Below are 253,101 nucleotides of genomic sequence, written 5' to 3' on the forward strand. Positions count from 1 at the left end.
TACAATCTAAACAGAGGTAGTTGGAAAAGGACTGACAACTGTATTGCAGTCTTTTTTTATGAAAACATGAAGCATGCACAGAGCTAGTATCCCATGCTTTCACCTACTGTAATTATGGTAACACACAAAAAAAGAAAACAAAAAGCTTACTCAGCCCTGATTCTGCAAACATCTGACCCAAAGCAGAACGTGTCAGCAGTCTTCCCCAAATCAAAACACACTACTTTTCTAAGTACTGACACAAATGCAAGGATCCTTGCGTGCTTTGCAAACTTGTAAAATACCAATAGAAAAACTTGCTCAAGTCAACTACTCTCAAAAATAAGGTATAGAAAATATTTCAGTACCATCACGCAGTATGTGATGTCTGCATGTGGGTATTTCAGACTTGCAACACGCTATTTGGCCAAAGGCCCAAGAGGAGGAGTTAGTTATCCCTCTGCCTAAAAAGCCGTACTTCCTCTATCATGGGAAAAGCAAAGGAGATCATTTTCAGAGGACAGTAAACTTTCATGATGACTTTCCAAGGTTATATTTATTATTATGATACTGCTCAATTTAATTATTTTGAGTAAACATATTGATTTTTATCTTTTTCGTATCAGAAATTTTCAATCCATGTTATGTTATAAAGTAATGTGTCAACCTGAAGCTTAACCTCCAACACCAAGGACAGATGAATTAACACTGGCACTGTTCATTTTAAGTGTCTTAAGTGGACTGTTCATTTTAAGTGTCTTAAGTGGTTTACAAGGTTTAATATAGAGAAGATTGTGAAAATACTAGGGCTAAACACCCAAGGGACACTGGGGAAGAAGCAAGAGCTGTGACCTTTTGGATGTCTGACTTTGCAGACACAATTGTTTCAGTGGTTTTCTTTCTCTTTCACACCTTTGGTTTTTAGTTGTGGTTTTTTTTTTTGTCTGCTTCCATCTGAAATTCTAATTAAGACAAGCTTCCCAAATGCTACTGCTTGGAGCTCACAAGAGAGCCTCCCGAGAACTCCTCAGATATCTCACAGCAATAGTTTTATGCGTAGCGTGAAAGCAGGCTTGTACAACATCCTGCAGCTAACTGCAGCTATTCAACAGTCCTTTGTAGATATGATGACCATCAGTAACCTTGTATTCTATCGCTTGGTATCAATGCTCTTCTCAGAGCTGACAGGAAGTATTGCTGAACAATGCTGGGCAAGTCAGTTTTACTTCTCTATTTTAATGTTTTATTATGAGTTTTGCCTATGTGTCTCAGCTCAGCCCCTGAGTCTTGCTGCCCATCTCCTCCATGGGCAGATTTTTACTGCCTCCTTCCACAGTTCACTTGTTAAAAAGGTTAAAAAGTTCTCATGAGTTTATCTCCTTAACTAGAAAACACATCTGAAAGCAGCATAGTTAGCCTAGAAGAGCTAAACAAAACAAAGCAGTGAAGTTGTGGATTAAATATTCAAATCAATTGCCTTCTTGCCCTGTTTCCCTGGCTGCCTTTAACTTCCTTTTACTAAATGGAGAATGTTCTTTCTCAGCAGTGCCTGCACTGAAAATGCCCCAGCCACCTGGGAAGTGCAGCCACCTACTACAACAGTCACCGAGCAAGTAAAGCTCCTTGGGTTGTCCTCTCCGCCCCATGGTCACCGCGCTAGCCGGGAACCCTGTCCTTCATGTTCTCCTACTTAGACCAAATACTTGGAAGTCAGGTTTGCAGATATGACCCAGCTACCTCCAGAGATGACACCACCAATGGACCGAGCCTGAAATTTTCTTATAAAAACAAGAATGAAACTCCTAGCAAGTTTGGGGGATATGAATACACACACACAGAGCATTTGGAGCAAATCTCATAGGTATCACCTCAGAAACTTGAGCTTTTGCTAGCTGGCACAGGAAATTAAAATGCCAATGAGAGTATGAGATGACACAGAATAGAAGCCACTGCAGCAACTCTCAATAAATTTATTTCTCTTTGATAATTTGGTGGGGATGATCTAATTGCCATTTTGGTGCATTTTATTGAAAAGTAGATTCCACAGGGTGCTAAGCAACCTTGGCTTTTACATATTATGCCTAGCACTTTTCTCTAGCTAAGCTTCACTGAAATCCACTGATCCCAAGTGCAATTTTAAGTGCATTACTGCCCAGGACAAGAATGTTCAGCACTCGTTTTTTTTAAAGATGCAAATTTATACTTGTCTGCTATTTATGGGTCATCTCTCTCAGCTTGGCAATGACCAACAAGAAAGTGATGAAGTGAGGAAATGTAACTTGACATTCATTCAGTGTAAATACTTTGCAAAGCTACAGCTTCACAATTTCCTTTCTTCAGGTAAATAATTTGAAATAGTGTAAGCAATGATAGTGGATGACTGGAAACAGCATCCCTCAAAGTCCAGGACAACTGAAAGATACTACAAGTGATGATGTATTTTCATTTAAATCCCCTTCATCTGTTTTCAGACATTTCTGTTTGTGCTGGCTTAACAGCGGCTTACTAAAAAGCACTGACATATATACAACATCTGTGCAAGTAATACAACTACCACATAGGCTAAAATACTGGTACTGTTGTATACCTGTACATAAACCGAAAATAATAATGTGCACATTACCCTAAGCCAAGTTTTTATGCAGATGTGCCTCTGATCTATGGATGTTTGTGAGGTTTTAATTTAAATCACACATGCTCACACTTAAAACCTGAAGAACAAGAGAGAGGAAATTTCTAGCACACTGGGTTACAATGCAACAACAGATGCCTTTCTCAAAGTATGGCTCCCCATAGAAATGTTTGGATTCATGAGGCAAGAATTGTCTCTTTAACAGTTCCTGATACAGCTAAAGATTTACCCCAAAATGCTGGATATTGAGGAAGGTCGGACCATACTGGGAGAGCCTTGATTTCTGTTCTGTTTTGCATTTTGTGAAGTGCTGTATCCCTTTTGCTGAACTCCTGTAGGTGGTAGTATTGGTATAATACGTTACACGAAATTACTGAGGCCTTCTGGGACACTGCCCAACCTTCCAGAAGACTTCATTCTTTAAGGCAGGTTGGCTTACTGCCAGGTTATACTTCCTCTAAGGACAGTACTCCTTATTCTTAGGGTCTATAAACAAATCATTATATTGCATTAATATCCATATTTGCTCAAGAAACAGTAACACCTGTGGTGTCAGAACAGGTAAGGATGGGAATACAAGCAGAGTCTATAACCAAGACAGGCCCCATTGTTCCTGTTATTCTTGAAGTTTAGCTTATCTTTCTAAAAATGGTGAACAAATAATGTTGCTTCTTTTTCTACCTCTGTCCTCTACCTTTGGCTAAACAAACAAAACCCCACAAGAAATTGTGTCATCTAGATTTGCTACAGCTTTTTTGTCAAAAAGTGAAAAAAAAATCAGATTTTTAACTTAAGAAAAATGGTTTTTGTTGAAAAACAAAAGTTAGGGCTTTACTCAAAAGCAGATACAATTGGTTTTGATGGAAAAGGTAATTGTCAAACTGACAAGTTTTATTCTTTGCTCAGGTAACTCCAATTACTGGATGTGGAATCAAATACACAGAAAATGCCTTTCTGTAGAAATGCCATAGAAGTGCTTTGTAATAATAGTAAGTATGCCAAATAGAACTAAGCTCCAAGCCCAGGTCATGGAAATAATAAGAAATGTTCTTCTAGAGGGTAGGCAACAACTGCCATACAGGTGGAAAAGGGCTTTAAGAATTCCTTATCTCCTTGGCAAGAGAAGCCCCAACAAGAAAACCTCTCTGATCATAAAACAACCTCCAAAAGCCCTCACAAAACTTTAATAGCCATAATGAAACCCATGCACCCTGTTTTAATGAGGATGATAAAGGCCCAAAAGACAACAAATATTACATGATTGAAAATGTGTTTGAAACATGTGAAGCTGCTGTAAAACAGTACTACGGTTGCCAGTGTTTATTTTAACTCCAGAAGAATACTGTGCAAGACTACTGTGCCATTTGGCTGTACTTCAGGGACAGCGTAATTAATGCACCTCTCATTATTGTGCTTAGGCAGTATGAAAGATGTAAAGTCAGATATAGCACCACTTGGAAAGATTTTGTGTAACTGATAAGAAAGCCAGTTTTAAAAAGAAGAAAAAAAAAATTAAAGATGATAATGCTTAGAGGTAAGGGCCATGCTTTTTCGCCTTTCTTTTGGGCCTGTGGCAGAGAAGGTGCCTGTTCTGTAACAGGGTCGGTCAGAGACACTTGCAATGTGAACAAATGAAAATATGGCTGAGGAAGTGTTTGGAAAGCAGCAATCCAGGAGAGCATGCACCAGCACCTTCAGTTGAATGGCAGCTTCTTTCCTCCTAATAATCAAATGAGCTGTTTGACAGCATAATGTCTGTACCAGAATAGTCCAAGAAGAACGAACTGCCCTCAGATGCATTTGCTTGAGAGCTGGAGATTCACAGGACAAAAATGAAGACACAGCTGAATAACTACAGGAAGTAGTAAATCATTGTTTTAGGCGGTATTAAGCAACTGCTAGATTTCCAAAACTCTGCTTCACACAGAAAAGGACTGCAGAGTCTATTCCTTGTAGCTCACCTATGGTTTTGAAAAATCTAGTCCATGTGCCTTACCTGACAGAGTAAAGCACAAAGAATGCAAACCTGGAAGGGAAGTGAGCTTAAATGTTAGAATTAGGCACATATCACTGCCTGCCCACCCCTCCAGATAGAGTTCAGTATTGAGGGGTTTTTGCAACTTTTGCATGCATATCAGGAGAAGCCTGGCACTCCCCACGTTTAGAAGTACCACATTCCTCATTTTAAATATAATGTTATGGCATACAAAACCTTATCTTCTTTAATTAATAGTTCAGCCCTGATTGGTGGTAATTCAAAATAATCGCTGTCTGACAGAGGGTTTTCATAGTGACTATAAAATAATTCAGTCTAGTGCTCAGAAACCTGACACAGACATCACAAATGGTACTCATTAGCTGAGCCATCTGAGCCACGCGGTCTTAACTACCCTTCTGCATTACTGGCAGAGCTCCCCTACCAGAAGCAGAAAAGAGCAGTAGGAGAAATGTTATTCTGTACTTACCCTGAAGGTTATTGATATAGCAAGTTTCACGAGCCCTAAGTTCAAATCTACAAAACGGAGTCTCCTGAGGTGAATTGCTATTAAGGAAATACTACAGAGTCTCTGCTAGAAAAGCCAGACTTAGATTGCCATTCCTTGAGATCCATTGTAATGAATTCCTTTCACCCTAGATTGACATACTGCCTAGGAAAGATTATAAAACACATGGCTGTCACTATTAGTACTGAACTGCTGGATCTCCAAGACTTTCTGGGAAGCTTTAGCCTATCCATTACAAGTAAAGCATTCAGCAATTCCTCTTTCATAGCCTTAGTCTTCTAAAGAAACAAATTAAATGATAGTTCAAATATAAGCCCAACAAACCACTTGAAATGTGAACTAAAGAAGATCATGTTTCTATCCCCAAAGCTGTTAGGCATTCACCATTGTCCTTCTGTCTCATTAAGTTTTTTCTGTCTTAAAAAGCATAAGACTATATGAAATTCTAAGAATAGCAGAACAACAGGAAAATAATATCCACAGATATACTCATGCATTCCCAGTTGTAATTTGTTCTGGCCTTTTTAATTCCCCTCTGGCTATTTTTCCAGGAACTTGAAGATGAGTGTTTACTATTCAGGGAAACACTGAGCTTCTGTTATTTGCAGAAATACTCACAGACCCTGTGCAGAAAGAAGTTGTGCCTAAGGAAGGTGACATGCTAATAATTTCACATAACATTAAACATACATCCAGGTAAGGAAGAGGCTCAGTTTAGTATTTGTTAGGCAACTAAACTACAGAGTGGATGACCACAAGATTTATTGAATAAATAATCTATCCTTATCGATTCACAGGTACAATAAACAAATTGCTTCTTACAAATTGATTGGATATCTATTAGCAGGATCACTTACTGAGAATTAAACTGGGGGGGGAGGGCTGGGTGGAGAAAGGAAAAACCAAAAAAACACAGCAGAAGCAGAGCTGCCTAGGTAGAAAATGTTTCCAGCAGGCAATTTTCATAACCAATTGCTCAGTTGCTAAACAAGTGGTACACACTTCATGCATATTCATTTAGCCACAAACATGTTGCGTGACAAATAGAATCAAGTCTAGGAAAGAGAGAATACGAGAGTTGAAAGAATTAAGGGAACTAGTAAAGGAAAACAAATCACTTCATTTCTGGTCTGCTGGTTTGAATCCAACCCATACTAGTAGACGTGAAGTTGTAACCCTCCAGTGTCCAACTGTGAACTAGCCCATGTGAAATGAGTTGGCAGACTTTCTCCTGTCCTACTAAATGCAAGAATCAGCAACTTCTTCCTCTCCTCCTCTTTTGCGCATGTGTGCACACCCTTTTCAAAAATGGGGATAGTATTGGCGATCATAACAAAGATAGACCAAAGCTTGTGAGTGCCTGGACATAACTGACTTCCGAGCTCTCAGACATCATGAATGCAAGAATTAGAAGCAGCACAGCAAAATATGAGCAGCCACAACCAGTGTGTATTTTCCTCAAGGATGTAATCTGTTTCTTACTACAGAATTTCCTTGCCTGGTCTGACCATCATTTTCCTGTCACTACAGAATTACTGTCATGCTTTGAATGCTAATGTCTGTCCAGTTTCTGATTAAGGATCCAAAATAATAATAATCTCTCAATTTCAGAAACATTAAGGCTAAAAAGCTAAACTAGAGAAAGATGTCATGCTCTCCCATGCATAAAAATTTAAAAAAGTTGTAATGTCTTACATTATGAAGATTTAAAACTTGCCCAACAAAAAGAATGTTATAAGTTTTGCACTAAAAAGTTTAAATGAGCATTTTTTTATTTTTTCCCTCAAGCAAGTAAAGTGTTAACTGGCTAAAGTTTTCATAAGCGTTGTGAACATATTTGTGGGGCTTGGATCCAGTTTTGAAATAGCTATAAATTACTATTATTTGGCACCAATATTTTGTAAAGACAGAAGACATGTACAAATTTTACTTCCTGCAATAATAATTCAAGATTATTTTATTCAAACGGCACCTATTATCTAAAATCTGCAGGTTCGATGTTAAAGACACCTGGCAAGTGTCAGAGTCTGAATTTGCCTTCATGCACTGTGAGCCAGGAAAGCTCTGCATGAGCTCCGGTTATGACCCAGTTCTGATGACCTTCGAGCACTGAAGAGCAGACCACACTTAGTCCCTACCACCTCTTTGTCATTTCAGCCTTGACTAATACTTTGTCAGAGGCAGTAAACTACAGTTTCAATATAACTCAGTATTTTGTGACACTTTGGAACAAATTTCCAACACCTGCCATCAAAGAGAAAAGACAGGGCTCTAGAATTAGCGACAACCACTTGCAAAACCAAGTTTCCCAGTTTTTCTGATACAATAAAACAACAGGAATGATAAATTGCCCTTACATTCTGCCTAGTCTCTCCTGTTCGCAAAGAGGGCCTTCTTGGCATGCCAGGAGGACAAACAGAAATGAACTTCACTCTTCCAGTACCGGCTGAACTGAATCCATTGAGCTGAACACGAAGTTATTTTTTCTTGCTTTATCTTCTGTCAGCAGCCTCCTTTCTGTGGAGGAAAAGACCCAAACAAATCAGTGCTGTATCTAAAGAACATACATGTGTGAGCAACCATACAAAGTCTCAGTAATTTGGAAAGCAATTCAGCCCCAAAAAGCTGAATTTGTTTCCACCAAATGCTCGACAGTGAGATTCACCTGGCTGAAGAGCAATGGTTCCTGTAGCAGACGCATGGGTATTTCAGTGTGTTTTGGGTTTTTGCGGTTTTATTTTGGTTTGGGTTTTTTTCAGGGAAATCATTAGAGTCCATTTTGAGGTTCAGCTTGCTCCTTCAGATGCATAACCCCCCAGCGAGGTTCGGGGCTATCAGAAAGATAACAGCTCGGAGTCCGTCTCACCTCCAAGTCCTGCTGTTGAAGCTGAGCACAGGCCCCAGCACCAACAGCTTCTTCCCCTCCCACCTTATTTCCTGGAGAGGGAACGCAGACACAGGCTGCAAACTAAAGAGCTGATTGCAAAATTATTGAGTCTACAACAGCAATATTTGACCCGCTCATAGAAACCAAATCAGTACAGGCCCCTTCTGTGGAGCCCTTGTAATCAATTTTTAAAGTGTCATGCAATTGATGGTGGCTGAAGCTAAGATGCCAACAGAACTTACATTGATTAAAGACAGCCTCGTAAGTGCTGTCACGCACCAGTAGTCTCTAAACTAATTTAGCCACGTCAGCAGCACTTTCACATTGGTAGTGGCTGGCCTTGTTTGCAGAGAGTTATCACTTCTAAGGCAACAGCTGAATTCAACAGCTTGTAGGCCTCCCTCCCACGGACATCACATCGTGTAGGTGTGGAGGGCTCGAAGGTACAGAAGGAGGAAGGAGCTGCCGATACCAGTACGTGACAGCTGTTGGGAGAATTAAAACTTTACACACAGACTACACACACCAGTCTCCCACCGCTCCCTTACTCGTATCAGCACGTTTCTGCTCATAGACGGCTGTGAGAGCAGCATATAGCATCAAGATATAAATACGTTAAAATGACTGCTCCGTCACCCAACATCACAGGAAACATTCAGCCTAATTGTGTAGATTCAAGTGCTTTGAAACGAGCCACGAGGGGGCTGCGAGGCTAAAAAGAATCCACGTGCCAAGCTGCTTGAGTTTGCATTTGGTTTTTTCCCCCCCCTCCTTTTATCTCCTTTAATGTACGTATGTTTAGCTGCTTGAGTCTGTGCCTTGCAGAAAGTGGCTGAAGCAGGGTGCAGCCTCACCAACTGAATGAGACTGAAAGCCTGTGTGTGGAAGGGGGAGACGAGCTGCGAAGGCATCAAATTTGCGCCTGGAGCTGGAACATGTTAGTCTGAAGATGGCAGGCTTGGTGGGGAACAGCAAAAAGCCTGACTGCCACATTGCCATTGCAGTGAGCGAGGAGACATTTCTCTATTAACCGAGGTGCCGGAGATCTTGAAAACAGTCTCAGCATTTGAAATACACGGAACAACATTGACATACCCTGGGTTTAGTACTGGAATAATATGATTTTAGCTCGTCTTCCCAAAAATGCAGTGGGTGAAGTTGGAGGAGCGGAAGGCCGCTGCCAGTACAGCTCTGCTGGAAGAGCTGAGGAACTTCCTGAGTACTTTTGTCTAAAACAAACAAGAGGCTTTCCAGGAAGTTCTGAGTAATCACCCGATCTTCTGCATAGCTGAACAGCTACAGAGGGAAGAAACTAACCTGAGATGGAGAGACAAAGATTTAAATAAACAAGAAAACACACCAGCCTGCTTGAGGAAATGAAGAAAGAACAGACTGAAACATGCCCCAGGAATTATAGCAAAGAGCTACTAACCCAGTGAGACTTGTGAGAGAACTCCAAAAAATGAACAATATTCAGGAGTTTGTAAAGACAGACTACTGACTCCCCACAGGGGATTTGCTCTGGTGCGTAACACCGGATCAGCCTTCCCTCCCCTCCAGAGTTTAAAGTTCTCCCTGTCTTCGTGTGGTCCTCTTACTGCTTTCTCCAACTAAACCAGCTTCTGCCTTTGGAGATGATGGGCGTATCATATTCTCTACAAGAGACCACTTTGTCTCTAAGCATCGTAACATTGACGAATTAAGAGACCCTGTAACCTACAGAGTTTGGACAGGGATCCCATCCCCACCCACAGACATCAAATCAACTCCTGATAGCAGTACTACTCTGTGAGCAGTTTTTCCACCCAAACCAAATTACCCAGAGATAACAATGCTATGACCTTTCCAGTCAGGCAATCCTGCTTTTTATGCTTTGGATTCTCCTGCACTAGGAGGCTTCAAAGGGAGTAAAATAAAGAAAGAGAAAAAAAAAAAAGAAAAAGGAGAAGAGCAGATTCCGAGAAAATGAGCTTTTTCATGCCTACAAATGGACACTGTGGGAATCTTAACACTGAATATCTCTCCAATTTAATTACAATTACAACGTGGATTTTTGTATTCATTTTATGTATATGCGTGTATATAAATACATGCAAACAAGTATCTATTCATGTGCTACAGCTGCCTCCTCAGTTCTTAATATTGCCTGTCTTTATGGCTGTGTAAATACCTCTATACACCAGAGGAAATGGAATTAAATCCCTGAAAATACAAAGGGGGCCACAGACACACACACACTCCCCATTACAGGTCTCTGCTGTTGCTCTATCATTACATAAATCATAACAGCAACGTTGTAGGTTAGCAATAGTTTTAGGGCCACAGGCACCACAGCATCTAGTCAGTCCTGAAGCCATCTTGACCATTCCCCCTTAGCTATCAACGTTTCCATGTAGACCCCATGGCACAAACCTTAACTGATGCCATATATAGACCACAACTCATTGAGTTGCCCCGCAAAAGATTTGTCTTGTGTGCAAAAAAAACTGAGAGTACACCCTGTCTCTGAAATAACCTTCTTTAACCTTTCATATCAGCACAGAAGTATTTCAGTGGTTTCTCACATCCAACTCAATTCTCTGAAGAATCAGAACAAGAGATGAAAGAAAAAGTGGATTACAAAGAGGAATTTAAATAGTAGAGTTCTGGCCTTGTTAGAAATAAGTATTTATGGTTCTGCAGATGTCTAAAAATATACTGTTTTATTTTAAAGTGGTAAAAAAATCATCACTGGTTTTTTTTCAGTCTGTACAGTATTTTAAGATAAACTGATTCTGAAGTGTACATTGTCCCTTGTTCGAGAGTGCCAGCGAACATGGTTTTCGGGTGGACCGTGGGGCTCGTTTATTTTTAGACTTTCAAAGCTAGGATTGCAAACAGATGCATGGATTACTACCCCACCCCCCTGCTTTCCTGCAGAAGAAAAAATAAACAACCAAGGTTGATGATTTCTTTAGAGCAAACACCAAAACACTCGAGACAATAGAAGTTTTATTTCAGACTCCTAACCAGGGCCAAGCTTACAATCTGCAAAACGTTCAGTCTTGATGTGCTCAGGAGGAAGAAAGGACAGCTGTGTGTCAGCATCAATCTCCTCTGTGAAAACACAAACCTACTTCTGTGCCCTTTGATCTGATGGTGATAAACAGTAGAATGACTCAAGTCACCACTTTTTTCCAGTACAGCTTCAAGAAAAAATAAAGTAGAAAATAGTTACAACCTGCATGAATACTAACACCTTAGCAGACACAAGCATTTGCTAAATGTAACACTGCTCTTTCTGTCCATTCCATTTCTGCAGCTGTATTTAGCTTTATGTTCATACAAACGCTCTCCTTTGGCACAAGACAGATTCTAGTCACAGGACTTATCCTGGGGAAAATAAACTTCAGATTGAAAGACAGGCCTGATTTTGATCTTACAAATACTGGTATAATGTAAGAGAGTAATCGAACCCAGTGATGTTGATCCAGTGCAAAACCAGAGTCTGACTGGACATCTTTCTCTTGACTCTTATGTCCTCTGGCTTATACCGCTAATTTGACAAACTGGCAGCTAGCCAGGTACTCAAGACAATGCTTAAAATACAAGTAAAGGAACAAGATAGATTTTTTTTTTTTAAAAGGAATCTAAACAGATATAATGCATTTTCATTATGAATACATTTCTGTATAATATATTCACTGCTAAGACTGCAAATTGGAGAAATTCCATTGAAACAGACTGAAAAACAATGCCAAGATAATTACTTTCCTCCTTTCCAGCTCTGGAGTTGGGATACCAACACCTGTGATGCCACAATCGGAACAGATTATGATCCACCAACAGCAAATCGCTTCCACAAAGCACGCAGGGAACAGGAGCTCATGGCATTGGCCCAGCGTTAGTGGGACTTCAAGCTACACTCAATGTCAGGGCAGAGCAAGGAAATACTGTTCAAAGGGTAACTCTGTGAATCCCTAATTTTCGGTGCATCTCCACATGAAAATGAGGATGAGCCAGGGGTACTGTCCTGGTCTAAGCACCACTAAGGTATACAACTTCCTTGAAAAAAGCAGTTGCATGATTATTCTTGGGAATGGAGACTGGGGCAGTCTCTGAAGAACCAATTCATCAAAGCTTTTGATAGCGTACACCTTGAATTTTATCTGGAAAATCCATCATTCAAGGATCACAAAGCATTCCTGTGCACTAATCATACACTGCAATACCTGTGTAAACTGTAAGGCATGACTATGTCCATTGCACAGGATGAAAACCAGATCCAGAGAAGATAAAGGCAACATTCTCAAAAACGTCTGTGAATTTTGGAAACCTTGGAGATTATGGGTATTCTAACTGCAAATCTCTCCATCAGTGAAGTACCAGCTGCTTTGGTACCTTTGCTCCAATAACAGTTTTAAAGTTCACAGCACTTCCAAGAAAAAAAGACCAAGATTTTTCAGATGTTGAGACCTTCAAAATTAATGGACATTCTCTAAAGTGTTAACCTTATGACTGCACTGAGAATGTATGCTGAGTCAGTGTCAGAGTTAGAAATGAAATTTCTGGGTCCTCACTGCTTAGGAAACTAAATAGATGTGTTTTCCCCTCTCGCCCCCTTTGATAGGCTTATGGATTTTATCCGTCATCTAAGCTGACCAACCCTATAACGCAGCAGGTTGACCTCTAGCCAGCAGGCAAACTTTGAGGCCACATTTAAAATTGGGTCCATAGTCTTATCACTTTGAATTAGTGTGTTCTTCTAGAATGTGGATAATACACACAACGTTGTTCTTCCTCTTCTCAGATGTATTTTGTGCCTCTCAAATATATTTTTTAAAAGTCCGTGCACGGGTAAGTGCATGTCTGCAACACACGCCATTTCCACTGTCTTGCTTGGCCTTTTCAATTCTACTGCTTTAGACATCCATTTCTATCAGAACTATGAACAAGGCTATGAATAGAGTAGAAATGCACAGGTTGGTAGAGAGTCCCCCATAGTCCAAGGAAAAAAATCCACCATTAAGTAAAATGCCGCTACAGACTGCACGAGACAAAGGTTAATATTAATTCTTAAAAAATGAGCTTGCAGGTCTTACATTTTATGGACACTTTTACCAGAGCATGAGTGGCAAATACAGCCTGCAGCAATAATGAATATGCCCGCAGTACATTTAGGAAGGAACGGCTGAGGTTTATTTGCTTTCGGCTTATGTTCAGATCCTTTTTAATTATGCACGCTAAGTTAGGGCCAAATTTATTAGGACAGTGTGAGAATTTTGTATAATGAGTAAGTACGGCACAGATTATTCCTTCACATAAATGAGTCCAACCCTGATGAAAATGAGCCCTGACAACTGTGCTGTATGCTCGGAAAAAAGGGTCTGGGACAAAGCTGTGTTAAGAAAAATAGGACACCTGATAACACAAGTGCAAGGAATGACTTTACCCTGACAAAATCTGAGTACATACTGGATAAGCAGGAGCATGCAAACTAATACTACCTAAGGGAGCTCTCCATCATATACTGGCCATTTACACAGGGTCAGCTCTTGAAAAATGTTTTCTGATTGATATTTACCCTGAAAATCAGAATAGCACACAGCTGCACACGAAGTATTTCAATGGTAAACAGTTAGTAAAGGGCCTCCCTGTCTACCCTAATTATTTGAAAAGCGGAAAATGCTGCTTCCGTCCATGCTCCTTTGCCTCTCCTTCATTTCCACTTGAGCCTCAGGCCTCGATGCTTCAAAGGCACAGAGGGGTTTCTCAAAGGGCAGTCAGCACCACTCTGTTAGGCTGAAGCTCTTAGCTAGTGGTAAGGGGGATTTACCTAATGGGAAATCCCACGTGCAGAACTCCTTTCATCACCTGTGGTTCTGCTGGAGGGGAAGGTTTAAGAGGGAAGCGTCTGGACTCCAGGCATGAGCAGCAGGTGGAGAATTCCTTTACAAGGGGTGGGAGGAAAGCTGACACTAAAGTTGGGTGAAAGTTGTCCCTGTAGCAGACAGCCCTCTCTCTACCGTAACGGTCCTGGGGGGAATGAAAGGCAAACATTGTGGGTAGGGATTCAGCTCTCCACAGGCTGTTGGGAATACGGGTGGCAGAGCTGAGAGAGTCCCAGCTGCTCTGCTGAGCCACGCAGGGGCCAGCCTCTGCGGTCAGAGCACTGCAAGTCACGCCCTGCTCGTCTGCCGCGCTGGATCCCACGACTTGCGTTGAACAGCGTTTGTCACTAGCGTCACCAGGCTGGGTCAGTCCTGAAAGAGAAGAACATTTCCTACCGAGGGGCTTGTTACTGTCTTTACTTTGAGTTGCCCTGGGTGACTCGTCATCCAAAACAGATGAAGTTAAATTCAGTTTAACAGCTGACAAAAATCACAGCCTGCAGCGGTAAGGCTGCAATGGCACTAAGTAACTGAATAGCAGGATAACATGGTATGATTGCATCCTCACATTTCTTGTTTCCTGTGCTGTAAACATGCTGCAAAACTAAAATCTCACCCTACACTTCAAATACGAAACGTCGCTCCCCCACTGCCCTGCATGTTCCCCTATTATTTACACAAAGCTAAGGAAAAGTCTCACTAAAAGATCAGCATTTGCTAATTAATTGTAATCTGGTGGCATTTTGTGCAAATACCAACAGCTACACAAGGCTGCAGAGAATGAAGATCCTCCTACCGTAGTTATTTAGATTGCAAGCATTTTTAGACAGAGGTAGCACAGCTTTTGTGCAAAGTGCAGGATCCAGCACAACAGGGTTCAGATCCAGCGGTAGGACTCCTGTCACAATGTAAATGAAACTTGATGCAGAATTAGACAAAAGTTGTAAAGAAGAAAAGGAGAGGAACTACAGGCAGTATTTAATCTTCAAAATACACCACAAGCAATATCCTAACATGATACAAGTGCAGCAGTATAACTGAATATATCCTGCTCCACTAAGTCAGGCACTGAAAAAGCCACTGATTTTCAAAGATTTTTTCAAAGCCATTAAACTATTCAACACAACTGGGCTTCCATAGTCCTGGGCTTCATTTTATACATCTCTCCTCCATGATCCTGCCTGTTTTGCTGCTGGCTTCCAGAATCCACTATCTGCTTCTAAAGTGGTAAATGGAATTTGAAAAGTGAAACAAACCAAGAGATGCTAGAGTTTGGACTCTGTACCTGTACTGCATCACTGAACAAGTTTTTTTCCCCTTCCTACAGCACTATCCACCTTTATGACATGTTTCACATGACAAAAGCATAAGGACAACTCTGTCAATTTAACCAAAACAAAATTGGGGGTGGTGGGTAAGGGGCGAGAAAGATTTAATCATCCTTGGTCCAGTCATTTTGAATCTCGCACTATGCTGAAGAAGCTGCTGAGGTACATCTTATATTTATTTTCCACTCTCGGTTGTGTGAATAAACTCATTGTAATTCATTATACACAAAACTGCAAAACCCAATTTTGTTGTTTAAAGTATGCAGTTAAAAATAAGTGTTCAATCAGTTCTAAGAGTAGGGGATTTAAATCTTCTATCAATTTCAAATGGAGATTCTTACTTTTCATCAGAAGAGGGGTACCATTTTACCGAGCATGCTTTGACTCCCTTTCCCTGGATTAGATGTGTAGTAAAATCTGACAGACCATCTCAGAAAGTCAGCAACATTTAGAGTTATCATCTACATTTAAAAACTGGATCATATCCAGAAACTTAAACAGCAGTTTTAGAGATGTGTGTAGCAATCTTCATTTCACATTACGGGAAACAGAGATGCAACGACATTAAGTCACTCAGTGAAGGTCACCCAGCACATTAGCCGCATCCCCTCCTACTCATCTTTTTGATCACACTGAAGCACAGCTAAACAACAGTCCGGGTCACGGTGCCTGACCTATTTGAAAATCCGCCTACTACAAAACACACTTCAACCAAGGCATTTGGGATCTGGGCCCTTGGTAACAAGCAACGTCTCCTGACAGGAAGCGCCAGGGAAGGGGAGTGAAGCGACCTAGGCTCTAGTCCAGACTTTTCAGCCTGTTGCTCATCGACTCACTTAACACCCTGTCACCACCAGTGTCCTTGAGAACCTGCCGTTACCTTCAGCGGGCCGGGCCCGTGCCCCTCATCTGCCACATACGTGCATTAGTACTTTTCTATCATCACCTAACACTTTCAAACTGGAGCACGGAGTGCAAACTACTACTGCCTTGGCACAAAGAAATGCAATTATTTTAGCCAGGTAGAGAAGAAAATCATCCATACCGATAGGGATGGCATAAGTCTATTTCCGTAATACAAGTCCCACCTAAAACCCTTAGCAATAGCTAAGTTAGTCGTTTCCCACAGCTGTGTTTTATTATTGTCACAGAAACTCACATTGAATGTGATAAATTCTCAGCCAGGTAGACTAATAGAGTGGTAACTTGCTAAAATAGTTTATTTCTACACTGTTACCTAGTCATAGTAATATCACCTTTCATTGCTTCCTCAGTGATGCTTGGATTGGTATCTTTCTGAGGGAGCAACAATCTTTTTTGTATGTACATGGTTCTGTGCCCAGACTGGGCCATACTTGACTGTTATCTAGTGAAGTATGATTGGAAATTGTCAAACAACATATCAGTTGGCCAAAGGGGCAAAGTGAAAATAGGAGAGAGTGCAAGGCAGTAATTTATATCAAGGAATACACACGTGGCTGCATTCAACTAGCTTTGATTTTCTTTTCTGACTTAAAAGAAATTATAACAAGGGGCAGATGCTCTGCCAAGGATACAATTATTTTCACCATCTGAGGATCTGACTCAGGAGAAGAAATTTAATAAAGCAGCTTTGAGGCCAATACATCACAGACACCATTTCTCCACAGAAACATGGCCATGCAGTGACCCTGCTATTGTCTGTACACTGAGAACTATTGTCATTCAAGTCTGCCAGAAGAACGTAATAGAAATAATGTACCTATCTGCTAGGTTTTGTCAATGCTAAAATTATTTTCTGGCTACTTTCTTGCCTTCCTTACGTGCAAAAACTTTGAAATATGAATGTTGTGGCTCTTGAATTTTGTGTGAGAGCTTGTTGAAACTGAAAAAATAAATTCCTAGAGCATTATGGCTCTAGATCCTTGTAAAGCCAGTATTTCTTTTACAGATCGAGTGTCAGAGCGATGCTGAGAAAATGCAGATGCTAGCATTAAACACCTATTGCTCAAAGTCTGCCATATATCCTTCTTGTCATAGCTGCCCAACTGAATGAATTTTGCTACAGATGAGGGAAACAAAACCCTTAAAATACAAGTCAAAACAGGCTACTTCACAATATTTTCTAATGGCCTTTAATATGATTAGAATCATGTACAAGCCACTTGCCTCATCATGTTCTCCTTTCCGAGGAAAGCCATCAGGAAGTCCTTGCATTCATTAGGAATCTCCTAGCAGACCACAGTATTTGTTTGTTAACCCCTCAGGATGTTCCAGGAAGAGATTATCAATATTTACGGTCTGGTTATGGTCTTTCATAATCCAGCAAAATAATGAAAAATGAGAAAGGGTAGCTGCCCGCCTGCTACCTTTGAGGAACATTTTCTTTTGGTCAAAAGGTATGAAAAAGGTGAACCAGCAAAAGAAGGAAGAGGAAGAATGTTTCTGATAAATTCAATGACTGGACCTGCAATTAGGGTAGCTCAGCCTCACATCTATCCTCATTTCTTCACACAAATTAACTTCTGATGCAAACTTATCTCTAAGTTCTCTGTTGCTCCCAACTCACCCAAACTCTTCTTGCTGCAGTACTGTCTTTGATTAACACAGTTTTCTTATTTGGTCACTGAGGTTTTCCTCATCCAATAGGGTCTTTGTCAGGAACTGCTGTGCTCGCCTCCCTACTCTTTGTTAATCGCCTTTTGCAAATTCATAATTCCCAAGATACTGTCTTCTCCTTAAACACTCACAAGACATTTTTAGGGATGTTTCCTTTTGTTCTGACAGGGGTCAGTTTTTTGGTTTTGTTGTGCTTTTGATGTTTTTAAAGCCTAAAGGTGAAATAAATGAGGGAAGCTCTCTCCAGGGCAGCACCTGCCAGCAACACTTGGTGCTCTGGGATCACTGAGTACCCCATAAGCAAGACACAAGTCACTGAATCTGGAGTCTTGTTCTGGGCGCTGGTGCATTCCGGGTTCCATCAAGGCAGAGCTCCACTCCACATGTTCAACGTCGTTGGTTTTGTCATTCGTACCCCCTGTTTAAAGATAACACCTGTGCCTACTGGCTGAGGCCCCTAGGGTTCAGGAAAATTGCCAGCACTCCTGTCAATAAGGCAAGTTTTAGTGCCTGACATTTCAGGAGATGGCTTTGAAGGGAAAACCCCTACAAACTATTTGAAGAGAATCCTCAGTTCTTCTGTGTCCCTGTAATTCATCACTCAGCACAGGAAACCCGAGAGACACACTGCCTTATGAAGGGACTGCCTTTTTCTTATCAATAATCATAACATTGCAATCTGTCTGCAGCAACGTTGTGTGTGGAAATTGCACAGGCATGACATAAATCACCTCAGATTTCCTAGCAATAATGTGACCCCGAGGTAACATATTCAGTAAATTAAAAATAAATTACGTGATGGCCTGATGTGACTTCAGCAGACCCCATGTCAGACCTAGCCTGAGGGAGGAATGTGCCTTCTAGCTTTTCCATAACAACTGTCTTTTTACAGTGAGTTAATTATCTACAGATACTGAGTGTTTAGAAGACATAAAACAAGACCAGCTGATTTCAAAACAACTTTAAAACAGACTTGAAAATGCATCTCTTGGGCCTCACTTACATCGGTGCACAGTATGTAAGTCTAGGTGACATCACTACTTACAGCAGCCACGAGGGGACACGAAGGATGGTACTGTAAAATTTCTCAGGAGTTTGGGGATGGTCATATTACCTAGGTGAAAGCTCAGAAATGAACAACGACACTCAAAACCACTCCCAATCATGCTCACAGGCTGTGTACACCCCATTTGCCTTCATTTCCAACAGCATGGTGGGGCTTTCCAAGACCCTGCGCTCCACCAGACAGAGGTCCCACCTTCCAAAGCAGTGTGCAGGCTTTTATGTTTGCATCTTTATGTTAAAGAGATGGATGGTGAACTTAATCAACCAGTCATTAAAGATGAGCTTCCGATAAGCCTGCTGCTACTCAATTATCCCATTAGAATGGAGATTATGAATCTGGCCAGAGGATTTAAAGCCATAGTCGGTGTCTGTGTTTCCACAACAGTCAAAATCAGACTCCCATAACTTCAGCTAATTTAGGTCAGAATGATCCTGAACATTACAAAATAAGTTCTGCTTTTTATAAATGCATATCCAACAACCCTTCAAGACCACAAACTTCTTGTGGAGTAAAATCAAGGATAAAGAAAGTTTGGACTTTTGAGCTTTCAGATGTGGGTGTTCAGTTCATTTCCCTATCTGGTTTCTCAAACCAGGTCAGAGCTTCCTAAAGAGTAGAGGTCAGCTGTACCACAGATGTGTGGACTGAGTTCTGGAACTGAGATTTGCATGCAAAGTCTGCTTATAGGACTGTCCCCCTTCTCATGCTTGTAGCTGGGCAGAAAAAAAATCCACAAATACACATCATACACCTACTCATCTTTTGTATGCACGTATAAACGTACAGCTGTATTTTGATTTCACAGAAACCCCAGAAAATAAAGGATCATAAATTCATATGTTTACATTCTTTTTCCCTAAGATAGCTGACAGAGCCCCAAGAGAATACGTCTGTATCTTTTAATGATTTTTGGGTGGTGTAGCAGTTTATACAAAGGTGAAAATGCTGGGGAAAAATAAGTAAGGTTCAGCTTCCTCAGAACAAAGATAGATGTCAGCTCCAATTCTTGTTCATTTACCAAACTTCTCTTAAAAATTATTATGTATGACTTTTTGAAATGTGCTGCTTCTCTCCATTTCGAAGCTTTTATAGCAGTATCTAAGTTTAAAGGGATCAGACTCAAAGTACATGTTTTACTTTCTAGAAGTGTCTAAATGATGCACCTAAGAAAGTGTTTTCATTATCCCCATGCCAAGTATTACATATCTTCATACATATGGCAAGCCAAACACTTCTATCTTAAAAATATAGCTCACCTATACTCTGAAAATGCTCTATTAATTCTTCCCATTGTCTCTATATTCAAGTTGCCAGCATAGATGTCAATTAGTAACATATATTGTTTTCCTTTTTTTTTTTTTTTAATATCAATCTTTTCTTCCTCATTAAACCTTAGAGAACAGTGGGGATGAAGTCCTTCCTGGATCATACTCTTGAAACATATCCTTTTAGCTGACCTCCTTTTAGTCCAAGCTCCATGTCATCTGAAATTTCTTTTCAGAAATGGAGACCAAAAATGTATGTACAAAATTTGATATGGTCTCTCAATACAGTGAAAAGTAGCAAAAATAACCTCTTTGCCCTGGAAGAAATTGCTTTGTATCTGTACCCAGTAATACAATCAGACACCTTTTGCAGTATCATTGAACTGGTAATTCATTCAGTTTAAATAGTAGTTGTCCACTTTTTTTTCTTTTCAGGCTAGTCACCAGAGAAGTCTCTGTTCTGCTTCTATTTGTACCCTTCATCACAGAATCCAATTTAATTCCGTCCTGTGTTTTCTATACACCTGCACCTCAAGCCTCTCTGGTGCTTCCACAGGGCTCTCCTTGCAGGCACACATCTCACACTAAACCCACTGGCCCAAGTGTATCAAATATTCTGAGTTTACCCTATATCTTGTGGTTGCATTCTCAATTCATCCCCCCTTCTGGTGAACAACAGGTATTTAACCCCTCAAAGAAACATTAAAACACAGGAGAGGAAATGACGAGAAATACCACCTTGAAATGAGAGGGCAGAAGAAGTCTATACAGTCAGCAAGGTGTATGCACAGACTAGGTAAGTCATTGGGTTTTACCAGGACTTCATGATGTAAAAACTCTTGCAATTGGTTAGGACCCAAGATTTAAATTCCCTTCAAAAACAACTGAGAAAATTGGCAAACTGTCTCAGCTCAGATTTGGAGAATGCCTCTTGCTTCTGCCCAGTGTTTTAAGCACAACAGTAGGAAGACTACCTAAAAATAGGCCTTACGCAAGCCATGAGAAGGAAGAACACAAAAGAATCCTATTGGAGGACACGGGAAATCCCTATCCATAGTATACACACACAAAACTTACACTATCAATCGAGTCTATGAGTCAATTCAAGTGCTTCTGAGTGGAGGAATCCTTCAAGCCTACAAGTATAAAGCTTTGAAGTAAAACCTACAAATAAAAGTTACAGCAACAAAATAGCTAACAGCTCTGCAGTCCCTCCAATAAGCATGAACTCATACAATTTTTTCTTTTTTTTTTAAAAAAAAAACAAACCAAACAACAGTATAGTTCTGAGTCTTTGCTATGAGCAAAAAGCAATTTTCCACCACTTGGCCAAAGCAGTAGAAAAATCAAAATGGGTAAATTTGACTTTCTACACCAGTGGGCTCAAATCAATTCTTACCTCCCCCCATCAACAGTTTTTATAGGTGTTTGAAGGAAGAGGGGGGATGGAGGCCATGAAACCAATAAGAGGGAGGAAATGGTTACCAAAACTTGCAGACTGTAAGGAGAACTTCCTTAGTAGCTTATTTTCAGGTTGATAAATTCAGGTTCCAGTTAATAAATTGTGAAAAAAAGAAAAAAAAAGCTTCCCTTTTCCAAGGAAAGAGAGGTAGGGTTTTGCTGCCTGAGCTCTTTGCAAGTGAATTAGACCAAGCAGGCATCAAAGCCATCAGAATGATACCCAGCCCTGACCTTCCTCTAGTGAATGGGCTAGAGAAGCACTAACACCCCATAGTAACTTCAGCTTTCTCCTGAACGCAACACTGCCTGACACTAGATTTTAGCAGAAGGCAGTTCTGCAGTGAATATTTTCAAGTGAATCTGATTGTAATTGACCTTTTTTTTTTTAAAAAAAAAAAAAAAAATCCCTTCCTCACAAGCCATTACACTTTCTTTTCTGCCTGGCTACACTCCTCAGCATCTAACCTGTCTCATTCCCTCTCTCCACACCTCCAAAAAAAGGAAAGAATTTTTTCCTCTGTATTACTATGGCAACACCTTGGTACTGGAATTAGAATCCTTTGCTTTAAGTGCTGGGCAAACAAGTATTTCCCCAGAGTCTCTCAGGAGAGCCAGTCCGCAGAAAGTTCTTATAGCAGGGAAGTTACGCCAGCAACTGGACTTCAGGCTGTAACTATGTCTGACTTGCTGCTTTATCAGGCCCCCCTCCAACTCAGCAAAAGGATTTAAGTGTCCTATTCGAAAAGCTCTCTCCCCCAAACACCTGGAAACATGGATTGCGGTCAGACAGAATAAAGCGTAGCAGAGCAATGGAGGAGAGGATGAAACTCCATTGCCTGATGGGGCAGCTGGCCTTGAGCCCCCCCTCAGCCGCACAGCAACAGAAATCTTCCATCTGTAAGAGGACCAATTCTCTGCCCCAAGCCTTTCTCTCCAAGTGGACAAAAGTGTCAGTGGATTGCATCTGCAAGAGAAGGAAAAGAGAAAGAAAAGGAAGCAGGGCAGGAAGGGAGGAGAAAAGGGAGTCTGAGACAGCAGCAACCACTATTATTCGTCCTGTGGTTCTGCACTGGCAGAGCAGCTGATGTGTCTGCACCCTACCACAGCTGAACCAGAGTCATGCCTGCAACTGCTTTGATGCTGAGGGATTATTGCCTGTTGGCACTGGTTAGATCAGTGCCTCTTATGTCAATTAAGATCAGTACAAAATTAATTGATGCAAAGATGAGCCCATCTTTCCTGTACTTATAGCTCTGTACTAACACCTGTTGGGTCTTGCAGTCTTTATGAACGGGGGCTCTGCAGGGCACAGATTAACTTAACAGTGTCTAGCACAGCGCAGCCCTTATCCCTCGCCATTATCACCACTAAGCATCAGAAAAGTAGATTATACTTGCTTTTCCGCACAGACTTACTATCTTTTGCCTGAGGCAAAAGAGAAGCTGGTCTCCCTGCTCAACCACAACAGGAGACCACAGTGATTTTCATTTTAACAGCCTGCAGCCTTAAAGAAAGCTGTTGCAGGTAACCTTGATCCCACTGAACTGAGAGAGGGCTTTCAGAGGACTATCATCTCATTCAAAGGACAGAGTGAAGTCAGCTGTACATCACGATATTAAGGAGGCAGTGGGTATATTCCTTCCCACCCCCTCAAGCAAACTACTGCCTATTCTCAGAGCAGTCAGCCTCTGGAAATGGCTTATTTTCTAAAAACTGACATAGTCCTGGGCTGGTCTGAGAGAAGGTGTTTTCTCTAGGAAAAATAAAAAATAATACACAGCAACAGCTTTTCTATGCAAACTGCACAAGGCTAAGAGCTTTTTCTGCTCCCTGAGATTTCTCTCAAGGATCCTCCAGTCATTTGAGATTAAAATCAGCTTGACTGTTCATAATGCAAGAAGTCAAACAGGACACACCGTCCGGCTGCATGCAAGTCCACTGTTCATTTCACCAGACTCCTTCCAAACATGGCACAGCCCATCCTTGTAGCACACAGAACGTATGGGTGCTCTTTAACACAACACTCAGGAAGAAGTCCTCTTACAGAAAGCAGAAGGGGGAATTCCCTGTATTCAGATGCAATCTGCTTCAGTCATCTTGCTGTAAAACTGTTTCAGTATTGCCAAAACCCAAACGCTCAAGTCAGGCTGCTGGAGTTTTAAGTCATTACTTTGGCATTCTTATTTTCCTTTTAGCTTCTGAATGCTGGGGAATGGCAGAAACCTTTGTCTCTGGTTCCGCTGTGGACTGGAATATCAGTTTCTGAAAGAAGATGAAAGAGATTCCCAGATTATAGCAGTTTGGAGACCTGAGGCTTCATGCAAACCACCACAAAAATCTTAAGACCTGACAATATTTCTGCTTCATATGGCTAAATGGTGCTTATGTTAGCTTTCAGCAGAGGCATCAGTAACTCCCACAAGCACGCATTCATGAAGAGTGCAAAGGCCTTACTCTTCTATGCCTAAAACAACCTACAGACTTTCTTTTTGGGTTGTTTTTTTTTTTTGTTTGTTTTGTTTTGTTTGTTTTTAAGTTATTTCAGAAGCAGAAGAGAGAAATAAATGGAAAACTGTAGATGTCTCAAGTTTTGCTACTGTAAGAACTGAGGTCAGTGCATTTTTTTTAGATACTTTCTTCTCTATTACACCATCATTACTAACTTGCCTTAGTTCTTAAAACAATTCCAAACACCTTCTTTATTTTTTCAAGGGAGGTGGAAAAACCCAACTCAAACCTGCTGAGAATGAGGCTGACCTGCATTTACCATCACCATGATGCAAGCAGGAGTTTACAGTGAATGTCTTCCATTCCAGCTCAGAGGCAAGTTATGTCTGCCCTGTTGGTTAGGCAAAACAAGACCGTACATTCAACTTAACATTTTTCTATCCATCACATGGTAGCATGTAAACCGTACGTTCAGTGAATTGTGTAATTTCATTTTATGCATCTGTGGTCTGGACCATTCTCATTTCAGTGACATAATGCAGAGAGAAAATAAAAACGGGCAGGGGATTAACTGTGGGTAAGAAGGGAAGGGAGAGTACATATCAGTTTCCTAACATGAAGAAAAGGGAAATTGGCACCACAACATGGAAGTGTGAAGATATTGACATAATTTTTGTCAGAATTGGGAAGAGAAAACAAGGAGTGTGGCTTACGGGGTTCACAGATCCACTGGTGTAAAGGAATTCCAGAGAACCATGCTATGGCAAAAGCAGGGACACACAGGCAGTCACACGATGAAAATGATGGGGAGAACAGTCTCCCAAATAAAGAGGGATAAGCAAGGAGCACTAGTGAGAGTTTGAGAGACATGTACCCTGGATTAAAATACTGCCCCTTTTCTGTGCTACCACCACAACAGCTTGAAGTATCAAGTAATTGTTAGAGTTGATTGTCCCTAGAACTGTTGAGGGTAGTACATGGAGATCTTGTAGGTAAAAATGGAGAGCCAAGACAAACCCCTAGCACATAAGGGACGTTTGGTCTGGAAAGCAGCAAAAGGGGGCATAGCTACTTTTAATGTTATTTAGGACCCATAGTTAACGCCTGTTGATGCTGTGCTGAAAAAAGCCAGCTCCTGGAAGAAAGAGGAACTCCACACACTAAGTAACTTGATTGTTGTTAGATGTCAAATTCTGTGGTATTGATTGCATCCTTAACTGCAAATTAAAGCAATGCCTACTGATCGGCTCTTTCAGAGTCTCAGGTGGCTGTAAAAAGGAAAATGTAAAGGTCTGTTTCTGTTAGCCTTGATGTAGCATGTGTGTGACATTCCACTGATGCAGGTAGTATGTGGTGATAAAACAATGTGCAATCATGGAAACAGAGTGCATGAGAGTCCTGGAAGTGGAAACAGAGTCCATTTGCAGCTCAGGAAAGCAGTGTCCCAAGATATCCCAAGATGAAGACAAGGCTCTGAGGAAGCCACACTTTGTGGTACACTCACCTGATCCAGCTGCTCTTCTCTGAAGTTCTAAATGGTCAAGAGCACTCTGGAGTAGCAGCTTAAGTTTAAAGAAAAGTTGTAGGATATGTGAGTGACAGATAATTTCACCCTCTGGTTGAAGAGAGAACAGAGCTTGCTGTTTTTCCAAATTCCCTCCCTCCTCTCTAACAGCTTCATTTCATCTATTAGATAAAGTCTGTTTTTTCATACAAATCCTTGCAACATATCAGTGACATACATGTTAGTCTTCGCTGGCCTTGGAGAGCATTGGCTAGCAAAAGTTGCTATGTACATTCGTACAACTGGAAGGGCTTCCATTCCAACCTGGTTTCTCCTAGAGCAGCCTGTTGGCTGTTCTAGCATACACACATTGCTCATGCTGCTTTTTCAGCCATGATTTGCCTACAGCCTGCTGTACATAATTGTTCAGCCTCTCTTTTCAGGAGTGATCTCTTCAGAGATTTACTAGGCTCAAGACCACATTGCACAATCAATATAGGATGGAGAAGACAGCACAAAGCTACGAATTTGGGTTTGACTACATAAACTATAGGACCTGCAGTAAAACTTGCTGCTGTTAATCACTTAACTTTTTTGATAGGATCATAAAATTCTGAATACATAAATACTTATTATAATAAAGGGTGATCAGAGATATATAAATAATTGGAACTGTTTGAAAATAGGTTGTCTGGTTCTCTAATTCCAATACTAATGTAGAGATTAAAAAGAGGAAATTTCACCTTGGAGAAACTCCGGAGACTTTCTGTAGCTGTTCTTTGTCCTGAATTTCAACTCACAGTTCCCCTTATCACTTCTGCAGAACCCTTGAAATGGCTTGCAAATCCTACCGCAAATAGAAGTGTACTACAGTTCCAATTCCTATAAAAACTCCCCAAATTTCCAAATGCTAAAACAAGTTACATCCATTACCTGGCTCTCTTCTCATAATTTTGTCCATCTTTAAATTCTTCATGGCAAGAATTCCCTCTCACCTAGGTCATTTATAGAAAGGCAACCACTAGGGAAGCAGATACATATTCTGTTGGCAAAGCCGCAGATGAGTCGAATAGTTTCACCAGAGACAGCGTGGTGCAGTATAAAGCAAGTACCAGATGGGAAATCAGGACACCTGGGCTCGGTTCTCAGCCCTGCTATTGATTCGCTAAGATCTTGGGGCATGCAATTCCTTATCTATGTGTTCCTGCTTTCCCCCATCTCTAAGGCTTCTTTCTTTATTCATATTCACCTTTGTATAGTGCTTTCAGAGCTGTAGAGGTACAAAATACTATTATTCTAGAAACCACGGGGAGGGGGCGGGGTGGGGGTGGGGGTGGGGGAAGTCAGGCCCCTCTGTCATTTTAGTAAAAGTCAAAGACAAAGCTCCTTTGAATCCCAAGAAAAAAGATTTTGACTCAAATTTACTTCTGCAGTCTTCATGACAATAAAGCTAAGTATTCAGTGTGTGCCTCAGCTTTTTGGCAGACCAGGGCCTTTGTTTATAAAGACTGGCCAGTAAAAATGTATAGATAAATGTATGTATAAAATTAGGCTACTCTTTCTGTACTAGAAGAATATCTTGACCTGGAGAGGTTTATTTTTCCCTAAACAGTAATTTCACATATTTCCCTAAATTACAGCATAGCCTATTTCTCCTTCTGCTGAACTTCTTGTTGGTTATGAAAGTGCATGCAGTATGTAAGAAAGTCTCAGCTCACAGTCTGGGCCACTGAAATAAGACTGGAAGAAAGCTGAAGGAAAGCAATAACTTGCCTTCAGTAATTATTAACTCTCCCCATTGGTCCTTTCCCTTGGCATCATCAGAGAGAAAATTCCTGCTTTATTCAAGATATTAAAATATGGGATCTGCAATTACTTGACTGAATTGAATATGGATATAAGATTACTTTGCTTCCCCCAGGAAAAGCATATTGTCCATTTTATTTAATTTAAACAGGAAAAACCTTAAAAGAGGACATAATCACTAATCACATAGGCTGTTTACAAATCCTTCAAGTTGTTGTGCTGTGTGTTCACTAAGTAAGTCTTGGGATCCAATCCAGTTATTTTGCGGCTCTCTGAATTACTTAGCAATTTATTCTCAGTCGCTGCCTTACTGCTATACTGTGGAGAGTATCAAGCGAAGTGGTAGGCACACAGTGGCATCAGCACGCTTTCTCCTCGAAGGGAGCATGTGGCATATTGCGCGGCCATGCTCATTCAGACTCGCAGCATGTAGGGAACAGCTGGCAAAGATGATCTCTGTATGTTATTGACAGTTCCGATACATGCCTACCGTCCCACTTAAAACGCATCACAGCTGATATAGGTCCAAACCCATGAAAATCAGTGAGGATGTACCACTGTCCACAAAGTTCAATTAGGCTTAGATGACAACAGTATCTTTTGGAAGACTAGAAAAAAACCCAGACACACATGGACAAAGAAAAAGGCTCTCATTTTTGGTTACTGCCTTAGTCCTAACTTTCCTAGTGATAGAGGCATTCATTTAATTTACAAACAAGATCAGCTCTAAAACTGATGGAATAGGCTGTAGCCCAGGTTCATCAACTGTTGTGGACTGAGACTCTGTCATGCTTCCAGGGTCTTTACCTGTATAAAACACTAAACTTGTGGCTGCCGTCCCACTGAGAACAGTCTGTGCATAAGGCAATGGAAACTGCTGGAAAGAGTTTTTCTCCCTCCAGCACCACTTAATAGCTTCACCATACCACCCTCAAGGCAAGAGCAGCAAGCCTTCCTTTTTGTTCCAGCTCTTCTATTTCTTGCTTGCTGTTCCCTTCTATTGCAAGAGGAGCTTTATTCTTCGTGGCATTAAAATTAGATGTTGCCTATATGGCTGAAAGCTTTAAACCATCTGTTAATACCTTTGTGAATTATAGAAAATGATGGTATTCTGCTTTTAATGTTGTTAAAAGAAGAACATGCCACAGAGGTGGAACAAGGTCAGTCAGAAACTTCATGAGCCAGGGAAAAATTCTAACCCTTTGGAGACCAAAATATGTAACATTATAAGAGGAATCAAGCAAATGGAGGATCTGCTGATAGGTTCTCTATTTCACATCAAAGTGTACAAGCCTCCAAATGCTTTGTTGCTGCAGTACAATACAGACTATATTGCCATTTCGGTTCTACAGAGAAAAGACTATGAGAGTGCTAATGATTTGACTTCCTGCAACTAACCAAAGAATTTCTGGGGAATAAGATGAAGAACATTCAATCCATCTAGAGTTCATTGAACAACAGTGAGAAAAGATCTTCCTTAAAGTAGGGAGCTGAGACTTGCTACTTTCTGAGCCAAAAGACAGAGTAGTAACCCTGATTCAATCACAGATTCATCAATGCAAAGTCTAAAGCCTGCAGAAGCCTGCAATATTTTTCAGCAACTATAAGGTGAGCTGGTCAGTTAATAGTCATCAAGATACCAGCAATATGCAGACATATTATCCTGTCTGTATTATCTGTATTATCCTTCACTCTATGCAGTCACATCACTAAGATGATCTGGTACTTATATAAATGAAAAAACAATGTGTCAGAGGAGGACTTAAGATAAAACAGGGCATGCTCTTTTTTTCTACTACCTTTGATCTGATATTTTATTCTCCTTCTGGCCATCTGGACACAATGAAGATAACTGAGCGTAATAAAGAAAAGTTGGTGATGCTGGATGAAATTTAGCAGATTTGTCCAAGTCAATTAAAAAGGTTCTCTTGCTCTTTACAAGCTCTTAAAATACTGTATTTTGCCACCAGGAGTGAGTCAAAGCAGTAAACTACTTCACCAGCACTTAGCGCATGCATCATTCATTAGAAACACAACAGCAAAAACTGCCACTAGTACGTGCCAATCATCACATCTTAGGCAATTCAGGACACATATTTTTCCAGGACCAAGTCTCATCAACACAAGCCATCCCCTTTCCTGAAAAGCACATATGCATATCAATGATGGAAATAAGTCAATGCACCAGAGAGCCTTCTCCTGTCACCTTTCAAAATGAACCACTGTGACTGTTGAAAAGAAATCTCTGTATTCATATAGAATAGTATGCTTATTTCTATTTAGCTTTGGAAGAGACAGTTCACTCCAACTTTGATTTCATTCCAAATTCAAAGCATCTCTTGAAACGGAACCTCCACCCTTCTCACATTTCTAATAGCGAGCACTACAGAACAACACTTCCACACCGCACTTTCGGTTTTCCTGTGGCTGCCATCTTTATGCTACTTAGTGCCTGTAGTCCTTTTCTTCTCCAACTACTGAAGGTTTTAAACCACATGTTTAAATGACTTGCTGAAATAAGGCCAGGAAGAATAAGTAATTACGATTCTCTTCTTCCCTCCCATTTTGCCACTGTACTATTAACATGTAATTAGGAGTCTAATTTTTAGTTAGGTGTTTAAAAAACCCTGAAGCAAAGAGTTTTAAATTATTAACGAGCCATTTCTTAAAAGGCAAACTGAAATAAGCGTACCCTCTTCTTCACATATTTAATGATCATAATAGTTTAACACATTATTCTTCAATTACTGAGGACAGGTTTGCAGAGAAAGGCAGTATTTACTCTAATTAGAGGTACTAAATTTCCCTCATAGTCATGATAGTCTATAGGTATGAAAGCTACCTTCACTGTCAGGTTTAAACTGCGCCGGGGAGGACATTTTCCAAATGCAGGAAGGTATCATTATGCCTGTACAGGTGCTTTTTCATTGTTGGTGCCAGAGGTGCTTCTTGTTAGAAAGATCTTGTTATCAAATACTTATTTGCTTAAGGCACTTATTAATCACAAATGGGATAGAGATACAGGTCTACCACAAAAGACATTCACACAACCATAAGAGGCTGTTGCTTGTTTGATATCCTGTAACCAGTTTAGCAGCTAACTCCTCTTTAGATTCTAGCGGCAACAGGATATTTCATCATCAAGAGAGGGTCCACAAAGTCAACTGATGCCTGCTCAGCAGGACCAGGGCCACTAAAGACAGTGATCCATGAAGCGCAAAATATTTCAGCTTGTCAGCACAACACAGGGTTATGGGCTGCAGTATTTCATATGCTCAGAAGGCTCGCCATTTGCTTAAAGCACGACCCTTCTTTCTCTCAATCCATCCAAACCTATGCAAGTCTTCTTCCAAAGACCCACCAGCTTGGGTGAGGTTAATGGAACCTCACTTCTTCATGAAGACGCCGCTTGCAGATACATAGCAGATACCACTGTTCATTAACAGGGGTTACAGGCCACTTAAAATGCAGAATAGCCCCCTTTAAATTTACTTTCCATATGTTTTGAGGCTGAGACTGGTACACAGCTGAACCCACACATAAAGCTTGTTCTGCACCCTGACACCATACTCAAAAGTGCCTAGAAGACAAAACAGAAAGTCTCTGGTTTTCCAGCATCTCTTCAGATTTGTATTTAGACAACATCTAGGGTACCAAACTTCTGATTGCACTAAAATATCAGCTTTCAGTTAAAAAGTGAGATGTTAGCAGCAAGAAAAGGAAAACTTTGAAGTCTGCCTTTAGCTGAACTGGTGCAACCATGTCAGCACTTGTGGGGTATAGGCAGGTGTATGCTGCTGATTACAGACACACCAGAGCAGTGTTAACCCTGGAAATGGAAGCATGAATAAAGCACAATGTACACATCCAAGCTGGTTGAACACAGCCAGCCTGGGTGCAGGTATTGGCAGTCACATGGCACCAAGCCAAGCTTAATAAGTGAAATTTGCAATGCTGCTTTCAGAGCCTAACTGGTAACTCTGTACGGCACAGTACTGGGTGGACTTAATAGATCAGATGTCCTCTATCTTGAAGAATATGCTATGCCTCCTTTTACAGCATCTGCACAACTTCTGGCAGTCCTCATACAGTATCTTGGCCCCTTGCATGAGTTCTGCAAGGTGATTATTTCCATATCCACTTCTCTGAGGCCTCTGACAATACATCCCCAAGAGAAAATGCTGTAAGAAAATGGAAATAGCATCTATTCCTATCCATAACAACTACTGGAACTTACTGAATAACAGCTATTAACATAAAAGACCCCTGCTAAGATAAGAGGAAGATCCCTCTGTAAAACAGCTATTCCAAGTTCAGAGCAGATCTATGCCATCAAAGCAAGGTCATGAACATTTTTATCATGAGCAGCCTATGGAACCAGATGAGCGTAAATCAGCCTACTCTTCTTACTATCTGGGATGCAGCATGTATAATTGCAGATATTAGGGGATTTTTCCGATTTTATTGTCACTCTTGCAGATAGCAGCATGCTTCTTCAAGTGTTCCCTTCACTTACAGTGCCTATAAACCAAAAGGGCCTTGCTAACAATCTTACAGCTGTTTGTGTTCTTCAAAGAAACAAACCAAAGTAAACTTCACTCAAGCAAACTCAAAAACTAATTGTTAAGGTAGCATGTTATGCCACAAAATTTATGAGGAAACCACACATTAGAGTTCCCAAAGCAATATAAAAAGTCATTTCAAAAGGTTTATTAGCCAATATATATACTTCATTATGGGAACTGATTTTGAAACCGTCTTTGGAATACACACGACAAGGTTCCACAGGGGCCTATTGCAAGTACAGGACTATTTGATGCTTTCTTTAATAAACTGGCTCATGAAAAAGACAGTAAGATTATTAATTTTGCAGGTACATCAAGCTGGGAGTGATCACCAGTATGCTGGAGGATACAAATAGAATTTAAAATGATCCTGAAAAAAGGCAAAAGAGAGGTCTGAAAAAAGGAGGATGCAATTCAACTAATAAAATGCAGGTTTTATTTTTTTCTTTGCTGAGGCAAAGAAAATCAACTAGACAAATGCCAAGTGGGAATAAATGGGTAAAAAGGGCACTGATGTAATTTTCTGAGCAAAAGCTCCAGATGGCTCAGAACTCCTAACGCCCTCTCCCATAATGCCATAAACTGGCAGAAACAAACTAAACCTCAAAGCAAGAAATGCAGGGCAGATCAGTAGTCATCCATACCTGCTCATTTACGCTTTAAAGCATTACATTGTCAACATGATCAGGCATGTGAAATCCCTTAAGTTACAGCCCTTGGTTGTGAAACATTCAGAGATTAAAATATGGTTGTTCTTGGTTTCTTCAGGAATACAGTGCAAAGCGTGTCTCTTTCAAAAACCTTCACCTAGTGATCAAGGCTTCAAAAAGCAGTTAATCTATAATCCCCACAGATACACTATAAGGGAAGAGAACATTTTAAGCTATGTAGCAGGAATAAGGAAAGATGGCTAGCAGAGATTAATTATCTTCTGGATCTGGACCTACTAAGATAGCTAGGCATGTGACAAAAAGATGAAGTGCTACTTAAGGACAGTGTTTTTTCATATGTGTTTTTTTTCTTCCAACTGTGTTTATTTTAAACTAAAAATACTAGCATTTTTGCTTCTTCACTTTCTGTATGAAAGAAACGTACCATAAGTAAAGCAACCTGACTTGCATACCGATTTATTCTGTGTGGTTAAACAGGAATTAAGGATGGAGTGATGATCTATTCAATTCATTGTGTGGGTGTTTGAGATCAGCACCAGATGTCATCTCTCTTCCCTGCTCCCATACCTCAGCACCACATAACATACTAAGGACTAACTTAACCCCTCCCTCTCCTGCTGCTTGCTCCCGGAAAAACAGCTCATTCCACAAGTACATCCTAAATCTTGTTCTTGGAAAGATGACCTGGTAAAATATTAAGCGTTAATCAGTAGACATTTTAATTCTCTCTCCTCTTATTTACAGCTACCATGGATTTACAATGAGACTCTCTAAGGCACATTGTGCACTGCCACAGCGGTGGAGCAATCTGGCTCATGTAATGAAGAATGGCTAAGATGTTCCCCCTCTGCTCAGGTCCAGATCCATCCTCCTCCCCCATGATTACTGTAGTGGCATCTGCTGCCTTTCGATTCACTCTACTGTAAAACATCTTCAGCAACACTATTTTTGCTTAATTTTCCCCTTAAGCAAGTGCCAGGAAATAAAGTCAGTAATTTTTCAGAAGTCTGGATTTCAAAATCACACTTGTCACCTCCTCACAAAGAATTATTTTTCCTGTAATCAGTGCCAAGCAATTCCTAGGCACATTAGTATAGAAGCTCATTGAGATTCACATGTGAAAGTAATGCGATAGTTAATAATTTAGAGAACACTGTCATCTCTGTAAATGTTTCCTGAAGTCCTTGATTATTAACATTTATGTTGTTGCAATTGACGATGAACATTATTGAGGGTTTCGCTGACATAAATATGACCTGTTTAAGCAAATTACTCCCCAAAAGCACAGATTTCAGTGGCGGTTTTTTGTCCTACAGATGTTTTATCTTGGCACTGTTCAACCACTCACCATTTTCTGCCAGCTTCAGTGATCCAGAGTGTCTGCTCTCAGTTTTTGGCACAGGCACAAATGTATAACACTGGAAAGTCACTGGGAATCACAAAACTGTGTTACCAGCTTTGAAAGGTTAGACAGAGCAGTCAAAATAATCTGTTGTACTAACAGTTGAAAGTATTCCACTATTTTGGGATGTTGCTTTGGGCTTACACCACTTCAGCTGAACAAAATTTTTATTTCAGCTGGACTTCCTCGAATGAAGAGCGCACCTATCTAAATAAATTCAGCAAAATCATATAAGTAAAGGTGAGCAAGCTTAAGTCTTTTCAGGATTGCAGCAGCTATACATGCTCATCCAAGCTCAAGTTTCTGGCTGTCTAGGGACAAGAAGTAGAACCTATATATGTAAACCTGTGGGTAAAAAAAGAGCGAGGCTTATTATGGTGGTTACTGAAGCTCATCATTCTTCTACAAACTATGACTCATGCTTTAAGCTGAATTTTATTACAGATGTTAGCCTAGTCAAATAGTCAAAGGTACGACGCAAGCCAGCTATTTGACTTTTACCAATTCTAATATGACAAAGTAGGGAGGGAAAAGCCGATTTCTCCAGAACACTGGTGCTTAATGACATCACAGACATCGCTAGAAATTCTTTAAGTAAGGGTCCCAGCCCTTCCCCCCTTTCAAGTCCCTAGCACAATTTTAACAGAGTAAGCATCAGGCGCAACATTTGGACCCATAAAAGCATCTAAAATATTATTGAGATATTGAAAAAAATTGGATGGCAATTAGATCTGTTGGAAAATGGTCATTATCCTTATTTCACTGACTGGCACATGCAAAGAAACACAAACATCAGTTAGACCTTCAGCTCTCCAAAAATGGTAAAATTTACCTCTAATCAGATAAATTCTGGCAGTTTACACTAAACAAGAAACTGGCATCTAAAGTAAATTCATAGCAATGCAACTCTTAGTCACCCAAACGTGGGACTGAAGTCATTAAAAGGCCTACACGCTTTCTAAATGTTATGCTAACAAGTCAACAGTCCTTTTTCATTTTATAACAAACAAACAAAAAAATGCAGCTTTGTCTGTAGAAACAACAAAAGTGCAGCTACAAATATAAACTAGAACACTTAAAGAAAAGAAACTGTCTTTTTCAAGCTCTCCCCCAGTGTGTAAGCTTACAGACTTAACATCCAACCCACTGTCAATTATTTAGGCCAGACTGTGTTCCGAAGAAAGCCAGGGAGTTCTTAACTAAAATGAAACTAAGGATGGATTTAACAGATGCGCTCTAGCAAATCATACTGTTGCAGTTTACAACCTTATTTTACCCAGCAGTCCATCCATGCTTAGAGGACCAATAGGAGGGAATACATGCATGCATCTCGATGGTTTCATGTTGTGCTTTGGCATCTAAGGTTGAACTCCTTGTTGGTGTTTTTAAGTTGTTAAAGTTGTGCACAAGGACATTGTGCTAAACGTACTGTGGGGGTGATAGCCTCTAGCAGAGGGGTGGTGTAAGCATCTGAAGCTAAAGCCTCACAGTGACCTCTTCCAGAGCCCTACATCAAAGCTCTAAGGCAATCTCAGCTACAGTAACAGTTCACAGTTTTGAGGTCTACTCAGTGGCCCACTCCAGTTTTTCCTGAAATCCATACAAAATCTCACTGGCTTCAAGTGAAACAGGAGCAAGCCACCAGCCTCTGATACTATCATCACAGGAGTGGTTCACAGCCACATAAAGTACATGTGATTTTGCCTCACTGCTGATCTATCCTCTCCTTGTTTTGTGCTGCTGTCACCCTGCATGCTTAGCATGAATAAGTCATTATGAGAAACTTCTGCACAAATTTAACTAATTAAACAAGAAACTTGGCACCCCAAACTTCAGCTGTGTCTCAGTTATTACTACATTCTCCAATAGAAATAAATGGGTATTATTGATCAGAGAATAACAAATTAGTACCATTACTGCACATCATACTCCTTCAAATGGTAAGCATTGCTTTAAGATTTTATCTCTCTCGGATAAAAACAGCAGTTTAATTGCTAGTCGCTGAATTTCCCAAGAAAGCTCTTAAAGATAATGCTTTTCTGAATATTTAAATATGTGCTTTCCATTGCAGCTCAACACATTGAGCTATAAGAATTCAGTATTTCAACAGTGTTTGGGACTCAGCTTTATCGGAAACCGATTTGGAATCTTATACACCACAGTAACACTGTACTCCAATAACCATGTCATTTTGACTCCATCAGTCATTACACTCGTTCAGCAACATGCACTTACTAGGTGGCCACAGCAGAGCTTGGTGCTTGAATCCAAGTAATTGTGATACAGTTTAATAATGCAATGTATCCTGCTGCTTATGTACTCAGTTCGATGTTCAAAATACAAGCAAACGTGTAGAGGAGAAATGGGCACAGCAGCTTAGGTAAAACAGAAATAACTCTGGGGTTTTTGTTGGCCTTAGATAGCAACTCAGTCTTGGAGGTTCAAGTACATTTTGTTGATCATTTCTGTCCCAGCATTCATGGCTTACTTTCATGCATCTCTATACCTGCTGGTTCAAGTTGGGGAAGGAAATGAAACCTCCAAATGAGAGAATCTGCACATACAGGATTTTGTCCTGGTTGCCACTCTGCCTGCTTTGTTTCTTTCCAGTAGCTCTGTACTCTTTACCCAAGCTGGTATGTTTGTTACCACAGAAGCTGCAATATCTACCTTAATATTCCAAGAGACCACAACCAAGACTTTTACTGCAGTACTTTACTTAAAAACAAGAGCCTAAACACGGGAGCCTAGCTGCACAAAGATTTAGCCATCAGAAGAAGAGTTAATAATACAGTCACTATGTTTCTATGACAGAGGAAGCACGTTCACATAAAATGAGTGTATATCTCTTGGTGACGCACTATACAAACAACATTAAGCTCACTTGTTAGTCACATTTGTAAGATTCCTTGTGTTAGTAGGAAATTTTATGGCTTGCCAATAACAGATATTTCCAAAAGGTCTCTCCTCCTGAGTCCTAGACGCATATAGACGTACACACCCAGAACTGAGCAATTCATCCAGTGATGTTTCTCATTAATTTCATCTTAAAAACGGCTCACGAGAAAAAGTACGGGAGTGGAATGCAAGAGTTACAGCTGTGAGGAACATCCTGAAACTCATGATAAATTCATAAACTATATTCATATCCTGATGATGGGAAGTAAACCAACCCTTTTAAGGAAAGGGATAGACGACAAGACAGTCACACTTACTGTGTGTATATATATTTGTAGAAATGTTTAAAAATAAAAAGTGAGAAACTAAAAAAAATGCTTAGGCAATTACATAACACCATTATAGTGTTTGTGTATGTAAAGGGTGAACGAGAAGTCAACAACAGTGAAACTAACAAAGAATTGATGCAAATGGTGGGAGGCTCCAGTCAGCAACGCTTTACATCAGCTGAAAATCCAATCTGATGTCCTTTCAATTCTGGAATCAAAGAAACCTCCTATGGGTACTGATTAAGACCGTCAAGATTTACCACATAGGCACTAGTGCTGTAATTGAATGCATGAATCCACACCCTTGTGCCTACTCAAACACTAGTGAAACAGCTAGAGGTGAAACTCATTGTAAATCATTGCTTTTGTCCTATAAGAAATTCTAAGATTTTTTTATGAAGTGGAATGTAAACTTGAAATACTGGTAAAAGAAAAAGCAAAAATTCAGAGTATTTCTGAAAATGCATAAATAAAAATAGTCTAACATTTCAAAAGTGACTAAAACAATTTTGTCAAATCAAACAGATTTGTTTCAAACTAATTTAACACAAAATTCTCTCCACCGGACCTACTGCAGTAGGTCAGGAAATTGTAGTTTGACTTTATTTGCCCATTCCTTCTGTGTGACTCAGAGTCAGCTGACACCACTACACAGGGCTTTGGTGTATACATGAAAGGACAGATGGGAACAAGGCAAAGGTAGGACACAATGCCTCATGGATATTGTAGTTCAGAGAGAAAGCCCAAACCCTGAGGCTAGCAGGACTTTCAAAATAACACAACTCTATGTGCTGCAGACAGCTCTAATGCTCTTAAACTGGAGACCAGTTTGATACCAAACTCTGCTTTTCTGTGATTTGTAAAGCCAAATGTTCAGACTTCAGTCAGACCAAAATATTTCTTTTCAGTTTTCACAGCACAAAATTAGACAAAACGATTGCTAAATATTTTCTCCCACTGCAAATTTTCGTTACACAAAAACTGTCACAAATTTTCCAGCCAGCTATAAATTGAAGTTACAGTATTTAATCCCACAATAAATTAAAAAAATGATAGTGTAAATGAAGCAGAATCCTAATGTTTTGTCATTTTAAATTGTCCTTTTATTCTAAAAGCAACAGTTGTAAGCATATTAAAGTTTAAATTGCAATTAATGTTGCAAGAAATACACTCAATTTTGTAGCTCATCTAAACCTTATCAGATCTTTTACAGTAAGTTAACGGGCTGTTAGTGAATCTCTTCAACATGAATTTGATGATAAAAATGATGCTTTTCACAAGATCTGGAGCTACTCAAGCTTATTCTAATTAACATAAGATCTGGTTGAAATTTCTGCCATGCAAAACTCTTTACAGTTTACTGTGATTCATGTTGTTTTAAATGGAGTGACTGAAGACTAGAAAAGGAAGAACATGAACAAAGTTTTTTTTATATCTGAGCACTTATCACAGGACTGGGATATTTGGGTTTCATTCTCACCATCTCTGGCCTCAGACCAATCACTTCGCTTTGGACTTCCAGAATTCCTCTCCATCCCCATCGATGCGTCTCATCCACCTTAAGCTCTACAGATCAGGGATATGACCAGTAGTCAGGATGTGATTGTATGACATTTAACAGCTCCTGCAAGGTTTTGTATTCCTGACCCTTTCCGTTTGGCTTTACTCCATGGCAATCTCACTTAATCATGCCCCACCTTCACTGTGATATAAATTCTCAGTAAGCTGATATACTAACTGGGATGTCTGCTGAAACGGACAAGAATTTAACTGTTGACTACAGGGGTCATACCTCCCATTTTCTCTCTCATGGCATGTTGCAACTCCCCATGTACCCTTTATAGTCTAATGGGATCTGTCCCTAACTTAAATGTGAAAGTGATCTGGGTTATTCATATTCATGAACTGTTCTTTCTTCTCCTTGACAGTTGCCTTGCAAAATGAGGGACACCAAACTTAAGTCAGGGCCTCAAACTACTGCTGTAATGTTACATGTAACTAGTGCTGCAAATTCACACTCACCCCCATCTTCCTGACCCATCTACAGTATTCCTCCAGAAATTAGTAAGCATCAGTTGTTGTTCCTGGATATGTTTGCAGTGGCTGTAATCATAACTCATTTAGTAGCAGTTTGTTGAGATTGTACGAAGATTAAACCATTAATCAGAAAACAAAACCAGATGACCAATAACAATCATTTCAATAATGATCTGGATCCCCACTATGAATAGCTCAATCAGAAAGTGTTTGTGTAAAGTATTCGTTGTACGCTTCCAAATTAGTAATATTTTTGAAGTTATACCAAAAAACGCACACAAATCTGCTGTATCATTTGCAGTTACAAGCTTGATTTTTTATTTTTTTTTTTTTAATAAAAAGCTCTTTATTCAAGAGTTCCACTGCAGAAAAAAATATGTTGGGGGTACAGATCTGAAAATTGGGTATAGGTCTTCAACAGAGAAACAGTATGGAGAGAAAAAAAATAAGATTAAATACTGCAATATAAGTTTTAGATATGATCCAATGCTGATTGAAAACAGCAGAAAGATCCACCTTCCGGGCACTTTCTTTTCCTTTTGATGTCAGATGGAACAAATCTATTTGATTTAATTATGTAACTGAAAGCTTGCTATCTCAGAGTATTTGGTTTATAGCCCAAATTCCCAAGCCTCGAACAGATTTGTGAAGTATTATCAACCTTGGCTACAGTTTCTATCCATTCGTTAGTTTGTTTGCTGTGGTAATTTGTATGCAGCTACTAAGAAAAAGCACTAGATGCTCCTGAAGTGGCATCAAGACAAAAACAGAGGTCAGAAGTTATTGGTAAATGTGAAGGCTGTGCATAAAGCATCACTATGAGAGAAGGTGTGAAATGATAGAAACACACCCATATACAACATTCATCAAGGCAGTACCCTAAAGAGGACAAGGAGAGTAATTCATCTGGGTAAGAACATGAAGCGAGAAGAATGTAAAATAAATATCCATAAACTAAACTGTGATTACAAAATCTGGACCTTGGAAAATAACCTGTTTGAGAAATGAAGTACATCAGAGCATGACTTCTGCTAAAATCTAGAATCAAGATTTACAAATCAGTCATATAAATCAGTCCATTTTTATGAATAAAATAGATATTTACATCCAAAGTATAAAGTATTGAGTTTCAAACCATCTGTATGACAGTAATGCTACTTATAAATCAGGTACATGAACTATCCATTATTTCCTACACTTCGAAATCAATCATATTCACAAAGCAGTTGCCTGACTGGGAAATAATTTTCTTGATTGATAAATCAGGTGCCACCAGACACATAAATTACTGATGTGAATCATAAATCTTTTGACCACTAGGCACATTCCATAAATCAGAAACTCAGTATATACCAAGTGTTCATAAATGCTCAATTATGAACAATTTAGCAAACCAGTACCAACACAGACTCCCCTAACACACACAAAACTCTAAAGGTGTAGAGACAAGATTTGCTTGTTTGTTTAGTTGGGTTTTTTAAAGCTAAAGCTTCACTGTATCCCCTGTTCTATTTGCCACTGTGTAATATGAGTTTGTTTACTCAAAACTAGAAAGCAATTTAATGCTTTGAGGGTTGGCAAACAGGGGGAGGCAGAGAAGGAAGGGAGGTAGCAAGAAAAGTTCTTGTTCCTGCTTTTTTATACTTCACACAAAAATTGAAAGTCAAAATCCCTGCTACATCATTCTAAAACCTCTCGTGGATATATTTTGCCTCCCCCCCCTTCTCTGAACTGTTGTATTAAATGTATTTACAGCTTTTTTTTTTAATCGCCATTATGAACGTGTTATGTCACTAGAAGAAGTCATTTAGCAACTGCTGCATTATAAAACATTCATTTCAGTAAGAATTAAAAATAGGATTAATAAGTTTCTCTAAGGTAAGGACAGAATGTGGTACGATAAAGTGTACTTTTATGAGGTTCTCTCAGCAGAAAGGTGAAAATCAGTTCTTAAATTGAGAAGAGCCTCTGTTACACTGCAACTATGTAGTGGAATGCAGCCTGTGCTGGGTCCAAGTGATTTCTAAATAGTTCATAAATACGGCTGCATTGGTGAGTGTATAAACACTTGCAACAAGACAGAATAATAAAACCAAGTAAATGCTATATTTCATATATTATAGAAATAAGTAAAAGCGTCATTTGAAGTTTTCAATTTGAAGTTTACCATAGCAATTCACACAATTTAGAAGATAATTCCAACAGAAAAATATTTCTATAAATCTAGATGCTGTGTTCTAGAAACTGAAATAAATTTTCTAATAAAGAAGAAACAGGAAGAAATAGGTATTATGTAACTTAAGGGAAAAAAACATTTTAGTTTGAGGTAAATAGTATGCTTTGGTTGACTTGAAATTATTTTCTTCCAACCCAATTTGGCCACTAAACTGGATAACTTATTATTCATACAGGCTCATTATCATACTGATACCCTTCAGATGAAAAGGCAGGGACGTTGTTATAGTTACCGAAATAAGTAAACCAGAGCTACTGTGTGATAGAGGTGTACCTAACAATCAGATTTTGCATCTTTAGCATTTACTTCTGCAAGAATGAATTAATGCGTTGAGACCATTAAATGCAGATGATCCTACAGGTGTCACTTCTGCAAAAGAGTATGAAGAAACTCCTGTTGCCTATGTTATGCCATCCGTAGGTAGCAGAATGCGGGCACAGAACCTAGCACTAAATGCATAGGCGGGGGAGAATGGGTAGGTAACAGAATAGACGGGAAACATACCTGAGAAATAAGGAATCACAAAAGAGCTGCCCATTAAAAACAACCAGTGTGTTTACCTCTACACAGAGTTGCTCAGATTCAAGGAAAACATCTGCATACTGTGGAACAGAAGAGCTATTTCACAGCAGGCTGCAGTAAAATAAACTGCAGACTTAACCAGGTACCAGCTGGCAGTAACAGTAGTTAGTAATTAACTGTTGCATTTCTCTGAAGTGCTCAAGAGTAACAGTTGAGGTTATGCATAGAATTTTAGCTGTTATTATAATGGCCTGGGAAGAAGTCTTTTCCATGCTAATAGTCAAGATTAGAAGTAGTGCAAGTTTTTGTCCACATTATAGACAAAATTGCATTTTACTTCTCAAAGATAAGAAAAGCCACGGCCCCACTCTGCATTTTGCTCTGCCAGCCAGGAGGGACAGAGGGAAGAGATCATAACCAGCGGATAGAAACCAGCCCCACTTTCCTTCAGATTTCTTTCCTGACCAACAACACTAAACAGTTTAAGCAGGGTCACAAAGAGAGTACAGCATGGAGGCACAGCGAGGACAGAGCCACAGAAAATGTATAGTATCTATCTATGCTGGTGTAAAAAAAAAAAAAAAGAAAAACCAAACCAATTTCAATCGGTTGCCCTGCATCTCTGAAGGGGTGAGTTTGTTTAAGCTCAGTGCCATTAGCCATACAGTGAAAGGGTGCCTGCCTTGAGGAACAATTTTGCTGTGACTGCAAAATTGAATCATCTCACTCTCAGGGACGAGGACAAACCTTGCAACACTCTTACTCTTGCAGACAAAAACCAAAAAATTTTCTTACGATACTCTTCCTTAAGGCTATGATTTTACTGGAGCCATCAGTTGGCTGTCATAAGTACCTATCTACTTTGTCTACGTGTAGAGGCCCATAGTAACTTGAATCAAGCTGTTTCTGGTTTTGAGGTTTTTTGTGGTTTTTTGGGTTTTTTTATTCCCCCCCCCCAATCAGAACAGAAACAAATGAAATTACTGTTGTCTGCTTAGAGAAAGATCTTAGGACATAGCAGTGCAAGAGGCAACTGGCACAAATTAAAATACAAAAAAAAATTACGTGTGAATGAAAGAAGAAACTTCTTTTTACTGTGAGGGTGATCAAACACTGGCACAGGTTGCCCAGAGAGGCTGCAGAGTCTCCAGCCATGGAGATATTCAAAACCCGGCTGGACAACCTGGATGGGCTGACCCTGCTCGAGCAGGGGGGTGGAAGATTTTTTTTATTTATTTTTCATTAAAAAAAACTCTGACAATTTGAGGGAAACCCTCATTAGCATGTGAATAGTTTTGAGGCTGATTCAACATTAATTTGAGTAAATTTTACTCTTTCCTACATTACCTGTTTATAGTCCAACATCAGTAATATTCTCTCAACAACTTTGCATGAGTTTGTCCAGATATCTGTATTTAAGAGTATATATTAAGTGATTCATATTTTTTTGAAGAATACATAAGTCAAAATTGTGGGCTTCTGTGGGTTCAGATTCAGCTAGAATATTTGATTACAATGAACTCGGGATTGTATAACAAACTTGTGTCTAATAGAGGCACATGCTCAGGAAAGATTAAGAGAGTCTGATGCTTGACACTGGCTCTAGACAGATGTTTAAGACTACATGACAATTTTGGAGGACAATACACTCTAGTGTAGAATGAAACATTTTAATGTTTTAGAACACCTTCAACTTCTTCTAGATAAGATGCAAGTTTTTGCCAAATACATAATTGCAGCTACATTTGCTTACATAAGTGTTGCAGTTCTAATTCATTATTGCAAAGCATTCTGCAGCACCTTGAACACAAAAGGCAATAGATAAGAAACAACTCTCTCCTAGTTAAGTACATCACAGAAATACTACCTCTTAGCAACTGACATTCTCCCCCGCCCCAGTAGGTATATTTCCATTGCCTCTTCTAAGCTAATCTAGTTCTATCCAGGCACAAATCCCGTTTCGTTCTTTCTTCAACACTTTTGAAGCTTTTGTTGATACTCGGCTGATAAGAGGGGAAAGAATTCTGAGACCTAAGGAAGAAAGATCTATAAAGATTTTCTGTACAGACATTTGAATCACAATAGGGACAAAAGTACTGCAGGTGGTCTATGACCCTCCCAACTTCCCCCTGGGAAGCAGGTTGCACTTAGTGAATCTTCAGTGCTGCAGATCTAAACACAAAGCAGCTCCCACTGTCGCTCTCCAACAGGCAAGAAACAGCATCCTATCACAGGTCACCTGAGAGGCTGCTCACAAATTCAACAATTACAACCTAGCAGCAAGAGACCTTGACCTAAAGGCCATAGCTCAAAAGATCTCAGCTGTTAAAAACGTGCCAGTCTATTGCCATGGTGTTTCTTGTATTCAAAACTGGTCCACGGTAAGTCTGTAGGCTAAACTTTACCCTGCCATGTTGAGAGTCTCAGCACCTAACACAGATTAGAGTCTCATTTAGAGCTGTAAGTATAGAAAGCTCAAGCAGAACATTCACTTAAAAAAAAATATACCTTCCCCCTAAGAGCCAGCACACAGCTACTGCGTTTCTTAAACTCTGCCCCCTCCAAAAGTTAATGAAACATAATGGTTCACCAGAAGACTGCATGGTTTGCCTGCACAGAAATGATTTTCAGCTTTGTGAAAAAGTCTACAAATGTTGACAGAGGAGAATCATTGAAAGAAGTGGTATATTACCATTATTAGTCTGAAATTTGATAATACATGCCAGTAATTGTTGCAAGAACCACCTTAAAAGTTTCTGTTAAAATAAGGCAAAACACAATAAAAAATGTGAAGGTTTTGAAAGCTTGGAAATTTACTTGGGGAACTATGGAGAAAAATTAAAGCAGAGAGAATACACTACGTGAAAATTCAGACTGGGATTTCAGCCTGGATTCTCTGTCAAAATTAAGAAGTGTGGCCCATTACTAGGAATACAATTTCAATCTGCATCTCCAGTTTCAGAGTAAGCAAGAAGTGGGTTTCAGGTTGTTCAAGTGCTGGATTTCTATTCTGGCCTGAAGAGGTTTTATATTAAAAAACCATAACTGAGTGCATTTATCAAGCTGTTCACTAGGGTGACACCATAAAACAAAACAGAAAAAATAATTAGAAACTGCATCTGATTTCCCAGACAATAAAGGTGAGACATTAGCATATATCAGGATGATCACAGAACTTTCTTTACATGTCAAAGATCACAATGGCAGCGACCACTGTCAGCTTTCTCTATCAGAGCATTAAAAGAGCCAATTATAGCCCACCTGTTCTTAGAAAGCAGCTTCTAAAGACACCATCACATCTATGATGCTCAGGACCAGATACTAATCTCCTCCTTGATAGTGAAAAGCACCTGATTCCACAAGCATTTAATCTTCTTAGTCAGAACAGGATGCTAACGGAATAAGAAACAGATTCTATCCAAATGGTTGTGCAGAAATTCAGCATTATATCATCTCATGCACAGAAAAGAAGGCAGCAATGAGAAAGTTAACTCCTCCAGAGCTCTTAGTACAGCATTTCATCATACGTAACAGAGTTTGCAGCTAGGAAGATATCATTCTACTTTCAACTACCAAAAGGTAATACTGATTAATAAGGACAACAAGATTCAATGAGAGATTTCATCCCAAGATCCAGCCATTCTGCACCATTTCTGTGGCCATGCTATCCTCTCTCTGTACAGTGACAAACCAGGCTACTACTAGTATACCTGCTATTACCTTTTCCACAAATGTAAAAGTGGACAGTTAGTGGAAAGCACAGGTTAGTCCTGGAAAATGTAAATTCCAGAGGGACTTAAAGAGCAAATGCTACAATTTTGCTAAGCAGGGATATTTTGAAGAGACTAAGACATGTCTGAAAGAAGCTACAAATTCTATGATGTACTGGTCTTCCCTCTTGTGTTTTGGGCCAGACAAAAGACTACCTACTCTCCAAAACCAGCAGCATCCTATCAAAAAACACTACAGGAGCTATCCCTAAAAAGACACAAGGAATCAACTCTAGGAACATCAACAATATTAGCCTGTCAGGCATCAGCCCATCACTGTGAAAGGTGGACTTTCTGACCAAGGAACATAGGAATGGGCACAGTTTAAGGGCAATTCAGCACTCACCTGGGAGAAGCAAGCTCTGCACAACTGTTGTGATGTGCAAATGACCCTCACCACAGCCTCGGACCAGGAAGAAGCACTGCCATGTCCTGAAATCCCAGAAGTGGTGTGCTTATACTACATGTTTCTCCCAAGTCTTCTATTATTGCAAAGCAATTACTTTCTGATCACTCTTGGATGCTTTCAGAGTGGAACAGCTATAGATACAAAATTCATTTTTATATCTTCCCCCTAGAAACTCAGTAAGCTGGAGCATACAACAGTGACTGAGGAAACCAGGAGACAATGGAAAAATACTACTGATGGGATTTAGAGATAGCTGAGCAATAGCATCATTACTCCCAAATAGGGTATCAGGTCAGAAATCTGAATCAGACAGTGAGCCACGAAGAACTGCTGCTACAATCAGCAACAGAGCTGGCTTAGAAGATTACAGGACCAAGTGACAGGATCCTCATGGCTGCTGGTCACAAAGTCTTTAATCAGCTGGATTGTGATAGACGCAGTGGATGGCAACTGGGGTCATACAAATGTATTGGCCAGACTTTTACTACAATTATGCTACCGATTCCTAGAAGAAAGATGTCCTAAGGCTTCAGCAAGCAATATGAATTATAACCTTAAAAAACACGTTATACTTCTCCAAGTTTAGTTCTGTCAATGGAAGAGGGAAGAGATGCCAACTTAGAACAGTCACCTTGATTATTGATCAAACTACATGACAACTCTTCTACTGTTATTAAACCTTTTGGTATCTGTTCATTCATGCCCAGAAATATCATGCCTTTCAACAAAAGAAAGTTAACAGCATAAGAAAAGCCTTGAAGTATTTACTAAATTTAGAAAATGACCATACTGCAGTAAGATTTGCATGTATACAACTATCCAGTTGATAACAGGACAATCTTGTACAAAAATGAGTCCATTCTGGACTCCCACTAGAATGATCAAAGCAGATAGAGATAACTAAAACCCGAAAGTTGCACTTCTGCTAAGAAAACCGATTTCACTACTTCACATCCTAGAAGCCACTATCAAGTTTATTCCAAACGCCCCTGGCAGTGACCACTGTAAAAAGGGGCAATTATCCCATCTGTTCTTCAAATACAGCCTATACTTGCTTATTAATTGTTCCTATACCCTTTGAAACAATGGCTCCTTGACCACTTTGTGGGCTACTTCAAATAGTTAAAGCTTGATTTTGCTCCAACAATGTCATCAGGAGATTTGCCATTGAATTTAAGAGGAGAAGAATCAAGGCTTTAGGAGATTTCCAAAGGCACGCAAGACATCCACGCCACCTGTGGCCTTTAGGAGCATCATATATACTTGTTTCTTTTGATCATCTTCTCTTCCAACTGGACTGTGCCCAAACCCACTTAATCTTCCTTTATCCCACATTCTTTGTTTCCTAAAGCTAATTCTACAATTCTGTTGCCTTTCACCATTTTTACTTGAGCCCTTAAATTTTCCACAGTGAACACGTATCAGTTAAAGCAAATTAAGGCCATTAAGCTAAAGAAGGTTCAAACCAACGAGATGCTGTTAAAGCTCAGGCTGATGCTTTTGAATTTTAAAATCAATGCAGAATGATCAAGCATATTGAATACTTTACACAAATCTATAGCAGTTGTATAAAATTTTTAAAAGCCTGAATTAATGGTCTGATAAAACTCATTTGTTAATTTAAGTAACGTTGGAGTTGCAGGGTGATTTACTGAACGTGCGGGTTTTTAAAGAACATAAAACATTGTGCAGAATGATTCAGCAATTTCAGTAAGAATCACTCATGGCCAGTATTGGAAATCCTGTCAAACAATTTATGCTTCCTTTTTATGATTTAGAAGTGGTAGATATTTCTTGGAACTAATAATGGGATATATATTTTTCACCTCTTCTTCACTAGTTCAAACCCCTCTTAGGTCATTAGTAAGAGGAGGGGGAACAATAATAGTCTGAACTATCTTTTGATGAGCTGGAAGGCTTTAAAATTATTAGTCAATTAATTCTCATGATAAACCTAAAGAGATTTGGTAACCATTATCATCCTTTACCTACTGAAAATGGAGAAAGCAGAAGTGGAAGGACTTATTGAAGGTCACATACTAACTGACCGAGAGAATTAGAGACTTCTCTAACCACATCTTTGACAGACCAAAGATCCAACAGCCATTTCCAGGTATTAATCCATTCTCTCCTGAATTCAGCAGGAATCTTGACATTAAACCCAAACCAAAGTATTCATTCTCAACCACAGGGCTAGAAAAAGACTCAGGTCCATCTATTCCAACTCCCCAAAACCAAGAAACACTCGAGGCCCCATACCATTAAGTCATGTGAACTGTCACAGCTATGTAGACTTCCAGTGAAGCTACAGTTTGAATCTGAGCTTTTTGAATCCATGTGTTTTACTGGAAAAAAAATAATGCTAAGGCTTTAGACAAGGCAAAAGGAATGGTATTAGACTCCATTAAAAATTGCATTGAGAACATGGTGGAAGTAGAAGAGTATGTTCATTAGACAAAGCGTACCTAATGTTAATAGAATTCCAGACTGAATAGTCTGGCAAACAAATATACTTCCACTGTTGTTGCAAAAATAGTGTGGGAACTTTAGTAAGCACAACTGGTCAGAAGGATTCTGGTTCACGCTTCATACAAAGACAATTTGTCAGCAGCAGGAATTTCTTTAGCAGTCAAAAAAAAAAAACAAAACACAACAGTGAGGCAATACAACTTTTAGAAAGGCAGGATCTTCTCATTAAGTGAGACAATGGTGACATTCCATGGAAAAATGGTACTTCCGATGTGTTCAGAATCAGTTATTTAAACGTTTGGGGAAATTTATTCTAGGCTGCAGATGAAGTTCCAGGGTGTTTTTGGTTTAAAGTATTCAGATTTCAAATACTCACAGAATTTGGTATGTCTGCTTTAGATAAGAGAAAAATCAATTCTAAATCCAAACAAAAAAATACCCACTTTTGAGGCTTTACTGTCCTCAGGAAGGAATTTTTGTAAACCTACTCAAATTCAAAATGACTGGAATCAGCAAGAACTCTCAAGAGAATCTTCCTGAACCTCTCTCACAAGCTGAACTCCTCAAAATACAACAAAATGGTTTTTAAACCCAGAGACTAGATTTTATTAGAACAATACATTCAAAACATTTTATAGAAATATATATAAAAACTCAGTATAGAAATACTGCAACCAAATATGCCTGTCTGCTGGTAGGAAGGATCCTTTTTTTCAGGTGTGCTCCTCCCTTTCCAACAATCAGTTAATCAGTTTTCTGTGCTGCAGCAAACTCTCTAGAGTCCCTCTGGGGTGTCTTTTTTCACCTCTGAGGCCTGATTTTTACTCCCCTTGCTGTTCTTCCCCCAGCCTCCCTGCTCCTGATACCGATTCTGAGCTAGGGGAGACACAAGCACACCTTTCCCCTCCTCTCTTTGGCTTTCCATCCCATACCTTAAAGGCACATTTCTTTCCCAAAGACGCTTGCTGGACCCTAGGGAAGGAGACATCTCCCTTCCTTTCAGAATATCCCACCCAACCCTAGAGGAATACCTACAGCAAAGCAAACAAGGGGCCTCACACATAACCACCTTACTGTGTTGCCCAGCAATGCCTTTTTCTTTTTCCTTTAAAGGAAACATGCCTTAACAGCATATCACCAATGGTAAACAAAACATATACCATCTGCCACAATGAGAAACAAAGGCTTCATCCTGTAAATTGTTTCTACTGGGCATATATTTACTTTGCCCTAGACACAGTTGAGACTTCACATAGCAGTCACGGTGTATATAAATCACACAGCCAGGTTAGCATAAGATAGTTAAAGATAAAACATAACTGTTTAACATAGTACTGCCTACGGCTTCTACAGAAACAGATACTTCTGCCTACAGGTTTGAGAACATTCTCTGCTTGCCGTAGAAACACGGAGGAATTCCTCCAGCAACAGGCACCCAAGGAAGTATCAGAGCTGAAGCAGTTGTGAGTAAGACTGTTTGCATATGAGGGAAGAGTGAATTCACTAGGAAGAGTGAATTCTACCTTGTTTCTACAGATTATTGAACTGGAATTAGGGTGTCATACTCCTCTTAGCAGAAGGAGACTAAGCCAGCAAAGTAAAGAGTTTGAATCACACAAGCTACATCTCCCTCAGGTATGACAGAAGCCTCAGGAAATTTTTATTATAATCTCCTGTTTTAGAGCAGGAGATACAAATGGGGGTGTGGCTGGAGTCACATTTAGGCCACCAGCTAGGAAAGAACAATTTCTGCAGTGGAAGGAAAGTGGAGGTGGTTTCACTATTTCAAAGCAGAGGTAATGGACAAAGGTGGGAGCTGAGCAGCATGCTACCCATTTCTTGAAAATTAGCTTGTAGCGATATACAAAAAAGGGTCAGATTCAAATGGCTTTATTCACACCCAATAAGAGGTTCCATATCCAAAATATTTGCAGGAGAGTGAGGGAAAGCATCACGGAAAGCACTATGGAGGCATTTACACTGTTCCTTACAGTCCTTTGTAACTGAAGTAAGTAGGAAACTTTTTTTTCTGTGCTCTTAAAAATACATTCTCTTCTCCCACCACTGTAATTTGAAGCAAAACTGTCCTAGCATTTAAGCAACCGTGTTTTATCCCTAGGTTTTTGAGTACGTTATGGAAAAATGGCTATGTATCATTACCGGACTATTGCCACATTATGAATCAAGCTTAAATATAATAGAAGCCTGGTTGCCAAACCACATTTGGTTTATCCAGTGTATTTGGATAATGTTGAGTTCAAATGATCAGCAGTCAAGAGAAGAGGGAATTATAGAGACTGTTTATAAATGGAGGTTTGGATAACTGGGAGTTTACTGTATATAATCATATATCTGCCACACAGTGTTACTAAATATACAAGTCCACTCTATTACATAGCAGTTCTGTAAAGCCAGATGTGGAGGGGATAAGTGCCCCTCTTAGACTTGAAGACATGTCTTGCCCTTGCAGCTGATCAGATTTACCAAAACAACAAATAGCAAGAATCAACCAAATCAATAGCCAGATGAGCCAATAACAAGGAAACCCAACTTTGCATTAACACTTAAACTTGCTGTTAGGTATGAAATTGCTTAGAGCCAAAGTATTGCTTAGATACTTGTATTAGAGGCAAAAAGGAAAAGTATAGAACTTTTCCCATGACACGAGGCATACACTGTTCAGTTTCCCCTTTTTGCCTTAGACCTATAGGAGGTTTCAAATTAGGAAAACGTACAGGAAGGGAATGTAAGATGAGATCATATTTGTGAGAGGTGGAAGATGCGAAGCTGAAATTCTGCAGCAGAAGAGGGAACCAAATATTAGTGTCCTAAATTTATTAGTGCATACTCTCACTTATCTAAAGCCTATTCCAAAAGATGGATATTATCATTACTATTTCCAGATGTTTTTTAAAAAAACAAACCAGTGAGCCCTGCTTGAATACAGGAAGAGTCCCACAGTTAAAGGGATCCAACAGACGAGAGGAGAGACAGATTTTGATACTTCTCTTTGCAGACAATGTTTTCATGGACTCATACAGAAGAGATTTGGCTCCAATACCGCTTCCTTCCCCCCCTCCCCAGTCCCCCCACCTTCCATAGATGCAGAAATGTCTCTGTTTACATGTGGCCAAGCACATAAACCCCAGAAGTATGGGCTAGCTGCCCAAGTAACCATTTCCTACCTCCTATAAGGAAAACTATACACACCAGAAAGAGTACCAGGGACGAGACCCAAGCCGAGCATCACCAGTTTGACCATGCTGACCAAAATGTTAGCACGGCAGTTGATATCAGTGTGTCATGTGCATGTCCCTGACAGTTCTTAGTCTATGACATACACATAATATATCTGTATTTTAAAAAATCTGATAAAGTGCTTAACATTTGAAAAATTATTTTATTGCCCACTGTGCTATACATTAACTTTTTAAGTTTTCTCTTACTATCTTCAAAGAGCCTATAATGCAAAGTTCTACCTTGTAGCTACCAGCTAGATTAAAAATATCTCTGATGTAGGTAGGATGTCTCTGATGGGGTGGAGATTTTTACCTCTTTTCTTCAAAGTGCTTGCAATGCTGCCGAATCTGCAAAGTCTATTCACAGTCCATCCACAGGCAGACATCAGGACTCAGCTATTGACAGAAAGATCAGGATGCTCATTAATTGTTATAACTATGGATAAATCCATCACTTAGTTGTATTTACAATTTTATGTTCAAATGCTATAATTTAATATTATTTTCACAAGACACTTCAGTGGGGTTCTAGTTCCTATGATGGTCATAGTTCAGTTTCATAGACTCACACAAAGAATCACTGAGATTGGAAGGGACCTTTAGAAATTTTCTAGTCCAACCCCCTTGGTCAAAACAGAGTAAACTAAAGCAAGCTTTCTCAAGATGAAGTCTAACTGAACACAGCACATCTCCAAGGATGAAGACTCCACAAACTGTCTGGGAGACAAGCCAGTGGAAAGCCACTCTCCCAGTATAGTGTCTTTCTATAAGTGTTTTTTTTAATGTGCTTGAATGGAATTACCTGTATTTCAGTTCACACCCGTTGCCTCTTGGGCTTTCACGGGATAGTACTGAGAAGAGTCTGGCTCTGTCTTTTTCACTCCCTCCCAGGAGGCATTTACGCACATTGATACGCACATGCTCTAGTCCCTTAATCATCTTAGCGGACTTTCAGTGGACTCGCTGCGGTATGTCCATGTCTCTTGTACTGGGAAACCCAGAACTGGACACAGCACTCCAGTTGTGGTCTCACCAGGGCTGGGTAGAGGGAAAAGATCACCTCCTTCAACCTGCTGCTGATGCTTTTCCATGTAACCCACAATGCAGTTGGCCTCCTTGCTGCAAGAGCATATTGCTGGCTCTCCATCAGGACCCCCAGATCTTTTTCTGCAAAGCTTCTTTCCAGTCAGTTGACCCCCAACATGTACTGGCACATGGGGTTATTCCTCCCAAGGTCTGGGACTTTGCACATCATTTTGCTGAACTTCATGAGGTTCCTCTCTGCCTGGCCTGTCAAGGTCCCTCTGAATTGGAGCACAATTATCTATCAAGTACTCCTCCCAGTTTTGAATCATCTGCAGACTTTCTGAGTGTACACTCTGCCCCATCATCCACATGACTAATGAAGATATTAAACGGTATTGGCTCCAGTATTGACCTCTGGGGTACACCACTAGTGGCTGGTCTCCGTCTGTATTTTAAGCCCCTGTTCACAACCCTTTGAGCCTCACAAGTCAACCAGTTTTCAGTCTACCTCACTATTCATTTATCTAGTCCATACTTCATCAGTCTGTCTGAGAGAATGTTTTGTAAGACAGTGTTGAAAGCCTTACTAAAGTTGTGAAAAACATCCAGTGATCATCTACGTGCATCCATCAAATCAGGTGTTTCATGCAGAAGGCTATCATGCAATTCAGGCATAATTTCCTCTTCATAAATCCATGCTGACTACTCCTATAACCCTCTTGCTCTTGAAAGGTTTGGAAATGGTTTCCAGAATTATTTACTCCATCACCTTCCCAGGGACCAAGGTAAAGTTGACTGGGCTATATTTTCCCAGATCTTTCTTCCCGCCCTTCTTGAAGACAGGAGCAACATTTGCTCTCTTCCAGTCCTCAGAAACCTCTCTCTATCAGCACAACCTTCCAAAGATTAAAAGTGGCCACACAATGATGTCAGCCATCTTCCTCAGCGTGCATGGGTGCATCCCATCCAGCCCCATAGATTTGTGCATGACCAGTTTGTTTAAAAATCCCCTAACCTGATCCTCGTCCACCAAGGTAGCTCTTCCTTCCTCTAGACTTTCCCACTGGTCTCAGGGGCCTGGGATTTGTGAGGTCAAGTTTTACCAGTAAAGTTCAAAGCAAAGAAGGCATTGAGCATTTCAGTCTTTCCCATGCCATTTGTCATCAGGTCCTCTTCTCCATTCAGCACTGGGCCCATGTTTTTCTTGGTCTTCCCCGTGCTACTGATATACCTGTAGGAAACCCTTCTTGTTGCTTTTAAGGTCCCTTGCCAGATTCAATTCTAGGTGGGCTTTGGCATTCCTAACCCTGTCCCTGCACATTTGGTCCCCATACACCTCCTGGGTCACCTGACCTTCTTAAACCTCGTGTACACTTCTGTTTTACATCTAATTTCATCAGGAGATCATTGTTCATCCACACAGGCCTCCTACCACCTTTGTTTGACTTCCTGCATGTTGGGATGGACTATTCTTGAGCTTGGAGGAGGCGATCCTTAAGAAGAAAACAACAACAAAAAACCCCAAGCAGCTCTCTTGGACTGTATCCCACAGCATTCTTCCAAGGATATTCCTAAACAGGCCAAAATCTGCTCTTCTGAAGTCCAGGGGTTGTGATCCTGCTATTTGCCTTGTTTCTTTCCTTCAGGATCTTGAACTCTGGCATCCCATGGTCAATGCAGCCAAGGATGCCTCTACTTCATGTTCCTGACAAGTTCTTTCTTGTTTCTAAGTATCAGGCCCAGCAGAGTGCCTCCCTTTGTCAGGTCCTTCACCGGTTGTGTCAGGAAGTTATCATCAACGGACCCCAGAAACCGTCTGGATTGCTTGTGCCCTTCTGTGTTAACCTTTCAGCAGATACCAGGCTGGTTAAAGTTCCCATGAAGACTAAGGCCTGAAAACATAAGCCTTGTTTCAGTTGTCTGAAGAAGGCCTCTTCTGTTACTTCTTCCAACTTCTGGACTGTTCGTCCAGATGAAAAATGCAGGCATTTTTATTGCCAGGCAAATAGGGTACTATTCAGTATTGAAAAGGTTCTTCGCTTTACATCTTCAGCAGCTGTTATCTGTGGTTCAAAGAACGCTTACCAGGCCTTACATAAAACAGGCATTTCCAGGTATTACTATTCACACTTTAGGCAGAGCACAGAGTGTAACTTGTTACCTCCAAGTACATGCGGTACAAATCGGGGGTGTGGTGGTGGTGTGAATACCTAGTGGGAAGCAGCTATTAAACTAGCCTAGCTGATGAATCACCTTTCAATGAATACAGCACTCAAAACATGTACATGACTTTCAGATGTGAAAAATTAACTACGTCAGGTATATAAAATGTCTCTCCCATCTCACCTGCCACTCTCACTTTCATTTTTAAGCAGGACAAGGTGTCCCACTGTGGGTGGGGAAAATAACTGAATAAAGAATATATCAGATGTCTCATTATGAATCTTTACCTTATGTTATGGGTACAGATATATTCATAGATTTTTGGAAAATTTATAGTAGTCAGCCTTTACGAGCATGCCAAGACACCTGCCGCTTTGGAGCAGCTGAGTATTATCTAATTGCACAGGCACTGCCATGAAAAACTTCACTTATGCACTTCATGCACCAGTGAAGATTACTCTTGCCTAGTAGTGCAAATATCTAAAGTATTACAGCAAAGAGAGTAAGTTTTTCGTTTTCCAGAGTTATAACCCTGAAAGAGCAAAGGGAGCAGAATGTTCCCCCCAACCACTCCCCCACCTTACAAATCTCTTGTAGCAAAACTGAATATTAAGCCCCTTGGCTGTTATATATTTTATATATTTTCTCCTCTTACTGCTGAGTGCAGAGAGATATACCCTAAAAGAAAAGTCTGCTTTCTTGGCAAAAGTTATGATTGCTCGTAAGATACCAGGCAAGCATCCATAGTTTTATTTTAGAACTTTTCAGAATTCATTATCTTATGCTAGCTATTCAGTTGTATACTGTGCCACATATGTACACACTGACAGCTATAAATAACAGCATGAATTTTAATACCCTGATATCTAAAGTTTGGCAATTACATGCATTTAAGGTACCTAATGACTTGGGGACTAACTACAGGACTGCATTTTTTAAAGTCTCAGCTTGTAATAGACAGGATTTTGGCAGAAGAGTCTGTGGATAATACACCAAGAGAATTGGCCAGAGGCCACACAATAGGCATCAGCTGCAAATTTGTGTAATCTTGATTTCTAGCATAATCACAAGTCCGTATCCCTTCATGGAAGAGGAAAAAAAAACAAAACCAAAGCTTTACCAAGTTGCAGAGAAATCCAGAGCTGTTTTCTGCCACAGTACTGTAGGCTTGGATTTAGACCCATAGATAGGTCTACTTAATGAACTGCTTCATTTAAACCAAGAGAAGTATTGCTGTATCTTCTGTGTGGTGCATTAGGTCTAAATTAAAATAGAATGACTTCTAGAGCAGATATGGGCTAATTTCAAAATTTATGGTTACTTGGCAGTGGTAACTAGTTGCCTTACTTTCATGCACTTTGCTTAGTTAGGAGATCATACTGGTAGAGACCCCTGAAGGAGATGGAAGTGCAGCATGGCAGATGTGTTCTATGCAAAGTCATATGACATAGGCTTGCAGTTTCAAAATAGCTCTCAGTTTTGAGCAACTGAGCAAAGCATTTGCTGAGCGCAACCTCCCTCAGACGGCAATTTGTCTGAAAAATCCCCAAATGGCATATTGGTCTTCCTTCTTCCCCCCAGGCTTTCTCTCTCTGCCTTTTCTTCTCTGCTGTTGCATGAATTTCATTTTGTTTCCTCCCTCACCCTGTCATAAGCCTTGTTAACAGCTCTGCCAGAGCTCTTAAAACAGTTTGCAAATGAGACAGCAGGGTCAGGAACAGTAGTAGCTCTTCATAAAGCTTTGGACATACCCAGTATTTCCCTCCGCAACATATACAGTGAGAAAATTACAATGGTCTGGTACTGCAACGCTTTGTCGATTATGTCAGCGATATCACGCCACCAGCCTAGTGCTGCATGAGGAGAATGACAGCACTCCTCACCTCCTAGGACCCTTCCCATTCCAGTTATTGTTGTCAAAACTGCTGATGTCCAGATTTAAGCAGCACATAAGGGATATCCATATGGCCAGTACTGCTACTGTTCTGCCCAGAGGCTACTTGGTGCCCCTCCCCTTTCTCCTGATTTCTTGAATACAGGGCTGATGGAAGAAGAAAAAATGTCACTCAATTATTCCAATAAAAATAGAAAAACACAAACAATATCTTTACATGAGATGCCCAAGGCTACTGAGTGCCTTTCTCATCTATCAAGTTTTCCTATACATAAACTCCAATGAGAGTCCAGAAAACAACAAAAAATTTACTCACATCACCTCCACTTAGGGGAGCACTCCTCTATTAATATGGAGAACAGCAGTTCCAGGCACAAGACAGTTACCATGTGACAAAGTACCACCACTATTTTTGCTTATGAACAACTTCATGGCTACCATAAACTCCTCCCAGCCCAAAACTTCCAAGTGGGGCGTGGGGCGTTTTTCAGTTAGTGGGGTTTTTTTTTGCATTTGGGAGTTTTTTTGGTTGTTTTTGTTTGGTTTTGGGTTTTTTTTAACAAGTAGCAATTCAGTAGGTACAGATCCTGAAGCTAATGAGGGAAGTGCTTTTTTCCATTCTGGCTCCTCTGCAAAACCCAGGACATAACGCATACTTCCCCAACTACTTTAAAAGAGACAGACGTAGTCTGGCAGCTCTGATACACTACTTCCCACACCACTGTGCATATACTGAGCAGCTGCATGTGGACACATGGCATCAAAAGCCACACAGAGCATCTGAAACAATTATATGTGGCTTTGAGAAAAAAAAAAATCACAAGTATATTGATGTAGACAAGGATTATCACAGTTTTTTCCTTCTGCTGCATATGTATGTCCTTACTGCCTAACCTGCTTCAGCTTGTTTCCCTGTTCTTCCTTGAGGCTTTCATGTCACCATCTCTCAAGACTTCTGTTGCTTAAAGCTGAATTACCACAGGGACCCAACAGGAACCAAAACTCAAAGCCCTGTAATGAGTTAGTTGTAGCTGTTACTAAATCCACCATCTTTGTTGCTTCTCCTTCCCCACCCTCACTTTGCCTTAGTAAAAAAAACTAAATTCAGATTCTGTATGGTATTAAGTGCTTTACTGCAGTATTTTGAGTTAGGAGAATCAAAAACAGCAATAGCCAGTGGCGCTACAAAGAAATAAAACCGTCAAGTCAAGCAAGGAAATACAGACTTATCAAAATGATTTCTGAATCTTTTAGAAGAGAGTCTTTTTCCATCTTCTACTCATGCTGCTTCAGGCATCTCACTGAAGTCTAAAGACGGAACCAAAAGTAAACACAACATCATCCTTACCACCTAAAGTTTTTCCCTTTATAAAGTACAGGCAGACAAAAAAAGGCACAAAGAACAAACATGTTTGGGGTTTTGTGGGTTTTTTTGCTTAAGTATCTGCTTTATGGCCAGTGGAAATCAGGAATAATTTACTCTTTATTCCAAATCTACAGCTCAGCATTAAAACCACTAAGAAACAGATGACCATTAGATTTTATCCAGTTTTATCCAGTTAAGAGCACTTCTTTCTTATTTGACATTAAAAGGGTCAAATTTTACTCTCTGATACACCAGTGAAAAGGCATGATACATTACTCCATTGATACATACTCTTAATTTCCAACTGCACAAAGGATGGAACTTGACCATATATCTTTAAGTATCTTTTCAACATTAGAAACCAAAAGAAAAAAATTAAAATATGTTTTTCTTCCTGAAAAAAGTTACAGAGTTGACAGTGCTGCTGCTAAAAGGAAATTAACAAAAGACATTTAGTGCTATGCTTTCATTTTTGAGCTGTTAGACACAATTATTATAGATTGTTCAGTGCCTTTGTTCCACTCCGACCTGTATAAACTATTTCTTAACCGGCCTCAGGCAAGATGCTCATAATCTGATCCAATTTGTTCTAAAAGCAGTACAGACCCTCCCCATTGGCTTTAGTAGAGACAGCTTGGGATTTTTTCCTCTTTTGGCTTCAGCTTATGGATCAATAAAACAGGTAAATGCATGTTCAAACTGCAAAATAAAGGGCTAGGTAAAATTACCACTGATTATTATAGCTACATGTAATGTTTGTACAGTGCTTTGAAAATTATAAAGAAGAGAGGCGTTTACACAGCAGAGTGTTACTAAATAACTAACTCACTGATTTCAGATGTTTATAATTTGTGATTGCACATGTGTTCATACGAGCAGAACAGATCCTTAGTGGTCCTGCAGATTTACTATAGGTAACGGAAGCCCATGGCTTCCTCTTACTTCTTCATTTCAGGTAGGCAGAAGGCAGGGTGAAAGACCTGTATTGTTGTATGTCCCATCAGTGATATAACTTAAAAGAGCATAATCTGTTTTGATACCTTATCCTTTAAAAAGGTGGGAGGTGGACAGGAGGAAAGGAAACAAAACCAAGAGCCAATGCTTCCAAGTGTTGAGTTGGATAACGCTAAGCTTCAATTACTAGTGTCTCTGTTGTGGCAGAGAATGGGCGAGGCGGGAAGGGCTGTAGGCTGTTAGAGATGAACAAATACCTGAAGAGCACATGGGCATTCATTCAAACAAAAAGCATTATTTGTGTCACCTGCAGTTGTTCAGGGGCATTTCTCAGAAGCTTATCAGCCAGTAACGCCTGTTTCAAAGTTTACATCAGCATCAGATACATCCAAGAAATGGATGGCTAAGGGTGGCAGTGTCATTGCTCTCACCCATTGCTTTGTTGCAAGATAGATGCAACAGCAGGAGGTGTCAATGCCTCCTTACTAGTAAATCTATGTCTGATTCACTGACCTTGTATGTTGCCTATACTATTCCTCACTATAAATTTGAATATGATTTTTTTTTTCTTTATTTTTTTTTTTAACTCTAGGTATGTGCAAGTCTTGAGCTCTGGCCCAAACCTTTGAGGCCTTCCACCTAAAAAAGACTTCCCTAAGAAGGAGCAAGAGCCTTCATAGCCCATACAAACCCAGCTCAGGTATTCTCTTTGGAAGTGAGCCTTGCTGATTTGAAGCCTCAGGCTGAGAAGTGAATTGACACTTGGTTGGAGAAGTGGAAGACAGGTTTCACCAAAGGTAAACAAACAACACATAAATCCTTAGCTCTTGGTGGCAGCTGGGTGAGAGAGAGAAGAAAACAATGACTACCCCCCACCCCGGATAAATCTACACTGGAATCAGCAGGCAGTTTTAGAGAGGGTGTTCTCTTACAGTACAAAGTCCTAATACAGTATGGACTTGATTTCCAATAGAAACTATAGGTGTTATCATCATGACTCATAAGAGCAACCAGGACAAAAGTTCAAAAGATTCTGAATGAATTTGTAATGGAAGGAATAAGTATCAGGTTACACTGGATTTTCTACCCTTTATTAGAAGTAACATAATATTCCACAAGTTTTCACCAAATCACACAGCTAAACTAAACATTTTACTATATTTACAAATAAAGTAGAAGGAATTCTACGCCCTCTGGAGAAAAGCTTGAAATCATGAATGTAACACAGAAAAAAAGAGACAGTCAAAAGCCATAGGTTATTGGGCTGTTTATTTCTTAACCTAGGTTTTGTGGAATTGTGAAATTATAATTACTGCAGAGTTTAAAGCACTGATCTATCCTATATACTTATTGCAGTGAGGCTTTTGTGTTATTTCCATTAAAATAAGTGAAATTGTGTGAGAATGTACTGTTTGTAAAGAACTGCTGTTTTCACAGTATATAAATCAAAAGCCTATAAATAACTAGAAGTTATAGTTTCAAGAAGATGACTTTAAAGAAATTAATTTCAGTTTTTAATACATCAGATGGTCAACTGCTTTTAGAAACAGTTTTAACTTGGACAGCATGCACTGATTAAGAAAAACAGTTCGATATCAGCCAAGAGTCTGGATGGACACGTATTTGCTTATACAAGCCATTTCAAACCTGAACGACTAAGGTTAAAAGTTGACTTAGGCATGTTCTCCTTAAAGTCCAAGAGTTTTACAATTGACTTTCCCAGTGGCAAGCTTAGAGGAATACCAAATGATTTTTGCAAATCCTCTTCTGCATTCAGAAGACTACACTATTCCTATTCAGATGTGCATCTGTCCAAAGTTCAGGGTGATTTGATTCACATGGCTATTCATCCCTGTCTTTTACTGACCACAGGAGAAGGAAACAGTGGAAGAGTTCTGTCAAGGAAACAAAGCACAGACTACACCTTGGAAACTATATTGTCATTTCATGAATACTCGTGTCATGAAGTGTTCCCTTCAGAATATATTTCCCTGCAGCACATGTGAGACTGGAGAGAAAAAATGGGCACCTCAAACATTCATTAGTAGAACCAGCTGCTATTTTGTCAAAGCCAGCAGAAACAATAGTAGTATGAATAACAAACCCCCAGCCCCTCTGCGACATGAACACATACACATGCAAAAATAACGTCCCCTTGAGTTTTATACCAAACCCACCCATTTGTATCAAGTGCTAGGTAACAGTTCAATTTTAAAGTGCATGAGGGAATTTCCTATGGGAGAATAATCTTCAGACAGACTTCACAAAATCCCTACAAATCAGTTACCAGCTCTAAAAGACAGCTCATATTCCAGGTTTAAAACTAATGTGGGAATGAGAAACCAAAAGAGAATCATTAGAAATGCCACCTAATTAGTCTAGAAATTATGGTTTCACCTGGTATTTCTGGTGAAACCACCATCAGATCTGCACACTCTGAGCCCACTGGTCCAAATACAGTTTATGACCGAGACTGGAAGTATGTCCTCAGCACCAAAGACAAAATGCAGTAAACAGTCTTACATCCCTGGGAGGGGAAAAGTCCCATGTCAGGAAGAAGTATGCAACCGTATTTCTGATATCCATTATTTTCTTATAATTGGAAAACTGTTCTGCTAAGCTCTGTATTCAGTTGTGGGTTTGGGGGGTTGTTTTGTGTTTTTTTTTTTTTTTCCCTTTTCTTTAAAGAAAATGAAAAAAGCTTGTTAGAGAGAGTCTTGTTGCCCGGTTGCCCGGTATTTAAAGCCACAAGATGTGCTTTAAGATTAACAATATAACACTACAGACTACCACCGCTACCAGTTTCGAAGGCAAAGACTGCTAAATCTGAATTTAACAGGTTGGGAACAAGATAATATGGAAAGCACTGCCTTTCCACACATTACCAGAGTAGTGACAGATGAACAGTGGTGGGAAGCAGAAGCTGCTGAAGGGTTTCTTTTTTTTTAAAGGATAGTTGATGTACCTATCGCGGTCTTAAGCAGCTGGTTCTATTCAGCTGCCTCAGGCACAGCCCTTGTAAGCGCCCAGGAACAGTTTCCAAATTCTGTTCCTACTGCTAGCTGTAATTATATGAACATATAACTCCATTATGGCTATTTAATGTTTTGAAATACGTGATATCCTCCGACTAACGCACCTGTGTGCTGGAAGTACAGAATAGCATATTACAGAGTGTACTATTGGTCTGCAATTCTGCTTGAATTTACTATTGTGCCAGTTTTCCCAGACTTAAGAAAAAGTCTTCTAAAGAATGGATGTCCTGATTTATTGCCTCTGCTTAGGACCTCAGATCTGCTTCTGCTGTAAACAGTCATACCAAAGACAACATATGAAAATAGGTTGTAGCTGATGTTCAACATAACAAGCAGCTACTTATCATAAGATGTGCATTAGCAATGGGGAGGATAATTATTCCCATATTATAGATTTGGAAACTAAACACCATGCTCAATGCATCATGTAGATGGTAACAATGGAAGCAAATCCACACACTCCCAGAATCTACACAAGACCATAGTTATCCCAGTGCATGGGCTTGTATTGCTCTAGCAGCATTAGCCGTGGGCAACCAAGACAAGTTGGTTGCCTAACCAACTTCTGACTGAACCAAGACTTCTGACTACAGTTTCATTTGTGTATAGATTGCTACTAAGCCATTTATAAAACATTTATTTGTACTGATGCTACTAGCTCATTTTATTTTTCTGCAAAGAAACAAAAGGTATCCCCTTAAATGGCACCTTTCTACCAAGGCTCCTTCCTCTCCTTCTGCCTGACATAAGACAAGACTCTTCAAACAAGGCTTAACAAGAACAGTAGATCTTAGCTAAGACCACACACATACAGACTCACAGGAACTTGTTACTGAAGTATATCCCAAAGAAAATAAAATTAAACAAAATACAAGAACAAATTCATTTCTACTTGCAAGGATTTGCATATACACAATAATTCCTAAGAACTACTTTAGAAATCAACCACAAATTCTTTATGCATGAGCGCTCCTTGAGGCTGAGTACTCTACAAAGTAAAGGAATTTTAAAAAGAAACCCTTCAATGTCTTGAATATCCATTGAGACAATAGATCAAGCTAAACATGGAAGGCTCTGATTATTACCATTAAAATTGTATTAAGCAATATTAACTCTAACCAATATGCACTGTCACAGTCTGATATAACAAAAATACTATATTTTTCCCGCCAGTCTATATTCATTCATACAGTGACAAATCCATTCTTTCTTTTGAAGCCCCCTGGAAATCAGTAATTTTTCAGATCACTGCAGTTATGATCCTTAGGTTATTTTTTTTAATGGCAACTTTTTTTCTTTTTTAACATTACACAAACAGAAAGCAACGTAAACATAGACTGGATCTTCCATAAAAATTAAAATTAAGCAGCTAGATAAAAGTTCCAGAAGCATTGCCACCCACAGCTCAAATTGCAGTTGGTGAAATTCTTGCTTGCATTTAAGCTATTTAAGTGTGTTGAATTCCCCTATCCCCAAATCTTTGAAAACAGCTTATAAAGACAATTAAACCAGTCTGACTACTAATGAAATAACTGTTGTGGTCCAAGAAGTTCACACTGATAAATATACAGCTATCTGATACATACAAACTAAAGAGGAAACACTCTAGCATGCTCTTCTACATTCTACTAAAAAATAAAAAAAAAAAAAATGCCAAGAGCATCAACAATAGTGATTTTTTTCCTTTCAGCACCAATTATTTTTTGTTAAAATTTTGAAGTAAATTTTTGAAAATAAATTCAAGATTTATCACTTAAAACTAGCATATTCCAGAATTAGCAAGGGACAAAAAAATCTGATAAAGCAGCATTTAAATGCTAGATATTTTAAGAATAAAGATGTTTTATAATAGAAATCTTAAAAATGACACATCTCTCATCACTTTTCAAGGTATTACTTCAAATGACCACTTTTTTTGGGTCATATATTCTAAACTTCCTTTATCATTTCAAAGAAGAATATTTTATAATTGCCAAAACCAAAAAGGATAGGTGATAATCCTACTTGGCATTACTAAAAAAAAAAAAAAAAAAAAAAAAATCAGTATTTCATAAGTCTGAACTACTGAATACATACAAGAGAAAGTCAGGGAAAATAAAAATATACCCAATATTTTTCCTCCAACAGAGAGACTAGTTCAGTGACATAATAAAATCACTTAACCACTGAGTTCAGAAAACAAATGACAAAAAACATGAGAAAAATTCAGCATTGTGTAAGTTGTTGAATTTGCTCTACATTTTTCCCCACTCACTTTAGCTCCTCTCCTCCAACCCAACATGTTATTTGCCTCCTCATTACCTACAGTAATTCAGATGCACAAGTTGATAAGCATGTCTCACATAAATAAGAAGGTATTACTTTAAAAATGCATTCAAGCTCAAGGACAGGTCCAAATATGTGGTTCAGCCGCAAGATAAAAATTGAATTCACATTAAGATACATTTTTCACACAAGCTGTTGTTAAATCTTAATAAACTTAACAGTGTTCTTCTGGATCAAGCCTACCCATATGCACTTGAGCTTTTTTCAGAGGTAAAAAAAGCAAGTTCAGAATCAACCTAAGCAATTTCACTGAAAATAGATAAGGTGAAAGAAGCCCGTACTCCTCAACAACTGCAGAACACAGGAATACTTACTTGTCAGCTTCCAAACCTCAGTCACTTCCAACAAGCTCTCAGTTTACACAGTGAAGGGGCACCACCAGGGTCTTTCTCCATTTGGAAGATACCAACATTTCATGCATAATGTAACTACTACATGTAGTCTCTAAAACTATTTCACAGACGCTACAGAAAGCAAGAGGAAAGAGTAAACCACTAGAGAGAACTGAGGCCATCTCACCGTAGTAAGAAAGCAACCCACAAGACAAGTAAGTTGAGCCTCAAATTCCACTGGTGTTAACAATCCCCACATTCTCACGTTTCCTACATAGCTTCCTACACTGCAAAGGTCAGATGACCCACTCCCAGCAGATTTCATTTAACAAGGGTGGAGCCAAGATACCTTGTGGAATAGGCTCATCTACTTGGCTTCAATGTATTCAAGGTTGATTGATTGCTTTTTGCCACCAATTAAAATAACCCTGAGAAGGGGCTCAGTGGTTAGAGTTGACCGAATTAATTAGCTCCAAAAAGGCACACAAGAGTCATATTTCTATCAGCCATTCTATGAGGAAAATTTGCATTGAGCCTGAATTTTGTCTATGTGAATAAGCGACCTTAGAGGCAAAATTGTCATCATGGGGTTTTCTTAGTCTGGTAATAACAGATAAAGAAGACAGCAATCAGAATTACTTTTCTTGACACTAGTGTTATTTAGATTTGCTTTTCTGAGACCTCTGCTCTGAGACTTGGAATATTCTTGGCATTTGTATACTGCAGAACTACAGATCTACTTAAAAGAAAAATGAAACAAACAGTGAGGCACAGTTATGAAGTTATTAGAAAAAGTATTTCACTTAAGTTAGTAATGAGATAAAATTCTGAAAGATCAAATAGCTATTCTGTAGAAATGGAATACCAATCTATTTACATAAATTACTAAGCTTGAACATGGGGTAGATTCAACTGAGGAAAACAGGAGTAAGTGACAGATTACTGCAAACGTGGTGCATTCTAGGCCGATTTTGCAAAAAATAATGACTCTCACCTCAATATAGTGCCCTGTTTAAGTGTTCTACAGTTCTTCTGATGTGGGGAGTATATCATCAAGCATATTAAAATCCACTTAGCTGCTGAAGCACCTGAAAAGACAGACAGTAATTTGAATATGCCTTCACCAGAATTACATCAGCAAGAGATGGAACCATGGGGTGATCTATACCTCCAAAACATAAAATTTGGTTACATGCTGTGCACCAACGAGCCTTAGTTTGGATTTTCTCCCAAGAGAATAATTAATATTTGCATGAATTTGACAAACACTCATACTGCTTCTGGACTATTTAAATTATAAGAGACAATGGGAATGTATGGCTAGGAGGAGGGACTTCAAGAAATTCTCTAGTTCAGCCCTCTCTGAAAGCCTTCCTCTCTGCCTTCTGGCCAGAACCTACAGGATAACTTTGTTGTTACTCTATTACATTACCTAAAACAGTTAGCACAGTAATTACTTTGCCTTTATACCTTGCCTAGCATGTACCTTCCAGAACAGTAACCCAGAGCAAAAGAGGGAATAAGACTGCATCTGACTATTTCTCTGTCTTCCGCAGTGGCCCCAGATGAAAGTCATTATTCAGGCCACAATGGTAGCCTCTGTTGTTGCACACCTCTAGGCAATTTTCAGTGTTAACGCAGCAAAGCTGTGGTGCTTGTAAAAAGCTGGCAGAGTTATGTGCTCTGATATGGTAGATACTATTTCTGGTTTGAAAAGGAGAGGCCAGATCCTCAGCTGACACGCGTTGATTATAGAGGCTTCATTCACTGATGTTGAACTTTGGATCTTTTTACAAATTATTAAACAAGATGTAGGTCTCAGGAAAATGCAGCATCAATATTATCCAAGAAACCAAACCAAGAGATGGTTTCTGTGATAGAAAAATGCTATAAAAAACTCAAAATTTTTTAATTTTTTTTTTCCAGAGAAAGTGGTCAAGGAAGTTAGAAACTGTATAAGGGTCTATAGCTGATTCGAATTTGTAGAGCTTTGGTATAATAATGAACAAAGGCATCTGCAGTTTCCTTCTCCTTAGTGATTTAATGACTACTTGGAGGATGAATACAATACTTTTTTGAAGTTTCTTGGCCTTTGTCTTTAATGCAGTTAGCCAACAAGTGAACAGCTCTGCAAAGAAAAAGCAGGTAGCTTTGATTTTGTCAAAAGAGAAACCAACTTTTTTTGAGTAAGCCGTACATAAATCACAGACATACTTTTTTCTTAAGAGGACCAGCGTTGCCCATGCTGTCTGCACAGACTTCTTAAAATTGTGCCACTTGCAGAAAACTTGGAATTATTCCACTTCAGAACAAAACAACTGATTTACCTGTTTCCTCCATATAGTCATTAGTAAAAGGATTTTAGCGAGTAATCATTACTGTTTGAGACAAAACTAACATTAATCTTGCCTAACAGAGAAATATTTCTCCTTGCCTCCCAGTAATCTGAATCTTAAACACATGTTAAAACAGTGAGAAAAATCCATTCTGCTGTGGTTTTGCGAATTCCTCTACCTTATGTGTATTTAGAAAGGATATATTGAATTCTTTTAGTTTTAATGACACAGATTCAAAACTAAGTTTTCCCTGTAATGCCATGATGATCTTTCTACAGAGGTGATCTACTATCTAACATAGCTTTCCATGCTGAATAATGAAGTTTGGTACATTAAAGTACAAAATGCTTTATACTGCTTTTAACATACTGTATGCTAGTTGATTTCTAGAAAATTTCATATTTTTATAGCATCCAATCAAACTGTGTTGTGAACTAAACAATTTGAGGTTTGAATACCTCTTCTTTCACTACTCTCCTTGCTGCATAAACACGCTGAGTTTATGTTCCATAATCATCACCTGTCTTGAAATTTCATTTTTTATTGGAGGCAAAATAAATTTAACCTGGAAATGAACAGAGAGGTGCATAGGAGACGATGACTCCTAAAAGCTAAACTTAGATCAATAGATACGAATATAAAATTTTGATCTCCTAGTGCTCCCCTTGGAAAGTGAACATAGCAGTTTCTACCTTCAGTAACAGAACTTGCTGGTTTGGTACATTTAATAGTTTTCATTGTGAACTGTTCTACTTTAAATTTCTAAATGTATGAATTCAAGCATTTTTGCATTCCTTTCTGAAATCTGCTTAATGTTTTTTGTTACTATTTTGTGTTAATAACTGCCAATGCTACCTTTCCTGATCCGCAACTGTTTGCCTTACATCAGCATTCCCAAACTCCCCTACTGCGTGCTGCCATAAATCTTAGCTCTTTGGTGTTTAAAGGTGAAGGTGAGCATCTACGTCCAGATTCTCAGTGGTATTTGTGCATCAGTTTCCAAGGGAGTTAGGTGAATGAACACAGCTGACAAATTGTATTAGGAACCTTTCAAAATCTGACCCTATGACCTCTGACTACAGTATTTATTTAGGGTGCATATAAACTATACACACATAAACATATAAAGTCCTGGGTCCTGATCCACTCATCATTCAGGTCAAGAACTTGGCTAAAAGTTATGGTTTTTATTTGGTTATGTGCATACATTTCTGTTTTGTCAGGTCAGGGGAAGATTGGCTTGTGTGCAGCCGGCTCTTGGACTGCAGCTGAAATGTTTATTGTTCATCTAGATCTGGAAGTTGAGGTGCTCAGAGTCTCCAAGTTCAGATACAGTTTCAAATTACTCTGGGCCACCCGATTTTTGTGTTCCTCACATTAGCTGTTCTTTCACTTTCTCTTCAGATACAAGGACATGCATCTCTTTCACCTTTCTTCATTGGTAAACAAGCCAGGATTAATTTAAGCCCCTTTCTTCAAGTCAGTAAAACTCCTGCCTTTGGTTTCAGTGAAAAATACAGACCCTAACAACCGGAGGTAAGCAGCATTCCTTCTGTAGAGTATAATTTCATTTCCCTTTTGAAGCTTTACAACAAAGCAATAAAAAAAGCAAACGCATAAAACACAGTACCTGAGGCATAGGCTACTTTTGAGTCTGCCACATACTATAGGTATGAAATTATCATTTCAAAAAAGTATAATATACATGATGTGAAATGTTCCAGTATGCTCTCCATATCCAATTGCCCAGAATACCTTGCAATCTGCCAAAGGCCAGAGAAGTGTGACCTTCATTTTAAGACTGTATGGCAAAAAAGGAGGAGGAAAAAAAAAAAAGAGAAATACTAAGAGAAGGAACCTTTCTAGCACCTAAGTTTTACAAATATGCAATTCCTTCTGGTGTCCATAAGGTATTGTAACAAAAGAAGATGCTGCAGCAGGTAGGCCTGGACTGGTCTTCCAGTCCAGGGTGGAAGACATTATTCTCTCTGAAGTACAGCACAGCCCACTAAGTACATAGGAAACAGCCCAAAAAATATATTTAGGTGTTAATTTGACATGTTAGCATTATTTACCTGTCTGGTCTCGTGTTCAGTACTTAATGTATTTTTGGGGAAACACATAGTGCAATGAAAGGTTGGTTGGATGACTGACAACACAACTTTAAAAGTTTGAGCAGTTTGTATAAAACCAAGACACAGAACAGTGTATTATTCCCAAAGACGACATAGAAACTACCTGTTGCTTCTCAGGTTTATAGCTTTTTTTTGACCTTAAAAGGTTAACATCAGCTGTTTTAGTACATTTTATATATATACATCAACATTTTTCTCCCCAGTTTCCAAGTGGGAGTGCAACATGTTCATTACAGCCTGAGATCAGAGTGCTGATTCTAACAATGGTTCTCAATGCAAATTTCCAGAGCAAACAGAAGCAAACCAGGCCTGTCTGCTTTGAATGAGATGCAGGGAGCAAACACATGTAAATGAGGAAAATAAACCAGTAGGAATGTTTTCAGATAATTCTCATTGTCCAAAAGCTTTAAATTGGTTGAACCCTTCAAAGTAAGATAGTCAATGTAAACTCAGGTTGCATCACTGAATTTGAAGTAGCGACATGGAGTTGCAACATTCAGAGCCTCAGTCATGGTTTATATTGGCACTGCCTCTAACTTTGCAAGCGTGAAAGAGAGAAGCATATCTTTCTGCTTTATTTCTGGCTTAGGGCAATGAATGTCACTGAAAGAAATTTTTCCTTTTGGCTGTTACTCCTGGATGGCACTATGCCAGCACAAAGCAAAAGCCTTTGAAATAGTTTTGTATGCCTTTGTGGGTGTGGATGAGTTATGCTAACACAAGCTACACACAGGGCAGCTGCAGATAGATGTTTCCTTGCTGTGTTCACAGTGTGGAGTAGGAAGAGAGCTTTTGTAACACAAGAATTTATCTTACGAGGTTCCTTAAAATAAATTTTTTCTTTTGGGCTTTCAAATGATCAAGTCTTTCTTAGCTGCTACACCTTCACAGATACACAAGCACAAACATCCACCTTGAATCCAGCCAGCTATATAGAGCAGCTCTGTCCATCTTAAGAGCTTTCTGAAAACCTGGCAGACATTGGAAGGGAAGGGATGTTGTATTAATGACAAATTACATCTAGCTCACTTTTGCTATTTTTCTGTCCATTTTGTTGAAAGCAGTAATGTCTTTTTTTAATCCTAATTTCAAGAACAGCTTCTGCATATGCAATTCTTTCTTTATGTGTAACACAGGGCTCAGGAAGTCATAACGTTTTGCATCCTTCACCCCAGTTACAGTAAAATATACAGCCAGATAGGGGCTTTCAGAGTCCAGTCATACTGAGGACAGCAGTGAACTCCTTCAGTAGCTCTAATTTGAAGAATTCGGTTGTGAACTACACAACAACTTCAACTGTTGAGACCCTGAAGGTAGTATGGATACATCTTAACCTCAGCAGATTCCATTTCTATAGGGAAAAAAAAAAGGAGAAAAAAGGGCTAGTTTCTGCTTCTTCCTGCACCAAAATTTGGGGATGATTGGTACCTTAGTTTATGCATCTACCTTGTTCTCTAAGAATATCTATTTCCATGGTCATTTCACCTTCTCTCTAGACATGCAAAAGTCCCTTGCCTCTAATGAAAATAGCCCTGAAATCACAGAGGGGAAAAGCCATAGCTTACGCTCTTTCCTGTAAATTCCCACTTCAGCTCCTTTTATACTTTATGAGTCATCATCGCTTATTACTTCAGTTGCCCTACAGCTCCTGGAACTCATGCAAAAAACTTCCAAAGTTACACTTAAGTCATTTGCTGATATCATAGACACTTTAACAACCACTTCAAGCAGCAATTCACTTGACCCAATATGCGTATCAAAATAAAAACAACTAATGGTGCACTTAGAAAAAAAACAGTTGTTTAAATTAAAAAGCGATGTTTTCTATTAGGACATTTCACCAAATATGTAATATTTAGTAGCAACCAGACTACAAATGAAAGGCAAGACAAAATGGCTCATCGCACTAGCATGGCCTTCATTTTATTTATATCTTTAAGGGGATAATTGACAGGAGCACCCACAGTCTGCAACAACTTAAATGCCTGGCACCCCTCACCCCTGTGACAGCAAAATGGGATCGCAGTCTCTCTCAAAACATGACAGCCTGTCATACAGTACTGAGTACTGAAATTCTTAAGACCAGATAACACTGAACTCAACTGAGAAGAGAAGAGGGCAAGTCTCACTAGATAATCGTGTAACACATCTGGCTGCAACAAGGATCCCCCAGGCTCCTATCAAGAAAGGAAACTCAGGTTTTAGCCTGAAGCAACCGTTTATAGAGACAGGCTGGGAACTAGTTCTTTTTAACCCAGAGTCCATTTTAACAACTTTAAACCTAAAGAAATGGTTGACTGCTCTGTTGAATCACACTCCAGGAGGAAAAACACGTGTTCATGTTAAAATAAACTATGTAAAAAAGTGAGTAAGTAAAAACCAACAAACTTTGTAATTTCTCCTCTTAATGGAGAGAGGGAAGGAGGGCAGGAAGCTGCAGGTACGTAAAAGGGAAAGATAACTTCCAAAAATATATTGCATTGCTACAGAACTACTTCGTTTAGGCTATTCCTGTCAATGCACACTGTTTTGCAAACCACCATAACTAGACATGCAGAGATATGAAGCATCTAAGTCATTGTTTAGTGTGTTTCTGTAGACTTCGAACTTCATGAGCCAGCCATGCTGAGATCGGAGTTTGAGACCCAAAGTATGGCTTAGGATATGCTGTGCACAACAGAATTTCTGCCCCATAAGATAACCTTGTTTAGGAAATATGGACTCGGTGGCCACCCGACTTTTGAAGTCTCTAAGTTCCCATCTCAACCTCTATGTTGGGTTTAATTTCTTGGTTTCAGAACAGATAGTCCTAGGCAGCCCCAAACACTCAACTATCAGAGTTTTGGTTCAGGCTGCCATTTTTAATAATCAGTTGCAAGAATGAATTTGTTTCTGTTGCTGGGGTGTTTAAGAGACATACTTCCAAGGTGTCTCTTTGCTGTTGTGACAGTTAGGAGCTTCTTTTAAAAGTGTATTCAGGGTTTCCTGAGGTAATAACCTGAATCAGCACAGCTGGACCTTTTGAGCACAGGTAACTACGTCAGGCATTATATAACATGTAATAAAATTAAGAGAGCTGACAATGCTGTTCCTTGTATAGCAGGCAGGAATCTACTGTTTTGCAAAATCACGCAGGATTCCCTACCCTGAGAAAGTATAGTATAGCAAGACTTCTACTAGGTAAGGAAGAACGCTTCATAGGTTGCTATTTCCTTCCTCTTTCCACACAAACTAATAGCCAGGGTTTCTGACAATTCATTAGTGTTCCTTGCAATGGACAGTATGATATGGTCCTTAGTCAGATTTTTAAATATGGAGAACCAGAACTATGGAGTCACTGTCCAGCAAAGGATGATTCAGGGGGATTTTTTTTAATTTTAATATATTTTTTAAAATCTTTTGAGTTTAGGGCAAAGACAAAATACTACAAGGGTGGAGAGAGAGAGAGAATGAAGGACTTCAGGACCTCCCTAAAATGAAATACAGTTGCTGGGCTGTTGCTAAACAACTGCTGTATTATAGGCTGGAATGGCATTTAAGTAAACAAATATAATCTTTTTATTACATTGATGGAATTAATTCAGATGGAAAGCTTTAATTATGACAGCATTTTTATTATTGATACTGGTTGAAGTAGATTTTTAAAATAAAGTAAAACTTGAAAAACTGTAAACACAGAATTAGAATTGAAGCGGCAGTTCAACATAAAATGTATCTACACAGTTTTAGTATAGTAAATAACTATTCATAAACAAGTGATGATGTCAGTCACTAGGTTCTTTCACTAATTAAAACCTACCACAGCTAAGAAACCAACCTTTGAAACTCCATCCCAGCTTGACCGTTTTGTTTTACAGAGGTAGTGATGAAGTACTCCTGCTGTTTAACTTGCTTCCTATTCTGTTACAGATGCAATTTGCTCCGTAAGTTTTCAGATTAGGAGCAGCCTAACCTCTCTCTGTACACAGAAGTGCTGTGGAAAAAGTATAAAGTTGTTAAACTTGAATGTTCCAGGAGATAGAAATAACAGTCCCTACTACCAAAAACTTGTTGCTCAACAAGAACGAATTCATGCCCTTATACGGTGCTGCAAGTAACTTCTTTTTCAAGAAGGTAAAGCTTTTCAAATTGCCAAGTGACGTACTCACTCTCATGGCTAGGAGCGCTGTCTGGAAAAAAACAAAAATCCAGGCCCAGAGTAGTAATAGCATTGTTGCTTCCTGTTCCTGTAAATGTTAAGGAGGAACCAAAACATACTCATTCACAAAAAAAAGTAATACAAATATGCACCACATGGGAATTAACCACATTGCAGGACAGTTCCAGACCTTTAACAGTTTCAGAAATTACGCAGCTGTCTACATAAATGGAAATTTTCTTTTATATGTTCAGAATGAATCATTAAGAGCTGGAATAGATAGAGGGTTACTTACAATATACTAGTATGGATTATAATGAAAGAACTCAAGAGGGAACAGGATTACTGTAAACCCTTAATTTCTCCTGTCTTTACCCATTATTCTCCAGGAGCTCTTAAAACCATAAATACTGGTCAAATGTGTTCAATTACACTCTTTTATTAAATAAATTAAATGTTCACGTAGCACCATAAGCATATATTCCTCTTCACTATCTATTTAGGACCAGATTCTGACTAAGATCCTGGACTTAAGTAAAAGTGAAATAACATGGCCTAGAATGTATAAAAATATGCAAATATCTATCCAAACGTTTAAAAGTCTCCCAGTCCTCAAGAGCTTACAGCCAAAGTGACTGCATATTTACTCATTGCGAAGGAGTTAAAAGTGCTGATAGGTAAGTACTCAGTGACCTCTTTATGCTGGCTCTTTACTCACAAGCACTAAAGACTTGTACAGTGCACATATTTAGGAGGATTACTACTCTACTTTTGACTTCTTTGTTACGATTCAGAAAACTAAATTTATGAGCCCAACTCCCCCCCCTTACTTGAGAGAAACAGGCACATAACTTAACTGTCAAAATTAAGCATGAAATTACCTCCCTACACTGCCGCCACCAATTATATTCTAATAAAATTAGCTTTTAGCTAAGCACATCAATACTGGCATACAAAGCATTTCTACCCATAGGTCATTACCTCCAGTCTGTACAAGTTTGAAAGAAAAAGCTGCTGTATGTAAAAGTGGTGGTCAGCATTCGGTTTCAAGTGAGTGGTAGTTGCTATGAAAATGCTGCCACGACATGTTGCATAACCTCAGAAAAGAGTCCAAGGATTGACTAAATACTGACACCAAGTTCTCCACTTTCCCAAGTAAGTGGCCCCCAAAGGTTGGGGAGAAGTCTTACAAGTGGAACAGTCTCAAGAAAATGCAACTGCAGCTGTCTGTTATATCTGCTCTGTGAATAACCAGAGCTTGAATTCCAGCATCCAAAATTATACTGCAGTAAACCAAAAAGAAGCCCCTTGTAAGCAGCTTCATGAACAGTGCTAAAGACTGAACACAGATCTTAAAATGCCTTGATGTTCGTCTTGTTAGCTTAAGAAGGACATGCATTGATGCTTGAAGTTCCCATCCCCTTTTGTGAGTACATAGGAAACACGAGTTCTCTCCTGTCATCATTTCAATGCCAGCTACAGAGTTAAAAAAAACAAAGGGAGGGGAGGGAGGAAAGGAAGGTTTGCAGTTAGTTCTATCCTTGTATACAAACATGTACTTCTCCTTCCTGCTTAAATCTGGAAGGAAGTCCTTTTATACACAGCATGCTTCCTTAGAGCATTCCCAAAGAAGAGACAAAGAGACATTCTTATTGGAAAAGGATCAGTTATATTTTCCAGGTCCTATTACACTTAAGGTGACACTGGAGCAGTAAGTACTCCCTGAAAGAAGCAAGGACTTTAGCAATAGAAATGACGGTTGCAATGTTGCAGTTGGATTGGGTTTTGTGGTACAGGCTGCAAAGTTCCTTCACTCACCTGTCAGTCATCCAGAGACAGACATGCTTTGTTTTACTGGATGACCAGGAGAGATTGGCAACACTCACTTCGCTGTAAATCACACTGACATATACATCTTTAATGGGAACTGTCTAGCAAAGAGCTAGAACTATGTTCACCACATGTTCCCAATTTTCCTGTTTCCTCTAGATGTCAATCCTGCAAACACATCAATGATTACCTGCATGTAAGTGGCCCAGCCTAGGATTATGCACATAGCTGGAGTATATCGTATGAAATTGTTTTATAAGGTTAACTTGTAACACCTACTCATGACTTACTATAAATAACTTAACAGAAAGGACTCAATAGGAGTTCCTAACTCGTATTTGTAAAGGCAACTTGCAGTCCCAAAAGTTTAAGTCACTCTTGAAAACTAACCACAGGCATCTTTCAATATCTGAGTCAAAATCTTGACATCTGAGTCAAAATCTTCACAAAGCCACATTGCCAGAGACCAATGAAATTCTTTAGAACACAAATGTACAATGACTCCAATCTTTATTTGGGGCACAGAGCAAACCATAAGATTTCCACAGGTGTCAGATTAAGTTTTTCAGAGTCTTCAGAATACTACATATACAGTTTCTATATATTTTAAAATATGAGCTACACTTACTTTCAGTATATTACTATTGCCACTTTCTGTCATTCAAGATCATAAGTCATTCACCTTCAGCAAGTCTTAGATTTCCAAATGCAATAAAATTAAAAGCTTTTAAGTATTTACCTGCTAAATTGTATATATCTATCCTGAAAATGATGCATCCATGACGAAATATTTTCTAGCAGGCAGAAGTTTGACCCAAATACTTGGTGGCCCAATTCACAGAGAAAACCATGCACAAGCTCATTGCAAAAGCATATAATAAATAATAGAAATCAAAATGCAAGCACTTTGGTATTGAAAGTATGTTTTGAACCCTCGGTAGAATAAAAACATGTTCCTATTCAGCTGCTACCATTTCCTGCTTCTGAAAAGAATTCCTCCATCCGTTAATGGTCTATGTAATGTAAACATCCCAGGATCTGAAGCCCATTTGGAAGTAGACTGGCCAGATGACAGTCAAAAACTTATACCTGAGGTGCTTACCAAATGTACAAGTTATAGTGGTACATGTCCCAAAAAGAGGAAGAGAGAGAACAGACTATCAATCCCACTCCTGCTGCTGGTTGATGCAGACTCTTACTCAATTCAACAGAGGATATGAGCTCAGGTGTAGAGACAGTCTGTTAATAATACAAACAGCAGTAACACAGAAAACTATTACAAATGGCTTGCTAAAGGAATATAATCTGTTAAATTAATCTATTTATGAATACTCCAGTAAAATGCATTCTTCAATACAATGTACCTCCTTTTAACTGAACCATGTTCATGGTCTATGTTGCGTTTGCCACAATTCTTCTTGCAAACTGGTTACTCATCTGACAGAGAAAGTTCTTTGGAAGAGTTTATAGATGATAATTATTTGTTACTAGATAACCTCATGTCAGTCGCCGTCAGTATCTCCACCTATACTTGGAGATTCAGTATGTTAGTCTGGAAATGAAATGCAACATAGTTGAAGTGAGAAGGGGGGAAAAAAAAAAACCCACGCAAGATAAAAACAATGTAACAATTACTCTGTTTCTTCCCCCAAGTTTAGTTCTGTTTCACAATTTTCATGTAGCTGTCCTAGGAGATTTTTATGGTTTGGGGGGGGAGGAAACAAAAACCAAACCAAAACACTTTCAACTACATGCAAGACTAGGTGCTTAAGAAAAGATTTACTGCAAATCCTAGCAGCTTCTTGGTTGCAAATGCTCACTTTCATTCCAGAAGATGACTGGAGGGTGGTCAGCATCATCCAAAGCAAATTCACAAAAATTCACACACACAAAACCCACAAAATTAGATCTCACATCCTAAAAGAGGTAAATACACAAATATCTGGTCGAGAACTTAAACAAAATAAAGATCAAAATTCTGCCCCAAGATGGAAAGACAGAAAATTGTATATATATCTATAACAAAGACTACTAAGCAATGCATTTTTCTTGCTGCAGTGCAAAGATAACTGAAAGCCTGTTACCATTAGCAAAAGTTTGATGGTTGGACTTGATGATCTTACAGGTCTTTTCCAACCTTAATGATTTGTGAATAATGATTCTGTGAAGCGCTAATCTTTTGCTAGTAATCAGATTAAGAGGCTTCTTCTTTGAAAGCTTTCATTAAATGTCATACAGATGTGACATGCATCCCCTGACAGAGCTCTATACATGTAGACATTGTGTCACTTTACAGAAGCTACTCTTGTTCTCGGATTCCTAATGGCTAATTCTTTTGGTCTTTTTACCTTAAGAACTTAGCAGCTTTGACCCATTTCTCCTGAGTCTCTTTGGTGTGGTTCATTCGTGAGTGGGTTAGATTTACTTACCGCAAAATTTCTGTAAGAAGAGTTAAGCGTTTACAAAGAAAAACGGTTGCAGGTTTATTACTACATGCTTGCAGAGATACTCCAACTGCTTATAAAGGGAAAAAGCCGTTCCATATACTGAATTTGCAAATTTAAACAGGACAGTTTTGTATGCAAAATGTTAATGCATAATGAAACAGCCATACGGTGTGAAAGCACTGGGATTTGAGGTGAAGGAGAAATAATGACTCTGCTTATCAAACAATGAATAAGCTGTTTAAAATGAAAAATCTGCCATGGATGTACTCTCTTAATCTGTATTTTGAAAAACAGCCAAATTCAGACTTGATACTGAAACAGGATTAAAGTTGTTTCAGATCTGCCAGGGCCAAGCTCTTAGACTGTCATTACTAGATTTTTGGGTTAGATGATAAAATTAATGATTTTTTTTTTTTTTTTTTTTTTAAAGTTTTCTGCTCTCTTTATCCGATTCAAAATCAGTTCCATAAGATATGCCTCTTTTAGCTCTGGTTCCATCTCAAATTTAAATTTCTGTGTGTAGTCTAGAATCCAAACCATGCTGATTTTTAAGGAATCAAAACTTGTATAGGATTCTCTGATTCTGTCCCACTATTCTCACAAAGCAAAAGGTGCTCAGCATTTTAACACTCTTACTTCCTGTTCTGGTATTCCCCAGCTTGAAGGAGGTTGTGCTTAACAAAAGGAAAGCAAAGACAACTCTGAACAAGGTTTGTTAGTTATGTTACATATGCTACATTTTATTATGAAGTATTTTTAACGAAAATTTAAATCTCTAAGAAGGTTCAGTAGCTATACTTTTGAGCATTTAGCCTGACTGTCATTGTTCAAACAAAACCATCTTTGTCATATTTCCTTTTTGTGAGCAGAACAATTACAGGACTGGAATAAAAACTGGCAAAGGAAAATGATTAGCAGTGGATGTTCCTGCTACTGTTGCTTAGGGGCTGTCCCTATCACATTTGAATAAGCCTTCTAAAACTTGATGATTGCTTTTTTGTAGCAAAGGAAGTGATCAAATTAACCACAGACCATTTGTTTCTCCTGTTGTTAACTCATTTCATTTCTTACCGATGTCTAAATATACTGTAGGGTGGGGTTTTTTTCTTTTACTTGTTAGAGATTATCGTCTGCATGTCTAAGCAGGTATTCTACCATTACAATTACCAATGCAAACCCCACAATTTTTCTTCCTAAATTCTCTCTTATTTCAGACACCCAACTTGAAAAGTCTCAGCAAAATAGGTAATTCAGCACTTCTATCAGACTCTTCAGAGGAACCAAGGCAGACAACCAAAAAATAAAGCACTAAAATAAATGGATCATGTTTGAAAAAAATAGGCTGAAAGAGTAGGTACTTTGAAGAGGAGGTTAAAAATCAATAGTGAATTATGTTCTGGACAGTAAAAGTGTAATGCAACAACAGAGGCTCAGTCGACAGCACAACTGCCTGTGAAACAAGAGGAAAGAAAACTAATTTAAATAAACCACATGGTTATCCTTCAGAGGAGCAGCTTGTGTAAGAGTCTCCACTGCATTTGAGAAACATCATGACCTTTGATTTTCTTCAGTCCAGTTCCTGTTGATGTAGCTTATGACTTGGTTACTTACCAGTTCAGAGAAAAAGAGAAGTCCCTTTACAATTCGTTACTGTGTACCCAAATTTTGTGCTCAAGCACAGAGGAACAGAGTACTTTTCTGACTGTTTGCCCTCTTTTCAGAATAGATGGGTTGGAAGAGGACAGTAAGAGACAGCTTAATTTCACTTCTGCTGCCTGTTCAGATTAAGTGAGACAATGCAGATGTTGAGAACAGCAGTAAAGGTTACAGTTGAAATAGAGGCAAATTACTACTACTACTAGGCAGCAGGAAGGAAACAAGAGGAATTCTGACTCACAGGTGTGTCTGAGTCAGTGTTTCTTGTGACGACAGCTGGGAGAGGTGGTAAAATTATGCATTTCCCTTTGCTTGGGCTATGATTTCAAAACACAGCCGGTCGTGAACAGACATCAGCATTACGATGTCTCTCCCCCAGCTGCAGCGGGAAGACTTGGAAGCACCAGGACTGCATTCCAAATACTTTACGAATGTGTAAGATAAAAGAACAAACAACCTCCCTCCGCCAAGCCCTATATTCACCATTTAAATTCACTGGAGGGAAAACTGGATCTTAATATTATTTATGAACAACCCATGGTTATTGATTCCGGCTGTATACAGACCCATCCCATTTTCACTGCTTTTGCATCTCAAATGACTTCCCAATTACTGCCTCACACTCAACTTTGCTCTTAAATTCTAAATTTCAATCACAAAAGCATGTGTGCTTCTTTCACAGTGATAATTACCACATGCATTGCAGTGTCAGTTCTCTCTGAAGGGAACCACCTATAAATTTGGTAAGCTTGTTGAACCGAGTCATTTCCACTTCTGGTATGCACTACTTATAGCACAGCCTTATCTTCTGGCTGTAACTGAATGCGGATTTTTAAATATTACTGTGAGGCATTCTTGCAGTCTTTTGTAGAGGACAGGATTGTGAGAACTACACCTTCCTCAGAAGCTGGAGATTAACAAAAAGGTTCTCCTAGAACAATGAAAGCCAAGCAATTACAACCCTTATATCCCGCTTCGTACACACACGCAAAGTTAAATTGTTCACATTACAGTAGAGATGCTCTGCATTTTAATAGTCAGATCCTTCTGAAAAATTAAGGAACAGTTTCTTGTTTCTAATGACCTCCACTTAGTTCAAATTTGATACAGAACTATTACACATATAAATATTCAAAAGCTTTTACAGCTTCTTCTAAAGCCTCACATGAGGGAAGAAAAGTTTTGGGCCATTCATTACAAAGGATTTCTACCAAAGGGGCATGACTCCATCTTGAATATCAGATTCTTTCAGGTCATTTGGAATCTACCTTTGATTGACAAGCAGCCAAGGACACTCTCAATACTTAGTGACTATCAAGCAGAATAACTTTGACCTTCCCCTTTTCCTCCATATGATAATGTACCAGAAAATCTTAAGTATTGTCATGCACTCTCAAGGTAGGCAACTGCCTCTTAAAAGTTACTGGAGCTGTTTCCTAAAGGGAAAGCCACCTTTTTTTTTTTTTTAATTTGAATTGTTTGCTGCATGCTCGTTCTTTTTTTGAAGGACAGTAGCATGAACACACAGGAAATACATCTGGAGCAAATGATGAGAAGAGATCTGCGCCTGGAACTGGGCCTGATGCCAAAACAAAGCATCAGAACTTGAACTGAGGATCTGAGAACAAAGCAGGAGCAGAGATGTCCAGTAAGACTAGTATTACGTGCTCACCCTATAAGGAACAGCACTTAATTCTTAGAAATAATGCTACTTTCATACTTAAGAATGATAGTTAACCAGAATACTCAAAACCACTTTTGACCTGCTATATGTCATATAGTCTGACCAAAAAAAGATTTCAGAGCCACATGAACCATCTGACTACATACAGTAAGATATTAAATAAGGATATCATAAAAATCATACTGAAACTACTGAGGAAAAGACCTCTATGGACAAGAAAGCAGCAAATGCTGATGACCTGAGCTTTACCAGTAACTATTAGTGATTTATTACAAAACAGCTGCATTGGGACATTTAAATTACTTCCCCCCCCCCCCCCCCCTTCCCATTGCTAGCTGTCTGTTACTAGTTGGAAAGAGACTCTCAGTTCTAGTTGCCTGCTTGGCATTTAGCACCATTCTCCACCCACACAGCCTACTCAAAATGGCACCCACACTGGAAATTTTACGCTTTTCAACTTTATTTTCCATCTGTATCAAATTCCACAACATTCCAGCTGCAATTCCAGAAGTCAGCTAAGTTTGTTGTCTTCATGCCTGCTCTGCTGTTCACACTCATTCTCCTTTTTCTTCTCTTGCCTTCCTTTTATGCAAGTTGGGTAGTTTAAAAACCCTAACATAGCCCATGTAGGTTAAAAGTTAAACAGATTGCATCCAATATGCAGTATTTGGAGGAGCAAGTAAAGAGAGCAAAAACAACTGAAAAAGTGAACGTTGGCTAGTTCCTGCATTCAGCTTTTACTGAAGCTGAGATTTCATGAGATAAGTGTCCCAAAGCATTTCAAAATGTTTACAGCCCTGGAACAAGCACTGCAGAATTCCTCTAATTTGGCATTGCGCTTTACCCTTACTTATAGGTGTCATAAAAAAGATAATTGAAATCAAAGATAGCAGTTCTGTTTGGCATGCATACTGCAAGAAAAAGCAGCTCTCTCAGGACCATCTTCTGTTCTATTCCCGCATCAACTGGCGGAGACAATGCTGCTAAACAACAGAACTAAGCATCTTCCTCATTCCCCACTGTCTGCCTCTATTTGGTGCCAACTCCCATCAGGAAAAATGTCTCCCATAAATGCCTTCCAAGGGCATCCAGTTGAAAGCACACCCACGTGGTTACCAATCCAGGGGCTGCTTCCCTCCACACAGAAGTCAGCTGCCCATGCACCTGCCTTTGTTACAGAGCAGCAGTGCTGAGGAGAGTCATTTAGGAAACCTCTTGGCTCTCTTGGAAGTGAACTTTGTACCAGCTAAGTGAATAGAAGGCACTAATGTTTTTCAAAAGCATAGGAACAGAAACACAGCAGACTAGCAATAGGACAGTAAGTATCCGGGCTTTCTACGTTTTCATTATCAGCTATGGTTTGTTCAAAGATCCATCAACCGTAAAATAAACGGATGAATTTTGAAATGGGCAAAGCAGCTTTGTTCCAGGAAATACTGAACTCATGCTAGGGGAGGATTGCAAAGAGTTTTAGAGGAACAGTTCCCTGGAGCATTTCTCAATGGACAAGGCTGTGTTGGCCTTGGAGGGGGACACAATGCAGAACTGCAGACACAAACAGATGCAAGAGCCTTTTTTTGTTGCTGCTTTTCAAAAAGTCATAGGGTTACAACCAAACTGTTCAGTGACAGCAGCAAGTAAGAATACACAAGACAGCACCCCACCTCAGGCAACCTATTTACAAGCTCTTTCAAAGTCATGCAGCCAGGAAATGGAGACAGACCTGTTTGAAAATAGATTAGAAATAGCACAACTGTACTACCCATTTCTATTAATAACCACATGTGTTAATATGGTTACATTATATGAATTTCAATAGCCTTTGCCTTCAACATGAAGGTAATTAGTTTCTAACTTCATTTTCTGGACTCCAACAGATATTTTGCTGTGACAGTTTGCACTCATGTTTATAGCATTCCTTTCCAATGCCTAAGTACTTAGTAAACAGGCTCATAGCCCAGAAAGAAAGCGGCACATCTAGACGCGCACAATAACAAGGAACCATCTCATCACAATCCACAGTGGCCATATGCTCTCTTATCCATTCCAGCAGACTTCTATGGTTCCAGATACTTCCGTATGATGCAACACCTCAGCTCTGTGCACTCAATTGTATGAAAATGTCTTCCACAAAGGTGAAAGAGGCCTTTCAGTGCCTCTGAAGTTGAAGCATTTGCATTGGCACTAGGAAATAATGAATAGAAGTATATGCCTACTTAAGAGACCCATGTATTTCGGAAACTCTGACTACGCACAAAAGGAAAACAGTAAGTGTTGGACATTGAGAAGGTTCCCAGGATGTTACAGTAAACATCTTTTGCAGATTAGATTTCCATCCAAATAGCCCTGAATAGCCAGTTGTCCAATACCAAACCGATCTGAAATAATCAGAGACGGCAAGTTTTTGTACAGTGAAGTTCTCACACCATGGCTGACCAACATTGCTTGTCAGTCCACTACTAGCATGCATTCTAGCAGACGCAAGCCCGCAGCAATGCTATACCCAAGAAAGGTGCTCCAGATGAACAGTCTGTAGAAAAGTGAGCTCAGTGCTCCTGTTTTTTCTTCTTTTCCATTAGACATGCTGCTTGGAATCCAAAGCCCTGTGAAGACACGGAGCCAAGCCCACCCACAGAGATGCCCTTAGTTATAGTCGAGTCTCTTGCTTCCTATTCAACAATATCAATCCAGTATCTCCTATTCAGCAGGTGTATAATTTCATAGCCTAGTTCAGTAAACAGAGCTCAACACTTCTGCCTGTGGCTGACATGGGAGATTAGGGGGGTTAGGCAGGAAGACAACAGACAGAGAGAGTAGGAGTAAAAATCTTACCCAGAACACTTCTCCAGGAAATATCAGTAGGAACCTGGCAGGGACCATTTCAACACTCTAATCTGTTTTTTGGGCGTGAAATTTCTTTTTGTCACCTTTGAAATACAAGGAAAAAATAGAAGCTCAATATGGTACATAACTGTCTTTTCTATCTTATTTGTCCTTACAAGCTTCCCAGTTATCAATATGTAAGGTTAAGGGAAGAGAGTTCATGAATCTGTGTGGGCAGTAGGAGCTAAGGTTACAACTGAACTACTGTATTTGCTTTTTTGTGATACACACAATATCACTATCACACTGTAAGCAAAGGCCTCTGGGGAGCTGAGAAGAAAAGGGCATAGAAGAAAGAAAGAACAGTGACAGAAACAAAGGGCAGACCTCCCTTCTACGCCTTTTGCAATACTTCAAAGTGGATTTAGAATTTTATTGAAGATCTCTTCTAAATAGTTTAATTCTTTACTGGTGAGTCTAACAGATTTTTTCCTTAAAATAGACAGTAAGAACATCCATTATTTTAAAAAAGTTCTCTTTGATAGGCAATTATTTTCATCTTGTTCTTTGGATAGTCATGTAAAACAGTTTTACTAAAATAATGTACAAGACAAACTGAGAATGCTGGTGGGAATTCAACAGAATCTCAAGATCATAGTTAAACGTGCAGTTTAAAAGCATACGGGAAAATTAGATGCCACTTTGACTGAATAAGGTATTTTCTGATCTGTGTAAAAACTAGGCATGATCCTGTAATCAGCAAAGTCATTACGGAGAAGACTGAGCAAATACAGGAATACAGCACCCTCAGGATACAAGTAAACCTCCTCACGTTAAAAACAAAATGTAAAGCTCTGCATAGTGATGATTTCCATACTTACATGATTTGTATATTTGTAAAACAGGTTTACTCATCTCTTAGCATTTCAAAAGGTTTCAATGATTTGATGCTAAGTCTGATAAGTAAGGTGTTTTTTAAATTTAATTTTAATGGTGAATTCATAGACTTGAGTTCTTCCAGTCATGATGCCAGTATAATGCAGAGCAAGGGCAGAATGTAGGGCACTGCCACTATGAGTTTTTATAAATACACAGCTTTCATGTCATGGTTTAAGTAATTTTCTCTTTACTGTAAGTTATCACACTACTAGTCATCATTGGCTTAGACTTTTTCCCCAATTAATTTATTTCATTTTCCTCCCCCATTCACCATTTTGCAATAACTATGACTGTTATGGCTATTTAAAAAGACCATTTCTTTCCATCACACCAGCTGTACGTGGAGAAAAAGAAACTGACTCATTTGGCTGTATGGGTAACTTTTAACTCAAAAAGAGAAAAAACGCAAGAAATTGAGACACTTTAAGAAAAGTCCTTTGAGAATTACAACCAAGCAGTCAAGAGTTAAAGTTGCAATTAAGCAAGCTCACCTATGGTAAAACTCTGAAACCAAACATGTCCACTTCCCTCAGGATAAAGTTCTGCCAGTATGAATATGATTTTAGAAGTTCCCTAAGTTTGTTTTTCTAGTCCTCACACACACACATACACACACATACATAGACAGAGAGAGAGCGCCCAAACAATGGAGAATTTCCTGTAGAAGTCATGCACATTTTGCAAACACACATTTTTATATTTAGGCTGATAACCACTCCTGAAAAGCCACAGTGAAAATTCAGCTGATCTGGAGAGCCACATTTTACATTTTGGTTTAAACCAAGACAGTCCCACTGATGCCAATTTACTCTGATTTTACATTTCTCCTGAAAAAGGCTCAGTATCTTTTAAAAATACCATGCTACCATTACATCGTAAGACCACCATTTGAAAAAAGCTTTGAGAACATTAAAATTGAATATCTCAGACTACACACTGCTTAAATGTTTCATGCAATACAGTTAAACATTAGTCATAATTAATGCCAATGCTTTTCCTGCTGATTCTACAAGCTTGTCATTCTGAAAATAACATCAGCTGAGTGAAAACCCAATCTACCTAATGTTACTCATACTCCTATGAGCCTGTAGTAATTTCACTGAAAAGAATAGCCCTGCATTTTTCCAAGATTATATTACAATTCCACTAAAATACAATAATATTGTGCAAGCAAGATCCAGACGAAGCTTCACATAACAACTGCATTTGTGGGTACACTACTTCATAGAAGAGCTGCAACTGCAAATGTATTACAATCTAAATTATTGCCAAAGTTCTGACTAATTCTTATCCTTCTCCTTATTCACAAGCAGCTTATAAGGAGTATTTTAATATTTGAAAATCTGGCTGGCAGGCCTAATTAAAAAAAGTCTAATGACATTTTTTTTTCTTTTCTACTCAGTGGATGAAGGAGTTACGCTCAAATATTCACAAAGAATATCAATTTTTTTGAGCTCAAAACTCACTTCCCAGGCATTGCCTCCAGCATTCAGCTAAGTTTCACTATTTCAGCAAACAAGCATTCTTTCAAAGTAAACTGTGACTTCTCTAATGCCAAACAGATAAGCCGGTCAAAGTGAAAATGAGTGAGTGAGCATCAGTGTACAGTATCTTAAAAGAAGCTGAACTATAAACTGACTGACAGATAAGCTATGCAAGCAATTGGGAACAGATCAAGTGCTACTCACATAAACAGTGAAGATCCCACATTTCTTTCTTATAAAAATAAATATCTTAGTAAAGTATCACCTTAGTAAATACAGTTTTAGCTGTGGTACCTACCAGGAAGAGTTCAGAAATGCTGGAAAATGTGGTAAACAGATGCATTTAATTTAACCATATGGAGTCTTCCACAACACTTTCCTTTCACACCATTGCTGCTATCAGCACAGTGCTAAGCTGTAACAAAGCATTCACCTACACCATTATAAGGAACACGTACTCTTTATAAATACAATTCCGTTTGTTTGAAGACAATGCTACTCATTTAATCTGGCTGAGGAAGAGGCCACTCAACTCATCCGAAACGGTGAACACTTGGGAGCACTTTGTTTGAATAAAATCCAAAGGTGACATTTCTACGATATGTCAGTGAAACCAAGTCATTTAACTAGAGCCACAAGCCTGTATTTTTAAACAGATATTTTTAAACAGATTTCAGTCTCAACTTACTGCTTACAGCATCTTCGCTGTGACTGCTCTCTATGATTATTTTGCCTCTTCTTCAATTCCTTTATTCCTCCTTCAGAGGTCATTGGTACAATTGCACGTGACGATATTGCAGCCTTCTGCTAGTTCTGCCTTTAGACAGTAGCACAAGAGGACCTGGAATTGAACACATTTTCTATGAGGGTGTTTATGTAATCCCTGCATTCCTTGAAGATTTTTAAAAGGTTTTATTTACTGTCCAAACTGTCTTACTCCAAGTACCCTTCCAGAACTTTACTTGTTCAGCATTCATCCATGATAAATTCTACAAATTTTCCCCATTTATCCTAAGGAGATTTCTGAGTAGTTTACGTGCTATATTTCTGCTTTTTGGCTCAATCAACTACACTTTTCATAGGCTTCACTGCTCAGTAATCTGTTTGATAGATTTAAAATCCAACTGGCATAATTTAGTCAAGTGGAAGGAAAAAAAATATAGAACGCCAATGAGTCAAGGGAAGCAAGCTCATAAGAGAATATTTTCAGCCTTGGCCAAAGGAGAAAGAAAAAAAAAAAAGCATGCACATTATAGGTTTTTTTCCCTTTACAAAGTGTTTCACATTTTTTAAATATTTGAACTGGCATGCACTTTGTCACACACACACCAGTATCTACCATCCTCTGCTTTCTAAAAGCGCAGATCTGCCTGGTTCCCATAAAAGTCACAACAACCTGTAATCCCAGTGCCAATAAGTTAAAATAGATATTCTGCATGGGCAGGAGATATGGCAGATGTACAGGAACAGACACTTAGCTGAACTAAGCCAAGGTAACTCTATGGACTTTGTTATGCCATGAGGCTGTGCAAGGTTATGAAATTGGGTTGAAAAGTTTTGGAAGTAAGGTGTCACTGAATTTAAGAGTTGCAGAATGGGCCTTCATTCAGGGTGTACAAAGTGAATTACTCCTGCCATTACACTGCTTTAGCTGACCACAGGGTTATGAATAAGAAAAGTAGTAAGAATTCTCACACATCTATAGAAGTTGTGTTGAGATTGTACAAAAAAGGGGCAAAATTACTACACTTAGCTTCTGTATGTCACCAAATGGAGAAAGGTCTCTGAGTATATTCATTTTTCTATTTTAAAGTGTTCATCTCCTTCAAAAGATGCCTTTAAAAATTCTCTTTTGGAAGTCCTGAGCCACGCTTTAATCAATTCTTCCAGCATATGGACTTCATCCCCTGCAAGCTCTACAGTCTCTTCACCCGTATTAAGCAGTGAGCCAGACAACTAAGGAGCAAGTACATCGTATCCACATGAACAGGATGGGGAGAGTCTTGCTGAGGCTCTGTGCACATTGACCCAATCCCCCTAGTACTGTCTCACACGTCAGCAGTGCAACTGAGCCCTCCCCGAACATGTTGCCATTTATCAGTTACAGCCTTGGGTTAGAAAGAATAATCCAAAAGCGTATTGACGGAAGTAGTCCAAACCCAATTTATACAGCACAGAAGAATTGAGGAGTTAATGAACCCACTTTATTCCCCTTTAATCTGGCAAAAGGTAAATATGCTGCACGTGGAAAATAAATGGCCCGAGCCACGTATCTATGGCAAAAGTGGTATGTTTGTTCCAAAACATCTTCAGAAAAATAGGCACAAGCAGATGAAAGCATCCAAGGTTTTTAGAATTACCAAGCAATTCCGTGCCTCAATGCGCCTTCAAAAAAAGAAACCTTCACATGCAGTAAGTTTTCAAATATCACCAAATATCTGCTTTTATAAGATCAGCCTACGTTTTCATGGATTCATGAATGGGCATCTAAACAAATCACTATTTACTTTTCAAAATTCTGGATACATTGCCTATATGTAAAGGAAAAACACATGAAAAAAATTTCCAAAACATAGGACTTCCCTACTTCCTCCAGCCTTTCTTTGTAGGCTTGGACAATGACATCAAACATTAAAAACTCAGTTGCTGATATTCCCTTCTGCCAAGACTGAGTTAAGCACAACACACTCTCCAAGCTGCTAACACATAATAATATTAACAATATTTCTTATGAAAACCTGTAGCATTTAGACTATCCTTCTTTCATAAAGAGAAAAGCACAAAAATAAGTCCAACTTCAAAATTAGGGACAATCTAGGAAATATTACAATGACTGTCTTTTATTCCTATCTACATAGAAAAACTGAAGAGAAAGTTTCACTTAATGGGACAGACTCTTTACTGAGTACCAACCATGTATTGTACCTCGTGCCAAAGTTATACAGCTGTTCAGACACACGGCTTTAAATCATGAATACTTTATTCCTTAAAAAGTGAGCACTGGGACACAGTCTGGCTAATTTGTGCAAGAGCAGGATAAAGCCTATGAGAAGCTGTCATTGAGCAAGGATGACTGCTGGCTAGGTAGAGAAATTGTCTTAGAATATTTGTTCATTTTCAGCTCTGATGAAGTAAGACTCTGAAAAGAACTGAACTACGTAAGACGACATTTTTGGTTATGCCCTATAGTGCTACGCTATTTAAAGAAAAACTGTAAAATACCAGATACTTTAAAAAACCCCCAAGAATAACAGAAAGGAGAGAGGAAAATACTGGCATGACAGGCTTATAAGCCAGTATAGCTGGTTTTGCATTTACCAGCAAGTGACTGGCAACTGAACAAAACAAGAACACTGAGAAATAGACCTGCAGGAGAAAAAGAAAAAAAAACAAAAACCAAAACCACCAAAATGAAATCATATTCTCAGTAATTAAAGCCACTTTTGTGCTGTTTGATATAAGGTTGACAATGTTCTGCTGGACACTTTCTGACTGCCTAGACAATGGGGGCATCCATGTAGAACTGGATACATTGAAAACTAAACTAGAGAGGAAAATGACAGAAATTAAGCAAAAAGGGTTAATTCAAGCTTCACTTCATTATTAGCTTTACTTTAACCTCTTTATATTTCATTTGACACACGATGCCTTAATCTGAAACTTAATGGAAACAAGTATTATACTCTCCATACAACAGAATTAATAGAATAATGAAAAAGCACATTTCGATGTAGCATTCACTGTTGTTCAAAATATGACCGCTTAATGCATTAAAATGAACATTTCAGAAAGGCAAAAATCACTTATTCCTCTCCCTAGAGAAGTCTGATTCACTATTTTTCATTTTCCTCTTAAAAAAAAGTAGTCTTGTAATGAAGTAGAAAAACGCAATCACCAATTGCATTATATACAATGAGCGACTGATGCAAAAATCTTGTAAACTCAGTCTGAGAATAACTGAATGCTCTGAAGCATTCAGCAAATAATTACAAATATCAAATGCATTCAGTTTGTGTTTGCAAATCACCCATGCAAAAGGTCAAAAATTACTGAGTTCTATTAAAATAGTGACTTGCCTTACAAATCATATGGTTTACTTTCCATTTGGAAAAAATAACTTCTTTTAAATGCAGGTAAGTAAGCAGGGGAAAAAAAACAATCCAACATGTTTACTACACCAGTCAAAGACAAAAGGTTCCTGTCTTCGCTCACAAACAAAATATTGGTAGAACTTGAAGCATACAGGAAACACAAGATACACCACAAATTCATAGTCAAGGAGTCAAGCAGAGTATAGCACAAAAAGTTGTCTTCTTTTAGAAGGATGGACAGAACATTAGAAGTTACAATAACGAGTGGCACAGAAGAAGAAATTTAAGCAAATAAATCATAATGCTTAAGTTATGATTTCCTAGCACTGCATGATTTCCCTGTTTAAGACACTATCTTACTAAATTGAAAACATTGCTGCTTGCTGAAAAAAGTCTATACGACAGTGTCTCATTTCAGTATTTCAATTAAAGCTGCTAGTGTTATAGTTCAAATCTCCACTAATTGAGGGTATTTCGACTTGCAGAAGTGCAGAGGAAGTCTTTACTATGCTAAACTGTGATCACAGAATCACAGAATCAGTACGGTTGGAAAAGACCTGTAAGATCATCGAGTCCAACCTGAAAACAGACACAGATCAACAGACACAGGCTTGTTTCCTGTCAAAGTACAACTCCTACTCCAGAGAAAGATGGCAATGAAAGTCCCTAAGTGCATTTTTTACTACTGCTTACCACAATTTGAAAATCTTAGAAATTCTGGTGAAAGCAGAGATATTTGAAAGGAAAAGAATGAAAGCTCCTCATTGTCAAGTCAAACAAGAAATCCCAGTTGTATTTGGGCAGGATATTAAAAAGGATGTTGGAGTTAAATATTGCTGCTATTGTTTTATCAGACCAAGTTTAGGAAGAACTAAGATCACAGCACTTCACAGGAGCAGGAGAGAAAAAAAAATAAAGAAGATATTGACATTGTTTATTTTTATGCTTTCGCACAGATGGGGTAAATTCAAGAGGTAGTGCTAAAATGATAGAACTTAGTTAAAGCCTTTGCACCTGCTCTGGCAGATGGATGCAATTAATAACAAAAAAGAAACAGAGGAACTCAAGTAAAATTGTTCCCTGAGGGTTAGGTTGTTTTAAAATTAAGCTGACATGCTTTTTTAATACAATATATTAAGGCGGAGATGTGTTTTGAAGTGGGCTGTCTAGTTTACAGCAAATGAACTCATTAGCGAGGTGCATAGACAAACACAGGCCTGGCCCCACAATTAGTTTTCATATGCATTCTGCAAACAGATAATGTATTTTCTAATTGCTCATAGTCAAGCAAATTGTTCTGCTATATTTTGCATGGGAAACAGTATCATACTTAAGTTGATTTCCTCCTATTGCAAATGAAAGATTTGAAAACGTAAGCCTGAGAGCCGTAGTAAAATTCTTGCCAATATACTTTCAACGTACACTTTAAGGAATTCACTCCTCAAGAAGCCAGCTGAAAGTAAATTTCATTATTTGAAGTCCAAACAAAATTAATAAAGGTGAAAGGCCCCGTATTACAGTGTGTGTGTACATGTGTATATTTATATGCACACACACACTCCAACTATATCTGTATACAGTTACTACAGTCATGATGACCTAGGCACCACGGTCTGTGGTGTTAAACTATTAGGATACTCCCTAGCAGTTTTGGCTCGTGCCAGCTGGTGTTTTCCCAAACAAATCCCAGGAAGGTTCAGGGTTAGCACAGGTCAGGGATCACTCCCCAGATGCAGGTATTTGGGGTGTGGGGGTGTGAGGGGGTGGTGGTGGTGTAATTTTAGTAAGAATGGTGGCTACCAGCCTTGTCATGCCATGCTGCCTGGCCTCAGGGCCTGAGAACGGTGCCTGGCCCATTTTATTTACAGGTACAGACAGAACCAAATTTAGCTTGTACTTCCAAATCAAGGATAAAAAAAGAATTTAAATCCTCAGCAAAGAGAACTAATGCAGGAACACTGTATTGCCATCAGTTGTACTGCAAGAGCCTGCTGGAGCAATGACAGATTTCTACAGGGCACAAACTTTTAAAAGCAGTCTTTTTATTTTGGTTTTTTGGTTTTTGTTTGTTTGGGGTTTTTTTACAGTAGTTTGACAGCAAAATGGGTTAAACTGTTACATTATTCACATTTCATCTGTGAAAATATTTTTTCATTTCTAGAAACCAGTAATAAAATAATTTAAAAAATGTAGGCTTGAGTACTCAATGACCATGAAAAACATAATTTAAGTAGACAGAGGAAAAATAGTTAGAAGTAGCTGAATTAACTGGATAATAATCTAACAACAAACTGCCATTGTTACCACCAATTTTCTCTAAGTAATTACCCACTAAGACAGGAAAAGCATCTATTATTATAGATAACCACCTTAAATTATCAGTAAGAGAATTCTGAGTGCCACAGGTGACTGGTTTTGCTTTCTGTCCGAGTTTGCTATGATAAGAGGTAAATATGTTGCAATCTACTTTAAGAGTTACCCACAACAGTGGCTTGCAGCTTAACAACCCCCAAAATAATAAATGAATGGTTTAATTTTTTTTTTTTTTAGATCAGAAGAGCCTAGCATCCTTGAGGGCACTGTAAAATAATAACATGAAAGGATTTTCCATTTGCTCCACTATAATATTCTTAACAGCTATTACTGGTGACTACGTAATAATCGGATCCGTGGGGGGCGGGTATGTACATTTCTAGAACAGGCTAATGAAAATATATTTAGACAAATAGTCCTGGAACTTAAAGGTTATCTGTTGTTACAATAGTTTTCTTTTTTTGTTTGTTTGTTTGGGTTGTGGTGTGTTTTATTTTTGGTTTGGTTTTGGTTTGTTTGGTGTTTTTACAGAGCAGATGGATGTAGGGTACCAAAAAAACCAGCAGGTTCCAGTGGCCTTTAGAGCCTCAGCTTCCCTGCAAGTGGGACCAGCTGCTTTCTGCTGGGGCACCACATACACTGTGAAGAGCGCGACCTTGTCAGAGCTCAGCCATTAAACTGCTGCCTGACAGGACACCACAGAATGCTACACCCCTGTGAACAGTTGCCTCTTCATAAAACTGTACATATTCAGTCAAAATACCAAGAGATTACTTTGAAAGTTTAAGGATGCTGGGATAGCCAGGGTATTGCATTACAGTTAAGAAGAAGTCACTTCACTTTCAACTTTTGAAATAGCTGACTTAAGCTTTTACAAGCATTGCTACCATATCACTTAACTGAGCATATTGTATACTGTATTAACCTTTAAAAAAAATATACCATACATGAGGGCAACACCTTATCTTATTTACGTGGCTATAAATAAAACCTACATCTGACCTCTTCATTGTTCTTATGTTTCAGCATATTTGGGCAAAAAGTCACTTGAAACATGGCAAAAAACCCACACAAACGAGAACAGCTTCCAAACCACATACATTGACTGACTGTAGAAAATCAATAATATTTTAATAGTTGGTGAACAAAGGAAACCAAAATAAAACATCTCTCTTGCTTCGAACTACTGTCAATGGCTCTTTGACGGAATTTATTCAAGAGCAGCAACATAAAGTTTCATTCACAAGGCTGTCTAACAACTCTAACAACTCCAAAGGAATGAGAGTCACCAGCAAAGAAAAAAACCAAAACCAAAACCCCAACAAAACCAACAAACCCAAAAGCAGTTAACAGATAGGAAAATACTGCAATGGATAAATGTAACTGTTAGTTTAATTTTAATCTCTTGTATCTCTGTTTTTCCCCTGTCTACCAAGCAGCTAGGCTTTTCAAGAAGTTGCACGATTTTGCCTTTCAGTAAAATACTCAGAACGGAAGTTCTTACCTTACAAAGGGATTTAAGAGTTCAAAACAAGGCTTCTTTCACACTGTCTTGATTCCTTTATCATATCCTGACTTACAGCCACCTTCACTCCATCATTTTCATTAAAGAATTTTACCAGATCAGTCATCCAGACATCATTACATGACTGGTTAGTATCTTAACTAGGTTGAGGATCAGTCTCATGTAATGTGGAATTCTCAAAATTTGTCACCTCAGATTTACCTCATTTCCATTCTGTAGTGTTTTCACACAGCAATTAAAACACTTATAAAGTAGCAGATCCAAACTGTCATGTTCTTTAGTATAATAACAAGTATAATAAATATTTCATCAGAGAGCTTGTGAATAAAAGAGATCTGTGGAGGCATTTTAATTCTACGTACATAACTTGGGGGCCTTAATTAGACATCAAACTTACCTATGCACCTTATATATGGCCCAAACAGAAAGATGCTCTTTCCCACAAAGAATCAAAGTATCTAACTTAGATTTCTGGTTTGAATCACCTTGTGGTCTTTCAATGGACCTATGCATAGCAGACTAGCTTCTTAACTTAGACTGTTAAGAGAGCCTGAAGTTGGGCAGCGGGAACACCCTCACATGTCCCTCTGGATGGCTACACTAATAAACTGCTGCTGGACTGCATCAAAATATTGCAGGTGGCCAGTGCCTTCAGCCACCACCCTTTCAAGGGCCTTTTATCCTCATGAACCCCATAGATCCAGTGGGCAAGATAAGTCCTTATGTTCTCCACTGCTAATAAGCACATGCCTCGAACTTCAAACACATGGCAGCTGTTTGCTCCTCTTTCAGCCTTACCTCTCAGCTGTCTTCTATCAAACAGACCTTTCACTCTGCATGCTTGAAACCACAAAAGCCATGCTGTGTCTTCTAGTCCTTTCATAACACAGCACACAAAAGTTTGACCCATTTTTAACACCCTTGATTCTGAAGCCATAGGTATCTCTTTCACCTGCTTCTCCCAGCTGGCTTGCTTCCAACATACATTCATATGACACTCTGAGGACTGTAATTCCCAGAATATCTGTACTTACTGTACAGCATAGGCAATGAAAAAAGGCTGTTTGAAAACCACTCACTTTCCCCATAGAGCTGGCTATCCTCTTAATAACGCAACACACATCGACAGGGATGCAGCGAACCGAGCTGCTTGCTCCTGCTGGCTCTGCACTCAGATGAACTGCAAGACAACATGACTCAGCCCCAGACAGCTACCAAGTGCAACTCACACATCATAGTTCTTGGCAGTGTGTGGAATATGAAGAGAATGACATAACAACAAGGAAAACAAAACAATCGAGAAAAAGAACCAAAGACTTAACACGTTCGGAAAAAATGTCAGATCCTCTGCTTTATCCACAACCAAACAAGAGACAGCAGAACAGCAAGGAGTCACTACCCACCTAACCTTACGCAAGCTGAGCTCCAAACAAAAAAAGGATAGGGAGAGCTGCTGGAGAAGAGTTTTAAACCAACATTTAAAACAACACAGGGAAGAGAATAATTTACAGACCCTACAGTGAAACGAGAAGCTTTCAACCCATTTAAGGCAACTACCTGACAATTCATATTTTAAAGCTATAAAGGAACAGTGACCTTTGAGGAAGACATTATTGATGATTTCATTGTTGTATGGTGTGCCCAGAGGAGTAACTTGACACATTTTAAATCAACAGGAAGATACCTGCACTAAAAATACCTATAAATGGCAATATAAATAAAAGGAACAATGAAACATTCTACAACTTCTTCTACTGTTTTTCCTGACTCCTATTTTATTAAGAGCTAAAAATCAGAAAAAAAAGGAAAAAAAAATCAAGAAAAAGGGCAAACCATTTTTAAAAATTCTTTACAAAGGAAACTACCATGGAAAACACACTTGCTGATATTCAGAAAACCAAAACTTAAAACCGCTCCTCTAATACAACTGTCTTCAGAAAACAGCCTTGAAGTTTTTAAGTGGTGTATTTTTGTTTCTTTGTATGGTGATTAATTAGATTAACACTTGCAAATCATAATTACTCACTGGAACATCTTCAAAAGAATCTGAAATCGAATGTCGTACCCTATGCAGGCAAGCTTCACTCATTCCTCTCCAGCATTCACAGGGAACGTACAAATTTGAGAGGAAAACTTGCCCTAAAATAAAAGCGTAACATACTGATCAGTTGGGTTTTATTTACCATATCCCCATGAAAAGTGCTCATATCAAAATAAACATACATAAAGGGGTCTTTTTAACTGGAAAGCGTTCATCTGTGCCCTCACCACCTTTCAGAGCGGCAGCACCAGCCTCACAGCCCCCACCGCTTCGTGCGGCCCTCCAGCCCACCTCCAACACGGGAAAAAGCTCAGCACTCCACAACCAACCTCCCCGCCTCCAAAAACAAGAAACCAGACGCACAGAAGGAAAAGTTGTTCCTTCGTGGCCACAGAACACCCCAACAAACTCTCAAAAGCACGAAGGGGAAGCGCAAAGGCGGAACGCTCCAAAAAGCAGCAATAACGACTATTGATTTTTAACGCACATCAAGTGCTCCAGCAAGCACGGGCACCACAACTTCACCAGGGGAGGGAGAGAGGGAGGGACACACTGCCACAGCCCCATGCCATATCTTTAGGCCCTGGAAACCCCATAGCCAGGGGCAACCTCGGGATCTCCTCGAAGCCGCTCGCCGCCCAGCTCCCCTCAGCCCCCGGGAGGCCTCAAACTGCCCCCTCAGCCCCCCAGCAGGCGGGCAGGCGTGACGAGGGGGGACCGGAAGCTCCACCTCCTTCCCTCCGAACACAGCCACTGGTCAGTTCCCCTATCACTCTCAGACCTGCCAGCCCCCTCCTTCCCGCCCACTCCCCATCGCCGAAGCCTTCTCCCAGCCTCCACCCCGCCCCGTCCCTAGCTCCACGTTCATTTGTTGGCGGGCACGTCAAGCAAGCACAGCTTCCTCTTCTGATTGGCTGTTCAGAGGCGGTGGCTCCCGCCTGTGAGAAGGGGGCCTGGTTCCCCAGCGTTACCGCCCGCCCTCCCCGCTCCCTTCTCGACGCGCATGCGCGGAGCTGAGCGTTGTCCTGGGGGTGGGCATGTTCCGAGGAGAGGAGCGGCCGCCAGAGCGCCGCGGGGAGGGGGCGGGAGCGGGGCCGCCGCCGCTGCCGGGGAGCCAGCCTCACTTTCTAGGAGTGAGGGGAGACCATAGCCTGCCGGGGGCTGCGAGCGGTGCCACATACAGACCTGTGCGTGTGCATCTCTCTCTCTCTCTCTCTCTCTCTTGCATGTGTCTGTAGGACTCTCTCTCTCCACACACGCGCGCACATACCCACCCACCGGGCGGGCTGGGCTGTGCTACGGGCAGGGCGATGCGGGCGGCGGGGCAGTAGCTCCCCATGCTTTCCCTGCGGGGCAGCGGCCGCCCGCTGCCGCCACCACCAGCAGCAGCGCCACAGGGCAGAGTCCTGCGGGGCGGCCGGCGTGTGCGCGGAGCCGGCGCCGCGCTCGCGCGTGGCGATCGCCAACGACCGCCCGCGGCGCGGCGGCCGGGACAGGGCGCGGGCGGCGGCGCGGGATGCGCTCCGCCTGCCTGCCGGGGCAGTGAAGCCCGCCGCCGCCGCCGCGGGGAGGAGAGCCCCGTCCGACGAGACGAGACGCTTCGCCTGCGCTCCGCTCCGCCGCCCCGGGCTGAGGACGGGGGAAGCGGCCGCCGTGGGGGGGGGCGCTGAGGAGCCTTCCCCCCCGCTCCCGGCTTTTCTCGGCGGCTCCGCTCGCTCTCGGCACGGAGCCGCGCGGTGCTGACCTGTACGTATGCGCGCGCCGGGAGCGGGGTCCGTCCGCGCCTGCCCGCCCCCTGCCCCCGCTGCCCGGGCGCTCGCGTGCCTGGCGGGTCGCTGCCCGCCGGCTGCCTTCCCTGCTTTGCTGCTCCCCCCCGCCGCCGCTGCGCCTCTTCCGCTGTTGTTGTCTGGTGACGGGCATGTGCCCGCTGCCCGCCCGTACGGCGGGGTCCGCGGCCGCCCGAGCGGAGGGGCCGGGGAGCGGCGCGGGGTGGGCCGGGCTCTCGGGCAGCCGCGGCCGGGCCCCGCCGCCGGCGGCGGGTGTGTTCCCCCTCCCGCCTGTTGGCGTTCGTGTTGGCAACAAATGCGGGATCGCTTCTGGCGGTGTAAACTCGGGCCAGGTGGGTTTAGGCTGTTGGTCGTGAAAAGTTAAACTGGTTCCTAAACGTGCCCCGGTCTTGCCCTTTCCTGCCCGTGAAGAAGGAAGTGTTACCTCACTGGCTGCGGCGAGTTTTATGACAAGATGTTTTCGGAGCACCTTGTGAGTCTGTGTTTCTCTGTCGTTGCGGCCAGCTTGGCTCCCAGATGGCCAATTCCGTGAACGGCCGGAACCCGCGCAAGGGACGGATCCTGGGCTTCATTGATGCCATTCAGGATGCTGTGGGCCCCCCCAAGCAGGCAGCTGCCGACCGGAGGACTGTGGAGAAGACCTGGAAGCTTATGGACAAAGTGGTGAGTGTCTGTGCGTTGGTGTAGACACACAGTGAAGAATGGGGCTATTTACATAGGTACGCGTGGGGAAACAGCGTCTTCCTGCAGCTCTAACTGCTGTGCTGTGTGTGCCTGGGGAAGTAAGGGGACTTGTGTTTTAGGTTACTTAAGCACCGTTTGTCTTCCCCCCCCCCATGGCCTGTGGCTATGTTTTTTTAATCTTGGTTTGTGAAGGGAAAACAAATGTGTGTGTTTGCCTTAGGCTATTGTTATTTTCAGCTCCTTTAAAATGACTCAAACTTGAAGAGCTGTCCTCACGAAAAGCTGCTTAACTTAGGCTCGTAATCACATATTCTGTGTGTTTCCCGTTGGATCACATTGTTAGGCTGCAAACAAGACCTCTGAAGTATGAAACTTCAGTTAAGTTAATTGTCCTGTGAGACACGCTCGTGATGGCAACGTAGATAACGTTTGTGCTTTTAGGAATGTGCGTGTGGACTGGGGGATGTCACTCTTGTCAGTTTAGTAAACAGATTAGTATGGCACGCCTAACTTTTAAGTGTGTGTTCTGCATTTTAATGATTTTGAAGTACTTCTGCTCTTCATTGTGAAACTAGAAATACGCTGTACTGAAACTAATTTCTCAGGAAGTGGGGGGGGATAGACCATAGTTTTTTAGATCTTACAGTTCTCTGCACCAGCTTGATACGTTTTGTTTAGTATTATACAAAATGACAGCTTGTATGATGATAGATTAGCTAGGAGAGTTCCTTACCAATGGTAGGAACAGTTTGATTATATCATGGATAACTGTTCAGGAGATGCCGACAGTCTGCTTTGCATATGAGGCGACACTTGAGAGTTTCCTCTTGAAACTGCTGGGGAGTGAGGATTACTACCTGTTAGCCTTGGGTCTGTATGGCAAGAGAGTTATGAGTTTTTAACTCAGTGATTCTTCACGAATTAGTGTAAGTGTTTGCTTTCCCTGTGGCTCTTGTTAAGAGCACGTGTTTAACATTTCTTAAAGTTCCTAAGTTGTTATACTGACACGGTGGAGATCATTTCATGTTATATGCCTTGACAAGTGGTGATTTCAAAGTATTTGATTGAGTTCTTGCATGCTCTCCTTTTTGATGCTCCAAGAATAGCATCTGTATATGCACCACAATTTCTGATGGTGATTATAAACTTAAAAACCAGCCTTGATAGAAATGGTTATTATCACAAAGACTTTGTTGACATTTCCCTGTTAATGGTCAGGATGCTGTAAACAGTGAGCATCTTGTAGTAAGAACTGCAAGTATAAATACTTGGAAGCAGGCACTCTTCTTCAGTAGAAGGAAGTTTTTGGCTTGGAAACCAGGAATCTGGTTCATCGTTGTTGAAACCACGTGGAGAATGTACGGCTTGATTTCCCCCTGTGTAAGGCCATTTACAAATCTATATGGTAAGGTTGTCCCCTGATTGGTTTGTACATTCATGGTTACCAGAAAATCTTAACCCCGCTGCTTGGACTTACAGTTCTCCTGTATTAGCTGAGTAAAAGCAATCAGTATTTGTCACTATTACAACAGAGCATCAGTACAGCCAGTAAGGCCTGTTCTGTAGAAGTCACTGGAAAGGCTGGACATTGTGCTGTGCTTTCTTTTTCATTTTGCTGGATAAGTGTCCGCAATTTGGATCTTTAATGTATCCTTTTTAAGCTGCTCTCAGTTAATCAAATTTTATTTCCAAATTATATTAAAGTATACCAGACAGGATGATGTCATAGTGTGAGAATGCTGTAGCTTGCTGCTTGAGTTTTTAGCATTTGGTACTTATAGTGAAGGGATGTGTTTGAGCAAACTTAGTGCGTTGGCAAAAAAAATTAAGTCTCTTAGCCTTATGTGGCAGTAGGCACAGGAAGGTCATTTTCTCCTCTGCCTAGATCAAAATGAGGGATTAAAATCAGAAATAGAAACCTGCTTGATCGACCATTGTCTCAAATCCCATTTCTGGAGTGTATCCTGCGGCTGATTTCTGTGGTGGGTCACTGATCAAATTCATACCTAGTGAAGGCAGTAGGCTCTGCAAGTTGGTGGGGTGCCACCCGTGGTAAGATTGTGGCTTTGAGGCCTATTTTGCTTGTTGTAATAACAGTCATTATCCTTGTTTATTCTTTAACTATAGTAGCTATGATAACCATCTTTTTTGCTGCAATGAGGCAGTTAAAGTTTTCTGCCGTTCTAAAGATGTTAAGGAGAGGGAGAATGGAAACAAAGCAAAGCTATTATCTTGACCAAAGGGTGAAAAAAGAGCAGTCTTAAAAACTTGGGGCAGAGCTCAATAATTTCTGGTTTACATTTCTTTCTTTCTTAAAATTGCCATTCTTTACCTTTCCTTCATTTCTTTCTGTAATTTCCTCCTTTGGCAGATGAGATTTTCTGTATGAATTATTTGTTTTCAACAATAAGGGATTAACCAATACTACAAATATTGCTACTCTATAAGAACTATACTATGAGAGTGGTTTTTATGGTGTATGTAAAAGTTCTGGCTACTTAGATACCATGCAAACTTCTCTGTGTAGAGTTGGTTGTATGTCATACTTCGGAATTGTTAGATTTCATGGTAATGTTTGTTTTTCATGGGCTGATGCTTCAGCTGTTAGAATAGGCAGAAGGTTGCAGTTCTGCTTAAGTGTCTTCTCTCTAAACTTCTGTTACCAGTTTGAAAAAATCAAGGGTTTTGAAAGAGTTCTTTAGCAGGACAGAACATTGGGATAGTGCTCCTGGTTAGAACCCTGTTTGTAAAAGTTGTAAGCAACATACTTGCAGGGAATATAAAAAAAAAAAAATCTTGTTGTAAGTAATCAGTGAATGTGAATTGTTATCTGTCTGTATATCTTATATCTGCATCTTCTTTTTATACTTCATCCACTGGGGTCTGCACTTTTTGAGGTTTACTGGTATGTCTTTTTTTATATGAATTTACAATACTAACTGCGTTGTTAAAGGGGCACCAACTGTTAGCATCAATGTCCAGTTTCCCTGCTGCTTTTCTCATGGGTAAGCAGTAGCTTTACCATTAAGAACCAAAAATATTTTGTTTAATTCCTTTGCAATGCAAAGGATAATATTCCTTTTATGGTTTGGAAGGCTAGCCCTGCTTTCCAGTGCTCTAGCATCGTATAAGCAAGTTGACCATGTATCTCCGAACTTGTAGCAAGCAAATCACTGTTTTTAAAACATGATGTGTGTTTTAGAAAGTTCATATCCTGTAAATAAATAAAAAAGTAATATTGTTAACAAATAACTCTAAGCCTTCCTTTAAACTATGCATAAATTACATGGGATTTTTTTTTTTTCTGAGATTCTAAACCTAATGATTTTAAAACCTAGAAACTAGCCGTGTATTATTATTAGAGGATAATGGTTATCTTGAGAACAACTTTGGAAGAGAATGCCTATTATGTAAACATGGGAGTAGTTAAGTTAGTTTACTGCTCGGACTATTTAGAGTTGGCAGTACTATTGTGCACACTTTACTATTGTGGGTTTCAAGCTGATAAAATTGTGACATCTTCTGAACAGGATTTTTTAAAACAGGAATATTTCAGTAACTTTCAATCGCTTTTCAGTACTCTTATGCATTGGGCCTGAAAATAATTATATTTTCTACTGTGAAGATTAACAATATCACCTAAACTGTTTGGGCGCTCTGTCATGGCCCACCCAGTTGTTTGACTCTGACTATATAAATGGGGATGGCAATTTGATTTGCTATTTAATAATTACCTAAGAGCAAATTAGAGTGTGTCTCCAAAGCTCATACTATTGACTTAGTGAGTAAAAGCTCTGTAACTTAGTAATGTGGTTTTCTTTAAATTCACATTTGTCAGCATCCACGTTTTCAACAGCATCTAAGTGAGTATACAGAGCTCAGGAGTTGAAACTGTGTGTGTATTGGTTATTTTTTGCAACATTTGATGTAATTGTTACCTTAATGTGCAACCTTCCAAGTCAATTAAAGGTCATTGTTCCACAAAGGTTCTAGAAAAGACAATCATCAATCATAACCATGGTATTCTTCAGTGTATTACCTGGTCAAAGTTGATAGGAAGTTTTATGTCCTCCATGCACTGTTTGTGGAAAAAGAATAAAAATTTAAACAGAGAAATGGAAGCTTTTCTTTTTCTAATCAGAAGAAAGTATAAATGACCCTCCAAAGTCAGCTGTCCTTGTGCATATGTAGCATCAGCATTGTTATTGCTTATTCCTCCAGTATGGAACCATATGGCACAGTTGCAGTGTGGAAGCTGTTGAACAAGCACTTACTGTATACTCAGCTGAAAAGGTCGGTGATCGATCACCTCTACTTACATTTTGACGAGAAGGCTTCTTTCGGAAAGAAAACCCATCTTTCCATCTTTCTGTGGAAAATAAAATGGATTGCATTCAATGTAATTTCTGGCAGGGGGCTGTATGATGAAGGAGCCTAATGTTCAGATTTCATCAGTTTTCCTGGTTAGCCCCCCCCCCCCCGATTAAGTTCTTCAGAATTCATCGTGTGTTGTGGTTTTCTGGAGAATCGTTACGGTATCTTACTGCAGAGCCACTTTTACACTGTCTGTGTTGCATCGGTGTTTGACTTTTTTTTGTACTGCATGGCAGAAGGTACTAGTTCAGTAGATGGTTTCGAGGTGTAATTTTGGAAGTGTGCGAGCACTGGTGCTCTGATTGTTCTAGTCCATTCACTGCATCTGAAAACAGTGTTCAGCGGATGTCCTACTCATTAGATACTTAGTCTGTTTTAGCTATGTTACTTTCCTTGTATTGTCTTTGACTAGCATTAGGTGTTTAAACAGATTGTGTTAGGGCTGCTATGCCTTGCTTGAACAAAAGTTCTTTTGTCAAACGAGTGCAGGGCTTTCAATTTCATTGTTTGCTTTAAAAAGTGAATAGAAGATACAGTTTTCTGTAACAAATCCATTGTCTAAATACAATAGGCATCTGTTGCTCTCATCTCTGAAGATGCTATGAAATAAGGCTGTATAATTTAAGTCAAATATCTTAAAAAATGTTATGAGTAGTGGTATTTATTTGGGGGGGGGGGGGAGAGGAGAGGAGGGAAGAGGGGGTTTGGTTTTTTCTCCATAGGCACTAGAGTAAGGTTGTATGGAAATTCCTGAATTAACTGTTTCAAAATCCGTTTCTGGTAGATTAGGGTAATGTCTTAGTTCTTCACAATCAGAATTGCACTCTATTGTTTTTGTGATTCTGGAGTAAATACTTGGATTTACCCTGAGCTGAGGTAGTGAAAGGAACTTAGCTTTGTCTCAGTTTATCTCAATGAGAGAGACATTTCTTACTAACTTGCTGACTGACTGCTTTTCATTTTTTTTAGACTGAATGCTTGCTAAATATATACATGCTTACTTCCAGTCCTAACAATACACAAATCACACAGAGATATGATTCATGTCCGCTCCTCAAGTGTTGGTGAGGGTTGCTTTGTGAAGTGCAATATGGAGGTCTTTATTTTTGGTTGTGTGTTTTTTTTGTTTTGTTTTGAGTTCTGTTTTCTTTTGAAGAAAGGTATGTGCGCCACTTCTGGTGCATTGGTAAATCTTGTGCGTCAGCAGATGTCATTTCTTACTGCTTACTTTTAATTGTGAACTGCTGTGGTACGTGTCAGGACATCCTGACTCTGGAAACCATATGGTTTACCAGCCATCTCTTTACAAACTTACTTCCTTTGGACTGAAACCTTGTGTACTCTATAAAAGTGAAGAAAGCCTTGTACTATTTCGCTGCATCACTGACTTGAACTAAATGTTAGCATTTTTTCAATGAGAATGCGTAAGACTAATTCAGTTGTACTGTAGCAAATTTTTTGTATGACTTTCTTAAAGGCTTGTTCTGGAGTTGAAGGTTCTACTAATGTGCTGTATTTATCTCTGTAAATTCAGCAGAAGGTAAGCCTTGTAAACCCTGATGACCACGGGATCCTCTTTTGATGTGTGTATGTAATGATGCTGGACTGAAGAAGACTTTCTAGAACATCTGAAAGAGAAACTAATTCTTCTTTATAACTGGATGTTCTTTGTGTATAGTTGAGTGGACTGACTGTTGAAAATACACCAACCAGCATAAGCAATTTGCTTTTTCTTGTTGTTTTTATATTTTTAATGGTATTTCTAATATATATGAAACCACTTATATTCTGCTTGTTGCCACATTTGATCGAAAAGATAGACTACAGAAAGAGAATTAATTCTTTGATCATGAGATTTAAGTTAGGATAAATAAGGAATTCAAAATGATTGCAGCCTTCTCTGCTTGTGGTCTGCTCTCATTGCTGACTTTTTTCCCTGAATAAATATTTTCTTTTTTTCATCTGTTTTTTTCCCTTGTGCTTGTTGCTCCAGAAAGTTGTAGTGCCTAATCAGTAATATTGATTTGTGTCATCTGTAGTTGGCATTGGGAGAATGTCAATCTTGTTTCAAGTTTTCACGAAATCAGAAATCACAGAGAAGAAAAGTTCGGATGAAAATTTCTATGTTTTTCATAGAAGTTTTCATTTCTGTCTTTGGGATTCCAGTTCGTCGAACTCTTCTACAAAAAGAAATTCACATATGTGTCTGCATGGATGATCTTCAGATCTGTCTACACATGTAAAATTCTTTGCTCATGTTTCTGAAATCTCCTTGAAGATTTCTAGCTGTCAGCTTAACTTCAGCGTAACTAAAGGAAAATGTTTAATCTCCTTCATAAGTCTCTCTTGTTAGTTCCTTTCTTGATCTTCTGGGGTGATACCATCATCCTGCCTTCACTCAGGCAACTCCTTTACTTGAACTGCTCTTTTAAAAGTTGTGTCTGAATCTTTCAGATTGATATGTGATTCACAGACAAATATAACCTTCTGCATCAATCCATTCACCTAAAACTCTCATCCAGTTGCTATTTTGTATATCCGTAAGTTCAGCTTTGCTCTTCTGACCTTGGAAGAATGCTATCATAGCCAACCTTTATTCTTTGAGAATGCTGCTGCAGGCATCTCCTAACCGACGACTTGGACCGTGTTGTCCTTTTTTTATCCTGATAACCTTCTCTTTATCACGTGAAATATAAACAAGTTATTTTCAGTTTCAGAGTATCTTGCTGTCTCGCTCTTGCAGTTATGGACTGCAGTTCCAGACTTCATCACCTGATGAAGACATGACCAAACATCTTTATGCTTTACTTTGTTTGTTTGTTTCTAGCGTCTTCCTCAATTTAGGAGGGATTCCTTTATGAGCCACTAAATTATTTTAGAGCTTGCCTTGAAAATTTTGTTTGCTGTTTATTTCTATAAATGCTTAACCGCTAGTGCCCTGAACCACTCTTTAGTACGTTGAACAGTGTTGTGCTCATGTACTCATATTTGCCTGCATCCATCTGCTGTCTTTTTGTTTCCTACTGAGATTGTAAATTTCTCTGTGGGAAGGACTGTCTGTTCTACAATACATCAGGAGGGTTCCTGATCCATTACTTGGTCTAGTGGGTGAAAGAATAACAGAAATTATTAAAGTAACAATGGATCAGTGAAATGAGGGGAGCTACTGCAAATGTCATGTTTTAAATACTGATTTTGAATGGTGCTAACATTTCTATAGTAGTTATGAGTTTGCGCTGTTCTAATGGTGCTAGACTTCTTTTTTAAAACTTGTTAGTGCTTGACTTTTGTTCACTCTTCCATCTCCACTTTCCTAACTATGACCCCAGTTACCTAAATCTAACTGCCTGGTGTGGTTTTGCATGTATATTTCAGAGGGAAAAAACTATTATGTGTTTGCTTTGCTGTTTGGGGTGCATGAAGGTCTGTCTGATAGTGGCAACAGTCTGAAGGCAGTGAATTTCTTAACGTGGATCTAGAAATTGAAGGAGGGGTCAGCAAGAGGGATATAGGTTTGAGTTTAGAGAGGTGAATGTTATAGGATACAAGTTTGTTTCCCCTCCCCACACCCCCCGGAAATGCTCAAGACCGCACTTTTTTGAAGTTGATACATTAGTAGGAATAGGAGTCTGCTTTCAGCAGTATTAAGATGTTTTTACAGCCTCGTTAGTTACCTCAGAAGAATGTCAGTCACTAATATATGATGTGGCAATCTCCAAATGATACCTATAAAACTTTTATACCACATGGACTTAATTTTTTCATAAGTATTTGCATATGTACAGCTGCACACACATGTCTAGAATGTGTTCCTCAGCAGTGTTTTAGCTGAGTGTGGATAGCTCAGTGCAATAGCACTCAAAAATTACCCGTTAGTTTCGATCCCTTTCGCTTTCTAGTACAGAACATTACAGAACAAACTACCAGAGAATTTAGGTAGCCAGGAGATAATTACTCTAACTTTGTATGTGTTCGGGAAACAAAATCAGTACCACCTTCTTCCAGAAACATTTTCAGTGGAGACTAGATTCAAATAAAGGTGTTCAATTAATCTGAAGCTTATTCTTCTAAGTAATATATATTATTCAATTAATTATTGTGCCTTTGAGGAACATGATGATTCCAAGTCCATTAAGATGTTATCTTCTATTACAACCATGAAATGAAAAACATTGAGTTTATAATGTTTTGTTTCCTTGTTTGTGATACCAGTTTGTGAGTGACTTAATTTCTGTCTGTTGTAGCTAATAGCTTTTGAACCACTGGTGACGTTCAGACCATTTTCATATGTGTAGACCTCTCAAACTTTAAATTCCTATAGGTTCTAAGAGCTTATATTATTGGATAGAGAAAAGAGAGAGCCAGGAGATGACAAACTAATTTATTTATAGGGTCAGTTCTTAGTAGCCATTTAAATATTCACAAAGAAGTTCACCTGCAGCAAATAGATCTGTATGAAACCACTGCTCTTGGCATTAGTTGCATATGTGTCTTGATAATATACTCCTTAGCATACAGTAGGCAGGCAAAGACATTCTTACTTTAGAGGCAAAACCCCAAGCTATGTAAGTAAGCTTGTTTGCTTTTTATAGGTGTGACAGGATTAAGTTAAATTTTACATCCTTTGACATTAAGAGACTGTGTTGGGATTTCATGGAATATAAGTGAAGTAGAATTTAATTCTTTGTGTCTGGATGTTAGAGAATTGTGCTTATACCTTTAATTTTAAGATGTCAGATCAGTTTTTGCCCCAACATATTTCTTGTCTTTTACATTCTCTTGTTTTTACTTATAGGTAAGATTGTGCCAAAACCCAAAGCTTCAACTCAAAAACAGCCCACCTTACATCCTTGACATTTTACCTGACACTTATCAACATTTGCGACTTATACTGAGCAAATATGATGACAACCAGAAACTTGCACAACTCAGTGAGAATGAATATTTTAAAATCTACATTGACAGTCTCATGAAAAAATCGAAACGGGCTATAAGGCTCTTCAAAGAAGGAAAGGAAAGAATGTATGAGGAGCAGTCACAGGACAGGTAAGTGAAATATTTAAAGATGAAGTAGATTGACTGGCCTGTCTACTTTCTTAACACTGTTTGTCTGCAGCCATTGTGTTTTGACATTTTTAATTATTTAAAAAGCAGAAGTATTTATTGTTTGGATTCATTGACCTTGCAGGTCAATCAGTAATTTGCTGGATTTGTTCCATTGTGTGCTCTTATCTGTCACTTTGTGACCTTTAAAACCAAGTGCATTTCCTTCATAAAACATTCATTTCATTGTAATTACTTGTTCACAGGGCCTTACAATATGTAGTTTTTCCTTTGGCAGAGAGACAGTGACTATTGCTTGGATTGCGCTTGACCTCCCTACCCCAGTTCTTAAAACTGTGGGAGCCATGATAGATACTGACTTAGAGCTTTCACAAGTGATGAAATGGAGCAAAACCATATTCACATTTTTGAGATATTGTGTGATGTTAGCATAAGGAGATGATAATGTTAGTTTGGTGCTGAGAAGCCTTTTCAGAAACCTAATGGATTCCTGATTTGCAGTGGTTCAGTTTTAATAACAGGGATTAATGTCCGTTTTGTGTGTACTCTTGGTGGTGAGTGAAGAGGTTTTTAATATTTTATTAGCTAATACTTTAAAAATAATATTTCAAGAACTTCTGTGCAAAATCTGTAGTTTTGTTTTGGGAAGGGGTGCAGCAGTGTTGCACCAATTAGACTCTGCCATGTGTGGTGTGTCTTTAAATCTATTAAAATAAAAGATCCAATGCTGTTTCCAGAGCCTCCCCTTTTCAAAGGTGATAGTGGGGAACAGGAGATAGAGAGGAAGTGAATGGAGGATTGAATCCCTGCCATTCTGCCTGCACCTGAGCTCAGAGGCAGGGTTGCAGTATAGTTTTACAGCTGGTGAAAGTGGTGGTAGAAGCAGTGAAATGTCTCCATTCTTGTAAATGTCACTACTGTTATGTTTGATTTATACATATGTTCCTTCCAGATCTTTAGCAATGATTATAGCTATTCAGTATACTGTGGTAGTCTCCTGGGCTTGATAGGGGGTCTGAAGCTTGCTTAATGTTTAAGGATTTTTTTTTTCTGAAGTATGTAAAGACTGTCCAATTGTGAATATACTTGGAGCAGTTTGCTTAAGAGGAGCAAAATACACAGTTTGAACTATTTTAGGGATGAGTAAAAATTTTGATGAATCTTTTTGTGTTTGAATTCATAAGTATGTAAAGGAACGTTTTCACTGTAGATGCACTCTTACCAGAACCCCTGGAAGAATTGTTCAGCACTGAGCCTGTGCGTTCTTTTTTTTAATGTCCCATTTGTTGTATGTACAGAAATCATTGCGTTGCAAAGGAAATATGAACTTTTTATGGTAAGGGAAATTTGACATAAATGGTTGCATTATGTAAACACGTTTTATTTTGACTTCCCTATGTTGTATGAAACTCAGATTTACTTCTGGTTTTGCTTACAGTTAGCAATAAATTAAAGCCAGTTTCAGTGTCACTTTTTCAAAGTCTGCTATATGCTCTGTACAGTCATTCGAAGAGTGTCTTAGTGACTGTATCTAGTTGCTAGAGTTGCTTTCTTCTTTCCAATTACCCACTTAATTTCCCGCATAAGGGTAACAGTGGTGATATAACGATGTCTTTTGTGAAGCAAACAGTGCAGTTAGCGTATTTACTGTCACTTGTTTGGGCCATTCTTGTGAGATGGTTGGAAAGGAAGGATTTTAAAACAAAACATAGTAATGAAGTGCACTGAATCACAGTAACTACTTCAGGCTCTCAGAATTTGTATTTCAGAATTATTATTTTGCCTGACTGATGGAGTTTGAAGCTTGAGGAAGACGGTACAATAGAAATGTCTCTCCTGTGCTAAGATTATTAGTTGTGTTTCCTATACAAACTGTATGTCAGAATGCTTAAACAAGAAAAAAAGAAAGTATAAGCATTGTTCCAGCATTTCATGCCTTATGCCATTATAAGTTGAAGTCTATCTCTTTGTGACTTCAGTGCACCCTCTTTCATCTACTGGTGATGTTTTATCTGTATGCGTGTCCTAGATTAAAGGTGAAGGAAGGTATACTTGTTTGCTGAACCCTATGAGTTAGGTACCTGTTTACCCTGCAGTGCTTCAACATACTTAATTCTTGGTAAGTCAGTAAAAGAAGCTGTTAATGTTATTAGCTTCTTTGCCTCAAAATATGCCTGCATTAACCTAAGTATGTTATTTGTTAATGTTATAATGCAAATGTAGGAGCAATCATTTAAATAAGTGTTTTTGTAGATGTTTCTAAAATGACTGTCAAATTGAAGTGTAGTCAATTTAAAAAAAAGGCAAGCCAAGAGCCTCTCATGTTGACATCTGGCCAGTTTCTGTGGTTTTCAATCTTACATTTCTGTTTTGTTTTCTGTTAGTGACTCTGTGGTTTCTGGATAAAAGGTCATAATGAAAAAGAGAAACTGGCTGCATTTGGAAGCGTTCTGTAGATATATTTGATGGGTATAGTTTTAACCTATTAGGGTTATTGAATAATCTTTTAACTTCTATAGTGATGGTACATTTAGGAACCAATGCCAATACACATGTGATTTTATTTGCCTGATGACACCAAAATTACTCTATTGTGAAGAGTTTGTTGTGAATTTTAGTTCTCAAAGATCCTGTGGATGAAACAAGATAGTGGACCAGTCAGATTATGTACAAATGGCTAAACCAAAAGCTTACATTGTGATGGTGTTGCCTCTCTATCCTGTGTCCCATGTCAAACACCTATGATAGCCATTTAAGAGTAGATGGTGCTATCATTCTGTACTCCATGGGATGAGTCTTGCTAAGCAGAGAAAGTATGGCTTACAAGTTTGTATATTGTATATGAATTGCATCTACCTTCTGGGTATGGTGTCTACTATAAAATTATGTCCTCTCATAGTCCTCTTGCTTAATGAAGTAAGAGATGATGTTCAATAAATTCTGTAAACTGTACTAGATATAGGCTGCACAGAAGTTTTTCTATTTATGAAGTCATTTAAAGATTTTTTTTTTGTGTCACAGATTTTACTTTTTAAAGGTTATTAACACAGGCTTATTAAAATTACTGGTTCAGGTACATCTACCCTTCTTAAAAGGCTTTCTGTGTCTTTGAGGGTCTGGGTTTTTGGTTTTTTTTGGTGTGGGTTTTTTTTTTCCCTTTGTTGTTTATTGGAAAGTAGGCTAAAGCTGGAAGGCATCATTTCTGTGAAGTCCAAACTTCCTTTTGTCTTGCTGCATTCCAGAATTATGCATCCAGAAAAAATAAAAACTTGTAGGCTGGCAGTTTTTTCAGACAAATATGTTAGCCAGGTGTAGAAATCAAGCACATAAGTTACAATGATAAGAATAGAGGAGGAATAAAGTGGCAATGGGGAGAGTATATTTGGATTCATTCAAGATGCTGGACATGGTCTTCATGGCTAATGCAGCCATTTTTTAGTAATGGAGACAAGTGTGAGCTTTCCTGGGCTTATCTGTAAATTGTGTCCTTGGAAGAATACATCTTGAAATGGAACTTGATTGTTGTCTGTTTTAATATTGCATGCCTTCTGCTGTATGCCCTTTACATGAGGAGAAGAGGAAAAGTATAAAAGCAGGGTGTATACTTTATTTTTATTAATCTCTTAAATGCTGCTTGGTTCAGCCAAAATTAGTTAGCTACTTGATTTTAAGTAGCATTGCAGAAGTGGAAGAGGAAGATAAGATGAAAGATGGATATTTTCTGAAGGAGCGGGTAGTATGGATGAAGATGGCAAGAGAAGATCTGACGTTGGTTTGGGGTCGATGCAGAAAAAGGTGTGCGTGTAAGGGAAGTCAGAGTCAAGGAAGTCCTTCAGATATCACAAAACCACTCCTGTTCCTGTACAGAAAGTCTCGCTAAAGTCTCTTGCATATCTGGTCATTTGGTCTCTTGATTCAAGTTGCATGCTTCTAGATTTTACAGCTTGCTTAACTATTTTGTTAGTGCAGAATTCTTATATTCGCTAGGTCTTCTAGAGAGGTGTTACACCTGTGGTTCATGTGATAGATCAGGTTCTCCTTTGTTACTATTAATGTTGCTTAGTGAGCTTATAAAGTATTCCATTTCCCTTCCTTCAGTCTGTGTTGACAACTGAGATCAGTTAAAGGTTCTTGAATCAAGTCCCTGAACTGGCACATCAAAGTACACAGCGTTCTCGGTAGAGACCTTTCTACTGCTGAAATTTCTAGCCCATTCCCTCCTTATTCTAAAAGTATGGACTTGATAAGAACTTACATGGGTAAGCATCAGGATGGACTTCAGTTAAGTCAGCTGCAACGCAGTAACAGCCGTTTGTGTACTCCTGTCCTGTGGTAAGAGGTAGCTTACCCTACTTCTTTGAATTACTTCATCTTGTACCACAAACTTGCTGTTTTATTTACAGGAAGTTAGGAAGTTTATAACTTAGCTAGTCTTGTAACTTGTTTGTGTCTCCAGACAGAGGACATTTTGTTGATTGAGAGAAGGATCAGGAAGACTATATTTATCATTCAGGATGATTTTGTTTGGACAAGTTAAGATTGTTTTGGCTGATGGTTTTCTTGTTTGACAAATAGAATGTACAGATTCAGAAAAGGATGTTAATGGCTCTTTTCACAGAGCCAGTTTTGGCTATTGGTTAACATCACATAGATAACTCTGTAATTGTCGGATAGTAAGGATGGCAACCTTCACCAAAGTGGATTAGATTTGAAGTTGTGATCTTGTGGTGAAAGTTATTGGGTCCTTAGAATCCTGTGATTTGTCCCATTTTCCAAGCATATTATGTAGTTTTTGGTCTTTAGTAAATTCTGAGCTGAACAGTTAGGCTATACGTACCATCAATCTGTTGTCTGACATGATCTGTAAACCCCTATACTTAAGCTATGTCAACATGTTTTAGAGATCAAATATATTGACTGCTTTAGTCTAATCTTGCTGAAGTTAAGGCAAAATAATCTGGTATTTGTCCTTTCCTCTCTTGTATTTTTAGACGGTTCCTTCACTAGGTTTTCAGGAGAAGAAGCTGCCTTACTGTGCTTGAAAGGCTTCTGCAGTGTTGAGTCGTTGCATGAACTCCTGTGCTGTCCCTAGAAAAAAAGAGGACACTTTCTCTTTCAATGTATAATCTATAACATGGTAGTTGGGACTGGAACTTGGCTACAATAAATAACCTCTAATAAAGAGGCTTCTTCTGAGGAAAAGAGAGTGTGTGACTAATTGCATGGGGTTCCACAGGAGAAAAAAATGCAATGAGATTTTTTTTTTTTTGGAAGCTTTTATGTTATGGTGAGAATTTCCACCCTGTTCTGCCCTCCCTGTCCCTTAGATGTGACGTAAAACCAGATGTGAAACAAAACAGCTTTAAGAAACCCTTTGGTGTACCTGAGCCACATGAGTAATTGAGCTTTAGTGCAAATTTAGTGAAGCACAAGCCATTTGCTATTTTTGGTTCTAGTCTAAATTACACAAGGAATGTTACACAAACACACCTTTTAGACAAAGAGACTCTTGTTGCAGAGGGCAGGTGAGAACACGTGGAGGTTACAAATGGTAGGGCAGTGTTATGACAGCTTGTTCTCAACATAAATGCAAACAGGCTGTGTGACTGCAGTTGTTGTAAGGCAATATTTAAATTTTTAGATGTTTTTGATCATCTTTACTACCTGGGGGAGGGTATTACCAAATGAGAACAAAGGAAGTATTAGTACCAAAATAACTTAAAGGCAACTATTCATTCAGATTGCAGAGGAAGACAAGGATTTTAAAACCACAGAAGATCCTAAGTGAAAAAATAATGGCTTGTAAATTCTTATAATTGATTTAGATCCTTGATTCACATCTAGTTGGGTGGAAGAGGGGTAATATGTGCATTTCGTTTGTCTTTTACTTTTTACTCTGTTATAAAATCAGGCAGCATTTTCTGTGTTAGTGCAAGGTCTCTTTCAAACATTTTCTTACAAGTAATGGGATGTTGACAGTCACATCTGAGCAGAGTTCAGCTGGTTGTGAGGGGATATACACAGTCTGATCTCTTCCTTGTTGCACTTGGTATAATCATTTATACCTGTGGAAAGTGTATGTGATAATGTTGCCAAATTAAGATGCCATAACATTTATACCCACTTTCTGCAGGTGTGAAAGCTCTCGAAAAAGAACAAAGTTATGGGGAATCTGTCCTTGAGACTTTCCATGTGTTGTATATTAATTTCCCTTGTGATAAAGCTAATGACAGGTCTACTACTAGGATTATACAGTGAGACTGATGCAGTGTCTATGCTGACATAGTTTTCTACGCTGTTATGTTTCAGCTTTAGAAGGCAATATAGGATGACAAAATGATCTGGGAAGAATAGGTGGTGATCTGACAATACAGATTCTTGGTCAGAGAGGTCTGGAAATACTCTATCTGATTTGGCAGTGAGGATACTAGTACCCATTTCTGCTTTGCAACACCTCCGTTTCTCACATCCCTTCACCACACTTGTCTGCATGGTCTCTACAGGGAACAGCTGTGCTTGTGGAGGCAGGCTATGGTTGCTAACTATAAATAGAGCTATGTTCTTAGGTATGATAAAACCCAGCTGATCATACGAAGATAGCAACTTTAGGGTCTTCTTGAAGAACAGACAGCACTGACTCCTGAATTTACCATGTAGAAAAGAAGACTCCTGTAATGGACCTGAAGGGATCTTTCATCATTCACTTTTGAATGCATGGTTGAGTTTCAGAAAATTTGGTCTTTGCTTCTCTATGTCAGAAGTATTCTATATTCAGCAATTAGGTATTTGTTTTATGGTGCCTTCAACACTAGCCTCGTGATGGCAGCTGCTTATCGTGAAAGAAGAAGCACAGAGAAAGCTTTTAGAAGAAAGTATCTATTTTTATGAAATGTATGTCTAAGTATATAAGCATATCTAATTTTAATTTCAGGTTATAAAAATAAATGGTTTCCTTTCCCTAATGTTCTGTGGCATTGTTTTTGTTAAAAATTAGAAACATGAAAGAATAAGAATCTGCTTTTATTCTACAAAGAAATGTAAAGGAAGTTGAGAATAAACACTTTCAAGTGGTACACTTGCTGTTTAGTTAATAGAAGGTCTTTTGCCTGTCTTTGAAAGTAAAGTAAAGCCAGTTTATAAAAACAGACATGCTGTAGAGATAATCCTTTTATCCAAAGAATGCTTGATCAAAAATCAGGCTACAAGACATGCTTGCTATATGTCTAAACCTATAGTAAAGAAAGTTTCACTAACCTATACAGAGTAGGAAGTAACGTTAGTCTGAAAGGGGGTGAAATTATGTGTTTTGATTAACACAGTTGAAGTTTGACTGAATTCAGAACAAAAGAGACAAAATGAGATATTGATGGAGATGACAATGGATGGAAATACCAGTTCCATTTGTTGAAATGTAAAGTGCAAGAAAGAGAGAATACTTTGATAATTTCATGAGTTTAAAAAATATTTTGTAATCGTTTGACATAAATAAGCTTCTCTTCTTCATATTCTGTTCTTTGCTTCAATATTAAGTGAATTTACTATAGTCACCTTAAAAATGGCACAAAAGAGTTAGTATAATTATGTAGTAAGTTGCATTCAGAGTATCTTCTATGCTTGGGGTTTTATGAGGGGCTGCACATTCTCAAGTTAACTTTGTCTTTACAGATTATACAGTAATAGTATGCATACTCTAAAGTGAGGTAAAGCTTTAATATTATTAATTGATATTGGAGGAACAAGGATTATTAGTTCAAAAAGTAGGTTTGCTGTTGTCTGCACAAAACAGTTTCGCTACTAGTAAGTTTAATATGTTGGCATGTTTTTTTCTTTCTTTCTTTTATTTTGTATTGAACAATTCCAAACGATTTAACAGCATGTTCTCTGCGGGCCAGCTCAGGAATATCGTTTGCTTGATTTGAAAGAAAATGTGATATTTATATAAAAGACTGTGCAATGAATACAACTATAAAAAAAAATTCCAAACAAACAGGAGAAATATCACACAGAAAGGACCAACAGTAAATTGTGTCTGAAAAGAAGCACGATCTTAACACAAAACACAAATGAAAAAGAAAGCAGTAAGTGATCTTATATGAGGATTAAAACTTCCTGAGCAAGCAGCCAAGTGACTGTCATCAGTATCTCATTTGCAATGTAGATGAATAATACATTTTGAATTTTTCTGTTTTGAGTGCAACCAAGGTAGAGCTAAAGAATTTATTATTGAAGTATTTTTGTATTTGTGTCTAGCATATGATAAAACACTGTGTGCTTTCACCAGTTTGGTCAGATTTCCCATGTCAGAATTACAGAGCTATCCTGCTTTGTAATGGAAGATCTTAACCATAATCTGTTTATTACCCGATTCGTTGCATTGTGTGAAGTGAAATACATATTGAAGAATGTATTGACTTTGTACTTGCAAAGACGTTGATAGATCAGAACATTGGTGAACAAATAATTAATTATGTTAGTTCATTTCAGTAATAGTTGGTCATAATTATTATGACTTCACTGTTTTTCTGGTATGTCTGATGTAAAGGCAGATGTAACTTTATTTCTTCCTAACGTGATGTGGCACAGTAAACTGAAAGGGAAACATGAAAGTAGCAGATCTGTAAGAAACAAGCATTTTTTGGATATATAATGAAAGATTATAATCAATTGTAGCACATTGATTGAGCTAAATTTAATTTCTATGTGGGTAAGGTTGTTTTGGTCTCTCTAGAAGAGGATCTCTTATAAGGGGACTCTCACTTTTTGTTCTTGAATGGTCAGACAGCACGGATGTAATTTCAGCATAATATCTGATGCATCATATGTATCAGGACTCCATTGTGATCCGGCACAGCCCACCTGATGAGTTAGTTTTTTACTATTATTAGCTGATCTTCGGCAAGCTCTGTGAATGTACAGTGGGAGAAAAAATGTTGGGAAAAGTAACTAAATTTAATTACTTTTTTTTCCTCTTTTTGGTAGCATTGTGGGATAGTTCACAAAACAGTATCTTCCTTTCCCCTAGGATGAAATAGTAAAACTATATGGCTTTGAGATTTGAAGCAACAATAAATAGGAAAATGATTCCTATCTTTGTAGCAAAAATGCATATGAAGATTACCTTATCTATTCCATAATTCTTATGTGAAGCTGTCACTAGTAATAGAGCCTTAATTTGTTCTGTCTGCGATACTGAACAGATGTGTATAAAGAAATGAAATCCACTACCATAACTCATTTTAAGTATTAGCCCCCATTTTGCATTTACCTTGCATAATGTAAATATGTCTCCTGATAGGGAGAAATACTGAGTAATAAGCCATGGAAGTCTTTTATCAGCTCCTGATTAATTGCTGTCTCTCCCTCTCTTTAGCTCAAACCCAACGTGTTACACAGTATCTGTTTATAGTGATAAGACTGAGAGAGGAGAATATCTAGATTCTCTCAGAAAGTACTTGGCATATTGCAGGATTGGCATAGACCCTGGGTACTGGTGGCGGAAAGAAACAGATCCATGGGCATGTTTACAAGTGAGCAAAATAAGTGTCTCTTGCAGAGCCTGATCAGTTGTATCTGGGGTCCAGTGTTCGCTATTTTTTTCCTATTATCTGTTGACTAACTTGATCAAAGAACTGAAACCTACATACTTCCTAGAAAATCTGTGATCACTCCCCAGCTTGCACAGAGGATTGTTCTGTAACAAATTCTAGTTTTGCTTACACTAAGAAACAAGAAACATTTTAATAAGCTTAATTTGTTTCTTTTTTTGTGTGCCAGGCCTTAGTGATATCCTAAGGGCTTTTGCTAACTTCTTCATTTGTCCTGAAAAAAAACCCCAAACACCTTCGATAGCTCTGTGTCAGAAATATTATTGTCTTTTTTAGAGGACATTAAGTTAATTTGTTAGTTATCATCTTACAGCATTGCCCAAAATGTACTATTTTATTGTTTAAAAAATAACTGCATGAGAAAAAATTTGCCTCTCTTGTTAAAAGTTAAAGGGCATTAATTCAAGATGGACAAACTTATTAGGATCTGTTTTCAAACTGTTCCAATGGAAAATGCTCCTTAGCCAACAGAATATTCCGTGAACTCATCTCAGTTGATTCTGAGTCATGAATGTCTGTCATGGGAAGTATGAAACGCAGGGTCAGTAATAAAACATCTCATACCTAAGAACTTTTGTAAGAACAATGTTTAATTTTTTTTGAAAAGCAGTGGTTAATTAGTGAGACCTTACAGGTGTATATCCGAGAGTAGACCTTTAATTCTAACTACTCTCTAGTGGGAGAGGGTGTAAAGATGAAGAGAAGCACCTTCAGATTTTTGCATGTCAACATTTTAAACAGGTTTATGGGGCTACAGAGGATTAGTCATTACAAAACTTTTAAAAAATAAAATATCATATTACTAGATTACTTTATTTAGGGTTTAATATCAAAGTGTCTGCGCGCTGTTCTTATTTTTGGAGAATGCTTAGTATTGACAGAAGGAAAATGAGCAATTTCTTTAAACTCGAAGTTGTAAGTTTCGGCAAATATGGTATTTAAGCCTTCCATTAGTATGCTTAGAGTAGAGCGTGTAAGTTGTATTTAATACTCTATAAATGTTATGCATTTTTAAGGAAGATGTAATGCAACAAATAGAGCCTGAAAACATTTCTGTTTTTAGTTGTTCAAATATACAACCTGTTGTGAAAATTCTGAAGTGGAGGTTGATGTCACAAACCTTGAGCCTGTGTTCCAGATATTGTTTTGTCATTAAAAATGATGACAATCTCTGTTAAGAACATCTGCTCACCTAATATACTAGCAATAAAGGAGATATCTATGTTATAACTTAGCTCATTTTTATCTTTTAATTTCCAAGTATTTGTTTTTAAAATACTAGAAAAAAACCTTAGTGTTTTTATAATGAAATATTGTCCTAACTTTCCGCCCTGAAACACTGAAATACGAAAAGTACATATTCAGTTGCTAGGTCATCTCGATAACACCAAGTGGGTCGTAATTAACAGCCCGTATTGGTATTTTTGTTAAACAGAGAGTCTGGACACTTATGCTTTATTTCTAGTTAGGTTACTTTTTACTGGTTACCGTGATCATCATATAGGTCATTTATGTCTGTTCCAGTATTATGCCGTTTAATTCACAGTGCAGCACTTCCAGATATTCCTAGAATAAAGAGTAGTATTTAGGGTTCTGTGCTTTTTGGCTATAGTAGCAGAGTAATGGTGGATGACAGGAGTGCTGATAAAGGCTTGTGTCTGTTCTAATTTCATATGAATTTTTAATCCACTTCATAACTGCATCTTACTGACAGCTCATTCCCAGTGGCCAATGCTTCAGTGTTTTTACAACTTAATGATACATGTTCTGTGCTGCAATTGGGAAAATACAGAAAATGTGGCGCATATAGCCAATTTTTTTGTCTAGCTGAGGAATTCACATGTCAGCAGGCTGAAATCCTCTCCCCCTATACTCTTTTTAAATGGGCTTCTTTAGCATAGCAGACTGGAAAACTATATTGTATTATTTTGCTCAGAACTCTGCATATCCTTTTTATTCCGTAATTCATGGCTGTAGCAAATACACAAAGATTCAAAGCAAAAAAAAAAAAAAGTACGTAACATCCTGTTCATGTGTTTCCTTTTACTGTTAATCCCCATAATTAATGCCCTATGAGGAATGGGGCTCTAATCGCTTACAGAACACAGTAATGTAAAAAGACAGTGCTCATCTGGGAGGTGTTCAGTAGTACGGATCACTGGTGACCCAGTTGGTACGCAGCTGTCCTCCAGTCTATGCATATGTGGTTTCATTAACTACACGCATATCTGTCTGGCAGGCCGGTAATGATTGTCTAAAAGGAACCTTGCCTTATGAAATTGTCTAAGTGCCACTGAGAAAGAGTAGTTTGTTTTCTCTCATTTTTCCACTTCCATTGGGAGAGAGAAAAAAATGGGGGGGCTGGGGAAGGCTGTTCTGTGAGGGTGCGGATCACAAGGCCTGGCAGTCCCTTTGAAATAATCTTTAATGAAGCCCAATGCCAGCAAGAGACGTGTTTGAACACCACATAGCAGTTTTTTAGTGGCTTAAAGGAAGTGTCCATACAAAATGCTCTTCTGAAAGGGCTAAAGGTTTTTAAGAGTTTTCTTTTGTTTGTGCTGTATGAATTTAGCGTTACTAATGCTACACTGTAATGGGCAAGATAAAAGATAAACATAGTTTGTTAGAATATTAAAATATATTCCTAAATGCACTTAGAGGACAGACTGGATATTTGTTTTAAAAATCAGTCCTTTATTAAATCTGTGATTTCTAAAAATGCAGTATGTTAATGGAGTGGATGACTGAAAGGAATTTTGACAGAAATACTTTCTCAAAACCTATAAGCCCAACCCACCCAGCTACTGGAAAGGTGATAGCTAGGGAAGAAATGAATGGCTAAAATATTAGAGAAATAAATTAGCCTATGTTTACTCAACATAAACAAAGGAACAAAAGGGCAACACCCATCTCCTGGTATCTGTCGTAACATGGTTAAAGAATTTAGTGGCTACATCCTTTCAAAATAATGGAACAGAAGAATCATATCTGTTACAGCAGTTTGAGGCCAAATTTCTGAACAGCTGTCAGGAAAAAAAGAAGTGTAAATGTCCTATTCCTCTGTTTATTTGGCCTTCTTTTTCAGGTAATCCTCTACTCTGCAGCAAGTCTTTCCAAGGCAATCTTCTCCTTGGGCAATTATTTGTTCACACTTGTTTTAAGCCTGTTAGGGAGGTCTGATTGTCTTGTGCTTGATGTGCGTAAATAAGCTGGGGGGGGTACAATGACAAGTAAGCCTTGCAGTGAAATCAACTGACAGCTGTGAAGACGTTTAAGTTGTGGATATCCATGGTGGTGGTATTTAAAATACCTGTCACATCCTTCTGTACCCTTGTGGAACACCAGTTCCATAAATGCCAGCCATTTGCTGTATCAACAGGAGGCAGAATATTCGTCGCGGTAACCTTGTGTATGGGTTAGAGTTGCTAAGCGAAGAAAACGTAAAATTTCTCAAAGGGCATGTCATGTTGTACTTTACCCTGTACGTTTACACCTGGAGGCTCCTACAACTTTCCTGTGTGGCAGCTTTTTTGTTTGTTTTTGTTTTTAAAAGCTTAGCTAAGATAAGAATCTGTTGTGGAAGAAAATGGAAAGGTAATGCTGATTTTAGCACAACTCCCATATACTCTATTCCTGGATTTTCAATTTGCTTTATGTAGCAGCAGATGGTCCATCTATTGTTTCATTATTCTTCTGGGAGTCTGACCTTCTATAGTGGGTGTGTGCTTTAGCAAAAAAAGGACAACTAAAGTAAGTCTTTTTGTAATGGATGGAACTAAATTTATTGAACTGTGTTGATGACCTCAAACATTCTAGCTCTTAAGATTTGTTTTAATTTAAATGCTTAATACTGTGTCTAAGTTCTGTCAACAAGGTGTTGGGTGTTTTTTTGTGTTGAAGTATCAAGGGTAGTTTTGATTCAAAAGGATTGTTCACTGTCGTAAGTGCTGTTTTGTGAAACAGCATAATTTTACCATATGCCTTGGGTTTCGTTTGAGATATTGTGAATAAGCAGGATGAGTGCTTTCAAAGAAGCATTCCTGCTGTCCCACATCAACCATGTGGGCTTTCAGTTAAGCTTCCCAGGAAGACAGCAACATATGTGTACACAATGTGTGTATTATATTGGCGCCCACTCACAGTGTTAAAGATGTGTCAGCATTTCCAGAATAATTCCCTATTTTAAGAGCCTTGTTTTAGCCTGCGTATGAAAGTTGTCTGTGTTGGAACTTTACACAGTCTCAGACATCGTAGTTTTCAAGTGTGAATTTTTGCCAGGTGAACATAAGCTGAATTAATTTAATGTATGCAAATTGAATGGAAGATCTCTAGAGGCATGGAGTCATGATAGACTCTTCTTACTTTTTTAACTCTGAAGCAGTACCTTATCATTAACCTGAACTGAAGCTATAGTGGATGCCACTATTTTTGAAGAATTGTATGAGATTTTTAGTAAAATAAGGTGGCCTTGTGCTTGGTCTTGTAACTGTTGCCTAGTCTAAAAGGCAATGATGTTTTTCTAATAATTACATTTGGGTATGAGGAACTTCCAGTTTCACTGAATTTCTTTCGGCTGATTGAGGTTCTTTCTATCATTGTAATAGTCTGGAATTAATTGATGTCTCCCTTACATGTCAAATCAGTCTTTTTTTAAATACTGAGAAATGGGGTAAGTCTGTGGAAGGTTTCCTTGTATTTAAACCGTATTCCCCCAAGTTGTAACATTTTCTTGATAGAAGCCTTTCTCTAATCCAGAAGCCATCTTGTTTAATACACGCAGCAGGGCAAACTGTGTGGCCGGACACGCTGATTCTGTAGTGTGTGGGTGGCTGTGTAGGAGCGGAGTTCAGGCTGGATTTTGAAATCGCCAGACTTCTAACATTTAGTTTGTGTCCTTAAACAATAACTTGCTACTATAGTTTCAAAACCTACGTGCCATAACCAAAATTTTGTCTTCTTTATAAGCCTGGGATTTACTTACGTGTGATTATAATTGCTGAACAGCAGTTTTATTTTGAATGAATATATTTTCAGCCCTGTTTGGTTGAATGCCATCTAAAAACCGCCATCTAAATGGTTTTGCAAGTAGGCCTGTGTTTGAGCAACAGCAGGCCAACTAGACAAGCCTGCAGTTTGAAGATAAGCAAATCAGGGTTCTTCCATGTTTTGAAATCCGAGTTGAGAACTGGCACCCCTGGAAAGAGCTCTTCTGTACGCCCCTGATAGGAAAGGTGGGTGAGCGGGACATTCCTGTAAAAATAGTTCTGTTGTGCAGCTCTACTGGTTGTGTTGGGACATTCAGAGAGGTGGTCCCACGTTTCTGCGGTGGTAGATTATCCTTCTAATTATTATTTTATATGGAATGAATCCTACTCGTGGCTTGCTTGAACCTCTTGAGAGGAACTAAACGTGCAATGTATCAGTTCATTTGCATAGTGACAGCAAATAGGTAAATTGGTGACTTTTTATTTAGTTTTTGTGCCTCCCTTAGAAACACCGATAAATATTGATACCTATGCTAAAAGAACAGCGAATCAACAGCAACATGAGATTTCCTGTTTCTGTTCTGTACCCCCTGTTAATGCACTCCCACCAACCAACCAAAAAAACCCCCCGAACTTCAGAGAATCTTCTGGAACCTGAAACTTTGACTGCGAAGAACAATGAGCCCAGACTTTGCAAGAGCTTAGCTTCCTCTGCGAGCTGGAGAGGTTAAATCCTGAAGCAAACAGTAGTGTAAACTTTTGGCCCTTTTTTGGGGTGGGTGGAGGTTGCAGGGGGAAGAACGGTCTTGGTGGTGAGGGACCTGGATTTAATCAGGTGGCCAGCAGAGCTCATGGCACATTAATGTGTTGGGTACACCGCCCAACTGCCCTTCTGATTAGATGAATCAGTGTAGTCCAAGTTTCTTTTAACGTTAGTCCAAGAAAATTGTGTGGCTGTAATATTGTCTGTGGCTGTAATATAGTCTGCAGGTCGCTAAGGCATTAAATCTTATCTAAAGCTCTAATTTAGAGTACAATAAATATGCATAGATGGTCAACAAATACCGTGTTCTGCACTAAATACCCTTGCAGGATGATGGTCATAAATGTCATTGGAAGACTCGGGTAGTCTGTGCCCTAATTTTCTCCATCTGCAAAATGTGATTGTTTACTTAATTCATTCATGTTTGTAAGTGCTTCTATCTTTTTAACATCAGACTGCACTGATGTCTGACTAAATTCCTATGTCTGATGCCCGTGCTCATATTTACATGTTTCCTCTGAGTGCTCCACATCCAAGATGGAAGCAACTTGCAGTAACCTCGGACAAAATCAAAATTTCTTCTAGGCCTTTATTCTTTAAGATACCATCTATTCTTTAAGATACCAATAATATTGGAACGGTGACGGATGCATATGCGAGTCTGTAGAGTTTGAAAAGATTCTGGGAGTTTGAGAGTTATTTAAATTCCATATAGATTTGATTCTGCTTAACAAACTGTACTTGATAACGTACTGGGTTTGTGTGTCCTTCTGGCACTTTTCGTGAAGACCATACCTTTTCTGGATTTAATACTACAAAAATACTTTTTATTTATAATAGTATACTCCATTCAAATGTAACTAGCTGGATGGTAAAATACATACCCATCGTGATAACAAAAAAACCCTATGTTCAAGTAGCCTTGGATTAGTCATATTTCTTATTTTACTACTACTTTCATTTCTGTACGAGTCCTACATGCCCTGGAGCTCCCATTGTAAGAGTTCTGCCTAATTTTCATAATTAGCCTTCCCTCCCTACCACAGTGTTGCTAAAATGTCCCCAGGGTTTCTTCTTCCACAAGGCTTGATTCCCCTGTGAATTTAGGACGAATGTATGGTCCCCTGGGGAGGAAAAATAATATAGTCAGCAAATACAGCTGTCCGTGACTGAGTGTTATAACGTAGTTTTATACTGGCAGTTGAGGTTTTACATACTCTTTAGCTTATAATGGAGAGAAATAGGTAGTACTAATGCTGTCCCATCAAGGACTGTTCAAACAATCACATGCGTTTAAATAGCTACTCTTTCATCTTTGAATGATTAGAATACATTTCTATTTTGCTAGTCCGGCAAGTGTTCACCAGACCGTCACAGAAAGCTTACTTTATTCTTTTTGATGTCGTTAATATGTGAGTGGCAGTTTTATTTGCATAGTACTTTACCTCTTCAAAGTGGTGTTACAAAGGGTCGTTAGATTTTTATGTTCAGAGAGATTTATTTTAAACCACACTTTGGCTTTTTAAGTTAGATACTTGATTGTGCTGGGAGTTTTGCTTTGCTTCTCAATTCAATATGTACCCTGTCTACTATAATTTGTTTGGAGAAATCTGCAAATGAACCACTAGAGGATAACTACTTGATGCAGCCTAAATTTGTGCTTTCCAAATTAAATAGCAGAAACCTTTTCTCACTGTTCTGGTCCTAACAAAATATTAATACAATATTAAAGCTGCAAATTGATTTGAAATTCTATGTGTAAAGTGTGGGACAAAGCAATATCATGGAGATGAGTGCTAAAAAAAGGCCAGTTTACTTCTACCCCTCCCTAAGTAAGTGGAGTGAATTTGGTGCAGTCAGAGTTGGGATATGTTAGATTTGGCTTTGTGTTGCTCTTGTAACAATTTTAAAAGGTGTTAGGTATGGCCAGAGAGGGTCAGAGGATAAAAGCTTGCAGGGGAAGAGTGAAGGAGGGGGGAAATACATGAAGTCCTGACTGACCCACACTTGAATCCGATAACTCTGTGGCCTGTGACTTTTTGGCAGAAACAGTAATTCTGTTTTGTGTTATAAGGTTATACATTTAGTAGTCCATGATCAGTTATTTAGTTTGTATAAAAGCAAGTAACTCCTCAGATTCCCTTCTCTCTGAATCTCTTTTTATGGATAGAGGCTCAGTCATTTAGGATAGTTTATCAAATTTATTAACAGAGTTCACAAGGAGAGCACACAAAATGTTGTCTGTGTGACTGGACATGTCTTAATTTCCCCTTGCTATACGTGACCTCAGTGTTTTGTTACTGAAAAATCAACATTCACAGTCAATAGCTCTCTTCAAGGAGTGTTTCAACGTGTGATTTAGTTTGATTCCATTTGGCTTATGGTATCTATTTAATCTGGAATTTGTTGGTAAATCGGAGAACGAACTAAGTTTATCCACCTCTGTTAAGTCAAAGCCAGTTGAAGGGTTTGAGTGTTCTTCACAGTGAAGAACTAAATAAGATTTATTAGACAGCTGAATGTCTATTCAAATCTAATTTACCCTCCAGTAAAGTTGTAATTTGTCAGTGTTCTTTTTTAACTTAAATTAAGTGGCATAATTAAAGTGCTTTAATTTCATTTTCTCTGTCCCACACCACAAGTTTTAAGGGGAATGCTGGACAATGGTTGTCCAGAAATCTTCTGTGCGATCCTGCCTGTCCAAACTGCTGCCTCTGCTGCTCCTGCCACCATTCCGTCCAAAGACTGTTTGTTGGTAGGACATGCTTTTGGAAGTCAGTGTGTCTTCTGGTTTGAAGGATAAAATATGCTCATTTTAAGAGCACAGGCAACCTCGGTAACATATCTGAAGAATATATGCATCACAATTTGGCAACACACACTTTTGCTCCTTTGAAAGGTGGTATTACTCCAATGTATTTGAATTAGCAAAGTTCTGTTCTATCTGTAATATTGACTGAGAGGTCATATTAAGCATGTAAGAAGTTGAGCTTTTGCTTTTTTCCCCACTGAGCTGCTTTGAATGGGAGGGTGAGGGGAAATCACCCCAGCTAACACAAATATTCATAAGAGAGAGCTGTATTCTACAGTTCTTGGTTTATATTACTTATCTCACTGTTGGAGATGCAGTTGCTCTAAATTTTAAAATTTGACTTGGCAAAATAGTTTTCTGGAATTAAGTTTTTTTTTAAAAAAAACTCTCCTGTTTAAACTTTGCATAATTATTTTAATAATAAGTTTATATGAGGAATTAGTTTATGCATACCAGCTACACATATGTTGTCGTGTCCCTGTCTAAAACTTGACAAAAGATAAAAGCACATGCAGACTTGTTTATTTAGTAGTATGTTTAAATAATTGTTGCATTGTATTTCTGAAAGTTGATACATGATCATCTCTAACAGCGTCTAACATGTAGACAAGGATTTTGAAGCATTTGATTCCCACCTTCATCCCTCAGTGGTTGATACATATTGCACAAAAGCCCACCTGTTAGTGTTATGTGTGCAATAAGTAGAACCAGGATTTCGATCATATTCCTAGCTTTTATACAGTATTTAATTCTTCGATCTAAAGCATTTTTCTGTTTTTTTTCAACTAGAAATTGTAGAAATTGAGATACAGAGAGGTGTGAAAGTAGTTTTCCTAGGATTATATAGCTTGTTCATTGCAGTGCCAGGAACAGTGTCTCCAGATCTTCAGTCTCCTGCTTCAATTTCTGTATTAGTGTATCATGCTAAAGATTTTGCTGCTTCCCTATTTTGAATAGAAAGGAGAGGACACATAAGAAGATATTTGAGTTTATTGAACCCCTTTCTGATCTAGGAATTTGGGGTAAGACTAGGACAATCTTTCCTGAAGGAACTAGCACATTAGATGTAGAGTTCCTAGGACAGATCTGCTTTTCATGCGGGTGGTCGCCAAGCTGGATTAAAAACTTTTTAGACATTGCCTGGCATCATGCATACACATGGTAGATATATAATGAATCATAGTAGAACCACAGTACATAACTAAATTTCCATGAAAAGTTTTTTTCTGGTTTTGTTTCTTGAACAGAGCAAGAGTAAGTGGACTTAATCAGTCACAAGCATTTGGTTTTTAACTGCTTGAAAACAGGAGAATAAACTTAGTATCTGCTACAGTAAATGGAAATAGAGCATTTTGGAGTTAATTATGTGTAATAGAGGTAAGATAGAATGTTTTGTGACAGCATATGAAAGAGGCGCCAAGTTGAGCAATAGGTTTTAGTCATTAAAACCTGTATGATTAAACCTATATTCGTACTGCTGATCTTATCTCTTGAGTATTCAAATGTCTATGAAGAGCTAGTGAAGGTTTTAAAACTAAATTGACCAGACCTTGATTTTTTTTTTTAATGGTGTAATTTTTATTTCCAAAGGTCACACTGAATTTTGTCTTCAGCAGTACTGAATGAAGAAATGCTGTTCTCAAAAATGATCCTGCCCTAAGAACAGAAATGGTTCTCCCTGCGTTGGCTGTTGTTTCGGTGCCTGCCTGAGTGTAGGGAGTGCTGCAGTATCTCATGTTGAATGTCTCCTTTTTCGGTGGAGACATGCTCCCAACCGGACTGCGGTTCTTGAACAGATAGTACTTTGGGACAAAGTTGGGGATACACAGGAACTAATTGCAGACTTGGATTCACACAGCTTGTGAATTGAATCTCATGGGAATCTTACTCATCTTTTACTCCTTTTTGAGCTGATATTCATTTAGTTACCTTTCTATAATGGAAATTCAGTCTCTTTCTGAAAAAGCGATTGTTGTTATTGTTGGAGAGTCAATTCTTCAATTTTACATCTTGTCAGACTTGCATTTCCAGTGGATGTGCTGACCTTAGGACTTAGATAACTGGGAATCACAGAACGGTTGAGGATGGACGGGGCCTCCGGAGATCATCTGGTTCAACCCCTCTGCTCCTGCAGCCAGTTTGCCCAGGGACTAGAGGAGAGGAAAAGAAATAAGAAGAGAAAAAAAAAAAAAAAGAAAAAAGTCGTCAAATTAATTGTTTTCCTCACAGGTTTGGGGGAAAGTCCATCTCCTGCCTTTTATTTTGGTTCTTACAGGCAGCAGTCATAGCTATGTATAAATAACTGTCCTCAAATATTATCTATTTTAATGTTGTAGCAGCTGGCATCAAATGGATTTTTTTTATAGGCTCTGGTTTCAGTTTAACACTTACTGAGTGTGTATCACACAGATTCATGTGAGTGAAGTTAACAGGATGACGTCTATTGATAACAGAGGTTTCCTGTCCCTTTCCCCCAGCTTTTCCTGCCCTTTTTTTTTTCCCCTGTGGGGAGTTGGGGAGTGGGAGAAGATCTGATACAGCCTACACTGCACGATGATCCACTGCGGGTGTTTAATAGAGACCAGCTGGATGATCGTAGCACTGAAAACACAGACTGGGTGAAGCTCACCTAACCACACAGAGAAATTTAGGCCTCAGTTTCAAATGACTGGAGAGGAAACCTCCCAGCAACCTTTAGTTTGGGTAATGTGACTTAACGAGAAGCGAGTGATGTTGGAACAGAGGAAACTTCGTGTGGGAGAAGGTACACCGAAAAAATGTTCCCTGGTGATGAGCGAGCGGCTCAGGCAGCATGACTTCTGTTCAGTCTTTAAACTGTAAACGTTGTTGAGCTAACATAATTCCATTTTGGAGGGAAGAAGGCAGCTAGCGTGATGCTAGGCTACTTGATTTTTGTCTGCTAATTTATATGCATGTTTTGTACAGAAAGGTGTGTGCAGTTGAGCTGCAAGGGAACCGATTGTAGGTGGAAGACCAAAACCTTACCAAAATGATATAAATAGGTAAAAATCAATAATATAATTTTCTTCTTTTCAGCCGTGCAGGGGGCACAGGCTATTGCGCCTGCTTAGTCTAAAATCAGCCTGTGGCTTTCAAAATAAAGAACAGAGCAAGATCTTTGAGATACAGCAATGTGGCCTTCTCAGCCCTGCTTTGAATCGTGAATAATCATGGAACCAACCTGTGGTCTAGATGTGCTTCAAGAGATACCATTGTCATTTAAACTTAGATGTATGTAAGAAAAGGTAGAGTTCCGGAAAGTTTGAAGAAATCTGATGGCATTTCATGGAAGGGTATGTATGTCTGAAGATGGTAGAGCTCTGACTATAATCATATTGCCCTGAAGTCCTTCATTGTAAGCGGCCTGTCCATGTTGAAGGTGAATGAGGCCTTTATAAAGCTGTACTTCAAAACTCATCAGCCATGCAGATTTTTAAGCTGCAGGATTTAGTTATGCTTGGAAGAGCAGAACATACATTCGCTAGACTATAAATACAATACAGTGAGAGACTGACATTTTAAAGCTCAGGATGTATTCTAATGTGTAAGACATGCTTATTTTCTTAAAAAGTCTTTAATGAACTCAAACAAGTCTCAAGTTCATGTGTACTTTTACTGATTTGAAATAACTCAAAAGATGTTCTCGACCAGTGCTGTGTTGCCATCTTTGCTCCCAGGAGTCTAGTTTCTCACATTGTGTCCTGAAGGGAAGTATACGAACCCTCAGCAAGGAAAGGTGATCAGGGAGGACTAGTTACCTGAGCTGCTTTATTTATGCCTGCTGACATAAGAAGTGGTTGCAGTCCACTAGATTACAAATAGTGAGATCATAGCCTCAGTGATGCAATTTACATCAGTGAGTTTGTTAGTAAGATGTGTATTTATCAGTACAATACTGAAAAGCTGGCTTTAAATTTAGGCAAGCACATCGGGATGTAAATTTCTGAGATACTTCTCTTCCACTACGTGTCTGTCTTTGTGATCCTTTTTAACACGGCGCATATTGTAACTCCTTGGGGTTTTAGTCCTCTACTGAGTTTGTCTCTTTGTATCTATCACTTTGTCTCTAAGTGTTTTCCAAAGGCGCATGTATAATTTTAAATCAGGTTCCTCTTTAGATATTTGGTTTTGGGTGTTGTAAAAATTAATATAATGCTTCCAGACCACCTTAAAAGTTGCTTGGAGTCAACATGTGTGAAGTTTTTCTAAGTCTATATAGGAATAAAGCATCTTAGTTTAAGTTTTCTATTAAAAAAGAAAAATCCACAGAACATTAGCATGTGAAGATAAATAGTTAAAATCTCAAACATAAATGTTCTGTTTATTTTGTTTCATTTCCACAAAACATAAGTTTTGAATCACATTGTGTAACTTCTGCCAATGAAAAGCTCTATTGGTTTGAATAATCACGAATCCCGATCTATAGCTGCTATTGAATTAATTTTTGTATTCTAATCTTTATAAATACATGCATCTATGTTCCTTCTTGTCATAATATTATATTTTCTGTTTTTTCCAGTACATGTTACGTGTATGGTATTCAAAGTAAGCTGTTCTGTAGGGTGAAATAATTTTTAAGGCCCTATGATGAAACATAACTCCTCTAGCAATAGCATGCAGTTCTAGTTTCATGCTTTTTAAACTTGGAGAGTTCTGTATATTAGCACATCTGAATGTCTTTGAAACTTTTAGTGGTTCCTTTAATACAGCTATCTCTTCCTTGAAAGTTTGTGGTTCAGTAAGTAGAGGATTTTATTGCCACTGCACCTCCCAGAACATTTTGCTTTTTTAAAATCAGTAGCTCCTTCACCGAATTTGCTTGCTGTCTGAGCTATATGATGGCTTGTAGAGCAGTCTTCTGAAAGGGCTTTCCACGTAGGCTACAGTAAGCAGACCAGTCTTGTAAGCAGGCTGTGAGGGAATCCATGCCTTAAAACATAAGGTAAATTAAAATAGCGAGGAGTGATCTGCATCTGTCAGTGCCATCCCCACTCTTTCTGGAGCAAGAGGCTGTGGGAGTGGGAGTGCTGCCACTGAAGGGCTGGTTCAGCACCCACAGCTGCTGGTTTTGCGTGTCATCCTAAAATCCTCCGCAGCATCTTCTCCCTAAGCGTTTACCTTAAATTAATATTTATTGCATTTTCACTCTATGTTACACTGTGATGGCAAATGGTTTGCCGTTAATGTTCTGGCCTAAGAAAGGCATACAGTCAGTTTATAGAATCCATAACAGTGACGTCCTTCAGCCTAGAGAGAAGGCCAGCTTTCATGAAACTGGAAAGTCTGCTTTGTAGACTCCAAAGTTATGCCAAAAAGAAGCATAGACCAAGTCAGTTCAACAACTTCGGCCATCAGAGAGGTCATACAGCTCAAAGAATGACTGTCCTCTTGCTTCTGCTGAAAATAGTAGGCAGGTTTGTACTTCACTGTAACAGCTGTTCATCTCTATGTATAGTGCCAGTAAAAAGAAATATTTGTCATGGTCTGCTTCCTCCCTGTGAGATGTTTTGATGAATTCTGCTAGCACAGCAGTCTGAACTACATTTCAAATACTGTTGATTAAATCTTGCCTTGACAGGGGCAGCCCCTTATTGAGCTGTTACTGAGTATGTGCTGAGCAGGAGCCCCTCCACAGTTCCAACTTCCTCTCCCTCAGCAGACCTGCAAGACAAAAGTCAATGGACTGCAGTGTATGGCAAGGTATTCAGGGTGCTATTGCATTACAGAAGTCTTGCACAGGGAGGATTTTTGTAGGTTTCTAACTGTTTTTAAAGAGATGTGCAAGCTTAAATTAGTGAAATACCTCTGTAAGACTTTTAGGTGAATTTTTACCCTTGCCAACTGTAGTATAAAACTTTATAAGCTGTGAAAGTTTAACCTTTCATTCCTCCTTTCACTTCTAGAGCAGCTATCTGTGTCTGTAAAGCTGATTAGTTTTTGCTCGTTTCTATAAGGAAGTGTTATTAGAACTCTATGACTATCCTGAGTATGATCCAGTCAGGATCTTTGTGTCCTTGCCCAACTATAGCATATTGTTCTAGGCATCAGACACACGAATAACCGGTTGAGTCTTTTATATATACAGTCAGTCACTTCCAAAAGGGATGCTTCTGTTTTGCTTTTAAAGTTAAGGATGTGCTTTGCTAAATCTAGTGTTTAAAGCAAGTAACAATTTTGGAAATTGAGATACCCATCATATGACACATACTGATAAAGACTGAGATAGTAATTTAATTGAGAGTACTCAGGCATGGGGTTAAGTTTAAAATAGTAAATGACAATCAAAGTGAACTGAGGCTTTTTGGTATAATTAAGTTTCCATACATAAAGATTGGTTAAAAGTTGCTACACGGTCTTACTTTGCTCTGGTATCCTATACTCTTCCCCTGCTCTCAAATTTTTAATATAAATGATAACGTGTGTTTTGAGACTTCTAACAATTGTTTCTCACAGTAACCTGGGATCTTTACATGATCACCTAAAATACTGATAGATATTTGTACCTTGTAAAATTAAGGATAAACTTCTTGGTATTGCATCAGTTTTGTTCTTAGATTACTGTCAGAATGCAATACTACTCATCATGCCTTTATTCCTAGAATTAATGAGTCATATGATTCCTTAATTAATATTTATGTTGAATCAAGTCTGTAAAATAAGAAAGGATCATAGAATTGTAGAATTACGGAATGGTTGAGGTTGGAAGGGCCCTCTAGAGGTCATCTGGTCCAACCCCCTCAAGCAGGGCCACCTAGAACCAGTTGCCCAGGTCCATGTCCAGACCGCTTTTGAATGTCTCCATGGAGGGAGACTCCACCACCTCTCTGGGCACCCTGTGCCAGTGCTCAGTCACCCTCCCAGGAAAGAAGTGTTTCCTGATGTTCAGAGGGAACCTCCTGTGTTTCAGTTTGTGCCCATCGTCTCTCATCCTGTCACTGGGCACCACTGAGGAGAGCCTGGCTCTGTCCTCTTTGCACCCTCCCTGCAGGTATTTGTACACATTGATGAGATCCCCCCTGAGCCTTCTCTTCTCCAGGCTAAATAATCCTAGCTGTCCCACATGTGAAATGCTCTAGTCCCTTAACCACCTTTGTGGCCCTTTGCTGGACTTTCTCCAGTAGCTTTGTCTCTTTCTCGTACTGGGGAGACCAGGACTGGACCCAGTATTCCAGGTGTGGCCTCACAAATGCTGAGTAGAGGGGAAGAATCACCTCCCTTGACCTGATGGTAACACTCCTCCTAATGCAGCACAGCATACTGTTAGCCCTCTTTGCTGCAAGGGCACATTCCTGGCTTGTGTTCAACTTGACGTCTACCAGGACACCCACGTCCTTTTCTGCAAAGCTACCTTCCAGCTGGGTGGCCCTCAGCATGTACTGCTGCACGGGGTAACTTCTTTGGTGCAGGACCTTGCACTTCCCTTGTTGAACTGCCTGAGGTTCTTGTCAGCCTGTCGAGATCCCTCTGGATGGTAGCACAACCCTCTGGCATTATCAGCCACTCCTCCCAGTTCTGTATCATCTGCAGGCTTGCTGAGGGTGCACCCTTGTTTGGAAGTCTTTAGGGCTTCCTGTTATGGTTTGTACAAAGTCTAACAGACAAAGGCCTCGGTTTTGATTAGGGCCTCTCTGTGCTACATTAACAGAAATAATAGTTTCTGCAGAAAACAAAAACAAGGGTAAGTAGACAAATTCATGTTCCATGAAATCTGCTGCTAGTGATTCTGCTAGTGACTAGAACTAGCCACGCTAAGAAATCCTTTTTGCTAAAACAGGCTAATAAAGTAAAACTTGTGGTGATACAGGAAAAAGACTGGACTTACAAGGTAGTCTCAGATGTTTCCCAAAGTATTTCCAATTCATTCAGGGAAACATTTTTTTTGGACTTGGTCACTAAATAGAGTACCTTTTTGTGTTAGGGTTCTTTGTGAACACTCCTTTGCTACTCTGTCCCTTGCTGAGTTTTTTTATGGTGGGTGAAATTTTTAAAAGCACTTAATTTTGATGTGGCTTTCTAGACTAGAATGTTGTCTAACAATCTTTTAAGAAAGATTTGCATTTATAATAGAAAACTACAGCTACTTGCAGTTTCTGTAAATATATTATTTTTGATGAGTCAAGCAAAAACGTCATTAAATTACAACGAGGATTGTTTTTAATCCAAGGTTGGACTGTCATTTGAGGAATACGAGCTACATGCATGGCTTGAAGCAGAAGCACTAAATGGAAGAGCCAAACTTAGAAGTTGGAACTCTTAAGTACAGTGGACTGGCTTGTAAGGCCTCCTTTAAGATTATACTAATATATCAAAATATTAAAGGCACTAATATTGAAATAGGAGAAAACCGAATTTTTTCTTGGTTATTGCCTGTCTCTATAGGAAGGACACAATTTCAGGATCAATATTTATACAACCTTGTGACTGAATTTTAAGTAAAGAGGTGGTCTTGAGCTCAAAACATTAAGTTGACATTCAAGATAACGGCAGTAAATTATTTCTTTTTTAGTGTAATATTTTATTTTTTTGTTGATTATAGTGTAACCTGTAATGTAGTTGAAATACTTCTCTATTCTGTTTCTGTTCATTTCCACAAATACAGCCCTGCAAAGTCTGCTATTACTCTTTGCTTCATAGACTCTGTGCCAGTATAACGTGAATCTTAAAAAGTGTTAGAACCACTAAAGTTATTATATGAAGAATTTGAAAGTTAGGAAAAACAAGGATTGCTTCTTTAGTTGGCCTTAGGAGTTTAGTACAGAAGATTGGAAATATGTCCCACTTCTTCCAGGAAAGGAGACAGTTACTTTTATACTGGGGATCTGCATGATATGATATCTCATGCAGGACCCCTTTTGTATATATGCATTTGGATACAGTTTTCATTTACATCATATTCAGCAGTATGTATTATCATTGCACAGTATTTACATAACCCCAGTATTTCCTAATAAATTCAGGATCCTTCAGTATTTTTTATTTTACTTATGCATTGTGTAATCTCAAACTTTTTTCTGCCTATTGGCCTTATCCATTACTGAATATTAAACTATTAATTTCTGCTCTGGCATCATAGTGTCTGAGTGCTTCATAATAATTTTATTCAGAGCATTCACATGAGGATAGCTGTTAGTAGGGAAATTGAAAGAGTAACAGGAAAGGTAAGCAGCCATTGATTTTGTTAGTCTGATGGAGGCGTGTCTCAAGGTTTCCACGTAAGCATCAGTTCAGTCAGGAGTTTGATAGTCACGAACAGCTTCGTGAATGCCAGATCGCTTTCAGAGGCAATCCTTTCTGTGTCCTGAATGAGCAGGAATCTCCGTTTGGTCTGATCTGTTATGCTAGATCCTGTAAAGGCTCACAGTTGAAACAGCTTTTGTAATCTTAATTTTAGGTTAGTGACTTCAGAAGTGGTTGAGAAATGGTGTCTCTTCTTGCACCCTGCTTTGATTTAGGGTGGGTTTTTGTTTTCTGATGTAAGCATGTTAGAATGGGAAAAAAGACCTTAACTTACACAAAGCCTCTTTCAAAGTCTTGTTAAACTTAAGTGGAGTACTGTTGTAGCCTAAAATGAACTGGGCACGTGCTTCTGGGAGCATATTTAATGTTCGGTGTGCAGTTGAAATAGTGGAATTGATTATAGAGCTCTGAGGTATGGTCCAAAGAACAGCTTTGTCTCGTGAATTGCTTAGCCAAATGGCAGAAAATCCGAATATCAGCGTCTGTCTGGGTTTTTTTGGAGATCCCGCAGGAGTACCAGATAAAGAAGTATGAGAAACAGAAGGTGCTCCAGCTGCTGTAAGATGCATTTCTTTACTATAGTCATCTAAAGCATAAGGAATTGTACAATATGTTCTGAAATTCAGTTGTTGTTGTGATGCACAAGCACAGGACTGGATCTTAACCTGTGCCGACTGACTGCGGGAGGATGTAACGTTGGTTTTATAATAGCTGTCTTTGCTGTAGTCTGTACGCTAACGGCACTTTCAGTATTGCCACTGACAGGTATCTTTGCTGCTGTTGGTGCTGCTGACTGCTGAGGAGTGTCCTCCTTTATTTCTCTCCTGTTTCAGGCAGTGCTTTGAAATTGTTTTCCAACTGATTTTTCTCCAATGCTGATTTTTCCTTCTGGAAGGGAAACTTCAAGCTGCCTAAACAGTTAAATTTTTATGGTTGTTTGATACCACTCTCCATGTTTATACAGTCACGGACAACTGTAACAGATTATTTCTACTGGTATTACTAGGAGCTTTATCATGAAGTATTCCGTCTTTTTAACATCAAAGGGGACGATCAATCTAGGAAATTAATATAAAATACCGTGCCTAAATATGGAGAAGGAAAACTTTTTTTCTGATATTGCTAACACATATGATAGATGGAGAGAGAGAATGCTTTCACTGTTTTAGAAAAGTGAAGCTTCTCACATGTATCGTGACTGTTCTTTAATAGCTCTACTGGCTATCTTCTAAGAAATGTATTTAAAGTATGTTTGTGTAGGAGGTTCTATTTTTGTATGATCTGGCTTTTAATTTGCTAGGCAAAGAAATCTCCAGTGTTCCTCTCCTATATCTGCTCACTGGTCACAAAACAAATAGGTTTATGCTTTTAGAGGAGAATGGAAAAAATTATTAATTCTTGAAAGTAGTTATAAAGGGGAAGAAAATATTTCTCATTTGTATTAATAGAAAAATTAATCTAGTTAACTACTATAAATTGGAGAGAATAGCTTAAAAACCCTTACAAATACAGTGTCTTGAATAAAAAACCAAATAACCTGCCTTTCACCTTTCTACCAGATGAATTCTGAAATGGGCTATGTTGTAGTAATCATCATCATAATAATAAACAAAAAGATTAGGCCTATTTGTTAGACAGCCTTTGCGTTCTCCATTCTCTGTCTTGCAAAAATTGTTAACTAGTGTATTATAAGGATGAAGTTTTGAATTACTGATAAGTGGTTGTTTAAAATCACAATTAAAATCCTTTGATATTTTTTCATTTCCCAAAAAATTAATTGTAGCCTAAAGTGAGATGAAGCTGACATCTTTCTGTGTCTAAAGTTGTAATTTGGAGTGAAAACTACCCATCCCAAGGTATGAAAATGCCAAACATGGTATTAGAAGTAGGCAAAAAAAAAAAAAATCCCAGACCTTGGATTTGTTCCTGGGAGAAAATGCTTACTACTGCTGCCATAAATAATGGACTTGATAATTTTAGGGAAAGAAAGTAATGGGAAAGAAAGCATTTAGATTTCTTTGCATGCAGCAAGTATATTGATGAATGAACAAACTGGTGGGTGATGTTTCTGAGGGGCTCCCAGGATCAGGCGGGTTGACTAGCACTGAGAGTTTTGAGATGTATAATCAGGAAAAGAGGAGCGGGGGGGAAAAGGCAAGTTATTTGTGGGAAAGAAAATTACGTCTATTAAAGTAGCCGTGTGAAGTACCCAAGAGATGTCATGATGATCTTAACATATTGTGAAATAACCTAACTGTTACAAAAATAGTTTTGGATTTGTCAGACTTTCCACATCATGGCAAAAGCTGCTGCTTTAACGTTTCTGTGACCAACTTGCAGTACTGATTACCCTATGAGAGATTCAGTTCAGAACCAACAAACATACATGCTATGTTCTATGTAGTGGAAAGTTCCTTTACTGTCATATGTATCTCCAGGCTAAATACATGATGCAATTTTAAAACAAACATGGCAGATTTTTGGTGACATTCCTTACACTGCAAAAGTGTATGAATTAGTACCAAAATATTTTGAGGAAATGTATTTAATGGATGGTAATATTATATACTATGTAACACATATTTCTTGCGTAATGAGGGAAGGCCATTACCAAGGGTATTTGTGATTCTAATTTCTGCTCATTTTAGTGGTAAATTGAACATCTAACCCAGTGTTAGTCAGCAAGTTGCACTTGAGGTGTACAATTGCAAAGGAAATAAAATGATTAGTGATAGAAACTGCTATCAGAAAAGGGTGGGCTAGCTGGAAATCTTTGCTTTAATTTATGTTTCCTTATTACTTCAATAAATGTTTGTCAGGGTTTTCTTGAATGTTTGTGTATCAATCAAATTTAATCAACCTGTAGTAGTTTTCAATGCAAACAAATACACGATTATTTTATACTTTGGATGCTGGTAGTTTTCACAGACTTTCTACTAAGTATTGAAGTAACAGGGTTTCCTTGTTTTTCTGTTGATAGATTATTATTCCTAGGTACTGGCACCAGTAGCCTGATGTTTTTACTGTCTTGACTTATTTTAAAAAGGAGTAGAAACACTCAGCACTATGGTGTGAAAAAACTTAGTTAAACAAAGTATTACAGTTAATGCATAATGAAAATATTTTAAGAGTGACTAATTTTTTTCTTGATGTTTAATGCCTCAAAACCGGAAAATACATAGTTTTTAAAAATCTGTCGAACAATGGATGGTGAATTTTCGGACACTCCAGTTATTGCTTTGGGAAGCTACGTATGTGGTTGTACAGTTGAAAATCCAATTTTATATTCAGTCTGTCTTCATTCAGTCTCATGCTTGTATTTAGCATTTAGAAGGAAGAAAACTGATGACTTCAAGCACAAACTTTACAAAGTATTCTTTGGAGTCCCCAGGTCCTGAAAACCTTCCTTCTTAATTGAAGTAAGAAGTCATTCATTTTCTCAGTCAAATTTTAGCTAAATAGTTAGAAAAATCTCCACATAAGGACTTACACATATAGGAAGCTTTCTAATGCTAATAAAAAGTTTAGTGCCGTAGGTAAAAATTAATTCTCTGCTTATGGTATGATTTTAAAATGTTTGGTGTGTGGTTAGTTCATGAAACAGTTTATTTGCAAAACCCAAAATATACCAAAAGAGATGCAGACAATGAACAAGTTCGTCCGTGTCAAGATATCATTGCTGTAAAGTGGTGATACTAGAAATAAATTAAGCATTTTCAATAGCAAGTATAAACCAGCCATGACTGTGTTGGCTTCTTACAGTTTTCTCTTCTGCCTCTCCTCTCCTCCCCACTGCAACCTCCTACTGTAGTCATAAATGTACATGAACCATGAGCTGATGTTACGTTACGTTTCAGCAAAAAGAGTAAAGTTCCAGTGTTGGATGCTATTCGGCAGAGTATTGCTACAGCAGCTTTAATCTGTGTTTAAGCAGTAGCAATAGTCCTTCAGTAGCTTTACTTTAGTCACAAAAGTGAGTTAATTAACTTAACTTGGATTAATTATTTCACAGATTTAATGAGATAAGTAGACGAGGGAATTATATACTTGGTACAGTCTTTCATATTTAATTTCTCATCTAATTTGGCTAAAATGGCAGCAAAGATCTTCAACTTGAAGTATTTTGCATAGGAAAAAAAAAACCCATAGAAATTTTAAAGTAGTTTTAACTATTTAATCTTTCCTTGGAAAAACAGCTGTATTTGCAGAGACAGTACATTGCTAGGATTTCTTAAGGTCTTAATATTTCTAAACATTCATTAGGACAAATAATATCAGTATTTTTAAATATGTATTTGTACTTAATGAACAGTAAACAAAGAAAAACATGTTTGGAAATTGTTTTGGCAACAATCACTAAAGCTCAGATGTTCTGGGTGAGAACTCTGAGCTCTGGATGTGAAGCGACTGTGGTCTAATTCGGAAGGTCACTTTTGATACTATGTTTACTAGAATATTTAGGCAACGCAAAGGCAATAGTGTATATTAATGTAAAGTTTTAATCCTATCTAACGTAGGGCAACTTTTGTAGAAGTTCATTGCTATAAAATTTTTCATAGGCGCTCTTAAACTTAGGATATGGCTAAATGTTCCCATTCTTTTTTCAAGTGAACTATCATCTTCAGGGCTCTGAAGGGCTATTTTTAAAAATTGGTATGCTTTGTACATGATCATATTTGCTTACAGAATGTGTAGTGCACTGTTTCTGATTATGTGCTGTCTGCCATTTCACAATATAGCTAATTAATTAGTATTTTGAAAGCAAAACTAAATGGTGTTCATTCGTGTGTTGAGAGAGGTTTTGCTGTTGTGTGATTGAAGTTGTGGACATTTCTGACAGTGTAGTCTGACTTCTTGGTCATTGCACTAGAATGAAGAAATAAACTTAGGGCAACAATTTGAGCTGCTAGAAAAGATAATAACCAGTTAACACAACAGAGGCACAGAGAGAAAGAAAAGATACGGGGAAATTTTACTCTCCATTCAGGACAGAGTCTGGAAAGTAATAAATAGTAATAAAATAATTGAAAATGTTATTGAAAAAAAGTAATTTAAAATATTGGCACAGATAGAGAATGTCTCCTTACAAAAGTGTTTGAACAAAAAGGATTTAATTAAACTGATCGACTGTTTCATGTCATGTGTGTGTAACTTTTCTCAGTGCCCTTCCTGGCATGTATTATCTCCTCATCTGTTTGCCCAGCCCATTCTGTCAGATTGTGTAATCCTTCCTCATACCGATGAGCAAGCCTTCATTCCTGAGGGGTCTATAAACTAGTTCCATCATTGACTGCTTCTTGGTTGCAAAATAGAGTCCTTGATTTGTCACTTACAAATACTTCCCCTGCTTTTGTCTTTCCCCTTGGTGACTGTGAAGCTACACAGCAGGGTAGCAAAAAATAGCCATGTAACTTATGTGGCTCTGATTCTGCTAGTTTGCACTTCAGCCAAGTGGAAGGATAATTATCCCTCTGAAGGGGAGCTCTATGATGCTTTGACTGAACTTCTGTTGTTTTATGTAAGGTCTGTGGTCATTATGATTGAATGCGAAATAATCTGGCAGTGCAGGAGGCAGTCAGTACCTCCCTTGCTCAGAAGGGTCTGTGCACTGATACAGTAGACCTGTTTTAGTGGTTATTTTTCACCAATGCCACTGTAGAAGATGGAAAAGAGCAGCTTGGGTATCTTGTGGTCTGTCATCCCTATCATTCAATTTCATGGTGGTACACGTTGGGGAGGACAGATTGTGGTCTGCACCTTATTTTTGCAGCATCTGTGGAGAAAACGGGTGTGTAGAGCAGAAGAGCTTCAGAGCCGTTTTGATAATGGTCCTGACTTGGATAGATGGGTTTCCTTGCCTTCAGATTTCATTACTCCTTTCTGTTTGAACTCAAGCCAAGCCACAAAACCATGCTTGGGCTCTCTGCCCATTCAGGCTTTACCTTAATAATGTTAAATTTAAAGAAAATTTTGTAGATGCCAAACAGATTGCGCTTTATAAGTAGAATGGGAAAATGAAAATATATGAAACATGTTTTAAATACATGAAATCAGAAGTTAAAATTTTATCTAAAATGACAGTTAAAGCTATCAAGAACAGGCTCAGCTGTTATTAAAGAACTTGAAGCTGTTTAAGCGAGTAAGTGGGGGAAGGATCTAAGTTACGTGAGCGATATGCTGTGTTAGTGTCAGACCAAGAGGTAGTTATTTCATTTACTGAAGGGACTTTGGCAAATGCGTGAGCGTTTACTTCTGCCACAGCAAAAATAGTTCACGTGAAGTTATGGATTGAGAGGTGGGCGAAGAGATTGTACAGAAAGTATCAGAATTCATCTTTTCTTAAATTGCTATGCAAATACCAGTGGTGAGGTCTGGCTCAAACAGCAGGGCAGATGTCTTTTTCTTTCCTAGCTGATGCTTTGTAATGGGTGGAGAAAGGGCCTGGAACCCAGGTTTTCAGCCTCCATCTAGTTTCATATCAGCCTCTTGGACCACTTTGGGTAAACTCGCTTTGACTTCCTGTTGCTCAGTTTCCTGTTTATCAAATAAGGATCTTGGCAGGGGCACGTCTGCGAGTTCTACAGAGGATACTGACGGAAGGAACTAGCTCTTCATAGTATAATGTTTCATTTGTTGAGTATGAATATGGTGTGGATAACCATGGAACATAGCATGCATCATGCTAATTGATTTTTATCTAGAGAATGTGATTTGCATTTGCTTCATTTGCAGTATGTAATTTACAAATAGTGATATGTTTCTTTCTTAAAGCAACTAAATGAGATGCATCTTTTTAGGGTTGGATGGAACTTAAAAGGCCTTCATGGGCTTGCTTGTACAGATCACATACAGCAGTACTTTAGGACTTTGTTTTTATTATAGGAATGAGGACTTACAAAATACATATTTCTGTAAGTATTCCATCTCCTATAGCAAACTGAAAATGCATTGGGAATTGTTTATCAGCTCCGGAGGTGAAATGTCTGCTTATTAAAGTAAACCTGAGTAAAACTGCCTTCTGTATCGTGGTGTAGGATAACCTCGTACCACTTTGGCAAATTGATTCTGCTTCTGATGATGATGATTTCATTCCTGTTCAAGGATGAAGAAATCAGAGACTTGTAAACTTTTGTTCATGGTAGGCGAAGGGAGTAGGGTGAGATGGAGTGTTGAACATTTTGGTTTTGCTGGTTTGGTTTTCTTTCCAGACAGGAAGGGAAGACAGTGGGAAATGATATTCGGGTGGGGACTGTGTATTTTCAGTACCTCTGTTTCAGTGGTGAGATAAAGCTTCCAAGCAGTTTTCCATTTGTTGTGTGTGTGTGGGGGGGTTTTTTTTAATTGTTAAACTTTATACCCAGTTGAAGAATTACATCCCATCCAAAATTTTGTAAGCATCAGATTTTCAGTTTGATTAGTGTTCTTATTCACTTTATCTCCACTCTCTGCTCTTTATGAAAAGTAAAAACAGTAATTAAAAACCTCAATATTCTCAACATATTCACTGCTTAGTGAAGGTGAACTCTGGAACTTTCCTGTTTGCTGCATAACGACTCAGTCATTTGTGTAAGGCAAGTGCTAATACCTTCCTTAGTCAAGAGTGTAAATGACCCACCTTAAGATGCACAGGAATATGTACATAGTGTTAGAGACTCCGGTCTTGATTTATGAAAGTTGAAAAGACAGCCAGGTATTCTTTGTTTCAATTTTAATGATCCAGAGAGGGGAGGAAAAAAAAGTTACAGTTTTCCACTATATGTGATCATCACAAAAGTGAATTATAGGCAAATATTACACTGTTAGTGCAAGAGTCAGTGGGAAGACAGGAAAATAACCAAGATCTTTTTTTAATCAAAATATAAGTAGAAAGAGGTTTGCTTTCTTTGACTTGCAAACTCTCAAAAAGCATTTAAAGAACAATACTGCTTTTGGCACTTAAGAAGTATCTATACAGATCGATACATCATATGGCTTTAGACTGGCCGATTAGCCCTTGCAAGCCTTTCTTCTCCGTTACTTCAAGTAGCTATTTACATATGTCCAAAGTGGTTTCTGCTTGCTATTTTCACTTGCCACTTTGACTTGGCGGTGTTTCAGATGCACTGAATGCAAAGCAATTAAGTGCTACACATCTGGCTTTTCTTAGCTGTAAGAAAATGTGTTCAATTTTTTTCCCCAAAAAATAAAAAAAACCAAACCCAACCGTCTGCATTTCAACAGCCTCTGTAAGGCACGAGGACATCAGTGATTTTTAAATAGAGAGGAAAAAGCCATCCCAAATGTAGAATTTTACAGGAAAATCTCTCATGTAAGAAAAAATAAAAGGCCTTTAAACAGAAAGAACTCGCACAAACCAGCACTGATTAGAGCGGCTTTAACTAAGCAGATGTCAAAATTTCCATTAGGTACTTCTGTTTTGAGAGGGTTTGCAACTTGGTAGTAAAATTGCAGGGGAGAACAATTTGCTCATATTTTAGCTGAAAAAAATGTAAAAGGAAAAAAGGAAAACTTAATTTGGTGTTCTGATTCTTATATTTAAAAAAACCAAACACCAACACCAAAACCCCAAACCAACCCCCACCCCCCAACGCAAAAAAACCCAAACCAACCACCCCAAAACCCAGACCTTTATTCCTGGTAAGATCTGTGGTTGGGCTATTACCTCATTCCGCAACCTCTCCTGAAATTCTGCTGTTGGAAGTTTAGGGCAGGAGGAGGAGAAGAAAAGTCACGATTTGGCTAGAGAAATGAATCCTTGCTTTGCCCCCCCTCCCCTTTGCTGAATCACCTCGTGGCGCTGTGTGACAGCGGGGCTGTGGGAGGGACAGCACTGGGGAAGGGGACTCTCAGCACATGCAAGGGTAGGGAGTGGTGCATGTGAGGAGGAACATTGGGAAGCAACCTGTTTAGCATCAGCTCGGGCTTCAGAGGAGCTGAATTACAAAACTGCACCTCAAAGTATAATGACGTTAAATGATTTCCAGTATAGCATATGCGAAAAGAAAGCTACAGGTAGATTGTTAACATTCTGTTTTGAAACTGTAATGATACCACCTGATAAATCATGTCTGGAAGAATCATTATATAGAGTTTCGACGCATTTTTCTGGTGGATTTGTGAAGTTTCTCCATGCAGAAAACCGTCTAGCAATTGTATGCTTACTTTTCATGAAGGGTGTGTTGTTTCCTACCAGCTCAAATTCTGACCCTATTGACCTGGATAGAAATTGCTATGCATTCACTGAGGCAACTAATTTTCAGTATGGAAACTGCTGTTGATTTTAAAATAGGAAAATTTGGAACAGGATGTTCACAAGTAAGGAAATTCAACACAGCTCTCATTTTTGGTTAGTTCTTTGGTTTTGTCACTTTCAGAGGGCAGATTTTTCCCTAGTAGTTTGATTTGAGCAAAAATCTGATGTTAGTGATGTGAGAGAGTTCAGCTAAACAAAGTAGGTAAAAAAAATTCCACAATTTAAAATAGGAAGAGGATCTTCTGGGTTTTTCTACCAAGTGGTCTCAACAAATGTTGGATAGCAGAAGAATAAACAACTAACAGTTCTCCGTAAGGTTGCTTTCATCCTACAGGTAATCTTAGAGTATGTACCGTTGTTCCTTAATATTTGGATTATGTTATTTTTTTAAAATATTAGGTTCAACTGTAAACAAAATATACAACAATAGGCAAAGGAGAATTTCTTTTCTACAAACTCTCATGGTTTTATATTTGACTACATATTAGCACCTTTGCTGTAAAAACAATGGGAGTGCTGGAAATTCAAGTGGACTTCGTGAAGTTTGACATTCCTGCCTTTTTAGGCTATGAACTGGTCTGTCTTGATTTAGAGCAAAATTTAATGCCATATAAATCCTAGAATATCTCAACCTTTATCAAAACCTGATGTTTTCCTTCTGGTTTTGATATTCTCATGCATAACGTCTGATTACTTTAGATAAAAACTACAGATGTAATTGTATTTATAGTTCTGTATATTTGTGTCATAGTTACATTCTGAGATAATGCAGTGTTTTCAACAGATGCTGAAATGGCTTTGTGCTTTTGAGAGTGAATATTCAGGTTTTTGCACTGTAAAATTTCTGGTACATTTTTATTAGAAAAGGTGCATGCTAAATCGTTTCTTGCCCTCTATTTAAAAACACAAGCTGTTCGTACCTTACTCTTTTTTCTTGCTTTCAGTTGCTGGCATTCACAACTGAAATATTTTCTTCAACAGAAATGATAACTACAGAAGTTTGGATTGAATCACAACTAAGTTTTTTTTTTTATAGGTTAGCTCAGATATCTTTAGGCTTCCTTTTTAATTGTTCAGGCACTTTGCTGAGGGTCACTGTTGTCTGTGAGCCTAAAGTATGTTCCTGAGTTAGATCCCTGGTTACCAATTCTGCCTAGATGTCATTTCCATTCTATAACTGATGGCCGGTTTTGTGCTCATGAATAAAATGGGCTAACACTCATTGTGTGATCCTCAGGGGTAATGGTGTGGTATGACATGTGTGTCTAGAAGAACGTGCCTTTCTCTCAAGACAGGGAGACCTGATCTATACGGCCTGCTGGGAATAGTCCCTCCCTGGAGCTGTCACGCATATGGTACCTCGGTGTTGCGTGGCAGAACGCTAATCGGCTTGGGCCAGAGTCATGCCAAGGCATCTGCGAGCCGTGAAGCGGTAGGGCCTGCAGGTAGGAGCGCTGATGCCCTGGCCCCGTTTTGTTTCCTAATGCCTATAGCCAGTGTGGTCAGGGCTGTTGAATGCTTGTTAAAAATGTATCTTGGCCTTCTTCACTTTTTCTTAAAATCAAGGAAGCAAACATTAGCCATGTATCTGCTATAGGATATAGCAAAAACTGTTCAAACCGTTCATTTTAACACCCTGTTTAGAACAAAGTCAGTCACCCTGTTGTGACATGTTGCAGCAGAGGCTCATTAACCCCTTAGTTAAGTTGATTACATAATAATAGTCTTTTGATAGTCTTTTGTGAAAGAAGGAGCAAAGGCTCTTTGTGCCGACTTTAGGGCTTAGGTGGAGCTGGTTGTTCTCCCCATGGGTGGAGCACTCCCCAGGCTGTGACCCTGTTTGTAGGTGGCGGCGGCGATGGAACCGCTGCCTGATCCTGCCTTTTCTTTCAGGTGCTTTGGTAGCACGGAGCATGAGAATGGCTTATGGTTAGCGCAAGGGAAGGCTTTTCATTCCTGAGGGGGCAAAACACGTAATCTGACACAAGGTATGTAAGTGTGTCACTGGTGTCTGATTGTAACATGTCATGCACCTAAGAAGTCTTAATTGCAACTGAGAACATGAAAGGGAAGCGTGGGGCTGGGGTCAACACTCAAAGAAAATATTTGGGCCCTGGAGTCTGAACAAACACATGTCCAGCTCAGGTTTTTTTACAGTGTTGGAGAGGAAGTGGCCTACTGTCGTCTTCTTCAGCCTCTTCAGCGAACTGCCAATTACATATGTGTATATATATGTAGAGGGTGTACATATACACACACCCACCCTCTGATTGATATATATATATGTGTGTGTACGCGTATATCTCGATACCCTCTGACACCAAAAGGCATACAGGAAGGAACTAGTTTATTGGTTATATGGATAGCTGATACTTACCTCACTCTTACTCATAGCTGAAAAGTACGTTTCAAGTCAACTGAATAAATGTTAAAATTAATGCAAGTAATCTAAAGAAAATACCGAAGGGCAGAGGGGAATGTGGTAGGCTAGGAAGATCATACAAAGTTAGAAAGAGAAGAAATATTTTTTATTTATGCTAATGTGACATTTACCACACAATTTACCATATAGAAACAGCATGCTGGTTTTATGACATGGGTTGCAGGTAAATCCCACTATATATTGCATATATTCTTGGTATTATGATTTGTATGAATTTGGTAATAAAAGGATCATTTCCTCCTGTGTAATGAAGGATAACCGACATCACAGTCGTCTTCTCTGTTGAAGAGACTTTTTGCCAAGCTGCACAGTCTCCACAGGGCGAATGATGGTGCAGAAGGGGCAGTAAGTGCCCCAGAGGCTATCCCAGAACAAACACTGGTTCTGAGGGAGTTTCAGGAAGCCATATCCCTCCCCTCGCCACGAGCTGAAACTTCTTCAGATGTGGAGAGAACTAATCCCAGGAAACCTGTAAGAACAGTGAAGGATTGGATGAGGAATTCTTAAATTGAGGAAATGAAATATTTTTTGGTCAGAACAGGTGGCACAGAGATTAGATCCTCAGACCCCATTCTCTAGCTGCCCTTTCTGGAGGACCTTGCAAGAATCCACTGCATCTCTGCCCTTGACTTTTGTCTGTTTAGCAGTATTACACTTGAGCAAGCCATCTGTACGGAGACGTCCACCTAGAATCAAAATCTTCTTACATGTTTTTGGCTTCCCTGCCACTATCTTTAGAGGGACCTTGTTACTCTTTCATTTGATTACAACGGAAGCTAATCATTAAGGATTAGTAATTAGGATAAGAATTTATTATGTGTTGTCAGAAGACGGATAATAAACTATGGAGTGACACTTCTTGTGACCTCTTTCTTTATTTTTAATCCCTGCTGTGTGATAGAGACATTGGGGCAAGATTTCAGTAGATAGTGCTGGGTGCTGCAGACTGTAGCCATTCATGAAAAGAGGATTCTGTTTTTGTTTGAATCTACATATATGGCTTTGCTGTTGAGAAAGATGGTAGGGGGTGCTAACGAAACTGATGGAAAGTTGATGTGAGATAGTTGCTTCACATAAAGCTCTGGCAGACGCAGGGTACCTGCAAAGAAGTTCTTTGTTAGACAAAATTGGCATTATAACCCTTGCCTGAGGTTGACTCATAATTCATCTCAGTAAGATTAGAGACTTCTGTTTGGATTAGGAATTCATAATAGAATAACTAATGCAAATTAACTCATGGATACAAGGCACACTCTTTTAGCATTGAAGATGATGCCTTTGTCCCTTAACGCTTAACCTGTCAGACTCAGCTCTTGTGGCTCCCATTAAAATAGTAAGTGTCCCTTTGAGTTCTGGATCTGGGAATAAGTCCTTGCAGTCTGATATATGTTGACTGATTGCATTTTGACTGATGCTTCAATGACATATATTGATGTTTGTAAACTGTTATTACAGCAAGTAATTTTTTTTTTTTTTCAGTTACAGTGGTTTATCTTCTGTGCCTTTCCATTATTTCAGGATTTTCCTGAATTTGTAGGTTGAAAGGGTCTTTTTGGTTAATGTAGAGAGAGGTGGCGTATATGGTGTCAACTATAAGTCACGTTCCATAAATTTTTATAAAGGTCCCTTTCCAGTGATTTCCTTACAAATGCCTGAGCTGAAACTTTTGCAAATCTTCAATTTTTGAGCAAAAATCATTAAGTTGGCTTTGTTTTAACAGAGAAAGTTGGAGAGGAAGCAGAGGAAAATTTCTTTTTTATCCTAAGTGGAAATACTTGCAGTTCCTTAGGTTTGTGAGGTAGTATTCATCAGAAGAAGTGTCTAACAAGACTGGTATAAAAAATGTGCTCTGACAATAATTCTTGAAATAAAACATAAATGTCTATGATTTTCTTATTTTTTTAAATCAAGAGAAGGCTTTTTCAATGACATTTCTAATACCTGGGGAAAAGCATAATTTTAGATCAAAGGAATTTAGAAGGGATTATGTGCTGCTTTTTTCTTTTTTAGTCGCAGATTCTCAATGGGCCTTGCTTCATGAGTTTTCAAAAATAAGCACAGAGTGAGCTAGGTGGAATTCAGGCCATCTGAATATAGCACCAGATTTACAGTGGGACGAACTTTGTTTTTAGCCAAGACTTGTTTACAGCAGAATCCATTGAGCTCTATGAATTGACTGTGAAATTACTTCAGCACAGCTTGAAAGCGGGCTTAAGTTTCCCGTGTACAAATGGAATGGATGTTTTTATTGAATGCTTCCAGGATCTCCCCCTCCAACTCCCCCCCCACAGCCTTGATGATAAAAATAACCATTGTAAGTATTTAAATACCCATTATAGAGGGCTGGCTGTGGACTGCATGAGGAAGAAATGGTGGTATGTGGTCATGGCATTAAACATGTTGGCCCTGAGTCACAGGGAAGCTGCACCTGTGCGCTTATTTGCAGCTGTACAAAGTTGGAATTGGTGATGTTTTACACTTGTTGGTGCTTAATTTGCACAGGTGGAAGTGTGGAAAGCTAGAACCTCACATGACATACTCAAGCCCCCAGCCCCTGCAGCAAGACGTCTGTGACCTCCCAGCACCTGCTCAGAGGGTCACACTTGTTTCAGAAAGATCCTCTGCAATGTTAATGGTCTCTGTTTTGACTGATTAAACTTGTAGTTGGGGACTCAACTTTCTTCTGCAGGAAGAGCGATCCCTCTCTTTGAACACATTCCTATCACTTCCTCTCCACTCAAAATTACCATTAGGTGAGCTGAGGGTTTAGATTAGCTATGATTTATTTAGCATTGCTCTTTCTTCCAAAAGGAGCTATGTTGTCCCAGTGGCATTTTGCTTAAACGTGCTATTAAAAACATTTCAGTGAAGCCAGAGTAGACTGGTCAGTATTAAATACTTTGAAAACACTTTCTTATTTCCACAGTTGTGATTCTTTGAGTAAATATCGCAAATTGAAACTGCTGCTTAGCGTAGCCTCAATTCAAAATTATTTGCATTGTTCCCAACATATACTAAGGGCTTGTTTTTGGAAATAAATAGTTTTCATATTCTCCAAGCGAGTTATGTACAGCTAGTGTGAGATGTTGATGAACTGCTCGGTCTTAGTGCATTGTTGCTGTTATTACTAGACTCCTTGCAGCCAGACTGTAGAAGGACCAAGAAATGGAAAAATCAAATTGAGAGTTATTCTTCACATTCTTGTACATTTTGACTGAAATAAATTTTTCAAATATACTGTCTTACTTAGCTATGGAAATCAAAACTTACTGTGCCTTGTTAGTCATGTATCTTTTGTTACTAGCAAGTGAGCCTGTTGTGAATCATGGGTGCAATTAAGGTGACTAAACTTGGAGGAAAATGTGAGCTATAAAATTCTGAAGGAAGAATCAGAAACATATATTTTCTGCTTTTCATTTCTACCTTTTTATCCTTCTCTCATTTTTCAGCTTTCAGAGGGTTTATAGTATCCTCCTTTGCTCCCCACCTTTTTAAAAAAATATTGCCCTTCTCAATTCCTTCCTCTGCCATTTTTCTCACAATACCTTCTCTAGATCGCTTTACCTTTTAACTAACGTCACTCATGGCAAAAAAAAAAAAAAAAAAATGCTTCTGGCCGGCTAATCTTTTAATATTCTGGATTTAAGCAATGAGTCACTATGACATACCAGCCAGGCCTTTTAGTCTTCAGGCTCTTTTGAGAAGTCTTTGGGAATTTTATATGTTCAGGGTATTAACACAACGTATGGTTCTTTCCCTTCCCAAATGTTTACTGTGATCTGTTGGGATTTAGACTGGTATGAGAGCGCGTGAGTGCAGCGCATTGGATGTTTCATGTTTTGCTTCAGTCTTTTCCACGGATGAGCACTTTGTAAGAGAACGCTCTATGTCAGATACTATTTTATCTTCCATACTAAAGAGGGGGCTCTCCCTTGTGGAGCTGTGGAATGTGGCTTGGTGGGTGGGAAGCAAGAAGCCCCAGGAAAACTATTTGGCCTTTGCCTCCTCTATTCCCCCTTTCCTGCCTGTCTGTCACCTTCTTTCCTCTCTCTTCTCTGGGAGCCAGATGAAAAATTTATTTTCGGCCATTAGGGAATAGGAGGAGTGAAGAAGTACTGTGGGACTTCTGGTGGAAACTGGTGTACAGGGCCCTGTTTTTTTTCTAGGAAGCTGGCCAGGGACAGGGCAGGCTGTGCGGGGACTTGGGCACAAAAACTCTCCAGAACGCTGTCTGTTTGCTGATACAGATTGAGGTGTTGTTAAAGTTGGCTGCACAGGCTTCTTCAGTATGTAAATGTTGTAGACAGCTGTAATAGTTCTTATTTTGGTAACAATTTTTTGAGTCTCTCTAGCAGATAGAGGCTTTCTAATTTGTTTGACTATAAGGTCAAACAATAGCTATCGATCACAAGTATTTGTTATAGTAACTCAAATATGACTTACAAGAGCAATAGTATTTATGTCAGCCAGTTCATGTCAGATGTCACGTAGGATGAAAACTGCTAGTATGAGTGAAAGTGGTTTCCAACACCAAATATGCCACACCAAGTGGAGCTCTTTGTCATGGGTATTTTGAACTCTGCCAAACCTCAGCAGGCCATCTGCCATGGTAGCTGGTGCTGTGAGCTTCCCAGAGATGGAAGGAATGTGCTTTTATTTTTTTAATTCTGTTTCCCTTCACTTCAGATCTAAACAGTCTTCCTATTATTCATAGTATAAAAGGGCAGTTAAATACATGGTACACTTCGGGAATTAATGTGCCTTTCCTATCTCAAGATGACTTTCTGAAAACCAGAAGTGGGAATATGTTTTTGACTGTGAATATTTTAGCCTGGTGGTTCTTTAGAATATATGCTTTTTTTTTTTTAATTTAGCTACAGCATTTAAGTAATTAGAGAAATTGAAATGTTGGGTCCACAAACTAAAGATAGTATATACAATTTTGTATAATCTTAATGTAAGTATTTTCAGGTGGCGAGAATTTGCCAGAATATGTAGTGCAGTGATTTTAAGATGATTCATGTAAAAAGAGTGGTTAGAAACTTCCAGCTGGATTTCTTAGTATCCAGAGATTTTTGTTTGTTTGTTTTAACTTAAGACGTGAATTCTGTGTCTGCTGTTTTTTCTTTTCTTACTTGCTTTGGTAGCAACAGCCAGAATGCTTCAGTGTTTGATAAAAGAATACTACTGTCTTTAGTTTTACGTTCCTGTTTCAAAGCAATTTGTTTTCAGAGGCTGGTTGATCGTTCCAGGAATCCATAATCACAGAAAGTGTTTACTTTGCAAGTAGCAAAGTAAACTGCATTGCTAGGCAAAACTGCACAAGTGTTTAGTCTCAGGGGAATAAAAATCAGGTGTGACTCTTAGAACCTTCATGCCTTAAAAAAAAAAAAATATTTTTACTGGAAGGAGTTTTAGTCTATTTTATTTCCAGTTGTGATTGTATTCATGTGTATTGTTTTAATAGCTTGCATGTGATAAGATTTAGCAGTGAGTAAAACGTACAGATTTTCACGTTGCCACTCAGAATTTTGATGTTTCCACTCCAGCTGTTGTATAATAACCTTTTCTCATCCTCTTTGGACTCTTGCCCTCTATGAGCCTCTTGATCTAATTTTAGGAATGCTATCTTACTTGGCTCTCGCTATTAAAGTTGATTATCTTGGAAGACATCTGTGATTCGACTTCGCCATCAGCTCTCTTAACAGTACTCACTTCTCCAGTGTCGACAAGTACCTTTCTAGGTTCTTGTCGCATCTATCGTTTTTAAAGCACAGCATAGTGCTCTGCTTCTGAATGACCCTGGTACTTCTCAGGATCTTTGCCTAATGCAGTGTTGCACCATCACCTGCCCTTTCCTACTGCCGGACTTTGCCAGGCCACCCTCCCAGTGGAACACACAGCCACACTCGTAATACGGTCTGCCTTTTGGGCAACTTCAGCTTTTCAGTCCCATTTATGGGGGTGAAAAAGAATGATTGTCAAGTTGTCGGATGCTTCCATTTGCCAAGGCATCCAAAATTAATTTATGACTTATAAGGTATTAAAAGTTTTGTGCAATCAAATTGTATGAGGAGTGAAGCCAGTGAGCTTAAGAACATAGGGTACCATGTTCTTAAGTTCCTAAGACAGACCCTTAATCTGAATCAGTATGGCCATTGTTGTTTTCCAACGTAAGCAGATACCTAAGGAAGAATAAATGGGGCAAATGTGCATAATATAGTACATTCCCCTAGTACTCTCCCAGCCTTTGGCCATTTTTAGCTCCGGGATTTCCTGAACCTGTTGTGCTTTGTTACTCTAGTAACCTTCAGTGAAGCTGCTCTTCCTGGTGTTTTTCCAGTATCCCCTCAAGCCTATTTAAACTTGCCTCCGCAGTATCCTTGGGCAACAACTTCTGTGGATCAGGGATTTTTTGAGCTCGCTTCCCGTTAGCTTCATTTAATGTTCTAGTTACTGTCAGTCCCCATCCATCTTCCTTATGCCACTTGCAATTTGTAGACCTCTGTCAGATTTCCTCTGTGGTTACTCATCCAAGGCGAAGAGTCCCAGCATACTCAGTTCCTCCTCAGTTTGAAGCCATTTCTTACCTTTGATAATCCTTGTTGTCTTTTGATGTATCTCTTATATACCTGTTCTTATATATCTGGTTTGTTAAGAGGTGACTGTGATTCTATATGGTGGCATAATTATGTTTTCTGTTTTGTTCTGTGTTCCTTTGCTAATAGTTTGTAATATTTGATTTGTGGTTTTATTGTTGATGAGCACTGAGCTGATATTGTCATGGAATTACCTATCATAATCCAAAGTCTTGTTTCTGAGTGGCAATGGTCAGCTCAGAGCCAGCTCTTTTGTACATCAGGTCAAGATTATTTTTTCGGATACATCGTTCTGCTCTCACGTATCTTGAACTTCATCTGCCATTTCTGTTGTTCAGTCACTCTGCAGCTATTTGCAGTTATCTGTCAGCCTTACAGCCTTTGAGCAGGTTTATGTAGTCAGCAAAATTTGTCACCTTGCTGCCCACTGCCTTCCGGTGAATGTGCTGAACAGAGCAGATCCCTGTATAACTCAGCTGGGACTTCCCTCCATTTGGAGCACAAACCCTTAGTGCCTACCCTCTGCTTCCAGTTTTTTTAGCCCTGATTCATGCCAGATCATCCCTCTTAGGCCATGGCTATGTAGCTTTCTTTAAAACGTTTGATTGTCTCCCATATTGAAGTGTCCACATATGAAAATATCACTACTGGTTGAAAGCAGTGGGGGATGACCCATGTTCATAAATGTAGTTGTTGAAATAGGATGAGCTTATTAATGTTGAAAGGGGAAAAAAAAAATCTAGTAAGCACGTCAGGATAGAAGTGTCTTCATTGGTTCCTGTACTTTAGACCAAAAAAGATAAATAGTTTTTCACAAAGAACTTTTCCATCTTCTTCATTTTGTCCTCTTCCTCTGCTTCTCATGGGAGAAGCAGCAAAATGCTTTATTTTGATTTGTACACACAGCTTCTGTTCTGAAATTTGACATTGGTACTTCCTGAAGGTAAAGATTCTGCCTCAGTTTTCATAAAAAATACAGCTGTCTGTCTAGCTATATCCCGGCATTTTAGCACCTGCTTTTACTCAATCCAAATTAATGATGAAAATATTTCAGCCAGTTCTATCTATTCTAGTTGGTATGAAATCACACACCTTGTTATAAAGAGGAAATCTAAGACTTTTCCCAAGGTCTGTGCTGTATTCCCAGTTGGTGTGAGATTGTTCTTAATTGTCCTGTTAGATATCTACCGACCTGATCCTCATGGGCTGTAAGTAGGTATGGCATCATGAAACTATTTCAAGTAGCAGTTTGGAACCAAATATTTGATTTTCTTTCCTTGCTATTTTGTACAGGTCAAGTTCCTAACACAACCTGGCAGCAATGTGTCTGGTTTTAAATGGTTTAGAGGTGCTCCTGATGTGTGAGAGGATAGGTGGCTGATTGCTTTAGGTTATATATGAAAGTGAATAGGGTAGATTTGTATTGTTTACTGCTTTTGGCCAGAGATGGTAACTTTCTTCTTTGGATGAAAGTCCCTTTACATTCTCTCAGTAAATAACCACAGTGATTATTCTAAGACCCACATACAGTTCCAATGCTTCATATATCTTATTTTGTGTATTTCTGTGCCATACGCATTTGTGTGACACTGCTTAGCTACGTGACACAGAGATTTTTGTTAGCTGAATGTTGCAAACAAGCTGCATCTCAGCACTAAGTAATGTTTAAATAATTTTCAGGGAATGATTTCAGGTGGATTTTATTAAAGTGCATCTGAGGAAATGGGAATTTTTATTATATGTTTGATAGGAATTCAATAACTTTAGCTCTAGGAATTACTTGAGATGTGGTTTGAAGGCTGATTATTATATTCCAGTAGGTTATTTAGCTCTCAGTTGGACTTTAATTTTGGTAAATACAATGTATTTTAGACCACGTGAAAAAACCCTTAGAATGCTGTAATGCCAATTCTTAGAATGCTTTAATGAGAGTGGCTGCCTACATGGAATCTTATTTCAAGGCTTAGGGTAAAAATTCTTAGACATATTTGAAGGTCTGTGAAAAAATATATTTGTGAAGATGTAGAGTTGGAGGGTTCCTCTGCTCATTTAGTGATGATACTTTTAACAGGAAGATATATGGGATGAAGAGAGTTAGTCTTTGTAAAACAATGAAGATGAGAGGCTCCTACCACTGCCATAGAACAAATACATAGAAGTAATGATGTACAAGACGCTCAAAAATCCAAGGACTTTAGAAAAAGTTCAGTTCTAGGGCAAAACGTGCAGCTCAGCACTGTTTCTTGACCAAGTCTCAGAAGCAGCCTAGCCGGGAAAATTCCCTTTTGGACAGTCTCTTGGGAATGTTGGAATAGCTTGTTGACTTGCAGTCTTGTTGACTTGCAGTCAGTGGAAATCATGTGTGACACAGCAGGTAATAAGCACCTTTGCAGGTTATGGCATGTTTTAAAATAATCTAAAAAAAACCACAGCAGTTTTGATACTTTTCTACACTCCTAATGCATGAAAGTGAATGCTAAGTTATTTTAAAACTTACCTTCAGATCCCTCATCTGTATCAGAAGACCTGACTGGTAAAAATACTATTACGCTTCTTAAAACTCACAAAAAAAATTTAAATTATAATATTTTAAATTTAAAAATGTAAGATCTCAAAATAAGTGCCAGAAATAAGATTGTGTGTGACCATGGTTCGTTCCCTTTGTATTTGTACATTGTGATAGTCTCTAAATGCAGTACGAGATTTTCTTATTCCATGGAGCTGTTGCCTGGGTAGGCCTGAATGCACACGGTTCACTTAGCAAGCAACCACAAAATATGACGTTTAATGCATCTCCTTTATAGGTTTTTTTTATGCTGTTCAAATTTTTCTCCAAAAGCGCTGCCATTTTTTCATGGGCTTTCTTCTGCTTCTCTGCATTATCATACCTTTTAATTTCAAGTTTCACTGAGTTCAATGTTGCCATCTATTTCTTTCCGTCTCCCTTCTCTAGCTTGTCTCGTCTTTGCCCTTGAATCAAAAAGCTTGTCTTCCTTTCTGAGTTTGTTGTGGGCTTCACTGAGAGAAATGGAGAAGAATTTTCTTATCTTCTTTGGTGTTGAAAGCCCACTACTTAAGAATTAGAGTTGTGCCCCACAGCTGCAAGCTAGCTCAGGCTGAGTTGTTGTCTCATACATGGTTTGGTCAGCCATAGCAGCTGAGAATTTTGAATTTTGTTTTGGGCCCTCTTGGATAAGATTTCCCCCAGTTTCATCATTTGACCAAATTTTTGTAAATTTTCACTAGAGTACTGGGAGACAGATATGATCCAAAGACCATTTCCTGTTAAATATCAAAATTGGATTTAGGTACCTGAGAACAATATATATGAAAAAAGACACATATGTATATTAGTTTGCCAAAACTTCTTAATGTCAGCAAAAAGTATTACCAGTCCTGCTTTCAGAAATAGCTAGACTGTGTTGCAGATTTTTTTTTACAGTCATTGAGTGTGACGAGAACAGTAAGCCTGAAAAATTTTAGATTAATTGTTTAACAATCAGAAAGATTTGTCTACATAAGAAACTACACTGTTGCAGAATGCACTAGGTTTTGAATTTAAAATTAAGTACTTTGTATTGCCTATCTCTGAGGATGTTCATTTGTATGGAGTCTTCGCTTAGAAAACATAAGAACAGCATGTTTTAAGGTGAGGTAATAGAGTCTGAATAGAAAATTCCAAAAGAATAAGCCTGCAGTACATGTTCTGGACTATTTCTGCGTAAGAAAATAGCACACCACAACCCAAAAAAGTGAAGTGTAATCAATTGTTTGCTGCTCAGATAATAGGCAGACCTGGATACTAAGAAATTTACTCAGGGTGCTATATTGCACATGTGCTTTGTTGGTATTAGCACCTCAGAACCACTGAGTTTCCTGGTGCTGCATGACAGCAAACTAGACGAACCACAACACAGAACTAAACCATTTTCCTTTGCTTGTGCTAGATTGCTGTCAAGCAAATAAAGCATTTAGTTACATCAGTACCTCCTTGTGCCATCCTTGGCCTTTGGGCTGCTGCCTTTGGCTGTGGCAGGATTTGTGCCAAACTCAGCCTTGTATCCCTTCCAGAGTCACTCAAGTTGCTCCACGTACGGCGTGTCCCTTTTTACATGCAGCTTTACTTGGCCTGGCATGGATGTGCTTTTTATCCATGGCATGGGTAATCTCCAAACCAAGTAAACCTCACAAGAATTATGAGGGTGATGATTATATGGAGAAATGTTACCACCTGTTGATGCTATCAGTTTTACTTCTAGTACACGGATAGTATGAATTATAGTAGCGACCTCACTTTGCAATGAAATTCAAGATGTTTACTGTCCTAATCAGGTGCTAAAAAAGTGCACCGACCACACCTCTGCCTTTAAGAGACTGCTTGTTTTGGCCAAGTGTTCTTTTGAATATTCCTTCCACTTGAAGAAAGCTTTGGAAGATGGAGAAAGCATGCTAATTGCTTCTTCCTTGTTTCGTATTAATTCACTCATGTTTTTTTAAAAGTTTTAGATATTTATGTATTCAGTGACTTCAACTTTTCAAAAACAGGATTTACCCTTGTTCCTGGGGGTTTCTGTGACAACTTCAGTTTCATTTATAGATGCAGATATTTGGCTTTACACTTAAGTGAGTGTTCAGTTAATAACATTGGATCTTGGTAGACAAAGAGATCTACAGGAAGAGGATGGAGGAAGCAGAACAGTGCTAAATAACATGTTGATACTGATGAGTGGAACCATAGTGCAAAAGCAACTGACTGTTAAAAACGTAGCAAATTAAACAAACCAGTGCCCAGCTCTATTTTTTTATCTCTATACATACCAGATTAAGTATGTTAAATCATGAGTAAGGATGATATAGTAGCTCAATTAAAAGTTTTGCTAGTAAAATCAATAAATCTGTTAGCTCTTAGTTTATGTTGCTACTTATAATGTCACAGGATTGACGATCCTTTACAACGTATTTATACTTGTAAATATTCAGATTGGTTTTATTCAAATTCCTTTCTGTGAGTAGCATTCTCTAGAGGGTTTTTTTTTGTTACCTCTGTCCTTTTGCATAAGTAAACAGAGATAATAACTATTTATGGGGAAAATTATTAGATCTTTAGCTTGTCAAGACACCTTTTTTCATTTTTGACAACTCACATTCTGCTTTATGCAGGCTGTATTTCCTTTGTTACTTTAATTCCTGCTAACACTCTTTGTGTTTTCATTTCGTGGGTATATTTGTTACCTCATATACCTGAGTGCTAGTGAGAAGAGAGATTAAATTGCTTTAGGAGTACCTTGAGACATTCATCTGTGCTGGATAACTGTCCTTTGGACAGAACTGGAAGTAGTGAAATTTTCAAAAAGTGGGCTGTAAAGCCCAGCTGATGAGAGCTATTCATGATAGCTGCTGTATGGAGTGTTTGTTTAGCAAATACAAATAAAATCCTGGGATAGAACTTTGCTTAAGAGGTGTTGGTAGGTGCAATGGCATGCCAGGTCATAAATGAAAGATCAGAAAGAGCAGTGAGTAGACAGACTCATCAGTCTGTAGATAGTCTTAGATTTGGAGAAACCCTGGCCACCTTCCTTCCTTTGTATTTATATTCCATGTTCTTTCATTGAGCTATTGTATATTATGTTCATTCTTTATTTTTGCTTAAATGGGGCAGCAAATACCTACTATAGAAGCAATGACAGCTGATAAGCAGTTTTGAAAGATAGAATGAAATGTTAGATTTTTCAAGCATTGTCTTCTTCCATTTTGATACTCTTCTGGTCTTCAAAATATGAGAACGAAAGGAACCACACTGCTGGTGGAAGTTAGTGTATCAATGTAAAATGATTTTTAAGTGAAGGAAAGGATGGAGGAAAACTCAAGGTGACGTTGTGATCAACATCCTTTGTTTTCCCAAACAATCCTTACTCAAATCTTACCCAAAGTCTGCCATTTTTTCCTTTTGGTATCCATCGTGAATAGCACAGCTGCAGTAGACTTACACAATACTCTTTGTACCTGTCAGAAAGAAGCTGATGGAGAGACATTCAAGGAAGGGTACTGCTTTCCTACTCACAATAAGCTCTACTCCTCCAGGTTTCAAGGAAAAGTAGTAGTTGCCTCCAGCTAGTTTCTTACAATTTTGTACTTTTTTCATGTTTAGCATATGATGAATCTAATTATTGGCTGAACCTTGCCACATTTAAGGCAGTCATTTTTTTTCAGGGCTTACAGATGAGGAATACTAAAGGACAGCAATATTAAGTTCTTTGTCTGTGTTCCTTCCATGAGGCAGCGGCACAAGTAGGAAATAGAGCTCACGCTTATTCTTAGTCCCAGGAATATTTCATCCAAAGAATAGGCCCATATACTTTGATCCCTGAACAATACCCTGTCCTTACATAGCTTTTAAAAATAATTACTGCAGAGATCCAGAGGTGAGCTGATTGCCAAATATGATGGCAGAGAGGTTTTGTTTTTTTTCTCTGCAGACATGTTGACAGGAACCTTTGGTTTCCTTTACTTCCTCTGAAGTGTTAAGGAGAGCGCCACTGTTAAGTCTGTCTGACTGTATTCTACACCTGTGGTTTTCTAAAACAGCAGCATCAGGGGGTTGGGGTTTTTGGTTTTGTTTTTTTTCTTCCTATGTTTACTGTTTGTGAAAGGGGAAGTTCTGGAAGAGGAAGGGGATAAATGAGTCAGGGTTGTACTGGATTATCAAGAGTGAAGTGCTAGCAGCATGTATCATTTTTAGTCATGTTCCTGTGCCTTCTGGAGACCTTCAGAAATTCACGTTTCTACAGAAATACTTGTTTTGTGTGATTTGTCCTGAACTTAGTGTATTCCTGTCTGTGTCACTTGTCAGTAGTTAATGGCAGAAGTGTAAACTGTCACAAGGGGCTTTATGGGCAGCTATGATTTTCCTCATGGTGGCAAAATACAAACGATAAATAATTTGGAAAGGCCTTTTTTCACAGAATGGAAGCCTGGGGCACAAAATGTAAATGCTGAAGTCTCAGAGAACAGAGTGGAAGAGCTCGAAACATGGGTCTCCACTTCCTTCTTTCGTACCTGAATCACAAGACCCTATTCTGTCCCTTCGAATTAGTCACATGTCTTTTGTAGGATCCCTGTGTTTTACTGCAACTCGAGCATATGGATTAGAAATCTGTTTTGAATATAACTAATTATGTGAAATGAGTTCTGTACATATGCTTTGGATTTTAAAGCTTTAAGATTTGGGGAGGATGGATTTTTAAAAGTTAAAATAAACAATTCACCTTAGGAAGGCATTTCAAACTTTCTTTTATCTTGTTTCCTAAGCAGTTATGATTTGCAGTTTTGCCAGTTAACAGAGCTGTCTTTGTACAATTATTCTAAATAACAATTGTAGAGGAATTATCTGTTATTTAGTAATAGTCTGCTATACTTTTGTGTCAGATCTAGCTGGAAAATATTCTTAGCTGCCAAATGGATTTTATTCTAGATCTAAAGACTGTTTTTCTGTGCCAGGGGATTGAGTTATATATTTTGAGCTTGGGAAGTTGATGTATTGTTTATTACAGCAGGTGGTTGTTTAACAAAGTATATCTACGTGGATGCAGAAAGTTTAAACACTTACTAGATGCAATGAAGAAGGGAACCCAGCAGTAACCTAATTTTTGGAATGACATAACTGCAAAGATATACAGTCTGACTTCTTTTCTCCACTGTGGTTTTTTTCTAGAAATATGTACAGTTGTAAAATAAAAATAATTGTTTTTCATGGGAGATAGTAATATACAAGCATGAAAGTAGGAATTATATACACATACAGTGTTAAGCAGGTTTATGCATTTTCAAGTTGTTGCATGACATATAAATACCTACTGCTAAAATTTCTTTGTCTTGGTTATCATCTGTGAAATCCAGTAATTATGAAGGATCGGGGCATAGAGGTATGCTTTGCTTTGTGTATTTCTGTATATGCTGATTCTGCCAAGTGTATTTGTTTGGAGCTCTCTGAGTATTTTACTCCGTTCATCCGGACACGCAGGCAGTCAATGCAGGACACAGGTGTTCCTCCCACCTCATCAGTCAGGCCAGTGGCAGAAAGGAAGTGACAGTGCCTAATTCCCTATCCAGTTCTGTTTGCTAGACCATATTGCCTTCCAAAAACTAAAATTAGCTTTATACAGTGATTACAAAGTTGACACAGCCAAAACTTCTCTGTGTTATTGCATGCCGGTCACGCCTCACTTTCCTGTTTAATAGATCCAGGAGGGATGGACTGCGTCAGACCTTTTACTACTAGCTACCGCTGCCCTGGTTATAGCTGGGAGGTTGTAATATTTCCGTTATTAAGCCCTGTTTTCAAATCACATATGACTGGGTATTTGAAAAGTCCTTCAGTTATGAAATCTTTGCAGTATTGCCTAGCCTGAGCCACCTCCCCAGAGTTGAAGAGAAAATTGATTCAGAATACAGTCATTTACTGAAAAGTGAACAAACTCACAATTCTTGTTTTCAGGCTTTACTGTCCGTATTTTAAAAAACTTGCTCATGAGGTAGAACTCCAAAAGACAGATTAATTTTGAAATCAAGAAAATGCATCTTTCTTCTGATTAACCAAAAGATGTTTACTGATGCAATAGACCTTTACAAGTTTATACTAAAGGAAAATTCAATTTTTAATTTTTATATCTTAGGCATTCTGGGGTTGGTGCAAACCTTGTTGGTTCTTCAGTAGATCTGTCATGTACAAGCATGTCTGGCAACAAATAATAGAGTATGACTGGATTTCTGAAGTACCCTTTTTTAAGTTCTACAAGGGGTTTGAACTGTATGGCATCAGTTTGAGTTGGCAAAAGAAAGTTTAGCAAAAGCTAAGCATGAATCATAGGAAAAACATCAATAGGTGATGAGTATGTTGCAAATAATATGGAAGAGACCTATACTATGCATTATATAAAATGCAGTTGATACAGCATCATATTCTGTTAAAATATTCTTAAATCTTACCACTGTAGCTATTATATTGTGGAGAATAACAGTCTCAGTTCAATTTGGTATAAAGAGGCAATGTGTTTTGATTTTTTTGATCTCTGAAAGATAAGGTTTTTCTCATCAGCATGAAACCCATTCTCTCTACAGAAATAAAGGAGATGTTTGTGCTTGCTACCAGGCATAAGACAGCTGAGGAAAGAAATCCCTCCTCCAGGTTGCCAGTGAAAGTATATTATAATTTTAAACCCCGAAGGCTGGCTGCTGAGGCCTTAAAACCATTGTTTCTCTATAATTTGGTTAGCATTTTTTTGAGTTATAGCTCCAGTATGATCCCTTATGATATCTCTCCACTGCTAGAATCTAGTGAGTCAAAGGGTCTCTCCAGAGCATGTATCTGCTCAGCTCTTCTGTGCCACCAGACTGCCGGGACAATTGTCTCTCTGCCACTACAACAGTCTTCACTGTGACCGGGAGAAGAAAAGCCTGTGTTACAGTCAGAGAGGCAGGCTGAGTTGATAAAGATTGGTTTCTTTACAGTCTTGTGGTGGGAATGAGACCTAAAATAGGTGGCTCAGACTGACCAGTTCTTTGGCTTCCATTAGGATTATTCACCAAAATGCTGAAGCTGATGGTTTTAGTTGTTGTTTTTCAAATAAATAGGACTTGAACACCTCGTCTTACACTTATGAATGGAAAATAAGATGGAAAATTTTTGACACTGTTCCATCTTTATATGGGGGGAGAAAAAGGAGTCATCTTAACTTAGAAAATGGAGCCGCACAGACTGCCAAGTGGATAAAGTGGAGTATGTGCTTCTTGAGATGCTGTGGGAAAGCCTTCCACAAGACAGCAAAAGTACGTGTGCTAAAATGGATAGACATTGTCAGAAGAGTGAAATGCACAGGTAGGGAGAATCACTGGCCCACCGTGATGGCGTCATCTCTGCGCCTTGTATAATTCTTGAAAACCATTTCTGAAATCATTGAGCTTTGTATCTGTCCCAATAAGTTATTGAGATCTGGTATGACATAAGCATATCTAAGCAAAAATAGTGCAATATGTGCTTTACAATTCTGAAGAAAAAAAATACATAAGTGAAAAATTAAGACATGATTTGTCATGATTATTTGATGCCAAGGAAGGACTTGAGGTAATCATGTGGTACAGCAGGAATCAAAATTAAGGAGGAAATATAGCTACTATATATATATAAATGATTAAGAATTTTCCATTTTCTGCTGTGCATACATGCTGTGTTGTATGTTCAGGCACAGATAAGGTTCTGGTTGGTTTCAAGTTTCAGCTTTGCAGTCAGATAAAAAGAAAGTATCTTAGTTTGCTATGAAAACATTTTTTCTCATTTATACAAATACAAACAAAAAATAATTTGACTTTTTTCTTTGCTTTAACCAACTTATATAACGAAACAAAAGTCTATGGGTGCACTTAGTGACTGGTGCTGTTCAAAGAGGGAAGGAACAGGCTTTGTGATTTAGACACAACCATTTGGATGCATGTCTGTACTGTGCATTTGCCGTCCAGTTCCTACCAGTTGTTGGTTCTGGTCACGTACAGTGCATCTATACCTACCAGGCAATGCACACGCGTGGGTACGTGCATACAGACACACACTCTCCCTCTGGGCAAGGAAGTTCCCCAGATGGCACCTGTACGTGTACTTCATCCCTTAGTTCACTACAGGACTCAAGCCTCACAAATCCAACTAGGTAAATCTGTACCTGAAAAGAACCCCAGCAGCACATTACATTGCTAATGTAGACAGATACGTGGTGTACCAGGCAAGGGAGAGCTCTGTTCAAACTTGCACTGAGTCATGTTCCCATCTGTCCTGAGTACAGAAAGCTGCTTGCTTGATCATGGGTCTAGGGCAGGCTGAGGAAGCCACATTAAAATAGCTGTTGCTTGCTCTCTGCATGAGGCTTGAGTTCTGAGGAGTAAAATAATAAAGAACACGTGTGTGTAATTAAAGTACAAAGGAAATAGGAAGGGGGATAGCAAGGAACAAATCCAGAAAATAAGGAACAGTTGGGCATCGTAATTATAGACATCTGATTATACTGGAGGAATTAAAGGACTCTGAAAGAATAAGCCTTACAACCATTCTGAATCTTGAGGGGAGGGAGAGTGTATTCATCAGGGCTTTGTTTGTTTGTTTTAAATTACTTATGTTTTCAAAATAACTATCTGTATCATAGTTTTCCTGGTAGCAAAACCTGTAGCAAAATCTGCAACACAGCTTCCACAGGAATCTCACTTATAAGTTGTTCACAAATTTAGTTGAAATAATTGCTGCTTCAGTACTAAGTTGAGTGTTCTTTTAGGAAAACCCCAAGAAATCTGTTCAACTGGTTTTTTGATATTTTGAGCATTCTAAAAGCTATTTGGTATGCATGTGTAAAAGTCTACCTTAATCTTTTCATGTAGCTAGGGGCTTATTCATAATCTTGAATTTATTTAAAATACTGTCTATAAGCAGTTATAAATTACATGATTAATAAGCATTTTATTATGTTTTTCATTAAATTGTTTAAGGCACTATTAAGTAGTACCTGAGATCGTGAAAGGTGAATGGGATTGACACAGGACACTTCTAACTCACTAAAATACTTCATTAAAATACGTAAGAATACAAATTCTTCATCAGAAACTGCTCAGTCTCCTGGGTGGTCTCTATTTCATATATCAGGTGGGAAAATACCCCTTTTTTACTACAAGGATCATCTAAGGAATCTCCAGAAGGGAACTCTCATAAAAATTGCTTCTCCTCCTTCTCCTTTCTTCTCTTTCTTCTCCCCACCATCTCCCACAGATTTTTCCATACAAAAGGATTATTTGCATTTAAGAATGCTATGTTCTTAGCACTATACTAAATGGGATTTCTGTCCCAAAAGCTAAATAATTTTTGATTAACTGACACAAGTCGGGAAAGCTTGGAAGTGAGCTGATAGCAAGGAAGCTTAATTTTTGTTTCTAACACGCCACTGAAAACTGAAAGCAAGTTTTAACTAAGGAGAAGGCATTCAAAAAGAGAATAGGAGGTAGCTGCAGTAAGGGAAAGCTGGAAAGAATAAAAAGAATAAAATTGTCATAGGAAGAAAGAGTAAACCTAGTCCTGTGCTATGTTTCTATTTCTAGAAACCTCGACTGAAATAGGTTTGATGTCACATATAAAACTATATTTTGAGTTTTTGGGTGTGGTTTGGTTTGTTTTTTTAAATATATTAGCTGTCTGATTAGTATAAATTCCTGCTTCTGCAATGATTAAATGAAATAGAAATGCACAAGCCTTATCTTTATGGGGATCAGAAATGTATCTGGAATATGCAGTTGAGAACTCAAATCTGTTCTGTTACTGAACAAATGATTTTATATTCATGGAAACTTACTATAAATACGTCCTCAGAAGTGCATGGAAACACAGACTACGGATTTGTATTTCTCTGATGTGTTTTCAGTTGAAAGCTCAGTGTTTTTCTTGTGTCACACAGTGACTATTACACAAATATGCAGGATATATGAGATACTGAAAGATTGATTCAATTTATTAAATTTTAAGGATTTGATGTGATTTTTTTCCCCCTCTCCCATTATATCCGCAGGAGGAACCTAACAAAGCTGTCCCTCATCTTCAGCCACATGCTAGCAGAAATCAAGGCTATTTTTCCAAATGGCCAATTCCAGGGTGATAACTTCCGTATCACCAAAGCCGATGCTGCAGATTTTTGGAGAAAATTCTTTGGAGAAAAGTAAGTACTAACATTTTGCAAAATCCTTAATTCTTTCTAATCGTAAGCATGAAAAAGAATGATATTTTCAAAAATCCAAATAACAGTTCTAAGTACGTGGGTGGGCATTGTAAAGGTAATTTCTTGTCCAAGTCTTGTCCAAGTCTTTAAATTGGCTGAAACGGCTAAATTCATTATTAACAATTTTTTTTTTTTTCAACGTTGTAATTTGCTCAAAGGATGAATAAAAATGTATGGGCAGTTCTGTTAAGGGCACTTACGCTCAATCATAAATTAAATTAGACTACCTTGCATGAAGTTTATTGGTTCCATTCTAGGATGAAGATAGTACATTGTTTTCTTCATGTACATGGCAAATCATGTCCTTTCATTTTAAATATATACACATTCTACAAATGATAACTCTAAAGTCTGAATTAGGAACTTGATATTGGTCTCATGGACAGTATGTTTCCTTATCCCATCTTTAACTTTCTAACTACTACAATATTTAGTGTTTTTGAAGTAGCTGAAATAATGGTTTTTTTATCCCTTATTATCAAAACTTTTTTTCTACAACTGTACTACCTATAACGTAGTCACAGGGGACTAATGTTTTCTTTTGTTCAAGTTCTGTTACAGAAAGAGATAGAATAACCAGAGATACGTTGGAAAATTTAATCAAAAGCAGGTTTTGGAGAAACTTATTTTTCAAGAGTGGGTCTTAAAAGGAATGCTAAGTGTGACTTGTAGATATGTGATTAAATCCTTACAGCAAATGCGATAGTGAAAATGTAAAAGTAGGCAGGTGTGGGATTTTTTTGTTTGTTTCTGGGAAACAATTTTGTTTATGGTACAGATACAGGCTAATAAAAGATGCATAGCTTCATCACTTTCTCATATGGAATGTTTATTAGCAGTGACGTAAGAGGGAGGAGGCAAGAGGTTTGTATATTTTACAATATAGTGGAGCAATCATTATGGTCATCAAGTCTGATATCTTGCACAATGTAGGCCATAGCAAGTTACAGAACAATTCCTGCAACAATCTGTTAGTTTTCTGAGCAAGAGCAGCTCTTTCATTCTTTATTTAGAATACCAGCGCTGTGGGTTGGCACTTTTGCAAATTAATTTTGCTCAGTGTGAATTTACAACAGTTTCGCTTCCTTTTTTTTGTTAGTCGAAACACACCTACTGCTAGCTTCCAGCTTTCTGGTTTCATTATAGTGTTATCTGGTAACGTCAGTCTTCTAACAAATTTCTTTCCCATGTACATAATGTTAGAGTGTGATCAAGTTGCTGTCTCAATCTTCTTTTTGTTAGAGGAAAGGAATCTGTCCGTGTTTTGTGTTACCCGTTTTAACGTGAAGATGATCTTCAAAATACCTACAAAAGTTCAGATAAAGTTATCTGAAGGATTAATTTACATGACATGTAGGGGTCTCTATCATGTGAGGCTTTTAAAAAACATGTCAGTCAAAAAAAGAAAAATAGGAGCTTTGAAAAACCAATTAATGATCATCTTTGTCCGTGTTTCTGTTTTCTCTTCCTCTCTTTCTCCCCTTTGCTTAGCAACTCTCAGAATTTAAATCTCCTCATGGTCCTTCTCTTATTGAGGTCCTTGAATGACCTTTACCAGCTGTCTTGATGGCGAATTGCATTTCTGTCTTTGGTATTTACAGATCTCGTCTTCTGCAAGCTGCTGTTTCTTTCTGTCATTTCATCTTAACTGGTTTCATCAGCTTCCCTATTCACTATCATGCTCTTCTTTGTATTTCTCTACTAACTTGTACTTTCTGTGTGAGATTCAAGTGCTTCCCTTCAGGTTTCCTTCCAATGGTCCTGCCAGTTTCCTTTGGGAGATGGCACAATAGGTAGGTACTTGAGGCATCAGACACTGGGATACTGTAACATATTAATAAGTTTTTATCAGAACAAGGTTGGTAAGAAGAATTTTTCAACTGCCTTAGTCCGTCTGAACAACTCAGCTCTACCCTTGTCTTTCTCTTGTTCACACTTGGCTCTTCTCTTTCCTGACTCATCCCCTGGAGCGCTTCTTTCTAATCCTTTTCAGGGCCCCCGAGCTCTTGCCATGCCTTTTTTATGCTTTGGTTTTTTCCTGCTTATGTAAATTTCTTCATAAAATGCAACTTTAAATACGAATTCTCAGTACTAACTCTCTGACCTCCTCCCCCCCGAATATGTACTGTGATAGGGTTGGGGTTTTTTTGGGGGTGGTTGTTTTGGGTTTTTTTTGGTTAAATCGTCTATGCACCAGAAATGCCTAGGAATCAAGGCAGTTTTGGGACGTCCAATTAATTACTCATGTAACCTTGGTCATCTATTACAGCCTGGAAGTTTTTTGAGTTCTGTCTTGTCAGGTGCTTTACTTTCAGACTAGGTAAATAACGACTGTTATTAGTGTTCCCAGCTCTTTTCTAATAAACTGAAGCTGGTTTAGTTACCTGTCTTCTAAGCAGTGAACAGTTCATCTGTGCTTGGCAGCCTTGCCATTATCTCAGGTTTAGTTAATTGTGCTTAAGTAAGCATAAAACATGTAACAGCATGTATGTCAAATAAACAGATGAGAAAAAGGTTTATTTGGCATTACCTTTAATCTCTTCATTAAACAAAATGCCTGAAGCTTTTTAAACATTAATTATTTTCTAATGCATTTAGAAATATATGGCAGGTATGCCTGTGAGCCAAATCTTTTATAATGGGCCTGTTATGACAAATTAGTTTGCAAATATGCTAGTATCACTTCCCTGGAAGCAAAGCCTACATAAAGATTTTGGGCATTGCAAACAAGTGATAAAATGTGTTTCTAACCTGACCACCGAAAGATAGGCCCCTAGGACTATCTGAAACCTCCAACTCTGGTTAGGTATGCAGTGCAACGAAGGAGCGCAGAGAGGAGCTATATTGTATGTTCCCTGGCTGCATTGCTATTTTACAGGGCAAGCCTGGACTCCTCACTTGTTTGCAAAAAGCAGCCCTTACTTTGAGGTCACTAAGTAATGCTACTCAAGATTAGAGTGTAAATAAAAAGTAAGTTGCGCTGGATCTTGGCTTCTGATGGGTAAACTGTAGCACAAGAAACAATTCTGATATATTGTTTGATCTGATTGAAAGGAGGTAATTGGAATTATTAGATTAATTTATGATCTTTTTTCAGCATAAAATTGCCATAAAAATAATCTTCCTGTTTCTAAATGTAATCATAGAATCATAGAATGGTTTGGGTTGGAAGGGACCTTAAAGATCATTTAGTTCCAACCCCCCTGCCATGGGCTGTGACACCTTCCACTAGACCAGGCTGGGAAGCTTTTATATAAGCTACTTTCTGCCTTGATTTCTTTCTGAAATGTTGTCATTCTTTTTCTTTTTTAATTTCAAATGCTCTAAATAGCAAGAAGGAGATCAATAGCCATTTATGTTTTTAAGTCGACTTTTTGGCTTTCAGTTTTTGAAAATGCAACCTATACTTCTGTTTACAGAAAGCAATATATTATTATTTGCTGAGGAATAAAATCCAAGAGATGCAATTTCCAAGAGTCCAGTTTGTAGTTTTTTAAAAAAAAAACAAACCACTCTATCTGATTTCTTTCACTGCTCTTCTCCAATGAACGTGGAACTTCTAATTTTGTTGGTTACATTTGTCTGTCTGAACACTTGCTGCAAAATTGTGCAACTGTAACTAAGTTTATTCATTCTGTTTTTAATAAGTATCATAGGATGCAGTCATTCTTTTTGTGTTTAATGCTAGTCAGGTGTAGTTCACATGACTTGAAACTCATTAGCAAAATAAATGGCAAGGCTAACTATTTGAAGTCTCAGATGATCACGCATGCAGCTGCTCTTTGAATTTCTGTAGAAAACACAGAAGTAGAACTCAGCAAGCAATTTGAATGGCTCCATCACAGCAACGTGCTGAGGTAACTTCACACATTCCTGGCCTTCAAATACCTCTTCAACTTTTGCATTTCTGGTACACCTCTACAAAACTTCCAGACAATGTCAGTAGCTGGAGAAGCTTGGATGGGGAAGAATGCTGTGGTGCTTGTGAGAGCTGCAAATAATGTCGATAATGGAAATCATCAGCCCTCACGTAGGCAGAGAGTGCAAAAGGACTAAATAGTCAGAGCCTTTACAGTTGTGAGGTTTTCCAGTATCGCATGTTTCAGAGGAGAAGGGGAAACCTTGGAAGTGATATGATGTTTGGAAAGGATCTGGAGAGACTATTGTGGGGTTTAGGAATGTATGCGGAGGACTGATAAATCAAGGTGGGAGATAATGAGATTTTGATTGTCTGGGTGGAAGGAAGAAATGGAGGAATTGATTTCTCTGCAAGGGCAAAATAGAATATGTATCCAAATTAGGGGGGTAGGTGAGGAGGTCAGCAGCGTCAGATAGAAGGCCCAGGATGGTTTTGGTGTATTGACTTTGCCAAGGAAGCTGACAGAGGAAAGCTATCAGGGGCATGAGGGAATAGAGAGAATTTTGGATTTGCTTTGTGAAAACAAAAATCAGGAAGGAGGGAGAACTTTGCAAAGGCTGAATGACTTGAGTAGGCTGAGAATGGAGCTCTTTTGGCATATTCACGGGCTATGAAGAAGAAGAGAGCCTCTTAAAGAAAATAAAGGAGCTGGCTGAAAAAGAACTAAGGAATAAATTGACACAAGCTTTACCCCATGGTCAAGATCAAGATTTTAGGTTAAGATCTATACCAAGGAAGAGCTTGATAGTGTCAAAAGCAGGAAAGTGGTGAAATTGGGAAGGTGTGATTTTTGAATTTGTACTGGTTACTAGAATACAATTATTGGAGCAAGTGTTTTTACTGGAGTGAATCTTCACCCATGATTTACCATGATAGTTGCACTGAAACAAATGATAGTTAAATGTACAGCTAAACAGTAATGTTAAATGGAACTGTGAAATTGTAAGGCATGTAATCAGCAGTTACATTTGTTTACAGATACTTTAGTAGCCCCCAGGGGGTTGTAAATATGTATATAAAACATAATCTGATAGCTTCTTCATTATCCACGTTTTATCACTGTATAGTGCTTGATGTTAATTTCCCCTGGTTCCTCACTCATTTAAATAGCACGTTACATCTTTTACTAGTTTTCTGTTCTGAGCAAAAATGTGCAAAATAGCACTGGGAGCGATCCTGAACAGAGGAGAGTGGGCGAGATGACCTAACAGATCTTTCCAGCTTCTGAATTTGAAAGCTACAGTGAAGTCATGCAGGACTTTGTAACTACTGAAATCAATAATTTGCGGCTGTCTTCATGTTGCAGAATGAATCAGTAGCGAAATGTCAATGTTCTTAGATTTTTTCAATTCTCCATAGTTCTGCTATTTATTTTAACTTTTAAGGTATTACACTTCATTTTGAAACCTTAAAAAATTGAAAGCATTTCTGTTATGTTGTCAGATAAATTCATTTCCCCCCACTTTTTAGTTTCTGAGGAAATACAAATCCTTTCACTGCTAGGGTCATACACATTACTATTTTAATAAACTCTGATAGTTTGGGTTTCTTTTTTTTGCCCCCAGCTGAGGCCTGAAATGTATTTATTTTTTATTGGAATTTAGGAAAAAAATGTGGCTATTGATTTCCCAGTGGCAGTTAAACAGGGTATTTCAGATTGATATTGTACATTTTGAGTAGCTGTGGTTCTGTTGTGGTCAGTGCTTTTTGGCTCAGGATAGAACAGACATAGCCTCTGTGGCTTGGGTTCAGAGAAGAAGCAGTACAACAGGCAGACTGCAATGCACGACTTAACTTGAAAACATTTAGCTGTCAGAAAGTGAGACCTCAGATAAGCTAGGTTTTAACACCTTGTTGATCCCCTTAATTTATTACTTGATTTCCTGTTCTTGCTGCTGCTAGGGCCCAAGAGCCCTACTGTTGCCTGAACACTGTAAAAATATGGGCTGAAGAGGTGGTCCTGGCCCAGAGAGCTTCAAATCTGAGTATGAACTAGAGCGTAAAGGGAAGTCAAAGATAAAGAGAGGTGAAAGAGGAAGAGGCAGTGATCTCAGTGGCATAGCCTTCATCACCATCAGGACAGGTGTTTTGGCAAAAGGAACTTTTAAAGAGAAGGACGTAAACAGGGAATGGGGCTTTTAGAGGACGGTTCCTCCCTCGGCTGATCAGCAGCACCGGAAATAGGCTTATTGGTACCCTAGTTTAAAAACTTGAGCTAGAGGCAGAAGGTACTGTTCCCTGGGTGCTAGGGAGACATAAATGTCTCTAGATCTTTTTTCATACAAATGCGAGAGAAACAAGTTTGAAGAAGATAGATAATATTATAGAGAAGAGCTAGTCAATGGAAAGTTGCAAGATATGATTAAAAACCAGAAGAGGACAACGGTCTTCACAGCTATTTTGGGTGGCTAACAATATGGTAAAATTACATGTACAAAGGATAAAGAAAAGAAAGTTGTAATGGTTGGCACACAAGATGGTGAGACAGGAGAACAGATTCGCAATGAATAGGCAGGAGAGGCAGTGTTTTAAGTATAAAAGGATGTGCAAAAGCATGGGTGTGCTTTAGATTTGTGGTTAGAGATCAGAGGTGGAAATGTATAGATAAGTGTATCCCTTCGGGGATGCTTCAGGAAATGCAGACTTCCTGCGTCTCTTAAGGAAGTGCTAACTTGCTGTCTCTCCAGCAATATCCACTTAGGCAGCTTTGGAAGTGGATATTTTTGGGGGTATATTTTCCCCATTTCATAAGGCTCATTTTCTCTCTTTTACCTTCTCTTTTCTCATGTTAGATTCATCTATATTTGTCCTGCATGATGTCACTATTTAACGACTGTACTGACACGATGTGGCAGAATTTCTTTTTTCCCTCAGGACTGAACTTCTCAAGCCTTCTGTGTCTTAGTTGTTTACTCTGCAGTTCAGAAGCAATGAAAAAATGTGGCCTCTCACTTAAAACTGAAGCAGCAGTCTTAAGAAAATGCTCTGTTCAGTGATGATAAACCAAAACCCACATTGCGCACTGCAGACTTGCAAAGAATGTTGTTTCTATCTGGGTCAGGATTTGCCTGAATATTTTTGAGTTTGCTCTGGATACAGTAATGCCCTTTTCACGTTATGTTTTCTGGCAACGTTTGAGAGACTCTCTTGCAGACAAAAATGTTCACTGTTAAGTGTAAGTTACACAGGTACGTGTTTACCTTCCTAGGCATACTTGTGGTCTGCTGTGGTTCAAATGGGAGCAGTGTCACTTGACATTCCCAAATAGCTGCATCTCTGCAGTTCTACTGAAGTGCTGTACTCTGCACGCTCAGAAAATATTTGCTTCCTCTCCAGGTTTATTTTAATGTCTTTTGCTTTTTAATAATGCAGCAACATTCAGGGAGTTTAAGAAAATCCTATGTACACGTGATCAGGGCAGGAGGGAAGGGAGGACCTAAATCCCTCCACTAAATTGCTTGCAAATTACATGCTGGACACTAATCCTTCTCCTTCAGGCATATGGAAGTTGTGTGGGTGGTGTTTAAGACACTGTATTTGAAATTATAGAGTGACACTTCCCTTTGATGTGTGTCAATAATAGTAAATAGATAACCATCCTATATAAAAGTATTTTTAAAAAGCTTATACTTTGATCAGAACATTTTTTGGATTGATTCATCATTCTTCAGAGACACTTACTGATTTTTCTATTGCAGAAGAAATGTGGAGAAGTAGTGTCATTTTGAGAGGCTTGGGGGAGAAATGGCTTATTTTAGGGTTTTTGACAGGACTTTTAAATAAGATGACAACCCCAAGGTAAATGCCAAGATACAGATAGTTTTGTTGATTTGAGAGAGATAGGATGTATTTGTTTCCTTAAATGGGTATGGGCTTCCTTCTACTCTAATGGTGAGGAAAGGCAGTACAAAGACACTGTATGGATGAATTGTTTCCTGAAAGTTTGGCAGATAGAGGTTAGGCTTTCCTTCTAAAAGGTCCTCCATAACCTTTTTCTGCTATATAAGGTATGCATTTCGGCTTCCTTTGTATTTTTGTTTCCTTCTAAAATTATCTCTCTGAAGATTTTGAACTAATTGAAGGACGTAATAAAGTAACATGTAGCATAATAACAGTATGTACATGTAATGTAGTCGGATAATTTGTATTACTTCGGTGTCCTGTTTTTTTTCCCCAAATTGTATTATAAAAAGAGAAACTGTTACCAAAGCCCTGGGTGTATCTGTTCATAATGTGTTCATGTGTAGTAGGGCTCTTAACCTGGGGCATCAAACGTGAGGGAAGTACAGTCACTATGTAGTACCATCCTCTCTCTTGAGATAATCCCCAGAACGTTGTCTCAGCTGGAGTCCTGTGCGCTGTGCTGCAAGGGATAGCTTACGTAACTACGATTAAATACCTGAAATACTGAGACACTGCGCTTCCCCAACCTAATTCTATAGAGAACTAATGTTACCGTGATGTCAAATCACATCTTTCTGATGAGCTGTAGCAGAACTGACTAACTCATCTCCTCCTAGACAAGTGTCCACAGGTCAGCCTAATAGCATGAGGCATGTGCAGAATACCTGCCAGCGTCTAGTGCAGGGTATCATTAGGGCATGATGCAACAAATATTACAAGGACAAAGATCACTGAAAATATTTATAGGAGATGCCTTCTATGGTTCAGGAGCTGAATGCTGCACGCAGTATTTCCTTACAGACAGGATCCTGTTTTCTCTTTCTGTAAAGGCAATATTTTTTTTTTCTGTTTAAAAATATATATCTAGTTAAACAACAACCTAAGCATGCCATTAACTAGGACAGTCCCAATCTCAACGTTGGTTTGATTGGTCCTGTTCCCTTCCCCCTCCACCTGCCCAAACAATTAAAATAACTCTTTAGATTTGAATAATGAGAAGGTGCCTTCAAAGGCTGTATATCCCCTAAAAGACAAGAAAGCAACAGAAGTGAAATGTTAACTCAAACAGAAACTCAACTTGCCAGCTGTCTACAAAACCCTCTTTCACACCCCCATCACTGCGGGAAGCATTCTGCATGACCCCCTCCTAAATCTCTGCCAGAGGAGGGTGTTCTCCATGTGCCTGAAAGGTCACCAGATTTCGGTGCTGTAGGAGCAGGAGGAGAGGATGTGGCAGCATCCTTCACCTTGTGAAGACCCTGTAACACCCACATTTTGAGTGAGTGTGTGCTGTCTGCAAGGTCTCAAAAGAGCGCAGCAGTTTGTGTAGATCAACTGGAGAGAGACTTTGGAGGAGAAATGATCCCTGGCTGGTGCTGTTTCAAAGTTTTTAGGAATGATAGCTATATAAAAGTAGCTGCTGAGAAATAGGCGTTAACATGTCTCAACAACCAATTCTCACCTTTATTTAAGAAAGCAGAAGGTAAAAGACCTGTTCCACAGCAGAAAAAAAAATCAGTTGAATTTAGTGAATTTTAAATTGTGGCCAGCACCTTTTCGGACATTTGTTCTTGGGGAAGTCCCACAAAAAAGCTTTATGTGTTATTTCATTAGCTAATCACTCGTTTCCCTTAAAAAAAATGAAATAACCAAACAAACAAAAGCCCCAAACAACCCTTACCCCCCCAAAAAAAACCCCCAAACCCAACCAAAACTTTTCTAACCCCATTTCAGCGTGATCCCAGTGCTGTAACCATTTAGGGTGGTTTGCAAAGAGAATCGGAAAACATTTCAGAGCCACGGTTACAGGAACTAAATAAGCAGTAGGCACTTGAACTAAGACAACTTTAACACCACAAAAGCACAGATGTTTTCCAACTTTGTTCTCTGAACTTAGTGCAACGTTTCATTCTCTCTTTACCATAATCAAAATTTGATGTGCATTCTTTCTTAAATGGCATCTGATGTGGTATCTCTCTTCAGCTCTTTGTGGTTTCCTGTTTTTCGTACACAGATGAAAGTATCTGCTGAGATCTATTAAGCATCACATTTCATCATTTATGATTTTCTCAATATAAGCCTTCAAGTAATAAGTAGATTTCTTTGCACTTACAAATGTAGTGAATGCCCCATGCAGTAGAAATACAGGAGCATGTCTTTAGTGTTGTACTTCAAATTACTACTTGTTTTAATTTAGGTTAACTGCATAATATTTATTATGCAGGACCAACTTAATACAGTCAGTCTTCCCCCCCCCCCCCCCCCAAGTACTGTACTAGCAAGTAATATACATTTCTGCTTAAGAAAATAGTTAGAAAAATTGGAATAAAATATTTTGGCTCTTACAGAAATAAGGCAATGTGAACTAATAAAAATTGCAAGAAATATTGATGAGTTTGTGAGGCCTGTGTCTTTTGTCATTTTAGCAGTTATTAACAAAATATTACTATGAATGTGTGAGATCTTGTTAAGTCCTGAAAATAGTTATATATAGGTTAATAGTTACATGTTGGTTATATTTTGGTTAATTAAAATGTTTTAAAATATCATATAATCGCTCTCAATGTGAGGCAGAACTTTTTTTAAGAGAAGGTGTTATGGCTTTGCAAAATTAGGTTTTGACCCTAATGATATGAGAAGAAGAATTGCTATTATTGAACAATTCCTCATAGTTTTGCGAGTGATAAAATAGAGCAGTTTGAAGTGATCAGCCTCATGTCAGATTCCAAATACAAGCACTTGGTTGGCAAAATAACTAATCTGCATTATCTCCAACTATGGAAATAGAAACTGAATTTGACAGAACACAGCTGCTTCTGTATTAGAGAAGATAATTTTATTTTCCTTCTATTTTTGTTTTCCTACCTTTTCCCACATTCACTACTGTGTGAAATACTCCCCATCCTGCAAGAATGCGTGAAGCTGAAGATCTGAGAAGATGTCTTCTAATATTCATGTCACTGTCATGGGCTATGACAGGTCTTGGACCAGTGTCGGTGGTATCTGTTTGATTGCTATCATGTTACTTGACCAGTGTTCATGAGCTTTAGCTATAAAAAAAAAGTCATCACAGTAGAACTAAATTGATCCTTATCATTCTGAGAAGCGAGGCTGTGAAAAAAGTTCTTTACCAAGCACCGACTTGGTCCTTTACATTATCTTTGAGAGGGTGTGAGGTTGGTTGCCACACCTGCTTGGTAGAATGTTTGAGTTTCTGCAGTGTTCTTTTTGTTGTCCTCCTAAGGAAGTTTGAATCTGTACCACTGTAAAATAAATGACACTTTGACCGTGTTTAAAAGAATCTAAACAGTTCTTTCATCTGTGTAGGCTGCTTTCAGAAAACTTGATTTTTTAAATTTTTTTTTTTTGTCTGTAGAGAAACCAAGTTAATGTTCCACTTCTTAAAAGTCCACTTCTGATGTCTAAATAAGGTACCAAATCTTAAATATGTGGTTTTATTAAATTTATTATTTCCACCCCTCTCACAGAACTATAGTGCCATGGAAAGTGTTCAGGCAGTGCCTTCATGAAGTTCATCAGATAAGCTCTGGTTTGGAAGCAATGGCTCTTAAATCTACTATTGACTTGACCTGCAATGACTACATTTCAATTTTTGAATTTGATATCTTCACTAGATTATTTCAGGTAAGATTTGAAAATTTTAGATACTTGTATGAATTTGAGAAGCTTAGTGCCCTGAGGCAAGTACCTATGGGTCAAGGAAGCAGATTTTTTGGAAAAACTGAAACAACTGAAACACTAGAATTCAGAAATAAGTTGTGCATTTTTTTTAGTCCTTCAGAGATGTTTTGGGCATCAGCACCTACATCTGAAAAACTGACAACATCCAGCAACAACTGCTTCATTTTTGCACATATTTAGTATGGTTACAATATCTTTGTGTTTGCTGCTTCCTTATTTTTCACTATTCTTAAATGCATTCCTAAAAATGTAGACCTTCAGGTATTTATCTAAGTTTTACTTGTGTTTTCATTGTGCTTTTATATCCATATATACTTATATGAAGTGTTTCTACAAACATGTAAGGAAAGTTGCATATGACTTTTTTTTAGGCTAAACGTAGGCCTAAGGCTTTATGAACATATTTTTGCCATCAATGCTCTGCTGTTTATGTACAATAAGGGGCTATCTTTGGGAATAGCATTAATTGTATTATTATTAATAGGTAACATTTATCTGAAATAAGCTTGTATGTATGTTGCGTGCTTCTGTTAACCTTGTGTCCCTTCTACAGAACACACTTAAAGTATTGTAGGCAATATAGGAGGCTGGGCTGGTTTGCACCCATATTAAATGTATTGATTCTGGATTTGTCGCTTTGGATGTTTCTTTTGTATATAGGAATCTTTGAGGTATACAACCATTTATTTGATCATTTACTTTCTTTACCCCATACAGTGATAAACTGGTGCACAGCCTCAAGTTGCGCCAGGAGAGGTTTAGACTTGGATATTAGGAAAAATTTCTTCACTAAAAGGGTTATCAAGCACTTAGGGACGTGGTTTAGTGCGGGACTTGGCAGCGTTAGGTTTACGGTTGGACTCGATGATCTTAAAGGTCTTTTCCAACCTAAATGATTCTATGATTACTTTTTAGCCTGTTGGAGTATGTTCAAAATACCAATTTTACGTGGAAGCCTGAGCCATGTGTTTGTTCCGTCTTCCACTTTATTCTGTGATAATCTTTGTTTAGCTTTCTTGGTTTTGCTGTTATGGGAAGGGGTGCCATTATGAAGTTGATATTAAGATTTGGCAGGAGATGATTAATGGTTTTAATTTACAGAGTTTTGATTTTGATCATCTCTTCTCCATTCTGAGTCAAAACTGTATCAAAGTTGAAAATGTTATGGTGTAAGTAATCTCTCTGTTTAATTTAACCACAAACATTGGTCACTTATTAAAATACACACAGGTTATGGAGGTTTGAACAAAACTTTGGGGGTTTTCTTTGATGAAATAAGGAACTAGAGAATATAGATCATTGTACTTTATGCTGCTTTAACAAAATCCCCCTAAGGTTTGCCCTTTATGTTGAGCTTGATATGATCAAGCATTCCTGTCTGAACGTTGCTGCCTTGGGATCAGTTTCTACTCTGTCAGAGTTTCTCATTTATTCAGTATTTGGCAAACTAATACGGTGTTCAGGTTAGTAATCAAGCCCAAAACTTGATCTCAGGCATGACTGCAAAATGTTTGAGGCCCATTGGCTGCAACATACATCACTATGAAATGCATTTATTTAAGGTTCCTTTCTGTAGGATTTTTTTCCCCTAAGCATTCTGCTTATGAATAATAACAGGGTTTGGGTTTTTTTTGTTTTGTTTTAATTTGTACATCAAATATAAAATTAAATGAGAAGTCAGTGATCTGAGGAGTAACAGATTGTTCTGACCCTATGTGGGGTCCTATAGATTGCATTAAACTTCAGGACAGAAGCCTCAGAAGAGATTTATTTTCCTTGTTCTGTAAGCCAATGAATATCTGTTTGCATTAGTTTCTTTGTGAGGCCATTGCTGGTTTGATTCATTACCGTGCCTTGTACTAGGAAAAGGGGCTCAGCAGTACTGATACATGAGAGAAGGCTGGTTAGGATTAACTTTTAATTTCACAAAGAAGCAGAGAGAGAATTTTTGCCAAACAGATTACCAACTGGTGCAATAGCTGCGTAACTGTTGAAGTGAACTTGCACTGAACTTGGTCTGAGAACCTCTCCCAGAGGTTACATTTTACTTTTCTAGTTTTTAAACAGCTTCTGTAACTATGTGTGCATACACCCACGGAGAGAAAATCCCAATTGTTTAAGTAATCAAAATACTTCTTTGCCAACTGTGGGTTGTGTTACAGAAAAGCTACATTTATAATGACGCTTATTCACAGAAGAAAGCAAGAGTACTTTTCTGGAGATCCTGAAAAAGTGAAGTTGCTCCCCCTGCCTCCCCACTGTATGTGTGCACAGCTTGAAGTGCTGTGTTCTCTGCCCGGAGATGAAGTTAGCACAGCAGAATACGTAGACTCTTTGAAGGAAAGGAACTCCATTCTGTCACTGTTAACGTGTTCAGTTAAGTTGTCCTTTTATGCAAAAATATTTCCATAGAAGAGAAAGTATACGTATCTCTTCCCATTGAACAGTTCTGTTTTGTAATACTCTTGTGTGCACAAGGCAATCGGTGAGTTCTTGCCCTTTGATTTTTCAGTCGTATTGTCACATCATTTTCTAGGTACAGCAGTAGTGGGACACTCTGTAGAGAGTCCAAGCATTTGAGGAAGATACCGTCTACTGTCAACTTAGAAGCCTGATGGTCGTAATTAACCAAGGAATTTGCACACTACTTGAATTTATTTTATAATATACTCTAGCAAGCCTTTATATTACCACAGTCCAACAAAACATCAAAGTACTGAGTGTTTGATCATCCTTTTTGATTTACGTGCATGTACTTGAGTAACACGACAGGAGAAAGGACGTTGTGCTTTTGTGAAGGAAGTGTCAGTGTTGGTGCGGTGAAAGGGGAGGGAGGATTCAACGCCCTTTTTTCTCTGGTTAGGGCAACTAGATTTTTTCATGTCATGAAGCCTCCTGGCATCCATCTTTGGTGAGGGTGCAGAGAGGAGCTGGCAAGATGCAGTGTTGCGTCTAGGATTGTGACTTTTTTCCTCCTTTCTTTTGAACAAATTTGAACATTTGAGGTTTCTTATGGCTTCTCTGCTGAAACCTTACTGTTCTATTTCATGTGTCTGATTTGAAAAGGTATTAATTTTAAAATAAAACAGGTGTTCATCCATGTTTAAGTAGTGGTTAGGATTTGCCTGGGAAATGTATCATCATCTGAAGCAGAACTGTTAGGATGCTCTGCTCAAGCGTGTCACAGAGGCATTTCACCTCTGCCTTACTAGCCCTTAGAAGCCCTTTTAAAGGGAATTTGCAGGGCACACAAGACCACAAGCCTCTTCTCTTGTGTTACTTAACTTCACCTGCCTTGATCTTTTGACAAATACATAAAAAAGTCTCCAAACCATTCAGAGGCAGTTTCTTGTCTCTCCAAATGCTGGCAACGAACACTTAATATATTTGTATTAATCCACTACTTAAAAATCGTCCTTCATTTACACTAAAGGCCTGTTCTGCATTCTTTGAAGTGATCACGTCACGCATGTTTCACTGAGTTTTCTGAAGCATTTGCTATTCAGGTCAGCAAAGACTGTGATGAAGTGCTGTCAATACTTGTTTTGTTTTCTGGCTGTAATACTATTATGATAACTGAAGAAATTGAGAAGTGGAGAATAAGAAAAGGAATGACAGCTCAAATTAGTGGCTTTGTTAGGTTTCATTTGTTAGTGTTCCTTATTGTTAACTATGAAAGCGCCTCAGGACCTCTCAAGAATAGGCTTGTGTTTTTATTAAACCAATATGGAGGCATACTCTCCAGGTTCTAACTGAACATGATGTTTAATATTTTATGTAGGTACAAATAGGAGATCCCTTAAATTCAAAGTCTTCAAAATCTTTGTCCAAAAATTTACACTTGATGTTCTTGGAATAATTCTTTTGAAGGAACCCTTGTAGCAAAGCTGGGTGTATAGGACAGTCTTTTATACTATTTAGACTTTAGCCAAAAGTGTGTATTTTTCAGCTGAAGCTAAAACACTGTAGGTCTTTCTGACAAATTGACTTGAGTTTTATTAGAAATACGTAACTGTCTGGCTGTATCTGTTTAATTGTTTGTCTTCTCTTTTTAGCCCTGGGGTTCAATCTTAAGGAATTGGAACTTCTTAGCTGTGACGCATCCTGGATATATGGCATTCCTGACATATGATGAAGTGAAAGCGAGGTTGCAAAAATACAGCACTAAGCCTGGGAGGTGAGAGGTTTTGCTGATTATTGCTTTCCAAATAAACTTGCTGTCTCAAAAGCTACATAATTATTCTAGGTTCATACTTCTATATTGCGTGATACGTAACACTCACTGCAGTATTGAAGGAGTGACTTTTTGGCTTTTTTTTTTCCTGTAACCGAGTGAATCAGAGAAATAGTAGGGTTTTTTATACTTGTGATTTTATTTATATCAAAATTTATTTTAAAAAATAGTTTAGTACTGAAGCCTGGAACTCCATGTTTAAAAAATGCGGATCTTTTAGATTTTAAGACATAGGAATTTTGTAACCATGATCTGTTTTTTTAATGTTGTTATTCTTCTACAGTGCTATGAAGCAAAAAAATATTGTATTAGCACAGGAAAGTCTAAATAAGTACAGATAAACAGAAAAAAACCCTGAAATTACATTGCTTTTCCTTTCTTCTTCTGAATTAGGTACAACAAGCAATGCATTCTTGAAAAGCATATTTGAAAATTCAGTTTGCTTTTCAAAATTTACATAGAGTTGTTGCCTAATAGTAAAGTAAAAATCATCTTAACATCTTTCATGGTAGCACACTTGAATTATTAATTTAATCAGTGCTTATGTCTTCCTTTTATGTTCTTTTTTTTTTCTTTGCCAGTAATGAGTCTATATCACAAACTATGCACCTAGAAAAGGAATCTGTCAGATTAAATATCATGACATGTAGAGTTTTTTAATAATTTCTATGTGATCCTATACATACTGATTTATTCAAACTGAACTCTTACCATTTATGCCACATCTGTTGTCTTATTTTTTCCTTCACTCAGATTGTAGAAATAAAAATTCAGTAATGGATTTAATCCTATATTAGTTCACTTTCATTTTGCTAGTTTTACCTTTCGGTTATGAAGCTTTTTTCCCTAATGTCTAGTTGTCTAACTTTGCTGCAGGATCACATTGTTAAAAGTGCATAATTTTGAAACTTGTTAGAGAAGTCTAGCAACAGTTATACCCATATTCTGTATTTGGTTTATTTTGATTTTTAGCAAACAATACACTGTATCCTGTTAAGTTACCTGGCTGGTCGGGTGCATATAAATATAAGAATCTTGAGGTTCCAGTAGGATAACATTGATTTTTAGCTTGGCACTCATGAACACTACTACGGAAGTCAGATAACTAGGTTGATTTTGAGAGTGGTTGCTATACTTAGTATTTTCTGTGTTACTGGTTCTGATTCTGTGATTATAAAAGAGAAGTAATAGAGAAATTATCCAAAGTTGCCTTTATGTTCCTTGTAAATAGAGAGTTAGTTTTAATAACTTTCTATTGCATGTCAGAAAATGACTTTCTGAATTACTTGGGTGAAATGCTGGAGCATGAAAGAGGAGCTATGAAGTGAAATTGCTTCTTTAATCTGTCTAAAACATCCTGGAAATGACAAGATTCTGTTCAAATGAATGGTTACTACTTCAATGTAATGTGGCCCTATTGAAGGTTGTAAGAGCTAAAACTTCAGGGAAGCTAAGATTTCTCATTTTAAACAGTTTGAAAGGAAATAAAATACTGATTTATAATTAAGAAAAGCTGCTCTATAGTACAAAATTAAGTTTGTGGTATTTCACTGTGGGATGCTTTTCTGAATGAGGCTTTTGCATATGAGATGGTGTCTGACATGAAAGGGACTAGAGTTTTTAGTTAGAAGAACTAAACATGCCCGATGCTGTTGCCTATAATCTTCCTTTTCCTCCTACTGTGCTCTCTGTCTACATTACGTATACTCCCAGCTATCACCTGTAACACACAGAAGGATTTAAATCTAAGTCCAGTTGGGTTGGTATCATCTGGTGTTTTCTGAAGTAGAAGTGATATTTCTTCTGTCCTGTTCACCACCTCGTGTACACACAAAATTAACATTGCTAATAGAGCAGTTTTCATTATTCATCTTCACATTTCGTTTGCATCTAAAGATGTTTTATATTTCCCCTTCCCTTTGTTGAGGTTATTGGTCTGTGTATGCACAAAAGGTGTGTGTTGTAGCTATGGAGACTTGATAATATAATACACTGTTCTTGGAAAGGTTTATGGGCATGGCTAAATGTACATAATAGGACTATTCACAGTGAATGTGCAGCTTTCACTTTGCGAACTAAAAAGCAAGTAAATGAAAAGTTGGTGGTAGGGGGCTACTGTAACCTTATTTCTGCCCATGAGGAACTGACAGCGTAGAAGATGTGGGTTTATTTAAGGTTATACAAAGAACGTGTGGCAGAATTGGGAATCTGATCCAAATCTTCAGAGACATAATTCAGTATCTTAACCAGAGGCCATCTTTGCTCTCTTCACTTGTTCTGCTGAACTCTGATTAACATTGACTTTTTATTCATCCTGTTTTTATCAAGCTACATTTTCAGACTGAGTTGTACTCGCTTGGGACAGTGGGCCATTGGATATGTGACTGGCGATGGGAACATACTGCAGACCATACCTCACAATAAGCCTCTGTTTCAAGCTTTGATTGATGGCAGCCGGGAAGGATTGTAAGTACAAATTCCTATAGTCACCATAGGTACGAAATCCTGATTTCCTTGTTCTTCTAATGCTTATATAGGTAGTTGTTAAAGATCTTTAAAACAGAGACTCTGGATATAGTGTTTAGCATTCCTTTTGGAGTTTAAGGACCATCACTCCTTTTATTCATTTGAAAAACACTTGTTTCCAGGTAATTCCATTAACCAAACTTAACCAAAGCCGTATCTCATAGCAGATAAATTCCAGGAGGAAATAAAATCAGGCAGCTGTCACATAGATTCCTTTCCCCCGCGCCACCTCCACCCCCAACAAGAGTTGCAAATGCACTTAAGCTTATTGAACAATTACTACTGCCAGTTACTCATGTGTCTAACTCTGGACGATTATTTGAGAGCTATGTAATTGCTTTTTTATATATTGTGCAGCCAGAACATTTTCCAGGTTCTAATAGTTTACTGAAAAGATTTATAATTGTAAGAGAATCTAAGATTATAGGGAGAAGTAGTACATTTTTACTAGGTTGGGTGAAGTAACAGACAAATGTTTGGTGTCAGAATCTTTTCACTGGGATACGTATTTTGATATATCCATATAATCATAACTAAAAATAAAAAAAAAGAATGGGAAAATTGATCAATCCTTGAAAAAAGATTGAGAAACCCTTTACAGTCTTGCAATTTTTCTCAGTCCTGCACAGTCCATTAATTTTGTTTTTCAGGTATGATGATTTCATACCTGTGACAAAACCCACACATATAATGGTAGTGTTTCTACTTTATAAAAACTGGACAAACAAAAACTAGAGCTGAGAATATTGAAAGCAGAGTGAAGTTTTTGTACCCTATGTAACATAACTTTCTCACAGTGTGACTTAACAACACAACTTTCAAGAAACTGTTTCCAAGTTAGAGGTAACCAATCTGAATATTGAACAACTTAGGGTCTCTGTAATATCATTTAACCTATTATTAATTTCCCACAGGATTGAAATGCCCCCATCGGTTCTTGCTTAAAGTCCAGTCTGCATCTTGGATTCTCAGTGTAGATTCTTGTTACAAAACACACAGATTTATATATGTCATAATATACACAGATATACACATATAGAATATTACAACATATATATATAATACTATATGTATTATGATACATACAGATATGCCCAAATATGTGTTACCTTCCATTCTGCTCCATTACTTGAAATAGTCTATATGTAAGTTCACTGTGAAATGAAGATCTAAAATAATACTCTGTTGAGCTACCCCCAGAAAGTTATCTGCTAATCAAAGCTCAGGCATTCTGGTGGTAGCTATGCATGTGATGTCAAAATCTTTCCTGTGCTTTTATAAATAGACTTGAGCATGTGTCAAAATGCATATGTAGCAATTCAGTTGCACCCAAAAGTTAAGAAAGCTGGCCGAGGAAAGATGATGCATTTTAGTTAATGTCTACTGTACCTTATTCTGCCCCTTTGAAATTTCATAGGTATTATTTAGCTAATAAAGCTTATAACAATCTTCTTGTGATGCAGCTATCTGTTCCCAGATGGACGAAGTTATAATCCTGATTTGACAGGACTATGTGAACCCACACCACATGATCACATAAAAGTCACACAGGTATGTTCAGAGTTTGTCAGTTATTTTGTAATCTTCCCTTAGTATCTCATCTAGCAGCGATAATAAGCTTTTATTAAAATGTGAGAAATAAATGCATAAGAGTGAAAATATGTTGTTGATAGAAGGGCTTAGATGAAGAACAGGATAATAATCCTTTAAACTCTAGAGCTGATGGCGATGCAGACGGCATGTCTTGGAAAGTCTCACTCTTCCAAGTGAGAAATGTGTTAATGGTTATTAAAGATTTTTGATATTTATGTTACAGGTTTATGTAGCTTGGTGTTTCCTTGCTAGTAGCAGATGGGAATACGGAAATGAAATCAAGATCAAATGATAGTTTTGAAGCCTGAATAGGAATGGTACAGTTTGTTGACAGGTCCAGGAGGAAAAGTGTAGTTCCTGTATCACAAAGATACCGGTTCCAGGGCCTCTTTCCTTTCTTCTTTGTCTGTTGTGCAAATTAAGAGAGATGGGGAAAAGCAACAGAAATAATTAAGTGCCTAAAGGGAGTCACTTTGCAGAGAAAATTAGAATATATAGATGTGTTTGTAGTCTTGTTAAGTGACAATGTGATAAACTAACGTGCAGATGTTTGATACTCAAGTTATAGGAAGTAGCCACCACGAGACAAATGCTTGATTAAAAACGGTGCTGAAATTAACACTAGAAAGTTAAGTTATACTGTGTAGAGCATTTTTCCTGACAAAAGCATGTGGAAGACTTGAGGATACGTTCAAGGAAAGACATCAGACTAGATACGAGCCATACTGTTTCAGATGGTCTTCTGTTCCTTCAGAGCAGACTGGATGACCTGCTGAATCTTCCGTAATTCTGAGTGGTCTATGTGCATTCCGCCTCTCTATGTGCATTCCACCTCCAGAAACAGTTTAGAAAAGAAGTATTCATTACCATCCATGGTATTATTAGGAATACCATTATGAAAATATCTGTTTCCTAAGTAAGAGAATTCATAAAAACAATGACCTGAAGAAAGTCTGAGTACTTCCACTTATCTGACTTCTGACTTTTCCCTCCAGTCTTAAAACAGTAATGAAAGAGTAATGCAGAGATACATGATATATGTTGCACAGAATGATTTTCTAGCCCCATATCCTTACTTTTCCTCAAGGAAAGGAAAAACAGCTTAGACATTGTCAGTGATTACCTTGTTCTTCACAAGCCGCTCATGTTGTATTTTGAATTCACTGAATGAATCCAGTTGCTTCTGAACTCACAGTTATGAGGACACCATTAGTTAATTCTGATGGTAATTCAACAGAGTCTCAACTATGTGAATGCTGCCTTAAATAATATATAACTGGAGTAGTTTAAAGCTGGCACTAGAGCTGCTTAAAATATGAAAAGATGGTATAAAAGTGGCTGCAGGGCTAGATTGCTGCAGGTGGATTCTTTGCGAGAGCTCCACCATAAGCATCTTTAGTACATACTGACTACAGCTGCAGATATGAGCTGTCTCTCTTTATTTTCTCTTGTTCTTAGCCTCATCTCCCTTCCCTTTACTCAGCAGTAGCTGCTTATTTTCCTGTGACCTGGATTCTACTTATTTTAAGATTTCAAAAAAATTTTTTTTCAAGACTAAAAAAGTTTTATTTCTATACCAATGCATTTGATTGCCAGTTCCCCAACAATACCTAATTCTAGAAAACTGTTCCAGACTCAAGTTTTATCTAGTATTTATTCCTCTTGAAGGTGTTCTCATACCTTCCTGTCAGCCTTGTAAGCATACAAAGTACTGAATGATCTGTGCATGACTGTTGCCATGTTCTCCTGGGGCGTATTCTTGCCGTACTTCTTTCATAAGGGTTGTTTACTTCAGTTAACCATACTACATCCTTGCTGTAGGCAGAAAGCCCTCTTGCTTGTCAGTTTTCAATGTAATAACTTTTATTAGTCTTAAACTCATACCTAGAAAAGGAAATGCCAATTTTGTTCCCATCCATCACTTAATTTCTCACTTACAACCATGTGTTTGTTACCTTCCTCTTAGCTGCAATCAAGGAAAAGCAGGATGTATGCCTTGAGTAGTAGTTACACGTGAGAAGTCTGTAGAAAACCTAATAGGCACCGATATTTTAAACTTGTTTTGTAGCATGTATTGTAGTATATCATAGGTTTGAAGAAGCAAAAAAGTAAGCTGTTTCAGTAACCTTGGGGTGGCTTTTAAATAGATCAGATTAGTTCCCTTGATTAAAAAATAAAGTGAGTTGGAAAACAGGGGGCTCAGAAGTGTTTGTCACTACTGGTGCTTAAGTATATTCTTTGTGAACAAGTCACAGTAAAGAAATAATCGCTTGACTTTCTTTTGTTACAGGAGCAGTATGAATTGTACTGTGAAATGGGTTCCACTTTTCAGCTGTGTAAAATCTGTGCAGAGAATGACAAGGATGTGAAAATAGAGCCGTGTGGACACCTTATGTGCACTTCTTGTCTTACAGCGTGGCAGGTACTGTCATAGTTCAGTTAGTGGAGAAGAGGATGGATTTCTCTGTTACACCCCTGTTTACAGTGTGGGTATATGTTTACTTTTCCAGGTACTCAGTAAGAGGGTTCAAGGACATATATATTTAAAATGATAAACTTTTCATTTTGTGGACCAAAATCTGTGAAAAATAAAGTTCCAGGAGTCATTAAAATGTGGACTTGTAGGCTTGCCAAGGTCATTTGCTGACTGCTGCTAGGTGGAAACTATTTCCGGAGCGCAGTATATTCTCAGACAGTGAAAGCTGAGCATTTGGTGCCAATTCAGCCACCCAGGTCACTTCAGGATGTATTCAAAATGCATGAAGAGGACAGGTAGCCTGTGGAAAAATAAGCTTAGGATGCTTGTGTTTCATGTTAATAATATGCAAAGCGCTAAACCACCTAGCTTTAGACGGTTGTTGGGGTAAGAGATTGAATGGAGGGGAAACTCTGATCTCTCAATGTCGTTTACAGAATATCCCAAAAACTACAGAGACTTCATGGTGACACAGGTTGGTGTGTTTTGTCCATCTTGTTCATGGCCATACCAGTCTGTGGGAAAAGGGAGGACTGGTACCTTTAGTTCAGTGCAGTTAACAAGCATTTGACTTAAAAATTAAAATCAAAAATTAAAATCAAAAGCAGAGGTCATTCCTCGTTACAACTTCAGACTTTCCCCTAATAGGTGCTTCTCCAACTGAATCAGTTCTGCCTCCTTCTCCCTGCCCCTTTCTTCTTTCGTATCTATATTTTGTGGGGAGAAGTAAGGGTCTTCCCATTCTGAAGCAGGACTGTTTCACAGTTGGCACCAGTCTTTGGTTACAAATGTAGTGAGAAGAGTAAAAAGAATCCTTGACTCTAGTCCATTTTTGACCTGGTTTTAAATGAGTTCATCTCAGTTAATGAGTTTTCATTCTCATGTTTGAGAGATGACTTAAAGTACTATAGTTTTTCTTTTCAGATTCCTAATTAAGAAATCACCACTGGCAAGCCAACACGATGTGTCAGAAGTATAATTTGAGTTTTGCTTCCATTGGCAATAAAGCTTGCTGAAAAAGGAGTATTCTCAGTTTCTGATTTTGTGTTCTTTCTAAAATTTGAGTTTGATGCTCCAAACACAAATCTTTCAAATTGCCCACAGATCAGAATTTCTGAGAAAATTCCATTTTAGACATACTCAAATGAGAATATTTATTTCACTACTAAGCAGCTGCTGAGGTAGAACAATATTTCTCATTTCAGGAGTACCCTTTCTCTGTTCTTACCAGTTTCATTCTGAATGACAAACTAGAGGTCTGACTATGTTAATCTTTGACTTAAATTCTGAAATTCTGATGTCTGTAGCTTTTTTTAAATTTTTTTTTTTTTATTGCTTAGCTGAAAGGACTAAGCAAAAGGGCTGAAATCTTTGTACTTTTTGTACTTTTGATTGCTGGGTGTCTCATAGCATGGTAGCAGCACGTTCCAGTGTTGTGCGAGTGATGTGCTCTGATTCTGGAGACTTGAGAAGCTAAGGTCCTCAGTACTTTGGCCAATGGCTAGGGATTCAGGAAAAGGACAACAAAGCATTTTAGGCTCAGAGAAATGACATGTTTGAAAAACATTAGGCTTCATCAGAACATTGCAACCAGCTGTAATTGGTCAGGTATGTTTTGGACTTCATTACAAATTTAACTTTTGTATAATTAGTGAGGCGATGAAGAAATATTACACTGTAACAGCATCAGCTGTTGCGAGCTTCTGGTGGGCTGGTGTTTAATTGGCAGCATAATGGCTCGTTAGGTATGCCTCAAGAGGTCCAATACAGATGTTTTCACTAAGCAGAAAAAAATTGAGTAAGCAACATCAGAGCTGCATAGAATACTAAGGATGATTCGGAGTTGTTCACCTTTATGGACATCAGTCTCTCAGATAAGACTTGGTTTAACTGTTTCCTTTTTGCATTATGCAACAGGAGTAAAATGTCATTTTTTTTCACAGAAGTCTATTCTTGTCTAAAAACTACATGTCTGGACTTGATTCTAAAAGCGTATGGGCATATATGCTGCATTGTAAGGTTCACAATAGCTACTCTCTCAATGTTCTAAATAACCTTTCTGTGGGCATGGAGAAACGTGTGTATTCATATAGACATGTCAGATCTCAGTTTTAATTTCTCAGTTGTATTCATACTGTTGAATACAAGTGTCTGCTGCTGTGGTTGGTTACCCAATGTATTTTGGTGAACTTGGTGCTTTTGAAAAGAAAGGAAGGAAACTGCTAGTACAGAACTATTTGACAACATAGATACAAGAAAGCCTTGAAAATTAAAAGCTCTGTGCCTCATCTGTAAGGCTGTTTTTAGAAAATGAAACTGTAAAGAATTGTATGAGTAAGGGAGGACTTCTGTTCACTTGACAGTGATTACTTCAGTAGGTCCATATAATTTGGAGGCGTTCTGTGAGGTAGTAAGTGATGTTGACTAGTCCTTTGTAATTAGGATGCAAGGCTGCTAAAAGGAGATAACATATATTTTTCCATACAAAATGGAAATCCAGTACTAACCATGCAAAAAGACATGACTGTTGTCAGGAGATGTCATTTATAGTTATCTGGCCTTGGGATACAGTTCTTCCACAAAATGTAAAATCATCTGTCAGTTTAGTAAGAGTGGCAAGTGTCAAGATAAAAATAATGCTAAAAAAAAAATTAAAGTTGTCCTTACATCCGAGAAACCAAAAAGCTGTGCTTGCTTGGTGATATTTCAGGATAGGTAGGTTGTTTAGAATTAATTTTGGTGTTCGTATCTTTTTAGCTGCCTGTCTACCTGACTGCAAATACGACACAATGTGATTTCTGAATTCAGATTGAATTATCTTGATCTCTCAAAGCTTCAGGGCTCTTTTGGGTGTGGGTTGTTGGTCGGTTTGGGGTTTTTTTGGGGTATTTTTTGTTTGGTTTTTTTTTTTTTTTTAATTCAAACCTACATTGTGCTTCTTGATGGAAGAATTTCTTTATAAGTGCTTGAAAGACTTCTCTCTGATACTTTTGTTCATTAGTAGTCTGAAATCTACTTTAAAGGCTTTTTGATTGCTTCTGATGAGGAAGAAAATATTTCTGAAATGAGTAAAAGGAATGGAAATATGGCTGCTTGAAAATCATTTAAACAGTATACCACTTAGAAATTAAAATTCAAGTAATTCTTGTTTCTGATAACATGTGAAAATAGTTCCTTCTTTCACATAATTTATTGAAAACGTGGTAAAGTCCTTGTTTGTTACTTAAAGATGTCAAAAATGTTTGTAGCTTTAGATGCTCTGTATGCGTATTGCTGAATGATCGTAATCTTGCAGCCGTGGTGGATTGCATATATGTTCTTCAGAGAATGAGAGCTGCATGCCCTAAAGCTCATCAGCATTTTCTAACTTAAAATGAAAAATAAATACTTTATATTAATATAAAAGATATATAATAAAATGCATTATCTCTGTTTACACATCTTGCCTTCTTTGCTCTGAAGAAATGGGAAATTGGTAATACTAAAAAGCAAGGTGTTACTTCCTGACCTGTAATACTAAGACAATTACAATTTTGGTGCTTTGTGGAGATAATGGTTGCATTTTGATTAGTTATTTTTAAGTGAAGCTTAATCTTTTGAAGAGAGACAGCTTTAGAAGTGCAGTCATTCTACCATTTACTATAGTTAAATATCTATGAATCTGTTCCCTGTTTACTCCGGTGCTTCTTTACAAGCTCCTAGAGATCCGTTAAGGGCAGTTTTGCGTAGAAAGATGCAACACCTACTTTTTAAATTACTTCTATTTTTTATTTTTAAAAATCTATGTACTTTTTTGTCTTGCTGTAGGAATCTGATGGCCAAGGCTGTCCTTTCTGCCGCTGTGAAATCAAAGGAACTGAACCAATCATTGTGGATCCCTTTGATCCAAGGGATGAAAACTCCAGGTGCTGCAGTATTATTGATAGCTTTAGTATGCCCATGTTGGACCTGGACGACGATGATGATAGAGAAGAGTCTTTAATGATGAATCGTTTGGCTTCGGTTCGAAAGGTAAATTTTCAAATACTGTACAACAGATAAAGCTATATGTTTGTAAAAGAAGCTGCCTATAACTTTAAACAAGGAGAGGTTGCACCTCATGCTCTAGGTTTCAGCAACTCACTGAACAGTTCTCGGGCTGAAAAAACAAAATAAGTCAATATTGCAGCAGTAACACTGAAGTTGAATAGGAGGGAAAAAAAAAAAGATTCCAGATTCTCAGCTGATATGAACTGAGTTAACTATTTATAATGGAGGAAGCATGAGTTTGCACCAGCTGGGACTCTCATCCAAAATATGCTGTATGGACACTTCCCTGAACTTTTATTTGTAAGGAATAAAAAATTTCATAAATACAGAATATATTATTAGTTTTCTGCACATGTGTGTATACGCAAGCACAGAATGTTTTAGGATTAAACTTGAGTTTCTAAATAGGTTATAAATACTGCTTTGTAAAGGTGACTTAGAACCCAATTTGTATTGCATACAAGTAACTTCTGATCATGTTTAATGTGAGTTGTCTATAATTTTTTTTCCTGTGTTTTTAGTATTAGGTACTTTCAGTGGGAGAAGTGTATCTGAGATTATTCATAGCGACTTTTTGTTTTGGGATGTTTTTTGTCCTGAAAGTGCTTTGTGTTAAATTCTGGTATCTTTCTTTGGCCACAGGAGATTTTATCACTGATAAATAATGACTATCATTAAGAAAAGTTTATTTTATTTCGGTAGTTTTCACTGCTATATTTTAGCCGGGAATAGGTATTGTCATAGGTCATGCAACTGTGAATTTTGCAGTGCATTTTCTATATTCCACCTTTTACTAAGGTCATCTAGATTGAATAGTCAACTTAGAATTAATTCTGTAACAACTTACTCTTCCATTTCCTTATCATTCTATTTGGTTTTTTAAAAAAAAAAAAGTGTTTCACCATCAGATATGAGCGTATCTGTCAGTTAAGAGGCATACTTCTGATATCCTTCCTAACCTCTTAAGTCATATGAATCCTTCTTGTGTTGTGTACGTAATACAACACAGCCTACTCTTGGGAACAGTTTATCCTTCCTGTGTGGACTTAAATGGCAGTCTGTGGCCTGACCTCTGTGAGATAGCCTTGAATTGATGGGCTTTTATAACTCTATCACTTCCGTGATAAGGCAAAAATGCACTATGCTTTTATCAAAAAAAAGGAACAATAGGCTTTTCTATAAGAGGTCTTGTTTTCAGTATCTACCAAGTGCTTGAGTGCTTTGGTGCTTGCTATTTTTATGTCATTAATTTCATTGTTCAGTGAAAGAAACCTACTAATTATCCCTGAAGTTTGGGAACAGCCTTTTCCACTCTTCGTAGCCTCTTGAAGTCCATCCTTGAAAATGTTGAATTATCAAGTCATTTGGTGATTTTCAGCTGCTGTTTTCTTCTTAAAACTGTTACCAATGATTGTACAGTGGTGCTCTTAACCACACCACCTGTGTGGAATATTGTGTTATTTATATACACTTTTTGTTAGTAATGCCTTCATCAGCCTTGCCTATTTCTTTTAATCATTACTTATTTTTCCTGCTAAACAGTGTTTCTTCAGAGCCTGCTAGAAGAAATTATTTTTTTCCTCTGTGACATTCTGTAGGATTTTACTCTTTTTGAATTTTTCCTTTGTTTCTTGTTAATGCTGTTAATATGAACATGGTACTGCATAATGGCTGTGTTGTAGTCGTTTGATTTCTTGAAACAATGGAAGTTAGATGACAAAGACAATAATCTCGTTCTTTCAGCCAACCTGCTGATACTGTTTTTACTCTGTAATCCTAATGAACAGATTTTTCAATTCTTATTTTATAGCAAGGATTGTCAAATGCTTCCTCAACATAAAGCTGTTAATCCTTGAAAATCAAATGGGCTGATTTTGTCTCAAAACACCTGGCTAGACCATGTGGTATTACTGAGAAAACCTTCTTGTGGCATATCTGGCTAGTAGTGAGCTGGGATGTTAAACTTGCTAGAAGAGGAGGGTTCCAGGGACATGACATCCTGATGAAAGTGACTGTAGGGCTTCACGATGTGTTGCGGAAATATTAAAATCAGTCCTTATTGTCCTGAAAGCCTTGTGGGTTGGGACACTGTTAAAATGTTTCTAAGCTGTTATTTTCAGTTTTCACTATCTTTAGGACTTGTACTTGGAAGTATACTCATAATGCAAACAATAGTTGCAGCAAGCTCATTTTAGAAAAACGCAGAGTCAGGTTCATCACTGAATAAGGGACCTGGGTGTGTTTTCAAGTGAGCTCTTCTTGACAAAACTGAAAAGCTGCAAAACACTTTTTGGAATTGTCACTAAAGTGTAAAGAAGACACAGGTTTTTTTATCACCTGCTGTACCTGTATGAATTATGAATATAGGTTGGATATCAGAAAAATACCAATTCTGCAGTTTATCACTCTGTCTCTGAACGGTACTCATAAACTGTAAGAGGTATCTGAACTAAGTCCCTGAGGGACCTCAGACTTGAAATTACTTTAAGGAAAAGAATAATCACAAAGCTACTTACTCATTCTTTAATGGAATGAGTACATGGATACACTTTAAGAAAAATGAATCATTCTTGCTAGGTGTTGTGTATGAGTCACCAACAGCAGCAGATCAGCTGTAACAGAGGCTTTAGAGAAATCCACTGCAATTAGTCTGTTTATCTGCCTCATCAATCAGCTTATTCTTTTTAGTTTCAAAATTGTCTTCAGATATTTCTTTATGAGAGAAAGATGAAGAGTGGTGCCAAAACCTCTGTTAATTGTCTCATCACTGAGAAATTTCCAGCCCCGTGGTATCAGATCAGCTCATGCAGTTATAGTCTGAAGTGTTCCTTTTCTGAGCTCTGTATCATTTGTGCTACCCAAGCACGACGTTATGAAATGCACATTAAAAAAAATGTGGAGATTAGAGGCTCAGGTAAATATTGAGAATGGCTTTTTTCAGCTTTAAAGAGAGGGCATTTGAGTCTCCACTAGACTATATTTATTATTCCATAATGTTTAATATTCCATTGTCCCAATGAATTAAGAGCTATCTGTCACTTTACCTTGTACAAGACATAACTTGATACACTTCTTTTAAAAAGAGAAAGAAAATAAGGAAAATGCATAGTGCAGGTATTCTTGTTAAGAGCAAATAATTTTTAATTCATAAGTGCTAAGATAATTTTTTGATCCAAATAGTATTACATGAAAACATAGAGGAAGGCCCTAGCAGTATAGGAAACTATGAGGTTTTTCAATAGCTTAAAGCGAATTAATCTTCTCTAAAAATGCTTTCCTCTGAAACTAGATGAAGTTACCTTGTCTGGGGAGTTACCATCTTCTCTGGAATTAATTTCTAGCTGTCTGAATGCACCAAAACCTGACTTTGATTCACACTGTTACTTTAAAAGAGTTATAGGAAATTGTCAAAGCTGAAAGCCACTGTTTGTCATGATTAGGCTTTTTCCCGTAGATGAGTTAGGTCCAACTTAACAAATCATGACAAAAGACCTTGGTCCTCAAAATATGGGAGGAGGCTATGCTTTTGACTCCTCCCTCTCATTTCCATATTATTAAATTGAGTTTTTTCTGGTAATGAAAAAAGGCATGTATTATGTAGTAATCCTGTTTTTAATGTCATCGTATAAAGTACAGGAACATGTAAAAAAAAGTCTTCACATACATATCCAGGTATTCCCTTCAGCTGTACATTCTTAATGCAGACATACATGTCACTTCCTTCTTGATGGTACACCTGGCTTGTGGGAATTTATTAAAGTCATGCCACACAACAAGAGAGTCCTTAACTGCTTAGTTATTAGTATTCAAAAGAGGCGTAAATGCTGGGAGGCAGTGTGCCTCCCTTAGTTAAAATGTATTTTACTGATTCCCTTGGGCAGCGGTGGTGCTGACTCTCACAGCCTTAACACCCTCTCTCTCCTTCACATGCATTTTCTTGGGTCAGCAAAGGAAAGCTCAAATAAAGAACAAACCTGCCTATGTAAAAAATGCTTACAGCCATCAGTGTTAAGTGATGTAACTTTATATCCTCATACAAATTTTTAAGTCCAGATTATGCTAATCTGTCTAGGTCACAATTTATGCTAACAAGAAATAACAAATATTTGAGTTACTCTTACCTGATTATAAATAAAGAAACTTCTGGGGATTACTTGGATATTAAAAGTCCACTTCTGATGTAGGTCTGCTTGGACCTTCTTAGATGTCTCGTTAGGCAATTTATAAATTAATGAGCTTGCTCCAGCAGGACATTAACAATCGGGATAATATTCCTCAGTCAGTCACTTGTTAGGATTTGTGTTGAGTGTGATTTTCATCTGTGCCTGTCCGGCAGAAAGGCGTTTGAAGCTAGACCTCTCGATTCAATAGCCCAACTGCTAGTATTTCCATCAGAAAAACCTTCGTTAGAAACTGTAATCAATGTCAGAAGCAGCCTTATTCTTGAATTCGCAACCACTGATACCAGTATATCCCAGTAATAAGTATATCTGATTAAATAACACAAGCGTGGTCCGCTCTGCAGTACAATTGCGAAGTAAGTCACAGCTTGGCAGCAGTCATGCCAACCAGATGAGGTCCATGTTGTTACAAAGGAGTCTGTGTTCTTTTCCTTAATTACATCTTTATTGCATAGGTCTGTGTGTGTTGCAGCAGAGCCCCTTTGTGCACTTGAAGGTCTGTCTTCTGTCACTGCCAGTTCATTTGTATTAGTTTGTGTCTTAATCACTTACTTGTTTTATCTTTTTGTCACTGTGATGCTCTCATTGCTGCTTTATTTCCAGTGAATAGAAAATACACAGAAGTCTCTAGTAGGTGACAAACAGAAAAATTTTAAATCTCTTCAACCTTAGGGTGTCTGCCAAAGAGAGTAGGTATTCGGTACATCTGTTAATGCCCTGGCATCCACACGAAGGGCAGCCGTCTTGTTGGCCGAGCTGTCAACAAACATCAAACGATGCATCTAGACAGGTTGGATGGGGGTGGATGGGAAAAATATGGGGGGTTTTAGAATGGGAATATGATGGAAATCTGATACTGAATGCTGAAGAAAACCTGTTTATTGCTGTGGAATATTTTGGTTGGTTTGGTTTATTTTTAGTTTCGGTAGATCTGAACAAGGAATCATAATCTTTAGTTTCTCCCAACAAAGCATTCTCCCTTACTTCAGCACCAAGCAGTGACATGGATTAAGCTTCCTTGTAGGGGAGAGAAACTGCTTTTGCTATCAGCTATTTTCCTTTTTTTCTTTATTTTCCCTTGTGTCTCTTAAGTTATTCTTTAACCTGTTGGCCATCCTCAGTTCTGTTTTTGAAATCTCTGGGGCCGCAGCATGCTGTGATAGTATTGTGGCTGTAGGCAGTAGTAGTTCAGGGGACTGAAAGATTATTTTGCTATTCTGAAACAAGGCATTGATGTAAGCTTAAATTGAAGTCCTTTCACACACTTAAGACTTGGAAAAATTTCCATTTCGTTTTGGCAGTTGTGATTTACCATTCATGGAATATGGTGGGTAGAGATAGCTAAATACCAAATATATATGGAACCAGATGTTTATCACATAAATTAATCTCCTGTTTCAACAGGATTAAAACCATGTCAGGTTCTAAGAATCTTGAATTTTTAACTAAATTTTCATATTGTTCTAGTTTTTGTTATTGCCTACTACATATTAGGTGTGTCTTTCAGCCATTTGTTTCCATAAATCTGAAAATAACATTGGTCCCCAGTGGGTTTTAAATGTGAATATTTCCACGATTTCTGTCTCTGCTGGAGCTGGACTGTTGTTACGGGAGGAGAAAAGAACTCTCACATGGATGAGACCAGTGGGCTCACTTAGGGAAGAGCGTATCATTTTGCCTAGTGATTCTGTAGAGTAGAACTGTATAAGAGAAGGTGTCACAGAGAAACAGTGATGGATATTCTTAAAATGCTGTCACTACAGTGTTCATTTAGCTGTGGATTCACATAACGACACACTTAGGACATATGACATTCGAGACTGTCAGGTTACCCTCTCAGGAAGTTGAGTTAATTAATGTGATGGTACGACCGTTAGAACATCTTAAATTCCAAACAAATATTTCCTGTCCAGTACTCTGTTTTCAGTATTCCCTAGTTGTCTTATTCTTTGTTTCCAACTCTTACTATGTATATAGGATTGTTTCTTAGATCTTCTGGAGCAATTCCCTGCTGACTGAGACACAGTATGTTGTGCAACACCTAAAATGTAGAGACTTACTACAACACTTTCATTTATTTTAAATAACTGTATCTTTTTGGAGGTGAGAGACCTCCTTATTTGGTTCTATTTCAAATAATTTGGGAAATAGATTCATTGTCTGTCTGATGCTGAAGCCACAGCATTGAATATATATTACGTGGCTCTTGGCTTTTAGGAATCCTTCATGGAGTTACAACTAAACTTTGAAAACTAGTGCTATTAAATGATAGTGTTTATTATGCTATTTAACTGGTAGATGCTTTCTGTTAAGGAAAATGAATTGACATTCAGTTAATAGTAATTTTACAATTATGGTTGCTCAGGCATGCTTGCAAGATACATATCTAGCTTAATTTATTCAACTTCCCATAATGTTCAGGGAGGCTAAGCACCTCACAATCATTCATGTCTTTATCTTCATGGGCTTCCAGTGAAGGTCAGGGACATTCACTGATTAAAGGAAACAAAGACAATTAAAGGACTCTATTCAAGCCATTTAATATGAACATTGTGGCCACTTCTTTACAGAAAGGAGAACTAGGAAACTTCTGGTAGCCATGAAGAGTGCGAATCTTGAGTTGCTCAATCTCTTGAAATTGAATGTATAGTTGTGACACTGAGCTTACACATGTAGACCAAGTGGTAAGACCCTACGTATCACCAAAAAAATCATTCTGGCAGTGGAACTGAACCTCAGCCTTCTAGCTCTTCGACACCTCCTCACTCCTCTGTCTCATTTTTTCTTGTAATATTATGCTGTGGTAGCTCCTATTTCTGAAGGAAATCTGGTAGCAATCCCAATTGCGTAGGATAGAATATTAAACTAAGCTGTAGTGCATAGGGTAAGGAGTCAGTATACTAGATTCTTTTCCTGGATCTCCTTTTGAATTCATGAAGTTTTCAGATTCTTTAACATAGTCACTATATGTAAAGAAAGGCAATGTTTTTTACTTACTTACCGTGTTAAAGAACTTCCTAGTCCCATCCCTGTCATCACTATGGGATGTATAGCATTGGTGAGAAAAAGCTTATGAAAAGAGGGGAAAGGTTTTAATCAAAGTGATTTAGCTTAGAGATAGGTGCATTTTTATGAACGATTTTATATGCTTGCCTTGAAAAGATGGCAGATTGCTAGCCTCTATAGGCAAGTTACATAGCAAGAATACTAGGATGCCTCAGTGCACAAGTGGCCTGAGGCTGATGCTTGGTGTCAATGTCTTCCAGCTACTTGTGTCTATTGTCAGGGAAGGCACAGAACAGCATAAACATCCAAGTTTGCTTACAGTACACTGATACAAATATGGTGGGTTCACAGAAGTAACTTCAACTGATTTATGTGAACAACTAAACTGTGTTTGTTAAAACTCAGCCACGTGAGGCTCAGGAACTAGTTGCAAAAATGGGTGGAGCCTGTATTGAGGATGGAAATCTTTGGTTCTGATGAATTTGAAAGGACAAGTCAAGGGAAAAAAAAAAAATCATCATTTGTCACTTTAGGGGATGTTAAGTGTCTGTGTGTCATTAGTTTAATATTTGCTAAAATGATAAACTGAATTGTCCTAAAATGATTTTTGTAGATCAGCAAATAAATGAGGAAAGAAATAACTGCTTTGCCTACTGGCTTCCTTGATTGTTTTGATTCGTAAGTTCTCAGAAGACACATACGTTCCATTTTTTGTGAAAGCATGATTTGAAAATGGGCTGTAGTTAACAGACAATATCATAGGCATCCGGCTTTAAAAAGTCATGCATAGAATTTTAGATGGCGTATTCTCTATGAATACAATGGTCTTCGAGAGTAGCAGTACTACAGTAGAATCTCTATCTATGTTTCTGGTTGTTTTCTTTTGTATGGAAATGATTGCTTGTTTTTTAAACAAATTACTGGAAGATATATTCTTTTATTTTCATCACAAATTAACATGGAACTTAGTTTTGAGGTAGAATGACTTGTTGACTTCTTTTTCAGTAACCATAAGCTGAGCACCTATACTGTCTATTAATTAAGAATAGCAGGGTGTCCATTATGATAAATGACTATTAGCAAGTACCTGACAAGTATCAAATGTTTTAGTCATGGAATGGAAGTTGTATACTTGGTCATCAGGTAAAATACTAGTAATATTTTTTTTCTGTCTTTAAGTGCAATGAGAGGCAGAATTCACCAGTGACTTCCCCGGGATCTTCCCCACTTGCACAAAGAAGAAAACCACTTCCAGACCCCCTGCAAATCCCACATCTTAGTCTTCCACCTGTACCTCCTCGTCTGGATCTTATTCAGAAGGGAGTAGCGCGGTCACCATGTGCCAGCCCAACGGGATCACCAAAGGTAAGTCTTATTGAACCATGATTTCTTTATATGAGAATATTGAGAAATTGTATGTGGTTGTTTTCAAGGTGAGCTTGGTTTTTTGTTTTGGAAGATAAGACTATTATGAATTTTTCTACGTGTATTTTCTTTTTCAGGAGTTTGCTCTGTCCAAAAGAACTTTAATTCCTTGTAGCTTAGAAAAACTTTAGATTAGATCCACATTGATTATATCTCTTATCTCCCTTAGTTGACTTTGGCGAGTGCCTGTCCCTTTGCATAATACCTTACATAGTCAGATGTTCACAGCTACACGCGTTGGTCAGATGTGACCTCTGTTTGTTTGGTGATTATATTGCACTCGGTTATGGTCAGAGTTTTAAAGACATTGCTGTAATGGATCAATTCTGTAATTAACCCTGATTCATGAAAAGAAATAGAAATTAAAGTTTCCTGAAAATAGATTTTAAAGTCATCATCTCACTTAAATTATATGTTGTGCTCTGATGATGATTTATGCTCAATTTCCACAGTATCCTTACAAGAAAAATACGTGCAGATACCCTCCTTTCAAAACCTTAGCTAGCATATATTAGGACTCGAGTTTCGAGGGAAATAATAATGACTCTATAGCTAATAAATTGTATGCTGTGTTCTGTGAAACGAATGATACTGAAGAGTTAATGATTTTTTGAGTGGATAAGCATGAATGAGAACAAATACTATGTTTGTTGCTTTCTATTATGAGTTGATCATTTTGTTGTGATTGCTGTATAGAGAGGGGGAATTAGATTTAAATTTTGATTTTTAGATGATTAATTCAAATTCAGGTTCAAAACATGACTTGAAACCTGTCTGCTCATAATAATCTAGTATGAAATACCCTATTTATTTTGTCAGGTTTTTACTTCAAGCTTGAAAATCAATCTCTTTTTAAGATTCTAGCAGTTTATAATTTAGAGGAAAAAATAGAAGTTTGAATAGTTTCTTTAAGCTTCTTTCATCACTTTTTATATTTTAGAAGGCAATTTATAACACATTGAGGATATACGCTAAGCATTTGGCACATCCATTAAAAATTAATTGTACAATAGTGTATTTTTACAAAATTCATGTTGTATAAAAAACCAGAAAATCAGAAATTCCATTAATATTGCTTTAAATTTTTCAGTGACATTATTTTGAAAATGCTGTTTTTTTCCTTGAAACTTTTAATGAAAAAAAAATTCTGGGGGGTGAAAGGGAAATAAGATGGGAACAACAAGGAATAATTTCATACTTTAAAAAATTTCATATTTTTTTAAAAAAAGAGGCAAAGTGATAATTTAGTTCTGCCAAGACTACTACTTCAGTCAAAAAACTCTTTGTCTTTTTCTGCAATGGAAACCTAGAATTATAACTATAAGCTATAACAAAAAATTTGGACCTAGCCATTATGTTCCTGCCTTGACAGTGAGAACAACTATCTTTAAGTAGCAGCTGAATTAAACACTTCTTTATTTAATATACTGTCCTATTTATATGAATAGACCTGCACATATAACAACTTTATTTTCAATCTAAGTAACGTGTTGAAGTGCTGCTTAAAGAATAATGGTGGCCTAACCTGTGAAGTGAGAGCAAATACTATTCTTACTTTCAAACTTTTGTGGCCTCCATCTCTTCAAGAGGTAATAATATGCAGGCTTACCAGAGCCCATGAAAATTACACCTTCCAAGGGGAATCATCTTCCTTGTATTTCTTACAGTAACTGGTGGTAAGAGAAAACCATTTTGTAAAGACCTGGCCCGAGTGTTGCTTTGTAAAATGTTGTTAGTAATTCACTCCTAATGTTTTGTTTTTATCAGATTTGTGCTCTTAGAAGATATGCAGCTACCTGTATTATAAGGGTTTGGATTTTTTCTTCTGTTAACTTGGTTTTCAGCTTTTTCCAAACATTCCTTGGAATTCATTTCAGCAGCTAAATACGTGATTCAAAGGATCTAGGCAAAGGATTCTGAAAAAAAGTTATGGATCAAATAAATCTGCCTCAGACAGTTTTCTCCCATCCACCTCCTTCCTTGGGTTACTCATGCAACAGCAGAAATGGGGGCATGCTTTCTGAAGAGAGGCCAGGTTGTTTGCAGAATGCAAAGACTAACATTTAACGTACTGGCAAGTACTCTTGTGATGCCTGGAAAATATCTCAGTTAGAAATGGTAAAGCCATACTTGATCATGAGAGAAAGAAGCATGCCTGTACGTAACCTTATTTTTTTTTAACTTACTGTGTTATTTAGTCTTCTCCTTGTATGGTGAGGAAACAAGACAAACCTTTGCCAGCACCACCACCTCCCTTGCGTGATCCTCCACCACCCCCACCGGAGAGACCCCCTCCAATTCCACCAGACAACAGGATAAGCAGACACCTGCATCATCCAGAAAGCGTGCCTTCCAGAGATCAGCCGATGCCCCTTGAAGGCTGGTGTCCCAGAGATGTGTTTGGGACAAGTCAGTTAGTAGGATGTCGAATGGGGAGTGATGCTTCTCCCAAACCAGGACTGACTGCAATTTCAAACATAAATGGAAGGCACAACCGCATAAGTTCTGATCCAGGATTTATGAGGAAACACAGACGTCATGAGCTGCCTGCAGAAGGTGCCAAGGTATGAAATGAGCTGAATGTGTTGAATCCTAATTTGATACTCTACTGCAGCATTGTCTTGCATTGGCTAAAGTCCTGTTTATATTGGTCAGTGTTGATCTGCTGTTTTGAATCTTTCCTGTTGGCACTTAATAATAAGCAGGTCATAAATAAATGGTTTGTTAAAAACTGTAATTTGTAAAGCAACAGTACATGAGGGTCTAAGTTACAATTTTAACATGAAACCTTCAAAAAATAGCTTCGAGAGAAAATTCTAGATTTGCTATATTATTTTTAGCAAATTATCCATGCAGTTCATGCATGATAATAATATAGCACTGTATGCTGTCGTATAGTTATATAGCATCTGAGGTCCACTTTGGAAATGTCTTATGCCAAAATTGTGTATGCATTTGCTGATGGAATAGTAGATGTTCCAGTTACCGCTGTCATAGGTGAGGTGAGGACTTGGTAACCTCTTCAATCTGTAATGTATGTAATATGTACAGATGATATATACAAATATACTTAAATTGTCAGATATATTGTGTGCATTAACAGAAAAAGCTAAATGTTCTAAGGTCAGTTGTGTTGTTCATCAGTAAAACATTATTTTCAAAAGAGCATTAAATTAGTCATGATGTTCAGTGTACTCTAACGGAAAAGATCTAACCTGCCTTGACCCTAAGAAAGAGGAAACAAACACATCCAAAGCCAAGCTAAATGTAGAGTCATTTATTACCACTGGCTATATGGGCAGCATCCTTGAAAGTGCTCAGTGGCACAACCCCAGTATTGCATTGTTTGATTTGGTATTATCATCAATACTCTAAACCTCGTTCAGGATAATTAGCATTGCAACTCCCCTTTTCTTTGTCAATTGTTTACAGTGATACAGATATCTTTAACTGAATTTTTCCTCCTTTGTACTTAAATCAGAACTCCAGCTGCTGGAGTTGTACACTGTTGTAATTTGTCCATAGCAGCTTTTGACTTCTCTTGGACAAATGTCCAGTGTAATGTCCAATAATCCATTTTCAGTGCTGAGGGTGTTCAGAGCTGTCACTTGCAACCGTTTCACTGATTGTCTAGCTTGGTTTGGTTAGGGGGCTTCTGCTTGTCACCCCCAGGAGAAGTATGTTTTCCTGTCCTTGGTTGCAGTGAATAGTATGTATGTCTATAACTATGGTGTTTCTTCTATCAAAAAAATTAAAGGAGTCTTTCTATATGTTAATTGAAGCTATCTGGGGAGGACAGTGTAGAGGGAGTAGTTCTGGCTTTAGGCAGCTTCAGACAACTTGCAAGACTATGTACAGTTGGGGAGGCTTAGGTTTGAAAAGAGATCAAGTGGTGATGGCCTAAGAAAAAATTCCTAGTTCCGGTCTAATCAGTTTTATCAAAGCAGCTCAGTAATTTATTCATAGAGCGGGTTATTAACCCAAAGCTGCTGCTCTTTTTTTTTCTTGAAGACAACATAGTTTGTGCTAGGAAGGATGGATTTGTGGTTAAGTCATAGTAGTTAGAAATCATCAATTTTTCTCTCTGTTTGCTTTTCCCAGCGTCACAAGCTATTTAACCTTTCTGTCTCCATTTTAACTTTTTTTTAATATGGATGTTTTGGTTATTTTGAAAGTACGTTACTGAAATTCAGTTAGCATTGGTAAAGAACATGGACATATATAAATGAAAGGTGCTTAAGAAGTCCATGATGTTATATATAATTAGAATGTCATTTTATCAGCATTGAGGCAAAACACCAAAATTTTTCTTACAACTAGGCTGTTGTTTAAAATGCTATAGCTTTTCCTGTCATTTTAAAAGGATACTGGGTTTATATCTTCATATAGCATTCCAGTTGTGGTCTGGTGCAGTATTGAAGCTGATGGAATGAATACTTCTCAAATCAGAATAACCACTCAGTATAGAAGTGCCGCTGTAGTCTGGAGAAGTTACATATGTATTTCTTTAACCAAATGCTGTTTGAACTGTCATCTTCAGGTTATAGATCTAAGCCATTTGCTTAAATGGAGCAACTGAGAACTCTGAATTATTGTTTCAGGCTGTATGCACATTCACAAGGGAAACATTTAATGAATTTTCATCCCTGATTCACATATCAATTGTAATATAATCTTTTTGCTATTGGTAGAAGCCAAGAATCAGCAAGACAGTCCTGTGGGTTAGGAGGTAGATTCTGGCAGGCATTGTATCACAGACTTTTAAAAAACATTAATATGTTTAGCATGCTGTACCTGTTGTTTTCCCACTGTACTTATCCCTCTTGCATCGATTGGTTTGCAATCTCAAAATCTTGATTTTTTTCCCCCAAGCAGTTGAGCTGTAACTGAGTAGTCCATCTAGTAACCGTGATGTGGAGCTTCCTCTTTTGGTGAAGTTTTAAGTTAAAGTGTTTTACAGCTCCCAAATGAGGTGAGCTGAAACAGGTATGAAAGAGTCACTTCAGATAACAGCTCTGTAGTGTGAACTCCTAGGAGAGCCTTTACCCATAATCTTGTCAAGGTCTATTTTGTCATACCTAGTTGATGAACATCCATGATGATAAACGGGAGGAGACACCCATTGTAACACTTGTGCAATTTTTAGGTCTTTTCAAATGGTCATCTGATAAATGAAGAATATGATGTCCCTCCACGGCTTTCACCCCCTCTTCCTGCTGCCTCCATCATCCCTAGTATAAAGTAAGTCAACTTTATTTGAAAAAGAAATGTGTTAATTAATGTTAGATAATAGCACTGATTCTCTGGTGCTAAAAGAAAAATCGGAAAAAGAGAGAAATAAAATGAACTAACATAACTTGGTGTTACGTTGTCCATGAACTTTAATGTGGCTTTACAAAGGAAACTGAAATTGTATTGGTTAAGTGGGAGCAGTTCTAATGTTAATTGAACATACTACATTTTTGTAGGAAGAGAGAATAAATTGTGGCAGATCTTGCTCACAGACATTTGGCAGTGGTAGCAGACACTGGTTTTGCTACTACTACTACAGAAGAAGTGTGATCAGAGCTATTTATCACAGGAGACGAGAGATTCTAGGGAAAATACGAAGGGTAAAGAGCATGATTTGTGTGTGTTCTACCCCTAATCTAGTCATGCTTTCTGGGCTTTCTACACATGGAGCTTGATCCAGGGTTCACACCAGTATCTTTTCTATGTTGTGGCTAAAAACCAACCAAACAAAAACATTTTATATCCATTTGAAATTGAGTCAGCATCCCTGAGTTCCAGAATATGATCTGGGAAATTTTGTCATTTCAAGTTGCAGACTACTCTTAGTCTTCCGGTAACATGGCTGTTTATTTGGTACCAAGATGTTGCTGTGCATAGCAAGTATCTTCGGACTCTGAATCACACAGGATTTTCTACAGAGCAAGAGATATTTAAAGTAGAAAGCTTGGAAGTGCTACAAAGTAGTTTGTTGATTTTTTTTTTTTTTTTTTGGTGGTTTTGTAATGAAATCAGAGCATATCGCAAAGTTTTATGTTATCCTGGAGTTTCTTTACAATGTACTCGTTGTGATTCTTGCTGTGAAATAAAATAATTGGGCAGTCAGTACATATTAATACTGAGAATTTTCTTATTAGCGTCTAATTTGGCCATAACCTTCAGCACTCTTTCCATTGTTGTTCAGTTAGTGGTAACATAAAAGACAAATATATTTCAGCATTTCATTAATATGCTGGTTTTTCTCTTCCTAAGCGCTAGAATAAAGGTGCAGTGGAGCATTGACTTTTTCATTCAGAAGCATGTGTTCAGGTGGAATAATTGCTGAGCTGAAGCTCTCCGTGTTTACTTTCAGTTCAGAAGCAAATTTTAAAACATTATCCAGATATTTTTCTAATTGAATGTTGTGATGTAACCTGATTGAGGTAGGGTATGACAGCAGTACCATTTGGATACCTCATGTAATGAAGCCCCTCTATAGATTGATCTCCTTGGATTGATTACTCCTTCCATGATACAATGCAACCCCAGGATGTTCCGCACCCTGTCAGTCAGAAAGAGAAAGCAATAACTCTGATAAACAAACTAAATACTTCCATATTCCAAAGCAAACTGAATTCTGAAGAGGGGAAGATTCTTATTTTTATTTTTCATAGTGTTAAAATAACAAAACATTCTGCTTCATGAAAATCCCATTTTTTACTCCGACTTTTGCAAACGTAGCTTAGAATCAAAGTACAATGTATACATACACCATACAGTGTTCACTGGAAATTCCACAAGATATCGTAGCAATGTGGACAGGCACAACATCCGTGCCAAACCAATCCAAAACTAGAATGTGTGAATTTACCTTGGTCAAGAGAAATATCTTCATTAACTGAAGTCTTCTGAATAGAAAACTGGCGTATTCCAGCTAAAAGAAAATCTTCATTTGCTAAAACCAAACTCCATAAACTTTTCAGGAAGAAATTAACTTTCATGTCTGGTTTGGTTTTGTACTTAAGCCTTTTAAAAAATATACAGCATGTTTTAAAATTTGATTTTTAAAATGTAAAAATATCAATATATAATCTAGGGGGGAAGTTCAAATTATCTAATTAACAACTACTAAAATGTCATGTGGAATGGGTGTTAACAATTGATATTGTCTGTTGTTTCTTGAAAGACTATGTGTCTATTTTAAATTGATTTCAAATTAAGTTTTTGTTACACTAGAAAACAGTGTGTGGCAATATGTAGGTGGAAAAATGGAGGGGGGGGTTATGGACGGACCTCAAAAATCTTCAAAAATAGCAAGTTTAGTAAGTTTAATATTTCCACCAACCACAACAATTGCTTTCAAAAAGATAATGTAAATAATATTTAGCATGATTTAATTTGAAATGTCGGAGAGAATATTTTTACAGCACATTTTTCCTCCTGTTAAATTGATTGCACTAAGCTCTTATAAATATGTTGAACTGTACTTGATCCAAAATTCTCTTGCTTTCCACAACTGCTATCAATCTGGTGCAAGTTTCTAATTTTTTTTCTACTTTCTGATCTCTGCAGAGGTGTGCCTTGAGAGCTAGTTTGTTTTATACAGCTGCAAGGCATTTTATTTTTTCTAGTTATTATCATAAGTCTGTAATTTCAAAGGTTTGACTGAAGGATACGTCGACCATGAATGAAATGTCTTAGTCTACATAATGAGGAGGGGAAATGACCCTTAGTTGAAACGTCACAATTCTAAAATACCCCTACTTAACTTGTTTGATCAGTTTTCACTGAATAAGACATGACAAATAAGACTTTCTTCTTTTTTCTTTACTAAATTACATTAATAGAAAAGCACTAGTGTCTTGTTTCTGGAAACAGTGCCAATTTATTTTCATTTTACTAAATTGATTATTTTTAACCATACTTTAATAATGAATTGTTGGACTCATGTTAACCAAGCATCTGATTTTTATTTTCCACTCAGCCACTATGTTGCTGACCCTACATGTTAAACCCGTTATTCTTTTATTGGACTGCTGTATTTATGTCAGATTATTTTTAGCAGCTTTGATCAAATTGCTATTTTATTCTTGAAAAAATAAATAATAAAGTTTTATGTCGAAGATACAGAACCGTTCTTCCCCCAAACTTAGAAATTTTCCAGTTAAATAGTGTTTGTTTTATTCCTGTGAGTAGGTCCCATTTTGCTACATCAATAGAAAATCGGCCTCTTTGTCTCAAAAATGCTTTACACCGCCATGATGTTTTCTGTGAGACAGCGTCTGTTTTTGAGTCTGTAGTAAGACATCCAATTCCAAGTACCTTTTATATTCTATAAATAGATTAGGAATATCTAGTTGCTTCTCCAGCAGCATTAGAAGGAGCACTGCTGATGTGCAGGTTCTAGACATCTGAGAGGCGATGCTCTGGAGGACACAACATGCCCTTAGCTCATAGCTTGACAGGCCAGTGAATCTGGATGCATCATCTGTTCTGTGGTAATTCTCGTTGCGTTGCAGGCTTACCCTGTGACAAATAGAAAATTGCATCCTCTATGAATGAAGGTGAACTGCTTTGTATACACTTTGGTTTTAAGCGTAGGGCACACTCAAAGGCTTTTGACAAGTGTTGACTTGATCATGTGGTCCATAGAAGTTAACGCTTATTTTGCTGAAACACAGTTTGCTTGAGGCCTTACAAGATTAAAGCTTTTGTCTGCACTAGCAAGTACTACTGTGCGTAGGACGGAAGAGCTGATAGTAAGGATCTGATGTCTGTACTGTACATGTTATAGGGCAGCAGTTCAACTAGCTATAGTCTTGTCCTATGAACATCTTCAACAGTCTTTAGCAATCGGCACACCTGGAATGTATCATGCATTTTAGTTTAATCTGACAAGTATTCAAGATGTGCACTCCTCAGTGCAAATCAAAGCATGGTAAGTGGGGAGATTAAAGGGATTAATTTCAAAAGCACAGTCCTGACCCGGACTGAAATACATGGACTGCAAGTTCATCGTGTCTAATTTCTGTGAATCAGTTTACTAGTAAATAATGGAAGGGGAATCTTTCCCTGAAATACTTCTTAAATAAGTGTCAGATGTTGGTTTCCCTGGAGTTCTGTTTACAACTAAGCTGGATGTTAAGTGGCTTGACAAAAATGATTTCTCACATCTTTTCCTGTTTTGTCTTTGTCTCTTGGTGCTCAGTGGGATAAGAGAGACTGACATCTAGGCTTCTGTCCAACAAATCAGAAAATATAAAGTCAACACTTACCAGAATGTAATTCTGACTTTCAATTTTAAAGTATTTCCACTTAAGGAGTAGGAAGGGGAACTAGAGGATATATAAATACAGTGTACTGGTCAGTTTTGTATTCCTCTGTACACAAATCTTCTAAAGATGTAAGAGTAATGAAGTTTTTTAAGGTGTAATTATAGAAAGTTTCACCAGCTTGATAAACAGATGCCCAAGTGTTTCATGTCATTGCTTATAATGACAATGTTCATCTGTTTAGTTACAAAAAACTGTAAAATATTTGTCTATTTACCTTACTACGAGGTTTTGTTTAGAACAATAGAGTTAGTCTTAGAGATTTAATAAAACAATTTGATCTTGAAGAAATTTCAATAACCATGGAGAAAAATGGGATAGACATGTAGCAGAACAATGCAAAAGATGTTTGGAGTCAAATACTATTACAACTGGAGTAAATTGGAAGAGCAAAATGATTTTTTAAAAATAAGAATTCTGAAGTATTAATAAAATATAATGTAAGTATAGGACAATTTCAGGACCTTAATGGAGAGTATATTAGCTATATGTTAGTACTCGATCTCTTCTACTGCTTTACAAATCAAAAACACCTTTCAAATATTAATGACATAATATTTACAACCTGGCAAATATTTTCCTTACTTTAAAGGTAGGGAAAGAGAGACTTTACTTGTGTGAAGGACTTGTCTAAGGCTACACAGTATTCAGAAGCAGGAGGCTTGGAACTTATGTCTTTAGTAATAGCTCCAAACCAGTAACAATTTCTCAGCAGTGCAATAATGTTGGGAAATTGATTTTGGCATATGTATACGTACTGGTATCCTGTGAATAAAGGTGTAGCTTTGTTATAACGTAAGTTAGGTTCTTGTGTCTACTGAGTAAATAAGAAAAAAAGTAGGGGCATGAACTAGGCAAAGAGGGGAAAACTTTTTTTGAATTTCTTGAGTATACCAGATTTATTTGGTTGTAAATTGTAAGTAAATCCTCCAGCTTTCCTGTCCGATAACTGCTTTTATCAGGAAGCTGGTTAAGACTAGCTATGATAATGCTGTACTTAGTTCGGGTTGTTGATCAGGTTCTCAGTTTGCTCTGCAAGTTTTCCTAAAAAAATTAATTTAATTCACAGTATTCCAGGAATCAAAGTCTCTCCTGTAACCAGCTTCAGATAGGGCCTTCAGAGAAGGGGGTTTTGGTTGTTTTTCCCCAGTGATAGCCTTGGAAGAGGGCTTCAAAAAATACTACCAACCTGGTTTGGTCAGTATTAGACATTTGGTTTTTGGTCAGTATTGGACACTTCTGGTCTAGAGATTAATATTTCAAACATTGCTATCTGCAGAAGGCAGCAATTCACTTTGTGATTATTTTCAAAAACCTCAGGTTTCTATAGATACTTTTTATTTTTATATATATATATAAAAAACCAAAACTCTAGAACATGCTGGATTGCCATGTAAGAATGATTGCACGTCCACAGGAATGAGAAAATTTATTCTTTGTGGCCCTTTCAACTGTCTACCTGAGAATGCTACAGAGTTCTCATTGTCCCGGTACATTTTTACCTTCTGTTCTTTAAATGGCCGTACAGTAGTGACACAAACTTCTTGTCTTCTAAGAAATCAAGACGCAAAAAGCAATTTCACACTGCATTGCTGTGTGAAATTTTTCTCCCTCTGCAGAAGGTGGTTGAAAACTGCAATAGAGAGTTTGCAGTTCAGTGCCATAAATCTTCTTTCCCCTTGTCTTTGGCTAGTATGGCTTTGCAAAAGAAGTTGGATTCCCGTCTTTCATGAGCTTGTTTCTGAAGTCAGAAGTGTACTCCTGATTGAAGGAAAGAGTGTCTGAGAAGTCACAAGTATCTAGGGAGCCCTAGGCTTTGATATATTAAAACAAAAGCAGCACATCTGCCCCCTTCTTTCTCTGTTCTTTCTTTTTCTCCCTTTATGTATTTATTTGTTTTTATATTTATTCATTTAGTGACTGGCTAGTACTCATGGTAGTTAGTTATTCATTTTTGTTCACAGAGTACCTGGATGTTCTGAAGTCATGTGGCATCATCGACAGTAAATAGTGAAAGACATACATTTTTCCTTTATGAAGAAGTGTGCTGTGCAAGTCAGGTGCTGCTTGTGTTGAAAAAATGAGGAGATAGGCCTGGCCTGTCATTTCAGCTCTCGCCCTTGTGATAAAATCAAACTAATTAGACCACAGGAAGAGAAACTATGCCCACTCCCTTCTCCTATTTCATTATAGTCCTTAAGAACTTCCCTAAACGATGTATGAAGTAGGTGTATCTTGTAATGTAACATGTAGTTCAGCTCAGAGGCCATTAGCTATTCTTTCAAGCCACAAATCAAAACGGCTGTGGATGCATTTTACGTCTTTATTCAAGGTCCTCCAGCTGTTGGCTTTTTTGTGGCGAAGAATAAAGGTGCTATTCATTACATAATGTAATATCCAGATGATTTCTAAAGTTATACACTTATTGCTCTTCATGTTCAGCTAGTTTAAGAATCAAACTTCTGTTTGTGGTTTTCATGTATGATAAAGCCAGAGTTAAAGTAAGTCCTTAATGTAAGCTTTTGTATTTCAGATGTTTTGTTTCTTATTTATATTAATGTATTGGAGTAATTGCTATAAATGGGGGGGCTCTATGTATAAAAGAGTAGATTATGTTGATTGCTAGACCTATAACCTAGCTAGTTATATTTTATGAAGGTCAAAAGATGTGTTGAGCTTGTAAATATCTTACAAAATTACTTTCCCCAGACTTCTCACTAAAGTGACATTTTTGCCCACCATTTTGTTTATACTCATATAACAGAAAATCAAATAGTAGGAGTTAGTTTTTTGTTTTAAAAGAAATCTCATATACAGCAGTATTCACCACGATGGAACTTGTAACCTGTAAATGGAGATTGTAAAGTCTACCTCTTTCCTGGGCTTCCACTGCTTTCAAGAAATGATACAAATCACTGTCTGGGAGGACAATTAAAGACAATTATTGTTTGAGGTAAAAATAATTTAAAATAAAGGCAAATTCTGGGAGTTTGGTAATGTTATGGCTGGAACAAGACTTCACTGAAAGGGTGAATGTCCACTGCCTCACTGAGCCCTACTAAATACTATTTGCCCTGAATTAACTTTTGTTTAGTTCTTTTGATAAGTGCAAAAGGGTTAAGCCGAGTAAGTGCCTATTTAGTACTCTAATTCTTTGCAATTCTCTGTTATGTCGTGCTTGCTTAAAGTAGCTGTTTAACTCTTGGAAGGTCAGCTGCCCTTTTCTCTATGCATTCTCAGTGACGCAAAAGCCAGTAATCTTACAAGTTTTAGTTTGACATGGTGTTTTTGTTACCTTATACGTAGTAGATGTGTATTAAGGATATTTAGGCTAAAGAAGAGTATTTTCTGTATTAGACTGAGGTAAATTATGTGCCAGTTGAAGCAAAACTGATCTTTTTTTCATCTCCTTAGGTGCCCTGTTCCTTCAGCAAATTCTCTTTCTGATAAATCAAGGGATCACACAGGTGATGATGATGAATACAAAGTTCCTTCTTCACATCCTGTAATACTGAGCTCACAACCACCTCATAGTCATAATATAAAACCTCTTGCTCGGTAAGGTCATTTAGCAGCCTTGAAGGCAACTTATTTACAAAACCTCTGTTTTTTCAAAAATTTAACTAGATTCAACATTTATAATGATGGTTAAGCTTCCCTGACTTCTAAAATGTCTTATCTTTTCAAGCTTGGATTACTTATGCCTTTGATTCATTTGACCACCACTGCACTCATAAACCTGTGAAGCTCACTTTATTGTATCTATGTTGTGTCAGAACCGGGTATTTTTTGCTTTTGAATACCATTTATGCAGTTGATCCTTTTTTCCCTTAGGTTGAGGTTTTCAGAACTGACCAGGAGATTCAACGCCCACAACTCTTGCAATTTTAATTTTTAGGAGAATTGTGTGACTGAAATTCCCAGATTAACCTTTGAAAATCTTAAACTTTCACATTCTATATAATTCATTTTAAGAAGCAGTGCAGTACTGAGAAATATGTGAATTGGCAGCTGTGTGTACATACTTTTATTCTCTTTTTGTCCTATGTGTACTATGTCTTTTTGGCTTTTTGAGCCTGTTTCACAGTATATTTCATTTGTGCTTCTCAGGAAAAGAACCTTTTTATAAATTTAGATGGAATATAACTCTTCTGTTTTAAATGTGTTCTATAATAATATCTCCCAGTTGTCACAGTTCTGAATTATTAATGGATTATGGCAAGGAGATTTGGAGCCAAGGGACATGGCAACTGAAGGCTGTGTCATTCCTGCTGAACTTCTTGATCTTTGACTCATAAAAAAATGTGAATGTGTGGAATTAAGAGAATAAGTCTCGACAAAAAGAAGGGCCAAGTCTCTACTGGTCTTGTCGGTCAAAAGTATGATATTAAAATCAAGTATTGATCTAAAAAGTTCAGACTCTTCCGCAGTTAAAAAAATGCAGTGACATATTGCCAGTTTTTCCTCTTTCTGTCAGAATGTGATGTCAAGGACCCACCATCAATAAAACTCAACATGTCTCTCATCCCAAAATTAGCCAATTCAACTTTTAGACCTCCTTAGTCAGACATTTTGAACCGGTGGAAAAAAGGTCATAGTCTGATCACTCCTTGCATGCAGGTTAAAAATTCTGTCTTTATTAGAAATGCTGATCCAACATTTACTGTGTAAATGTGAGTATTACACAGTTGTTTGAGCTTTATGGTCTTGAGTACTTAAATTCCTATCTACCCTATGAGACTTTTAAAAAAAAACCCAAAACAATGATGAATAAAACTCTCAATGTTGGCCAAGCAAAAAAATGGGAAGAAAAAAAATAAATTCCAAGGTCCTAATCCTTTTTACTGATGCCATTTTTCATTGGAGTGTGTTGTGCTTCTGCATGGGAATGTCTTTCTGTACCGTGCAAAGTTATCTAATAGAGGCTGAGTTGCTTGCATGCCTAAGACATACACAGGATGTAACCTTTCTTAGACAAGAAGTAGTCTCCAACAGAAGAGAGCAGTATGTGGGCAGATTACCTTGGTTTAGCAGCTTCTGAGGGCTATGTCTAGGTTAGTGAGTAGTGTGGTGCAGTAGGAGTGGGTCTCTAGAGGGGACCAATTGACTCCAAGGACCCCACATCCACACTGTATGTTTCGGGAAGTTTTGGATTCAGACTAGCCCTAAGATGGTCCTGTGGCTGGAGTAGCCTTTAGTAATTGCAGCACATTGGATGAGCTCCTGCAGGACATCTTTTGAGTTAACATCATCCAGGAGCAATTGAGTCTGCACGCTCCGAGACCTCTCTGCAATGTAAACCAAAGTGCTGGAAGTGGGGGTGACTTGTGGAGATTTGTTTCAATTCATACCCCTGACCTGAACGAAAATGCTAATATCTAGATGCACCCTGAAAGATTCTTGAGAAAATAACCAGCTGGAAAACTAGAAACTTCTCATTTTCCGGTATCCTTCTTTTGCAGAGAAAAGGGTTGAGTGCTTTCAATTGGCTGGTACAGGGTTTCACCAGGCCGTTAGAATTACCAACAGAGGCTGTAGATGGAAAGCTGATTTCAATGTTTTTTTCTAGTTTTTAGTTTATTTTTTAGCCAGTGTACCTGGTCTTGCGCTTGTGGTGGGTGTTTTGGCATTAATCCAGGGCTTGCTACAGAGAAAATATTGCAGTTTGCCATTCAGGTTGCTCTATGATTAAAACCACCAACTCTTCTTATTATATATTCTGATAAGAATTTTAACTCGAAACAAGCCATTCTCCTAAGTGTTTAAAAAAAAAATCCTAATGAATATTTGTGTATGAATATATATGATGTTCCATATACTTAAAATGTCTCCTTTTAGCTAATGTCACTGCTTAGATGTGAAAGCTGAGATAAAGCTTTCAAAAAGAATCTTGATTCTGGTTGATGCTGTATTCTTTTAATGCACTTCTTTTAATCTCATGGGGAGGGGAGTGTCAATAAAAGCTTAACTTTTCAGTATTGTGTAGCAAAACTGTTAACAACAGTTTTTTAATTTTTTTTTTAATTGTCATAAATTTTTAGCACCTTTCAGTTCTGTCCCCCAGTGTCACCTTCTCTTATCTCTTTCCTAAGTGTTGCTTCCTCAGTTCTTGGATAGTACTTAAAATTTTCAGTAAACTAAAGAGACATGTCATTCTTCCATCCTACCCCCAAATTTGTATTACCTCTAAGACTTTTTGCTCTTTTGCCAGTAGGTATGACAATGCTAAAAATATTGCAAGAATAATACAAAAAATGTTTCACAGCCTATTTTCTGGCAGATCAGTTAATTGTCTGGTTTGTTACAGCTGATCATCTCTTCCCAGGTTTGGGCAAGTTCAGCAATAAGAAACAGAGGGAAAGAATTTCAGCGTTACCAATTAGGCTACTATTAGAAGAATGATACGTTATTACATTCACTATCTTTTCCTAATAAAGCTTTTTCCAAAAGGAAAAGAAAAGGACAGAAGGCTTGCTTGTTAGTACTCATTTGCTGCCCTTTTTTCTGGTGTTTACTGTTGATGTAAACAGGTATTTCAGCATGATTTGTAAACCGATCACTTAACTGGGCTCATTATGACCTGAAGACTTCTGAAGTAGTGCCATGTTATCTTAGTGCCTGTGGTTGCATAGATTATTGAAAATGCAGAATACATTCAAATTAAAGTAGAAAATATTCTTAGTTATTTAGTGTATAAGCTGAGGAGTGAAAGGAAGTGTTGCATTCACTGCATTTGAGAGATTGAACCAATCTAATTTCAAAGATAGAAGCAACACTTCCTCTACCACTTCCCTGGGGAAATTAATTCATAACAAAATAGCTCTTACCATTAGGTTTTTTTGGTTTGGTTTTTTTTTTAAGCCTTGTAATTATTCTTACATTGATTTCATTACTCCTAGTTATAACTCTTGGGACCACAAACACAATTTCACTTCCTCTTTCCTGTTTATATATTTTAAATGATTCCAGACCTTCATTCATCCCTCCTTTCCATATGGCCAAAGCTGATAGGTTTATTAATGTTCGTACTATCGGTAAAAACCCAAGATCTGAAATTTTAGCTGGATATAGCTTTAGCAGATTTGCCAGTATTTAGTAATAATGGTGCATCGTGGGTTGGGATTTTTATTTTTAAGCTGGAACTGTTTAGCATGGTGGCCTTTTTCCAAAGAAACTCTCTGGTTCTTTCTGAATATGCAGGGTCCACAGTTCCAATGGCAGGACTTATTTCCCAGTTCTTGCACATTTATTTAAACAGTATTTAATATTGTGAAAAGGCTTTTGTTCTATGTTTTTCCCTGCAGTATTTGAACAGTCATCTTGCAAAAATAATATCCAGGTTTTTTCTGGCAAGATTATAGGCAACTTTTTACTATTTGTTTTAGATGATGTTCATATTTAATTTGTTCCTGTTGTTTAATTAGGAGGGCGTAATATGCTTCCATTTTAAAAAAGAAGCAAACGGTGGTAGAAGTATCAGTGAGAGTCAGCTTTTTGACACAGAAATGAATAGGTGCCTGCAAAACTGTTTTGGCTAGTTCAATTTTTGTATATTTTTTTCTTAATGTTTGGCTAAGAGTTTAGTTGGAATTTGTTATTGCTAGTGGTGTGTTGTGGTGTTCTGTTTGGATTTTCTTGTTGTTGTTTTGTTTAATGACTTTTCTGTGTACTTCATCATGGATAATTACCAAAATCCACATTTCCCTTTACTGTATTTTTGCTAGGGAAAATTTAACAGCTGGGAAGGTGAAATAGGATTGAGTCTGTGACTTAACTGTGTGAATAAACTAATGACCTGAGCTCTGAAGTGAGGACTATGTTTAATGTTACTTCTTCCTCTGCCTTGTATTGCAGCCTTGAGTAAGTTATTTAAGCCATGTCAGTAGCCCACCAAGAAAGCAGTATAATCCTTCAAAGGAGTTTTACTGACAGTTAACCAGTATCTGCTCTCAACAAAAAAACTGTGAAGTTTAACATTGGTGCAGCTTACCGTCTTTCATTTGTTTCCATATAATGGACGGCCAGCTCAGGTGCTTGGTCATTCTGGAAATTAATACTTGGATAACTGGTTGATTGCTTCCTGTTTAATGTCTGTCTTCAGGGTGTGTGAGAATGGTCAATGTGCTGGAGTAACGAATGGGACACACAGTACTACTTCTGAGATGAAGAAATCAAAACATCCAGAGTTAGGTATGTTTTTATTTTTCACTATTTAGCAAGAAAATTTATTTTGTGCTGTTCTAGGGGTACAGCAAGAAAACATTCACTTCTTGTGATTGTGTCATTCAGGAGATGTCTATGATGCACCTACTGTTCCAGTACCTTTGCCACCTGCACGACCTCCTACCAGAGACAACCCAAAACACAGCTCTTTGCTCAACAGGACACCCTCCGATTATGATCTTCTGGTGCCCCCTTTAGGTTGCAGACTTTTTGCTGATTACATTTAATGGTTAACATTGCCTAGATGAAGCAAATGCCATGTTTACTGAAAAACAACCAATGTTGAGTATGTTAAGAGTACCGAACAAGCTATGGGCTAAATATTACAGCTGTAAGTCAGTATTTGTGTCAATGACCTGTGCTTGGTATCTGTCTGTAAGCCCTCATGCAAGACAGATGAAAAGGCATACTAAATCTGTATTCAAGCTATAAAGAAAAGCAAAACCATTTCCCCTAAAACAAATTACAATTTTTTGTCCCTTAATACGAAGTTTGAGCATTGCAATTTTATGCAAGAGTGGAGGGGTTTTCCTATTGTAGCTTAAAGAATTCCATTTCTTTTATTAAATATGAAGAAGGATGCCAAAGAGGTGGTATTTAGGTCAAAGAAAACTGAATTAAATTAATAAGTTTATTTCTGGGTTTTTTTCCACTATCAAATCTCACTGCTGCCTACAATCACCAAAAGCGATCTTTTCCGACCCTGATTTCTGTTCTGATCTCCTACACAAAAGCCAGTGAGCTCTGCATATATACTGGGGCTGTGCTTGGCCACCACCCACACCTTCATTGACAAACTCAGTTGCGTGATTGTTAGACTGTAGTGTATGTGTCATCATCCAATTTTCTGGTTCCATAAAACCTTTTGAACATTTGCCATGTTCCTGCACTATATGCTCTCTGGTCCCTGAAGTGTTCCTGAGTTGCAAGAGTACATAGAAGTGAAGGTAGAAGAACACATAAGAATGACGCTGCTTGGTAACCCTAGTCCTGTCTGCTCCACCTTTGTGTAAGGGGTGCGTTCTTTTGCCAAGCCCTAGAAAATTCAGTTTATATCTGGGGTCAGAGCTTTAGAACAGCAGATAAAGATAATACACGGTATAAATGTAGCAGAATCAATGTAGTCAGCATTGATGTTTGAATTTAAATATTTTTGCTTAGCCACTGAAACATAGCTGTTATTCTACAATGACATTCAGTTAAAACTTTCATTATAATACACTCTTTGCAACTAAGCCACTAAAAGAAATCTCCCCCTATCCCAGAAAAGAAACTGAGCATTGCAAGAGGTCATTCAGAGCATGTTTTTGAAGAGGATTGTGCATAGTAAGAGTCAGGTTTACAATTTCATTACTGGAGTCACTGAACTGCTAGATGAACCCTAGGAGTAACGGCCTCAGCAGCCAGAGAAAAATAAATTTTAAGCTTCACTCTTTATTCTACAGTTCTTAATGAAATTTTGCTCATCTAATAATTCTTTTCTAAAATGCAGGCGAAGATGCGTTTGATAGCTCACCCCCTTCACTACCACCGCCACCACCACCTGCTCGGCACAGCATGATTGAGCACACAAAACCTCCTGGTTCAGGAAGCCGACCTCCTTCAGGACATGAACTGTTCCTTCACTCTGGTAGGAATACAAAGGAAAGAATGTATTTTATTTAATTTTCCTTTACTTCAGAAGCTTATCTGCTCTGTGATAAAGTTTTTATCGGGCTTCAGAAGTCTGTTTTGTCTATTCTTCATTACACAAAATACTAAAAAATAGGGGGTTTTTAATGGTGGAGATGAAATAATTCAGAATATAAAGAGACTTAACTTTTCATTATCATGAAGTAATGAAATCAGGTCAATATTTCTATACCAGGCTAGACATTTTGGTAAACTGTACTTTTCTAGTAAGAGTTGTTACTTGTGAAGTGCCAAGTTTTCTGTTGTAATCTGTAATATTAGTCTGTACCCTTTTGTCAGCTCCATTGTTTTCTATAGTAAAACATGATTCATGGGGTTTATTTTAAAGTTGGAACTTGGGGAAAAACTAGAAAATAAGGGAAAAGAACATCCTGCTTTGTTAGAACTGTTGTAAAATTTTGCTGCAAAACTATATTAATTGTGAACATAGTTGCAGGCGTCTGTGGTTCATAACCTTTTTGATAAGTCAATTTTTCAACTATCTCTCCCCATGAATCACTGTGACACTTTCTCAGTCCTGTATTTTGCTTGTGAAAGGTAAGAAAAGCTATGTTCACAATTTACGAATTTTGTCTTTGCATTGAAAAGTGTTTGATTGTCAGGTTAATTAAGTTGAATACATTTGCTGCTGATGGTACAGATTACAGCAGGATTTTTGTGGGTTACAGTGCATACCTGTGAAGTGACTTTTTTTTCCTCTGTGGAAGCTTCCAAAGGATGTTGGTGTCTTAAATTTACCTGTCCCAGGAATATTTTCAGTGCTCATCTATCTTGTGGTGCGGTTAGATGTCTTCCTCCTCCTATCTATTTTTCTTAGACGCTGTATGGAGAGGGATAAAGGAAATGTTTTGGCCATAGTATCACAGGAATGCCAGAACGTAGATGACAAGCAGTCATGTGCAGCTCCGTACTAGCCTGACCGGTTGTCGGGCGTTTGGCTGACCTTTGTGAAATACTTTGTGATACTAGGTGTGGGATGAAAGCGAGCTAGTTTAGGTTGAACTGGCATGACCTTTTATGGAATGTTTTTATTATTCAGTCCAGTCTGAATGGGTGCTTCAATTGTGTGATCTGATGCAGAAACACACGCCGTGCCATTCAGTTCTAATGGGGATGGAGAAGAAAAATAGAAGCCCTCACACACAGACTCACACAACCTCTGTCAATCTGTGTGCAGTTCCCGGAAACATGCAGGGTTTTAAATTATTGTTATTTCCAGATAATCTAAGAAACATCACTGATAGTGTTAAAAACTATTTAATAGCTTTTAATCAAGAATCTGGAAAATGTATCTATGGCCACGTATTTTTCTTCATAGTTGCATAGTGAATACAATCTTACAGCAGCAGTTTTCATTAATCTTGTAAGTGTATACGTCTACTTAGGCATACATGGTCATGTGGATTGGTCTTTTTTTATTCATATGATATTTCTAAAGCCATATTACTCACTTTGCATCTTGTCAGATAAACTGCTGTAGATGATTTATGACGAGTTTTTGATGATTGGTTTCCGTATAAGTCTTGGGGGTGATTTCTCAGCTATCCATCAGAGCCTGTCAGATTAGAATAATAATCTCATCATCAACACAGCAAAAAGTTGCACTCACATATGCTCTTATGAGTCCAGAGCAGAAGCCAGGTCCAGGATGTTAACACTTGCTCAGCCGCATCCTCAATAGCCAAAAAAAAAAAAAAAAGGAGGACACAATATGCCAGGACTATATATTTGTCTCATTTTTTAAATTCTGTTCCTGTAATCAGAAGAGAGAACTGAAAAGCCTAGTCACAGCCTTTACCAGTCCCTGTAATATTTACCCATAGCTGGGACTGTATGAATAGGAAATCTGCCCTGCAGTCTTTGTAAACTGCAAAGCATAGGAGTGTTACCAAGTTCTAACCAAACTGAATAGCTGGGATATTTCTAATTGTGCCGCTTCAGGCTTTGCAACATCTTCCATGCTTTGCAACCTCTTCCATGCTTTGCCAGCCACAATCCTAGCAGTGTCAGGGTTGGGTAATTGAAAGGTACCTAATGGATGTAAACAGAAGAGCCACGGTCAGTGCAGGATAGACCTTTGAGCTGCACTCTTGTTTTTATCACTTCAAGACATAGTTACATGTCTACTATGGATGTATATGTGTGTATGCATGTGCTGTGGGGGAATTGGATTGGTTTGGATTCATGGATCCTCTGTCTGAAGGGAGGTGATTTTAAGCCTAGGTTCTATGCATCAGCCCTCCCCCAAATAGTAATTCTAATTATTCCAAGACACCTTTTTTATTCTGTTATTACAGATCCCCATTTTGATCCAGTAACTGGTCATGTTCCTTTGCCACCTGCTCGTAGAGTGACTGGAGAAAATGTCAAAACAAATAGGACATCTCAAGACTATGATCAACTTCCTCCCTCTTCAGGTAAGGTAGAAAACTGTTCTTGTAGAAAATTACAACTTTATGAAGCAAGTAACTTCCATCCATGAAGTTCAATAGGGCTTTTGTCATTCTGGGCAACGAATGGCAAAGGTAACATTGCTTTACAAAAACACAAAATCATCTTAGGACAACAGAGATTTAAGTTCAGCAATAAAGGTAGAAGTGGCTACCTGTTGTCTGTAAGTGTAGATATTATGGCATCAGTTTCACCAGCTGCCAAACTCCAGCCTTACGTGAGTTCTAGTGTACCTTATTTTTTGAGAAAGGCGGAGATCTTTCTGCCACCTTTAAAGCTCACCAGAGATCAGAAGTCCTGCAGGGACCACACACATCTCACTTCCATCTTTGTTTCATTGCTCCTTAAAAAAAAAAAAGTAGCCTCGCTCTCTAAAGTATTACTATTTTCTGATCTTTTTTGCTAATATGTTTGTCTGAAGTTCTAAGAAAATTTTAAAATGTTTTTTGATAAAACAACAAAAACCAAAACCAATTAAAATTCAGTCTTCCATCTGCAATGGAACAGGTCCAGCAGAAGCAATTCCTCTGCCATAGAAATTTTGCTTATGGTTTTCGGGCAACACAAACTGTATGTAAAGGAAAGCTACTCTAATTAAAATAATTATAAAATAGAAAATAAATTATTACCTGTATTTCAAAGTACTTTCACCAATTCGTAGACAAATTTTCTTTTCTTTAGATGTGCATGGTGTATGGGGAAGGGGGAGGATTGTCCCACCTGCATCATTTTGCTGTGTGGGGAGACCACACAAAGAAAGAGCCAAGTGATGCTTTGAACTATTACTCATTCTCCACATAAGAGTGAATTGTGCATGAAAAGGTCTTTTCTAATGCATAAAGAAATGAAGGGACTTACTTCTCTAGTCTTTCAGTTGTAATGATCATCAGTGTTTAATTGCAGCAATCACAAGTGGATAAATGATACATTTTATAATTGTAATTATATCTCTCCTTCTTAGGAATATGTAGTTCGTTTCTGCTGTGGTATAGGAATGAAAGAATATATTTTTCCAACTTAAAATACAGGGGAAATTAAGCCTGAAGAGTGCTACAGAATTTTTAATGAATAGCACATTTGAGAATTAGTGTGATGCCTTTGGTAAATAGTAGCACTTTTGGGAGGATCCCTCTACTAATGTAACAGCGTATCTCTTTTTTTCCCATTGTTAGAAAAAAAATTTTGGTTTAGAATGCATGTTTTATATGTGACACTGTGACGGATCTATTCGTCTTACAATGTTAACCTGATTTATTTAGGGCATTTTAAATTCTTTTATAATACAAATTATGACAATGATATAACTACCTTTTAAAGCTATGGTGTTTTCCTGCAATTCTTGCAATTCTGTGGTAGAACAATTTTTAATTTCCCTAAATTACTTCAAGATGTTTGCTACTTAAGATCTTGGAGCTTTCTGATGTCACTTAATAAATACTTTTCTATCTGTATGTTTCCCACAGACATCTTCTAACACACCCACATGTGCCAACCTTTGCTAATAAGTATCACGCAAAATCAGCATGATGTACAGCAAGATATTCAATTTCATTTCAATTAAATGAAAACTATGTGATAGATCATGTCATACTCTTAATTGGAAAGTTGTTTTTACAGTGGCAGTAGTTTCATAGAACAGAATTGATGAGCTTCAGGATGAACTGATTCACCTTCGTCTATGATTTAAAAAGACAATGTAGAGGTGTAACTCTTTTCAGAACTTTTGTTTTTGCATTTATTCTGATCAGTTCACTTAGGAAATTCTTCATTTCAACCCTTTCGTATGGTGATTCTTTGAACTAGCTGGAAAAGAAATGTAGTTCATTCTAAAATCTAATTATAATTTAGCCACTGGCTCCCTAGAGTAGCATGGGGAGTCCTTTAAGTTCTGTGCTTCGGTTTGACTCTTCTTAAGATTGCTGTCAAGATGTTTAACTGAATTGTTAACATGTAATGAGAAATTTATTCTAATTCAGCAAAGTATTTAGTATTGAACACTTAGGTGCATAGTTGAGAACTATTTCTTAACTGTCCCAAAGGCATAGTTTTTCAAACTTCTTAAATACAACTTTTAAAAGTTATTACAATAAAAGCAAGAGAAGGAGATACTGCTAATAGCTAGCATATTTTACCTAAACACAGCCAATGATATGTGGGAAAGGTAGAAGAAAATTAGGCCTCTGATATAGGTGTCTGCTGTGTTTTACTGAGTTTAGCTATTCTGTAAGAAATAGATTCAAATGGCTAGTTAAGTATATTTTTCTGCTGCCTATTCACTCACCTGGCCTTATTAAAGCTCTTACATGCAAATTTAAATTCCTTTACATGGCAATGTTGGTGGGAGGGTGTCACACATTATTTCAGCGTGGATTTCAAGAGGGGACTAATCTGCTGCACTTATGCAAAATATGAAGATCATACCTAAGAGCTTGATGGACCCATACGTGCAGTTACTCTTTTTTCACTTCTTCGCCGCTCTGTCCAGGTCCTTAGTACAGATGTCCCCTGGGTATGCCTTGTTCCTGTCCCCCAGTTAGATTAGGTGTCGCAGCTTGCCACCGCTCCAGAGGGCCTTGCACAGCAAACCGTGGTCACCTGCTTCTCCGACGCTTCTCAGGCTGTCAGTGAAAGACCATGGAACATAAAAGAGAAGCAGTGAGGGAAGAAGAGGGCCATTTCACAGCAGAGAGGAATAGACATTTGACATCGTTACAAATATCCTCCTCCCACTGTGCCACAGAACTCTCACCTTACAACTTTTTCCACGCTTTTTAAACACTTATTAAATGAGCCTTTATACTAACCCGTTACCTAAGGGTTAAATCTAGTGCTGAATTACAGAAACGTGAGTGATAGAGGAAACTCCTTGCTGTAGAAACTGTTAATTGAATTGCACAACTAGAAAATGTATTTGAATTTTTAGTTAGGCATCCATGGTGGCTGAAACATCAGAGGGGATGGGAGGTTGGGAAGGAAAGTCCTGCGTAAATACCTCTATCTCAGCGTCCAGATGGACATGCAGCTTAGGCTTAGTATCTTTAAGCTCAGGATCCAATGTGATACCCAGCTTCAGCTAAAATTTTATCTGGTTGTAAAGATATTGAAAGAGATGTCAGTGATTAAAAAAATAAGAAGAAGAATTAACTTAGAGAGAGAGGGCTGAAGATCTTAAAGTATCTGTGCTATAGAGAGGTGTCACTGTAGTGAGAATAAAATGCCTATGCTGCAAATCTGCTGACAGAATTAAAAATTATCTTTCTAAATTATGCGATTGCATAAGAAAGTTTATTTGGAAGCTTCAGCAAAGTGAAGGTTTTCTACAAGAAATAACTTCAGTTTTAAGCCTGTATTAGACTGGGTAGCGCAAAAAATATCTCATGTAACACACACACAGAAGGATCTGATCTATACATAAGGAATTTCTGCTATACTTCAAGCCCAGGGGAAAATGTAAAGTTTGCAAATTAATTTTGTTTCATCCTCTATAGAAATGAAGTCCATTACAAATTGTGCATATTAAAACAGTTTGAAATGTTTGTGAAAGAAAACGGATTTTTTTTTTTTTTACATGATAGACCATTATTTTAAATAGAAAGAATATTCTTCTGTTACAGTCCTGAGTTTTCTAAAATAAGTGAAATGAGAAATTTGAACTTGTTTCTGATTTGGTCTTTAGTTATTAACGACATTTCCTGAGCTATAGTTAATTTCTCAAACCAGTGTGTTTCATGGATCTTCCACACCTTCATAGCAGGTTTGGCTCTGCTTCAGGTGTGTTTACTAGAATGTTTAGCGTTTATGTAATTCTTCTCATCTTCAGAGAGAAAAAATCATAACAAATATGAAATAGCCCTTACTATCTGGAGGTTGTGTCATAACTATTAGCAAGGAAAATAGTCAATAAAATTAGAACAAAATTAATCTTAGCCCCTTACTGTAAATTTTTAATCAAATTGCTCTCATCCATTTGTTATATGAATATCACCATCTTGCTGAAAGTACTATTTGCTTATCTTCTCTGAATTAAGAAACGGAGTTAGAATTTATAGCAACACTCTCATCTGAATGCATGAAAACTAAGTTAAGAGAAAAATACACCTTGGTTAGACGTTCACTAATGTGAACTATTTTCATTCATCTGAAGTGTTTAATGCACTTGGTTGAATTACAGTTCTCTCTATCCGGAGTTATGATAAGGTAGCAATTTGTAACAGCAATATTAAAAATACAGCATTCTTTCATCACTAAAAAACTGCCTCTGTAGTACTTAACACTGCAAATGCTGTCAGTGTAAGTAAACAGCAAGTATCACAGCCAGAAATTCCTCTAATTTATCTATCAAAGTCACTGTTGATGGAAATTTTTAGAACCCTTTTTTGAAGGATTAAAGACCTTTTTTTTTTAAATACTTTGCTCTTGAAAGTGTTTTCTGCTCTATGCCTGCTTGTATTTAAGCTTCTTATTGTGGAATCAGTGAGGATAAAGAGGTTTCAGTAAAGTACCAAGTTTACTTGAGCACGAAACTCTTGACTCTGAGAAGATTAGCAAGTTTGAATACTAGCTTTTTTCATCACCACATCATGATTCTTAGTGCCACCATTAACTGTGAAGGTAACCTTTCCATAGAAGAGAAGGAAAGGGGAGATATTTCCAAAGGGGGACTGGAGAGGAAGGATCGTGTTCTGTTCTCACCACTGAAAATAATTGGACTAAAGGTTTTTTTGAGAAACTAGTTACTTCTGTGCTTATGCATAGCTGCTATGCATGAAATGAACTGCAACTGGCTGAACAGAATCTGCAAGATGTACCAATAAGTGAAGGATTTTTCTCCCTCAGGCATATTTGGCTGGATTCCTCTTCTGCACAACTTACGATCCTGAATAAAATTGTGATCAAATTTGGTTTTTTCGTTTTTTTAAAACAGACTAAGAAAAAGTTCTCAAGCTGTAGGTTGAGAATGGAGAGCCTTTAAAATGTTGACTGGTTATTTTCACCATCTTTACTGTTTCATCATACTTTCTTTTTCTTCCAACATTGGATAATTCAGATTGTAACTTGCATGTTCCTATCATATTATTTCCATTACTTTATTTCCATTTTGGATGTTCTTGAGGAATTCAGCTTCTGTCCGAATCTTAAAATGAGATATATCAGTGAATTAAAATCTCTTCATGTTTCCTTAGAATTTTACTTTTCAAACTGCTTCCTGAGGCTTGACCTACCTATAACACTATTTTGAACCAATTTATAATGATTTTTATCTCCTTTACTTGAAACAGATGGTTCACAAGCACCAGCCAGGCCCCCTAAACCACTTCCTCGGAGGACTGCACCAGAAATACACCACAGGAAAGCATACAGCTCTGACAGTTCCACGGAAAATGTGGATGCAAAAATTGCAAAACTCATGGGAGAGGGCTATTCCTTTGAAGAAGTCAAGAGGGCACTTGAAATTGCCCAGAATAATGTTGACGTGGCCCGTAGTATTTTAAGAGAGTTTGTCTGTTTTCCTCCACCGGTCTCCCCACGTCTCAATCTATAGCAGCGTCAAGATATTCTTGGAGCATGTGAATTCTACATATACACGTGTGGACTGGGGAGTGAGAGAAAGAAGAGAATGGAATATTTTTTCTTTCATCCTTAGTAGAAGGGTGTTTGTTTCCAGCCGTTTATCAAAGGCTCATGGCTGCTCTGATCAAGACTTATAAATATGCTGAGGCTTATGTATTTTTGCTAGCCATACTTTTTTAAATCAGGGTTGAACTGACAAAATAATTTAAAGAAGTTTACTTCCCTAGAACTTTTAATCTGTGAAATGCTTTTTCTTGTTTACAAGTTGGCAAGTTACAGTTTTCTAGTTGATGCCTGTACTATGTTCCTGTTCATATTCCCTTGTACTTGTGGTCAGTTCTGCTGTAGCATTCCCAACAGTTCCCATGCTGACCACTCCATCAACTAAATCATCACTTTCCAGAAGTTCTGTGTTTGTTTTTTCTTCTCTTACAAGATGCTTTAATTGTTTTTTGCATTTCAGCTCATCAAATGCAAAAAGTATGTGGCCTTCACTACTGATTTTTTTTTTCCTTCTGAGATTCCTTTGCTTTTGAGAGAGGAAATATCTGAATGTAAAATGCATTATTCTGTCTGTGAACTGCCTTTTTAAAGGTATTTTGACAGTAATGTTGGGCAGCTTTCTGTTTAACATGAATTCCATGACCTGTAGTCCTCAAGGTCTTTTATACATAGTTTCCACAAAAAAATCCCAACCAACAAATAAAACACTTCATGCAGCAGTGATGCTGAGTTCTGACATGCAAAAGCTCTTTCAAATTTGAGTATTTGATTGCAAATATTCAAAAATACCAAATGCACGTGATAATACTGTGTTTTGATTACACACTAATGGCATCAGTTTTCTATGTCCTATGTAAACTGAGGCATGCCAGACTAGAAGGAATCTTTTTGAATCATATTAATGGTATTCAGGTAAATTCCAGTTCTAGATTCTGTAAAGTAGAATGCGGTTAATTTTTTGTTTGAGTGATTATCCTGTGGTTCATTGTGCTTGGATCAGTTTGTATTAACATGGAAACTTTAAATCTTTGATGCACTGTTAATTCCTAATGCTACTGTAGCAATATTTTTTGCCAAGTTCTTTAGTAACCTCCTCCTCTGTACACTTTATTATTCTCAAGTATGTGTTTAATACCCAAATTCATTCACTCACTTTCCAGCTGCTTAGTTGGAAATACATTTTTGCTTTACGTGGTAAGTGATACTCCAGGCTTTGACATTTTTGAGCCCAAATAGATGCAAGCCAAATTAAAAATCTTCCCAATTTTAGAAAAGAGACAGAAGACAACTCTGTTCTTAGTAGACAAAGTACAAAGTTATGAGTCCACATATTTCCAGAATAATCTTAAGATTGCTGCTTTCCTGTTTTTTTTAGGAAACTTTGAAATCTTCTTTTCTTTTATTACTATTGAGAAGATAAAACCATGTGGTAGTTAGAATATTTTTCGCATTTTGAGATGTGACCAGTATATAAGAATTTTCAGTGTGCTAAGCTGGGTGTGAGGTATATATTTATTGTTCCTTTTCAGCTGTCAGTGTTCTCCTTCACTCAGAGCAAGTGGTAAAAGTTACATCACTTATAGGATCAGATCTCAGCAGCCTGTACATTTGTTTTAAAGATTTTCTAAAAACAACAAATAGCTGAATTGTAGGATTCAAAATAACTGGGAATACCTCAAAGTCCATCGTTTCATCAAAGAACTTACTCTTAAAACTAATTAGATAAATTATTTTGTAGCGTCACAAAGCATAGTATGGATAGCATTAATTTGCTTCAGTGATAAAAGATGGTCAGGAGAATTCAGGGTATAGGGAAGAGCTTCTGTTCCATTTGGATTTAAGCAAATGATTCTGAGTCTATGTCCTAGAAAAGGGCATTTGCAACTTCCTTTAAATGTTCATTCCTTGAGTACAGCTTATGAAAAGTCTTGGTTGAGGTTATATTCTGTGCTTTTAGTTCAAGTAAATCTCTTTCCTCTGTTTTGGTGGGAAGTTTTGTGTAGTCTTGAACCCTTTTGTTCATTTGGTTTCTTTACATCACTCTAGCATTTTAGCTAACTATAAATTCAAAATTATTCATACTATTAAATTAAACACTGTGGTTGTGCTGGAATTACTTAGATGAGGTTCTAACATAACTGCCAGCATAGCAATGACGACAGTGAAAAAAGAACGTTTTACAGGGATGAACAAACAATCTGCAGATGGAGTTTTGAAATTTTGAATTGTAATGGAGAACTCATTTTCTCATTTTTATGCAGCAGCTTAGTATAAATGACAGCCTTATGTTTCAGTTAGAGGCTGGAACTGCTGCCTGATAGATTAAGGTTTTTAAAGTTTTCCTTCTCCTTTCTGGTTGTGACCACCAGTGACGCTTGGTTTTTTTTAAGTATGTGTTAAAAAAATCTTGATGAGCAATATTTTGAGTGGTTACTTGAAAAGAGTTCCATGAATCTTTAAATGAGTGTGCTAATAACACTTCTAAATAGTGGAATGTGAAGACTATTTCAAACCTCTTTTGGTTAATAGTTTTGAAGTTAAACAGAGCAAAATTGCTTTGCTAGAGTGTTGATGTTTACTATGCAGGAATTAATAGGCTTAAAAGAAATTAATCTGGCTACAGCCTACTTCTCTAAACACATAGTTCTCTAAACATATTTTAACCTTTGAAAGACTTAAGGGTTTGAGCCTGGCAGCGTGTTATGCAGATACGCACGCAGTGAGAGTGCTTGAATGAACAAAGTTGGTTAAACTCAGAAACATGTGCTATCATATTTCTTCCAATTAAGTGTCATTGTAGGCTTTAGACCATTCTGATGTGTGTTGGCCTCACCTTTTATATCCTTTTGGCTAAATTACTGTATTTTAAGCAAATTGGCTGAATCAAAAGTTGAGCAAAGTAAGTGGACATCAGCAGCATGGATCTTTTCCAAAGACTATGAGTAGAAAAAAATTGAAATTGTGATAAAATAAATGAATTTAATATGATTAGCCATGTTAATGGCTTGGCTGGAACCCTAAAATGGCCATTGGTAAAATCTGTTAATGTTCAGTATCTCAAGAGTGCATCTGGCACAGTTGTTTTCATAATGTGAATTTAGGAAGTTTTGTACCAGGATCATTTTTTCTGTTATATTTCTCTCATTTTCAGCTTGAAGCTTTACTTTGCACTGGTGACTCTGACCTGAAAACATATAAATTTGTGTCTTAAAGCTTGACAAATTTTGAAGCAAATGAACACCGTATTCTAAGCAAATTCAGGTACTACCTGTTGACCTGGAATTTAGCGCTTTTAGGAATGACTTCTTGAAAAAGGACTTAAGTAGTTTCCATTTTGAAGGATTTTCTTTCAAATAACTATTTTATCTGAAAATGCCTTTTATAAACTTGTCTAACATGTGGCAAACTTAGTGATGTGTTCAATTAATTTATATTTTATTCAACATTCTTTTTAAATTTTGGTTATTATGTAAGCTCAAGTTCTTTATCTGTTCTTGTAAGGTATTTTATAAAATTAATGTTAACAGAATGTTGGGTTGGTCCGTGATTTTTCAAGAGTCTGTCTCTCTGTTATTGAATATTACCGCTTTTCATATGCTGCCTTAGAAACATAGCCTATCCTGTGTAGGGGTCTTAGAAACCATTGTTTTGTAAGCCACAAAAATGAGGGCTTGGTCGAAAGTAAGGTGAATCATTGCATTGAGACATTCCCTTTATATCCCCATACAGTACTTAATTTCTAAATTTCAGTAGTAAAAATTTATAAATTGGCAGTAATTTCAAAATGTGCATGTAATAGTTTTATGGCAGGAAGATGATAATCATTAAATATTTAGGGTCCAAAGTGGTAAATATAGAGTCCGACTGTACATTAATTTACAGGATTTTTTTCCTGAAGAAAATTACAGTAAGCTCACACTGATATTTCTTTAACATCCTGTGCATTTACATTCTCAAAACATTGTACTCTTAACGTAAACAAATATTCTAGGACTGTAAAACATTTTTTTCCATTACTGTATTCCAACATTCTGAAAAAAGGTTAGAAAATCTAACCTCTCTACTATGCATGACAATACAACTATTACTATTTAAAGCCCAACACCATTCCCTGCAGGTCGGATTAGACCTTCAGTGATGAGATTTTCATGATACTTTCTTCAGTCTGTGTTAAATCCTTGTCCATTATATAGGTCACTAGTCATATTACTAAGTAGGGAAGTTAACTGTTTGGTATACTTGTCTGTAGTATTATAGCAGCCTATTTCTTTCATTTTTACTCTTCCGATGTGAAAATCAGCTGTCACTTTATTGTGTTATAATAAAATTTTAGCAGCTGGGTGCTCTAGGAATTTTTCAGGATAGACCCAATCATTAATTGTGCACAAGATACCTGCCTCTGTTTATCAGTTGCAATTAATCTCTATCAGGAAAATGATAAATTTAGATTTTAAAACACTGTGTGTTACTTTGGCACCTAAATATTCCATTTGTCCTTAGATGATTTCATGTCTAGCAGGGAAAATTCTTACTCAAAATAAATCCTAAGTCCCAAATCTCTTAATCTTAAATAACAAATCTTAAATTTTTGAAATTTAATCCCATAACCTTCCTGGACATCATAAGGAATTTAAAGGCCTCAGAATAATATGAACCATGACAAGATTTTTGCTTCCTAGACCTGCGAGAAACAAAATCACAAAACCATTGAATACTGATCTTCTGACTGTGAAGCTGCTTGCATCTGTCTTGATCTGTGAAGGAATCAGCCAGTCTAACTACAGCAATACTTGTTTGAAAAAAGTCAGCTTTTTTTAATTGCAATAACTGCCCCGGTAGCCAGCAAGATGGGAGAGGAGCAGAGAACTACATGGCAGGAGGTAATTCTGTCCTAACAATCCAAGCCCCCCTCTCCTGTTGGTGTACAAGATTTAGCTGTTTTGAACTGCCTGCGTGTCTAGTGCAAATGAAGGAGTATTTGTTAAGATTACTCCAGTCTTCAATTACTGTGTCCTTCTCCAAGAAGTTCTTTAAAAGAGATGTTTTTGAACAGGATGCCGGGGTCTTAGCAGCAGAGGGAAGTGTGAAGTAGCACTCTGCTCAGAATGTTTTTTGATGCTAGCAAAACAACCAAAAGCTTCATAAGGATTCATGTGGAAACACCTTTGATTTTAAAGCTCATCATCTTCGTTTTTGAAGGGTGCGTATATATGTACACGCATATGTACATGCTAGTCTGGTGAAGCGTGGAGGAGAGAGAGTATTCCAACAGATGCCAGCCTGCAGAGTTCCGAACTAGGCTGTGCTACTCACCTCTGCAAAATATCTGCTCCTTTTGGAAAGCTGAACTGAATCTGCAGGATAATCAAGCTACTATAGTTATCCATGTCTTAAAAGGCAATTTTTTCTCCCTAGATAGCTGGGGAGGTGCATATATTTACTCCAAACTAGATAGCTTTCTTCTATGTGTCTGTGTAATGATTAGGACACTGAAAATTATAAATGCTCCCTAGTTTTCATTAGACCACAATGCAACAAGAGCCCTAAGGAGAACTCGTCTTTTGTGAATTTCCTGATTGAATATCACTGAATTTCAAATGTTGTCCAAAGATAAGTAAGTCTTACATCATCAGCTATTCAGAAATGCCTCAAGGTAATGGCTGGCATAGTTTTCTGAAGCTATTCGCTTCCTTGAACATGTGACTTTCAGGTGTTTCCTCTTGAAGTTTACATCTTCATTACCAATTCAATATGGTCCATATGAAATTCTTGGACCATTATTTCAAAATTTTTATTCTCTGTGCTTTTCACTATGGCTGTTACCAGTAGTACCTTTATTATCTCGGCTCATACTGCAATTGAAATTCTCCTGCTCTCACACATCCCAGCTTGGGCCAAATTCAACCCTGCCTTTGTCCAACAACAGAGGCATCACTTTGTTTGCATGCGCATCTGCTCCCTCTAAGACTGTTTTTCCTCTCTTCCTCCTACCTCAAATCTCTTCACAGTGACATCAACCACCAGCGCATCCTTCATCTCAGTAACAACAGACACTTGACAGTTTCTCATCTCAGCTTGCGACCACATCTGTATTTTCTTCTGTAATCCCTCATAAGCATTCTGCTAGTCTTGTCTCTCTCAGTCATTATACAGATTTTTACGTGTCATATCCGAATGGCCCCTGCGAACACAGTCGTCCAAAATGGATTCAGAATTCTGTGAGAAAGCCCGTTTTCTTTGTTAATATCACTGGCATTTTTTCCTGCTCCCTTCTCGGCCTGGAAATACGCTCTTGTGTTTCATGATTTGTTTGTCAGGGACAGAGATGAAATCCACTGCTTATTTCAGCAGATCCCTATTCTGTTTCTGAGATGTGAAAAGAAACCAATAAAGATATCCTATCCTCTCCTAGTAACAGTTGTGTTTGAGATGGCTTGTGTCTCAATACAAGAGTTAAGAAGTCTGTCCAACAAACGTTTGTAGCTTGGAAATTCACAATTGTATTTGATTACTTCTAGTACTGAGTGAGGTGCAGGTTGAAGGGATAAACTCTGTAAGACGTGTCAATGAAGTTGGGAAGTCACTTGCAGATAAAGTTAACTGATTACCATGAGTGATGGGGGTAAAAGATTGACTCTATACCTTTGATGTCAAAGAAATAAATATCATGTAGCTTGAAAATTCTCGCACAGAAAAGGTAAAACTGCAACATCTGAATGATCCTACCTGTGGCCCCCAAAAGACCTTTATTCTTCATCTGTCAGGTAACTTTGCCCACAAATTGGTTGTGATGATGGTAATTTTGTAGCTTTTTAGGTAAACCAGTATTTGTGAGCATGACTGTAGAGGGTTCCTGGTTTTGCATGCTGCTGCCTGGGGGGTACGCATTACAGTTTTCCTAAAATCTAACAGAAATGGATGGTTTACATTAGTTCTCATACAAATGTAGACTACCCACCTGGAAGAGATCCTCCAGAGACAAGACAGCTAGATGGTGAGGGAAGGATTGAGAATGTAGAAGCTGAGTGAGCAAGGAGGTGGTGAAGGTGGTGTGTTAGAACCATGATTTATTTGGGGGGAGCAGAACAGTGTAATGGAAAGAGGAGGGAGGGAATGGAGGTGAAGAGGAAAGTGTGGAGTGACTCAGGTGAGAGAAGACGGGTGGAAGTTTGGAGCAAAAAGCAGTAGGAAAAAAAAAGTCTGACATCTTAGAAAAATGTTTAAGTGTTTCAGAGTGTGGGTGTAAGAGGGAATTTCTGAGTTGAAGTGTGCAAGGGTGCACTGAAGGGGAGGAAATCCGACTGACCGTGTTGGGGCACAGCAGCATAGTCACATGGAAAAGGCATTACGTGCCTGCATGTATCATTCCTAGGTCACCTGCACCATGGTTAATCCCCGTATTTTAGTGTTTACTCACACTACTACTCTTCACCCCCACCTGCATGTGGTCTTTGGCACAGCTCTGAAATTCTGTATGGCAAACCGCTCAGTCAGTTCTCATAGCAACATCTTTTGCTGGTGGTTTAACGTGTGGTGGTTTCCAGGCCCTTCAAGGCTTTTCTATCTGTTTTGATGTTTAGTTCTACTAAGAAAACTATTAACAATAAACAATGTGGCTTGGAGTTAAGTAGATTTGTCTTCAGGCATTGGCATCCTTTCCTTTGACGTGTTGGTGTTGCTGAGTAAACAGTCTCTGAGATTATTAGGAGAGGCAGAGTCTTAATTGTGTCTGTGTGTTGTTTTTATGATGGTAGATACTGGCTGACCAGGGCACCGCTGCAGGCTGTGAATCTGCCATTAAACTGGCTCTTGGTTCCCATTTTAACCACATCCCATAACAATTTGTAAGGGGCTGAGACCAAATTAAAATAGTCTGTGGCTTCATTCAAAGATGTTGTGGGTATGCTTTTCACTTTTTGTCGTTGTGTATCTTGCTGCATTCATGTGCCGTGAGCATAATGCTGTAAAATTCAACCTGTCCTGAAACCCGTGTCATTGCCATGCTTCTTTAGTGGTTGATACAATTTGCCTTGTGAAGCACACAGGCTTCCTGGGATGGGGTGCACAGGACAAAGGTTAATTTCTTGCTAGTCATGGGTACAGCAGCGTGGACTAACCGCTAATACACAGAGGCTCCTGTTGGTGTACAAACTATCTTAGCAATGTGGATTGATTTTCTTGGTTGGTTGAGCTGAAACTTACTTTCCAGTGGTCTGCCCTTACGGGACCTTGTATTATTTGTACTGTATCATCATTGTATTTGAGCTCGCTCCATTATGGTAATATTCATGCCTCTTGAGACTGCCTGGTCCTGTCCCTTTCAAGACTGTAGCAAAGTCTGTCAAGATGGCTGTACAAGATGTGTGGAGGGGGACTGGTTGGCTGATTTGTTAGTAGCATGTGTTTGTGGGATAAAAGGGATTTCAGGAGAAGCATTGATTTTTATTTTTTTTAATTTTTTTTTTTTTTTTTGAGAGAATGGTTTTTGTGGTGGAAAAAAGGTTTTCTCAATCAATTTTCAGTTTTGGGAAGCTATCGCACATGCCTTTAAAGAAAGGAAGATGCTGGTACTCTTTTTCCTTGTTTTTCAAAGTGTATATTGAGCAGTGGCTTTGAGGAAGCCACGTATTCTCCAACTATTTTTTTTTCTCCTTAGTTAATGAACAACTAAGAAAACTTCTGCTTTTTTGTATAGTTTCTGAAATGACGCCAACAGTTACACTGTTTGAACAAGACATTGTTATCTATCTCTTGGTGGCAAGTCAGTGACGACAGGGTAAAAAGGTTTATCAGAGGAAATAAGGGAAGGAGGGATGTGACAGGTATCTGCAAAGGAAGAAAATGAAAACAGATGAAGAAAATACTTACAAGAAAAAAAAAGGAAGAAAGAAAATGGTTCATTCAATGAACATTCTTTCACCAGAAGTAAATAAGAAATGTAAATAACATCATTAGCTAAAACACAAATCGTGGTAGATAATATGACTTAATAATCCTATTTAATGCTGCTTTAAATTAACAGCAAGTCTTAGAGAGAAAGAATGGGCCTTTTATTTGTTCTTGATACTATAACAAAAATATGTTTAGTTAACATCTTCTAAGATACAAAATTATTCATAAAATTAAGTGGTTTTGAAATTGGTAGTGAGAAAGTTCACCAAATCTTGCAAATGAATGACTAAGCAAAGAAGACCTCATTTGTCATTCAGCAGTTTTGTATCAGAGCCCAGTTTGGAGAACCTGTTAAATCTAGAAAATGCTGAGACCTTACTACAGCAGAGGACCTCCTCTGAAGTCTTGGGAAGGCTCATTGCATGTAAGTAACAGGGGGTATTTAATTTGGGGCTAGAATTGTGTGTTACAGGAACATCAATTTAAGCCTTACCCAGCCATATAATTCCCATAATATTAGGGGTTATACTTTGTCCTGTATTGAGTGCTAGCAGCCTGCAGTCCAGTTACACATTCATTCTTCCTCCATGCAGAACTTGCAACAGGTTATTCTTTGAAATGGAAGGTTGTGTGGGTTTTTTTCTCAGCACTGAAATCTGATTTTCACTTTTCAATGCAGCGGTGGAAATAATTTTCCAACTACAGAGCAGTCATGCTGTGATTATGCTTTATGCTCATCACTGGCATTAGCTCATGCAGCCATCAGGCGTGCTGAGAATTATTATTGTACAAACATAATGAAATTATATGAGGGGCAATTGGAATACCTCGGTTTCAGGTGGTCCAGTTTCAAAAAGTGACTTCCTGATCATCCAGCATATTTTAAGATTTCTCAATTGGCACACTTAAAATTATCTGTGCACCTAAATCAGTAGCTGCTTTTGGTATCACAATTTAAACATATTTATCCAGAGAAACTCTGTAATTGGTAGGGGTTCCAGTGTGTAGAAGGGAGAAGGGGGGAGAGAGGGGGGAAGGAGATGCCCTCTTTCTAGTTCTATGTCTGTCTATAATATTTAATCTCGCTAAACTGTAGAGGTTTTATTTTCTGTGGTACTAGTAAAAGCTTGTGTGAGTTTTGTCGCCCAAGTAATACAGTTTATGTGTATTTCAGTCAATTTAAATATAGAAACACATCCAGAGACTGCAGAAATCTGTAAGCCAGGCCGGTAGGCTAGTTTAGGAGTGTACAAAGGAGAGCACTCCTTCTGCATTTGTATAAGAAACTGGGGAACAAATTGGACAATGCTTCATTTGCATGTCCACTGAATAACATGTAGAGAGAGGGAGACTCCCGGAAAAAACAGCCTATAATAAGCTTAGAAATGCTTGCCTGATCTCTGGGCTGCATGTCAGCTAATTTGAAGCTGCAACGACAGTGGGCTTTCTTGGATTAGAGAGTAAGAAAGAAGGAGAAAGTCCTTAAGACTTTGGCACTTTTTTGCATTCTACGTTTGCATTGATGAATTGGGCCTTATTCAAACCAAGGGATCAGTTTTACAAAGCCATATCCTGACAGGAGGAAATCTTGTAGGACTTGCCTTTGAGTTTAGAGAGAAATTGGACTTTGAGACCGAAACTAAAAATACCAAGTGAAGATAATGACAGTATATTTGCTTGTGCAGGTTTGGGTACGGGTTTGACAATTAGTTTCAATCCTTTACCTTGAAGTTCTTCACCTTTAAATTCTATTGAGAAAAATCCATGGTTTCTGAGGTGTTTGACTCTTCCCTTCCCATTGGGAAGGAGGGGCCTGGTACTATCAGATTAAGTTGGCGGGGGGGGCACGTTCCACAAGATTTGGTGCGTGTGGTTTTCAGAATGCTTTGAAAGCTATTTTAGGAGTGGTGATACCAGAACTCACATATATACAGGGAGGCATCCTTTGGGTGTAAAGCAGTGTCCCTGTGGCAAGCAGTAAGAAGTATATGAAGATGCTTTATGTCTCTAAGAAACGATCTCAGTCATTTTGCTGATCTTTTGTTTATGCTGGGAGAGAATATTATTTCTTGAGATGCATAGTTGTAGCTTAATTGTATGATAATTGGAATTTAAATACACATCATAAGTGTGGCTCATTTATTTGCATTTCTGAAAGTGGAGGTTTACATTGTACACGATGCCAGAGAAGGCAAACTGGAAGCCGCAAAACACCTATTCCTTGTACTGTCTAGAGAATAAGAAATTTGCCCTTTCTACAGATAGGCCAAGACTATAAATGATAGAACAGAGCATTACAAGGTCGGTTTTATTGTTTGCCCAAGATCTCTCACTGGTGATTTTGGGTCATTTTTGCAAAGACAAAAATTTGATCAGTTCAGTTTAAAGGAAGAGTCAAACCATTGTGGGTTCAGCAGGAGATGTCATGAAAAGTTCAAAGGGTAGGTGAAAATAATGGTGTTTGCCTCCCTGTGTTGGAAAAACAAACTTCACGTGAGCCAAGGGACAGGGCTTCTCATCATGTGGGTGTCCACAGTTTGTTTCCTTTCTCCCTTAACTATTCTCTCGCTTTTTCTTTAATAGGTTCTCTTCCTATTTCTCCAGATTTTCTGTATGTGATGCAAGTAGCAGTGTTGTCTACATTCCCACTGTGCGGGAATATAGAGTTTCAGAAAAAGTCCCTCATGAAGCACTTGCTGTAGTGTAAGGAGGAACAGGAGGCTAGAGCTGAGTGGCACAAGGATGGCCTTCTGCATGTTAATGGTGGGGAAATAAAAGGAGAAAGAGAAACTGCTTAGAGGGAAAGGAGGTAAAAAACTTATTGCTGGGTAAAATATTAAATTGAATCTGAAAGAAAAGAGAAAAAGTTATCAGTATGTGTCCAGTGCCGGAACATGGGTTTGCAGATGTATCAGAGACGAATGTTCCTTCCTAGATGCTACTGGAATAGCTTATGTTAAAAGGAAGAAAAATATGTTTCAGTATGTGCCCTTCTGTTCAGTTGTAAGCTGAACATCTTTGTCTCTTGGCACTTACACATGCCAATATATACTTTTTATTAGCGACCAATATCAGTACGCCTCTAATTGTAATATTTATCCCCATGGCCAGGTATGGTGATTGTCAATTTATCACTGTATGGATTGTGCAAATTTGATTGTCTGTATGTTTTTTATATATATATATATAGGTGCCAGTTTGTTTATTCACTTTCAAATACCAGGGTTGTGAGACTTCACAATGCATAAAAGCCGTCAAAAGGAGGAAAGTTTCATGTAAAAGCAGATCCGAACAAGTCTGTATTGTGGTTACGGGATCTCAATTTTTCTAAACAAATCTTGTTCAAGCACTTAGGACTCCAGCTTTTGCTCTAAGTTTCTGTTTCTTAGGCTTCTATCAAAATACTTAAGTCACTGAAGGCTGACTTCTATGTGCCTCGCTTCGATTGATTTAAAAGTCAAATAGATAGAAATAAGGTACATATGCCAAAGACCTCATGATTTGAAATTAAAAGACGATTAAAAGCTGATGATCTGGGCTAAAGCCATTAGGAGGGACTTACGCTCGAATTAATCTATGTATCTTGTTTCTATTAAGCTTTTTCCTAATATAACTGAACAAACTTTTACTTCTTAGTCCACTCTGACCTTTCCTCATCCAACTTCTACTGCCTCAAAATCAGGAGTCTAACTGCAGAGATTCCCCTGCCCCTAGAAAACATGGAGCTCCATGAGGAAGAAACTGTCAGGATGTTGACACGTAAATGCAGTGGGTTTAGCCTGCTGTTTTTCTCATCTTTGAGAGTTTAGAGAAAACACAGAAGTGAAAGTTATGTTGCTATCATTCGTGCTGTTTATCTGATCTGGGACAACACAACAAAGAGTGTTGTTACGGTGGTGAGACAAGACCCCATTGAACTAGATGCTGGACAAATGGAAAACACAATAAAAAACCACGTCCTCTACCAATAATTTTGTCCTTAATGTAAGGCAGAAACATGTATTAATACCCTATTGTAGTATAAAATAGGAATAAGACAAGGGAAAACTTAAGAAAATAGACATGTAGGGGAGTACAAGCAAATGAATATCTTGGTGGGCACCGTTTCTTGTATATCAACAACTGTGAAAAGTAGCACGGGAATTTCAACCAAGAAAAATTTTGTACGGTGTTGAGATTCCTTTGCAGATATTTGTGAAATGCAGTTAGATTTAATTTGCAGACACCTGAAATATGGCAGTGGGGGAACTCTTCTTACCTTTATAAACCTTTAGGATCTTTCTTAGAAGCCTCATTCTCTCTTCTAGTCCCATTCTCAGTAAAAGCAGATGCATATTTTTGAATTACACTCTTACAGCTCTCTTCTCATGGTGTTCTGCTAGTTGTCTCCCCCCAACTTCTTCAGTCTCACACTTCACATTTTTCTCTTGGTTCTTCTTATATATTCTTATATATTCTCTAAGCTTCCCTCATTCCTTTTCTTTGCTCGTTAGGAAACTATTTCTCTGTCGTTAAGACTTTCCTCAGGGAATTTTGAACTCGTGTGTTCCTACCCTTGCTGGCTATTGCAGCCTAAGTACCACAGCTGATGGGAGCTTGTGCCCCTCTCTTCAAGATCCCGACAAGTCACCCTACGATCTTCCTCCTCCTTTACAATTTTCATTGCCTAGGAACGGTCAGTGACAATAATGCTTTGCTTCTTTCTTGCCCTTTCTTTATTCCACAGTGAGGAACCGTCATTTCATTAGAAGCTGTTTGTTATCTATCTGTTCCTCAGCTGCTTGTGCCATCCTGAGTACCTGGCTTCTTTTAGCTGCCTGGCCAGGTCTGTAAGCGTTGCTTTAAGTGCAGTCATTTCTTGTCTGGACAGTCAATATCAATGCAATGTTGAGAACCTTAAGCTTTTAAATGTGTCAGTGGTTTGTCCTTTTTTTTTTTTTTTTTAGTGTTTGGCAGTGGGAAGAATCATACTTGTCTTTGAGTCTATGGTGCTGTCATCTTGTCAGTGTTCTCTGTGATGCTGAATGGTGACTCCTTATCTATAGGCGAAATGTCTTGATTGCAGGAGTCTCAGGTTGTGAACATGTGGGATGTCTCAAATGAAGTTAAATAGACTCTTAGGGGTGTCTCAGGAAGAAGGCATGCTGTGGTTTGTTGTAAGATATGAGCAGTGGTATAGCTGCTGAGGGTGTGGGCTCTACAGCTGCAATGGATCAGACACCCACTGCTCTGTGTTGACTCCAGATGAAGGCTGCTGTTTGAGGCAACACCAACGTGACTGCTTTTATCAGCCTGAGATGTCCTATTTCCCTGTAACTTGAAGGGAGGCTACAAAGTCGAGGGAAGTGCAGTTGCTGGCTGGGCAAGAATTCCACATTATTCCTTGTGCCAGACCCTGTGCTTACCTTACTCTTACCCAGTGTGAACCAAAGTTCCAGGAAAATGGGTACAGGGGCACTGTGGTTTGCCATCTCTGGGATAAGGTTTAAGCTGGTGGTCTTGGCCTCTTGTTATTAAAGCAGAGGGGGGTTTTTTTGGGTTTTTTTTTTTTTTTTTAATGAAAATGCAGATATTAGCATGTCCTGTGGGTTGTAGTGAAGTGTGATAGCCAGGAAGGCTATGGTGCTAGCTGTTTTCTTGAGGTGAGTCAGAAGATACAAATGATAGAAACCCATCTACTTCGCTTGGTGATTTTTCTCCACAGTGACTATTAATAACACATAATTTCACTTTAAACAGGAGCCCATTGAACTAGACACATGAAAAACAGCTCAAATGTGTAAGAGCTTGCAGGTTGCAATAGTGCAGAGAAATTATATTAAAGAGAAGGGACTGATTTTATAGGCTGGGAAAGTAATGGAGTTTTTTCTAGTTTGGCTTTTTTTTCCTATAATTTTTTCCCATCCACTTTTTAGGAAATCTTAAATTTTATAATGAAATGTGGTATGTTTGTGTCCTTTGAAATGATCCAGTTTCTACCTTGTTACAACTTGGTTGTTACTCAACAGGGGAGGATTCCACATGGTCACTGCTGTTTGAAAAGACTGTTTAATGGTATTCCACCTCTTTCGTAGGATATCTGCACTATTTTAATTTATTTTTTTAAAGTATTCTTGTGCATTGTTTGGCTGCAGGGGATTGTTATCTTGACTCTGCCCTGGAAATGAAGAATTTGCTTTAAATGTGCTTTGATGGAAGATCGACTCTGCAGCTGCTGAGGTTTCTGTCTGTCTGCTGCAGAAGGTGCTGTATGCACCCTGAGTGCTGCCATTCCTGACAGCACAGTGTTCATATTATCTGCACCCTCAGTAACTGGGATCTTTTTTCTAGAGTGTGTGGGTCAAGCAAGAACTTGGATACTTTCCTCCTCCTTTTGTCTAACTACCTGTGCCAATTGCATGCTTAAGGAGACTGGAAGTCACATCACTACCCAAATCTATGGCCTTGAGATCAAAACCAAATGGGAGACAGCAATCAAATAAAGCAAGGTTGAAGATGGAAAGGAGGTAGAATTGCAGCAGCAGTCAAGATAAAGGATAAAATTATGGCAAATTACATAAAGCTGGTGGGAGAGATTTATAGCCTCTGAGATGCTTTGAAGGGAATTTAATGACAGGCAAAAAAAGGCTTTTGCTGGAAGACTGATACTTTTTGCTTCACTTTCTATCAAGAGAAAAACTAGCTGGAGGGAGGCTTCCCAGGATGGAGATCAGACAAAAGATAAACAGGTAGGAGGCAGAGCATGGGGAAAGTAGAAAGAGTCTTCCTGCTCGTGGTTGGTTTTATTAATAAAAGAAGAAACAAGCAAAAAAGAGTCCAGGAACTGGTTGATAGGTGAATGCACAGCTCTTCTGAAGATGATTTAGCACGAAAGTATGGACTGTCTAGTGCACTTAACTTTAATCCAAAGGCATGCTCTTTCCAAACCTTGACTGTCTGCCTTAGCTGCTGACTCAGTACTGATGCAGTATCTATAATGTTCGCCTGCACCCATGTGGGCTCTCACTTCAGCACTGGTTTCATTCCGTTCTTTCAGCTTTCTCTCTGTGAAGGCTTTCTCATCAGAGTTCAGAAGTGGTTGAATATATGGATAGTGGTTTCTCCCCTTGACTTCCGAGCTGTTTGATCAAAGGTTTACTAAAAGCCTGCATCCTATAAAACAAGGGGCCTAACTGTCCTCCTCTGAAGGGGTTCCTGATGAGCTGAGTTGAACACATCTGCACAGTCCAGGCTCTGCGTGTATACACAGCCCTGCCCGGAGCTTTTCTGAAAAAGCCAGTCCCCTGCACGTTCAGTCTACTGTTCTGTGCCTGTGCACAGACAGGACATGAAGGACACGTCCTCCTGAGCATAGAGGATTTACTGCATGGGTATAGTAAACCCTGAAATAAAACTGTTCCTGAAATACAAGACCGGCTCTGCATGCGTTCTTCAAATGCGTAGCAAACACAAGAAAAATGGACTTTCTGCAGGATTGCTTGCATGCACGAGACATCTACTCCATGCCTGTGCCATGGCAGGCAGCGGAAGGGAGAGGAGCTGCAGGTGTCTCGAGAGAGAGCACAGCTACAGGAGAAGAGGCCCCTTGGAGCAGTGCTGCAGGGGGAATATTAATTGTCCCAGCAAGCTGCGTGTAGGCTTACAGCTCATATTCAGATCACCTGTGTTCTAGTGCTGTTCAATAACAAAAGGACTCTGGCCAAGCGGGAACGATCCTCTACAAGATTTTAATCTGAGACGCTACAGGCTTGGTTTTCAGAGATGCCAACCACTTCTGTCTTCTCTTTTCTTGAGCTTGAGTTGCAGTGTCGCATGCTCATTTATAATAGGGTCTCAAATTACAGAAGGAAGTTTTAATTTCTCATAAATGGCAGCCCCACATTTCAACAGATATTTTGTGAGTCTGGTGAGCCTAAATCAAGGCAGTGTGGATTAAACTGTCCCTCTAATTTTCCAGCTCACTACTGGAGGATGATTGCCAATCTAAAACTCTTTTACAGCCTGCAAAATATTGACTTTTATTAATAATTCCTTTGAAATCCATTATCCATTATCTTGGCATTTTGCAAAAGGTATGATTATGTCCCAAAGTATGGTTGAACAAGTCCATTAAATGGATGACAACTTCCGATCCTCTTCAGTAAATAATGGTTCAATTTCTCTGAGGGTTTTTTTTTCCCCCCCTTTCCGTTTGATATCTCAGTCCAGAGAGCAGTATACATTCCTACCTATCTGAATTTAAATGAAGCAGACAGCTAACTTTGATTTGCTTCTGTTCCTTCCCATCTACACAAACTGGCTTGCATTAATCATATTAATAAAAATGGCATTAAAATGACCAAGTTTTAAAAAGGGACATGACAGTGATCTTACCCCCCAAGTTACAAGTCATTGTGCATACATATTAATTACAAGTTGTCTAAGATTTCAGTAAAAGCTCAAAGGAATGACATTTTTCCCTGTATGTTGTTTTTAATTTGGAAAGCTCCCTTGTAATGCAAGAGGTATCCTGTCCTAATGTGGTTCTCTAATCACAGCATGCTTTAATTTTGATAGATGACCCCCAAATGCTTTAAATCCACTAAGATTTGCAGTAATTAGAATTATTTTTTTTTAATACTTTGTTTCCTGAACCATCCATGGTGACATCCGTCTATCATCAGATGGATTTGTTTACTCCTTCCCCTTCCCAAAAAAATGAAAAATCAAGTAATTTGTATTGAGAGCTTCTCTGTGTTGCTATGTGGTGGAGGGGTCGCATTATGATTTATCTCACTCTGGTCACTGCTCTCTTTTTTTGAGGGATTGTGCTCTGAAGAAGTGCCCATTTTTCAGAAATGTCCAAAGCCCTTCCCCTCCTTCCCCCAATCTCCAAGTAGTAGCATTGCCCCGATGGAAATTTGAAGCATGAGGTAGAATTCCCTAGGCATTTTTTTTTCTCTGTTCTGTGTTTCCCTCTCCATTTCCTTTTTATTGTAATGCTTCCTTGCAATATCTAGTGTATATTTTCAGTGCAGAATATTTATTAACAGTGGTTGTACAAAACAAGAAAAAGTGTTGAGGATGTTAATCTCCTATCATCTCCCCAAAACCTGTCCTTTTCTGTCCTCCTTGTGTCATTCCTTTGCAGAGCAGCATATCCATATGGTTGCTGCTGTTTACTCAGCCACTTTCCCGGTCCTGTTTTCTCTTTCACCAGCCTTCCCTTTCTTCCTAGGCTGAATTTGCCTGTTTAGTCTGCTCTTTCAGATCTCTGCTCTCTCCTTTCCCACTCCTCAGCTTCTCTGTAGGTTTTAGGTCTCTCCCTTATTTTCTGGAATGCATTTCCCCCTCCTTTGCTTTTTGTCACCTGCACCCCTTTGCTCCCTGATGTGTCTGATGTTGTTGCTCTGTAGTGTTTCCTCCCATCTTCCCGTCAGAGCCTCTCTTTACAAGGTTTCCGCCTTGTCCCTGATGCCCAGCCCCTTCATCGCAGCCAGATGAGTACCAAAGGGTAGGATGCTCTCATGCTGTTGTGCAAAGCAACAGGCACATGCGAGGGAGACCTGGAGAGCTCCATCAGACAGTGGGACTGATGTGGGAGATGCTAAGTGTAGCCCGGAGTGCTATCTATGGAAGCGCCCTTGCCTTCCTGGAAGCATGACGTTTGCTGGGCTTTTGCTCAGTCATGGCTGGTTTTACCCATTATTTAAGAGGTGACAAAACCCCACCCCAGCAAAACGAGAAGGCGGGTCTGTACCACCACTTGCCAGTGTCTGGATTTAGGCAGTGAGCCCAGGAGAGTCCTGACTTGAATAACTAGGGAAAAAAAAGTTTCCTTCCTGGGCGGGTTAATAATCAGATCATATTAACAAGTAGAATTTGATTAGGCTTCTGATTAGGAAAGAGTAAGCCAGGAGTTTGAAACTTGTTGTGTCAACAGAATAGATTAGCTTCAGTCTGACATTCTGCTTTCAATAAGAAACTGGTAATAAAATTACAGTGTCTGACTTCCTCGTGAGGTTCTGAACATGATACAAGGCTTTGAGACAATTGCTAAATACCGTAGGATATGTACTGAGACTTAGTCAACAACCAGGGAGAAGACTATCAAATCATTTAATTGCAATAAAAAATAATAATAAGGGAGGAGGGAAATCTTTGCCTTTAATGAATGAGTTAAAACTTGTATGTTTGAAAAATCCGGTCGGTTGCTGTCCTTTGCCTGAGGTGACCACTCAGGGGGGCAGATGTCCCAGCTGAAGGGCCCTGAGCTCACTGTTGTACAAGGCTTTATTCTGCAGAAGATAGGAACACAAAAAATGGCCGAGCCATCACAGATTGCAGCCCAGTTCTGTACTGAAAAAATTCTGAACAATTCTGACAGTTGAACCTCGGTGTTGGAAAGTGTTGAAGTAAGCAATGTCACCAGCGCCTTGTGAACAGGCTAATGACATGCAAGAAGCGACTGCCAACATAATGTTACCAGGAATGCTAATGGAGTTTGGGTTTTTACTGAGAACAGATTTTAGAGGAAAAGAAGAAAATAATTCTTGTAATTTTTTTGTTGAACCTAGGTACTTTCAGCCAGGGCTTAGAAATGGCTAGCAGATCTCCACATACTAAACTGTTGTCAATTTGCCATTCAAACCGGTGTTACAGAAACTCAGTGTATCAACTGTTAAAACCATACTGTAAATGCCTGACATATTTAGAAATACAAATAATGCTTAGCTTACTTTTCTCATCAGAATAGGATCCGGTGACAGTGTGATTAATCATAGGCTGTTCAGCATCAGTAGGGGGAAAAGAAACCTATTAATGCTGCCTTGCTCTCCAGGCGCTGAGACTGTGCTGGAAGGAAATGATCTCTGACGTGAGGGAAGATGGGCTGCTAATTCCAAAAACAAAATTCCACCTGCTGTCAAGAATAATTAGGGATCCGAAGGGTATGTTTGTGATGAATGCTTGAGCTTTGTGGCTAATAAAGTTAACTGTCTACAGCCAAAGCCCCGTTAATGTTAACTGTGATATTTTACATTGTACCTAAAACTTGACCCTGCCCCAGATAATGTTCACGCGGGACAATTTTTCCCTCGGAGCACGCTCACTCACACTAGCTCAGGAACCAGAAATGTGAGAGGGTGAACATCACGCTCTTCTCCGAGCAGTTAGCTCTGCTTCTGCACGTTACTTCAGGCACTGGTGCAACTGGCTTTGGGTGCTCTTTCTACACAGTGCTTTGATTTGCTGCATACCCGGCATAGTTAACAATGCGCTGTCAACTTTGTTTGGGGGGGGCAAGGGGACAGGAGCAAAACAACGTTTCTGCTACCTCTTTGAATTTCAGCGTTGTGGATTTAAATCAGCCCATTTTCTGTGGTATGTTACAGCTAGGCCACCTCTGTCTCTTGCACAAATGATTCATTTGGCCATGACCTCTATGGGTTTTGTCCTCCTTCAGATCACTTTGAGTTAACCTACGGGAGGGAGCAAGATGTCCTGCTGGAATACTAGGTCTCGTATCCTAAGGTCCCTGCAGGAAACTGCAGATTGTCCAAAGCACACGTCAAGGGCAATGTTTTGTAATCCGTCAGCTAAGAGAGAGCAGGATGGTGCATGTGAACGGAAAGTCTGGAAAAACAAGTTGCTGTCACGTGCACACTTTTCACGCGGAAGATAGGAAAGTGCTTCTACTTAACTGGAACCAGGTAGTGCTATCAAGGCTGAAGTAGAGTGATTTGCCTTAGCGAGCATGTAAGCTAAAGGTAACCGGTGTGAACCAGACAGCTGTCGGGGAGTTTGTCTTGCCGGGCCACCCTCCGTTAGGTAACTGCATCAGTAATACCAGATAAAGCTGAGGTTGCTTCAGTACTCGTACCGAAACCACTGCATTTGGGTACAGATGTATCAGAATTGAGGCCAATGGAGAAGGAGTAATTAGAAGCAGGTCGTTCATTTGGGAGGAGGCTGGCTGGAGAAAAGGAGGTTCAAGGGGAGCAAAAAGGTGGGTTCAGAAATGGAAAAATGGGAAGATAAAGCTCAGGGAAAGAACAAAGCAGGGCAGATTTTCCAGCAGTAAGAGTATGAACTTTTACAGAGGGTAGTGTAGCTGTCCCGCCTGCCCGAGGCCACCAGGATGCCAGAGGGAACCCGTGGGACAACTCGCTGGACTACCCGTCAGGTCTGCTTTGGAAAGGCCTGGTGTAGGAGGGCAGAGCCCCGAGGGATAACTTGCACCTTCACGTTAAGCCGTGTGGGGGGAGAAGGGTGACAGATTTGTATTTCAGTAGTAGTTGTGTGTAGTTAATAGCATTTATCAGTCATAAACAGTAGTTTTGTAGCTGTGTGTAATAACAAGCCAAATAATTGATAACAGCAGTGTTTATTAGTTAATTAGATTATTTGATTTATTAATTATTAGTAATATGTTGATTAATCAATAAGCATTGCAGTCCCTATCAGTTATGTCTCAAGCCTGCAATGCAAAGGAGAATCAGACCCTGAGGCAACAACCTAGCAGGTAATTCTTCTGAAATTGGACCTTGCATGACTGTGTCTCTGTGGAACCTGCGACAGTAAGGAAGTGCTGTAAACATATCTTAAATATCAGTCTCATGCCTCCTCCGCTTAGGCTGGCTTCCATAGTAGTCTGCAATCATTTGAATTCCTCCTTAAAGGTGATGTATTTAATTTAAAAGCTCTTTTATTCCCAGTTGTAGCTTGTTAGTTCCTACATGGTCAAAATTGTCTTGGTCTCTCATATGTCCTGGTAAATATTTTGGTTCCTGTTAGTTTCAGATTATGGTACCTGTTTTGGAGCAGGGGCCTTTGCAAATTTTTACTTGGAGCTTTATAATCAGCTTTCCAAATCTGTTTGGATACTTTGTAGCTGCCATTGCAGACAAGGGGTTTTTTCTGGGTAGCCTGTTATTTTTTCTTCCTGTGAAATTTATAGATGTTGGTTTAGTTTCTTTTTGAGAAAATTCTCATTCCTGATTTAATTTCCCTTGAATCTCTTCTAATGATTCTTGGTCAGCTTTAATGTCTTATGAGTCATTTTGTTATTTGTTCCATCTCGGTTCCTTGGTTCCTGACGGTTTCTCTCTTACCAGCTCTGTCCTGCTGTGTTAGTTTTTTGAATTAGCCAGAATTGAGTGTTTTTCCCATGTGGATGAGCATCAGTAAAACATAATGAGTGTGCTATTTGTGGTATCTTCACACCAAAATTCTCTTCAGGATGGTGGAAGCAGAGAGGCTGTTTTCCCACTTAGAAATTTTCTCGCCTTTGCTGTTTACTTTAGCCACGTTCACTGTTTCTTTGGCCATGTCTCTTCCACGCGCCCCGCCAGCAACAAATGGCCATGCCTCGTATTTCAAGTGGATTTATTAGGGATGGCGAGTAATGCATTTTTATGCTGGATTACTTATACACATGTCTTATGTCAAGATCTAGTTGGATGAAAGAACCGAGTGCATTAAAATATCGTTTGAGAAGGGTTTATTAGTTAATAATACCTTGAAATGCACTTGAATACTTTTCCTCATGTAAATTTATGTAAATGTTTTTGCATTAAAAGCTGAATTACCATAATGACGGCAGTATTCTGTGTAGTGAGGAATCTGAGCTGTTTGGCTTTGGTTACCATATCTCTCAGAGTTGAAGAGGCTCATCCTGTCCAGCCTGATCATTTTCACAGATCACAAAGATTTTTTTCTCTCAGTTCATCTCTGAACTCTGAGTTGAATTGTACTGATTGGAGAAATGCAAATGTTTAAAAAGTTCTCTTGGTACCTGCTGCTGTGTTGAGGCTGGACTCGTGCTTCAACAAGTTCTGCTCCAGGTGTTTCTGCCCTTAGACCTTCCTTGAAACTTTGGAAGCAAATATATTCTGCTCAATGCCAACTCTCTGCAAGCTTTCTGTAATGGTTAAAGTTACTTTTCAGCCTTTAAATCTCTGTCCTGCTGCAACTGGAACTAGATGAATTTGTTAATTTGTTGAATTTACCTCTGCCCCTTTCTGGAGCTATGTAAAGACATCTGATGGCTTCCTCTCTTGGAGCTAACGATGGCCACTAAGGGTAGCAGCTTTATAAAGGATAGCTCTAACTGCCTTGGGCTCCAGATCCATTCTTGGTGGTAGCTATTAGCACCCTTTAGCTAGTGTAAATGTAGAAAAGCATATACATCATGAGGAGAGGAGGCGTTGGAATAAGCACTCCAGAGAGGGCAGCAGAGATGGCATTAGGATGGAGCACTGCACCTCTCTAAGGACGACCTCCTTGGAGGGCAGTGACCACAGCAACATTCCCATCTCTCTTGTTTTTAAGATTTACACTTGAAAAAGATTTAGCTGTCATACAGATAACTTTTAGTGAGTTATGCTCCTATTGACTGGCAATTTCACTCTTCCTTCCTCTCCTTCACCCCTTTTTTGAAGGACCAAACGATTGGTTTTTCAGGCAGCAGCAGTGTGAAAGGAGGTGGTCCACGAATGTTACTTTCTCAAGAGCTTCTAACTACTGCTGGCTTTTGTTGCCAAACTTGTACTTCTTACCCCTGCCTATAACCTGTGTAAAAATTTCAGTGAAAAACCTCTGCTTCTCCACTGTTGTTCCTGATATGTTGTGGATTAGGAAAATCTGGGACCCGGCACTGTGCGGAAGCACGCAGCAAACCCAGACTGCGCTGCAAAATGGATTACTTCATGGTGCAGCAAGTGGGGGTTGGTTAGAAAGGCATCGCACATAGAACTGAAACGACCTTATTCCGCACACTGCTAATCTCGCTAACTCTAATTTTATCAGAAAGTCTGTCTGATCTGATTTCCATATCCTGTTTCTTTCTGTTTAGTAAGTGCAGTCGCTTTGGCCAGTTGTGTCTGTTGTGTGTGTTTACTTTCTTAAATTCATGGAAATGAGTGAGATCTTTCTTTATTTGGAGTAATAAAAACAAGGAGAGCTTTTATATCAACATCACTGAAATTGAATTTGTGGAAATATTTTGTCTATATGAGGTTTTATTTGATTCTTTAATACATTTCATTTCCTGAATTTAGATTCAATTATGTTCTTCCTTTTAAATGTATTCTGTTGTCCATGCTAGACTAGCTCTTCTTG

The 253,101-nt window shown here is 38.4% G+C and overlaps 1 protein-coding gene across 6 annotated transcripts; it reads left to right on the forward strand.

Moving 5' to 3' along the window:
* The first annotated feature begins 98,735 nt into the window (after positions 1-98,735).
* CBLB (Cbl proto-oncogene B) lies at positions 98,736-229,158 on the forward strand. Of its 6 annotated transcripts, XM_059835461.1 has the most exons (18): positions 98,736-98,882; positions 108,073-108,323; positions 166,650-166,796; positions 178,167-178,323; positions 182,436-182,557; positions 184,943-185,080; positions 186,604-186,691; positions 189,024-189,155; positions 193,017-193,220; positions 201,605-201,790; positions 204,049-204,414; positions 206,997-207,091; positions 214,585-214,728; positions 219,272-219,371; positions 219,456-219,591; positions 220,886-221,023; positions 223,383-223,502; positions 228,816-229,158. In XM_059835461.1, the coding sequence occupies exons 1-18, from the start codon at positions 98,736-98,738 to the stop codon at positions 229,076-229,078; spliced, it is 2,934 nt and encodes a 977-aa protein (XP_059691444.1). In that variant the 3' UTR covers positions 229,079-229,158. The 6 variants fall into 6 exon arrangements, with proteins under 6 accessions (XP_059691444.1, XP_059691461.1, XP_059691454.1 ...); XM_059835478.1 differs by lacking the exon at positions 219,456-219,591 and having other exon boundaries at positions 219,272-219,372; positions 220,883-221,023; XM_059835471.1 differs by lacking the exon at positions 214,585-214,728.
* Positions 229,159-253,101: the final 23,943 nt, after the last annotated feature.

This window comes from Gavia stellata, chromosome 1, assembly GCF_030936135.1.
Source record: "Gavia stellata isolate bGavSte3 chromosome 1, bGavSte3.hap2, whole genome shotgun sequence".
NCBI classification, from domain to species: Eukaryota; Metazoa; Chordata; class Aves; order Gaviiformes; family Gaviidae; genus Gavia; species Gavia stellata.

Bases quoted from the DNA above. Each gene is read 5' to 3' on its own strand.
- CBLB (XM_059835461.1), top strand. From the start codon at position 98,736: ATGGCCAATTCCGTGAACGGCCGGAACCCGCGCAAGGGACGGATCCTG. The intron at 207,092-214,584 runs GTAAGTCAACTT...TCATCTCCTTAG, and splicing joins TCCATCATCCCTAGTATAAA to GTGCCCTGTTCCTTCAGCAA. The intron at 223,503-228,815 runs GTAAGGTAGAAA...TACTTGAAACAG, and splicing joins TCAACTTCCTCCCTCTTCAG to ATGGTTCACAAGCACCAGCC.